This window comes from Ursus americanus, chromosome 13, assembly GCF_024610735.1.
Source record: "Ursus americanus isolate L20-20 chromosome 13, mUrsAme1.1.p, whole genome shotgun sequence".
NCBI lineage: Eukaryota > Metazoa > Chordata > Mammalia > Carnivora > Ursidae > Ursus > Ursus americanus.
In genome coordinates, this window is record NC_142139.1 from 60,467,066 (window position 1) to 60,755,423 (window position 288,358).

A 288,358-nucleotide genomic window follows, 5' to 3' on the forward strand; every position below is an offset into this window, starting at 1 on the left:
TTTTAATTTGTGCAATTCCTTCTTAAGTGGACTCTGTGTCACCACTCTTTCTAGTTCATCTATATGTCACAAATAAGCCCTGGTTATCTTTCTTCAAGTAAAGCAAGTTATGGCGCTCCTCTAATAACAAGTTCTTCTTGATTTCCATCACCTAAAAGAAAACCTTCTTAATGCCAAGCTTGATTACCAGGAGTTTCCCAATTCTGCTGCAGCGCTGTCTTTCAAGCCTGACATCCCACTACCCATCACTCTTCTCTCTACACCATGAGCCTACACTCTGTTCCAGCAGTACTTCCTCAAATTGTGGGTGTCATCTTATGATTTGTCAACATTACATACATTCCTTCCCCTGGAATCACTTTCTTCTATTTCTTCACTTCGGTTTTTAAAACTCACTTTCAAATATCGTCCCTTCCTCCTAGGCTGACTATAAAAAGTTCATTCATTTTCAATGCATTTTCTTTGTATCTTCTAAATTAAGAGTTGGTCTCCTCACTTTCCCCTCTCGTGTCTTTCCTCCTTGTCTTCTTTTCCCTTCCTTCTTTCAACAGGTGTTTTTGGTGTGTGTACTCTGTGCCAGATAATGTGTTAAATCAAAATGTATGGTCCCTGTCCCCAAGGATCTTACATTTGTCATGTCATCTAATTGTTCATGGCCTATGTCCCTCATTAGTCATAAAACACTCAGGGGCAGGAACTGTCTCGTCCTCATCCAATTTTCAGTAATAATACAGGAGAGGGCACAGAATAGACTCTAAGCAATGCTTTTAGAAAGAATATACAAATATGGTAATAATTTTTTGAATAAATATCTTTCTAGCTGTGTAGGTCTTTATATCTGCCACACAAACAAAAATGTAGACAACACTACCATTTGGGCACTAGACTAAGCTCAGTATGTGCAGTATCTCATTTATGCTTCATGACTCCCTGAAAAGGTTCCTCTTACCATCCCTCTTTTAGAGCCAGGGAAACTAAGGCGTGGAATAGTTACTCACAGAGCTACTGCATAAAACGTACAGCTCAGACCTGCACCAGTCTTGATGAACTTTAACACCTGAGTTCTTAATCACTTAAGAACTTAATCATTCTCTCAACTGTCTCCAGTTCCAATCTTCTGGTCTGTCTTGGTTAACCATTAGAAATGTAATAAAAGAAGTGTTGTCATTTTTTAAAATCATGTAGATGCTTTAAAACTCCAATGGCTTAATGTTTATTCAGTATGTCATGATTTTTATGAAAGAGAAGGTGTCTTATCTCAAAAACAAAAACAAAAAAAATAACATGGAATGTTATAGTACTGAACATACACATTCAATTTTAAATACTGAAAATAAGAGCATGGCATAAGTTCCATAAGAGCATGGCATAAATTCCTCTAAGGTATATACCAAAGTTATTGCTTGCTTAAGACTTTCTCAACTTGGTACAAAATGTTTCTACCTTAAATTTCAAACAAGATCACAAGTAATTTCACAATCATTTGTCAGGGTGCTTAAAGTAATGAGCTTTTGGAGGCTTACACCCCATAGGGCATGTCCTGATGACAACAAAATGCGTCATGAAACTAAAATAGAATTCTACCAACAGAAGTTGGGTGTTGTGGAGATACCATCACTGAAAGATTGATTTTAAAATTCAGAGAGACTGTGGACTCTGGGAAACAAACTGAGGGCTTCAGAGGAGAGGAGGGTGGGGGAATGGGATAGGCCGGTGATGGGTATTAAGGAGGGCACGTATTGCATGGTGCACTGGGTGTTATACGCAAATAATGAATCATGGAATATTGCATCAAAAACTGGGGATGTACTGTATGGTGACTAATATAACAATAAAAATTATTTTAAAAATTAAAAAATAAAATTCTTTTTTTATTATATTATCTTTAAATTTGGTCTCCATTTTGCTAGAAAGGCAAATAAAGGCCACTTACATATTTGTAGCCTGCTTAATGTTTTTAAATGCTGACTCAAATCAAAGAAGTAATTATAAATATAGATATATAGATTTAAATATAAATCCTGTAACATTGATCCTAAGGCTAAGATTGGCATTTTGTATCATACTTTTGCCACTCCGGAGGGCCTACAATGCTTCTAATACATTCACTATTTTATTTATTCAAAAGTTATTTATTGAGTATTACTAATCATTAGCTGATGTGTTCATCAGAGGTGTATAGAAATTTAAAAAAAATAAAGATTGATATCAAGGAACTCAATAAATCTGAGAAGACAATCAGGAAAAGCAATGATAGAATAGGGAATAGCTGTTAAAATAGATGTATACATAGACTATTTTAGAAGTCAGGAAAAAAGCCCGGAAGAAAAGCCTGAATTTATTATATTCAGTATGTTTCTGTAATCTATTTGATAATATTTTCCAAGGGAACTGAGTATTGTAAACGCGGTAATGCAGTGTTAACCATGTGTATTAGAGACAATGCCATGTATAAGCCTCTCTCTGAAATATGGTGATGCTTAGAGATTTGTAACTAATTTAATATTTTTGAAGCAAAAGATATTTGTAGGTCCTACATGAGAGACAGGGCTGGGCTAGTATGACTTCCAGACCATGCATGAAAGACTTGCTTAGTATTTTATCAATAGTAGAGTTCCACTAGAGAGTTTTCAGCGATGATGTGACCTGATGGAAACCCGTTTTGCTTTTTAGAACTAACCTTTTGAACTGATTGCGGAGTGACTAAAACCTGCAGCATGGAAATGGTTGGGAATTCATATGAGAAAAGATTAATATCTGAACTTTAACAATGGCAAAGAGAACAGATATAAGCTACCAGAAGACATAATGGACAAATAAATGAAAGAGTGGATGGTGAGACAGAGAGGTTTCAGATCATTTGAAAACATACTGATCCACATTCTTTCCTTCCGTATCGCCAACGCCATCTCCTATTAACAATTTGGAAAATAACTGTTTCCAGCAAAGATTACAAAAGACAAGTTGAGTCTCCAAGTAAAGTTTAAAAGAGACTCAAGTCGTACATAACCAAGGGAAGAAATAGAAATTCTAAGTTTTGATAGCCCAGTCAATGTCTCTCATACCAAAACATCAAAAAACTTGTTACATAGCTTATTCTCTCTTATTGTACAAGAATAAAAAAATGTTTAAATCTAAGCATGCACTGGGGCGCCTGGGTAGCGCAGTCGTTAAGCGTCTGCCTTCGGCTCAGGGCGTGATCCCGGCATTTCGGGATCGAGTCCCACATCGGGCTCCTCTGCTGGGAGCCTGCTTCTTCCTCTCCCACTCCCCTGCTGTGTTCCCTCTCTCGCTGGCTGTCTCTCTGTCACATAAATAAATAAAATCTTAAAAAAAAAATCTAAGCATACACTTAAAATAAATGCCGCTAGAAGCTATGTGATTAATGATATAAATTCTCTAACTTTTGATCAGAAGGGACTTTAGACAGACTGCCTATTACAGTCTTAACAGTATAACATTCTGGTGTGTTTGGCTGTTTTATTACATTTTTTAAATGTTTCATTTGTTAGGTTTGGCTTTTAAATAGTTTTACAACCCAGTAGAATTAGAGTATGGAAATTATATATATATATATTTTAAACTAAAGAGAAAGAAAAACAGATTACAGATCTCTCTAATGTTATGCCTTTTTAAAAAATCATTAAATGCTTTCAACATTATCTCATGATTCTAGCTACTAATGTTTTTTTCTTCTTCATTAAGTCTGCCACGTTAAAAAAAAAATAAAACATGGCACACTCTAGTGATACTTCTGAGAATGAGAGAGAATACAAGGAGGTTATAGTTTGGGTTATGCTAAGTCTGGCAGTAGAACTGAGTTTAATGTGTCTACGGGGCATACAGATGGAAAAAAAATAGGAATTTAGAACCCAGGACAGTGAACTGGGCTGTTGACATTAATTTGAGAGTTGTCACACATAAGCGATAGTTGAAGCTTTTTCTTTGGATGGAATTGCCTGAGAATAACATTCAGTGTAAGGTGAAAAGAGAGCTAAAATTGAGTGTAGTTGCCAGAAGGGGGTCCCTAAAAATCAAGGCACGAAAGTGTCCACTAGGTTTGGCAGTTATAAGGTTGCCTTCGGGAGATGAGACAGAATGAGTGAGGTTAAAACCAGATATAAGTATGATATAGATAAGAATGTATTGATTTATAACAAACATCCTAAAATATTTGATATTAAGAGGATCTGATGCCATTGCAATAAATGGGTAAGTCACATGAGATAAATATGACAATGATATTGTTTTATGTGCTGGAAAGCACCCAATTACTCTCAGTGTAAATAACCCAATGAATCTCAAAAAAGATATTATTCTTACGGAGTCAAGAAAGTTTCCAAACTTAGATCAGTGCATGACTGGTGAATTCAGGCTGGCTAGCTTGGAGTGCCCAGTCACGCTATTTTGAAGGTACTCTATTATAATAAAAGGAGTTTCTTCAAAATTTAAGTGTTCTGATAAGAATTTAGGTGGAATAGGTCTCTGAACCAAAAAAAAAAAAAAAAGAAAAAATCGTTTTTTCCTGGAAGAACAGCGAGTTTTATCAGCTTTCCTGCTTAATGAAGAAATCATTAGGCTTTCAAGTGGACAAGGCATTTCCTCCCCCAAGCATAGAACTTGATTGAAGTTGCGGGTTGTGTGTCCTGTTGAGTTCAGCTCTTGTTTCTCTTCATAAAACACCCATTTGAAAGCAGTAGTAGTATTGAAAGACTTAATTTATGCTGTTCGGTTTTTTTCTTCTGATTTTGCAATTTTAGTGTCAAGCGTGTGTTTTCTTAGTTGCCTTTAACTTGCTGTTTTCATGAAAACTCTCACTTTCTCATTCAATCTTCAATTTTTTTAGAGTCTTCCCATCATTGATTTATTCTGCCTTTTCTGATTTTGGACATTATTCCTGAGCAGTTACATAAAACATATATGTCATGGGAAAAAAAATCTTTATAGTTGCCGTATTACAAGTAACATGGCAAGAAAAGACAAGGAGATTAAAAACAAACTGAAAGACCCAATCCAAAAAACTTCAATTAAAAAGTTCATAAATAAATTAACCTAAATTAACAATATTAACATAATACAAAACCTAAATTAACTGGTACCCACTTAAAGTAAGAAGCCTTAATTAATGGGGTATATATGGATTTACTTTCTTGATTTAATATTCAAGAGGATACGTAAATTAAGCATGTATGCTTGCTAACTACATACTTCTGTATCTCTATTTCTGTACAACAAACGTTGTATATAGAATGATTGCCTTTTGGCATTTAAATTTTCATCTTTTCAGACAATATAATTTTACACTCTTACTGGATTATATTTACTGTAACAGAAAAGTAAAGTACCAAGTCTTTGAAAAATTTTCTATAGCAGTACTTAAATTTAAAAATTTCTTATATTAATACTCAATTTAAAAAAGAACACCCATCCTCCAAGCATATAGGTTAACGCAGGTTAACTACATCTCGTTTATAGAGTACTTGCTTAGTAAATTATGTAATAATTCTAAGACGTGGCAATCATATATTACTGACTTTGGATGGTCATATCGAGTAGCAGTGAATATATTTACATTATGGACAATGCTTAGGGTATTCCCAGTATACGATAACTATGTTTTAAAATGCATGTTACAATCTTATAATTTGACTAATAATGCAGATATGACTCAATCCCAACGAATCTGAAGAGCATGATGCCTGGATTGTTTCCATATTACAGTTGGGAACGATGTATGATCTACAATATCTTAAATTGTCTTCTTATCAACTAAAAGACTCTGTTTAACAAGGAAAACAAAATAGGATATAATTCTCATAAATATGAGGTGATGAAAAATCAATGATTGTTTTTACATTTGAACACTTTATACTCATATTGAATGCTTTTCTGAGTTAAGTGTTTGGTTAAATCAAATTTTGAATTGCTCCTTTTAGAGTCTTGTAAACTGAATTGAGTGACCATTTAAGCCCAAACAGTTGAACCATGTTTGCTTGTAGATGGCATTTTTACCTATCTATTCTTGCCCAGAAGAGTACTCTGCACAATGTGGTCTCAGCAGTTCTGTTCACTGTATTTCTAAATGCTATAACAAAAACCCACAATAACTGTTGTATTCATACAGTGGAATATTATTCTGCTGTGAAAAAGGAGTAAAATATTGATTCATGCTACAACATGGATGAAACGTGAAGATAGTATGCTAAGTGAAAAGAGCCAGACACAAAAAGCCACATACTGTAGGATTTAATTTATGTGAAGTGTTCAGAATAGGCAAATCCATAGAGACAGTGGTTGCCAATGGATAGGAGAGGAAGAGAAAGAAATGCAAGAGCAAGTGATAATGGTAGGGAGTTTCTTTTCAAGGTGATAGAATGTTCCGGAATCAATGATCGTGGTTACATAACTGTGATTATACTAAAAACCACTGAGTTGTACATTTTATTTTATTTTGAAAGATTTTATTTATTTATTTTGAGAGAGAGCACGAGTTGAGGGGAGGGGCAGAGGGAAAGGGAGAAGCAGACTCCCCAGTGAGCAGGGAGCCTGACTAGATCCCAGGACCCTGGGACAATGACCTGAGCCAAAGGCAGACGCTTAACTAACTGAACCCCCCAGGCACCTGAGTTCTACATTTTAATTATGATATGTGAATGACATCTCAAAGATGTTATAAAATTTAGAGCTTCAAGTCTTCAAGTTTTATTAAGCACTGATTAATACAACGTGTCTCTTCTATCTTTTTTGCAATTTATTCTTAAGAATGTGTTTTTCTTAGAGGAAAATATATGACGTGATAGATGGGTTAATTAACTTGATTGTGGGAATCATTTCACAATGTATACTTTATATTAAATCGGCACGTTGTACACACATCGTACCTTTTTTTCTGCCTGCTGGGGCCTTTACTCACATTAGATACTTTAAACATATTGCATTGTTAAATATATCTAGTAAGACAAAAGAAAAATGAGAAGCTTAGAAAATTGTAGTTGTTGAGAGGGGACTGGCAAAGTACAGATAAATGATAAGAAAACAGCTTAGTGAGAAGGAACATGAAGGTAAGAGGAAGATATTGTGAGAATTTCTTCTATGCTTATAAATGCCATTTTAGCTTTTGGAACATAGACATCTTTTCTCATATTAGAACTTCTCTGCTTAAATAAGAAATATTCAGGGCACAATAAAAACAAAACAAAGCAAAAAAAACCCAACGAATGTGTTTTTCTTGTGCCGATCATTGTACTAGAGATATGAACTGAAAATCCTTTAATCAGGCTATGATTGAAGTAGTTGGAGAAAAAAATTGAACTTTGGATATACCCTAGCAATGATATTGATGGTAGTTTTGAGTTATAATGACCTGTTTTAATAAATTAAAGATGTATATATGGTTACCTAATTTAATTTATGTGCATGTGCAAAATAAAATAGAAGTGCTATATTTAAATGGCCATAGGTGGAGTTGTAATAGCCTAACATATGCCATTGGTGGGACCTAGTTTGTGTTCCATGTCTATGGAAATAAACTCCAAATTCTGCAACTGGCTCTGTGTCAAGGATCTTCATATGAACAAGAATGGGACAGGCAACCCCTGACATCTAATGCTCTTGCCATAAGTTTTTACCTGGTCCCATTTTATTTTGGTGGCGTGACTGGTGAATAATGGGGTTAAGTCCTCTTACATGGATATTTCATCCCTCTTACAATTACTCCTGCTGGTTGAGCTATTTATAAACTATTCCTTTACATGTACGTGGTTGAGTCTCACCAAAGACATTATTATTAGTATAGCTGAGGGTTTTCCCCCTTTCCCAAATGAAACCATAATGTTTTATGTATTTGTTTGGATAGGACAAATAAACTTTTTGCTATTTGTATAGTCCCTTTCTAGGAAGCCTCCAAATGAGTGCTATTCCTTCTTGATATTTTCTCACACACAGATTGCATGCCATACTAGATCTATACTAGATGGCTCTCTTAGCTTATGAAACCAGTACTGGTTGCCTAAACCAAATCAGAACCACTCATAAAGTGGCTAACAGATTAAGAGGTAATCTAAATGCAAAACGCTGCTCAATAGAAGAAGACTATATTGGAATGTGACTGACCAAACCTATTAAATTCTTGCTTTGGGGGTTGACTAGGGGACTGATGGGGAGATTAGCATTGGTAATGGGAACAGAGATGAAAGACAGTATAGAGAAATAACAAGTGCAGAGAAGCCATTATACTTAGAGAAACAGCTAGGAAAGAGACTTAGTTGCTACTCACGGGAGCATTTGGAAGTAAAGACACAGCATGCTTGAGGCCCACAGCCATGAAATCGTGAGCCATGGAGCACGGGAAGCAGGGTATGTCTGCTGTGAGGGTATGACCAAATAGTTATTTATTGCTAGTGTTTTGGCGTATGTTTTGAATAACTTTCCAGTGTCTAGAACTATTGGCTTTGCAGCATTACTCACTCCACAAGTACTTATCAAGTGCCTATGTGCCAAGTGCATATTCTAAGTGGGGGGTTCATCAGTGAACAGGAGAGCTCTCATCCTTGTGGAGTTTATATTGCCGTGGCCAAGATTATTTTCGTAATTTTCTCCATATCTTTATGATAAACTTTTATTGCCTGAATTAACACAAGTGTGCCTTTGTTCCTTGCAATCTGAAAAAGTCGAGTTGAAAAATGCTGTTCCTGTTTCATTTCACAGGCATTATTTTAAAGTTGTTTTTTTGTTTTTGTTTGGTTTTTGTTTTTTTGTTTTTTTACAAATATCAAGTTATTAAATTTTCACAACAATTCAGGAAATATTTGAATTTTACAGCAAAAAAAGACAAACAATGACTTGCCTAAATAGATGGTGATGGCCGTCCCACCTTTTACTAGCAGATGGTGCAACCAAGTTTTTAATTCGGGTAGTCTGGCTTCAACGTTCGTGTTCTTCATCGCTTGTATACACTGCCTTTTAAAATGCTTGTGGTAGAATTCCCTTTGTGTTCTAAGTAATTACATTTATATGGATATGATTCTTCTAATCTAGTGCTCATCTTGCATCTCCTAATTGTATTTTTCTTGAGGACAGGGTTTCTATTCATCGCAGCCACCCATGGCTAAGGGACTATAAATATTATGGGATGATGAAACGATAATGCTACTGGTTATGTTGGTCACCACTTATAGCAGAAGGCAATCATTGTTCTTCCTTGACATCTTCCCAGAACCATCAATCATGAATGAAGCACAGATTACCATATACAGTAGCATCATGGTGAATCACAGTACTTCTCAGAGGGATGCACATATTAACATATCTTTTATAGGCCATAAGCTCTGAGTCACAGGGGTGAACTGACATAACACAGCTAGCCTCCAGGTACTACAGTAATTCTTCTGAAAGATGACTTATGTCGTTTGTTATATAATATCATTGAGACAGTCTTCCACATTATTTTTACCTCTGTTACATGGTATATCTATATTGGTTTAAGTCCCATTCTTTTTTTGCATTTTCTTTGCGTTATTTTATTGTGTAGAATTGTGTGATATACTTGAAAACAGTAGATCATTAAAATCCATCTACAACATCCAGTTGACCTTACCCTGCCTCCTCCCTTTATTAACAGTGATAGACACCAAACACAAAGTATTATAGTCACACTAAATTACTTACACACGTATATCGAATATGATCTGTCTTCTCATTTTTTGTTTCAACATATTGAATTTGGGTGTAATTCATCAAGATCCGCAAATCTACCACAGATGTTTTTTTATATTTACCAATAGTGCCAACAGAACAGTTTGTTAAAATTCACAGTTGAACATATTTCATTGAAATTCCCTGGTGCCAAAGGATCAAAATGTTCGAGATGCTGCAGGTGGCTTTCAAATTTATTCCCTGAGGTATGAATCTGTTACCAAGGAAACATTTTGCAAATGTTAGTAAAGCTCTCACTTGCTTGCTTTTTCACACATCCCTGTGGTTTGTGTGTGTGTGCTGAGCCCATTTCACAGAGTGCTGCTTCCATCCTCGCTATAAATACATTATAGCCCCACAAAGAACTAAGCAGAATTATCTGGGAGAAAATTCTTCTGGTTTTCTTTTCAGTGGGAAAGCAAAAAATAGAGGATAACACTAAGTAGAGATGGCTTTACCAACTCAAAAAAATCTTGAGTGAGAGGGTTGGAGGGAATTTGGAGAAAACAAAACAAAACAAAAATCAGCAAGTGTAATGGTAATGATATTTAAACTAAATCACACTAAATAATCTGGATAATTGTAAATTTGAATGTTGACAATTCTGGGAACAATGTGACACTCTGGCAAATAAGATATTATTTTATATTTTTAAGTGATCTTAACCACATTAAGCATTCACTACAAAAATTTAGTAACTACCTTGTGATCCAGATTCTTTTCTACTCTCAAATTCTCAACTTCAGGGCATGTATAGAACCAAATTCTGAATGCGAGAAGTATCTGGTACACTAAAATGCACTGTTCTGTGTATTTTCAAAAGGTAATTTAACTCTATCTAATATAATCTTATAAAAGAAGTTTTTAAGGAAACTAGGCTATGAGCACACTGACAATTCATTATATGCCTCAATTTCTACAATAACCAACATTTGGTAATTTGCTATAATTTAGTACTTTATAAAACAGCCATGCATTAATTGATCACTTACCAGATAAGTGCTTGATGCTGCGGTTACAAAAATAACATATGGCTCCTACTCTGAAGAATGCAGTTAGTTCTAGCACGAACATGTAAACAGATGACTGATAGTCGTGTGGTATTAGAGATGAATTAGGGAGAACGTGTGGGTTTTCCATTGATCCTGATCCTTATTACTAAACTTTTAACTCCATCAATAGGGAGATTGTATAAAATATTAGTCTTGTTGTATATGAAGAACAGCTTATTCATGGTTTCATGCCCGGAGTGACATTTACATGCTTTAGGGAAAGGGTTAGGTGACTGAACAGGTCTAGTACTAGGTAGAAGGCCACGACTTTCAGCATTTATAAAAAAGGAGAATGCACATAGTTTTGGCCTTGAGCCCTCGTTTTTCACTCCCGATTGTTTTCCCCACAGAGGGCTAGAGAAAATTAATCTGCTGCAGGGGTCATTGAACTACTGCAAGATCACCCCCAAGGTTTAGATTGATTGTACATGAACCAATTGTCTCATTTAGCATGGTCCTCATTGAGTAGAGACCCTGAACTAAATTAATCTCCCCTAAATTCTAAAATCTGAGGATGACATAGGGCAAGTATGAATTTAAAAGAGGCACAAAAAGATAACATATTTATCTTGGAACATTCCAATTAAACTCTACTTGACATTGTTGTAATAGTTTCTAAATTACCAGAGTTGTATAAGAATTATTTTATTCATTGAAAAACCCTTGGCATTTATTTCAACCATGACTATCTTTTGATTTATGTGCTTGCTTCTCGGATTTTGAAAATGGCCACTAAGCAGAGTTTATAAACTGCACAAACATCTTAAGGAAATGTTATTATTAATAAATAAATAAATAGAAACTGAAAGTAAACTCATAGTTTCGACATTTATACTCTACATCAAACAAGCAATAAAAATATCATGAATTTATTGAAGAATAAATACATACTTCAATAAAGATATAAGGGTGAAAAATGAACACAGAGTCATCCAAAAACTTTTATACATTAATTCAATTGAAAAAACTTCATGTTCACACTCTTTAATACATGTTTCTCTGTATTACAATTTAACAGACTCAGCATGATTTTCAGGGCTGATGCCAACTCCTGTGTTTTTCAATTATTCTGATAGGAGGAGTGGATTATTGATCACTTTTCTTCCTAAATTATGATTTTACCATGGACAAAAAAATGTTGATTTATAACATATTTTGTTTTTCTTTGAATTGCAGAATAGAGATGAATCAAAGAATTTTATCCAAATGCTTTTCAAAATTAGACATTCATGCATGAGATAAAAGTTTGTAATGTCCAATTAAACTATTTCTATTTTTACTGTTAAATAGAAATTGAGTAGTATTCTATTGTATATATACACCACAGGATAAAGAAGATATCTATATCTTCAATGAAATATTAGTCATAAAGAAGAATGAAATCCTGCCATTTGCAGTGACATGGATGGAGCTAGAGTATTAGGCTAAATGAAATAAGTCAGTCAGAGAAAGACAAATACCATATGATTTCACTCATATGTGGAATTTAAGAGACAAAACAGATGAACACAGAGGGAAAAAAAAGGGGGGGGGGGAACCAAGAAACAGATTCTAAACTATAGAGAATGGACTGATGGTTACCAGAGGGGAGGTAGGTGGTGGTTGGATGAAATAGGTGATGGGGATTAAGGAGGGCGCTTGTGATGAGCACTGGGAGTTGTGAGGAAGTGTTGGATCATTATATCGTGCACGGGAAACTAATATTACACTGTATGTTAGCTAACAGGAATTTAAATTTGAAGATGAGCAAAAGAGAAAATTGTTCATTTCTTTGGCTTCAATATTATTCCATTTTTATTTGGGAATTTGGGAATTTATGCAAATGACATCATTGAGGTGAATTCATTCAACGGACTAAAAAAGCTAGAAAATGATGATGTTAAGAAACAGCTGAAAGCAGCAATCTGAATTCTCTTACTACACTATAGCTGAGTGATTATGACATTGTGGTGGTAAATAAGTATTATAATATCACAGAATTCCGATTATCCCAATGCTGGCTAGTGTTATTTCATTTAAAAACCCAAATTTTATTTTGTGGAATACACATAATTATTTAAATTTGATGAAAAACATGGTGCTAATTTGAAGCAGTTCTTTCTCTGAATAGAAGCTGTCAAGTTTATTAAATTTGAATTAATTGGATATTCCGTGGCTTTGTAATGAGATAAGGTACTAATTAGAACCCTACATTTAACTTGGAAACATACATGTGTTTTGACCTTGGAGAAGAGATAAGAGAAAAGGAGATAACAGAAAAGTAATATGATAGCAAATAGAGGTAGAGAGAGAAATAAAGAGAGGGAGAAGAGGAGTGGAGAGAGAGAGAAAGCACTGATAGCATTCCTTATTTTTAAATTTTTTTAGCATTTTATTGTGATTGTGTACTTGTACTCTGCCTGAAGAGAACATTCCAATAAGGTTTACGATGTTGTATGTTTCCATTCCTGGACATTTTGTGTACTGAATTTTTTTTCCTTTTAAAAATTCTGATGAACACATTAGAAAAATAAATAGAAATTGAAATTAAAATAAAATAGCCATATATTGAAAGACAGAAAGAAATAGTAAAAGGAAACATCCAAAGCTTTGCTTTTGTGGTTTAAATAACACAATTAACACTATTGCTACCTTGAAGGTAGAGATTTTAAATCATATATTGAAATAGGAGAACTACAGGATACAGTCAAACTACAACTTGGTCATCTTGACAACATATTTTAATTTCCCATGGATTATTTTATCTTAAATATTTGGCATGCTGGGACCATGTCTTCTACAGTATTCGTGGTTAGTTAACTCAGTCAAGAAATTAAGCCAATTGTGTCACTGTTTAAAGATGGAGGATTTTCACATGCTCGCATAATGGAGACACTAAGGAAGAGTGTACCTTATCTCTTCTTCCCTTTCATGTAAAGTTGTCTCTGCATCTAGCCTTCCCAGCCTTTGGCATCCAGGCAGGTGGGGAAGAGTAAGTTGACATAAAATGAAGCACGGAGAAGAGGAACATGAACTTACTGTTAGGATGTAAAAGGTGATGAGAATCCCTGCACATGTTTTCTTGACTTCACAATTATTGCCTGTCCTCAGCAGTGGACTGTATTTATGCTTCTTAAATTAGCTCAGACAGAGACTGCATGGTTCCCAGCACTTGTTAGACATTTCCACCAAGAACCCTTACTGAAATTGGAATGGAATTGGAAAACAAAATGGTACCTGTAGCAGATTTTCTTCTATAACACCACAGTTTCCTTTCTGTTTCTGTTTCATATTTTATAATCATTTTAACTTTACATTTCTTTCATGACATAGGTTTCTCAAACTTTATGGTAAAGTTGTCAATCCAGGAAGATGCTAATATTTATCTTGGAACTTCTGATCCCAGTAATCCAGGGCCCTCTTACCTTAGTTTGAAGATCAAGAACAAGGATCACCTGAGAGAGTAGTATTAGCTCTGGCTTCAGTAGTTACTAGGGTCAGTAACATGGAGCACAATTGTCTTATATCTTCAGGCTCCATTTTCTCACTTGTAAAGTAAGGGTTTTAAGCAGGTTATCCCTCAACACCCTATTTAATAAAGGTGTTAAACAGCAGCATTACACTGACTTGTATAATTTCTTAAAACTGTAATAGACTTCTTATGCCAAAATATCACCCTCAATCATTAGTGAAATTAAACTTATCATTTTAAATGACATTTATGATTCCCAAACCAATGAGAGGGAGCCATCTTGTGGTTTAGGCCCAGAGTGGCTTACATTTATTAGAAAAGAATGTATAATCGGCGAAAATATAATAGCCTTGCATACCTTATGAATGTGATCTAATTTTTAATTTATAGGTAATTCTTAAAAACTCCAATTATGAGTATGAATAATGGTTCTTTAGACAATTTGGGGGACTTGCTCAAAACTAAGGGTACGTAGCGCATAGGATATTAACTGCTTGTGATGTATTTTGTGAAAACCTTCCGGTATGTACTGAGTTAGTAGTTTTAACGCTTACAGAAGATACCAAAGGGTTTTTGGCCTTCTCACTTAGAAATAACAGAATAATGATATTAAAATAGATACTTGCATATTACTTTTTATGTTTTGTAATTATACTTCTGAGACATAAGAATCAAACTTTTTGATCTGTTAGGGATTTAGATATGCTAATTATGGGATATGAGCCTGTCAGATTTTATTGCTTAGGAACCTAATATATAACATATATTAAAAGGAATGCATGTTTAATATAAAAACAATGTAGAGTTACTACAAATACCCTCACAATGTTAAATACTATCACATTAATATTACTTGTTAAAGTTTCCTTTTAGAAACTAAATTATATTGTCCATTAGGTAAATAGATCGTATGAACATAGTGTCTGCAGGTGTATTTCTTTATGATATAAAAATCACATCTTTTTTCATTAGTTAACTTTCACAGACAATATGAAAGCAATATCTCGAACATAACCAATTCAGCAGCTAAGTGGGTTCTGATTTTATAGATTCAAAGTAAATTACAAAGAATATACAATCTCTGTTTCTCATTCTTTTTTTTTACTTTGAAAAGGGAAAAAAACCCAAATAACTGGAACTGGAAAAATATTTTAATCTGCTCTATGCAACATATGAATTTCCACAATTTTAGAAAAGATTGAGTTTTATTTAGAGATTATTGATTACTTAAGAATAATATAAACTCTACATAAAATAAGCCTCTTGCCCATGACACATGGTTCCTGCAGATGTTATTTCCTTCCTTGCTTTGCTCCTGAATGTAAAAGAAGCTTTCCTGTTTGCCACCCCTTGAGGTTTTCACCGCCTAATCAGTAAAGACTCAAAAAGATCTGTTGATGATGATTAGGAGAACAAAGGGAACAGCCAGAGATAACAATATTATCAGGTAGACTTGCAGTGTCCATCCTAGTATTTATTAAATAACAATATGCAAGATTAAAACTATATTTATTTCAAGGGATTTAATAAACTATTAGCAACCACGTTCTGGTAATGAAAAAAAATAAATCTATGCCTTTGATTTTCTACTCTGTTTTAAATATTTCAGAAATTTGAACAAATTCACTTTGTTTCCTATTTATATTTCATATCATATTTTGTTTTTTATTAGCTACTTAACAAATATAACGTTACACTAGTAAGAATGAACTTTAATTGAGTAAATATTGCAAACAAGGTCAATTGGTATGAAATTACTTTTTTGGGAGAAGTGATTGTTTCAAAAAAGACCCTATAAATCCATAAATGCAATTATTTCTGTAACCAATCCTTTAGAAAAGCTTTTTTTTTTTCCAGAAGAAAATAGAATCTGACATCTGAAACTGAAAACTGAAAGAGTGAATTTTATGGATGACTTAAAAACAGAGACCTGCTTGGAAGACTAGAGCCATTAGGTTACACAAGTGAACATTATCATTTGATTTCTACCTGGTATTCCTTGTTTGAAGAATACATTTTAGGACAAGTCATTTCTCATGTCACAAAATGGACTATGAGTGAGCCTTCTCTCCCCACTCAGCTTCCAGTCAGCCATGTGCTGGAATGAATTTTTTAGAGAGGCCACTGTGGCATAAAGAACATCTACTGAGGGGGGCCCTGGGTGGCTCGGTCAGTTAAGCATCGCCTTCGGCTCAGGTCCTGATCCCAGAGTCCTGGGATCGAGCCCCGCATCGGGCTCTGTGCTCCGTGGGGGAGCTTCCTTATCCTTCTCCCTCTGCCTCTCTCTCTTTATGTCTCTTATGAATAAATGAATAAAATCTTTAAAAAAAAATCTACTGAGGTAACTTAATTTTTGACATGGAGACAAAAATAAGGAAGCAAAAAACCAAAATACCTACTATTTAGTATACTATAGTTCAGTAATGATGGCTTCCTTTCAATTTAAGATTTCCAAGGATGGGTCCTTAAAAATGTAAACTGTACAAAGTTACAAAAAATATTTATTTAGAAAATAAGTTTCTCAAGGAAGAAAGCAACGGTCAGCAAGAGTAAACTGGGATAAAATATCTGGAGAAAAACAACCAACTTAGTGGTATTAAAATGGTGTCTATAAATGAGAGTACTGAAAAGATTTTAAATCCTGGTAGTACACATTGATTTTTAAAAATGAGAGTTTACTGAAAAGCTGCCATCACATTATGCTTATTCGTGTACATTTTGTTTAAGCATCTATCACCTCTAGCACTTGCACCTACAGATGACCTTGCCGAATCCTATGGAAGCATTCAGTCAAGAATCCGCTGACATTCTACGACTATTCAAGGAGTTAGTGAAGGCCAACTCATCAAGGAAAATCATAATGTCAACTTAGCACGGAATTTTCAATCTATCAATTTTCCTCAACCGTGCAGCCAATAAATATCTGAAATTCTTTTTTTTTTTTTTTAAGATTTTATTTATTTATTCGACAGAGATAGAGACAGCCAGCGAGAGAGGGAACACAAGCAGGGGGAGTGGGAGAGGAAGAAGCAGGCTCATAGCAGAGGAGTCTGATGTGGGGCTCGATCCCATAATGCCGGGATCTCGCCCTGAGCCGAAGGCAGACGCCCAACTGCTGTGCCACCCAGGCGCCCCTAAATATCTGAAATTCTGTAAAATATTGTTAATATAAATTATAGGTGCTCCAAAAATGAGAGACTAATTTTCACATACCATATTGCAATATTTTCTTGAAATTTTTTACACATTAATTTTCCTCTTATTTCTTTACCACTAAACTCCAGTCTTCTCATGTAGAGGAAAAAAAATTCCAAATTAAAAAACAAAAACCCAAAACACAACAAAACACCAATGTTCCATTCCAAAATGGTCCTTATGGGCTAGTGAGGTAAAAGTGGTTTATTCAATAAATAGATTTTAAGGAAAAGGCTTTCAAATAAAAATTATAAATATGTTAATATCAAATCATTTTTCTAGATAGTTACACATCGCTCATTTTATTCTGAGTAGAAAAGCTCTGTTCACCTTTTCCCTCATACTTTTCCTATAATGCAGTGGATATAGGAAAGCTTTTCTGCATGATGTATAACTGAGTTTGTGACCTAGCTGTGATAGTTTCTGTCAGAACAGAAATCTGGTATGACTTTTATCAGGAAAACAACACGATCCTTTGATAAAATTTGATCTTTATAAAAATGGGACGAAAGAGGTATCCACCTTCTTGAAAAGTGTTAATTTTTATTGGTTTTGATCACATTAGTTACAGTTACATGATAAGTACCACATACCGTACACGAGTTAATGACTCTGATTACAGAGTTTGTTAGTTGCAGAATTGAACTAAAGACGGTATCATGAGAAACAAGTTGATAAAATCATGCATACGTTTTTAAATATATTTTCAGCATAATGTCCTGAAAAAATATGACATCATCTTGGCAGGAAGACAGACAGACATCAGACCCAGGAAGACATGTTTCAAATCTACAGAAAAATAGTTAACACCATAAAATAGCAGTACTTTTTTTTTTTGGTAGTCTTTTAAACATTTTGGCTCACTAATAATAAAGTCACTGTATAAGATGGCACATTGAAGATATATGGCACATTTTCTTTTTCTTTTGTTTTCCACAGCATATTATATAATATTCATAAAATGGTGGGCCACTTCACTCTATCCCCCCATATTATCATCTGTCATACACTAAAATAGAAGTTTAAGGAATTAAGGAATGGCTATTGCATAATTCATAGAGATGAAAGTGAAGGAGTGCAAAATTATTCAAGCATGTTTAAACACAGTCTTACATCCAAATCCTTTCCTGGCCTTTAACCCACAGCTCCCTTCTCTCTGTTCACATGAACAAGCCAGGCTGAATAATGTGTATGCTAGTGGGGCTGCCTGAAGACCCCTTTGCTAAAACTACCCCAAGAAAGAAATCAACTATTAAAATAAAATAACTTAGTTCATTATATTTTTATTGTAGCTTTACTCTAAAAATAGGATGTATATTTGGCTGATAGTTTTTTGAATGCAGATTATTTTTCAGGGTTTTATATAATATCTTTGTATGACGAAATATATTTTTAGGGACTTAATTTAAAATTATTGCTATGTTATAGAAAGACATTTAAAGTTACTGCAAATAATTCCATAGAAATCTATATAGACAATTACTTTTATATTTCATTATTTTATAAACCTGACAACGTCTCATCATTGTTTAACACATAAGGTGCATTTATAAATGGCTTAAGACTAAAGCTAGTTAATAAGGGGTTGAGAAAATGGTGCTGACTGAGCCTAAACATAGACAAAAGACTCTCCAGGGAATGGAGTAGACTTATTTGCAATTTAGGAAGTAAAAGTCATTTCTTAACAAAGATTAGCTTTCTTTATCATTTAGATCTATGTCACCATGGAACAGGCTGCCTTCAGAGTAATGAGCTCCCTGTTACTGAAGAATTTTAGAAAAATGTGGGTAATTTGTATCAGGAATGTAATGGCGAAGATTCTGACATTGGGAGGAAAGTTGATCTGAAACACCTCAAAGGTTTATTTTTTAATTCCAAGAATGCATTTAGCTCTCGCTAAAATGAATTTGAAGGAAGAAAAAATTATAAAACAATTTAGGTTTAAATCGAGTCCTCTTAGAAAAATAGGTTTATGTATGTTCACATCAATTGTTCTTACTCGTGCAACTTTGCCTGTAATCCAGAATTTCATGTCTTACTCCAAACATACTGAATTCAGCACTTAGAACAATGGCAGATTCGTAGAAGGTGTTTGACGAATATTTGTTTGGTCAGTGATTGGATTATAATCTTCTGTGTTGAACCTTAGCCTGTATATGTTTTTAAAGACGCATAAGGGATTCTGATGTATAGTCGGTGATCAGAATCATTATTTTTTTAGAACAGTATCCTCTCTCCTCTAAAATTCTCCTTTCCTTTTGCTTATGAGTGAACCATGAAAAATATTGAGAAAAATACCTGTTAAGACATGAAATCATCCAGCATTACTGGTTATTACTAGTTGTCTTTTGGAAGAACGGTCTGACAAATATTTAGTCATTCTTCAAAGACAGTCCAAGTAGTGTTTTAGAATTCTATTGTTAATAGTTGGAGAAAATTTTGACCCATATAGCTTGTTTGTGTGTTGTTGAGGCAAAATATTATGCTTCCAACCTTGAGAGACGGCCAAAGCAAATGACTGCACTGCTCATATTTCCCACCAATTATGTGATATATGAAAACATATCACAAAATTATTAACCTTTGTCCAGAAAACTTGACTTCCTTTCAATATCCAATTTGAAGGATTTTATTCCATTAACAACCTATACGAGTGTGTGTATGCACACGTATGTGTGAATGCATTTGTGCGTAGGAGGTGGAAGAGGAAAGAGACGAAGGCAATATTAACATGGAGAGTGTAGAAGAAAAAGAATGAGTAAGAGGATCTTTGCTATTAACTCGGGATTTCTCTTTCTATTGGTCTGATTTCTGGGAGGAGCTTCTCCGGTCTATTTCCCCTGCCCTTGTTATTTGCAAATCCTGGGAAGTTATATTTTTTGCACAGGATCTAATATCTTTGTCATGGAAAAATAAGCATCACTTTATTTCTTTTTTAAGTAATTGGAATAGAAGCTGCCTCCCTATGGAGGTTCACTGCTTAATATCAGTATGTTTCTGAAGAGAAATGGGGACTGGGAAAAAAGTTTAATTTTAATGTTAATTATATTAATACAACTCAGTGTACATTGATCATTTACTCATGAAGAGTGTATATAGCAATGAGATTATGGGACTGCTATATTTTACCACTCCTTGTAGGACCTGAACAAGAAAATAAAAGCCAATCTATCTGCTGAGGAAGACACCTCTTAGAAAGGAATACAAGTGCGACTGGTATAATGGATATTTCATTCAATCAAGAGGGAACCTGTGCGTCCATATACATTGTATTTTCTAAAATACTGTATTAAAAATCAACAGATTGTCTTATAGCCACAAGCAGTAATTCTTACTTTAACATCTCTTTGAAATGTCCAAGTGAATGAACTGATACACTTCAAGGTCTATAATATATATGTCATGGAATCTAGAGTTGACTGTGTGTTTAAAGACTATTTGGTGATTATTGAGAGGGACATGGTTATTTCTACACTGCTACGAATGTCATTGTGCCACGAAATGGAGAATGCAGTAAGGAATTATGAAGGCATCGAGGAGAACAAGACTTGGTTGTCATTATATTCAAAATTTTAGTCTTTTATAGAATTCTAATCTTCAATTCATACCTTCCCCCTGCCCATTATTCAGATAAGTTCAGTTAAAGAAAGTGATCTTGTCAAAATTACTTGAAAACTGTACCCGAGAGTCCTTTATTTTTGCTTGAGCAGATACAGTAATTGGTGGACAGTTTAAAGAGATATTAAAATTTTTCACTTAAAACAATTATGCAATCTTTGTGACTAAATTCTTCTCTGAAATGCACATGAAGCCAGCAAGTGACGATGCACGTTTATAGTCCATCAGAACCGACTGTGCTGTTTCAATACCTCTACAATAGCAAGTAACAGCCCAGAAGCCAAGCAAAGGCAGTAAAATTATCTAGTTCCCAAACTGAATACCCAAATTAGAAAAGGTAGCTACCGTAACTGTGCTTAATGGGCGAGTGTAATTCAAAACACGAGGTTGCAATTATAAAGATACAAAAAATATTCTCTGAGTCACTAGACAATTCTTGGCCAATCTCAGTGGACTAAGATTACTATTCGTTTATAGGCTATTTTCTATTGATTAAATTTGTTTTGGCTAGATCATTAAAATACAAACCCCTGCGGTAGAAACCATCTTTTAATATGTTTAAACCCATCTCATTATTTTATAGTCTTTGCCTTGTCAGCATCAATGAATACTAATAGACTAAATGTAAGTTTATGCTGTATACATGGAATGGCTTGCTTTCTTTACTAGTTCAGCATCAACTAGATGAGAAATACAGATGGTATGTGCTGATAAATTTTGAGACGTTTTGCTATTACCTCTGCTGCAAAGTACATGAAATCCGTCTTGGAGTAAGAGACATGACCTCAAAGATTGTTAATGATTGATTGGTCTAAGGACTGTGGCACATTTTCAATCTAAGAGTTGCACTTTTGGGATGCTCTAGTTGTTAGGGATAGTTATGAATATCAGTATTGCCGATTTCCTACTTTTAATATGAGAATAGTTTCTACTTTTAATATTGGTAATTCCCATAGTCTCTGGAGTCCATTTCATGGAATGTGTACTTTATAGAAGAAAAGAAAATTTAACTATGTAACATTCAATCCTCTGAAGTGACTAGCAGGTTGGATTAATTATAGAATAAGATAAGTAGTCATACAATCTTTCAAACACAGCAGCTGGGGGGGGCGGGCTCTGCAGGTGAGAAACTGCCTCAGAGAAACAAAGTGAAAGGTTAGAGAAATTTTAAAGATCCTTGGCTTTCTTGCTTCTACAGTTTCTTTCTGGAATCTATTTCAAGTAGTAAAGAAAGTTCTAGATGTTCCCCACTATAGCTGAACTTCAATTCTAATGTTTGGGAAAGAAAGAAGTATGGCATGTTTGTGCTAAGGTACAAGGTTTCTTAAAATTTCATATACTACAGAACCATAAATTTCAATGATTGAGATCATAATAATAAGAAAAATTGCAATAAACTGCACGTACAAAAGTTACAAACTTTCTAACGGGGCTACTTCAAAACACTTCATAATATCCGTGTTAGAATTCCACCTTGCATATGGGTGATTAGTGTATAGGTATGTATTTGAATTTTCTCACCATTAATAGTTTTCTGTTGGTTTGATTGAAATATTAGGGTTTGACACAGGGTTTACTGAGACAACTACTACCTTGAGATGCTAATTGTAAGGTAGTTTTCCAGTTTTAAACAATCTGTAAGTGTTCATTCAAGGGGACACATTTCTTTAAGCAGTTTGGATTCAGTCATACAAATACTGTCATTGTTGCCGTATGAGTCATGACCATCAGAATATTTCCTTAGTATAGTAAGACAATGGCAAGTATATATATCCAAGCAAAGTATGATACTTTTAAGATAAGAAACTTCTACCATACCAGTGCTCCTCCTGACAAGTTGTCTTGTGGCTAGTATTGTTGCATTCCAAGTTTCAGGGATAAAAGACATATTTTAATATTCTCAAATATGAAAACAAACGATGTCTGTGAATTTCTTTGGGGGAATAAGTTCATTACATTTCTTTTTGCTTCTGGCAGAATTCACTTAATTGAAACAATGATGGAGAACTTTTGAAATAAGATGTGTAAAGTACAGAAAAATGTATTCAAGTATTTCAGAGACATATTGAGACAACGCAGTTTATCATAACTTCAAACCACCCAGCTTATCCCCAGGGAACACAAACAACATATCTGGCTCTAATCTATCTTTAGTACAAGAATATATTCCCATGGTTTTGATTCATACACACCAAATGAAGAAGACTGTTCAACTTTCGGGCACAGAGTCCTCAAAGTAAGTAGAGTAACAATTTCTTCCAGTTGTGGCATTTGCATTTAACCACAAACATGATTCCCCCCCCTCATTGTGTTTTAACTTATTTATGAAGGAGGGCAGTTTGGTCTTTCACTAACAAAAATTGCTGAATATACGTTATTTTTTCAAAAGTTATTTTTAAAAACTACTATCAGATAGACCAAAGTTCAATAAAATTGAGAAAATTTTAACTTTAAATGGCAGTTCTTGCTTTTAGTTTGAGAGTGGTTAAAGTTCAGAAAATAATGCCATTTGATCCAAAGCCTGGCTTATTGTTTCCTCTTAAGTCTGAGTTGTTTTCTTAATGTTTAAACCTTTCTCTGACAATCATTTGGCACATTGAGTTTCCATGTAGCAAATCTGATCAATAGTTAAACGTATCTAAAAAGCATTCTAGAACTTTTAAAAAATACAACAATACTGATAAAAAATAATGCAAAAAACCTGCAAAACTGAGAAAGAATCAGTCTGGTTCAGTTTCACCAAGAACTCTATCATATATTTGTACTTAATTGCACTGCATGAAATGAGTTAATGCCCCGTTGCAGAAAAAGTAATTCCATGGGGTTGTTGATAAATTTTAAGTAAAAATTTTATTTAAAATTACTCACGGCTAGTGCATGGCATATATATTGAAATTATTAATTCAGAAATATAAAAACAACCAATCCTCATTTTATAGAAATGACTTATTTGTATAATTTAGAATTAAAATCTTCCCTCCTTACATTGGGAGCTGAGTTTGAACCCATACAACTTTGATGGGAAACTGTTCTTATTTAAAAAATCTTTCATAAATCCATTTTTGTTTTAATTAAATTCATTTTTATCAAAATGTAAATACTACAATCCCATTGAATTTTAAAGTCTCCTTCTAAGCTAAAATATAAAATCTTACTGAACTTTGTTCAATTATATCAAAACATTAAACATAATTACGTACAGACAATTAAGCAGCTATTAAAAATCTAAGAACACAAGGGTGCTGGCTTGCATTTTGCAGTGTTTGGCAATAATTCAAAACACACAGCTATACCACTTATTTAGAAACAATGTTGTTGTTTTCAGTATTTCCATCTTCATTCATAGAGATATAAAGTTAAGAAAAGTAGATTTTGCATATAATATGATCTCTTAAGCCATTGGTTTTAAATTTCCAAAGAGGGAAATTTGTGTTCTAAACAATTAAATTTAGTATGTAAATACTAAAATTTTTTTAATTTTAATTTTATAATTTGAATTTTTTAGTAGTACATAAGTTTTAATTTTATAATTTGAATTTTTTTTGCTATTCCATAAGTTGATCCCATAGTATTTGTATGTACAATCTTCTCTTACTGAGTTTTCTACTGAATTAATTGATTACTTTTCTGTTTTGTAGCTACAGTACAAGAAAATATTTCAAAGCCTCAAGGTACTGATTTTTAAAATCTTCCACATTTCCACTTTTTCCATTTATAAAGTTAATTGTGCAAATCTTACTTTTGTAAGATTTAATGTCATTGAACTGAAAACCAAGAATTTCCAAAGTAGTTTTCACACGTACTATTATGTGATATTATGTAACAATACAAACACATCGGCAATAATACTTCCACTTACATGATATACTGTGAAAGGACAGATACTCTTAAATTAATATGAAATAGAATCCTCATCATATATATTTTTGTATCTATTAAAAGACTCTTAATCTGCCTTGTGACTTTGCATAGCATATCTTAATAATACCTTCCCATATACCATTTTAGTATGATGGTCATCATTTGTACACCACACACACGTGTATACACACACCTGTGGCAAAGAAACTTTCTTTTGAATTGATCGTTTGCACTTACATGCCCCCAGAGGCTTAATCTTATTGCTGATGAATATCCTCGTGCCTAAGAATTTTATAGATAACCCAATAGAAAATATTAAAAATCAAGAAAGCTAATGGGAAACAGGCTCGTGAGATGGTGTCAATCTTCTTAGCTCTGTCGATAAAAACCTTCCTCATTTCATCAGAGCTTTTCGGCATTACCTGGACAGGATGGTTTGGGCCCTTTGGGGTCACACCATCTTTTGCTTGCAGACATGGTCCCATTCCATAGGCTGTGAAGCTGAATCGACTTTCCCTTACCTCATCATCCTGTCATAAGGAAAACATAAGAAAACACTTTAGTCATGGAATAGAGCATGTATTTCAGAATCATAACTAAAGCTTGATCATGAATAAATGTTGCCATTATTGTAAAGAAGGATAACTGAAGCATATAAAGATTGAGTTGCTTTTTTTCCCCATTGAAGTTTTATTTATCCTGCTGCATCATATAAATGTGTCCATTAATAAATATGAAACTCTCAACTAATATTTTTTATTGGGAAAACTACACATTCTGTTATTGTCTACAAATTGTTAGAATATCTAAATAAATTGAGCAAGAAAAAGAACCTATTGGGATATTAAGTGTTATAAATTCATAACTAGGTTTTCTTTTTTACATTATGTGTTTAAATGGATAAATATACGATGTCAAAGGGGGAAATATCAAGATCATTGACTGGATTTTTCTTTTTCATAGAAGCAAACTTTGAAGTTTGAGTCCTATGATTTTTACATTACTTCATTGGAAAATAAAGTCTAGCTCAAGAACACTGCTTGGTTTTTGTTATCCACACTTAATGTTACTTCTCTACATTAACCCATTGGGAAGACTATAAGATAGTCACATGTTCTAATTTACATGCAATTATTTTTCAGGTACATTGATTGAGTTGAAATTATGAATGAAATTTGGTAGAAATTTATTTCATATTAAAGACAATTGTTTAACTTATTATGTTCTGAAACTTATTATTTAACTTACTATGTTACTTTTCTCTTGAATGTTGCAAATTAAAGAATTCTCTGGATACGTATATAGGTACGTGAAAAGAAAATCAAAATTTAAAAGAAAAATTAATGAGAATATGATAAATGAAATGTGTTTGTGATAGGAAAATATGGTATTTAGGAGTTTATAATGAAATTCTTTAATGAGTAATTTAATTTAATGCAGTTATTTAGAATGTAACAGTAGATGATTGCCAATTAATTAGATTTTTTGCTACTAAAACCAAAAGTTTAGAAGATGACATTTTATAAGGTTGCTACAGCTCTCCCTTTATGAAAGTAATTTTTAATAGTAATATAGGAGACAAAAGTAATTGGCTCAAATTCTTGAAAAATTGTTTTGGGTCTGTGAAAGTAGAGGCTCAATGAACAGTATATTACAAAATATGAAAGTGAAAAATGGAAATTAAAATGGATTCTAAACATGAGAAGATGACCAAAGTTGATGTAATAATGTATAAAATCGTTTTATGGGGAATTATGGAGTAAGGCAATTTTACGTGACAGATGCAAAAAATTATTGGAAAACAACTTAACCATAAGATATATGAGCAATTGAATTTTGAGGAAACAAGTCTGAAATACAAGCACATGGTCCTAATTACACATAACTGCTATTGGAGTCTGATAAAAATTGGAAATGGATTTTCCAGTACTCTTTAATAAGGATGTTCATTTATACTGGCAATTTTTTAGCTTCCATGGAAATTTTAAAACTAAATTATTGTTTGCCTTGGATTTTCTATGTTTTGGGAAAAAAGTGGATATACCAGAAATAAAACTATTTGTATGTAAGCGCTAAACAAACATCTTTAATAGCTTAGGAAATCACGCTGGTGTTTGCATTCCAGAAAAAAGGTATAGTTTGGATAATTTATATAATTTTGCGTGCAAATCAGCTGAATGCTGAAGTATAAAACAACCTTTTAACCTATATCGACCCATGTGTTGAAAAAAATCCATCTCAAAATAGGACAAAAAGTAATTTCTCAATGAACATTTCCAATGAGGTGTTGACATATTAGTTGAACCAATTAAGAGATAAATTACAAAAATACTAGAATTTAAGGATTCTAGCTGCTGTGTTTTGTAAAGTAGGATTCATTTACTCCCCCCCCCCCCACCCCGGTCTTTACTAAGAAACAACTGACATATATCACTGTAGAAGTTTAAGGCGTATAGCATGATGGTTTGATTTACGTATATGGTGAAATGATGTTCTCAGTAGGTTTAGTTAACACCCATCATCTCCTAGAGAGACAATAGCAGGAAAAGGAAAACATCTCTTCTTGTGATGAGAACTCTTAGGACCTACTCCCTTAACAACTTTTCTATAGATCATACAGCCGCATTAGCTCTGGTGGTCATGTTGTAAGTATGTTACAGTCCTAGTACTTATTTATCTTATAACAGGAAGTTTGTGTCTCTAACCTCCTACCCCCACTGACTACCTTTCTAACCATCTACTCTGAAGACCTTTTTATTTTCACATCTTAGAGACCCCTAGTTGCTCATCTCAAAAAATCTTTGGTAAGATTTAAGATACTCAGTGATCAGCTCCGTTATTTTCAACTGTACCTTTCCACAGAAGTGCGAGTAGAGGGTTAACATCAGGCCTGGGCTGATGAATGACTGCTGATTCTTTCCACAGCATTTCCTTGAAAACAATAGAGTGAAGCTAAATGGGGAATGTGGAGTTTGCTACATTTACTGCACGGGGGTTGCTGTGTGGGGCCTGAGGGCCTTTGGCCTACGTGACCAGAATGTATACAAGCTTGGTAGGAAATCAAGCCTGTGGCTTCTCTGTGTCAACGTGATAATATAGGCCTTGACGTTTGTCCGCGGCAGTGCACCTCCGTGCGCCCCTGGAGGAGGGCGAAAGCAGCTGTGCCCCCGCGCAAGGCCCTCCCTCCTGAGGAGCTCAAGATGCTGTGTTGGCTGCCTCGCATGCTCCTGTAGGACTGAGGAAACTTTATAATAGGTTATAAAGCCTGTGGTGTCTGGAGGTTTGATTGGCAGTTTTCACCTCTAATTTCAGTGGCGGTGACAGAAGTTGCCTGGGCTTTCAGATCGTTTCAGACTCTATATGGCCCAAAGTTCTGGGAGGAAGTTTGATGAGAATGTGATCCTGATCCAGCCTGGGTCTGAGGTTGCCCCAGCTCTGCAGAAAATAACCAGGGTAACTCTTACTATTGGCCTGGGGCTGACAACAGAAGTTGCCCTTGTTGAATTGGCAGATGGGTGATTAATGAAATAAAACTGAAGGAGACCAGGGTGAGGGAACTGAGGGGTAAGTGGCTCAAAATACAAGGAATTTCTTCTCTCCAACCACTTGACAGAAAGAAAAATTAGAGCAGGTAAGGCAAGCAGCTTCATGTGCTCAAGATGAACACGAAAGTCCACTTGGGACTCGGAAGGACGTTGCATGTAATCCTGATGGTACTTCTTGGCAACCCCAGGCAAGCAACACTGCAAACTCGTGAGTATCCTGTAGGCCTGTCCGATCGAAATCTACTGTGAGACACAGATGAAAACCACGTGTATAATTTTCAATTTAAATTTTACATCAGCTACATGTTAACAAGTTATACAAAAGAGGTGAAATTAATTTTAGTATTATGTTTTCTTTAACTTACTTAACATTTCCTCAGAGTAAAAATTGAGGAGAGAGTTTATAGTTTATGGTTTATATCCTTATATCCTTTGTTTCATACTAAGTCCTTGAAATCAGTATATATTTTTGATACACCTCAGATCTGACTCTACATTTCCAGGGCTCCATAGCCACATGGGGCTTAAATCTACCATTTTGGATAAAGCAATTCTAACATAAAGAAGCTGGGTGTCTTTACTGTGAAGTGGCAGCCAATATCTGGGGAATCAATCTGTGCTTTCTGGAATCTTGGGGTTAATTGCCACAGGAATGAAAAAAACATGAAAAGCAATGTTGGCTGTGAATGCTCACTTCCAACTTGCTGCAGTTACTGGCAGGCATGGACTCAGTGACCCTTTTGGGTAAAGCCTGCGGTGGTATGAGGCCATGTGGAGAACCAGCTGCCTGGTTCTCTCACTGCTGTGAAATTGAACAGCGCTTGGAAAAGTAGCAAACCTGAGCTGGCCATACGATAAACAAAAATAAGCCTACCCAAACCACATTCTCTGATCTCAACTCCAACAGACACTATGATTAGGGGAGTCCCCCAGGCATGGGTTCCCCATGTGTTCTCCTTTTGGAAAGGCAGGAGGGTATGTACGATTCACAGGGACACTTGTTTTTCTAGCTCCATGCTGGGTTTCACTGATGGGAAAACTATCTGGGTTATTCAGAAGAAAGATCCTGGCCAGAGGTAAATCTATTAGCTCTCTTTAGGTGACTTTTTTAAAGACACAGAATGAAAATTGACAGGAGTCCTATGAAAGATTTCCTGGCACATTATTGCCAGCTGGGAGGAAGGAAATCTGTTGTAGTTCCGGCAGCTGCTTCCCTTAAGGAACCCTGTTAAATCTGAGGCTTTCATCTCAGAAGTTAAATCAATGATGCCGATGGGGAATGGAGACAAAAGGCACTGCTGTGGGCTGCGGAGGTTACTCCATCCATTAAGACAGTTGAAACGAAGAAGACTGGCTTTGAAGGCCAGGCTCTCCTTGCCCAGTCCCGAGGGGCATATCCAGTGGACGCTATCACCTTTGGCTAAATGGTAATTGGTAAGGACATGACTCGTGAATGAAGGATCTTGCCATTCCTGGCTTGAACTTAATCTTGGGCTGTTGTTTCTCATTGGATGGATGTCCTAAAACGGGAGGCCCTAAGAACTGCCTCAACCTTTCCCTGTGAGACCTATTAAACAGCACAAGATTTCAGGAAGGTAAATGAAACTCTTAGTTCTTATTAAGGAAATAGTGGAAGCAGCGGTGCTAGTCCTTCATTAATTTTCTCTAGAATAGCTCTATCTGGTTTATGATAAAGTGAAATGAGGCCTGCAGTTTGACTGCTGACCACTTGGAGTCACTAAAGAAGTCACCCAGCGGCCTCTACCACGATAAATGGTAAAAACCAGAGTTTCAGGACAAAGGAGGCTGGTATGCTATCTTTCTTTCTTTTTAATTTTTTTTAAATTCTTTTTTTATTTTTAAGTAATCTCTACACCCAACGTGTGGCTCAAACTTACAACCCCAAGACGAAAAGTTGCATGCTGCCCCAACCGAGCCAGCCAGGTGCCCCAAGGCTGGTATGCTTTGACACATTTGACCAGGGCTTTCCTTTTAAGGTGGATATAAAGGAAAAAGTCTGACACTGTGTGTCTTCACGTGGGGTAGACCCAATTCGGGAAACCGGAATTCTCCAGCATATTATCACAAACTGGTTGGAAACAGTTTGGTCCAGGTCACTGTCAACAGGAAGTGAATTAATGATCAATCAGAGTTTCCCTCTCTGAGGAGAAAGTCAAGGCAGGGTTTGGAAACTAGTAACTAGGGAAAGGAGGCTAACTAATCCAGCTGAAATTCAGGGCCCAGCGCCATTATTCCAGTTTCTGGAAATAATCTGGGTAAACCACGAGACACAATTTACAACGATAAAGAATAAACTGTTACCTCTTCTGCCTCCCACCATGAGAATATCAGCTGTAGCACTCTTTGAAATTTGGCAGGTACATTTTGATTTCTGTGGTCCTCTTGTATAAAGTGACAAGAAGACAGACTGAATTGGAAAGGGGAACAGGGACGATTGGGGTGAGAGGTCTGAGGCAGGCAATAGCCCAAGTAACCTGAGGCCTTCACGTTCATCCATGCTATGGGTATCCGCTAGTAACACACAGGTAGACTGGCATTTCTGGGAAAGGCTCAATGGTGGTGCCGTAAGATGGCTGCCAGAATTCGAGACTAGAAAACTCTCCATGCTGTGAGTAGGTTTAATCTATTTGAATGACAACTACTGACATTCTCCTGTGCTCTGCTAGAAACGGTCCCCAAACTGAAGGAAGCTGAAAGGCATCAGACTATATTTAGGTTTAAAATACCTTTCATGTTATGATAGGTAATGTCAGCAAGGTATTTCAGTCTAAGTGACCTAATAAAATGAAAATGATAATGTTTAGGAACAAGCTAAGGGGAATTACTTAGGCAAAGTAAATCATATGCATGAAAAGGTGGCCTATTTGACAATGGATTAGAGATGGGATCTCCAGGTGAGCTACTTGGAGCGAGTGGTTCCCCAATGGCAACTTTTTTATAGAAGGTCAGGACTCAAACCATACCTGCAGTCAAATAAAAAAGTGTAGTTGTAGAGGGGTGCCTGGGTGGCTCAGTCGTTAAGCGTCTGCCTTCGGCTCAGGGTGTGATCCCAGAGTCCTGGGACCTAGCCCCACATCAGGCTTCTCCACTGGGAGCCTGCTTCTTCTTCTCCCACTCCCCCTGCCTGTATTCCCTCTCTCACTGGCTGTCTCTCTCTCTGTGTCAAATAAATAAATAAAATCTAAAAAAAAAAAAAAAGTGTAGTTGAAGAAAGCAAGGTAAGTCTATAAAATGGGTTGACTTGAGAACTGGTATGTGTGGCAGGATCAGAAGAATTGGTTCTTGCTCTCAGAGCCATGTCGGATATTCAAAGACTCCTGGCCCCAGCCAGTGGCGTTGCCTTATGGTCAGGCAAATAGGCCAGGTTAGGTGGGCAATTAAGAACATCCAGGGTGGCTGATGAAATTCCTTATAACAATTCCAGGGTAGAATTAAATTAGGTCAAGTAATCCCTGCCTAGTTGCTGGCTCAGAAGAGGACTAGAATGCCAAGGCAGATGTCTTGGGTTGGCCACAGATGTGGACATGGTGGTGTGCAGGCCATGTAGCAATGGACAAAACCCCAACACATTCCTCTGTTGTGCAACAGAGCCACTGATGTAGTGAGAGCTTGACCTGAATATTAATGAAAGAAAATATTGCTTGAAAATCGCCTTTGCGCGAAATCTCCTGAGGATAAGTGCTAACACATAGCTGGCCGTTGGAATACTAAGGTCTTTGATTAAGGCTCCTGGAGGATTCAGTAGATTTTGGCAGAATTAAACAGCGAGTCCATCTTGGGCTTTGTTTATACTGTTAACAAGCCACAGCTGAAAATACTATTGATGGCTTGGAACACAGTGTTTTTGTATCAGTTTGGGCTCCTGGAACAGATCTCATTGGACAAAGGAATACATTTAAACATGACCAGTGTATAAAATGGCCCAAGAAAACAACATAGCAAAGGCATTTAAATGGAAGTTAGAATGAGCAATTAAAATACTAAATACTAAAGAGGGTGACAAGGGCGTAAAGAGCTGGCTAGTTCACTGGACGAGTGTGTAGATCACATGGGTATGAGTGATAGTAATGAGGAATGTCTTTAATGAGTTTCTTGTGCCTGGTGGTTAAAGTGTGAGGGATCGGGAGCAAAGCTGGGACACAATTCTGCCCTTCCCACCTCACAGGTACTTCTTTTGTGTTATAATGATTCTGATGTAATATACCAGGTATATTACATACCTGATACAATTGTTCTGGGCCCATGATTGCATTTTCTAGCTAAAGGGATCATTGCTGCTTATGCTACTTTATCTATTTCTGTAAACTAGGAAGACATCCATGCTCTCTGTGGGTGAGGGGACAAAACTTGTGTGTTTGAGTCCCGTGGAGCCTCCCAGTTAGGGGAAGGTACTTTCTTTGCTTTTCTTCTGCCTTTTGTCCTTCTGTAAAATTAAGTCAATGACATACGAGATTAAAGCTTATTTCTGCCTTGGAAGCATGATTGCTTCCTCAAACCTGTAATCAGGGCTATGGTACTGTAATGAACAAAGCTGCTTGACATTTGGATGTTGGTTTTAATAGAAAAATGACACACTGGAACAATTTAAACTTAATCATCTTTATGTAGTGTTGGTGCTTCATAAAATTTGGCAACAATTTGTAAGATTACCATCATTCTATGTGCATGCAATCATGACAGTCTAGGGGAAGGCAGAGTTTCTCATACAAGTCTAACACCTGCTTGGAATCACTAGGGGTTGCTGAGATCCAGTTTTCTGGATGGGCTATTGTGGGGGCTCAAACTCATTAGCCTTTTGGTTGTCCCAAGTAATCTGCATTTCCACCAATCTTTCTAGGTGATCAGAATGCACAGTCAAGTTGTGGAAACAAGCTTTTCCAAGAGGCACAGTGTATCTATCCCAGCAGGCTTAAATTTTTAGTGATGCAACATTCTTCCCATTCCTCTAATTTACATTTTTTAAAATATTTTATTTATTTATTAGACAGAGATAGAAACAGCCAGCGAGAGAGGGAACACAAGCAGGGGGAGTGGGAGAGGAAGAAGCAGGCTCACAGCGGAGGAGCCTGATGTGGGGCTCGATCCCATAACGCCGGGATCATGCCCTGAGCCGAAGGCAGATGCTCAACCACTGTGCCACCCAGGCACCCCTCTAATTTACATTTTAAGTGACAGTTTATGAAAACATACTCTGGGATGACTTTTGTGTTAGTATTTAACTATTATTTTATTATTCAATAATTTCTGTTTTTAAGTAAGGCTGTTTCTAGGTAGGACTGTACATAAGACTATCTATATGATCTGTATCTTTATCCATTTTTAAATCTACGGGGCCTACGGGTATCCTGGGCAATAGATTTCGGATAATTAGGTGTTACAGTGTGATTTAGTGCCTTGTTATTTTCAAAAGCATCTGGAAGATGATTTCACGAACATATCATCTTTCCAATTAATTGTGGAGTTGGAAAAATAGAAACTTTTAATTTCAGTAAAAACATTTCCCTTGTGAAAATGTCGTGCTGAAATACTTATTCCCTGGTAACAGCAATAACACCAAGATGTTGAGGAGCACTTTGGTTCTAAAAACATGAAAATAGCTTGGGTATTTGCAATTATAACACATATGTGCTAGGGGAAGTAATTTTCAATTATTTCCTATGTCGCAAAAACATTAGATGGTCCAAATTTAAAATCTGACTCAAGATTGACATTCAAAATGCAAATGTAGAACTAAGCATTCATCATCTCTTGCCAGGAGTCTGGATCATCTTCAGTATCTAACTCTCAGATTCTTGGTTTCTTATCCCAGGGAAAGATGATAGCACTAGCTAGCAGGTTTTTTTAGGGTGAAGGAAAGAATATAAAACACTTGATAAAGTACTCAAATTATTGCTATTGTATTTTTAATACTTTGTTTGTCCTAATTGTGTTATTATGGAAATTGCATAATACACAACCTGAAAGGAAAATCCTAATAACAACTTGAATCATTGTCCTCTTAGGTATTTTAAATACCAAACTAGCAACAAAGTACTATGTAAAATAGGCCAGCCCAGTTGCTTACTCTGCGGATGGCCTTGCCCTTGTGTACTGTTGCACTAAAAAATTCAACCAAGGGCATAAAATGGAAAAGATCACGTTGCTGCTGTAGCCTTCACTGTCGTATTGTTAGAATAGATGGGTTTTGCTATCTGGCTGCGAGGATTCTTTGCAAATCTAGTTTCTGCAGTCTAGGAGTCGTTAGTGTTTTGAACACGTTCTAAGAAACAGCACAAGTATTTTGGGTGTGCCCATGAGATAAGGCACGTGGAGACATCTCCCTTCTTCAGAAACAGGATCTCAGCTCTGTTGGGCCAGATTCCAGTCTGACCCAACAGTCCAGGCGGCCAGAGAATGAGCGAGAGACCAAGGACCCTTGGAGCACAAAAAAGTCATGTGATTTTGTTGTGGTGGTGGTGTTGTTAAATGACTGGCCTATAGCAGTTTTTTTCCCCCCAAAGGCTGCACTCAAAATAACAATTTTAAGCATGGATGAAGCATTTCTAATAGTTCACTATGAGTATTAGATTACTATATTAGAAGGTATATCAAACTGTTTTAGGACTACACTAATTTCTTTGTCTTGTAAAACTCAGTCATAAAATTACCCTGTGTTTAGGGATGTTTAGATGTGCAGTGATAGTCTTTATTCCAATTAGTACTCAAATATTTCTTGGGGATAATTCAGTTTTCTGCAGTCATCTTCAGCTTGAGTTTCTAATAGACTGAAGGCCAAACAAGCAAACGGATTAGACAGACATCTAAAACTTTTGATTCCAATGCTATGTGTTAGCCAATATTTAATATTCATAAAATTAAGCACTTTCAAACTCAAAATATAGGCAATAATAAAGATTAAATAGAAGGAACTAAGAATGAGCAAAAAAAAATGACTAATTAAAAAGGCAAAATGGAAGAAACAGCTTAATTTATTCACAAGTAAAACCTCCTAACATGCTTTAAGCAATTTAGAAGAGTAGGCAATGAAAAGTGTAAAAACCCATTTAGTTAGTATATAATTCTTTCTATGGGAGGACCTGTTTTCACTAAGTTTGAAAGTGAGAAAAATGTTTCAGTACTTACGCATCAAAACCACCTTGTGAAACATTCTATATGCTTTTTCATTTTATTAGAGAATTAGACCAAAGACTGACTCACACTAACATGCATATTATAACTAAAAATATTAAAAATAGAAAATCCAAGGGTAGACTTAGTCATTCAATTGAATTGCTTCATCTCCATCACAAAAAGATATATATTAACATTCATGTGAGATAAGAATTAATTTCCTATCCTCTTCTTAGTCCTCAAAAAGGACCAAAAAAAAAAAAAACTTATTTTTGGGTGTGGAAATGGTGAAGACATGAAGCTTACCAGTGAGTGGTAATAAAACGTGGAGCCTCTAAGGCAGCATGAGTGATGAGTTATTGTGTGAACTGCTGTGAGATACAACAGCCTTAAATACATTATTTTCATCCTAATGTTTCTCCCCTGGTAGATGCCTTCCGGTATTCTATGTACAATCAAGATGTTCAGTAATTATGCCAGAGGTCTTTCTGTTAAAATAATTTTCTGTAACTTCTAGTTGCCAAATAGGAAAGTGACAAAGGAAGAAAAAGTGAATTGCTATTGATTTCCACTTACATGATTTCAAAGTGTGTGGATTTTGGAAAAAGAAAGTACTAATAAACATAACAGTGGGTTATTTTTGGTCGGGAAAAATCGCCGTCACTTAGAAAATTCTGAGGTAAGATGAAATATGTGAATAAATTAAAAATTCTTTTTCCAAAATAAATGTCAACTTAAAATAAAACATTCAGTTTAATACATCTACATACATTTCTATATTAGAAATTTGGAAAGCTTGAAAGAATACAATTATAGATGAGGTTAAAGATAATTTATAGCTGCAGGTCAATTGTCCATATAAAATTCTTTGAAATCTATTCCCAGGAGAATTTTGCATTTATTCTTTTTCTTTCTTTCTTTCTTTCTTTCTTTCTTTCTTTCTTTCTTTCTTTCTTTCTTTCTTTCTTTTTCTTCTTTTAGATTTTATTTATTTATTTGACAGAGAGAGAGAGTGAGTACAGGTAGGGGGAGCAGCAGGCAGATGGAGAAGGAGAGGCAGACTCCCCACTGAGCAGGGAGCCCGATGTAGGACTCATCTCAGGACCCTGGGATCATGACCTGAGCCAAAGGCAGACACTTAACCGACTGAGCCACCCAGGTGCCCTTGCATTTACTCTTGATGACATGTGAATTAGCTCTGAATTAGCCGAGTTTATGTTTGGCGTATTGAATTTAGATTCCGAAATGGTTTGAAAATTGTTAAATGGTAAAATGTAAGCTTAAAAAGATGAATGATTAACATAAAATAATATAAAAATGGAATACATACATTTGAGGAGATTGATGAGAAATCAATAAAATAATTTTTAAAAAATACCCATGTATCTATTCCTAGCACCATATGTTAGATTCGTTCAGTGCCAACTCAAGAATTATGGAGTGACATAAAATAATACATTATAAATAGACAACATGTGTAAAAGGCACTATATGTATTTTACTTAACTTTGAGATGTGATTCACTGTAATGCCTGTGAAATTAGATTAAGTAGAGATTGCATTAATTTGTTGAATGTTATTTTACTAAACAGATATTTCAGAGGGAATATAGCTCTAAGAATTAGCTGTGTCTAACACAAATTCTAAATATTTGTTTGCAGGAAATCATTAAATTTTTACAATTTTTGTTTTACCTGAGAGGATGAAATTTTGAACCCCTGTATATCAGAGTCCCTCAAATATACTTTAGTTTGATATTATTGAAACTACTTTTCCTCAGGCATGCAGGAAATTTGTAGGCAATGTTTTCCTACTGAAAGAATATCTTGTACTCCAGAATATAGCATAAACTGACCTAGAATGGTAACTTTATTAAATAATTTAGCATATATGCGTGCCACATTGCCTTCACCTGTCTGTGGAACCTCCTCCCTTCAAAATAGGATACATATATGTTTGTGTTTGTCCTAAGACTATAGTGCTAAAAAACTGTAGAGGGCAGAAAAAAACAATCATTTGTTATTCTTAGAAGTTACCCTGAGTCATTTTTGAAGTAAGACAGCATGTAAACACGTAAGTCAATAAAATAATGACAAGTTTTGTATAGATAGTCAAAATGCAGTCAATGATATCTGAACCTTAAAAAGATATCCATCGCGCCTCGCAGAATCTAAACTTGGTCGTTGTTTCTCAAATCTAGAACTAATGGTCCATCTTTATTTCATCTGAGTACATAAATAATAATGACTATACAATAAGGAGCAGGAAGATAGAGGCGCTAGAATACCGTGTGAATGTTTTCTCTCCTCAAACCGTGGCGTCACTATGCCGCGATGTGGAAGAAGCTACGGGAAATGCAACCCCCGTATCAGCCATTTCTCTCAACAAATAACATATATTCAGAAACATTCTGGCCCGTCTTTATAACCCTGCAGGACGCAAGTAATGATATCACACGTGGAAAGAGCAACTTCTGACGGAAATACTTTCATACCATGCATACACCCACACAGATACAGCACTGGGGATAAGCGTCTATGACATGGTGCGGTGGGTAATCAGCACACAGCAGGCTATGACAGTGTGGGGTGGGGAAATTTGGGTACAAGAGCAAACTTGTATTCTTTCACAATAGACCAAAGATTCACCCACTTGTACCTTAATAAAGAAAAGGTCAGATAGAAGAGATCCCGTACGGCGCTAAGTCAATGCTGAACCAAGTTAAAACTTTCCTAGGAATCATGTTTACATCAATGTAAGGTCCCCTGTTGTGCCAAACTTTTTCTACTGAGGCTGTTTTATTGACTTTGCCTATTCTGCCAACTTAGAGTGCTTGAAAAACTAGGTAAACCCCTCCTCATGAAGATAAAGGGCTTCGGGTCAACATTTAGACTCATTTAGATTATGTCGATTTAAAGATTTCTAAGCAAAATACATAATTTTTTAAAAAATGATGAATTCAGTCAGCCCAGAGGGTTGTTAGGTTGAGAAAAATGGTTTCAAAAAGTCAAAATGATCAACCCCAAATTTGCATAATGATTGGGATATTACAAGATAAACGGAATGCAGAAACTTCTAATGAATGTATTTGCATTACCATATTGTTTCTTTTTTAAAGTATTTATTGATTGTTGCTGAGATAAACCTAAGTTTTCATCAGACTTCTTTGTGCATTGTTTTATAAAGAAATACTTGATTAAATACATAGTTTTTATACTAAAGCTCCTGAAGGCATTAACTGCTTAGTTACTAGAAATTTAAATATGTTCTCTCCCAAAGAAATTATTTGTGTTATGCAAATACAAAGCAATTAAAATTTTTTTTAAATTTAAAGTTAAGATAATTAGGTAAAAGTAATTGGATCAAGTGAATTTTTAGCCCCAGGGATGAAAAAATAAGGAAAAGTGGCTAGCTATGTTGGGAAAAAATATGCAATTTTAGTAGAAAAATTTGTTGAATCATTACATATTTTAATATAAGAAAACTTAGTAAGAGCTTTAAAATAATATTGTCTCTAGATACCTGCTAGGAAATTGAGAATCCTTCAATTAGATGAATGTAATGTGTTTGGTCTGGTCTGTTCATCTAACATTACATCTATTCTTAACCAAGGTGTGCAGCAGAATCATCTGGGAAGGTACTTTTAAATTCATTTTATTCCAGAAATTAGTTTAATAGACTGGACGGTATGAAATTCTTGGTGTGGGTATGTTTAAATGCAATCATTGAATACTGTGTTATGGTGGCCAAGTCCAATGCTCTACCTTTCTAACTATTTAGCTATTATACTTGGACATGTGACCTCGTGATCTCTTTTTAATCAAATGTTTCAAAGGATGCTGCTATCAAAAACCAAAATTGTTCATTTATTATAAAGAATCTCAACTTAACATTAAGAAAAGATTGTAAAGATACATAGGTTGGACAAAATATTTTATTTTTGTCTTATTTTTAGGTTTCTGTTTTCTGACAAGAAAGGCTGCATTTAGAACTTCTTTGTACAAATAAATTTTCTATTAATTTTTGGAACTAATTGTTTCAAAACAAATGACTATGTTTTTCATGGAGACTGTTATAAGATTATATGTATTATTTTTGTTTAATATATATTTAAGGATCATTTTCACCAAATAACTCAGTTGATTAGATGAAGGATAATATTTAAATATCTTTTTACTGAGTGAGGGAAGACAAATGGAGTTTGAAAAAGAGAATATCCTTAGCTGAAGGGGGATGGTGGTTATTTGGCTTTAAGTATGCAAGGGGCTATGTTTCCCCACCAAACACTGCCTGGGTGCAGAATATGCTGTCTGCTTTTTTCACTGATAACCACATTCCTCTACTTAGAGTTAAGAAAGTGAATTTACCGTGTCTGAGAAACGGTAAAACTTCTCCAATGCAAAAGCTTCTGTCTGTGGGAAGGTAAAGTGGACCAAGAGGGATTGAGAAACCAGAGAATCAAGTCATATATGAGTAAATATAATTGCACAATTGGTTTTAATTGCATATATCATTTTCACATACATATGTATCAATTAATCGATTTTCACATATGCAAGGTATCCAACCCCCAAAGTATGAAATGAACTAAAAACAAAACAAAACAAAAATCCGATTTTTTTTTCTACACTAAATCTCAATTACGATACTTGCTCCCTGAATATTTCAATTGGTCATTAGACAATAATAAGATATTACTCTTTTTGCATTTCTATATTTTCCTAGAGAGCCACTCACTATAGAAGATAATCTTGTCGTCTTTCTGTGAGCTAACGAATAACAGGCTTCACTATATATCCTGATATTCTTACCGGTAGTGAAACTCAAGAGCTGCTTTGGTAGGATAATTTTTTTTTTTTAAAGGAGAACCAAAGTTGAGCATCTACACTTAACAGTCTCTTATGTTACCCTTTGGACACTGTGGCTGTTGCATGTGTGGTGCATGTGGAAAGCATCTGAGCTCTCAGCCCCCACTTGGACATCACATACCTAATACCTCCCAGCACCTGGTTGACATATTCCAAATTGTATAGGAAGGAGGAAAAAGGTAGAGAAATGGAAAACAAAAGTGAAAAAGCAAACCAAAATGAGAAGGGGAAATAAGTATTACTTTACTTCGGATTAGTGACATTAGAAGGAAAAATTGTCTTTATCGGTCACTTAAAGGGAAAGGAAAACTGGAGCTTTATTTACCCTTGTGATACAGAATTTTTTGTCCTGTGGTAGTGTTTCAGGCAGTGCCAAGTGTCATGAGAGAAAGGGGAGCAAATAGGCAGTAGGGAGGGAGAAAGAAGGGGAGGAAAGAGTGAGAAAAAGGAGAAAAGCATAAGGAAACCAGTAGATGGGGGTATGGTGGGGAGAAAAAGATCGAGAAAAGTTACTCTCCCTATTAAAATATGTTTCAATATACAAATTATGTGCTTTTGTTTTCAAAACAACTTGATCAAATAAGAGCTCAGGCTGTTTTTGTCTCATGTGTTACTCAGAGTATCACAGTCCTAGATGTTCCTTCCATGCTACTGTGAATTGGGTATTTATTATGATTTGGGGGAGTCAAGTAGACATAACTGAATTCGTTATTACTTTAGAATATGTTTATTGATCAGTACTGAGAGATCATGGCCTTAGGGCTTTAAAAAATTTTATGATTATGTAAATTGTAGCAAATAATTAAAAAACCACAAGGAAACCTCAAAAAAAAAATAAATTCTTTCAAAATCCTTAAAAATGCATCCTATATGAATCAGACTATCATTTCTAAGATTCGAGTATGTTTTGACTTAAATATTCCAATACATTGGATTCTGGCCACAATTTCTCCTGTTGCATAAACTTTGACATTTCTCTATTGCATATGAATCTATTTGCTTTTAAATATCAGTTGGCACATTCACATTAAAAGAAGTAAACTCATAGATATGCTGGTCAATAGAAACTCTCCCTTCCAGAAGAGGAAAAGGGGTTGATCGAGCTTACATGCACATAAAGAAAGACAACATTACAAGTCTTAATAGAGGGGAACAACTCCATTCTGTACATCCAAATTCAATTACAAGATTATTTCTGCAACTTCCTGTGGTCTCCTAATGATGTTCTCAATACAATTTCTTCTGGGTTTCATTTAACAAGTACAGCAAGGCAATAATAGCACCTTCTTATGTTTCCCATAGGGATTCAGAATAGGTATCTTAAAAACACAAAAGTATGCCTGAATAAGAGACCACATAGTTCTACACAAACATCATGGCATTAACAAATAGGTAATATTTTATGGAAACAATGAAAGGAATTAGTTTGATAAAAGCAACAACTTGAATAGCTGTATCCGATGACACGTTAAGACCATCAGGAACACTCTCAACGTTGCAAGTAAGAAATGATAATTTTTGTTAATTCAAGCAAAAAATGGTGTTGTTCCAGAAAGTACATTAGAAAGAAGTTGATAAAGCTTTCATGTCAATAGATATGCTGTGTAAAGTAGAACTGGACGTCACCATTTTATCCCTGAAGCTATTTTTGACAATTTCAGTTTTGATTGGACAAAACCAAAGGATTATTCGTATCGTTTGGTTCCCAGACTCCACCTCCCCTCTGCACCACTGTATTACATGTAACAAATTTACTTTCCAGTAAAAATTGGTATCCCGCTGAACCCGATGCATTTAATCACCTACCTTATTCTTTCTCTTTCGTCGGAATCTCAGAAGTTCTTTGTGTTGTCTTGATACAAAATTTACAGCTGCGTATTCCAGAAGTGCTGAAAACACAAAAAGGAGGCATACTGCCATCCAAATGTCAATAGCTTTGACATAAGAAACCTAGCAAAGAGAGAAAGAGTGAGCAAATTGAGTTGTATTGTTTCCATCGAGAACAAAACTGAATGATTCTAAATTGTACCATTTATATCAGGTGGAAAAAGAAAGCAATAAGACCAAGACTTTTTTAACTTAATAAGCATTTTTTTAGAAATTAATTTTGCAAGTTTGTACATTAGTCATATGTTATAACCTGTGTATGTTTTGTTAAAAATTGTTGTCCAGTGAGGCACAAGACCAAACATATGATGAAGAAAATAAAAGTTGAAGTGTAATTTTACCGTCAGTGTAGTATAGGGTAATGCTTGAAAAAGTACGAAGTAACATTGAAATATAGATAATGCCACTTACCTTTTAGTTCCATATTTGCTTCTCTAAATTTTCTTATTTTGAAATAATTTTAACATTCACATTAACAAGCATTTTGTAAGAACAGTAAAAAAAATAAAAATAAAATAAAAAACAAACCAAAAAAAACCCCTCGCAAGTTCCCCAGTTGTTAACATTTGACCAAATATTATATTTGTCTCTGTCTCTACCATTTATGTTTCCCCCTTGGAACTATTTGAGTATAATTTGCAGACATGACGGCCTGTTACCCCGAAATACTTACGTGTATTTTCTAAAAGAAAAGGACAATCCCCTCCTACGTATCTCTAGTACGTCCAACAAAATCAGATTGACGTTAATAAAATATTACCATCTAATCCTAAAAGCCCATTCTCATTTCAGCAATTGTCTCAACAAAGGCCCGTTTAGCAGAAAATATTTTTTTCCATCCATTCCAGGATTTAATCCAGAATTGTGTGTTGCATTTGACATCGTATCTCTTTAGTCTTCAGTATGGAATATTTTCTCACCTTCTGTGACCTTGATGTCTTGGATGAGTGTAGACCAGATATTTTCTGAGTGTCTCCCACTTTTGGTTTATCTGATGTTTCCTCATTTGAGACTCAGGTTATGGGATTTTAATAGGAACAGTGATGCCGCATTCTTCACAGCGTACCATACCAGGTTGGTTAAGGTGCTGTCTACCAGGTTTCTCTGCTATAAAGTTACAAATTTCCCTTGTGTGGGGAGGTACTTGAAACTACATGATATCTTCTTAGCCTTTAAATTTTCATCCTTTAGACACTGATGACTTTTGTCTGAATCAATGACTACAATGATGATTTCCAAATGCGAGTTTTCTAATTCCATCCACATGCATTAGTTAGCATTCTACAGTAAGGGAAGTTTCTGTCTCCCACATTCATTTATTTATATTAGTAGAGATTAATAAATAGTGATTTTGCTCAATGGGTTATAGTGCATTCACATCACTATTTTGATGCTCACACTATACTGATTGGGTCAGGAGGAGCCCATAGAGGTTAGGCCATGCATCCTCTTGGCAAGTCTCCATCATGATTTCGGTACTTTCTTAGTTTCTGGCATGAGGCATTCCCAACTCATCTGTGATTTCATAGTCCAGTCCTTGATAAAGGACTTCCTTCCTTCCTTCCTTCCTTCCTTCCTTCCTTCCCTCCCTCCCTCCCTCCCTCCCCCCTTTCTCTCTTTCTCTTTCTTTCTCCCTTTCTCCCTTTCTTTCTTTCTTTCTTTCTTTCTTTCTTTCTTTCTTTCTCTCTCTCTCTCTTTCTTCTTTCTTTCTTTCTTTCTTTCTTTCTTTCTTTCTTTCTTTCTTTCTTTCTTTCTTTCTTTCTTCTTCCTAGAATCCTTTCTTCAGTGAAGAATGGTTTTTAGAAACTGAGGATCTGGGTATTGGGTGTGCTCATTGTTTCCTGGGTATCACTACTTCAAGGCCCTATTAGCAGACAGAGTTAGGAATTGTATACATACACACACACACACACAACTAATATATATTATATATATCACTGATCACTATATAATATTATTATTATAATATATATAACATATCTGTTTATCATCTATCTGTGCATCTTTTTTTTAGAGGGAGAGAAAAAGAGAGAGCAAGAGTGGTGGGGTGGGGGGACAGAGGGAAAAGGAGAGAAAGAATCTTAAGCAGTCTCCACGCCCAGGGCAGAGCCATTGCAGGACTCGATGATGTCCCCACCCTGAGATCATGACCTGAGCCGAAATCAAGAGTCAGATGCTTAACTGACTGAGCCACCCACGCGCCCCTCTCTGTTTATCTATCATCTATCTATCATCTATCTATCTATCTATCTATCTATCTATCTATCTATCTATCTATCATTCATCTATCTATCTATCTATCTATCTATCTATCTATCTATCTATCATTTATCTATCTATATTTAAAACATGAATTTCCACTGGCATCTCTAATTTCAATTCAATATCACAGGGTTCACTCTAGCTTTCACCTTTTTCATTGATGTAACACTTTCTCGGACACTGACAAGCTTGTCTGTCATTATCGTTAACATATATTTGAAGAGCCTCCCTGTATGTAACTAAATATCTTAATTCCACTAGCCACCTCCAGCCTGAACCCCATTAACCCCAGATGGCTTACTGGCTCTGGCCTCACACCCGAAGGCCCCACTGGCCACCTTGGCCCTGACCTTCTCCTTGACCCATGGACCCAAGTCCTGCTGACCCCAGCCAGCCTCCTTCACCCTGACTACCTCCTTCGCTCCACAGCGCCTTGCTGTTTTCTGCCTCCTCAAAGGTAAGGAAGAGAAGGTAAAGAAAGGAAAAAAGAACAAAGAGAACAGAGATTATTATTATTATTACTATTTTTAAGAGAAAAAAAAAAACACAAAGAAGTGAAACAAAGAGAAGCATAAAAGGAAGAAATATGTCCCTGTTTCTTAGAAACAGATTCAAACAGCCTGTAGACCTTTGGAGGGAACAATTCGGTAACCTTTAAGAAACTGCTTTAATTTTTCTCTCAGCTTAACAGGGTAGTGATTTGAGGATGTAATTGGACAAATATTGCCATATATGTCAATTGCTTAAGGATGAAAATTTTCTGTAAGTTTTAGTATCCTTTCTTTAAAAAAAAAAAAGATTTTATTTGACAGAGAGAGAGAGAGAGAGAGCGCAAGCAGGGGGAGTGGCAGGTTCCCCAGAAGAGCAGGCAGCCTGATGCAAGTCTCGATCCCAGGACCCTGGGATCATGCCCTGAGCCGAAGGCAGACGCTTAACGACTGAGCCACCCAGGCGCCCCTACCTACCCTTTCTTATTGTCTATGTGTCTGTATTGCGCACAGTGTTATATCATGAAAACAATATTGGTGAAATCATCACTTTTTGTGCTACAAGCATGAGCCAATTCATTTTGTTGTGTAACCTTAGTCATGTCAGTTACATGTGGGAAAAAAATTCTCTCATTTGCCAGGAATTAGATAAAGAATCAAAGATATTTAGGTGAAGTAATTTTTTTTTCATTTTTTTCCTGGAAAATGGACAATTACCTAAAAATTTTGCTTCCCTACTGATAGAAACAAATGTTCCTTCCCCCAAGAAGCTGTGGATGGAGGAGAGCAGAACTCGAGGTTAGACATAAGCAATGATACACTAACTAGTTCTTTGGACTCAATGTATAGTTATCGCAAGGATCAATACCTTACACTTTGGAAATTTGACTATTTCTGTGCTGTTTGTATATTCTGTATTTTCTCTCATTCTTCATTCTTAATACTTAGTGGTGTTTTTGTCAATATCAACCTGCGGAAATCTTAATCAATTTTAGGCTGTGGTTTAAAAGGGGGAAAGTGGCTCACTCCTCAGGGGAGATCTATGTTGGGGGGAGCAATAAATAAAGTAAGGACAATCCTCTCTCCCCCCTTCTCTTTTGGCCTTTTCAGTCTCAGGCTCGCCTTTGCCCAAGGCTGGTTCAGAATCCCATGGCACTTGCGGGCTTACCTGAACATAATGCCTTGTAATTGCTCATGCTTGTTCTCTTTCTGTTTAGACTGTGAACTCTCTGAGGGCAGATGTTATCTCTGAGCTGTTCACCACCATTATAGTGTTTGGCATGTGTGTACATATTTGCTAAATAAACGGACAGATACATGAAGGTGTACAATGTTAAAATACAGGGGAAGAATGAATCACAGATGATGATTCATCTGGAGATTCACTTTTTGAAGTCACGCTCTGTTCATACCTTGGGTTGGATTAATTTTTTAAAAAGAGGCCATTTCTTGACACTTCCAATGGTGTCAACTTACATGTGAAATATGCCAACAAAGGAGCCCTCTGCATCTCCTCCACTTATTTTAAGTGTGACTTCTGTTGATCAGAATGACCTCTACTGAGCAAAGACAGGTATGCCCTCATTTTATTCCAGTGCTGTGCTAAGTGTCCAGTTGTTTATAAAATATAGATTTAAACCTCATAAGCTCTGCACTTATGCCAGAAATCTCTGGCTGCCCTCAAATACATCCTGTCCTGAAAGATATAATACAGATTTCAAAAGCGCTGTCTCAAGCTACATCATTCCTGGAAGAATATGACTCATAAAGTATGTGCTCATTATTTAACAACCTGAATCTATAATGACATGAACCAGAGATAAATCAGACATTTAATTTCCATATTAATCCAATGAATATCTTCAATGACAACAGAGATATACAAACATCACTTATGCCTGCTGATTGTGAAAAACTCCTGAGTGTTGAGCCTAAAGGGCCTACTTTCCTCATCCTCTTTGACTGCCTTCACCAATTTCAACTCTTTTTCTCCTCCTCTACCCTCACTGCCCATCAAAATGCAGCAAACTTGGGACCTGGGAGGTTTGGAACTCTAGGGCAAATAATTAAAATATGGACAGCAGTTCTTACTCCAACCCACGCCCAACATACTCATGACATAAACACACCCATGTGATTCTGAATTATCGCCTTCTTTCCATCGCCTACTGGTTGCCATCCTTAGGGGCAGTCTCGCTCCAATCCGGTTCATCCTTTGGATCACTTTGTCAACAGTCGCCTCGTCCAAGGTGCTGTTTGAACCCTGATTCAACAATTGTTTTAAGCAACAATGTCTCCTCAGTCTTACCCCTTGAATACAAAAGTATGAGACAATAAAACCTAAATGTTTATTAATTAGATGCATCAGTCAGGAGGACCTTTGTCCTGGAGACCTGTTCAAAGCCACCATATTGAAGACTGCTTCCTTCTTGGAGTTTGCTCTTCCCATGGCTCCTGTGACCCATGCTCTTCAGGTTTGCCTCCCTCAGCTCTACCACACTCTGCTTTGTGGGCCCTGCTTCCTTCTCCTGAGTTCCTCAGGGATAGAGTCCAGGCACTCTTCTATTCTAACTCTGAAACCTCTCATGAGTCAACCTCACCTATTACCATGGATTCAATTCCTCCACTGTGCTTCTGGCTTCTTACTTGACTACACCTTTTGGATGACTCACGCACCTCAAATTTACTCTAACTAGAAACGAGAGTTATGAGTCTCTACCAGACTCCACCAAACAAACAGCAAACAAACACAGCTGCCTCCGTCTCCTCAGTGAAAGGTTACACTGTGTTTGCAGTTGTTCCCCCCCCACACACTAGGAGTCCTCTCGTTCTCTCATATCAAAGACCCAGCCTTGTTAATTTTACTTTCTTGCTATTTCTCAAATTTATCATTTTTCATTTTCCATCCTTCCTACTACCATCCCAGTGATCTCAACCACAATGACCTATTCTTCAGTCCCTCAAATCTATCCTTGACACAACAATAAATGATTATTTTAAAATGCAAATCCTTTCACTTAAAACTTTTCATTTGCTTTCAATTAATTGAAAGTCTCAAGTCTGTTTTATGGTGTATAAAGCCCTTCATGACTGGCCTCCCACTTACTTCTCTTACTATAGGCACTCAATTATTATTATTTTTTCTCATTCATTGAACACCATTGATGTACCCAAGTTTGGTTCTTAGTGTTGTAGTTATGGAGATGAGTAAGATAAATAAGATCCATCTTTAATGAAACTTACATTCAATTTGGGGAAAACATACAATAAAAACACAAAGATAATTTAGAAGAGGTACAACAGAGAAACCACAATGGGGTAATGGGAAGAGTAGGAGAGGGTGAAGGGGTTGCTATGTTAGATGAGGAGGGTCAGTGAAGGCCTCTGAGCATATGATAATTACGACCTTATGCCACTTTCTTACTTGCTAATTATACTAACTAGTCTTTCCTTCTTTTATTTTTTTTGGAATCTGAAAGCAATTGACAGAAGCATTTATTTCCTGTTATTTCTGTCTGGAAATCTCCTTTTTTTGGGTAACTACCATTTGTCCTTCAGGTCTCAGCTTACACAACACATTATTAGAGAACCCTTTCCAAATGCCAGGACAGCCTTTCTCACCTTCCTACCTCCCCTTTCCTCATAGAAACCCTTTCCCAGGCCACTCACTACAACTATAATTATATTTATTTGTAAGCAGGATGACTGCTGGATAGCACCACTTGAATGTCCCACCTTCAGTTAATTATTCTATTCCACAATGCCTAAATGCTTTCTATTTTTCAAAAACTTTGGTTATGGGGATACAAAAATATGTTCTTGAAGATTTCAAAGTGAAATATCTATATTGATATTTTAACAAGCTGTGTTTAAGCAAATACCAAATAATTCATCTTATTATTGACCTTGTTCTGCTGTCCTGACATTATCCATTAATGTATCTTTCTCCTTTAAGGCTAATATATCCCATAAGCTAAGACAAAGGCCAAGTCTTATTCATCTTGGTATTTCTAGGACCTACACTGCTCATCATACTATGTGCTCTCAGGTCATGTTGAATTGATTGAGTCACACGGAATGACTTCAGATCACTGGCCATTTATTATTAGAGAAATAATTATAATAATTAACATGTCAGGAAATGCTCTTGATAGTGTCCATGGAACTACTGAGTCTGCTTAGTAGTTGTCTGAAAATAACATTTTTAATCCTCACAATCACTGAGGAAACCTTCTCCATTTTAAAGATGAGATTTAGGCACAATAAAATAATTTGCTTAAGTAAAATAACTTATCATATAGTGACTGTTATGGTCTGAATATGTCTTTCCAAACTTCATACTTTGAAATCTAACCCCCAAGGGGATGGTATTAGAAGATGGGGCTTTTGGAAGGTGATCAAGTTGTGAGGGTCGAGTCCTCATGAATGAGGTTAGTGCCCTCGGAGAAAGGGTCCTAGAGAATTCTTTTGCCCCTCTACCATGAGGGGACACTGCTAGAGGCTCACCGTCTGTGAACCAGGAGGAAGGCTCTCACCAGACACTGGATCTGCCAGTGTCTTGATCTTGGACTTCTCAGGTTCCAGAAGCATGAGAATAAATATCTGTGGTCTTTAAGTCACCTGCTCTATGATCTTCTGTTACAGGAGCCTGAATCGATTAAGACAGCTACCAAGTTGCAAAGCTAGATTTGAATTACAACTCGTCTGGCTCCAAAGCCCATAAACTTAACTATTCCTTTTTATCAAATAGAAATTAGGCTGCTTCTTTTCGGGCTGCAGCTACATATCAACAACTGTGAACACACTAAGTAGGAATACTTTCTGCATTTTAATATTCCAGCCTCTTTAACTTTAATCTGATAGTTAAGACTAAAATCAGTATGCAGAATACGTATCGCAAGGTCCTCTTTATTGGCTGCTTCTGATGCTAAAATCTGGAAAACAACTTCCTAGCAGATAATGTAGAAAAGGAGACATGAGCATTGTATTTACCACTTAAAAACAATCGAGTTGCTCTGAGGAAGCAAAACTAGATCAGGAAAACATTTTATCCTCTGAAATACAATGGAAGTCCCCTCAGCAACATTCTTACACTGATTATAATGAAGTCTTTTTGTGAACTGGGAAACCACTGCCTACTTGCCATGTGATAATCTAAGAAGACATCAGCTTGATGAATTATCATTTGAGTATGCAGAGCTCGGTTACTGCAAGGCCTTGTCTTTTTCATTCTAAAAATGTTTCATAATGTAGGGAAAGGAATATAAGCATCATTATGTTCTATAGTCTTCTTATGCCATTTTTCCAGAAAAATTATGCATTCATTCTACTTTTAATGTTATCATTAGAAATAGTCTGCTTTTTGTGTCCCGATTTATATATATATATAAATATATATATATATTGCAGAATATATATATATATATTCCAAACGCAGATATGTATATATATGCCAAATATATGTGTGTGTATATATATATTCCCTATCTATAATATATATAATATATATAATATATATTCCCTATATATAATATATATAGTATATATTCCCTATATATAATATACATATTTGGATTTTATCATTATCAGTCATTCCTTTATAAAGACTGGAATCATATCACCTTGACTGGGGAGCAATCATGTTCTGGGAGTTCGTCTAAGCATGAATTTCTCTACACCTACCTTTCCCATGATGCAAGGAAGTGGGCACAAGGAGGATTCGAGCTAGGATAGGATACACTAACCAATAGTCCTGAAATCTCACTGGCTTGAAAGAAAAAAACAATTAAGGACACTGAATGCTCACTTTGAGTTAAATGGTGACTCTTGCCACTGTCATTCTCACTGACGTCAGCCGACAGGGCGATCACTACCTGGAATGTTGGCAGCAGCAACAGTTGAGGAAAACCAGGCCCTGACGGGCCTCATGTTGACTAACAAACACCCCAGGCTAGCAGTGCCACTGCTCCAAACTCATGAGCCAGCACGACTCACAGTCCACCCCTACCACAGAACCAAGAGGTGCACCCTACCCAGTGCCTGGGAGGAAGAGAAAGCCAGCATGAGTGGCAGAGGGAGTAGGGTGGGAAAGTTTCCACTATTTTTATTTTTGAAACAGAAACTCAGATTCCTGGAGGCCCAGGATTGGCTATAGTGTTGATTATGATTTGATCACTGTTTATGATATCTTCCTACAGAACTACAGAAGCTCTGTTAAAGAGCAAAACTCGCTGCTTTATCAAAAAAAAAAAAGTTGTTAATTAATTGAAATGTGGCATAAAAGCTCAAACCTCCCTTGATCTTCAGCCAAAAATTTCTTCAATCCCTAGTGTCAGGTCAGATTTCAGTACAATCAATTGTAAAAGGGTATAAAAAAAAAAATAGAGTCCAGGTAGCATTCTGAAGCATGAACTTAATCTAAGAGAGTGAATGGATTGACTAGCTGGTGGAGAGTAAAGACAGGCAGGCTGCCAGCCAAACACAGGCATGGGAATGAATTTGCTTGTGTTGCATTGTATGGAACGCGCCTCACCAGTTAACCGTAACGCTTGTCCCCATCCCTTAATAACGGCACCAGAGCACTCTGGGGTGTAACCTACTTGTGCCTGTGCCCTCTGAAGCCATTTGATTTTGCGCTCTCTAATTCAGAAGAATAGATGAGTTGCAATTATCTCAGACAATCCTTCATAAATACATTTACTTTATGCTAGCTTTTGGTAAGATTATTGAGTAGCAACAATTCTAGAATACATTCCTTTACAAGTCCACCGGGCGAGATGTATTACAAGCATGGCACCAAACTGTATAGTCAAGAAGCCTGGCGAGATACATGCCTCTACCTTATTCTGCATAAAGGCGGTTAGTAGGACTGCCTCCTGAGACTGATAATGCCCCGGACTACAGTTCATAGATGACAGTGCATTAGTGGGTAAATATTTATTAGATTATAACCCAGACTTCTTATTCATAGTAAATTATACTTATTAAATTATAAATTACAACCCAGACTACTGTTAGTCAGTAGCTTATAGAAATAGAATTGTAAGATGCATTTACAAGGAGCACAGCTTAAATTTAAGAATAAGAAATGGATTCATCCAGAACCAGGAGTTGGAATCACAAAATCTCATATAAACCTACATGTTGGCGCTCCAGGAAAGGAAGGTAGATTTTCCAGGAACCACTTGAAAGTGAATATTTTGTCAATTCTTTTCTCAATCTACATTTGCTCTTTATTTGAGAAAGAGGCATAGCAAAACTTTACTGAGTATTGCTTTCAAGTAGCTAAAATAGCTCTTCAACCAGGATGATTTTTCTCTTTCATGACAGCCAATCCTGACGGATGCTCCCAGTTCCTTAGAACTGTCAAGGAAACCACGAGGAGCGCTTCTGGCTGTGGAATGGACAAGTGACTCAAGCATTCAACTAGATGCCTTTCTTCTGAGTTATGCTGGAAGTTTTCTTGTTTCTTTTACGGCTTTTCTTTCCCCCTGCGGATTTTATTTCAGATCACAATGACTATTCCTGAATCTTGATTTTGTAAAATCCAGATTGTGGTGTATTTAATCCTACATTTCCCCTTAGTGTAAAACCTGTATGAGTACTTTGTGTTTTATGATTTTTCTAGGAAAAATATTAGCCGCAAAATCATTCTGATCTCCCTTCCAGACCTAAATCGAGAGAGACAAGGGAAAGAGTACACAATGTTTTAGAAACAGGTGTTAAAGAAGAACAAAGGGTTGAAAAAATGGAAGAAACTGCCTGCAGGACTGCCTTCTTGGACCACCAGGCCGTGAATCACCCAGCTTGGTTTTGTGAGCTTGGACATTTATTGTCCCAGAGGACTGCTCACAACAGCGAGTCCTTCTGATGTACCTCTTATCCTGATCATGACCCTCATGACCCTTAGTGAATGAATGATGCTTCGAGCACAATATGTATCTTCCACATAAAAGCTTTTATTTTAAGAGATGAAATTGTAAGAGAGCAGAGCTGCAGCTTTCCTAAGTACTGGACTTGGCTCACCCTCCAGTCGCCGGATAAGAAAAGTGCAACCAAAAAGGCTAAGGGACTTTGAAAGGTCATCTCGTTCTCTCTGACTTCTGCTTCAGTTCTGGGAGCTTGGCCATTGTCTCTTCTACAGGACAAGGCTCTGATGCTTACCATTTATATGCAACTATGAAATCTAGATATCGCTGCAAATGCTTCGTTGGTGCCAGCTATTAGTTACTGGGATTTCTTAATGTATTATCTCTTTTAACTGTTCCGTTAAGGTTGAATTCTACCTGTGACCCTTTTCCTCGGCATTTTTGTGCTGGAGGCTTTGTATTTCTATAACATCATCTTTATTTCGACCATATACCTTACCTATTCCCTTTATGTCTGAGGTCAAGACCTTCATTTACAACTTCAAACAGGAAGGACAGAGAAAGCTTGTTAGTTGCTTAACAACACTGATGTTGGGACCCAGCTCTTTGTTCCACGGGGAAGGGGGAGTTTTATATCCATTGTTATCTGTCAGGAGGGTCCTGGTGTGATTCCAGGATCTATGTGAATGCACCAAAGGGAGTTTCAGACATTATTGAGGTGAAATTGTCTCAAAGTGGCGTATACTTGTTTTGTTTTTAAATTTAGTTTGATGCCAAAGCCATTGTATTATATCACATTTTTTAAATTTAAACTGTGATTTAATTATATGCTTTTTCCTAATTGTGCCATCAGATTTAAGAATTTATGCAGTGACTCTGCCCCGATGTCACCTACAAAGGACATGCTTGATTAACTGTTAATTTTCAGCTTCGTGAGATCTAGTAAGCCTAGTAAATGAGGTTCCCACATTAAAGGCAGAACCAGAGATATCTACCGATTTTTACCCTTCCTATTATAGAACACACCTTATGTTTAGGAATTATCTGTTTATAGATAATAGATAAAACACTAATAAAGTTGGATGACATTCACATGCACTATAGTCTGCGATTTTTAACAAAAAGGGAATGGATAAGTGATTCTTTCATTTTCTATACTTTTTTCTTTTTCTCTCTTTTCCCTAAGTGAATCTAATATGAAACCAAATTATTAGCCTGTTCACTACATTTTAAAAAAAATGAAATATATTGCTACATCAAATATGGTGTTGTAAGTTAAATAGGATTATTAAAATTCTGTCACATTAAGAAATTAAAAATGAACTTACTTGCACCGTATTTGCACTGAACTTAACTGAAGTAATTTTAGTTAACTATATTTTGAATAAATATTAGAAGGTTGCCTTTAAATGGTGAGGACCAAAACATTACTGACAATAATAGTTACTGGTATTTAATAGGATTACTATGCAGCTCCCTCTCCCTCATTATATTACTGCCGTCCGTTAAAGCTTACTCTCCTTTAAAACTGCAGGGGTGTTTGTTTGTTTGTTTGTTTTTTGAGAATGAGAACTAATTAGATAACACAATAGTGAGTGTGGATCCCCCAGTCTTCTTCACACCCCTGTCTTTCCAATGTAATCTCACATATAGATCTTTGTGTGCCCACACAACCATGGTAGCCAAATAAAATATAGTTCAATTGATATTTTCTAACATTTGTAATCACTCCTATAACTAGTGTCTTTAGAAAGAGTAAAAACTTAACATAAAAGCTATCTTTGTTATGTCTTCTAAAACCAACATTTTCATTATACTGTAAGGTAGATACATACAACATTTAATTTTTTTTTCATTAATCTGGTGATTCTCAGAGGGAAAAATATGGTTCTATACAAGAGTAACTCAATTGAACTTTTATATTCTCTTAGAAAGACATGAAAAAAATGACAGACTTTCTTGTTTTTTAAGTTTGGACTAAGTACTAAGTAAATGTTTAAAAGCTCTTGTCCTTAAATATCTGCATGATATTTACTCAGTAGACACATATCACGTACTGATTTAGGTTCGGAGGATAGAAATATGTAAAATATCTTTTGTTCTCTCAAAAATCTACTGATGGGTTTCACAGACAAACTGAATGGGGAAAAAAGTTAAAAGAAATTATTCAAGATATACAGCTTTTGGTGCAGAATTTGAGATTTTCACAGGCTACAGGCTTCTGAGCTTCTGTGAAATATTTAATTGATTATCCACATTTGAAATTTCAACTGTTTCTTATTTTCTAACATTTACTAGCTCTGCTCCAAATGAGATGGCTATAGTGGTGGGGGCAGAGTGGGAGAAATTCACATAGAACTTTCCAGGAATCCCTCCCTCTTTCCTCTCTTCACCCCTTTTTCTCCCTCTGTTTTCTTTTTTCTTTCTTTCTTTCTTTCTTTCTTTCTTTCTTTCTTTCTTTCTTTCTTTCTTTCTTTCTTTTTCTTAAGATTTTATCTATTCATTTGAGAGAGAGAGACAGAGCACAAGCAGGGGAGAGACAGAGGGAAAGGGAGAAGCAGACTTCCCGCTCAGCTGGGAGCCGGATGTGGGGCTCAATCCCGGGACCTGGAGATCATGACCTGAGCTGAAGGCAGATGCTTAACCATCTAAGCCACCCAGGAACCCCTCTCCTTCTGTTTTCTTGAGTATTTACTAATATGGCAGAGTCAGTCTAGGAACAGAGACAGAAAGTTTTAACAAATCATTGTCTCTGAGATAGATAAAATTATTTGTTGACAGCCGTTTATTTCCACTTTCCACTCCAATGCTACCCTGTGGGTGGAGTACATTCCCCCACCCCCTTGACTTTGGGTTTGGCTGTGAGACTTGGAAAGACTTACAAAATAACCGAAGCGACTGTGTGCCAACTCTGAGCAAAAGCCCTGCATGCTTCTGCTTGCCTTCCTGTTTTCCTGCACTCCTCCATGAAAAGAGCATGCCATCGTACCTACAGTCCCACAGTGGGAGACACAGAGAGCAGAGTGAGCCTACTTCACAGCCTTGACCTAAGCCCACCCAAGTCAGCCAATCTCAGACAAACCCGGAAGAGTCTCAGGCAACTCACACGCCAGTGAGCAAAAATAAATGTGGTAAACCATTGAGACCTGGGATTATTTGTTATATGGAATAATTGCAACCGAACTATACTGAAACAATCCTGGGCCACAAGACTTTGTTGTGTTAAGAGCTAGAGTTTGGGGGCACCTGGGTGGCTCAGTTGGTTAAGTGCCTGACTCTTAGTTTCGGCTCAGGTCATGATCTCAGGGTCTTGAGACTGAGTCCCATATTGGGCTCCATGCTTAGCATGGAGTCTGCTTCTCCCTCTCCTTCTGTTCTCCCCCTCTGCCCCCCGTCCCCCGGTTCAGGCACACACCTGCTCTCTGTCTCTCTCTCTCTCAAATATATATAAAAATTTTACCAAAGGGGGGGAAAAGAGCTAGGGTTTGAATGAACTTGGAGTCTAGGGATTCTCTGGTCTTTGCCAAGCTTATGTCTGTGTGTGTTTGTGTGTGTGTGGGGGGGTGGGTGGGTGGTGTGCACACACATCTGTCTGTTTAACATGTTATGTTCAAAGATCTCTGGTATGACAATAGGCTGAACTAGCATGTGCATGGTGATATTTGTGTACTTCTGCAGATAATGTGAAACAGAAAACATGTAGAAAGATGAACCTTAGCTGGTCCCTATGAAAGAAAATGTAAAAGAGGTAGGAGTAGGTCTCCAATGAGAAATAATTGCTCTTTGGAAACAGAAAAGAAAGGGTAAAGTGTATATAATGTTTCTGTAAAATAGATTTCCCAGAGTTCCCTGGTGTGGAGTCTTGCTAGAACCCATAGCTTCCAAATTAAAATTTTATTTTATCCCTTCTACTGATTTTCTATATTCTGACCCATTTCTATACTTAATAAAAAATATAATTCTCTCAATGCCAAGATTTTAACTAGGTATTAGTATAAATCAAACGTATACTCAAAGATATTTAAATGATTATTACTATCCTCTATTTCACCCCTGATTAAACCTAAGTCTCCAGGGAGGATTGCTTTTCTGCAGCAAAAAATAAAAATGAAAAAATGAATCACAGAATGCTGAGATCTCAAAGAGTTTGAGAATAAAGTTTTAGGGTGAGTGGGTCTTGCTTTTAATTCAACTTTATCCTATTCTGTGTGTGGGGGTGGGGTGGGGAGATGGCTGTGGGAAAAGGAAGGAGAGAGAAGATCTTGAATATTCAGATCCATTTCCAACTGGAGGAGGAGAGCCAACCACAAATACATCTTCTTTTCCCTTCTTTCTGGGCTCTTTTTTTCATTCTTAGAAAAATCATCTCTATTCTGCTTCCTTATCCATCTATAGTTTTACTCCCTAAAGTCTGAGGCCTGAGTGTCACCCCTGAGTGTCCCCTTTTTGACAATTCCATGTGGCTGTCTTATAAACATCTCAAAGTTAACATGCTCAACCACAGATCAGTAACCTCCCCCAGTCTTCCTCATTAATTAACATTTGCCTCTACTTGCCCGGTTACCTGAATGTCGACATCGACTCCTGCCTTTCCCTTACTCCTCAAGGTCCAGGTCATGGCAAATCCTGTCTATTTCACTTCCAAATGCATTTTCTGTAAAACGCCCATCTCTTTCTAAATCCATCTCCTACTCTCTCCACCTCTACTGCTACAGTCTAGCCAGACCGTCATCTGCTCTAGACTCCAAGAGTTTGCTTGGCGGTTTTTATGCTTCCACATCCACCCCTTCTATCTGATCTTCAAATAAAAGTTTGAAGGATTACTCCTCTCATTAAAATCCGTCCAAAATCCACTCAGAATAAACCTGACCTTTATCAAGGTTTATAAAACCCTCCATTGACATGGCTCCATGATCATTACCATTTTTTCCTCACTCATGCTGCTCCAAGCACACAGTGTCAGGGGGTGTCTCTAACATTATACAACTTTGAAAAATTACTGGCAATAGAATATATTGTCACCCCTTTCTGGTCATCTAATGCAGGCACCACAGACACGCCAAATAGCTCTATGGTCCAAGAGATGAATCACAGGAATCTTCATGGTTTGGGCCATTACATGCTTGATTTATTATGATACTGTAGAGGGCAATGCAACAGGAAATATCAGAGAGGGATCTGAGCTCTGTAGTTCTCAAGGTGCTGGCTAAGGTATATCCTTTGAGATTTTCTACCCTGAGTCTTACTTGACTGATTTCCAAACTCCTTTGTATCCTGCAGGAGATGTATTGGCACACAGCCTGGACAAAATACTAAGCAATTATAATAAATTAATGATTTATTGTTTCTTCCTCTTCTGTCTGATAATTCTCTATCGGTTTCCTGGATTTAATTTTGTTTTCCTACTTCCTAGATTTTGTCAGTAAGAGAATGGTGGATATATCAGTGGCAAAACTTTTAGGCATCCAAGGGTTCTTTTGTGAGGTTGAGAATATAGCAGGTCTTAAAGTGTATGATTTAGCCATCTGTACCTAAAGGCAAGTGTGGGCCCTCACCTCTTGCCTTTCTAGCCACCCCCTCCCCGAATCACAGAATCAGAATTGCATTTTTCAAGAGATTTTCTACTTTTCGGAATGATCCTTTCCAATAGATTAATTCTTCTTGTTTATTCTGGTCTTCACTGTCCATCTTCCTGAATTCTAATGTACATAGCTGAATATGCTCAACCTCCCATTCCCTAACTATCACAAAACCTAAAATGAGGGCGCCTGGGTGGCTCGGATGGTTAGGCATTTGCCTTTGGCTCAGGTCAGGGTCTCCAGGTCCTGAGATTGAGCCATGTCAGCTCAGTAGGGAGTCTGCTTCTCCTTTTCCCTCTGCCCCTCCCCCTGCTTATGCTCCCCCCCCTCTCTCTCTCAAATGAATAAATAAGAAATCTTTAAAGAAAAAAAAACCAAACCCTAAAATGATATGGTCACTTTCTCTTAAAATATCATTTTATTTATCAATTATTTTGTGGGTCAGAAATAATCTGTTATCACATTTCCAGTGGTCATTGTCTCTATGATCTGAGAGATGTAGAGGTTTTGTGTGCATTTATGTATATGATTGAGCTCAGGGTTGAAAATTTATTCCTTCCCTGAGATCACAGTGAAATTAATGATTCTTAAAAAATCTTTCCTATGTCTTAAGAAAATGAAGCCATCCCAAGATTTTCTTTCCTTTAAAAAAAAACAAAAACAAAAACAAAAAAACTTGTGTCTTCATCCTGTTTTTTTTTTTAATTTGTTGCTTTCTTTCTGCTTCCTCCACTCTGACCTCCATGCTCTTCCGATTCTGCCTTAATGTTTGTATTCAAATGTCTTTATACTGTGTCTCATAGGAGCTGTAGCTTTCTGAAACGGAGCATTTTGTTCTCTTCTCTGGTTGACAACTTACAGAATGAATGAGCTTTCATTTTGTTTAACATTTGAGGAAAATCAATGAGAAAACTGGCAATTTCCTTTACAAATGGACTATGGGACTTCAACTATTACTCAGAGTCCTTTATACATGTATAAATAAGCATTGAGACTTATTAGTTTAATCTTATAAGCAGCCTTGTAATTTTCACTTGAACAATATTTTATAAAGCACGAGTTGATATGGATCACTTTGAAAGTTCAATGAAGTATTAATAAACATAGACCTTATTTTGCAAGACAACCGTTAAATTTTACCTAGGCAGTGTGAGCATTGTTAAATACCAAGTTCTTCCTGTTTGAAGTAACATTTTTAGTGATAAAATGTCCTGCCATCGACTTTTATTTATTTAGGTATTTTAATCTAATAAATTGAATCCTGCAATGCAATTCGTGGTAAGATTTAAAGAAACCACAGCAATAGATTTATAATTTGCTTGGCATTGCAGGTAGATAGCATCAAATGCACAAGAAAAGTTAATATAATTTTGCTACATCTCCATCATTGTAATGAAAATAATAGTGAAGTTTGTTCGAAGCTAGACAGGATTACTCAATTTAGATAGTCGAAATTTTTCTTAGAAGTCATTTAGGAGAGGAAAATAATTTTCTATTGCTATTTGCTAAATGGATTAAAAGAGCTTCCTATGTTTTATTTCGGCATATGTTGTAAAAAGAAATATTGTGTTTTTTACAAACCTCATAGAAGAGAACGGTTTACTTTAATTCTGGCAGCTCAGTATGGACCAAAATCATGGTATTAGATAACCTTTCCTTTTTATTGACCTATGGCGACGTAAAAGCCAAATGGGAAAGAAAAAAAACCCACAAAAATAATAAGTGCTATTGATAGCACTACGGATACCCTCATACAATACTTGTGGGAGTGTAACTGCTGTAAATATTTCTGGAGGGGCATTTGGCAATACATACCAATACATACAGCTGTCAGTGCAGTGATTTCAGTTCTAAGAATTTATACTAAGGAAAAAATGCAAAATATATGTAAAACTATACACACACACATAGTCACTAATATAACCTTCACCATATAAGTGTTCATTATTGTGTTAGTCCTAATAGTGAGTACGTTACTATAGCACGTCCATACAATATGACAAAAGTTGATAATTATATATATGTATTTTCTATGTAAAATATTATATGTCTACAAATTCTTGTGCAAAAGTAGGTATATGGCATTTAGTGCACTCACCTTTGGTAAGGAAGCTCGTGATCCTGAGCTCTGCGTGGTCATAGTCAGCACGGTAGTTATTCCCAAGGCTACCCTGGCTGGCGCAGCATCCATATTGATCCAGAATGAAACCCAGGATAGGATAACGATCAGGAGACTGGGAATGTACATCTGGATCAGGTAGTATCCCATTTGTCGCTCAAGATGGAATCGCACTTCTATACACGTAAATTTTCCTAGTTGGTCGTAAAATAAATGCAGCAGTTGGTAAAAATAGTCTTTGTGAGGACATCAAATGTCACATTCTTTTTCCATATTTTGTCCTAACATTTTCCATTACAATGAAAAGGGAGCCTAAATCGTATAGGCAAATTGCTTTCTAAAAAATATTTTTCTTAGTTTTCTGCTAGCATCTGGAAGCAACATGAGAGTACACTTTCCAGGAAATAGTATGTCATCTTATTACTTCACATTTGGTTAGCATTTCATACTTTGAAAGTACTCAACGATCTATCATTTCACTTGACTCCAGCTATTGTTTCTGAGATAGATAGGAGAAAGGTGTATCTAATATAGAAAGACCTTCCTTCCTCATTGAGTCTGTCTGGTACTTTTTAGTACTTATTGAGAGCCAGGTGATATTTGTTACAGAGGCCTTTACATTTACTTTAAAGTAAGTGCTAAGGGACAAATTCAATTGAAGATGAATAGTTCCTTAAATGTAATTAAAGTAAGTTAATATATATTGATAATTTGGAAACTACTAATGCAAAAAAGAGCAAAACATGTTACTCCCTATCAATAAATTTGAACATAATTTAAAAACACACTTACTGAAAAAACCTGAGATATATGTGTTCTGTGTACTCATGCCCTGTGTCTCTGTTATGGTAAGTAATTAGTAGAGGAATAAATTATGTCTTAATTAACCATCTTGTTGATGTCTCTGCTTATCCTCTGGTTATACTCCCTACTATCATGTCCATGTTACCTCTCTTAAAATAGTTGTTTATCTGAATAACCAAATTCTTGGTTTTATTCTTTCCTTATTCTAACTCTGTTAAAAAAGGTAAGGTTAGTTAATTAACATGCTGATCTTTTTTTAGGTGACATTCTCTGACCCGATTGTGAAAGAGAATCAAAGACCACATTCAGGAAAATTGCTAGTGTATTTTTAGATAGGTTTCAGTGCAAAACTTCCAGGATTGTGGCTTGAGCCACGTGCTACTATGATTCATGGGCAAAGCCACCGGATAAAGGGATGGATGATATTCCAGGACTTAAAATTCCTAACAAAGTTTCAGAAATTCTGGGAAAGTTAGATTCCACTCTTAAGTGTTTAGGGATCAGAAACAAAGATACATCTATGATCCTTTTATCAATTTATCAACTGCATACAGAATGCCTAAAATTTCTTGAAATATATAAATATACTTAAGGTTTTTAAGATTCTACTAAAATACAAAATTTTTTAAATAATGAAATGAAATAGGGCAAGAATAGCTGAACTATTTTCATGATATCACTGTTAAATTATCCAAGTAATCTCAGGGCGCCTACGTTGGGGTTAATGTAGAGCGTGAAATCAGCCATAATACCTGGCTTGCATAAATGTAACATGGAGGCTGCTGAGGGCAAGGAAGATTTCGGAGAAGGGCAGAGGTCTTTGGAATGCTGAGGCCTGTGTGACCACTCTGCCCTAGGAATGCCTTGAGGAGTTGCCTTCCCCGGAGCTTTCTTACCCCCAACAGCCGCCCTGTGATCTAAGAGATGTGTGCATTGTTCCTGGGCTATGTCTGGCAGAACTCATAGAAGACACAGATTAGCGTAGCAGATTAGCATATCGTATCTTTCCCATAAACAGATCCTCCTAGTTCCAGTAAGATCCCTTGTCACACATCACGTGCTTGAGAAACAGTGATAAAGATTCAGGATTATCCTGAAGGACCAATGAAGGCAGGAGCAAAGAAGAGCAAAGGGTCTTCATCTCTGACCGTTGACCCCCTTGCCTTCTCCTCCCTTTTACAGCAAAGTCTGGAGTCATCTTTCATCCATCGGTACAGGGATTGCTGGCCATTCCCTGCACGCCTGGGTGGCACAGTCGGTTGACCGTCCAAGTCTTGGTTTCCGCTCAGGTCGTGCCCTCAGGGTCCTGGGATGAAACCCACCAGGCTCTGCACTCAGTGTGGAGTCTGCTTAAGATGCTCATTGCCTCACCCTCTGCCCTTACACCCCCTCTAACCTCCCCCTCTAGCTGGCTCATGGGCATGTGTGTGTGCTCTCTTTCTGTCAAATAAATAAATACGTAAATCTTAAAAATAAAAAAATAAAAAAAATTATCCAAGTAATCTCGTGATGAAATTACTAATAATCACTGACCATTTGGCTACTTGGAGTACATTCTGTAAGGTTCATGTAATTCTCAAAAAAAAAAAATTCTCATTGTGCCTTATGACGAGTATTTTCATAACTATCACTGGGAGGAAAAATAACGGTATATTGTATATATATAAATAAATATATACCACATGTGTATGTGTGGCTCTAGAGAGAAAAATGAACACGCTCTACAAGTTCTGACATGGCAACACTAGTACAACAAGACTGGAGCTTCTTCAAGCATGTTTATATTTTGACTGACATTTTACTTTATTTTTATTTATTTAATTATTTATTTTACTTCTCAGACTTAAAGGTTATTTCTTTTAGGTGACTAAAAATTTATTTTGATTAATTGATTCATTTTCTAGTTATAAAGTAAAAAATAATGCATTCTAGTCTCAATGCTCCTTCAAAAAAAACCCTAGAGACAATATAAAGAATATTACAATTCATTGATAAAAAGAAAATAATCCAATATAAAAATGGGCACAAGATCGACTATTTTTATGGCATCTGAGCTATTTATTTTTGGTTGTCTGCTATTTGCAATAAAAGTATCCTGGCTGTGGGACACCTAGGTGGCTCAGCTGGTCAAGCTTCGGACTCTCGGTTTTACCTCAGGTCATGATCTCAGGGTCATGAGATCCAACCCCAAGTCCAACTCCCAGCTCAGCGCAGAGTCTGCTTGAGATTCTCTCCCTCTCTCTCTGTCCCCTCACCCCACAGCTTGTGTGCTCTATTTCTCTTTCTCTCTCTAAAATAAATAAATAAATAAATAAATAAACAAATAAATAAATAAATAAATAGATAAATAAATAAATAAATAAAATCTTTAAGAAAAAGGTATCCTGGCTCAGATGGATGAAGCAAAAAAGAAAGGAGAATCAAATTATTAAAATCAGTATGAAAGAGGGGACATTACTCAGAGAAATTGAAGGATTATAAGGAAGTATTATGAAGAACTGTATACCAACAAGTGGAATGTCTTAGATGAAATGGACAAATATATACAATGACACGTATTACTGAAACTCGTTCAAGATGATATAGATAATCTGAATAGACCTACAAAAAGTAAAGAGGTTAAATTAGTAATTTTAAAACTTAGCACAGGGGAAAACTCAAGGCTACAAAACTTCTGTTAAACATCTAAAGAAGAATTAATAACAAGTCTTCTTCATAAAATCTTCCAGGAACTAGATAACAAGAATAATTCCTAACTCATTCAATGAGCTCAGTATTACCCTGATAGTAAAACCAGACAAAAACATCACAGGGGGAAAAAAAAAGTATACAGATAATGTCTCTGATGAATATAATCTAAAAACACCAGAAAAATACTAGCAAACTGAGTCCAGCAACATATGGAAAAAGCTATACAACAGAACCAATCAGAATTTATCATGGAATGCAAGCAAGTTTGGCTTAACCTCCCAAGTCAATGTAATACATTATATAAATAAAACAAAGACAAAAACTATACAATCATCTCAATAAAAGTAAAATTGTCAAAAATCCAACAGTCTTTCATAACAAACTAGACAAACTCAACAAACTAGAAACAGAAGATAATTTCCTCAACCTGATAAAGGGCATTTATGAAAAACTTATAGCTGATACCATACTTAATGGTGAAAAGCCGAATGCTTTTCTACTAAATTCTGGAACAAGGCAAGAATGTCTTTGCTTGCCACATCTATTAAACATTGTACTGAGAGGTTCTAGCCAGGATAATTAGGGCAATAATTAAGTAAGAGGCATTTAGATTGAGAAGGAAGCGGTAAAACTATCTCTATAAGCAGAAGACATTATCTTGCATATAGAAAACCCTAGAGAATTCACTAAAAATCTAGTTGAATCCCTGAGTTCAGCAAGGTTATAGGATACACTACGAGTATACAAAAATCAATCGTGTTTCTATACACTAGTGATAAACAATAAAAAAATTAAACGGAAAAAACAATTCCATTTACAATAGAACCAAATAAAATAAAATACTTATAAATAAATTTAACAAAAGAAATGTAAGATTTCTACACTAAAAAATACAAAACACAGCCGAACAAAATTTAAAAATTGGAACAAATGGAAAATCATTCTGTAGCCATTAATTAGAAGACTAAATATGGCAAACTTCCCATATTCTACAAATTCATTGTGATCTCTATCAAAATTTCTACTGGCTTTTATGCAGAAATGTACAAGCTGATCCTGAAACTATTATGGAAATTCAAGAGACCTAGAATAACCAATATAGCCCTCAGGCAAAAAGAACAAAATTTCCGCATTTCAAGACTTGCTACAAATCAACAATAACACCAAAATATGATAATGTTATAAGTACAGATATGCAGATCAATGGAGTAGAATTGGAAGTCCAGAAATAATCATTTATGGTCAACTGATTTTCAACAAAAGACTACAGCTATTTTATAGGGAAATAATGGTCTCCTCAACAGATGGTACAGGGAGAACTTTGTATTCACATGCAAAAGAATTAACTTCCACCCCATCTCTTAGTATTCAAAATGGATCATACACCTATATGTAAATTGCTAAATCTACAAAATTCTTAGAAGAAGGCATAGGAGTAAATCTTTATGATCTTAAGGTAGGCAACAATTTTTTTAAATACAATACCAAAATCCCAAGTAACAAAAGAAAAAAAAAGTGATAAATTTGGCTTCCTCAAAATTAAGTTTTGTGCTTCAAATGACATCATTAAGAAAGTGAAAAGACAACATACCAACTGGGGAAAAGTATATGTAAATAAATAATAAAAAGAGAAATAACTGACTTAGAAAATGGGCAAGGGAATTGAATAAACATCTTTTTCCAAAGAAGATATGCAAACATCAATAAGCACATGAAAGGATGCTCATCATTACTCATTAGGGAAATGCAAATCAAAACCACAATGAGACAGGACTTCACTCACTAAAATGGCTATAATAAAGAAGACAGATAATAAGTTTTGGGTAGGATGTGGAGAAACTGGAATCCTCATTCATTGTTGGAAGAATCGTAAAGGGTGTGAATATTTTGAAAAACAGTTTGGCGGCATAGTTTTACCATATGATCCAGCTTTCTACTTCTAACTCTACACCGAAGAGATATAACATGTATCCATCCCAAAACTTGTATGTGAGTGTTCATAAGTGGTCCAAAGTTGGAAATACCCTAAATGTCTAGCATCTGGTGAATGAATAAACAAAATGAGGTATATCCATACAATAGAATACTATTTGGCAATAAAAAGGAACGAAGTATTGAGATATGCTACCAGAAGGATGAATCTCAAAAACATTCTTCTAATTAAAAGAAGACTATCACAGAGACCACATAAGATTCCATTTATAGAAAACATCCCGAAAATACAAAGCTAGAGAAACCGGAAGTTGATTAGTGATTACCAGGAGCTGCTGGATAGGGAGGACTGCTGATTGATATAAGGTTTATTTTTTTTTCAGGTGATAAAATATTCCAAGATTATGCTGGTGGTTGCACACCTCTGTAAATACACTGAAAATCATTGAGCTGTATCCCTTAAGCAAGTGAATTTTATAGTACCTAAATTAAATCTCAATAGAGTTGTTTTAAAAAAGTCTTTAGTTGCAAGATGAACAAGGTCTGAGGATCTAATATAACATGGTGGCTGTAGTTGATAACATTGTACTGTATAATTGAGATTTGCTAAGAGAGTAGAACATAAATATTCTCTCACACGCAAAAGGGTAAATAAGTTAACTAACTTGGGGGGAATCCTTTCACAGTGTATACGTATATTAAATCATCCCATGTACACTGATTATTTTATGTTAATTATGCACCTCAATAAAACTGGAAGACAAAAAAGCCTTCTTTTGGTATAGATCTAAAGGAAAAGTTTCCCATTTAGAGAAATCTGCTCCTCCCAGAGGGCAGGTTGTAATATTCTCACATGTACAGACAAATTTGGGGTTCAAATCCACTTTTTATTTATTATTTTACTCAACAAATATGTATTGAGCATCCACGTACTCCAGCAGTGTCCAGAAAACATAAAAATAGAAAGAATATCTATAATCGTTGACTTAAAAACTTTTGGCAATAAGGGAAACAAACAATATGTAAGTAAGCCTATAAATGAAAGATACAATTTTAGACAGTGAAAGCAGTAAGTGGAAAGTGGATGTTTAACATATATTTGTTATAGAGATGATTTGAGGACTGGTATCTGAGTAGTCCTGACATATGTGAGAGTACTTGGTTTGGGATAATTTGGGGCAAGAGTATGTATGTATGGAGGGAGGGAGGGAGGGGGTGGGGGGAAGGCAGTGTAACCAGGTGATGGGCATTAAGGAGGGGACGTGTCGTGATGAGTACTGGGTCTTACACACAACTAATGAATTGTTGAACACTACATCAACAACTAATGGTGTACTATATGGTGGCTAACTGAACATAAATAAATAAATAAATAAATAAATAAATAAATAAATAAATAAAATTTTAATAGCAAAAGAAGAAGAAGAAGGAGGAGGAGAGGGAGAAGGAGGAGGAGGAGGGTATGCAGAGAAAGAAGAGCAAGTACAAAGTCCCCGAAGCAGGAATCCGTGTGGCATATGTAAGAAAACAAACCACTGTGGCCAGATTACAAAATAAGGGGATGAGGGAGAAGAGGGTCTCGGGGAGACGGGCAAGGGATACCACCAAGTTTGTGGTTCTTTGTTACAGTGGCCCTAGGAAACTAATCCGCCAACTTAAACCACCTCTAGAGCCCTCTTAGCCTCTCTCTAAAATTTGCTTGTCATTGTAACTGGCCCTAGAGAGTGGAGCAAGGACACTGGTATTGACTTGTCTGCCCTTTATCTTTGTGTTGAGATGTTAACCTTGAACTCCTCATCAAACTAAATATCAACCTCACTGCTGGGTTAAGAAAATGGCAGTGACTTTTTCACCAGATATTGTGAATTGATTAAAGAGATAAAAGAGATTAAAGACCTCGTATAGTGAAAGGTCAGGTCACAGTCCTGGAAAATGATGAGCCAAAGAGGAATCATAGTTACTGTAAGGAAATAATAAAAGCATCAGTTGATGCTAGTGGGAGGCGGTGGACTAACCACATTGAAGTGATGACTCATTTGTGGGTGGTTTAACAGAATTTGTGGGAATGGGGTAGGCAGCGAGAATAGATATTATGAGAATAGCTGTGCTGGTTGAGAGAAATGAACAGATCTCATGAATGTGCAAATATCACATTAAGTCTATCAGTCCTCGACAACAATAATCTAATATCTATCCTCAAAGGCGAAAGGGTACTGTGTCGGTGTGAGTAATAGGTACTTAAGTAACAATAACTTGAAATGCATGAAATTGTAGCCAAAGACAGGTTTAGGCAAATGAAGCCCTACAAAAAAAAAAAAAAAAAGCAATTCCTTTCATTTTGTTATCAAATACAATGTATATTGCCCAAGAAGAGCTAAAAATTATTGCTCTATAGAAATTAAAGGAACTTTTTTGGAAGCATCATTAGTATGTAACTATGGGCTTTCGCCAAAAAAAAAAAAAAATAGATATAATTGAATAGCAAGCATTTCTTTGATCCTATACGAATCAATTATATAACAATATGCATTGAGTCCAAGCATTTGTAAATTTCATATGCATTCGTTTTCTGCTCTATGACTATGAAAAACTAAGCTATAGTTAAAATAAGTAACCTACCACTATAATTAAGAAACACTGAATATCATAAAACCAGAAGTCACAAGTGTAATAAAGAATGCTCGACCCCTACCTGTATTGTAATGTTTAGTGCAGTATCGTAAATCTTTCTCTTCTTTCAGCAGAAACTGGGGCAAAGTGAGTCCTTCGGCCACTTGTACAGGTGCCTCATCTTGCCATTCAAAAATGAGATCATTCATTGTGTACCCAACTAGGCAAAATATAATAAAAATATTTATAGCATAAAAGGGCATTCAAAGAAACCAAAGTTTTAAAAAAAGCTTGTACATTTCACATGGGTTGGGATGACCAGTGTCATCTTAACTCAACAAATTGAGTTATGCACTGCACGATTCCATCTCACCAAAGTCTGCTGAAGTCTATTCACATAGAATCCTCATCAAATAATGTAAGAAAATGTAGTAGGTTAACAGAAAGCATAACAAGGCATATAGAAACTTCAGGGCACGTGCATATATGTTCTTTCCATGGAATGGGCAGATCCTGGATTAGTCCAACAACTCATTTTGGTTCCATTCCATTAGATATCCCACCTTCTCTCAAATTATTCAGAGCTCTTTCAACAAAAACTGAAATTGTTACTGGTTAGGAAAAGACCTGAACTACAATATCTGTGGGGGAAAGTATCGAGGCTTTTATCTTTCTTGATTTCATCATTAACTATTTTAGTTTATGGCATCTGCTTCAATGTTCCAAATCCCAAAATGAACAAAATGATATTTTAAATAGAGATGTCAGCTCTTCAGAGAAAAATCAGAGTACAAAGAAAAATCCACGTGGAACAGTTTGTGGAGAAGGAAATTCTTGCACATACTATCAGTGAATTCAGGATAGAATTAGCTATCATATTTAGGAATAAGACGTCAGCATCTTTTAGTAAATGGAAAATTCATATTTATATAGGAGAGGTATCTAAGAAAAGCAGGATTTTATCTTTTTTTCCTCCTCTAAATGGAAAGCTATTGAAATGCACACTTCAAATCTGCAGCTGGAGGGGGAATCAAAGTGCATGGAACCTGAGGGAAGACTATTGTTACCATGAACAACTACCATGGAGGCAGAGAGAGAGAGGACACAGGCTCTGGCTTCTGAACTAAGTCAAGTGGGCAGATTAAGAAGCAGAAGCTTTCGATTCATGAAGAAGCAAGCAAGGGCAATTGTCCCACACAGGTTATCCTGGAGGCCAACTGATAGTAAGAAAGACGCTGTTTAGTGTCTAGAAACAGCTGGCGTGGAACAGATTTGACTGGACAGAGCAATGTGTAGGGAAGACAAGATATGTGAAATTTCGTCCCAATTTAGACAGACCAATAGAGAAATTTCATTTTGTTTTTATATTCTAAGGCTTTTTTAGGGTCTTCTGTGAAAAGAAACTAGCTCTCTGAGATTCCCTCAAAGACAAGCTTTAGTCTCTAATGCCAGTTATAGGCAGTATGTTTAGCTTCCTTGTGCTAAATAATTGTGCACACTAAGTGATTTAGGTATGGGAAACTCCTAATCAAATTATGCTACTTCCTTATGGTCCCTAGAATAGTTGCTTGAAACCAGGAAGAAGATAAGGAGATGGCATGTGTAGGGGGTCATTCTTTTGTTCTGAGTAATTGACTTGGACCGTCAACAAAAATAACTAAATGGTAATTTTGTCTCAGGAAACCTTCAAATGTAACTTAAAAAACTCAATACTCTTTTACACAGCTCAAAGTGTTTTAACATCCTGATGCTTTCGGTTGGCAGATCTTTATACAAGTCTGAAGATGTGAAGGAGAACAGATTGGCTAATGAGATCAAGGTGGTGAGTTGAACTGCCTTGTACGATAATCAGTTTCACAGCAATAAATACTTTATTCAGGGACCAAAGACATCAACCTTAATTTCAGCCAACAATCTCATATGGTAACTGCAGGAAAACATGTAAACAAATGAGTCAATGCAACCAAGCATTTGTTTCTTCAAGCATTTATTTGGTACCAACTGTCTGTAAGTCATCCTGCTAGGCGCAAGGGCCGAGAAGTGTCATTCCAGGGTAGAAAATAGGTAGCATGAGAGAGGTACAAAGTGCTATGTGCATTCAGAAGGATGTATGATACCCACTTAGGCCTCATTTGAATTAGACCTTGAAGCAAGACAGCGGCTTCATATAAACAATGTGAGAAAAGATGAGGTATTCAGGCAAAGAGACCAGTGTAATTAGTTGAAAGAAACTACAATCTCCCCGGGTTTACAATAGGAATAGAAAGAGCTTCATTTGTCTAGAGCCAGTGTGCATGAAGGAACATAGGGAATGAAAAGACAAATTAAGCTAAGATTGTGTGAATTTTAAATTCCAGGTTGAAACCTTTGATTTTTCCAAAATTCCCTGTGGGCAATGATGAACAATTGGAATCTTTTGAGCAGGTAAGTGACATGACAAAGATTCTACTCTAGAGACAGTAGCAAGATCCACTCATGAGATTCGCAAGGTGCAAACTACTTTCATAATCATAACAAGACATATGCCTTTTTGATCATGTTGACATTCACCCAGATGGTTAAAAAACAATGGGGGGAGGGGTTAAAACTTCAAGTGCTTTAGCATAATTACAGACAGTGGCCACAAACTGTGTTGGTGGTTATTGTTTTCTTTACCACCATATCTTGTAGTGCAGGAATAACAATGCCAATTTTAAAGAATGTCCATGATCCTTGATGAAGCAGTAACAATTATAATTTTATTAAATTTTGACCCTTATATAAATATCCTTTTAATATCCTCTGTGTTAAAAGGTACATATAAAGTACTTCCACTGCATACTGTATTATGATTCTTTTAAGGAAGAGAACTGGGGTGATTGACTTGCAAGTTAAATCCGTTTTGGTTTTTTTGTGAAACACTGTTTTTACTTGAAAAAAGAAAAGACTGGTAAATTATAATTATTACATATGGCAGACCATTTTCTCAAAAGGAAAAGAAATGAGCCTAGCACATTGAGGGAAACAACTGAGAGTATTTATCATCAGTGATAGATTTTGAACTTTCAAGTCAAAATTAGAATTTTGAAAAAAAATTGTTTGCCCAATACTTAATGATTTTTTGATGAGCTTAATTGTGATATTAACAAAAGTGACCTTTCAATATTATACAATGACATGTATCAGTGTTTGGAAGATCTAAATAACTCTTCAAAGTAACATTTTCCAAATGACCAAAGCATGATGTTAAAAATTATGATAGGCAAAATATCCATTCAAAGTGCAAGATAGACAAATGGATTTTAATTTACAAGAGTATGAAGAATGTGTTGATATGGTTTCCAATTTCACATTGCAACTAACCTTTAAGAAACTACCGCCTCAGAAACTAAAGCGTTTTGCATATTGCAGAATTTTTTTTAAAGGCTGAGTAATATTCCATTGTATGTCTATACCACATTTTCTTTATCCATTCATCTGTCCGTGGATATTTAGATTGTTTCTACATTTTGGTTTTGTGACTGGTACTGCAATAAACATAGTAGTGTTAATATTTTTTTTGAGATCCTGATTTTAATTCTTCTGGAAAAATACCTAGAAGTAGGATTACTGGATCATTTGGTAGTCCTACTTTTAATTTTTGCTACAACATGGATAAATCTTGAGGACATTATGCTAAGTGAAATAAGCTAGTCACAGAATAACAAATACTGCATGATTTCACTTATTTAAGGTCTATAAAATAGTCGAATCAATAGAATCAAAGAGTAGAATAACAGTTGTCAGGAGCTGGGGAGAAGGGAAAATGAGAATTACTAATCCACAGGCATGAAGTTTTAGTCAAACAAGGTAAGTTCTAGCAATACGCTGTACAACATTGTACCCACAATCAACAATAATGTATTGTATACTTAAAAATTTAAGAGGGTATGGGTGCCTGGGTGGCTCAGTTGGCTTGGTTTCTGCTTGGGTCATGATCTTGGGGTGGTAAGATCGAGCCCCAGGTCAACTCAGTGGGGAGTCTGCTTGAGATTCTTTCTCTCTGCCCCTCCCCCTGCTTGTATGTGCTCTCTCTCTCTCTCTCTCTCTCTCTGTCATAAATAAATAAATAAATAAATAAATAAATAAATAAATAAATCTTTAAAAAATTTTTAGGGTAGGTATCATGCTAAGTGTTCTTATCACAGTACAGTACATTAAATTTTTAAAAAAGGTCATTTCCATGCTTGAGATGGCAAGAAAAAAAGCTCTCATTCTTTTCCAATGGTCCATCAGGAATATTAGTCAGTGGTAATATTTCGGTCACTCATTTTGTCAAAATTGGGGATTAATTAAATATATATTTAAGGAAAAATAAGAAGTTGAAGCAACTTCAAAGTTTCAAGTCTAAGTCACTGACAGGTAGCTATGCCACAGGCTTTAGCTTATATCTCATGTCATTAGGGTAACCTTCTCTGACTGCCTTATAAAATGCCTTTTGTCCAATCAGTCAGCATTTATTTTTTCTATTCTCTTTTCCCATAGAACTTATCTTTATTTGACATTGTATATATTCATCAAGTTTTGAGGTATTTTTTAACCTAGCCTCCTAGGACTGAAACTTCATAAAAGCTAAGATTATTCCATTTTCGTCACTGGCATATTTTTCAGTACCTAAAATATTACATGGCATATAGCAGGCTGTTTGAATATTTGAATTAGAAATAGAGAAGGAGGAAGGGGAAGGTGTGTGTGCGTTCACATATGATGAGCTTATGTTGGGGTACCTTGAGCTTCAGATGCCAGCAGGAGATGCAGGTGTGGATGGTCATAAATCTGAACATTGACTTACATGTTGAAAATACTTGAAATCACACCTCTATATTAAAAGTAAGGTCAAGATTGAAGATAAAGGTTTGAGAGTCACCCATCTATAGATGATATTAAAATTACACATCCTGGTTTGCCAAGACAGTACCATGTTACTTGTTTTTTCCTTATATCCTCTCTGGCTTGACACTTGTTCTAGGTTTTTCATTTTTAGATGAGGTATTATTAAGCACTGTTTTAAAATACATCATTTTTGGTTCTATAGGTCTGTCAATTTTACTTCTAGATTCTCCCATGGCATAAAAGTATGAGACTATTTTACTATCTTAATATTACATTAAATCTATACAACACCAAACATCAGGAATGGTCCATCTATCTTTACCCGACCCTTTCAGTAACAAAGAAACTAGCATCACCCTTTCAGAGGCAGCTGACTCCTAGATCTGAGTAGTGGCAGAAGTGTTCAACTTTTCTCCCCCGCTGTCCATGTGGTATACGAACCTGTGACATCTGTGAAGTGTCAGTTGAAGTATCCAAGTGTCATGGAAAATTGTAAGTTACTTGTAAGTGAAAGCAGAGCAGTGCTGCTGTGGACCATATAGAAAGCAATCTGAATCCTTTGAAACCTACAAACATTTATTTTATTATTTGGCAACACTCTAAGATCTGGCAATAAATCCTTCTAGCAACAATGGGCTAAAAGAAGTGAAAGTTCAATATTTATTGAAAAATTAAGCACCAAATTTCCATTTTACAAGAAAGCTGATGATGAATGTGCAACTTAAATGAGACATTGTTTATATTTAACATTCGCCAGAGCTCCGTCCACATAAAAGCCACAACACACACAGAGCTAAAAACACATCAACATCGATTTCAAAAGCTGCAGTCCTTTTAAGAATACTGCCCAAAGATAGTCATTTGATACGTGCATTTGTAGTGGCAACATTTACACATTACTCTATAAAGAATGAGTTTTTATTTAGATCAAATCGTTATTTTTCTGAATTAATTTCACTTTTTTAATGTCATTTTTTCTTGGAAAAGTGCATGACAGGAAATCTGCAAGCAATTAAATGACGTTAGGCTTGCTTCAGTATCATTTCCTGCTTTAAAGAGAAAATTGGTTAAATTAATTTTAAATTAATTTTTGAATCTAATTCTGTAATCAAAGTAAAGCTTTTGGAATTACATTTGTTGAAAATGAACTATGTAATGTCATCGTAAATTCTATTGTGAAGTATCTCTTACATTCATTTAAAAAGTTCAACATTGAGGATAAATGTCGTTTGCTTGTGATAGATCTTAATAAAATATTTGTTGGAATTCATCATTGTTGTAAAAAAGCCCAGTAAGTCATGGGGATGAAACTACAGCACAGGGAATACAGTCAATGGTACTGTAATAGTGTTGTATGGTGACAGATGGGCGCTACACTTCTGCTGAGCACAGCATAACTTAAAAAAAAACAAATTAAAAAAATCTGTGGAGCTGCAGTGTTCTCGGAATTATTTATGATGCATATATGATTTATTTCATTTTATTTTTTTATTTTTATTTTCTTTTAGAGAAGGAATGAGAGGGGGGCAGGGGGAGGGGCAGAAGGAGAGGGAGAGAGAGAATCTTAAGTAAGTATACCCCACACCCAGCATGGAGCCTGACGCAGGGCTTGATTTCACAACCCAGAGATCAAGACCTGAGCTGAAATCAAGAGTCTAATGCTTAACCCACTGAGGCACCCAGGTGCCATATGATTTATTTTACCTGCATAAACCCTGATACTCTATCAGTGAAAGAGAAGCTGTAGCTGTTAACATTTATAACTTTTTTATTGGAAGAGAGTACCTGAAGTATAATTTTTGGTGTGGGACAAAGCTCATCGATTTGAATTAAAAATTATACCTCATTATGACACAACACGCTTCTTCTATTTACTGCTTATTAACAGTTAAATTTTTAAAAATTATAAACATTTCAAGAAGTATTTTGTAAATCAACTTATATGTTCTGCAATGGCATTGAACTTTTGGTAAATAGGTTCTCTAAATCTTGGTTGCATTTGTTCAAAATCAGTTGGAAATATTTAATCAAATTATTTTATGAATGGAACATTAAAATTCTGGATTCTGAAGGTTTTAGCAAATTTCAATTATAAAAATGAAGTTTCTAAACAGACATTAATCCCTACAATATAAAGGCAGAAAGGTCTCAAATGATGTACAATACTTACTGTAATTTGATAACTGACTGCTTGTTTTTAATTGGGTAACTAATATTGAAATGGAAATGGAATTAAGAAGACATATTTCCCAGCATTTAAATTAGGAAAAGAATTAAAATGATTCGTAAGTAGAAACAACTACTTTTACTGAGTCTTGTCCTAAAAGCATATTTTTGATAAAAGGTACTCTTATTCAAGACAAAGACAACATCTATAAAAATATATGGGCTGAAATGGTTACCTATATCAATATAAAATACATAAAATCAAGCTCTGAAATTATCAACTATTGATAATTGAGTTGAGTTACCTCAACTATAGAAATATTTTCTTATTAAAAAAATTATCGTCTGTATGGAAGGGTTAAGTGACAGTGTTAACAATTTCAAATTTAGTACCAAAATTGCAACTTTTAAAGCTGATTCCAGTTATTTTGATTTGCCTTAATATATTTGCATATATTTCCTTAGAAAGGATATATTTTATTTGTCTGTTTTTTTGCTTATTTATTTATTTATTTATTTATTTGTCTGTTTGTTTATTTTTAAGAGACAGAAGACAGATGGAGAGAAAGTATACTCCCATCCTGGCACTTAAATCATGTTTGGGATAAGGAGAGGAGGCACAAAGGTAGAAAGGATATATTTTGAAAATAAACAGTTTAGAACTATTTAATTCACAAACTAATATTAAAAAACAAACCTATCAGGGGCACCTGGGTGGCGCAGTCGGTTAAGTGTCCGACTCTTTGTTCCAGCTCAGGTCATGATCTCGTGGCTGTGGGATTGAGCCCCGTGTTGGACTCTGCACTCAGTGCAGAGTCTGCTTCAGATTCTCTCTCCTTCTCTCTCTCACTCACTCTCTCTCAAATAAATAAAATCTTAAAAAAACCCATATCAGTCAATAAATAGATTTGATAAAAATATAATAATTTAAATATCTGTGGTGCCTTTCTTTTAGTCTCAAAAGTGTCCCCATTTTAATGCTAAGTTATATGGTTTCTCTGACGACAGGGAGTTTAAGTGCCCTCCTGGCAATGAGGAGAAATGAGTGGAAGGCGACTTTAATCTCTGTTATTTCACTGGTGCTTTCTACCTCCACTTCAAGATGTTTCACCATGGGTCCAGGGCTGGACCCTCACATCCAACAAGACTTGAGGCTGGTAAAATTTATGGTCTGTTCTCTTGGTGTCATTGTACTTTGATGTTTCCCTTTGTTGCCAGGATACAGAATTTCAGCTATACCCTCCAATCAGTTCTTTTCTTCACTTACATAGCCTTCAGGCTTTGTTCTAAGATCCTTTTACTCCCTGAAATAATAGGATATGGAAACTACTTTATTGTAAACCCCATGGTGGATCACTTAGAAATTGAGATTCCCAGCTGTGTTACATGTTTGTGGAATTCTGGGGACTTCTAGATCTCTTCCAAGTAATGTAACAGCTATAAAAACAGAGGAACTACTGGTTTAGTTTATCCCCTACCTACCTACCTACCTTCTATCATCTATCTCCTATGCATTACATACACCACACTGATATATTTTTGTTTGTTATGACTGCCTGTGTTGGTTGTGGCCACCTTACAAGCTGGTCCCCTCTCTAAAATCCTGTAGGGAAATGCGACACAGGACATCTCCATTTTTCAAGTCTCTCTAACATCTGAGAAGCGTTTATCATTTTGCTGCTCTGTCCTCCCACTCGACTGAATTTCAAATGGGTTGGGGAAAGTGTCCCCAAGGCACCTAGACAGACTCTCTCCACCTCTTCCTCCTGTGAACATAGTACATTCACGTGGGAAGAACTTCCATTTCCCATGATTGTCATGGGGAATTTCCCTTCTAATTCTCTTTGCTGTCTTTCTCACCTATAATTTTATCTGCTCTAGGCAGTTCAACTTCTCACCTCTGGACAACTAAGATAAAAGTCTTTTCATCATAATATTAGAGTATGGATTTAAATGCTCTTGCACCATTTAAGATGAAGATGAACAAAGTTTTTATTCTCAATTTCAGCAAAAATATGTAGTATGTATAGTAATGAGTTAACAAAGAAATGTGAAAATTAAATAATTAAATGTCTTTGAAAGATGGAAAGGAAGATTGTAATAAAGATAGAAACATGCTGTGTTAGGAGGACTGTGATAGGAGGACTCATTATTGTGACAATAATTAATAATTAACCTATAAAATCAATGCCACTTAAATAAAAATCCTAATTATCAACTAATCTGAAGCATAAATGCATATACATAGCAAAGGCAGTTTTGAAAAGTAAAAGTAAAGAAGCAGATCTGCTTGAGAGAGGATAAAATGTACAAATAAATCTCTAGTATTCAAATGGCTTCAGACATAGAGCCTTAATACCAATTAGATGGAATGGTACAGAACAGATGCCAGACCCAGACCTATAAATAGAAATTTAAGGTAAAAATGACCTTTTGCCTCTACCTAGAAAAATATTTAGTAAATAATAATGGGAAAATTTTCTATGCTTTTTGGAAAAAGGGTTACACAGAAATAAAACCTACTCATATTTAAAATGTAAGCACAAGCTATGCTATAAAATTTCTGAGTTAAAATGCATAATGGTTTTGTATTTTTGGCATATAGAATGTATATTTTATTAAGAAAAAGAGAAATTTAATTATATATATGTATTTAAAACCTTCTGTCCTATGAAATATAAAGTTAAACTATCAGTAACATCTATAAAATAACACATATAGATAAATATGAAAAGAGACTCCCATAGAAACACCAGAGAAAGCTTGAACTGGCCAAGGACAGAACAAATAGTGATTATCACTAAGGATGCAGAAAAGAGGACGGTCTACCTAAGGGATGTGAAGATATGATGAAATACAGTTCCACACCCAGCACATTCGAAAAATTATTTAAGGGGCGCCTGGGTGGCACAGCGGTTAAGCGGCTGCCTTCGGCTCAGGGCGTGATCCCGGCGTTCTGGCATCGAGCCCCACATCAGGCTCCTCCGCTATGAACCTGCTTCTTCCTCTCCCATGCCCCCTGCTTGTGTTCCCTCTCTCGCTGGCCGTCTCTATCTCTGTCGAATAAATAAATAAAATCTTTTTTTTTAAAAAAAAGAAAAATTATTTAAATCTGAAGTAAAATGGCAATGTTAATATGCAAAACACTTTTTAATTTTCTGTAGTTTTATGCTTGAAATGTCTTTTATATTTGTGACCATAGACATAGAGTGAAAGGAAAGGAGCCATGAGACAAACAAAAGTGGTTAACACTAGTAAGGAGGATTGGGAGTAGAGGTTAAAGCATGTCTTTGTTTTACGGTCTCTATTGTTTCTTGTATATTTCCCAGTATAAACATGCTGGTTTTTAAAAAATTTTTTTAAAGATTGTATTCATTTTTTTACTTGAGAGAGAGAGTGCGAGCAGGGGTAGGGATGTAGGAGCAGAGGGAGAGGGAGAGAGAAAATCTCAAGCAGACTCCACACTGAGCACAGAGCCCAATGTGAGGCTCAATCTCATGACCCTGAGATCATGACCTGAGCCGAAATTAAGAGTAGGTCGTTTAACTGCATGAGCCACCTAAGTGTCCCTAAACATGCTGATTTTGAAGACATCATTCAAATGTATTATATTATCATTAAAAGATATCAAATGACTTTTGGTCATTTAAAAAACAGCTTAAAAGACCACAGAAGGAAAAAAAAAAGAGGTTATTGTTTAATACTGTCTACCATGAGTAGTATGCCAAAGAAATACTTACTCGAAGGGAGAATATGATTGAGAATATATTTAACTCGAAATCAGTTTTGAGAATTATAAACCAACTATAGATTCACATTCGGTTTTAAGTGATCTAGAATCACATTTGGCCCAGCTTTCTCAGTGAAAGAGGAAGAGACAGAGGCTGAGATTTCTGGGTTTGACAACAGCTTGCAAAGGCTGATGTCCTTAACTAGCAGCTGGAATTAAAAAAAAAAAAAAAAAAAAAAGGACGAAAATGCTCACACTTGGCATATGCTTGCTGATTATTGCCAGGAGGAATATTACTCAAGTAAATTTTATTGACCTGACAAGAAACAACTGCTATGTCAAAATGTATTTAAGTAAAACATTTTTATATACAATTTGTGCATTTAATTTGAATAATCCTACCATTAACCAGGTTGTTAGAAGTGGTTTCCTTTAAGTTATAGGCCTGCTCAATTATCTTCTTAGTCATTACACTTTCTCTAAAAATCTCTGGTATAACCAGCCTAAAACCATTATTCCATACGAGTGGTTCTAACTTTGGTTACTAGAAATAGATTCTGAAAGGACCGATGCTTGTTTTAAGTTTGTGAGCTATTAATTCACAGAAGTTTGCTCTGTCCATTTCATCGTTGTGTGGCTTTGGGAAAGTCACTTACCCTTTCTCAGCCTTAATTTGCTGATATTTACAATGGAAATAAAACCCATCTCATTAAGTTGTGTTTAGGATTAAATCAGATAATATGTGTAAAAGATAATAAAACTACTGTGACATCACCTTTCTGTAAGACTTTTGTAGCTACACTGTTTTTATTTTATTGCCATATGTTTAGAATATCTGATAATCACCAAAAGTGAACTTACAAAGATGAGGACAGACTGGGAGAGAATAGTCACGGGGTTAAGTAGGATGGGATCATGTTTAAGTGGGGAGTGATTTTAGAAGTAGCTCGTCCATTAGTGAATATTTGTGTCTTGGGAAAACTTGCTTTCTAACTAACATTGTAACCACAGAGGCTTCAGTAATAAATACTCAGCAAAATAAGGATAGTCCATATCTCTGACTAGCCAGGCAAAAGGCATAGTATTATTTTGAATAATATCCACACTGTTCTCAATTATGAAAGAGCTTGAAAACAGTAGAGATTATTAGGAAATAATTGTGAAAAATCTTCACCAAATTCCTTAAATAGTCTTGGCATAAATTCCAGAGTAACCAGTCTGAGTCATATCAGATGTGGTTTTGAAATGAATCTGAAAGTTAAATAGCAAAAAACTCCCATCTATCTTCAGATATTTCTATCCAAAACCCCATTAAAGCATATTTTGAAAGCTTCTTACAATTTTTGTCGATATTTTTTTCAAGTTGACCTTAAAAAGAGCTTTTCCTATAATTTTAGGGATTTAGGCTGCTCTTTGTGGAAAAGAGTTGTTTCTTCCCTGAATTATTTCCTTGTATTTTCTTTTCTAACCTGCATAATAAAATTTCTTTAGCTTTCTCACATTGGTGAGGTTTTCCTATTTTGTTACCTATGTTCCTCTTTAGATATGAATTGAGGAATTAGACCCTTAATAGATAACAGTGATAGTTTATATACCCCATGTCATCTTTGCCTTTTTATAAATAACAAAACTTTATTATGATGTTAGGAAATTATTATTCAATGTTCTTCCAAGCTTAAAAAATATTTTCAGTCCCCTTTTTCACCTGGGGGAAAAAACTGTCAATTTAGAAATTTTTGTTATGGTATAAATTAAAGGTTGAAAATTAAATCTTCAGTTTTCTCCTCACCCCTATTCCTGCACATCAGTTTGTGCTGTCAGTCCCTTCGGGGCATAGTCTAAGTCATAACATAGCTGTGTGTCCTTCCCTCATAGATCAGTAATTTCTGAAGCAAACAAACAAACAAGATGCATTTATAAATAAAACTGTGGTATCAATGAAAATCTATCTTTTGAAAAGATAGCTTTATGTTTTACTTCATACAGCCAATTAAAAAAAAAAGATCACATGGTAGATCCCAAACTTCAGTAAACTAATACAGTCTAATCCTGAGAAGGAAGGCTAGTGATCACTTTAATATTTACTTTATCTCTAGTAGAAATGTCACGCAATCTTACACATTACCAGCAATAACACACAAAAATTGGGGCACAAATCACACACCATTTTTTTAAAAATTAGATAAAACATGTAATGAAAAGTAGGGCTTCATTGCAGAACTCTCTCTGTAGCATATATGAGTTAATATGTTTTATTGATATTTTAATAGGTTTCTACTGGTGTGACTTTTGGAGATGCAAATTGTCATGGTAATTGCCCTGTATTTTCTGACTGAAGTTGACACCAAAAAAAAAAAAAAAAAAGAATATTAGAAAGATAAATGAAACGAATACAATTTCTTTACACCCAACAGCAAATATTCACAGTATTTCTTCTAGAATTCTCTCATGAGGGTGAATGAGGATGTTGTAGACTAGAGGCATAACAGTATATTGAACTTCTAGCTTTTATAAAAGCAGTTGGGTAAAATTCTGTTGAGATTTGACAAATAAGCACGCTATGGGGCAGGACTTTAGATTTGATAAAGGAAATGTTTGAACTTCAAACCTACAGGCATCCTCAGAGATACATTGCAAGTTCCTCTCTAGACGACTGCAATAAAGTGAATATTGCAATAAAGTGAGTCAAATAATTTTTTGGCTTCTCAGTGCATAAAAAAGTTATGTTTGCACTATACCATAGTCTAGTAATTGCACAATAGCATTAAGTCCCCCTCCACACCCCAAAAAAACCAATGTACATACTTTAATTTAAAAATAATTTATTGCTGGGGCTCCTGGGTGGCTCAGTTGTTAAGTGTCTGCCTTCGGCTCAGGTCATGATCCCAGCTTTCTGGGATCGAGCCCCGCATCAGGCTCCCTGCTCAGCGGGGAGTCTGCTTCTCCCTCTACCACTCCCCCTGCTTGTGTTCCCTCTCTTGCTGCCTCTCTCTCTGTCAAATAAATAAATAAAATCTTTAAAAAAATAATTTGCAAAAAAATTAACCATCGTCTGAGCTCTCGGTGAGTCATAGCGTTTTTGTTGGTGGAAGGTCTTGCTTTGGTGTGGGTGGCCGCTGACTGATCAGGGTGGTGTCTGCTGACAGCTGGGGTGGCTGTGGCAGTTTCTTAAAACAAGACAATGATGAAGTTTGCCACATCACCTGACTCTTCGTTTCACCTCTGACTTCTCTGCGGCATGTGGTGCTGTTGGATAGCATTTTCCCTCACAGAAGAACTCTTTCCAAAACTGGAGTCAATCCCCACAAAGCCTGGTACTGCTTTACTGACTAAATTTATGTCATATTCTCAATCCTTTGTTGTCATTTCAACGATCTTCATAGCATCTCCACAACAGCGGATTTCATCTCAAAAAAACACTCCATGAGAGAGTTCCTCATCCGTTCAAGTTTTATCATGAGATTGTAGCGATTCAGTCCCATTATCAGGCTCCACTTCTAATTCTGGTTCTGTTGCTGTTTCCACCACATCTCCAGTCACTGCCTCCACTGAAGTCTTGAGGTCATCCATGAGGGAACGTAATCAACTTCTTCCAAACTGCTCTTCCTCTTGATATTTTGACCTCTTCCCATAATCACAAATGTTCTTAATGGCACCTAGAATGGTGCATCATTTCCAGAAGGCTTTCAATTTACTTTGCCCAGATCCATCAGAGGAATCACTATGTATGGCAGCTAGAGCCTTACAAAAATGTATTTCTTAAATAACAAGACTTGAAAGTCAGAATTACTCCATGATCCATAAGCTGCAGAATGGATATCGTGTTCGCAGGCTTGAAAGCAACATTAATTTCATTGTCCATCTCTATCAGGGCTCTTGGGTGACCAAGTGCATGGTCAAGGTGCAGTCATATTTCAAAAGGAATTCTTTTTCCTGAGCAGTGGGTCTCATGATGTGCTTAAAATATTCAGTAAACCATGCTGTAAACAGATGTATTGTCATCCAGGCTTTGTTTTTCGATTTAGAGCACAGGCACAGTAGATTAAACGTTAGTTCCAAAGGGTTCTTTGGATTTTGGGCATGGTCGATGAGCATGGGCTTCCATTTAAAGTACCAGCTGCTTTAGGTCCTAACAAGAAAGTCAGCCTGTCCTTCAAGCTTTGAAGCCAGGCGTTGACTTCTCCTTTCTAGTTATAAAAATCCTAGATGGCATCTTCTTCCCGTAAGAGGTTGCTTCATCTCCATTGAAAATCCGTTACTTAGCGTAACCACTTTCATTAACAATCTGAGCTGGCGTTTCTGGAGAACTTGCTGCAGCTTCTACATCAGCCCTTGCTGCTTCACCTTACATTTTTATGTTATGGAGACCGTGTCTTTCCTTAAACCTCATGAACCAACCTCTGCTAGCTTCCATTTTCTTTTTCTTTAGCTTCCTCACCTTTCCCAGGCTTCGTAGAATTGAAGCGAGTCGGGGCCTTGCTCTGGATCAGACTTTGGCTTAGGGAAATATTGTGGCTGGTGTGATCGTCTATCCAGACCACTCAACCTTTCTCCATATCAGCAATAAGGCTGTTTTACTTTCTTCTCATTTGCGTTCACTGGAGTAGCACTTTTAAGTTCCTTCAAAAATTTTCCTTGGTATTCACAACTTAGCATAAGAGGCCTAGCTTTCAGCTTATCTCAGCTTTTGATGTGGCTTCCTCAGAAAGCTTAATCATTTCTAGCTCTGATTTAAAGTGAGAGGCATGTGAGTTTTCCTTTCACTTGAACACTTAGAGGCCATTGTAGGGTTATTAATTGGCTGAATTTCAATATTATGTCTCAGTGAATGGGGAGGCCCAAGGAGAAGAAGAGAGAGATGAGGCAATGGCTGGCCCAGTGAGGCAGTCAGAACACATACAATTATCCAGTGAGTTCGCCATCTTATATAGGTGCAATTCATGGAGCCCCAAAACAATGACAGTAGTAACGTCAAAGATCACTGATCACAGTAACAAATACCATAATAATGAAAAAGTTTGAAATACTGTGAGAATTATCAAAATGTCACACAGAGGCACAAAGTGAGCAAATGCTGTTGGAAAATGGTGCCGATAGACTCACTTGACGCAGACTTGCCACTCATTGTCCAGCTGTAAAAAACCCCACAAAATACATGAAGCACAAAAAAGCAAAGTGCAGTGAAATGAGGTGTGCCTGTATACATGGCGACTCATTCTTTGGCTGCAAAGGAATTCTCGGTGACGAGATTTAGCATTCTAGGTTAATCTGAGGGTAAAGTTTCAGTCTTACTGTGGCTATTTCATTTTGATTTTAAATGGCAGCCAAATGAATCACTGTGATAAATGCCATTTGAATTACAGCTAATCATTTCTATTCTATTTATAATTAAATATTGAAAAAAGTAACCTTGGTTTTCTGATTTTTTTAAGTTCAGTGAAAGTGCTATATGAGTGTACTCTCCATGAATAAACTAGATTAATAATATTTGAAAAGCAGTCTCTAGGAAACATATGTTAAAATGTCACAGAGCTTTGCATTGTCTTTCTCTGTTTAACTCTTTCCATTTGTCCCTCAACTTTCCTTAAACTCAATGATGTTGCCTTCCTTTTCCTCTCTTTTGCTTTTTATTTTTAAGACTATCTTCAGAAATCTCGTTTATCTTCATGTCTCCAAGCAACACTGCTAATCTTATTTCTCTATATTTCCACAACCATTCCTTATTCAAGCTGTATTGCAAACCTGCCACTAATCTAAAATAAATTTCTAATGAAATCCGTAGTTTTACAAGAAACACAGCATATTTAAGCAGAAGTCAGCTTCTGCCCCACTTTTTCCATTAATCATCTACATTTTCTAATTCATGTAACTGAAGCAACATTTAATCTTTGTGATTAAGAGAAAACTTGGGAGAATCATCTTTTTGTTGAATTCTTAGGCTAATCATTGAAAAAGTCTTCAAAATGTTTTCTGTCTTCCCTGTTATTGCCTCAGCTCTTTGAATTGCTCATTAATTTATGATGGAATTAGCTATCTGCAGTGTGTGGATTGCTTTTCATTCTTTATTTTTCAAATAAAGTTTTTGCCTGAGGTTCTTTTCTAATGTCAGATCGGTAGATAGGACTGGAAACCATGGAGTGCTCAGGATTTTCCTTTCTTGTTTTCAAGCTAGTATATTTACCATTATTTCCTTCTCTTCACTCTGTATCACTTATATGCCACCTAATTTTTCTCCTTGAAGAGTTTCTCTGGAGGTGTCTCTAGGTTCTTGGACTTTTCAAAGTACCAGTTTGGGGTTTTTATGTGTTCTTTGAATGCTCTGTTTTTCCTTGTGGGTCAAAGGCCTAGCTCAGTAGGGTTTAGTACAGAAAACTGCTTTGGCTGTGTCTCAAGATTTTGATAGCTAGTGCCTTCAATGCCACTTAATATGGAGTTTTCCTCTATTTCTTCTTTAAACAAGGAGTCGTTATTATATGCTGTTGGTTTCCTGGATCTACCTTTGTCTAGTAATATATAATAATTTATGTTAATATATAGTAATTTATAGTAATTTTATATTGTTATTAGTCATACTGCATTTTAGTGAGAGATCACTTTCCATCATGTGTTGATTTTCAGGAATTTATTAAAGCTTCCTTTGTGGCTTTCCACATAATTTGTGTAATTGTTCTTGTATGCTAAAAACAAACCATGAGTTTTCTCTTTATCTATAAATTACTGTTGTTTCAGTATCTGTACCTGTACTTCCAAGTAAATTTCTGATTTATCTATTTTTTTTAAATTGTAGTTTTTTTGCTTTATCTATTTAGAACTTATATGGAAGATATTTTTATAATTATTATAGCTTATTTACATATTGTTTTGCATCAGCACATTACTCAAGCATTTGTGTCTTATAATTTTTTTTCTATAGTTTTTTTTCTGATATTAAAATTATCACCCTGGATTTTTTTAGACACATTTCTCCGATATGCATTTTTCTGTCTTTTTCTCCTGAAATTTTTTACAAAATGTTTTAAAAAGTGTTTAGTTGACAACATATTGTTGGGTCTTAATATTTGTTAACATCGAGTTGGAGCGTCTCTTTATTTTGCTATGTGAATTTAACCTTTGCATTTATTTTGGGTTTTTTTGTTTTTGTTTTAGTTCTTTTTTTAAGTAGGCTCCACGCCCAGCGTGGAGCCCAACTCAGGGCTTGAACTCATGATCATGAGATTAAGATCTGAGCTGAGATCAAGAGTCAGACGCTTAACCAACTGAGCCACTCAGGCATCCCACATTTATTGCAATTGTGGTAACACTGAAAGCTATTTTTGCTCTCTTTCTGTGCTTCCTAATACTGTATTTTCATTTCTTTTACTTATCACCTTTTCCACATTCTATCTGATGAATCAGTATTTTTCAGTTCTGGCTTGAAAGTTCTTTATTCCATTTTTATTCCTTCATGCTATCCTTAGCTCATACTTGTTTTTGGTTTTCTCATCAATTTCTATCACAGGACCTCTCTTCCCCTGGACTTGCCCTGCCCACCTCTTCCTGGTGCCTTGCTTCTCCCTACACTAGGAACTGTGTATCACCCAGGGTTTTAAGTCCAAGTCATGAAAAGACACTTTTGGAGGTGTGGGCTCATGGCTAGTTTAGACAGCACCTGCTTTTCTAAATTATTTATTCCCCGTTAGCACTGTTCTTGCCTTAGTTACTCTTGCCTTTGTACTAACAGTATCCATTAACATCTACTTATCATCTTTATTTTTTTATTTTTATTTTTTTACTTATCACTTTAATGCAAATCTGCATAAAGAACTCAAAACTGGTCCTCCAAGTTCTTCTTTTTTTTTTAAAGATTTTATTTTATTTATTTGACAGAGAGAGAGAAAGAGGGAGAGTGAGCACAAGCAGGCAGAGCAGCAGGCAGAGGGAGAGGGAGAAGCAGGCTCCCTGCTGAGCAGAGAGCTCTACCTGGGGCTTGATCCCAGGACCCCAGAATCAGGACCTGAGGTGAAGGCAGCCACTTAACTGACTGAGCCCCCTAGGCACCCCTTAAGTTCTTAAAAACAGAAACTTTTGTGCTTTATATATCATTGTGTTACCCAAGATATTGAGTGTAATATATTAGATACTTGACAGATATTTTTCCATTGATTCTTAGATGAATGAACATTCCTCAGGTCACTTAGAACAGTCCTGGCCATTGACAGACATCATGGAACATTCATTGAATTTAAGAAAGTTTGGATCATGGCAGGTCATTGAAACCTTTGCCTTTAAATTATGTGCCTTTTTTGCTTGTTTTGTACACCTCTCAAACCAATTTGTTTTCTTTTTTGCCTTTGCAATCAGACCTCAATCAAGACACTAGCTTCCTTACAGCTCTTTTCCAGCAGGTTAACTTATTTTCCAGCAGGTTAACTTGTCATTTTAAGCCATCATGAAGAAGAAGAAGAAGAAGAAGAAGAAGAAGAAGGAGAAGGAGAAGGAGAAGGAGAAGGAGAAGGAGAAGGAGAAGGAGAAGGAGATGGAGAAGGAGGTGGAGGAGGTGGAGAAGGTGGAGAAGGTGGAGGAGGAGAAGGAGGAGAAGGAGGAGAAGGAGGAGAAGGGGAAGAAGAAGAATGGGAAGAGGGAGAAGAAGAGGAGGAGGATGAAGGAGAAGAAGAAGAGGAAGAAGAAGAAGAAGGGAGAAGGAGATGGGAGAAGGGAGAAGGAGAAGGAGGAGGAGGAGGAGAAGAAGAAGAAGAGGAAGAGGAAGAAGAAGAAGGGGAGGAGGGAGGAGAAGAGGAGGAGGAGGAAGGAGAAGAAGAAGAAGAAGAAAGAGAGTGAGTCATTGCCCTAAAAGAGTTTACCTAAAATACCTTGAAGAATTTGACTTCAGTAGCTTCTACTTTGACAAGATTTTCTTGGCATCTGCTAAAGATGTTTGATAAACAGTATCTCTATTGTGAGCTCAATTAATTTTTAGTAAGACAGCAGGAAGTGTATAATGACTGAAATATGAAAGGGATGAGTGAGGCAATCTATTCATTCCTGATAAAGAAAATAAGAAACAAAACAGAGGAGTCAGTAGGCCCTGTTTTCCCATGTTGAGTTTTTGACTGATTTGGAAATGTTCTGGGAAAAAGCAGAAACAATGAAGCGTCTTGTTATGTCAGCTTTTTGTCCTGCAAAATAGCCCAGTATGCTTTCCTTATTCTAGAAAAGAAGTCCAGTGACCCAGTTATCCCTCAGGCACTACACTCTTTCCTAGCTTTCTTTAGTAACTAACATTCATGGAGTAATATATTTTACTCACTTCTCCCACTTTCTCATCATGCACTTAAGATGTTTTTTGGACTTCAGATTTGACATCATCATTCTAATCACATTTGTCTTTGCCATCAATAACAATGGCTCTTTATTTAATTACCTTAAAAATTTTTTTGTAACATTTGATGCTGTTAAACCGATCTCAGCAGTTTCTTTTGAGATTGAATGATATTGATTTTGATTTACTATCTATAACCATCCCTCGACTGGAAATCCTTGCAACAGTCTCTAAATGTAGGCATTTCTAAAGGGTCTGTTCTTCTTTGTTTCCCTCTATATTCTCTCCTTCAGAAATGTTTTCTTATTGTTTGAACCACTTTCTTATGGTTTTTAGTAGTGTATCCCCAAGTGTAACTCTTCCTTTTGGTTTTATACCTAAATTCCCCAAAATGTGAATATATTAAGATGGGATTTATCAATATTCCTTTCCATGTTTACTTCTTATTCTATGTTTTCTTTCTCTGTTAATTATTTCAAGTATGATTCTATTTACCTAAGCTCTGAACTCATCTGCTCCCAGAGACTTCACATCCATTTCGTATTGAAGCAAATGAAGTGTGGTGGATTCTGCCACCCCAGAATATGCCCCTTTAGTTTACGGATTATTTTGAGCTAAAGGCACTTGAAAAACAGCAGATGCCAGAAGGGCGCTTTAATCTCCTATTTTTTTTTTTTTTTTCTTTCTGACAACAGGAGTGTTCCTATACCAGGAAAAAAGAAACATCTTCAATGGGAAATCGAAGCCAAGAGAATTCTGTACAGACCTTGTTAAAATAATTCTTTATCTTCCTTTAGTTTCCCTGCATAGTTTATCTACCTTTTCATAATTGCCTTTCCTTGTTCAACCTGGCTTGACGATATCGCCACTTCTCAGAGTCTTTATTTCATTATGAGGGATCCCATGTTACATAAAACTTACATTAAATAAATTTGTATCCTTTTCTTCTGTTAACCTATTTTGTCTGTCTAATTCTCAAGCCCAGCTGAAAACGGGTAAGAGGGTAAAGATGAAATTTTACCTCCCCTATGGTATCAACCTCTACTGTTTCTACCTTCCACATCATTCCCCTTTGTCCCTACTTCTATTCTTTATTTTGAAATACTATGAAACCTTCTTAAATAACCTTGGTTCATTTGGCTCAAAGAATCTTTAAAGAAGATTCATTCTCTTGCTCCTAAATCTTGAACAATTCCTCCCTGCTCATTAGATAGCATCCAGCATGTCTGGTTTAGTAATGAGGGCAACTGTTTGTCTTCTGCTATTTTGCACATGATTTTATTTTCTCGATACTCTTCTATGTACCTAACTTTGTCACCAAAATACAGAATCAGCCTGTCGTCAAAATACCTTCATAGTATGGCTGAAAAAAATCTCCACTGCTGGGAATCTTTTCTTGCCCCTCCCCATTTATATTTCTAAATAGTTCCCCCAACTAAAACTACATTATTTTCCTTTCATTTGCTCAGTACTTTATTCATGTGTATGCTTAACATTTAAGAACTACTTATAAAAGTAAGACATTTAAATTTAACAAGACGGCGTTATTATTATCAGAGTAAGAGATACTTCCTTACTTGAAGAGAAACCAAATGGAGAGGCATGGCCGCTTCCCCCACGAAGTAGGCTCGCCACCTAGCGACAGCTCCGCCGCACTACAAGCCTTGCCTCAGGCCTGCGAATCTGAAGACCTACCTTCCAATTTTCCTCAAGGAATATGTCAAACAGATTTTTTTTTTTTTTTTTTACACAGTACCACAAGAAAAAGATTGCGTAATGCTTACATTTTTATGCCGTTAAACATTTTAACCAATTAAGTTTGGGTTGATTCTATAGATAAGTTCAAAGAAACGGAAAGACCTGTAATTTTTGTGTTAACCTGAATCGGTGACGCCCAAGGACCCGCTTTGAAAGGCGAAATTTAAAGGGATGCTTGTAAGCTTGGCTAAATCTCTGATAAAGTGTGAGAAATTTCTCTTCTCCGGAGATCACACGCATAACATACCCAGCAGAGTACGCTCTGAATAAACTTTAGCCAAATGGCTCAAAGTAAGCATAGGCTTTGGAACCGGAGGATTTGTCGTCACCACCTCCATATTGGAGCACAGCACCGAGCTCTCGAGATGACCATTCCGACAGGTGGAAACATGGCGACAGCAATATCTGTTTTGTGAGTATCGAACATAATATACACAAAATGCTTGGTCTGTAGCAGGGACCCAATAAAAAAATGGTGGCTTGTTTTTAATGATTATTGTCTTTTTTTACCTTGATAATTTGTATAGAGATATATAGCTGGTTGTCAAGTGTAAAAACTGTTATTCCTAGGTCCTCAATTCATTTATCACAGTCTAGACCACATGTGTTGCAAGACAGTACTTTCATTACGCGGTGACAGGTAACATGCCTGTTTAGTAAGTATATGACAAAAACAGTTCCAAAGTTATAAACATCTATGTAATCCATTAAAATGTATATTGACTACAGTTTTTAAAGTGTTCAGAAAAAAAAGTTCTCCATACTTACAACTTTCCAGTTGCATTATACACGTCTGTACATCCATTGGAAAATTCTTGAGATCCATTGGACAAGAAAGTGTTAATGTCAATCTGGAAGAATTCAAAATAATTATTTAAAAAATAATTTATGATATCATATTAACATTCTGTTGTTCAGGGTACAACTGGGAAACAAGCTTTGATTAGTGACTAACAACTCTTCAAATAAAATTTGCTCCAACTTGGGTATGTTATTTTCTATGAAACAGCTGTACCTTTATATATAAATCTGTTTTTCAGGGAAGAGAAAACTATATGTTTAAGCATCCAATCAATTTATTTATTTTGCTCAATCATTCATTCCTTTGCAGAGGACTGTAAATGTCTACAAAAGGTCTATATTTCCAGAAAAGACCCTCACAAAGAAATTTGAGAGTGAGTACCATAAAATTTATACCAAATGCCAAAGGGCATATTTCCCCAAACTCACGTGTACAGCATGTTTGAGGAGGCAAGTACCTCCGGGGAATTAGAAAACCAGGGCGCAGGAAGCAATCCTGTGTGACAACTTCCAGTCGTCTTTGAAACATTGAAGAAGTTGTCAGTGAATATCCAGCAGTAATATCAGAGGGAAAAAAAAAAAAACCTGGATCGGGAGGACTTGAAAATTCTGGCTGTTAGAATGGGGTCCTCTGCTGTAGGACTAGGGCATTTCACCAGATTTTGCCAGGGTCAAGAACTAGCCGTCTAGAATATGTAGGACATAATCTTATGCTCATCATAAGTCTTCTAATTTGGCTCATACAAATAGGTTGAGCTGGATGGTGTACACCAGCATTCTGTCCCTTTGCCCTTTCCAGAAAGTATTTGTATGTTGGCATTCCAGATAATTCATAACTCATGAAAATACACATTTTTTATGGAAACGTATACTACCCAGATAATCTTGAAAGATTAGCAAGAATTTGTAGTTCTTGGACCAGGGAAAAAGAGGCCCAGATCCAAACAAACCCAAGTTTATTCAAATAAAGTTCTTATCTGAGAACTCTCTAGCCAGCCCCTTTACTTAAAGTACTCCCATTGAAATTCATCATATCAGTGGGTGCCTTTGGTGGGGTTTTTTTAACCTAAACTTTGTGATCGTAGGTCGATTAGTTTACTTCCCTATATTTCAGGGTTCTCATCTCCAAAATGAATGTAATCACAGTACTTGCTCTGGAGAAACGTGAGCAATACATGAATTAACACACGTAAAGTGCTTAGACAAGTATCTGACACGTCGTAAACACTCAATAAATATTAGTTACGAAGGATTACTAGTATCCTACCACCTCCAGACTCCTCCATCTTCCCCAACCTTGAATTACATAGGAGGAGCACAAAGATGACTGGATTAAATCACATATAAAGCTGGGGTGCCCAGGTGGCTCAATTGGTTAAGCATAGGACTCTTGGTTTTGGTTCACGTCGTGATCTCATGGGTAGTGGAATCGAACATGGTGTCGGACTCCCCACCCAGCAGGGAGTGTGCTTGAAGATTCTCTCCTCCTGCACCCCCTCTTGCGCTCTCTCACTCCCTCTCTCTCTAAAATAAATAAATAAATCTTTAAATTTTTTTAAAAAAAGTCACATATAAAAGCTATTTAAGCTTAAACAAAAAATAATCATCAGCACTGCCAAATGTAACCACATTCTCCGAAATGGCATTTTCATGTAGACCATAGACATAAAGTTATAATAATGCACGTTCTACAGTGAATACTCTTGGTGAGGCCCGATTAACATAATTTGAGAGATATAAACAGACAGACATGTGAAGCTGTTGAATTTTTTAGAATCCCAGGAGGATCATTTGACAATTCCTTCAAGTCAGAGTCCATAACACACTAAAATAATTCATGCGGCTCATTCTTCAAGAGCAATTTCCTCCTGGTTCAGCTAGGTTAAGTGACCTTGTGAGTACGATCTTGTAAATTTACAAAGTTCTCTCTGAAAAAGGCAACTGTAAAATGAGGTGGACACAATGTTCTCTGTCTTGTGAAGGGTTCATTAGAAGTGTATGCACAAGTGTATTTTGAACATACGCACATTAATTTTCCAAACATCCAGGGCTCTCGGGACAGCCAGTTTCAAATGTTGGCTTGCAGAATTAATTCTGTGACCTTTTGTATGCAAGTGAATAGCATTCTCAGAATCTTTTCCAAGCTCTCACCATGCATGTGATGTCAAATTCATATCCTGGCTATTTTTTTGGCATAAAATGAGAGACATTACATAATTTTTTTTAAAAAGAAGGGCTTGAAAGGAATTATTTGGCAAAGAAAATCACTGTTTGTAGAACTTTTGCCATAAATCATATCCTGAAAAACATCTGTTTATGAACATTCTTTCTTTTTTTTTAAAGTTCTATACAATTACCTCTCTAACAACATATGGATGAAAAAATACATGTCAGCCCGATGGGTGTGATACTGAATTTCTTCATCAAAACATTATATATAAATTAAAGATATGTTCTGACCACATCAAAAGAAAGCTAAATCAAAAGGCAATTAATCACATTCTACTGTTTTGGAAATGAATATCTTCTTGTGTAAGAGAGGACACTAAGTTCTCTTTCTGAGACAAGACACATAAACAGGATATGGTGTTTTTTTATTTTCTCTTAAAAAGTCTTGGCTTAGTGAAGTAGTAATGTTAAAATAGATGACTAAAATCTGGGACAAACAGTTAACCTGATTAAAATGGAGGTATTGCCCAATTTTAAAAAATATTTTATTTATTTATTTGAGCAAGAGAGAGAGCACTAGCAGGGGGAGCAGCAGGCAGAGGGAGAGGGGGAGGCTTTGCAGGGAGCCCAATTCGGGGCTCGATCCCAGCATCCTGGGATCATGACCTGAGCCGAAGGCAGACACCTAACAGACTAAGCCACCAGGTGCCCCAGTATTGCCCATTTTTGAACAAGCATTGCCTAGGGTATGATGTCTATCTCAATCATTAATTAAGTATATATACTTTTACATATAAGTATATATATATGTTAAGTATATAAATAAATATATATATATGTGTGTGTGTGTGTGTGTGTGTGTGTGTGTGTGTGTGTTCTTTGACTCCATTTTTGGCTCTTTATAAAACTGATAAGTATCTTTATTAGTTCCTAATATTTCTAAATTTAATGCCATAAGAACAATTACCTTTTTTAAAAAAAAAATTCATTTATTTATTTGAGAGAGAAAGAGAGAGAGAGAGGGAGAGCACGACAGGAGGGGCAGAGAGAATCTCCAACAGACCCCATGCTCAGCACAGAGCCCAGTGTGGGACTCGATCCCACAACCCTGAGGTCATGACCTGAGCCAAAACCAACAGCTGGAGCTCAACCAACTGAACACCTCTTGATTAATTATCAGCTTTGCAATATGAGCTGTAATATCATAATAAGGGTAATACGTCTATTGTACTTACTATGTAGTGGACACTGTTTTAAAAAATTTACAATTTCTCAACTAACTTATTCCCTATGGCAAATTTATAAGACGGGTAAACAATATTACCTTATTTTAGAGATGAGGAAACTAAGAGGTCACCTCACCTGGCATCACAAAGCCGAGATTAATAGGGCTGAATTTGCACATCTGGGAGCCCAGCTCTAAATTCTATACCCTTAACCACTAAGTATACTGCCTTTCAAAGGCCTTGAAACATTTTTCATGAAAATGTGTTTTTTAATTAAATGATTTTTCAAATTTTGTATTTATATAATGCAAGAAATGACATATTTCATTCAGCATTATTACATTTAAGGTAAAAGACACATAAATGATTCTTCCCAAAAAATCAGAGAAATGTAATTAAACTTTAGAAAATATAAGGCATTTCCCCATGGATTTTACATATTTACTTGAGTGATTTGGTATTTTATTATGATTCTATACAGATCAAAAAACTCTCAGGAGAGATTAGATTGTTGGAGCACTAGAAAGGAGACCGTAACTAATGTTCTAATCTGGAATTTTATTGTTATCTGATTTTAGAGATGATTTTAAAGCTTGTCAGCCCATCACCAGTGGAATCTCCGTGTTGTCCATGGTTCCTTCGGGAAGCCAATGTCAGTTAAAGACCTCTTCAGAAAAATATGCATAATCACACATATGCAAAATTCTCCTCGCAACATCTATTTTATGGTTTGTAAATTGATTGCCCTTGAATAAACAACATCTTAAAAAGCATCTGTTGATAAGTTTGCTTTTTCTATTAAAATTAGTGTTCAAAAAATAAATACATATTGCATAAGTAAGCCTTAAGTCTTTTCACAACTGACTTTCAAAGAAAGACTGATTATATTTAGTTTAAATAAAAGTTGAAATTGTGTTATGATCTTTGACAAGTCACTGTGCATAACATTTTTGATCTAAAATTTCTTTCTGTTATTTGATTTTTAATGTACTAATGCTCCCGTAATAGAAGCAGTAAAATTGGATGTATTAGTATGTATTAGTAGTATTAGTAAAGTAAGTAATAGATAATATTAAACTGCCTCTGATGTGCTCCCATGATTTTGTGGTAAGGATTTTACCATCCCCTCTTTACGAGTGACAAAACGGGAACTTACATTAATAACTTGCAAGTGTCCATACAGTGCTAATTTACAGATTCTGGAAAATACCAGCAATTGTCCTTTTTGGGGGGTCTTGTTTTCTTTTGAGGAAGTTACAAATAACAACTTTACTGTCTGTTATACGCCTGGCACTATGCTGGGTGCTTTACATACATTATTTTAGGCTCAAGGTAATTAGCATTTTCACTCTCATGTATATAAGAAAAATGACCTTTCACACATAGAAACTTGCCCCAAATCACAGCTGGTAAATGGTAGAGGCTGGATCTGGCTTGGAAGGGACAGTCGTCTGTGGGCCTCTGTGTGTTTTGGTACACCTCTGGTGGGTGTGCCAAGACTGTAAGGCCCACACTATTCTTTTACCTGAGCCATTTCTCAGGGTTGTTTATGCAGCTGCTAATTTTGAGAGATGAGATAACATTGTTCTTCCAGACAAAGAGGAGGCTTGCTTACTGCTTGCTATAAATGCAGTGGATCCCCCAAACTCAGTGTCCCGCAGCTGGGACACACATTCACAGTGCGTGTTACATCCATCAGGGCCTGATGCATCGTTTCAGACAAACTTGAGGGCAAGGGAGAAGTTAGGCAAATTCACTGATGCTTGCGTTGCTTGCTTGCAGTAAGTAATGCATTCCTTTATTTCTGACCCAGAGTCTTGGGTCTTCTGTCAGCAGCCATAAAATAAGTAATAAGCTAATTTTATAAGTAGAGTAAAACCAAATCCCAACTTGGACCATCTAAGAGTCATGTATCTGGCTCCAAAGTCCTCCCTTGAAAAGGACTTGATTTAAAAAGTATCAATGTAACTCATGGATATCATTTAGAAGTTCAAACACTATAGAAAGCATAAAAAAAAAAGTTGTATTTTTGCCCTACTCATCCAAACCCCGGTTCAGTTCTAGCTCCTAGGAGGCAACCTCCCTTTAGACACTTGTCAAAGATTTACAGTCATATATCTCAATTGCTATTATATTATGCTTGATTTTTTTAAGTTTGTGAAATTATCTATTAATTTCATACAAGGAAAAAAATTTTTTATACCACACTCCATGTACTTAACTCTCCTGTAATACTCAAAATTTAGTTGCATAAATATTTATGGTTAAATTAATATTCAGTGTTTACATGCTATGAATAAGTAATTACTATTCGTGGTTAAGCATAGTCATTTGCTATAATTATAATTCTCATGTAGCATTTTGTTTTTGCTAGTACTAATAATTATCTCCTTTTAATAGTCAACAAACTCCCTATCAGAGCTACAAAGTGCCTCTCGATGGTCAATACAGCGGGTAACCTATCAATTCCTTGTTTTTCATGGAAACTTCTATTTTTTTCTGTTCTTTCTTTCTATTAAGATATTAAACCTCTATATTGATGTTCTGATTTTTGCATTCTTTCTCCTCTATTTCTTTGTATCTTGATTCTACTTCTGGGAGACTGCTTCACTTCATCTTCCAAATATTCTACTGATTCTTCTTTTCACTTTGGTTTACTATTTGCTCCTGTTATGCTCTGAATGATTCTTTTTATTCCTTTCTTATTTCACATGTTCAGTTGTCTCATCTATTCAGAGTTGTTGTTTTTTAATGGACTCTTCTGCTCTCTGCATTTTCTCCTGAGTCAAACCTTTTCTCTTCCTTTAATTTCCTCCTCTTTTCTCTTCATTTTCTCTGTGTGTTTCTTTTGGCCTCTGCTGCTGCTGCTGCTTCTTCTTCTTCTTCTTCTTCTTCTTCTTCTTCTTCTTCTTGTTTTAAGATTTTACTTATTCATTTGAGAGAGAGAGAGAGCACAAGCAGGGGGAGAGGTAGAGGGAGAGGGAGAAGCAGACACCCCATTGAGCTGGGAGTCTGATGTGGGGCTCAATCCCAAGACCCTGGGATCATAACCTGAGTGAAGGAAGCTGCTTAATCATTGGAGTCACCCAGGCACCCCATGGCCTCTGTTTCTTTTTTTATTGTTAATATTATAGAATGTTTTCAAATGTCTGTTTTTATTTAAGAATGAGGCAAGAAAAAACATTTGGAACTCAGTTAGTAGCAGATGGTTCATTGAGTAATGGTTTTAACAGTAAGATAGTAACATGGCTGTGCAGATTTTTCCTTGGTGGTTCCCCAATTGTCGGTATCTGTAGATCTTTTCCCAGAGGTATATTCTTCTGACTACTACTGTTCAATGGAAGCAGTTTAGGACTGGCTTTCAGCATCTCAGGGAGAACAAAGGTTTCACCATACAGTGTGCAAACCTCATGTAATCTCCATTTTCTTAGTACAATGCCTCATGACAGATGCCAGCTGTGCCTGGAGTCTCTACTCCTGAAGCTCTTGGTACAATCTCTCCCAGATTTTCTGTCCTCTTTCTGCTCATTTCGGATGGCATAAAGGTAGTTTCTAGTCTGAAGGACATGGACAAGAAAATCAGGAATAGAAAGCTCAGTCTTCTTTCTGCAAATTTTAAATCAATTCTTGTCCTTTTCTTTCATTTCTAGCTCCTCCTTTCTGAAGTCTTAGCTGCCTTAAATTTCTAAAAGTTTGAAGATATTATTTTCTCCCTTTTGGGTTCCCCCACTGTAGCTTAAATTTCAGTTGTGCCTGGTAAGTCAGTTTTCACAATGCATTCATTTTCCAGCGTCCTAAAATATGTTGTCATTGCGTATCTGTCACTGCCTCCTTTCCTGTTACTTTCATCCTCCTGTGTGTTAATACCATTTTTGTTCCTTACTTGGTTTATTTCTTTGTTTTAGGAGGTTTAAGAAGGAAATACGGATAAATGGGTAAGTTCAATAAGTCAGGTCTGCCAGGACAGTCTTTAAACAAGCAGGAAAGCCAGGACTCTCATGAGACATCACAGATGTTCCATTTGTAAATTGAGTGAAATTTTTTTTCTAGCACAAGTTTTGTTAACAAAGAAACCGCTGCCATTTGAAGATTTTAAAGTCCTGTGAGATTTCTAAAAACAACTCACAATAAATGAATTTAGTCTGATTAAGCAAGCCAGGATATAACAAACAAAAACTAGGAGCCGAGAGGCATCATCTGTTTCATCTGAACTCATACTGGAAGACAAAAGATGCAATTCAGAATCATTTCATAACTTTTCTCAAAAATATTGCAAGATATGTAAGCAATTCATAATGCATGGCACCACTTTTAATTCCAATAAGACCTGATACAAACAATGAAATATCCACAATCTACCCATAAACCAAATAAAGAAAATAATTATGGAAGTTTTAAGATAATCATTTTATTTTAGAATATTTTCCAGGTGTGACACAAATCATCAAATATATCCTTTCAAATTGCTATTTATTGATTTACACCTGTTTGCTACTTAATAAACAAAGTTGAATGAACTCTGAAGTTCAACAGTCAAGACATTTTAATATTATTTAAATATTATTTATATTTTGGTATTAATTATTGTTATGTTTTGGTGTTAATTTTTAAAAGCTACATAGTCTTCTTAGAAATGCATTATAAATAACTGAAATGTAAGTAAGACCTTTTCTAAAGAATGACCAGAGAAGCCCAACAAGATTAAAAAAATACAAATACCTGAAAAATAATTTGTGGAAAATGAATCTCAGACATGTAAATCCAAATATTTCTTCACCAACATATATTTAAAGGAAGTATGCATTCATAAAAATATAATCACAATGTATGAATCAGCTATAGTTCAATTTGCCTTTAAACTGCCTACCAATTTGGCTGATATTAAGAGGCTGAGCCATTTGTTTAAAAAAGTGGATTTTTAAGAATTACTCATCAGTTCCTAGATCTAGAATTTGAGTCTATTACTGGTGATTGGACATATTCGGGAAATGATGTATTAGAGGACCTCAAGTGGAACAATGATAGCACTTACTCAAAAATCTCAAAACACTCATTAGAAAAAGCCACACAGTATTTCACTGAAATCAGGAATTTGTCTATGACTCACCTTATTGAATAAAGAACATTTCCATTCTTGAAAATTCTTAACAATTTGTTGTCTGTAGTAACTTCATGAAAGTTGGCGCCTTTTTCATTGGCAAAGAACAAATCAGGTTTCCAAATGGAATCCAGCATGGAAGGGTCTAGGTCTAAAGAGTCATCAGGATATTCACTATATGCAAGGCGAGGATCATTCCATTTCTGACGAAGAAAGATATTCACTCTGTAATCCTATGATAAAAGAAAGAAAGAAAAAAAAAAACCTGCTTTAAAAGTTTAGAATCTTATGTGCTATTCTTCAGGCACCTCTGATTTCAGCAAAAGCCACTGACATCTTGTGAGATTTCCATACCCCACAGTCCTCACTCATTACTACTGACAAGAGTCATTTTAGTTACAAGGCCTTGCCCATGTTTTTAGTGATCTATATATCTCTAAAGAAAAGGTCACAGAAGAGTACAATTTTATTATGCTTATATTTTGCCATTCCATTCAAATTTCACTTTTGTGAATAAAACGTTGGATTGCTACTCGACACTTGAAGTAAAATATTTACATCTTTGCATTTATTTTCCAGAACCATTTCTTTTAGTACATATCCAATAGCATCCAGAATGAATTTAGTGAAATTTTCTTGAAAGCTGTCTATTTTATAAAAGTGATTATAGGTACTTCTTTAAAATGAAGATACATATCCTCATGTTTAATATAGCATATAAATTCCATGAAACAGGTGATTTGGAAAAAATAAAAGGTGATTTTGAAGTAATGAAAGAATAATAACGGAACATTATTGCCAGTAATCCTTCAATCAGATTTGGCTAAAGAATTTTCCCAATTAGACTATTCGTACGTAACTTCAAAAGGGGAAGAGTCAAAGATTTCAATCATATTCTTGCTCACAATTTCTGGACTAATGTATAGAATGACATAGATTCATAGCAAGCTGTATGTGTGGGTTTTGTACACAGTGTATGGACATCAACACTACCAATGACTTTATAAATACAATTTTCCCCTTAGATATTTGAAATGAGTGAATAGATTAAATACACAGACTTCATTATAAGCATGAGTAAAATGAACATTTTAGGAAGATTTTATTTCCATGGAAAATAGCCAAGGCTGGAGATATTCAGAGAAACCAAATACCAATTTTCATCTATTTTTTTTTTATTTCTTGAAAACCAAATTACCAGTTAAGAGAATATAATAACCAAGCAATCACAAAGAATGTTTCAGTAGTATCAGGCCTGGTGGATTGCTTCTCTTGCAAGGAGGTCAAATTCAGAGTAGTGAACGTTACAAATCTATATGTTCCCTTGATTATTATTTGTGTGCTGAGACCCTTATCTTCTAACTGTAACTGAGGTTACATACCAGATAATATTTTTTTCTGCTTGCTAGGTGCCCCATGTATCTTCCAAAGTGACAATGGAACAGTTCACTTCAGCTTTTTACCACAAAGTTCACGATAATGTGGAAATCTCACCAGCCACAAGGATCTGCAGAACCTGTAAATGGGGATATATGAACAAGCTTCTACCAGCCGAAGACAGGTCTCTCTTAGCGTAGAGTTCAGAACGCCAAGAAGCATAGCTCCCTGGTTGGTGGCCAGCTCTTGCATCCCTGTACTGCTCTGTAGTCTGTGCCTCAACCCTCATTACCGCCAAAGGAATAAATGATTGGACTAAAGTCAGTGTCTCCCTGCCTTAACTATAGGAGAAGATAAAAGCAACGCCAGTTACAATGATGCCTGCCAGGAAAAATAACTGACAAGTAAGGAATTTCCTTTGGACTGATTCTTAAGATTTTTTAATATACATATACAATTACATGTAATTGAGAACACTCTGCAAGTGTTCCCCACTGTGAGGCTAAAATAAAAGTACCTTTAAGCTACAGTGTATGTAATAAAATTTGGTTGAATCTCCTTATCCTATGCTATTGGTTTAGTGATATATTTTATAGACAGAATCTCAGATCTTCCAGGAACACTTTTTGCTACAAGAATGAGCTAAAACAAAACAAAACAAAACACCGCAAAAACAAAAACCACCCAGGTATCCTTCAGTTTCTGATTCTAAATCACTCAAGGCAGAAATCAACTGTCACCTGTCCAACTGTCCAACTGTCACAAAGGCCAAATGCTATCCTATATCCACTGTGCTCTTTCTGTGAATAACCAGAAATATCTTTGTTTACTAACACATTTAGGTTTTCGGTTTAGGGCCAGGGTCCAAAGCAAGACTCAGAAATGACCATCTCCTGAAAACCTAGAAACTAAGATTTTAATGGTTCTCACAGTTTGGGTTTTGATCTGCCTGCAAATGAACATTGTTCCGGGAAGCTTCCCTACTAAACAACCAAATTCAGCATTTCAAAAATAAATTTTTAAAGCTTATTCCTCATAGCCAGTGTATCCCATTTATACTAGGCAACCAATATTATTTATGAGTCTCGATCATTTGCGAAAATGTGCAAAGGGTAAAAAAAAATGACAGTCAAATAATGCCACCTGAAAGAAGTCCTTGTAACTTGATTTGAAGTAACGTGCCTATGCTAAAAGACCGTGAACTAAAGCAGGAAGCAGGAAACAGTTTTGCAAAATAGAGATAATGGATGTGTATGCAGCACATACAAAAAATTTTAAAATAGACTTACTAAAGCCAGTTTAAAATGTAATTATTCCTTGACTATACATGAAATAAAGACTAACTGTTTTATTAATGGAATTTTCCTGTTCACCTGGGCTATGCTCCTATAAGGGTGAAAATGTAGAAAGGTTATAGGTGAATAAAAAAAAAGAGAGTAATAAATATGAGATAATATATATGAAAATGAAATAAATACTTATATTTCACATTTCTGAAATCTAGACATGTATTGAACTCATTCATAAGTCAAAAGGCAACTGAATTGACTTTTATATGGAATCAAAATCTTAGGACGGAGACATTGAATGATTCTTTTCCCTACAAACTCCTTTTGCAGTAAAAACTTCAGAAGTTAATCTTACTTTTTCAACATTTTTTCGTCTTACATACTAAGTAATATTTATTTATTATATGTTATACTATATTAGTATCTGCCCTAACTGCCGCCAAAGGAATAGGTGATTGGACTAATGTCAGTGTCTCTCTACCTTAACTATGGCAGAAGATGAAAACAACTCCAGTTATAATGATGTCTGCCAGGAAAAATAACTGACTAGTTATATATGTTAACTATATGTTATATAGTTATATGTATATGTTATATTATATTAGTATATTATTAATATTATACAATAACAGTGATGAAATATAGTGATTAATTATATAGAAAGACTAATTTTGACATTTCAGAAGTCAAAATTTATTGTTATTATTAGAATAGAATGATACACTTCATTTTAATTAGTTTAAATTAATTTTTTAAGAAAATATTTTGTTGACAGAGTAGTTATATATCATGTTTGGTTTTGAAAGTAAGTATCCATTAAAATGTAGTTTAAATTCCATCTGTATGTTACATAGTTAATAATAGACCTTATATTTGAAATCTTACATTATGAGGTACAAAAAATAATAATTCAGTTAGGCAAATTTTATTTTATTTTTTATAATAATTTTTTATTATATTATGTTAGTCACCATACAGTACATCCCTAGTTTTTGATGTAAAGTTCCATGATTCATCACTTGCGTATAACACCCAGTGCACCATGCAATACGTGCCCTCCTTACTACCCATCACCAGCCTATCCCAACCCCCACCCCCCTCCCCTCTGAAGCCCTCAATTAGGCAAATTTTATAATGGTTCATATACTAGACTTAGAAGTAAGTCTTCTTAGGATCAAATCTCGGTTTTCCCAGTGAGATAGTTTTCTAATCTCCATGACTTGTTTTTTCTTCCGTAAAATAGGGATAATTATAAAAGTACCTCCTCTCATTGGGGTGCTGTGAGCATTGGATTGATCCACACAAAGCACTTAAAACAGCACTCATTAAATATTAGCCTTTAGTTCCTCAAAATTAAAATTCATATTAAATAGAAATCTACTTGTATTTTCAGTTTACAAATTAGTTTTTGATATAATAGGGGCATTTTGATATGCCATATGAGAATTTGGGACAGAAATTGTAATGTTGAACCTGATGAATAGTATCTTATGGAAAATTTTCAAACCAGTACAATAACCTTATCATTAACTTTTTGTATTAACTTTTGCATTTCAACATTTATATATTTTATTTCCTGTCTTTATTCAATTGCCCCCCATCTCTCTATATAATTGGTTTGTGTTACAAGGCCTTTTTCCATAATGCTTAATATTGCTGCTTACATTTCACTTTGTGCCAGATGTTATACTAGTTTCTTCATGGATTACTCCTGCCATCCTCATAGCAAATCTATGAGGTAGGTGTTATCATTTGCCCAGTTTTACAGATGTGGCCTATGGGACAAAGATAGGCCAATAACTTCAACGTGATTACAGAGCTAATAGGTGGCAAAGTTGTAATCAGACCCATACATTTTGGTTCCAGAGCTTTAAAGGATACAATGCCAGCATTATATACTGCCAGTCTTAATTGTCTTGTATGCAAAACAAATGTTTTGTAAACTAATGCAAAGATTCTGGGTTTATGTGGTTTATGTTTGTAGGGGTTTTTGTTGTTGTTTATTTTGTTTCTTTTTTGCTTTTTTGTAAGGAATTGGGGTTTATTGATCAACATCCTTACTGATGGGAAATTACACATCCTATACCTAAATGTTATCCAGTTAAATCTAACAGATACCAGGTTGTCATTTCTCCATAATAAGTACCCTGGGGAAAGACCAAATTTAGTAAAAATCACAGCCCGATGTAGCACCTAAAATAACATAGAATACAATATTCATCTTTGGCTGTATATGGGAGTATATGATTGCTAGAAATTAACTAAAAGGAGTGATTAGGGAAAAACGTAGGGAAAAATAATCATCAAATGTTAATAAAAGTTGTCCCTCTGTTCTATAATTCAGTTAAGTTTGACGTTCCCTAGTGTTTTCAGGTAATTTCCAATCCAGCAGACTTCTCTCACTTCTCCTTCCTTTTCTCCCTGCCTTCTTAGTTACTTCTGCCCTGTCCTCTCCTTGCTTCTCTCTTTCGTTCTGTCTCTGTGCCTGTCTCCCTCTTTCCTCCTCCACCACTTCCCCATACACCTACACACACACCGCCTCTGTAGGACTAGTCGCCGCATTTCCATTCTGGCGATGTATTCAAGTGGTTTTCAACTGCATCCTTACAGAGTAAAGGAAACAGGTCCCTACAACACTACAACACTATCCCTATTAATACCTTGATGTCTTTTTTTTTTTCCTTTTTTATCCTACACATTTTCATGTAGTTGAAATTTTATTGGACATGTGTTTTTGTGTCTTTCATTTTCACTTAATGAATTTTATGCATTTTCTAGGATTCTTCATAATCATCATTCCAATAGCTATATGATGCATTTTTCTTTTCTTTTTTTTTTTTTAGGTTTTTATTTAAATCCCAGTTAGTTAACATAGAGTGTAATCTTAGTTTCAGGTGTACAATATAGTGATTCAACAATTCCATACAACACCTGGTGCTCATCACAGCAAGCGCGCTCCTTAATTCCCATTACCTATGTGACCCATCTCCCCTCCACCTCCCCCATGGTAACCGCCAGTTTGTTCTCTATAGTTAAGAGTCTCTTTCTTGGTTTGCCTCTCTCTCTCTTTTTTTCTCCCTTTGTTCCTTTGTTTTGTTGATGAATTTTTTTTTTTTAAAGATTTTATTTATTTATGTGACAGAGAGACAGCCAGCGAGAGAGGGAACACAAGCAGGGGGAGTGGGAGAGGAAGAAGCAGGCTCCCAGCGGAGGAGCCTGATGTGGGACTCGATCCCGGAACGCCGGGATCACGCCCTGAGCCAAAGGCAGCCGCCTAACGACTGCGCTACCCAGGCGCCCCTGTTGATGAATTTTTCTTACACAAATAATTTTTCATGTGATTGATTAGGGTCTAGAACATATGGAATCATGCAATTGGCAACAAACAAATGTGTTGATTTATTTACTATGATTAAGCATCTTTTTGCATCATGTCTCAATAAATTTGAGCAAAAGTTTGGCGTATAAAGTATTCTTAAAAATGAATATGCTAGGCATATTTTCAGAAGATAGTATTTAAGAATACTTTTATTATAAAAATAATCATCACAAAATAGCACAAAAATAATATCACTAACCAGAGTATTTTTTCTAAACAACTTGAATGCTTTCCAATGATTGTAAACATTTTCATCTAAAAAGATGATTATAGTGGAAACTTTCACTGTCTTTCTTATTTATGATCTGATTTAATAAAACTGGTTTTACAAATTCAACATTTAGGATACTAATTAATCTTTCGAAAAGATACATTTTCAGGTTAAAGAATTCAGTTTCTATTACTGTTTTTAAAATTGTCGATGATGCTGTTGATGCTGTTATTAGGGAATGGTATTTAACCTTATTAAATTACTAGAAATTTATTTGAAAGCTATTGATTTTTAACTTGACACAGATTTTGCTGTACTACATCATTATTCAATTATTTCTGTAAAAGTAAAATGTGTATGCTTAATGGTACATGCATATTTTTGAGCATGAGATGGATCACGTATTTTCACTAAAAGTTCAATTGAATTCACTCAAATTAAAAATATTAAAATACCAATGTTAGTCTCAAATTTATTTAAATTCATTCAACAAATGTTTATCACATATTGCCAATCTGGAATTTAATTTTATGCTGATGATACAATGTTGAAAGATGGTCTCTGCTGTCAAATTGTTCATTATGTTGCGGAAGATAGATTGTAAACAGACAATTATCTTTCCATGTTATGAGTGCTCTGTTGGAGGCACGCACAGCATGTTACAGAAACATACGGAAAGCGTAGCTAACAGGGACCAAAGTGCAGGGATCAGGGAAGATTTCCTGAGGAAAATCTAACTGAGCTTGGTCTTCAAAATGAAAAAAAAAAAAAAAAAGGTAACTAGGCAAACGTTGGGAACGTAATAAAACATGTCCGTATTTTTACACAAAATCCAGTAATCACCGTATTTTTGTATGATTAATATAGGAATTCAGCTGACTTTTAGTATTATAATTTATTTTTTTAATTTGCTATCTATTGAGCACCTTCTGTGTAGCAGGCAATGTGCTGAGGGTTATAAAGTTGAATTATGCATAGTGCCTGTTACCTCCAGGAAAACTGCCTAGAGGAAAGGGAATAAACACAACATGAATAAAAGCAGGGGAAATGGAAGGAATATATTATGAAAATAAGAACTTTACTCATTTTTACCTGGCATTAGTCTTCTTAAAAAAAATAAAGTAGAATAAAGAGTGTGAGAAGACAAGACTTGATGTGTAAGAAATGTAGACATAGATATAGATGAAAAATGTACTTATAAAGGACTTGTGCTTCCAACATGATGGTAGACTAGACACATAGAGGGGCCCTTCTCCTGCACATTATTTTCTGGATAAAGGGAAAAAAATATTTTTTAAAAGTTTGCAGTCTTACAAGAATATAAAGGGATCCTTCAAAGACAAAAACTAGTAACAAAAATAAGAGTGAGTTAAAGCCAAAGTAGAAGCATTGTGGTAAGCAAATACAAATGCCTAGATTGGGAAACTGAGTCTTGCACCACCACAAGATGGAAAAACCTAACGACTAAGGATTCATTAATTAGACCCTCCAGAATATCATAGATTAAGTTCAACCAAAAATGTGTTTACAACCACAACAATAATTTACTACAAACAAGAGAAAGTGTACATGAGCGGATGGGGACTTCAACGGAAATTCCACATCAAAAATATGGGAAAAACAGGTAAAATGTATTTAGAGAAATAAAAGGTAAATTCTGCAATAGAGTCAATAATGACCAAGAATATTTGAAAAATAATAAAATAAAATAATAATATAATGAAAATATGATTGTTGAAATTAAAGACTTAATGGATGTGTTAAAGCATATAAGAAACATCTGAACAAAGAATTTGAGGAGACTGTACAGCTAGAGAGATATCCCAGGTGTAAATAGTGGAAAAAAAAGAGAGAGAAAATCAAGTTATAAAAAAAAGGGGGCAGGGTTAAGAGACTTTCAAGATAAAATAGAAAAATCTAAAGTAATCTACATCTAATTGAGATCCCGGAAGGATGAAATAGAATAGTGAAAGCCAATAGAGAAAGTGACAAGAATTCTGCAGAACAAACAAAAGAAACAAATGCAAGATGCAGGGAACTCAAACGTACCAATAAAGGTAAATAAAAAGAAGTCCATATGAAGACATTATATGAAAACAGTAGAATGTCAAAGGCAAAGAAAGTATGTTTAAAAGAATTACGCTTCTACTGCCGAACACTATTCCATCACATGGAACACCACATTTTATTTATCCATTCAGCAAAATAAATGGAGTGTGGATACATGCTGCAACATGCATGAATCTTGTAAATATTATGCTAAAAAAGCCAGTCACAAAAGATTCTGTATTGTATGATTCCATGTATATAAAATGTCCACATTAGACAAACCTATGATGACAGAAAGCAGATTAGTAGTTGGGGAGAAGTGGCGAAGGATTGCTGAAGTGTACATGGTTTCTTTTGGGGCAATAAGTGCTCAAAAATGTTTGTGGTGATGGTTGCACAGCTGTGTGAGTACACTAAAGTCATTTAATTATAGATTTAAAAGGATGAATTGTATGATGTGTGTATGGTAGGTACATAATTACCTTTTTAAAAAAATATGTATTTACTTTAGAGAGAGAGAGAGAGAGAAAGACCAGGGGAAGGGGCAGAGGGAGAAAGAGACTGCCTGAAAAGATTCCCCATTGAGGGTGGAGGCTGACCAGGGCTCAATCCAAGGACCCATGAGATCATGACCCGAGCCAAAACCAAGAGTCGGATGCTTAACCGACCGAGCCGCCCAGGTGCCCCATGAGTAGCTTTATTGGAAAATACTGAGACTGGTGGCAGACTTTATATCAATAATGAAACCCAGAATATAGTGAGTTAACATGATCAAAATATTAAGACAATGTTATAGTTAATTTGATTAGTGTACACAGTAATAATCTTTCCAAACTGAAAGTGAAAGAAAGTCACTAAAGAAAAACAGTTTTTTCTTGAACATTTATAAAATGGACTTTTAATTAGTGCACTTCAGAAGGACAGAATTAAAAAAACACAGAATGTTGTTCTGAAGTGCAAACAGAAATGAAGAACAAGAAACTGGTGAACTTTGATACAAATTTGACTAGATTTCTATATAAAAAATTGCCATGAATGCATAATTTATGGAGTTGAAATGAACTGAAATATTGAAAGAAACAATATCACATGACTGATCACATAAAACAGGCAGAAATAAATCTTTAAAACTGTGAGACTTCTACCCTGAACGTTTTCTAATTTCTTGAAAACTTAAGTAAATCAATAAATGGGGGGAGATGCCATGATTATATGAAGAAAGAGGAAACTTTGTAAAGGTAACAATTATTTGCAAACTAGTTGCTAGGGTCAATGTCATTTTTGTCAAAACAAAACAATCTCTGGAGGAAATTGAAGAGCTAATTCTATAATTCATATAGAATACCACTGAAGGTCTAGGATAGCCAACACACTCTCATAGAAGAAGGAAAAAGTAGAGGACTTCTTGTAGTAAGTATTTAAAATGATTACAAAGCTGTAAAACATGGTTGGTGCAAAGACAAACTGACCAATGGGACAAAACGAGGATTCTAAACTATATTTATTTGATAAATAAAGGAAGTAGATTTGCAGATTAGTGGTGCATGCGTGGATTACTTAATAAATGGCTTTGCATATGACAAAAATGTTCAATTCCATCCTAACAATAACACTCAAAAAAAAAAAGTTTGGTTGAATTAAAAGTTCAAATAAGTTGGGTTAAAAAAATAGAAAGAAAACATAACAGAGTATTATAGTCCTGAGGTAGGATAGATTCTTTAAAAAGCACAATAGTAATGATCATAAAAATAAAGATTAATAAATTCTATGATGTCAAAAATTAGGAAATTATGTTCATTAAAAAGCCCCTTCAGGATAATGAAAAGCCAAGCCATACTGGATGGTGATATTTGCTACACAGGTGCAACTGACAGCTGGCTATTGCCAAATTATAAAAAGATCTCACACTAATCATTGAGAAAAAGACAAAAAACTGAGTAGAAAAATTATCAAAAGAAGACAGATTTCACTGGGCAAAGATCACAGATGTCCAAGAATTGTGTGAAAAAATGTTGAAACCCACTGATAAGCAAAGAAGTGCAAAATTAAGAATTAATAAGATACTGTATTTGTACCAAAGGACTTGTTAAAAATAAAAAGTTTGATGATATCAGAATTTGGTACGAATATGGAGGAAAATGATACCATATACATTACTGCTGAAAGTAGAAAAAGGCGGGAAAGATTGACATTGTACTGTAAATTAGATATATGGATACTCAAGAGACCAATATTTGAGTTCTAAGTATAAATCGTAAACTCTTGCACACACACCAGACGACGTAACACAAAAATATTTATAGTAGTGCTGTTAGCTATAGTAAAAAACAAAACAAAACTGGGAACCAATCCAAATATCCATTAACAGGAAAATGGATAATAAATTATGATATGTCAACAAAATTAGATATTACATAGCAGTGACATGGGTTGATACTGCTATTTACAATAATGAGGATAAATCTTAGTTAAATTTAGTGAAAACAAAGAGTGTCAAAAATATGCTATGGCACTATTTTTTTTAGAACTCGAAGCCAGGCAATCTTTCTCTATCATCTATCTATCTAATCTATCTATCTATCTATCTATCTATCTATCTATCTATCTATCTATCTATCATCTATCATCTATCTATCATCTATCTTCTATCTATCTATCTATCTATCTATCTATCTATCTATCTATCTATCATCTATCTATCTATCTATCATCTATCTATCACCTATCATCTATTATCTATCAAAATTGTGAGGGCAAACAAGGGAATTAGAAACACATCATTCTTGATCTGGTTACCTAGAGAGATACTAGGGAAATGGAGTTGGGTATGTTTAATATTGTTTTTATTCTGAAGTTAGGTCGTGGTTTCAAGAGTTTTTGTTTTATTAAATTATACCTTGTCACTTACATTTATTATTTATGTAATTATATACTAAGATATTGATATCTGAATATGAAATGAATCATTGGAAATGCTTACTGGAACTGTCTATTCATTTATGGGAAATACACTACACATTGCAGTGTTTTGCCATTGATATACTTTTTGTAATATATTTTATAATTTTTGCCACTTATTATTAACATCTTTTTATTGTACATCTTATATGTTGTGGTGGGTGGAGTGATGGCCCAAAGATATGCACATCATAGTCCCCAGAACCAGTGAATGTGCCCCCTAATTTAGCAAAAGAGTTATTGCTGATGTGATTACAAACCTAGAAATGGGATTATCCAGATGGGCACAACGTGATTACAATGATCCTTATAAGTGAAGAGAAGCAGAGTCAGCATCGGAGTATTGTGATGTGGGATTGACTTGGGTTTCGATAAAGGAAAGGAGCCATGAGCCAAAGAATAAGGGCAGCCTCTAGAAGCTGTGCAAGGAAAGGGAATGGATTCACTCCTAGAGCTCCCCAAAGGAACATAGCTCTGCAGACACCTTGATTTTTGCTCTCCAAAACCGATTTTGTACTTCTAACCTCCAAAATTGTAAGAGTATGCATTGGTGTTGTTAATCCACTAATTTGGTAACACTTTCTTAAGACAGCAATAAAAAAACCCCTGATATATATATATACATATATATATATATATATATATATATATATATGTGTGTGTGTGTGTGTGTGTGTGTGTGTGTGTGTGTTTAGATTGATTTGCATACACTATCATTCTCATGTTTTAAAGAAGTTTCTAGAACAATAGAATTTTTTGCCAATCACTTGAGAAGAGAGAACATTCAAGGCAAAAGTCACTGAATTCATAGCCAAATGGAAAAATAACTCAGAATTCTTCCTCTTCTTGTGAGTTCTAGTGAGAGACCCTGGATCATTTCAAAATGACCAGAAAATAATTTTCCTTTCTCGAAGAAATGAGGACAAAGTGCAAACTCTCTAACAAATGTCTTGCCAGTTTCGTTTTGGAAGGTTTTCTAATTCTCAAGTACTGCGCACAAACGTTCCCAGGCATCACAAAATGTAGAACACTAGATACTCAACGGTGGGATAGTTGCTGCTAATGTCATCTCCATAATATTCCCCGTGTTGCCTGCACCATCTGCTCTATAAACCCCACCACGGGGAGGGTGGTCATCTGGGGCCACTGATTCTGAAAATAATGGCCCATCGGGAAAGCGCCTTTCCATTGTCAGTTAGTAAACCAACAGGGGAAAAAAGCCATTTTGTAAGAACTATTTAGAGTCTCAGAAAGGTTATTTAAAATCTCCCCTTGACTTCTTCATTATCCATATGTTTAATTATCCTCCAAAAAAGGGTAGAATTGTTGTAGAATTATGAAAACATGTTTTAAGCAAACCTAATTATGTACCGATTCTGGAAACATAAAGTTAAGCCTTCCTAAGAGTTAAAGTAGACTCTCAAAAATTTGTAGATGATAAAATAGAAACAAAACCAACCCCTATTTTTTCAGAATTTACAAGGTTTTTTTCTTACAATGATCGTATTTAAAGGAAATATTAGTTATTGCGATTAAACAGAATTGGTCAGAATGTGAAGTGTGTTGAGTCCGCGAAATAACACTGTCGCATTCAGTGAACTCTGATTTGTCTTAGTCTGTTCAAACTGCTATAACAAAATACCATGGACTGGGTGGCTTATAAACAACAAACATCTATTTTTCACCGTTTTGGGGCTAGAAGTCTGAGATCAGGGTGCCGGCATGAGGGTGAGGGCCCTCTTCCAGGTCATGGACTTCCCAATGGATCTTCACATGGTGGGGCTGGGGGGCTCCATCAGAGCTCTGTATAAGATCACTCAACCCATTCATGAGGATTCCCTCATTGATTTATGCACCTCTCTAGTCCCACCTACTACTACCTTTGGCAGGGTTAGGATTTCAATATATGAATTTTGGGAGGATACAAGCATTTAGACAACACCAAGATTGAAAACTAAACCACTGGTAAAAACAAGAAAGAACTATATTCCACAGCTCAGTGTTTACACCCCAAGGTAAGAATTTCTGGGGAGGTAAACTTAGTCTGTGGGAACATTCTTGCAGAAGGTGATAGACATTTACTCCAACTAATATAGTTCATTCAGTTTGGACATGCGTGGCTTTAGAGGTCAGTACTTCCAGTGGCTGCTTCCTTTCAATGAAAACTAGTAATTTATGTTCCTCTCTGGTTGTAAGGTAACGAGTTGTTCTCTGTCCTAATGTGCTCACAGCAGTGTCATTTAACTAGTGACACCCTCCGCTTCCAGTGCTCATTTGCATTCCGATTCAATTCCCCTTTGTCTGCAAACTGTCTGCCCAGTTCTCAACCTTCTCACAGCCAGGTAGAATGCATTTTCTCCTATATAGCAGTCTGTGCCAACAAATCTAAAAAAATAAAAAACAAAAACAAGCAAACCCCAAAACCCAAACTGGCACAGTCTTCCTGCTTCCTATTTCTGTCCAAATCTGTTTCTAAACCTCAGTTTACTCCATTTGGTATTATATCCAGTAAGAAGAGGAGGTTTCTATGTTTCTCCTGGTTTAGGCAACAAAGACATGGAAATTCTGTGACTACTATTTCCCTTCATGACTGAAAAATTATATCAAAATTTATATACAAAATAGAACGTGCTTATCTGTTTGATTTTATTTCTACTTAATGTTACTGTCATAATTCCTATGTTCAAATGAACATAACCATTTAACACATAGCACTTACTAATTTGCAATTTGTATATTTAATAACATGTGAGCAGTGATCTGCTTATGATTATTTGTTTTTGGAACTTTTGTTAAATAATTGTTGTTCCAGGGGTGCCTGGGTGGCTCAGTCGGTTAAGCATCTGACTCGATTTTGGCTCAGGTCATGATCTCAGGGTTGTGCGATCGAGCCCCAGCAGGTTCCGTACTCAGCTCAGAGTCTGCTTGGGATTCTCCCTCTCTTTCTGCCCACTCCCCTGCACGCTCTCTCTCTCTCTCTTGCTCAAATAAATAAATAAAATCTAATATTTGTAAGTAAGTAAGTAAGTAAGTAAATAAATAAATAAATAAATAATTGTTGTTCCACTACTGGAATATATGACTTGGATCATAAAAAGAAAAATCTTTTGCAAAATAAACTATTATTTGGCCTTCAGAATATCCTATTGTCAGTCAACAATATAAAAGCTCTTTAAATCAAGCAAGAGATTCTGAGAACTTACTAACAGGAACAAAACTTTACTGAGGATACCTGAGAGGTACTCCATACTAAAAGGTAGATAGTAGTGCCCTAAAATAATACTTTTTTGAAGATGCTTTAACTAGTGTATTTCCGTGAATGTCTGATGTAAACTGTTTACAAAACTGTATGCTTTTTTTTTCCTTTAAATTGTGGTCAAATACATACATATAACATTTGCCATTGTGACATATAGTACACTCACAGTATTATGTAACCATCTTAAGCAGTCACTTGTTTCCAGTTTAAATATATTTAGATTTTTAGTTATACACCTACATATTTCTAAAATTTAATCTATTATTTTGGGCTCATGCTCACACTCGCCTTCATAATTTTAATGAATTACTAATACTTAGCAATATGACTTTTGGGAAAAGATGATTTAATAAAACAAAAACAAAACAAAGGAATGGGTATTATTGGCAAAAGATTTTTGTTTTTTGTTTTGTTTTGGTTTTGTTTATTTTTACATTTGTCCTCAGTCAGAAAATTGGCCATGTAAATCCATTATTTCAATAAATATTTTCAGTATTTTCAGACTGTTCTCAACATTGAGGCTTGTTATCACAATTTTACATTTCAATTGATAATTAAAAATTCAATGCTTTTCCTGAAAAATTCGTGACTTCTGGGACTCTTTCAATTCATGAGGGAGAGCTTATATTGCATATGATTTTCTATGAAATGAGAGAGGATAAATATTAATAGAAGTTAACTTCAGAAAAGATTTAGTGAGTTATATATTATGTGTTCCAGATGAAATTAGATTTTATTTGGGTTGATTCCCTTCTGAGTAATCCAGATACTTCTTACTATCTGTTTGTTGACCTGAAGATAGGCCAAAAAGCTGTGTGGAGGTTATTAACTCCACTTTAGAGCTATAGGGGAATTAATTCTTTTAGAAACAATCATTGCATATTGCAGTGAAGTTGCGCTCTGCCCCTCAGGCCAGCCTAGTGGTCTTTAAGCTTTAGCAATCATTCAAAGCCTGTGTGATTGATTCACTATCTGTTCTTTGTACTGTAGATCATACATTCTTTCCAAGAAAGAACAGAGTACTTCTTCACATCATGAAAGAGGAACCAGATCTTTCTGGATAACCCCTTTACACAAGCTCTGAGCACCGAGATAACGTGTATAGCTGGCACCATCGAGTCTGCACGTAATCAAGAAATGTTGATGAACCACCGTACTCCCTCTATTGATTAACTGCCCTAAACTCCTTTAAAAACCCCTGGGCCAAGCAGAAATCTTGGAGCTGACCTTTGGACAACAGTCCAACTTCTCCCCAGGTGACCAGCTTCTGAATAAAGCTATTATTCCTTTCCATTCAAAATTCGTCTCTGGAGTATTGGCTTGTTGAATGATGGGCAGCCAAACTTGGGTGTCAGTAACAAATTTTGGTGAACCAGACAGGAGGCAATGCCATTGTGGCATCCGGTTCCCTTGGGAATCTCAAGGCGGCCCAGGCTAGGAACTTGGATGGCCATAGGAGGTTAGCTGCTGGGAATTAGTTGGTCTCAGGGAGGGAATCTGAAGGATCTGTCCCTGCAGCTGCCAAGACTATTTTTGTCTCAGGGAAACTCCCTGCCGATTCTCCACTGATGCTAGCTGCCAATTTTGCCTTTTGGTTTGAGTGAAAAGGAAAGGAGAACTTGGAGAAGGTGACCAGCTTCTGGACTGGGTAAGCCCTTTACAGTGCATACCTATCCAAGTTCCTCATTTATGAAGCAACGGTGTGTGTCAGTCTTTTGTTGTCCGTGCTTTTCCCATTAGAAAGGTGTGGCTTTGGAGAGAAACTTAAAGGGACTTGGATAACGGTCTCCACATTTGGAATTTGAAACAGCTCTGTTTTGGTGGATGTGGGGGTTGTCTTGCCTTGTGCTAAATTTGTGTATAATGGAGGGTCCACCTCTATGCTACCGAGTAACCCACTGGGCCAAATTTTGAATAAGTGGAAGAAAAGTAGCCAGGAACCTATAACTAAGAAAAAAGATAATTTTTATTGTAACACTCCCTTGGCATGTAGGTTAAGTGCAGAGGAAAGATGGCCACAAAATGGCTCTTTTGGATGTCTTCCTTCCTTTGGGTTGCCTCAAAACACGGGGTTTTAGTCTGGCTCTCTCAGCTTGTCTAGGAAGCCATTTGGTTTAGTCAGTGGAACTTTGACTTCTTTGGGAGGAACCAGAAACTAGGAAGCCATTTAGTTCAGTTGGTAAAGCCCCCAACATTTTGGGGAAAGTGAATGTCAACAGAGGTACTGTGGGCTTCATGTAGTTACAGTTTTGTTTCTTCTGTGTTCTTTCTGATCTTTTGCCCAGGAAGATGGACAGTACTCCTGTTCCCAAAGAAATTCCATTAGAACAAATTTTCAGTAAATGGTGCAGAGGACTGAAAAACAATCAGAAAAACAAAACAAAACAAACACAAAACACAAAACCTGTTTTGCAGCAGGGACAGGCAGGGGACAGAGAGCTGGCAGGACCCTCGTGCCTTTGCCTCAGCCTCCTCCTCCTCCTGTATCTGCACCCCCATGGGCAGGGCTCACATACCAGACTTCTATACCCTCCTTCCTCAGTACCTTGGGCACCATTGGCTCCTGTTCCTTCTACCCTCACTATCAGGGAATAAAAAGCACCTCAAGCTGTGAGGCTGCCTTCTAATGAGGTTCAGACTGAAGCACCTGCCAAATCAATAAGAAGGGGGGCCCAGAGGTTCCCCTGGACTTCAACTGCCCACTTCAGATCTCCCCACAGGAGCCCCAGGTAAAAAGTTGATGGTGGGGAACGAACTAATTGAATTTTAGTGGACTCCGGTGCAACATATTCAGTATTGGAGCTAGTTTAAGTGCATTGGTTTATTTAAAATAGACAAATTTTTAGAGTTATCCACATTAAATATTATCACAATGCTTGGAGTTTGTGCAAGGGGGTTGTCTGAAGGGGTCTGGTTCCTGTTGCATGATGTACAGGTGTGCTCTGTTTTTTCTAAGAAAGAATGTAGGATCTACAGATATACAAAAAAAGGTGAGTTCATCAATCACATGGGCTAAGGGTGATTGCTAAGCTTAAAGACCACTAGGATGGCTGGAAGGGGCAAAGTGGCTTTGATACCCCACTGTCAATTTCATCATTCCATATCTATGGGATTAGGGGCAAAGGTCTGTCTTCTATAACTACCTCCTGCTGATCAGGGGCGACGTAAGGGTTTTAGAATGGAAGACTTTTAGAGAATGGGAGAATCTGGTTTCTGGCACAAAAATCATATTCATCTCCCTCCATTCATTCAGTCACATGTTACTAATTCTTGTACATTTGAAGGCAGCTTTTCCATTATATTCAGAAATTCTTATCCAGGTTAGTTTTATGGTCTTAAAGATCAGGAACCTGTATTGGTCAAAAGTCCTTTTCAGCAATCTCATCAGAACAATAACTGTAAATGACAAATAATCAAAAACGGATGTGACTAAAGATCTGATGAGACTTCATTGTAGTGCAGTTGGCAAGGAAACCTGCTTATTTCTGCGACACAAAACTTTCCCATAATTTGAATGTCAAGTGATGGCCTTATACTGGGACCTCCTAAAACTTCAGAAATTTATATATTTTCTAGACCCATTAGAGCATTTACCCATATGATGCAACCTAAGATGATTTATCATCAAAATGCTTCCCAAGGAACTGAACAGACCAAATAAACAAGCTTAACTAGCCAAAGAGACTTCATTTAGGATTCCAATCTTGGGAAGTTTGTTAAAACCCTCAGCAAGTTAAAGTGCATGCTGAACTAGGATTATAGATCAGTAGAAAACTTCATATCTAATTATCTATTTAACCAAGGCGGCAATAAGAGATTCTACATAAGGTTAGACAATTGTTAGCAAAACCTTTAATATCGAGATGTTTTAGTTCCCTTAAATAATCAAAGACCTGATAAAGACAAACAGGAAACTTCAGTTCTCTAGGCCAAGAATAAACAACTTTGTTTTCAATTTCTTATCAAGTGAAAGCCAACAACCCAAGAAAACTTTGTCTTTTTAACAGAGAGTAAAGCAAAATTTCAATCTTATACCAGTGTAGTTTTACAATCCATTAATTTCAATCTTAGTCAGTCCTGACCACACACAAAATTATTTTCCAAAACTTTCCCTTATGAAACCTTCTACAACTCTGTTTCATTCAGATTTTGTCCTAAATCTCCTCTCTCTAAATAACCAGTTTCATTTCAAAGCAAATTTACATTGTTGAGCTTCAACAAAAATGAATTCTCCTTTCTTATGCCTTTCTTGCCTATCTCCCACTTTCCTACATGCAGAGTTGTTTTCCTATCATTTCTGTCAGGCTTAGCAGAATCTTAATTCTAGAAACCTCAGTCTCTAGGGAAAATTAAATTGTCATCAATTATGGTCTGTTATACCAGAATTCTTTAGATTAGAGATTCGTGAATATATTTAATAATTTCTAGAAATAAGATATTTTCTGGAGTATAATTTTTTTCTTTTTGTATTTGACTTGTTTTATTTATTTATTTATTTTAAATTTTATTATGTTAGTCACCATACTTTTAATAAATCATAAAGTATGCTTACCCACAGACCCATGTATCCTCAGTTTCTCTGCAATAAGAAGCCAAAGCAGACAAACCTATGTTCAATAATCAGTGCTTTAGTATTCTATTTCATTTGGAAAAGACCTAGCTATCCAATGATTTAAACCTAATTGGCCATTTAACTTAGCAAAACTTTAAAGTACTATGTTACCAATGATTTTGAAAACTATCTTAACTTTTGCATGATAAATGTTTCTTCATTCCCTTATTGGTGTCTGAGTCTGAAACATTTTTTGTCCATTCTGAATACCCTATGTCTTTTGATTGGAGTGTTAGTCCATTTTTATTCAAAGTGATTATTGATAGGTATGTATTTAATGTCATTTTATTACTCATTTTGTCATTGTTTCTGGAGATTTTTTTTCTGTTACCTTTCTTGTCTTTATCACCTTGATCTTTCTTTTCCACTCAAAGATTCCCCTTTAATATTTCTTTCAGGGCTAGTTTAGTGGTCATAAACTCCTTTTTGTTTTTGTTTTTCTGGGAAAATTTATCTTTCCTTCTATTCTTTCCTTCTATTCTGAATGATGGACTTGCTGGATAGAGTATTCTTGGCTGCAGATTTTTCCCATTCAACACTTTGAATATATCTTGCCACTCTCTTCTGAAATGCCAATTTTCTGTTGAGAAATCTGCAGCTAGCCTTATGGTCTTCCCTTGTAAGTTAAGGACTTCTTTTGGTGCTTATGTTTTTTTCTTAATTGCTATGTTAGCAAATTTAATTACAATATGTCTTGGTGTTGACCTGCTTTCGTTGATTTTGATGGGAGTTCTCTGTGTCTACTGTATCTGGATGTCTGTTTCCTTCCCCAGATTACAGAAAATTTCAGTCACGATGTCCTCAAATAAATTTTCTGCCTCCTTTCCTCGCTCTTCTTTTTCTCTGACTTTATAATAGATATGTTATTACTTTTGGTGGAGTCACCTAGTTCCTTAAATCTATTCTTGTGTTCCATAATTCATCTTCTCTCTTTTGTTCAGCTTCATTATTTTGCATTACTTTATCTTCTATATCACAAAATTGTTCCTCTGATTCTTTCAGCCTTGTGTTGTGTTCATTGCATGAAGCCTGTTTCCAATCTCAGTTATTGCGCTTTTCATTTCTGCTTGATTCTTTTTTAACTTTTTTATCTGAATGGTCAGTGCCCTCATAATAAGGGGAACAATACAATAAGAAAATCTAACAATTGTAAATATTTATGCACCCAACATGGGAACATCCAAATATATAAAACAATTAATAACAAACATAAAAGAACTAATTGATAATAATACAATAATAGTAGGGAACTTTAATACCCTTCTTACATCAATGAACAGATCATCTAAACAGAAAATCAACAAGAAAACAATGGCTTTGAATGACACACTGGACCAGATGGTCTTAACAGACATATTCAGAACATTCCATCCTAAAGCATCAGAATACACATTCTTTTCAAGTGCACATGGGATAGTCTCCAGAATAAACCACATACTAGGTCACAAGTCAGGCCTCAACAAATACAAAAAGATTGAGGTCATACCATGCATATCTTCTGAAAACAATGCTATGAAACTGAAAGACCACCACAAGAAAGATTTTGGAAAGACCACAAATACATGCGGGTTAAACAACAGGCTACTCTCTATAGTAGCCAAATTATGGAAAAAGGCCAAATGTCATTGACTTATGAGTGGATAAATAGATGTGGTATATATATATAATGGAATATTACTCAGCCATCAAAAAGAATGGAATCTTGCCATTTGCAATTATGTGACTAGAGCTAGAGAGTATTATGCTATGTGAAATAAGTCAGTCAAAGAAAGACAAATACAATGAGTTCACTCATATGTAGAATTTAAGAAACCAAATAAGCAATCATAGGGGGGAAAAAGAGAGAGGTAAACCAAGAAATAGATTCTTAATTATAGAGAATAAACTGATGGTTACTACAGAGGAGGTGGGGGTGCATGGGTTAAATAAGTGATGGGGATTAAGGAGTGCACTTGTTATGAGCACCGGGTGTAGTATGGTAGTGTTGAATCACTGAATTGTATACCTGAAACTAATATTAAACTGCATGTTAACTAACTGGAATTTAAATAATAATTAAAAAGAAATGTTACAGTGTATTTCCTTTACTGATTAATTGCCTTAAACTCCTTTAAAAACCCCTGGACCAGGCAGAAACCTCAGGGTTGGCCTTTGGACAAGAACACACCTTCTCCCCAGGTGGACAACCTCCTTAATAAAACTTATATTCCTTTCCATTCAAAACTCATCTCTTGAGTATTGGCTGTTTGAGTGATTGGCTGATCTTGGGTTTTGGTAACAACAACCCCATTTAGGATAGTTTTTAAGAGTAACAGATGAAATATTTGCTTTTTCTACATGAAATGAAATAACCACTTAAAAAATCCAAAATTTACTCTTAAAGCAATTGCTTAATAGTAAATATGCAACCCACCACAGAATTAAAATAAAAATGTAATAAATAATTAGATATTTTGTTTCTTTGGTAAGCAACACCATGCATTTTAAAATTTCTGTATTTCTAGATATTTGAGATTATGCTTACATCTTCAAAGATATTCAGGTGTAGGGTAACATCATATGCAAAACAAAAGTTGCCAAATTTTCATGAGTTTTCACTTTTCATAAAATATTTGGCAATCTGAAGGTGTGTTCTTTTTTTGAATTTGTAAACCTGAGGACAACCATATTTTATCAAATGCAAATCCTAGAGTGGGTGTAGTACAATATAGATGCTAAAAGTTTTAGAAATGCTTAAAAATGAGTACTTTATTCCCACATTATAGTTTTGTTCTGGCCATTTCTGAATCTATTGATATATTATTTTCTCTGTGAAATTAGCTTGCTATTTATATTCAATTACTTTCGTGGCAGGAGAGTTATTTCAACTGATGAAAACTCATGGAGTAAAGTGTCTTTACCAATACCATTTTATAGAACAAGAACAAAAACAGAGATCTCTCTCATTTTCATTCAGACCCTGAGCTCTCACTGCGTGACATACAACACACTGCTTACTGCAAATGATACCATCTCAAAGGCAAAGTCTCTTTCATGGAGGCATATTATTTTCTCCTAGTTCTTATACCCATTCACCAGCTGAAACCCACTGAGTGACTTCTGTTGAAATCATGTGGGAATAGCTCAGGAGACATCCCCAAGTCTCTGACCTATGAAATTATGGACTATAATAAAGTGGACTTTTATAAACAGCTAAGTTTTGGGGTAGTTTGGTACGCAGCAATAATTGAGATGGAATTAGGTACCTAGAAATGGATACTGCAGTAAGAAAAAACTTAAAACACGTGCAGTTGGCTTTGGGACGAGGCCAAAGGCAGAAGCCTGTGGGCTTTGGAGACTTTTGTGGTGGCTAAAAGGATGAGGAAGAAATTGTTATCAGAAGATGGAGACAAACCCCAACCACTGTCATCTCAGTAATGTGGAAAACAGAAAATCCAACTAACTAACTATTGTATTTAGCTAAGGAGATTTCCTGCCAAAAGCTTGAAAATGTTACTTCCCTTGTTTATGGGCTCTGGATAAAGATCTTCTCAAGGGATAAGGCTGTGAAACCCTTGTTTTTACTCTGGGAGATAGAAAAGTTGACTCATCAATTTTCTGAGCTAGATTAAAAGGTTTCTAAGAATCTTAAGAGCATTCTCCCACAGAATCTTGATTCCCAGTCTAAAGTTGGGAAATCTAGGTGCCCACAAAAATGATAAGAGAATTCAATGAGTAGAAGTACCATCAGCTTCTATTAAAATGGATAAGTACAGTTCAAAATGCAGACAGCTTAAAAAATTCTCAAATTTCTCTGAGCAGGATGTGGAATGAAAGTCTACTCAGCAGCAAACATAGTCCATTTTTTATAGAAAAGTACAGAAGACTCAGAAGGCAAAACTGGGAGCCCAAATGGTGAAGTCAAAATCCACAAAGAATCATTTGCAGGGAATAGGACTGGACTCCAATCATGTAACTGGAGGGAGGTGCTTGCCTAGACTCTAGAACTGCTAAGAACCAGTGATTACAAGGAGGGTGGTACTTCCCAGCCCTCCCCACATTTGAATGAGATTGTCTACTTCAGTCACCCTATTCTCGCAGCACCTTTGCATGTTGACTAGGTGGAATGGATAACTTCCTCTTGAATCCTCTTGATCTTTTGACAAAGAGGAAACTATCAAGATTGACCCTTGGGGAGCCTAATTTACCCTTGGACCTTATTTAGATGGCAAGATCCCAGATTTTAAGACAATGTCATAATGAGGCAAGGAAGCTGGGGTTTTTTGGAAGGGGTGTGTGTATTTTGCATGTTAGAAGAATATAAATAATTGTCACGAGAAGGAAGATTGCATGAGATTAAAGATGGCCAAGAGGTCTTGCAGTTTTTACCCTGTCTCTTGAAACTCTGGGGCAAGCCGGCTACCTCGTTTATACCCCTGATACCCCTAACACCCCTGATAAGCCATGTGAGAGAAGCCACATGCAGGTCCTTTTTAAATTTTTTTTTAATTCAGAGAAAGCTTACAAATACAGTTCTAACAACTCTGCATATTATCAGAATACAGAATAGATCCTTTACCCACAGATATTCCCTCATGCTGCTCTTTATAATTAAGCCATTTCTGCACCTATCCCTTTAAAACCAGTGATATATTCTTCATACCTGTCATTTTGCCTTTTTTAGAATGTTACATAAATGGAATTATACAATATTTAACTTTTTAAGTCTGGCTGCTTACTTAGCTTAAGTTATTTTGTGTATCAGTTTATTCCTTCAAGTTGCTCAGTAGAATTCCATTGTATGGACAAGCCAGTGTTTATTTGCCTGCTGATGGACTTCTGGTGTTTTCCCAGTATTTTATGATTTTAGAAAATTCTTCTGTATGCATTTGTGTACAGGTTTTTAAGTAAGCACAAGTTCTTGTGTCTCTTAAATCCCATCTAGGAGTAGAATTACTGGCTCATATGTGAAGTGTATGTTTACAGGTAGAAGCAAATAAACTTTTTCTAGATTGGCTGGACAATTTGCACTCTCACCAACAATATGTGAGACTTACAGTTGTTCCAGTATCCTTACCAGTACTTGGTATTCTCAGACTTTATTAAAATTTAATTTTAGCTTTTCTAATATGTGTGTAGTGATAACTTATTATGCTTTTAATTTGAATTTTAATGACTAATAATTTTGAGTTTTTTGTGAGCATATTTGTAATATATATATATACACACATACATATATATATATATATATTTAACGAAGTATCTATATAAATCATTTGCCCATTAAATTTTTTTTCTTACTGCTTTGAGAATTCTTTATATATTCTAGATACATGTTCTCTGACAGATAGGAGATTTGCAAATATTTTTCCCCCACAGCATATAGGTTTTCTTCTATTAAGAGTATCTTTCACAGAAGTTCTTAATTATGAAAAAGTTCACTTTATCATCATATTTTATAATGTGTGCTTTTGGTTTTATATCTAAGAATCTTTGGCTAAGATCACTAGAGTTTTTGTTTTCTTCTGGAAGTTTTAGAATGTTAGGTTTCATATTTAGGATTATGATCCATCATGGGTAATTTTGTATAAGGTATGAGTGCATGTTGAAGATAATTGTTTTTATTTTGTATGGTTGACAAAATGCTCTAGCACTAGTTGTTGAAAAGACTATACCTTTCTATTGAGTTGCTGGTACAACTTTTTCAAAACTCACTCAATCATGTGTGTGTGGGTCTCTTTCTAGACTCTATTCTCTGCCATTGATCTATGTGTCTAGCCTTCACTAATACCTGATTCTCTTGACTAGTGTCACTTTATAGTGAATTTTAATATTGGGTGATTCAAGTCCTCTAACTTGGTTCATTCTTTTCAAAATTATTTTGGCAATTGAAAATTTTTTTCCTTTCTTTATGGATTTGAGAGTTAGCTTACCTATACCTGAAAAAGTTCCTATTGATACTTTAATTGAAATTGCATTAAAACTATAGATCAGTTTGAAGAGAACTGACATCTAAGCAATGTGTTGAGTCTTCTGATTTATAAGCAATGCACATCTATTCCTCCCTTTGATCTCTTTTATCAGTATTTTATAGTTCTCAGCCCATAGATCCAGCATATGTTCTTTTTTTATAATAATATTTTTTATTATATTATGTTAGTCACCATACAGTACATCCCTAGTTTTTGATGTAAAGTTCCATGATTCATTACTTGTGTATAACACCCACTGTACCATGCAATACGTGCCCTCCTTAATACCCATCACCAGCCTATCCCGTACCCCCGCCCCTGAAGCCCTCAGTTTGTTTCTCAGAGTCCATAGTCTCTCATGGTTCATTCCCCCTTCTGTTTACCCCCCTTTCTTCTTCCCTTTCTTCCCCTACCCATCTTCCTACTTCTTATGTTCCATAAATGAGTGAAACCATATGATAATTGTCTTTCTCTGCTTGACTTATTTCACTTAGCATTATCTCCTCCAGTCCCGTCCACGTTGCAGCAAATGTTGAGAAATCGGCATATGTTCTGTTAGATGTATGTAACTATTGCATTTTATTTGAAAATTTTATTTCTGTATTAAGGTGAGATAAAACTGAGTGTGCTTATGATTTTATATTTTCTTAATTGGGGGAACAACTAAATAAATTTTAAATACAGACAATATATTTGACAAGCTGTGTTGTGAAACTATTTCTCAAATAAAGGCATTAAATGAATATAAGTACTACATCTGAGTATATTTGGGCTGAAATATATATGCATTTTAATTCAAAGAAATTACAATTGGGAATATCTTTCATTTAGCAGCATTTTTTTCATTTTTCCAAGTACTGTAGAGCAAATATGTTATCAATGAAAAATATTGTTCTACTAGGAGTCATTTGAATGTTTCAATGCTTTCTAATTTAGTAATCATAAAATTCAACATTAAAGAAGATTTCAGGTAATTTTATGAAAAAAACACCTTAAAACTAAAAGTAACAAAACCATATAGGAAAAATAACTCATTTTCCAGAAAAACATCAATGATGCAGTATTAGAAACATATATATTTAAGTACTAAGAAATATGACTGCCAAGACAGTATTCTGCCTCTGCTATATTTTAATAGTCAGATAATTTACCTTTAAAAAGTTTGATTTTTTTGTTTGAATACATGCACATACATATAGGCATACATAATTTTCATTTTATAATAAATTTTATTTTATTAGTTGAAAGTGGTTTAAACAAATATTTTGTAAATTCTCAATATAGTAAAACTAATTTGTTAAGCAATAAATAATTTTCAAAAATGAATCTACATTATTTTAGTTCCTTCTTTTATTCTCAAATTTTTCCTATTTGGAAGGTAGATTGTATGGTCACCTTAACCTAAAGCGTAGTGAATATAATATAATGACCCTTATAAAGCCAGCTGTCCAAACATCTAAATATCCATAGGATCAGTTGTAATTTATAGGTACATATAGACTCTATTCTGAATGTAAAAGTAGTGCAAATATCTGCATTCAGAGTTCAAACATTGAATCAATTATCTTTTGCTGGGTAACAAACCACCCAAAACTTAGTGGCATAAAACAGCAGTTTTATTAGCTCACAGTTCTATGGATCAGCAAAATGGGCTAAGATCAGCTGGGATAAGATGGAATTCTGTTGGGTCTTGCCTGTGATCACTCATACAACTCTAATTATTTGGTTGCTTGGTTGGGTGGAATGATCTAAGATGTCTCAATCTTAGGTCTAATCTTTACTTGCTGACTATTGACAGAGGCACGTTGGTTCTGCTTCACGTGATTTTTTATTATCCATTGGATTAGAAAGTCTTTACACGTCAGTCTTGGTGTTCTAAGATGGTAAAAGCAGAGACTGCAATGCCTGTCCAGGTTTAGGCTCAGCTCAGCAAATTGTGTAGTGTTGCCTTTGCCACGCTGTTTTTGATTAAACCAAGTAACACGACCAGTCCAGGTTCAAAGAGAGGGGAAATAAAATTGATTCCACCTTCTTTTTTTTTTTTTTAAGATTTTATTTATTTATTTGACAGATAGAGACAGGCAGCGAGAGAGGGAACACAAGCAGGGGGAGTGGGAGAGGAAGAAGCAGGCTCATAGCGGAGGAGCCTGATGTGGGGCTCGATCCCATAACGCCGGGATCACGCCATGAGCCGAAGGCAGACGCTTAACTGCTGTGCCACCCAGGCGCCCCTGATTCCACCTTCTGATGAGAGGAAGGGAAAAGTCGCATTTCAAAGAGGTGTGCAAAGAGGTATGGGAGGAGATCCTTGCAAATAATTTACCTTAAGGCATTAGGGGAATGGATGGAAAAGATGGTAAAAGGTCAGGAATAGGCGCATGAGAAAAGTTGGCCTGCATTTTTCTCCAATATGCATATCTCCTAGAGATATTACTACTTTAAATCATTGCATTTTCTTTGTAGTAAAATAATTTAAAAATATTATTTAAGAAAATTTATACATCAGTCAGACATATTATAGGAAATAATAGCTTGACAACTTTTCTTTCTTCTGACTAGACACCTTTCTCACAAGAAGAAGGATCACAAAGTATTTTAAAAATAGAGACTTCTTGTTTCCATTTATAGCCTCAAAATCACAAATACTTTATTATTAAGGAATATGTAGGAAAAAACCTAAGGAGGGCAATGTAACAAGGGTATTCTATATTTTAATCAGTTGGGTATTACTTTAAAACTAGAAGAATGATATCATTTTATGGTGCAGACTAGGAAGAACAGATCCAAAAATGTATAAAGTAAGAGATTATTTGTTCATCTCTGAGTTTTGTTTAGCTTTGAATCCAAATGAGTAAAACTGTCCTTTTCTCAGCATACAGCATAATTAGCATTAGCTAAAAATTTCCTAGCACAGTTTTTGTAAGAGTAAGATTTAAAAAAAAAAAAAAGTATGACAAAACATAACTCAAAAATCGTTTTTAAATGAGAGAAATAGGAAGAAAATATCTTCAAGTTTTAACAAATGTTCTTCATTAGGAAGCTGAAAGGCACAAAATTGAATCAGTGGTTCAGTATTTGCAGGCATAGTAACCAGGAGCATATCTAAATCACTTGGGGCTAAGAGGATCTATTGTCCAATGTTTTAAATATGAGCTATTTTGAGAAATATGATTTGAAGAATAAGAGCACTAAAGCTTGCTTCAAGTACTGAATTGGTCAGAATGAATTTAGTTTTATAACATATTCCACAGTAACTGTAGTACTCAAAATTGTCGAGGGCAAACAATTTAGCCCTAGTAAGTAATAAGAAATAGAAGCCTCAGCAAAGAAAGAGGATTACAAAAACATATTGCATTCTGAATCTAACGGCCAATAGGTTTTTATAGGGAAAGATACTGCTAAACTCATACAGAAATTTAAGAAGGTAAAATAATCTCCCTCTTCTGTTTGAAATATTTGCTTTTTCCGTTCTGCTCAAGAGTAAAAGGAAGGTAGAGGGAAATTCAGATTTGCAATGTAAGTCATTTGCAGTTGTAAAGCCTCCATGATCACAGCAGACAAATGACAGCTCTTAAAGCCTGTCTGCTGGCATTTCATCACTTTTCACAGAAGGACAAAAACTACTAGAAGAGAATTTCTATGAATACATCATTTGTTTTCTTAAGTTATCCTGATCCTTGTAAAACCCAGTCCGCATCCTGAGGAGCAGAGTTGAAGGGAAGGGATGGCCATAGAAGAGAGATGCCAGATTATTGGAGGCCCATTCTGTTGGCTCTTTTGTTTTGCCTTACCTTCCCTATTTCACAGAAGCAAGAAAGAACAATCTATTTGATTGTATGAAGCTCCATATAGGTGGTGGACCTAAAAATATTTCTTTGGGAAATCCAGAAATAAGGTATTTCCTCATTCTAATTTTAGATTTACAGAAAGGTTGCACAAATAGTACAGATTGTTTCTGTAAACCTTTCACCCACCTTCCCTTCATGTGATATCTTATATAGCAATAGCGTAGTTTTTGAAACCAGAAAACTAACATTGATACAATACTATTAACCTGTCTACAGACTTACTGTGAATTTCATGAGTTTTCTCTCTAATGTCCTTTTTTCATTTTTCTGGCCTAGGATACAATCCAAGATCTCAGATTGCATTTAGCTGTCCATAGTCTCTTCCAATCTGTGACAGTCCCGCAGCCTTTTTTTTTTTCATCTTTCATGTCCTTGATGCTTTTGAAGCCAGTCAATTTATAGAATGCTCCTCAGTTTGAGTTTATGTCATGTTTTCTCACAATTAGATCGGTATTATTCATTTTTAACAAGAATATCACAAAAAGGATACTCTTCCTTTCTCATTGCATCATTTCAGTGGCATTCGATATTGACATGTCTCATTACTCGTGATGTTAAGCTTGATTACTTTGGTAAGGTGGTATCTGCCAGGTTTATTCACAGTCAAGTCATAGTGAAGTTTATTTGTTACTGTTTGCATTAGACCTTGGATTTCCCAACCCAAATCCTGGCTGAGTTCAATTATTTATTTGTTTCTGGCGAGATGAAACATTGCCACGTTTCTATAAGTCAGAGCCATACAAAATTATTCTCATAGATGCCTAGGGCATTTACAAAACATTTTGTCATTTCTGAAATTTGAATGTTACGTAAAATAGATATTTACAAGTGTTGCTATCATTTTCAGTCAAAAAGTGTTGTTAAAACAGTGGTGTGTCTTAAAAGTGACAGTATCTTAGAATGACATACGAACTCCCAGAAAGAATGAAGCCTTAAAGTTGAAGAATTTAAGTCTATCTGGGTTATGTTCAGAATTTATATTTTACATAAGTGTGACTAAACTATAATGACTCTGCTGGGATATGTTCCATTATTAGTCATTAAATATTCTGATTTTTCTCTACATGGTTCTTTCTTTGAAGAGGCAATATAAATTGTATGTTTTTAAGGTGTACAACATGATGATCTGATACACATATACATAGAATGATGATTACAGTTGAGCCAATTAACCTATCTCCTCACATATTTACATTTTTATGTGTGCGATGAGAGCACCTAAAATCTACTCTCTTAGAGTAGATTATCCACTGTCCAATGCAGTACTATTAACTATAGTTATCACTCTGTACAAGAGATCTTTAGACTTACTCATCCTATATTATTGTAACCTTGTGCCCTTTGACCAATGTCTTCCCATTTCTGCAGTTATAGTAGCATTGAGTTTTTCTTCAGCAGAGTTAGGAGTTCCAATTTCCTGTCACTAGTTTCATGCTTGTTGAAGGAATAAATGTAGAATATTTAGTAAATAGTACATATCTGGTACTTCATGGTGGCCCAGTTGCTGCCATAGTTTGTTGATTCCTACATTTCAGCAGTGTGTTTTCCTGGAACCTCCTGTCTTCCCAACTTCCTGAATCAGGCAGGGGACAGTTTTGCTGACAAGCCAAATCTATAGTATAATTCTTTTTTCGTTTTCCAGTAATTTTATGCCTCTCTAATTTCCAGTGTTGTCCTTTGTTTTGTTTTGGTTTTTTTTGGTGAAGTGGTTTCTATTATAACCACTGAACACCAACTGGATTAATATTTGTCACCAGGGGTAAGCTGCAAGAGGAACCATGGACTGTTCAGCTGGCCTGTTTTTATTTGAAAGCCATGCATATTTCAATTCCTGTAAGGAAAAAACACTAGCAGTACATGGAAATCAGTGGTAAAAGTAACTGAAATTTTTACCTACAGCCATTCAAAATGAAGTGTATGATTTTGCAGACCAAGTGCTAAAGCCATAGTAAAATATAATGCCATAGGCATGAAGGACTCAAGAAATGAGAAGTGAGCTGTTTGCTTTTAATTGGGAGTTTAAAGAAAAAATATCCAGTTCAGAAATTTAAATTCTTGGGTTAAGGCATGGCTGGAGAACCATGGATTTTTTTCGTGATTTTCCTCAGTGTATCTAATCTTCTGTACCTTTATGGACAAGGGTTCAATGGCTGAAAACCAGATGCAAAGGATGACTCTGTGTGTTACTAAACCAGAAAGCACATTATATTCATTCTCTTGCAAGGTGATGTATATATGATATTAGGGTCTGGATCAGAAGGAGTGAAACTTCAACTATTAGAAAGGTAAAAAAAAAATTAAAAAAATAATGGGAGGACTTGGAAAGCTCCAAGTATTCTGAGCAACAAAACTCCACAGCCCCTGTGTTTACAGAAGCAGCTCCTCCTCCCCAGTGCGATGAGAGATATGCCTATTCTCATTGTACTCCACCTCTAGCAACCATCATTGCCCCCACACCTGTACCTAAGATTAGATCTCTGACAGCATCCAGGAAACCAATTATAGTCAATCCCAAGAAGAGAAGTTCCACACCCCAAAGAATTGTTAGGTGTTTCTAATTTATATGTGCATAAACACTTACACGGAATAATAGATTCTGAGAGTACTAGACCACGGAGTGTCGAAATAAACTTTTGGGATAGATTAAATTTATTGATACAGGAAAGAGATCCAGAGATCCTGGATTCAGTGTGCTAGATAGCTAATAGTGGTTCCAATTGTTTGCTCATTTGGTTAACAGAATGCTGGAAACAGCAGGGACTTGCGCCGATAAAGTTGGTATACTATACATTTGTTAGTCAATTATAGAACGAGATATCCAAAGACTTAGGAAATAAGGGACACAGAAATTTTAAATGTGTGACTAATTCATTCATTTCCCACAACTATGTACCCCAAGACGGCCCATTTATCAGGGCTTTGAAAAATACACTGGTGAGTGAAGGAACATTTTAAAACAGCACTGTGATGGCTGTCCTCTTAAGCTAGGGATATTGCCGCTGAAATGTGCTCCCAGATTTCAGTAGTAATGAAAGTTGTCAGAGTGACAGATATCACTTAGCATTATTTACTTAATCCCAGAGGCAAAATAGACATGATTACATAACTGGAGCAGAGCTGGAGTGGGTATTCAGAACACGTGAATCATAGTGATCTTTGATTGTAGATGGCTGATTCATAGACTTGAAATAAGTAGTTCATTAAGGAAGATTCTACTTGTTCTGAACAATCAAAAGAATCCTAGGGCTGACAAACAGGATTTATTTGAGTTACCAGGAGAGACACAAAACTTCATCTAATTAGAAAACATGAGTGAGTTCACAGATTCAAGCTCCTCTGGAGCAGGACATCGCCACTGCACGCCATGATGCTTCCTACAGAGACCCACAGCAATTTATATGGACTGCATGTTGAGGAACAGGAACTATGAAGAACAATGCTTCTGAGAATACTGGACCACCATTCTGAGTTAATTCCAGTTCCTAGACATACAAAATACTACTATTGTCAACTGGTCAGAGTAACAGCAGATGAAAGTCAGATAATAAAGAAATTTTGATGAGAATTTATCTCACATTGGTACCAATGGTTCTGTGAATCCATTCTGCTTTATTTTCTCATTTTCTAAGTGAATGGCTGGATAGATACAGAGTCACCAACTGCAGAATTCTCATGTAATCTCTTTGACCTGTGGAGCAAGAATTATGAAGGTGGGAAGACCCACATGGAATTCTCTAAAGCCCTTTTCTTGCCAATATTGTTAGTGATGAACAGTGTTGGATCCTGAGGGACCCAAAGAAATGAATAATTCCTTCAAATGACCTGTGTGATGGTGGGGTAGTGATTCCTTCAACACCCTCATTTAACTTTCCGTTTCTGGCCTACGCAGAAGACACTTGAATCTTGAGAAATTACAATGGATTTTCTTAATTTTATTCAGCTGATTACTTCAGTTATAGCTGTTATTTCCACGTATATACTCTCCTTGTTGGAGCAAACCAATAGAGCAATTGGCACCTGGTTTATGACTGATGTGTTAAGTACATTTCTTCTAAATTCTTAAGTAGAGATCATTAGGAGTATTAGCTTTTATCTGGTAGAAATGTCTTTGCCGTTTTGCAAAGAAGGAATAGATCCATTTTGCAGTCCAGTTGCCATAATTAAGTCTATGAGAACACTGATCATCCATCATCACAAGACATCCCAGTGGTCTACTATATTGAAGATATCATGCTGCTAGTATAAATAGGTGAGTAGAAAATAGCAGATATTTTTATAAGAGGCAGAGAATAGGAGATAAACCCCAAGAAAAGTCAACAAAGTTTTAGGGCACCAAGATATTAGAGCCTGTCTGGATATCTCTTTAAAAATGAAGGGCAGGTTGCTTCCCTCCCACCAAGAAAAAGTCTGCCTAGACATCTTTGAATTATGGTAGCAACTGACTAGACGTCTTTGAATTATGGTAGCAACATACACCACATTTGAATGATGATGCTTTGGCCCATTCATCAAGTAACCATGAAACCGCTGGTTTTGAATAACAATCAACCTAGAGCTGCCTTTACCAAACCTGCCCACATTTTTGTAAGTATTTTAATCTGCACTGTATTCATTTCCACATAAAATAACTAGTGTGTATTTTGCTGTTATGGAATTCAATGTTGAAAGATGGGAGAGAGAAAGAGATTTGAAATTAACATCAGAGGTTGAAATGGTTGAGATATTTGAATTTGCTCAAACTCTGGAGCAGATTTCATGTTTTGGCCAAGTCCCAGGTATATCCATGGAGGTGGGTGATTGAACTTAAGTGAAAAAGATGCTTATTAAAGATGAGAAGGTTCAGGGGATGAAGGTGTTGGATGTTGCAACCACTTAGAATTAAGGCAGATGGAGAAGACTCTGGATCAGCTCCTCAAGTCCTAGATGGATGGAGTAACCACAACACAGGCATATGATGAATGTAAGCAGGGAAGGAGTGTGGATAGTCAAAGATAATAGCTTCAAAGCAGGATGGAAGAGGAAGTGTCTGGGAGTGGAATGAAGAAGTGAGGAAAACTTCTTGACCGAAGTTCATGGGTTATGGGAGACCTTTTCAAGGATTGAAGTAGTGAGAGGAGTCCTCCTTCAGTGACACCAAGAAAATGAAGATACTCTTCATCAAAAAGGCTGTGGGGGAAGGAGCAGGTAGGAGGGGAAAAATTTAAGTTGTCAACTAAGAAACAGTGATTCCAGAGGGGATGGTGGACAAATTAAGGAGGGAGAGAGGAAGTGGGAGATGGATCATAGGTGAAGAAAGCATGCCCCAGAATGATTTCATCAAGTGCTGTGCATAAAAATACATGGAATGTGAAACATGACATCAGCAACCAGCAACAAGCTTCTGAAAAAATAACCCTCAAGACACATCCTGGTTAATGGGGGTGGGAGGAAGAGCAAGGTAGAGGCCTGGTGTCTGGGTTCTGGGCATCTCTCCATTGGAAGCTTAACTAATAGGGGGTTGATCTTCAAGCTCTTGTGGATATTTTCAGGCAATTCTTAAAAAATGTCTCATGAAGAACTTTACCCTCAGAGGTCTAAGATACAGTTTCTTGTCCTATTTTTGAGTAAATTATTCCTTTATAAAACCTTCTTCTGGCATAGCCATGACAGTAATGTCATAAGTACAATGGCTATCTCACAAAGATTTGTTGACACTGGAACAGGGCTTGAGGAATGAACTACATGGGAAATATTTGAGATCAATTTTATTAAATAGTGAAAGATATGATACAATAATGGTTATATGAGTAAAAGCAAAACATAAATATCATCACTGAAGTAGAAAAGGAAAAAAACCTGGCCCTTGTGTCAGACATGGAAAATAAATCTGAAACAAATCTGTATGTATTTACGATTAGTCTAAAGGGTTTTTTTTGTGTGTGTGTGCGTGTGTGTGTGTGTGTGCAGGCACACATAGAAAGTTTGAAAAATAGGGGCGCCTGGGTGGCGCAGTTGTTAAGCGTCTGCCTTTGGCTCAGGGCATGATCCCAGCGTTCTGGGATCAAGCCCCACATCAGGCTTTTCTGCTGGGAGCCTGCTTCTTCCTCTCCCACTCCCCCTGCTTGTGTTCCCTCTCTCGCTGGCTGTCTCTGTCAAATAAATAAATAAATCTTAAAAAAAAAAAAGTTTGAAAAATAACATCTAAAAAAAAAGACGTTAACACATTAATAAGACAGAAAATGTAGCTTGGTTTCCAGTCCATATGCTTTACTAGTTTTGCAAATAGCTAGGGGCATAAAAATGTATCCCTTCCCCATCAGAATGCACAGTGCTTTTGTCCCATTTTCTCCTGCTGTTCTGTATGCTACCAAGCAACGAGGATAAAAATATTAGCCTTGGGCAATTGGACTCATGAGCACCCCTATAAATATGTACTTTGGAGTATACATTCTCAACAACAACAATATTCTTCCCAAGGGAGTAAAACTCAGTTCTTGGTAAATGAAAAAAGAATGTTACTTCTTTTACATATAATTCAGAGATATACTTAGAGTATATAAACAGATACATGATATATCAGAAAGTATTAAAATTTCATAGGGAGGGCAATTAGGGAAAACGATGTCTAAAAAGGCTCATTGGAGGCATAATGGAGAAACAAATGGCTGAGAAACGTTGCCTTACAGAAAACTAAAGAAAAAAAGTGAAGCAGAGCTTATTCATTTCTTTTTGGATCAGCTGTCAAATATTGATTAATCATATTTAATTTTATAGCACATGGGTGAGGAATAGCAATTATCTTAATAATAAGTTAAAATATGATAAAGAGTAAAATATACTTAGAATTCTTAACCATTTTAGTGGCTGTTTCTTGGGATATGTACATGACACACATTTAATACAGGATATATTAGAATTAAATGAGCATCAAAAGAGTGATGAGCAGAAACCACAAGAAGACCTCATATGGACAAAAAATGATTTTAGAAAAGAGAAAATCAGTGAAAGAACAACCTAAAGCAAACAAAAAAAATGACTTTCACCAAAGAAAGGGGTTGAATTTCATCCCATTAGCTCAGAGAGGGATCAGTCGTTCTCTTACTACCTCTGGGAAGGGGGAGTCATGCACTAGGCCAGAGGCTTCCTCAAAGTCTGGAAGTGACACATCACCTCCTAACACCCTTAAGGGATGGAGGCAATTCCAGGGGAGAGAGAGCGGGATGAGAGTTCGGAGAGGGAAAAGTAGAGGGGAATTCTGCACTAATTCCAAAAATCTGTAGAATTCAGAAGAGTCCTGGGGTTAGAAGACTTAATGGAGGAGAAAGCACTCCCAAATTTTCCCCAAGGGGAAAAATAAGACTTCAGTATTATCTATAGATGAAGTGAATAGGTTTCTGGTGAAGGTTGCCCAGGACTCATCTGTGAATATTTGTAGTTTATCTACTTCATGTTGATATATGTTATAAGCTCATTTTTGTTAATGAAACCTCTTAATATAACTTTATGAAAGGATTATTTGTCTAATGCTTTAGCTAATCTCTAGAGAGTTGGCAATATTCCAAAAAACTACTAAGGGAGAAATTTTTAAAAGAAATTTTAAAAGAAATTTTTAAATTTTTAAATTTTAAAAGATGGTGCAGATCATATATTACTATGATATATATATATATATTCATAATAAATCTATATACCTTCATGCTCTCCCATAGAACAGTTTGTTATCAAGCCTTCTTGATGAGATTGAGAAAAAAATTACTTTCCTTATTTATTTATTTATTTATTTATTTATTTATTTATTTATTTTAAGATTTTATTTATTTGACAGAGATAGAGACAGCCAGCGAGAGAGGGAACACAAGCAGGGGGAGTGGGAGAGGAAGAAGCAGGCTCATAGTGGAAGAGCCTGATGTGGGGCTCGATCCCAGAACACCAGGATCACGCCCTGAGCCGAAGGCAGACGCTTAACCGCTGTGCCACCCAGGCGCCCCTCCTTATGTATTTAAAACCAAATTTTTGAAGTCTAAATTCATTTGATACACACACACACACACACACACACACACACACCACACACGTCATTGTTATGTAGGAATTTTCCATTTTCCAACTGACTCCCTAAAAACATGAACGCCTTAACTATATGCCTGTATCTGTTCTATTTGACAGGGCACTTGTGGCACAGCCCCAGGTCCCTGTCGTCTGGCTTGTTTGAGCCCATGTGAAGTATAGTTAGTTGGCTTGTTTTGTAGATAGGCTGCTAGTTTCATCACAGCAATGAAACTGTGGTCTAGAGAGTGTCAGTGCTAACTTTAACTCATTCATCTGTCAGAGATTCAGCATCACAGCTGAAGAGCTATTTGCAATTTAAATTGATTGCCAAGTACTTAACATTAATTGACATGCTAAATTCATGACTAAGTAACAAATTATGACTAGTGCCAATCATCTTAGATAACACAATTCCCTATCTTGCTGCCCATTTTATCTTTAGAGGTTGAAATGACATTTTGGAGTGTATTCTTTTAGAAAATCAAATTCTCTTAGAAAAAGTTTCCTGATAATAAATACCTTGAAGATGAATACCATTGCTATGAACTGTTCATGAGAATCAGATATTTTCTGTGCCATGTTAGGTGGCCAACAAGTGCTTAATTGATCTGGTAGCAGTGAATTCTATACAACATCTTCCTCTAGAGAGGACCACGTACAGATAATAGGCATTTTCCATTACAAATTAGTTTTAGTAGGCAGAGACGAGAGTTAAATTGACACTACATTTACCCCTACAATCTCCCTCATTTTTTCTTAACCCAAATATTTCAAATGCATAAACAAAATACAATTAACCTTTTAGTCTGCATAGCCAGAGTAACAGGAAATTCTACAAAATTCTGCAAAAACATGTGGGTCCAATAAAAGAGAGAAATTGCAAAAGTTTGTGCCTGACAACCCCCTTCTCCACATAAAGCTTTCTTTCCATTGTTATTAGTTTCTCTTTGGCACTTCCCCCCATAGAATTGGAAATATGCTTTTAAATATCATATTCATTTTAACAATATTGCAGCATAATTAGGCAATTGTATTCTTTGTGGTATTCTTTATAAGAAATGTTACCTGTATGAACAGGATCTGCAAAGAGTCTCTTTTTGAGGCATGATGAATATAAGGATGCTCCTGTGAATGACTACACCAAGCAGAGATTTATTCGTATTTCTGATGGGGTCACCAGGATGTGTAACCTTCATGCATACCTATCTTTCTGCAACCTTTCCCATAAATATGCCCGATTTCCTATTCATGCTTATAAATGATAGTTCAGAACACATTCATGCTGCCACTCACTGGTTACTCATGCTTGAAATTAAAAATCTTTCAGACCAGTGCCATTGCTGTATTTGGCTAGACTTTACCCATTACTCAAAGTAAGAAAAATAAGACAGTGAGGATAAGATGTTAACAGACATAATCTTAATGTTAAATGAATAGTAGGATACTCTCAGGCTTTCCTAAAAGGAAATGGAATAGAGTCCGTATCATCATATGCTACATTAATATTATTAAATCTAGAAATATGAATTACACGGGAATAGTCATTGATACTGTTATGATACTCAATAAATGAACCTTTACAAGTACTTAAGTCATTGACAATAGGTACAAAGGACCAATGACTCATTTTTGGAAAAATTTACAAAAAGACAGAAAAAAAATGGACTTTCCTTCAAATTACACACATTTCCTTCTAATTGTCATTAAAAAATGCTGTTAAAATTAGTTGATATCTGAAATATTTGCTACTTATGTTTTAGATTTTTAAACATTATTCTTGATTACCATAAACACTATAAAATAGGAGCTCTAATTTCTTATCGTAGAGAACTCTCCATACAATTTTTTTTTTTAAAGAGAGCAAGAAAAAGAGCACGTGTCCGCATGTGTGTGCACAAGTGGGGTAGGGGTAAGGACAGAAGGAGAGAGAGAGAATCTTAAGCAGGCTCAAGACTCAGCACAGAGCCCATTGGGGATTGATCTCACAACCCTGAGATCATGACCTGAACCAAAGAGTCAGATGCTTAATTGCTTGAGCCACCCAGAGTCCCCCATATAAAATTTTAATGTTTTAATGAACCTATCTATCAATACAGCTGAAAAAGCAAATACTTTTTGAGGAAAGATAAAATTGCAAGGAAATTTTTGAATAAAAAAGCCATGTTCATTTGAGCAAAGTTAGCAAACAGTAACTTGATTATACAATTTGTTACTTAGTTCATATTTAAGAGAATATAGCACCAATTTAAAACAGTGACCAGGACTCAGAAGTGAAAAAATAGATCATATTGGAGGGGCCTGGGTGGTTGAGTCAGTTAAGGGTCTGACTTTGGCTCAGGTCATGATCTCAGGGTCCTGGGATTGAGCCTCATGTTGGGCTCCTTGCTCAGCAGAGAGTCTGTTTCTCCCTCTCCCTCTGCTCCTCCCCCTGCTTCTGCACTCTCTCTATCTCTCAAATAAATAAATAAAAATCTTAAAACAATAGATCATATTGCAAAGTAATACAAATAACAAAGAGTTTATACACTGTGACAAGGACACAGTAGCAAAGTTTTCTTTCTGGAAAAAATACTCTTTGTTAGCCAGAATATATGTATACATATATTTCAACAATGTATATTTAAGAGTCACTTTGTGCTAAGAATTATTCTAGTTGTTAATGGTATAATAAAGAATATTGCAGAGTGGATTGCTGCTCTATGGAGCCTATAATCAAAAAATTCTAAATCAATGTCTATGGACTCAAACAGACTATTAAAAAGATAAAGAAGACTTAAAACTAAATTGAATAAAATAATAGGATGTCGATGAAGTCTTTGTTAAATCAATACAAAAAGTTAAATGCCATCTTTAAAAGCCAAATAAAGTAGTATAAGAAAAACTTACTATCATTATTGTGTGTGAATGAATTGCCTTTATGTAAGTCATTGAGGTATTTGCTGTGAAGGAATATAAAATGGGTTGATATGAAATTGCAGCTTTTTGGGAATTTTTATGGATTTCCATAAAATTTATCCATGACAATTCTTAAGTAGAAGCAATGTGCAGCACAGAAATATAAAGAGATAGAAATTCTGATTGAGAGAATGAAGTACCAAATAGTGTAATAGGTTTTACAGAAAGAACAAATGGAGAAATAAAAATTGAATATTATTATTCTTAAAAGATTAACATATAGATTTAGAAAGATGCAAAAATTCCTAGCAAATAAAAGAAATCCATATGTAAACTAAGAACAAAAGGAGCTAAAACAAAATTATTAATGAAAGGAATGAAATGGTGGCATTAAAAAGATCCCTTCAGATGAAATGATATGGAATTGTAAATAAGTTTGTGTCAATAATTTGAAATTTTTAAAGAAATGCACAAATTTCTTAAAAAACAAAACTTTTGTAAAGTGTACACAGTAGAAAAAATGAATAGTCCTCTATCTTTTCAAGAATGGAATCTATAATTTTGATCTTTCCGCACGTAGATTGATCAGCACAGATGGCATTACTAGTAAATTTTACCAAATACTTATGGAAGAAATGATGACAGTTTTACACAAACTGTTTAACAGAGAAGGGGAAGATTAAATATTTCCCAACTAATTTTTTGAAACTAGCATAATACTGATACCACACACTGCTCTTGACAATGCAAGAAAATTATAGTTCAATATCCAAAATGAATATAGCAGCAAAAATCCTAAACCAAATATCAGAAAATTAAATCCAGCAATACATAAAAAGATGAATCAATTATAATAAAATGGGGTTTATCCCAGAACTGCAAAGATGATTTTCTATTTGAAAATCAATATATATTTGATTGATTTGACTATAACTCATAATACTAACAGAATGAAAGAGAAAAGTCAATCATTTCCATGAATGCTGAGATAGCACTGGATAAAATTTAAGGCCTGTTTGTGACTAAAAAACTCCCCAAAAACAAACAAAAAATACCCTAGTGTACAAGTAATGGAAGAAAATTTCCTCAATCTGATAAACAGCACTTAGGAGAATGCTGCGGTTAATACCATTCTTTTTTTTTTTTTTTTTTGAGATTGTATTTATTTCAGAGAGAGAGAGCAAACATGAGCAGGGTGGGAGAGTAGAGAGAGAAGCAGGTTTCCCACTGAGCAGAGAGACCAACTTGGGGCTTGATCCCAGGACCCTGGGATCATGACCTGAGCTGAAGGCCGATGCTCCTGAGCCACCCAGGAGCACCAGTTAACAGCATTCTTAATTTCAAAATATTGCATGCTTTCTCACTGACATCAGAAAAAAAAAAACAAAGATGGTCATTCTCTATCCATTTTATTTATCATTGTACAGGACTTGTGAACCAGTGCAATAAGATAGAAGGGAAAGGGAGGGAAAGAGGAGGAGAGGGAGAGAGGGAGGAAGAGAGGTTTAAAGCATAAAGATTGGAAAAAGCATTTTCAAGACACTAAAGGCATTCTAAAGGCAAAAAAAAAAATAAATAAAACATAAAGATTGGAAAGGAAGATGTACAAATGTCTTGACAGTTTGTTGAACATATTCATAGAAAACACAAAGAAATTGGCAAACCACTACTAAAACTACCTAGGTTATCGAGTTCTTAGGATATATGTCAATATTCCAAGATATAATTGTCTATATATTCATAGAAACATTTGGAAAATAAAATTTAAATTATAACATTTGCACACACACACACACACACATTTCTAAGCTCTGTCTGCTGGGAAGGCCTAGAAGCAATGACACTTGTGTAGCAATGACCATACCTAGTAACCAGATCTGGGTTTCTAATACTGTTCTTCAATAAAAGGAACTAAGGAATCCTTGGAGAAATTGCTGATTCTAGGGCTGGAGCAGGGAATATACCAGATGAGTCTGGAACACCTTGTGGTGGCAGGATGCAAGAAAGTACACCACAAACAAAATGATGGGGATACGTGAAAAAGACACAAGAGTCAACTGAATGAGCACCCAATGGCCAAAACTGGAATGATGTGAACATCACAGATAATGTAGTACTGAATTATAACCCAAAGTGTAAAATCAATATCCATGAATCCATACTGGTATAAATAAATCATTGGACTCTGGGAAACAAACTGAGGGTTCCAGAAGGAAGGGGTTGGGAGGATGGGGTAACAGGGTGATGGGTATTAAGGAGGGCATGTATGATGATGAGCACTGGGTGTTACATGCAACTAATGAATCGTTGAAGCCTACATCAAAAACTAATGGTGTACTGTATGTTGGCTAACTGAAGGTAATTTAAAAAAATCATTGGACAAATAAAACGGGGAAGGATAGATAAATGTCTTACATAGAAGAATGCCAAATAATATGCAGATATGATCCCCTCAAGGGGGTGGAGAATAATCATTCCCTATCCTTAAGTATGGTCTGTACACTACTTTTCCAAAGTATACTGTATGACGAAGGTGAAAAAACGATTAATATTACAATAGCGAAGTCTGACAAGTCCCTGCTAATGAGAGTATACACTATTCTAAGTGATAGTACACACCCTTGAGATAAAGTAAAGACAATGACACTTTACCTCTGTGTTCTTCCTTCCCAAATCTCATGATTCCAGCCTCGTCATAAGAAAAACATCAACTGAGAGATATTCCACAAAGTACCTGACCCATACTCAAAATTGTTAAGGACATAAAATACAAAGAAAGTGTAAGGAAACATGACACCAAAATATCATATAGTATCCCAGATTGGTCCTGGGACAGAAAAAAGACATTAGAAGTAATAAGGAAATACTAAAAAAAAGTATAGATTTCAGTTAATAATAATGTATCAAATGTTTGTTCATTTGTTGTGAAAATGTATCATACTAATGCAAGATATTAATAATAGAGGACACTGGAAGGAGGTATGGGGAGCTCTAAACTGTCTTGGCAACTTTTCTGTAGATCTGAAACTATTCTAGAATAAAAAACTATTTTTAAAAATTAAAAAATATAACATTTATTTATTTATTTATTTATTTATTTATTTATTTTAAAAGATTTTATTTATTTATTTATTTGACATAGAGAGAGAGAGCCAGCGAGAGAGGGAATACAAGCAGGGGGAGTGGGAGAGGAAGAAGCAGGCTCCCAGCAGAGGAGCCCGATGCGGGGCTGGATTCCAGGACCCTGGGATCACTCTGTGAGCCGAAGGCAAATGCTTAACGACTGAGCCACCCAGGTGTCCCAGAAAATGTAACATTTATGACCATACATCAATACTTAGGAAAAAACAAAATATATGACAAACTCTAAAAAAATGTAGGTGAGAATAACTGAAGAAGACAAATAAATTGATATACTAGTTCATGGATTAGATGATTAATACCTGTTTTGGGGGTTTCATATTTAATGATTTCTGTGTTCTGCAGAAAGAGGGTCTTAATTCTGGTAAGGGATATCTATACCAAACACAAGCAAACATCATATTTATTTTGGAAATACTAGAAATATCCCCTTTAAAGCCAAGGAACAATATAAATTTCACTCAATACTGTTTTTGCTAAAACAGCAAGACAAGTAAGAGATGGAAAGCATATAAGGACCAAGAGGAACAAATTAACATATTATTGCTAGATAAAATGATTGCATGAAGGAATTGGAAAGTCTTAGGGCTAAAATAAAAGCATATTAAAACAATGTAAAAAACAATCATATTCCTATATACCAGCAATAAAGAATTAGAAAATATAACTAAAATGTTGCAATTTTAAAAAATATATTTTAAAAATAAGGGGGAAATTATTAACATTAAAAGATATGAAGAAATTTATGAGAAATTGTATGTCTTTGTTAAATAATATTAATATTTAAGTAAAGGGAGAGATACATTATATTCATGGATGGGAAGATTCAATATTTTAAGGTGATAATTCTCTCAACACTCATTCAATTCAAGTTCAATTCATAGTCAATTCAAGTTTAGTTTGTGGAATTGACAAGGTAATTCTAAAATTTATACAAAAAAGCAAACTTCCATCAGAAAGGATGATTACCCAACATTTGCATCAACAAGGATGGGACTGGAGGAGATTATGCTAAGTGAAATAAGTCAAGCAGAGAAAGACAATTATTATGGTTTCATTCATTTGTGAAACATAAGGAATAGCAGGGAGATTGTTAGGAAAAGGAAGGGAAAAATGAAGGGGGGTAAACAGAGGGGGAAATGAAACATGAGAGACTATGGACTCTGGGAAACAAACTGAAGGTTTTAGAGGGGAGGGTGGTGGGGGGGATGAGCTAACCCAGTGATGGGTATTAAGGAGGGCACATATTGCATGGAGCACTGGGTGTTATAGGCAAACAACGAATCATGGAACACTACATCAAAAACTAATGATGTACTGTATGGTGACTAACGTATCATAATAATAAAAATAAATAAAACTATAAAAAATATTTAATTAAAAAATTTAAAAAAAAAGAAAAAGAAAACTTCCAAGAAGAGTCAAGAATACTTTGAAAAAGAATAAAGTGTGTGTTTGGAAAGTTATCCTACTAAATATCAAGTCCAATTTAAAGCTATATTAAAGAAGAGTATAATATTGGTGAAGGCACAGAAAAATTGACCATTGGCATAAAATTAAGAATTCTGAAACAGACTCATTCAATATATATGAATATATATGACAGAGGTAAAATTGTAAATTAATAGAAGTAATTATTCAACTGTGAAATAAAAAAATAAATGCTTACTGCACATCATATATACATATACAACTACACAAAATTCCAGGGGGACTAAAACCTAAATAGGAAAAGCAAAATTCTTTTAGGAGAAAATATAAGAAAATGTCTTTATGAACTTGAATGAGAGAAGGATTTCTTCAGACAAAGCACAAACCGGCAAGTAAAACGAGGTTAGATTTTATAAATTAAAATGAAAATAATTTATATATCAAAAGACATCATGAACACACTGAAAAAAAAAACAAAATTAGTATTTAAAGTGCCTGTAACAGAGCATTCATTAGAATAATATACATGTGTGTAGTGTATGTTGGTGTGTACATTATAAAAGCAAACAAGCATAAACGTAGAAAAGATCTAAAAAGGCGTTTTGCACAAAGGACACCAGAATGGCAAAAAAAAATTTTTTTTTCAAGAAAAATGTGTAACCACACGATTAATCAAGGAAGTACATAATAATGGCAATTATATCCAAAGTGAGTAAATATTAGTTGTGGGAGTTATAAAACAATAGACAATCTCATAAAATTAATAGTAGGTGTTTATGACTGAACGGCCACTTTGGAGTACAATTTAGTAATATTTGAGTCAAATACTTTCACTTCTGAGAATATAATCTTGGGCCAAATAATTCCGCTCCTGGGCATATACCCTATAGAATATTTTCATATGCACATTAGAAGAAAATATGCAACAATTTTCAATCCAGAGTTTTTGTAGTAGTGAAAACATTAAAAACAATCAAAATGTTCAGCAAACGTAGAACAGATAAATACAATATAAATACAATATGGAATACTTCCTGAAGTGAATATGAATGAAAGAGTCAAAGGCTTATGTTAAAAAATATAAATTTGAACCAAAAAATCAAATTACATGGACACTACAGTATGGCCATTTTGTTCATGTTTTCAATACTGTAGAATGGAAATTTATCTTTGATTTCAAATTCAGGAATAAAGGTTCTTTTGGAAAGGTAGGGAGGCAGTGTTTGGGGCAAGAGTAATTGGTTAACTTCAATTTATTTTTAATGTTTAGTTTCTTAAGATGATGACAGGAGTGTTACTTATATTACTTATGCGTAGGTACTTTTGCATAGTTAATAACTCTCTTGGATAAAGACAACTTTATTTGATAAAAATATACTTAGAAAAAAAGAATGTGCAGGATTTTCCATTAAGAATCTGTAAATGGACACTATAAATTTTGTATGCCATACTGGCTTAGATTTCTTTGGAGATTGTAATGATCCAACAGTTCAAAGTAGCATCTACATATGTATAATTACTGTTGAAACTAAAATGTGAACCCATCACTTATGTGAAAAATTGAGAAAATGTACAGTTTGACAATTCTGTGAGATCACAGCCGACCTTCAGATACTCTTATCCAACCCCACCTCATATCTGTCTACAGACACCTGGAAAACTATTATATCAAAACATCTAACCTTTTTGTTTTATTTTGTAAAAATAATTTATTCTATCGGCACTAGTGAAAAGTAATGGTTCAATGAGTAAATATTGACTTAAGGCACATAGTCGAGCAGTTCTCCAACTCTCTAACATATGTGTAACAAGATGGAAAGCCATCTGTTTTCTGAAGATTGGAGGGTGAGCCAATGTATTCAGTTTGAGACACTGCTATCTATACACACCCAAATTACTACATTCATAAAGGAGTTTGTTTGTTTTCTTAAAAAGCCCAACTTACAAATGCTTTCATCATGGCATTTAAGTCTTATCCACAACTCATAACAGGTTTGCAGGAATCACATTAATGTGGAAATCTTAAGCTCCCCCTCATTGAAGCAATAAAAACAATCATGAATGAGTTCCTTTTGTCACCACAAGTTTAGAAGGCAAGACAGACATGCCTCCCTTACCATGGCCATGTTACAAAAGGGGAACAGGAATGACTCTGATGGTGGTAAACTAGTTTCATCTTGAATTTAATTTTATTTAAGAGCTATGGTTTCCAAAAGCTGTGAAATCTTTGTCTGCTTAAGAAGAATGTGAACTTGGAATAATGGAGGCTGAAGATATCCTTAGTGAATCTCGTTATACGTGACATGTGACTCCGATGTAAAAGAAATAAGGAAGTTCTAAATTTCCAGAATATTTGTAGGAAAAAGTTGATGATTATATGTCAAGAATAATAAAATTGTGCTCAAGTGAGAATGGTTAGAATACAATAAGTTAATTAGACAAATAAATATTGCGGAATGACGAGTTTCACAGTTAAAAATAAATTTGAATTTATGCTATTGGAAAGATGCACATGAATTTTTTTTTAAGATTTATTATCTATTTGAGGGGGGTGGAGTTAGAAAGAGCACAAGCAGGGGAAGGGCAGAGGGAGAATCCCAAGCAGACTCCCTGCTGAGCATGGACTCCAATGATGCCTGGGGCTTGATCCCAGAACCCTGAGATCATGACCTGGGCCGAAATCAAGAGTCAGACTCTTTCGACTGAGCCACCCAGATGCCCCAATGCGCAAAAATTTCTAAAAAAAATAAGTTTGGTGCAAGAAGAAAATGAAAAATATGTTAAAATTTTGAATTAACTTGATTTTCAGAACAAATGGGTAAGCATGTAGAATACCTACTACAGAAATTTTCTCAAGAATCAAATAATTACCTCAAATGGAACTTAAGATGAATTTTAAAATGGGGAGAGATACAATTATGAGAAACTAGACCAGCAGAGGGAGCTTAATATATTTGGTCAGTCAGTAAACAGACACTGAAGACAGTTAAGGTCTTTGTTAAGCAGAGAGATATATATATATTGGGAGAATTATTTAGATTTATTTTAGATATGAGATCTCAGGTGCAAAGATATCCATTAATAAGTATAGGTAATTTGAAATTTCATCCTCAGAATTTTAATATACTGTCTTAGTTGAATTAGTCTATTTGTATTATAAAAACAAAAGTAAATTATATTAGCATAAGAAATGCAAATATTTTTTAAAATACATAAATGCTTTTATAAAAACAAATTAATTTAAACAATATTACAACAAATAAAATAATGGAACAAAGTTTAGTTGCAGAGCTGTGATGATAGAAACTATGAATAAATTTATCAACTTAATCAAGTGGTAGAAAAATATTCTAGAGGCACCTGGGTGGCTCAGTTGTTAAGCATCTGCCTTCAGCTCAGGGCGTGATCCTAGGGTCCTAGGATCGAGCCCCGCAAAGGGCTCCCTGCTCCACTGGGAGCCTACTTCTTCCTCTCCCACTCCCCCTGCTTGTGTTCCCTCTCTTGCTGGCTATCTCTCTCTCTGTCAAATAAATAAATAAAATCTTAAAAAAAAATTAAAATAAAGAAAAAAAAAGAAAAATGTTCTATGAATCTTAAGGTGATGTTTTAATTTTCACCATTCCTGTATATGTGGACATCATGTTGCAGCTCTTCTATCTGATACTATTAAAAATTTTACAAATATTAAATCTAATTGTATGAATAGAAATAATATCACCTGTTTCAAAGTTTAGAAGACTAAAAAGAAAGATACCAAGGTGGACATAGTAAATTTTATAATACTTAACCTCTGAGATGTTTGATTAATGTTCATTGATGTTGCTTGTGATTCTGAAGAGGAAAGTGATAGATGGTAAAAATGACTTCAAAAAAATACATTATGATAGAATATGTAGGAATGGAAAGGATTTCTATGTTAGAGAAAGGAAATAAAACCGAGTAAGAGTCACTGCGGAGTGTATTTGCAATATTCTGCAAGCTTTTTGTGTAATATTATTTTATAAAGTCTAAAATTATTACAGGTAAGAAATTTAGCTGGTGTAATCATCCTCTAAATTGTGTGCTACAACCATTTAGTGGTAGACTGATGAATTATGTTATAAAAAGCAAAGACCCCGAGGAACCTGACAATTTTTCTGGTTTTAATGAGAAGGAAATCTGGCCACATCTTCTCTTTTTTCCCGTCTCTTCCTCCATCCCACAAAGACAAGTAAGGCTGTAAATCTTCCCCACTATTGCTGCTGAAAGAATTTTGTGGAAATGATCTTGCAAAAGAGAAAGTATAAACATATTTTTAGGTTTTTGAGATTGTACAGTGTGTATAGCAGCTATTAAAATGAGAAAGTTGCCAGGGCTCGAAATACAATTTGGAAAGTCTAAGCAGAAAAAAGCCAGCAGAGATTTCTTCATCTTTAAATACAATTTGGACTAAGAATGTACGGTAGAGGAACAAAATTTTCCACCCCAATATGTGTCTTTTTGGCATATGGATTATTTTAGGTTGATTATTTTTAAGAAACAGAAAACTCAAGTTTTTCTTTTTGCTAACTGCCTTAAAGAATTTAGACAGAGGACCTGTTCCAGGAAGGGAGCTAGCACCGTAGATAACTATAGTGATAATATGAGCTAGGCCTGGTAAATAGGTAGGAACCTGGCAAGGCCTATTTCATCAAAGTTCTTTCAATGTCCCGGTTTCTGAATGGCCCAGCAAACATTTGTTCACCTAACATTTATTCTTTTTCACCTTCCTGTGAATAGCTTTCCTTCCTTTTGCAGTTCCAGACTCCTATCCCCTGCTCCCTAGTTCAGCATGACATATATACCATATTTTGCCTGTCCTTGGAATCTCTTATGTTTATGTGGGTTCCTCATATATATGCTATTAAATTTGATTTTCCCCTGTTAACTGTCTCATATCAATTTAATTTTTTTTAATTTTTTGTTTTAAAGATTTTATTTATTTATGTGACAGAGAGACAGCCAGCGAGAGAGGGAACACAGCACGGGGAGTGGGAGAGGAAGAAGCAGGCTCCCAGCGGAGGAGCTCGATGTGGGACTCGATCCCGGAACTCTGGGATCACGCCCTGAGCCGAAGGCAGATGCTTAACAACTGCGCTACCCAGGCGCCCCTCATATCAATTTAATTCTTATACCAGCCAAAAGAATCTTGAAGGGTAGAGGAAAACTTTTCTCCCCAATAGTAGAAATGCAGGATATAAATCAGGACCAAATACTCAGTGAGAATCCAAAATATGTCAAAGCCTGAAACAGGATTATAGTCATTTTAGAGTCAGAATTGTACCAGAACAACACTGTGCTTATGCAAGCAAATTATATGCATTTTCTCTGTGTTTACACAAACACACACACATTCATGTTAATTTATACACTGTAGTTAAGATAATTCTGTATAATGCCCAAATATATGATTGCAGTTTTTCTTCACTGGTGCTTTTATTGTAGTTATATTACTTTGAGTTTGATAAAACCACAGAGGTGCCACTAAATGACTAAATATTGCACACATGAGGAAAAGAGAACTTAAAAAAAAATACCCCTAGGTAAAGTCGCTTCCTGTTGAGATAGATCCTGTACACACACACACACACACACACACCTCTACATCCACATATAATAATTTACATATTAGATTATTTTTCCTTAGAAAATTTGCTACCAAGTCATTCTGAGATACGTGCAATGACCATAGCTCGCTACTTAATAATGGCCTTGGAAGCTCATAAATCTTTAAGTATTTCACATCCTATTTTAGCTAAAATCAACTTTGAAAATTAATGCAAATTATACTTGCTAAATTTAGGAGTGGAGTGTAATTCTAGGTAATTTAAAAACCACCATACATAGTTTCAATTAAAAAAAAAAGTTGCCTGCTAGACAATTTTACAGATATCGAGTGGTTCATGAGTCTATCTCTGCATTTTATTTCAGCTAAAATGCACAATAAAAGCTGCAGTGCAAAGTAGAGATACAACATGATCTTCAGAGAAAGTTATAAAATTCAAATCAGAATAAATCTGGTCTGTAATGATGATTTTTTGGCTTTAATAACTTCATTATATAAAATGTTCTTGATTATGTACTAATGAAGTCTCTGTTCAATGTGTTTCAATAAAGTAAGGCAAATACCACAATTCACAAAATATTTATGATATTTGAGCAAATACTATATTCATCTGGAAAAAAACCAAATAAAATACTTAAAATAATATTATAAACACATTGTAAGGATACAGAATAATTGAACATGAAACTATTTACTCCTCTGTTTATGTCTGGCTATTAAAGAGCTTTGAAAAGAAATAATTTATATGGTAAAATTTTAGTTTTAATTTGAGACTTAATATTTAATTACCAAAATGGGAAAAATCAATCTTGTTTTCACTTACATTTATTCTCTAATATACCATCTCCAAATGAAACGTTATTACCTGCAGTTGATTGCAATATAATTATACCATTAATTTTATTTTTAAAAATCTCATTATATTAATTTTGGCTTTAAATTACATAACATTAGCAGAAAATTTGTCATTAATGTAATCACAAATTACTTCAGTGTGAAACCTGTTACAAAGTAAACATGCCTACCATGGTTGTCTCAGCGATAGAGCCAAAGCTGTTTATGAATATGTTGCATGTGACATTAACAGGAGGGCCTGGAAGAGAGATTAAAACATAAGGGCTATTTAAAATATTTTCAAACAATTTCTTGCTTTTCATTATTAGTCTTTAAAAAAGGAACATATATATTTTTATATTTGTATACACACAGATGCTTAAAATTGAAGGCAATAATTCTGTGAAATAGTCTGAATTGAAAATCACAAATTCATCGTCTCCTTTGAACACTGATGTTGGCCATTATATAAGTCATTAATCACACTTGGTCTCAGTTTCCTTGATCTAGATATCTCTAATGACTTTGCAAGTGCCCGATTTGTTAAGTCCAACATCTGAACCCCTTCAGGCTCTATTTCTATTCTTTTTTCCCTCCATGTGGGGGTCCTATTTTTCTGTATGTCTCATATTTTGTTGTTGTTGTTAAAGACATTAGCTACATTAGATAATCCAATGTGGCAACACTGGAAACCAGACCTCCCGCTTGAATCCTACAGCTGGTTGTTGCTGGTGTTTCTTTTTTTTTTTTTTAAAGATTTTTTAAATTTATTTGACAGAGATAGAGACAGCCAGCGAGAGGGGGAACACAAGCAGGGGGAGTGAGAGAGGAAGAAGCAGGCTCACAGCAGAGGAGCCTGACGTGGGGCTCGATTCCACAACGCCAGGATCACGCCCTGAGCCGAAGGCAGACGCTTAACCGCTGTGCCACCCAGGCGCCCCGTTGCTGGTGTTTCTTATTGTTGTTTGTTGTTTAGTGACTTACCTGGACTAATAAAGTCTACATATCCTCATAGTGTGCAGCCACGGAGGTCACCACTCAGCAACCTTAGTGGTCAATTAGTGATTGGTCAGATGGTTCCTTAATGCCTTGAACCAATAAGTCTCCACCCAGGAAACTTCACGTTTGGGGGCATGCCTTTAATGTTCATGCCTTTACCTTCACTTCTTTGCTTGCACAGAGTTTGAGGTCAGCCAGAGGTGAGAGGTTGGGACCCTCTCGGGTCTTTCCTGGGCATGCACACAGCCTCACACTTGTGTGTATCCTCTAGATCTGTAAGAGGCTATCAGAATTTTTCAAAGCTGCGTATGAGCATCTCATTATTCAGATCTTCTTTTAAAATTTTTGTTCAGGCTCTTGTTTGCCCAGCTGGTATCACAGCCTTAGGCAGCTGCAGTGTTAAACAGCTTCTTGTGATCCTTTTCAACAAATGCCCTGGAATAGGATTTTCCCAGTGCGGGAGTTTCCAGTCAAAGCCCAATAATGACAAGCCTTCTGAGTGGGATTCCTCTAGGGAGCAGGCCAGATAAAAGTAACATAGCTAGGCTGCTGGATTGAACAGCTTCTGTGATTGAGAAGCTGTTGGTTTTCAAGGCTACCAGAAGCTGAGGAGCGGAGCCATATTTAAATGCCCTCTGTTTTTAGAGAAACCTATCCATTTCTCTTGAATACACATTCCTCAGTGTGTTGCAAGCTTTTCAGCGCCTCGGAAGGTTCATTTTGACCATTTTCCAGTATTTTTGTTGCTTTTTTTTTTGGAGGAGTGAATTTACAGAGAACATCGCTCCACCATTCCTGAAGTCCCCTGTAAGTGCCTAATAGAGCATTCATCATAATACCAACAATTTTTGTTTTTATGAAATCCACTTATTCATTCTTTTACTAAATACCTAAAACTCTGTGTACAGCAATTTGAAGAAGACACAACAAGATTACCACCTAGCAGGGCAGAAGGAATAAGCTCTTACAAATTGGTGAGTAGATACCATTTAATCCACAGAACCTTGAAAGTGGGTAATATTTCATCATTTACAAAATAGGGAGTTAAAGCTCAGAGAGGATTACATAAGGTGCTAATAAATAGCACATTTAGAATTTGAACCGCTGGTCTGATTCTAGGAATCATTTTTTCCCCATTATATCCAGCTGTCCCACGATCTTCACATAACATTACATCCAAAGCATTCCATTTTCTGGCTACAGACTTTGTTATTAGGTCGATAGGTATATAAATCAACAATACCGAAATATTATGTGGTAGGGATTAAAATAATTCTGAGTTAAACTCTACCTAGTAGATAATGCCACACACAAAAACTAATATATAAGCTTTCCCTAAGATAGCAGCCCCTTGCCCTGTACTTTCATGCCCCCCTCCCTAGAGATAACCACTTCAACTTATTTAATGGATTCTTTGGGGACTTACCTAAATTTCTCTAAATAATGAGTTTATTTTGCTACTTTTAAAGGCTCTAGTTTCAGGCGTATGTTCTGATGCCCACAGCAGATGAGGATTTAGCTCTCTTTCTAACATTATCAACACCCCTATTAACATAAACCTTGTTTTCTGTCCTCCCAGGACACAGTTATTGTTACATTGTCCTTGTTGTTAGATTAGTACCTACTTTTTACAATATGACAAGGTGAATATTACCTCCAACTAAGTCATGCAATAAACTGTGATTACGTTTCCTGTCCTGAAAAACATTTTCTTGAGGTTGATAATCGTTTTATGTATTTCACATAGTTTCCTCCGTATGTATCATTTACTTATAAGTTCTGAAATGCGTAAATTATGTTTCAATGTCGAACTCATAACATATTTTATTAGCTTTATCTATCTTTGCAGTTACTTCCAAATTAGATTTTTTGCTCTGGAGCATATCAGTGATCTTATGATCTCCTATAATCATTATCCTGAGGATTACTGCCACCTCTCTCTTCTGTGGCATTTCCATTCATGGCCCCCATGCTTTTATCTTTCTTGGCTTAGTTCTTTATTTTAGTGGAACATATCCTTTAGGAATTTCTTGAGAAATGGTGCGTAAGGATATGAAGCTTCTGAGAATTTTTGTTCACAACTTTTTTAAACATCCTCTCACTTAATTACATCTACATTTCATGCAAAATTTTAGACTGGAAATTTTTTTCCTGAATTTTAAAGACATTTCTCTATTATTTTTTTTATTTTCTTGTATTACTGTTAAAAAGTACAAAGCCATTCCGATTCTTGGTCATTTGTAAAGATAAAAAGGATATTCATTCTACCAATATTTAAAAAAATAAATAAAAAATTTAAAAAATGCAATGCCTCATTAGCTAGAATACTTTAAAATCATTTGTGGTTTCAATTTACATTTTCTTGATTACTGGTGCACAATTTTCATCCTTGTTTTTCTACTCATTTTCTCATAGCCATTTGTCTTGCTTGAATAAGATAGAAAAAAACCCACAAAATTATTCAAAAATGAAGTCCATGATCCATAAGCCAATGAATGATACCTATGCACATTGAAATCATCTTTAAAAACATTCATACCTGATTTTAACCTAGATGATAAGGCATGCAACCAAAGCATCAATATTTGTGAAAGCTCCCCAGATGATTCCCCTGTGCAGCGATGCTGGAAGCCACAGGCCTAAAGAATTCCAGACTAGGAAACATTGGTGCCCATTATATCATAGGGCTGAAAATGAACTGAGGTTTTCTTAGAGGTGAAGACATAGAGAGAGAGAAGTCAGAGCTTGGAGCTAGGCCTTGAAAATGAAAGGCTTTTAATTTTAATTAGAAAGTAGCCTATTATAAGTTTGATCAACAATGCTAATAAAAAAAGTAGATGCTGTGCAGTTAGAAAGAGCCCAAAGTCTATTGACCATCAAGATGCATAGAACATAAAATTAAACAGATATAGAAAGTAAATTGTTTTAAATATGAAAGATGGATTTTTAAGAACAAGAAAACCTCATGAAAGTCCTAAATCTTGGAGGTGCTATCATTATTTGATCACCAGTAGAAAGGTTTTTTAAAATATTTCTTTCTTTCTTTCTTTCTTTCTTTCTTTCTTTCTTTCTTTCTTTCTTTCTTTCTTTCTTCTTTCTCTTTCTTTCTTTCTTTCTTTCTTTCTTCTTTCTTTTTCTTTCTTTTTCTTTCTTTTTTTTTTTTTTTACTTGTCAGGGAAAGAGAGCACAAGCAGGGGGAGCTGCAGAGGGAGAGGGAGAAGCAGGATCCCCGCTGAGCAGGGAGCCCAATGTGGGGATTGATCTCAGGACGCCGGGATCATGACCCAAGCCGAAGGCAGATGCTTAATGGACTGAGCCACCCAGGCACCCGTTTAAAAAAATATTTCCTTGTTATTTCTAAATATTTACAAATGTTTAAAATTTGTGAGACAATAACGGTGTCTTATATGTCACTATGTGAGAAAGGAGAAAGCATGAATCTTTTACTTCAGGATTATTTTGTCCCATCACAAGAGAAGTATAAAGTTACAATTAACTGTTAGATTTCTTTTAACTTAATGTAAGTCTAAGGTATTGAACTCTAACATACGTACCCAGAGTATCTGGGAATCTTAAAAAACTAAAATCAATCATTCATTTCTAGGTTATTCTCCATTTTCTAGAGAATGTGAAAACTGCTATTTTCTTTTGCTGCTAACTGTACTATGAATCTAGGGAAGAGCATTCAGCTTGAGATAAATTCTCTTGTGCTCTATTGGCTCAGAGTCTTTGGAAGAGGGAAAACACAAGCGCACTGGTACTGGGTTAATTCATCTTCCAATAAAATGCTGATAGAGGTGCATCCATTTTGGGGGAACATGGCCCAGTGTACTGCTGCCGCTATGAGATTGTCTGCTCCACCTGACTATGAACTCTTTGGCTGAAATTGGAATAAATAAAGCAGTGGGGTGGGTGGGTAGTGTATTTCTTACTTTAGTTTAACAAGAGGCAGGGCCTTTATTTTGGGGACTTTAATTTCTCGGTGGACATTGCATAAAAAGGGAGGCATTTTTTATTTTATATATATATATATATATATATATATATATATATATATATATATATTAAGATTTTATTTATTCGACAGAGATAGAGACAGCCAGCGAGAGAGGGAACACAAGCAAGGGAAGTGGGAGAGGAAGAAGCAGGCTCATAGCAGAGGAGCCTGATGTGGGGCTCGATCCCAGATCGCCGGGATCATGCCCTGAGCCGAAGGCAGACACTTAACTGCTGTGCCACCCAGGCGCCCCTATATTTTTTTATCTCATCCTTTGAATTTAATTATTATCCATATACTTTTAGATAGTGGTGGTGAAAAATAGAATGAAGGTGAAAATTCAGCACAGGCTTTAGTGATATCTGTTCAGATGCATTTCGGTGTCCTCTAGGCTTCATGGCACATCCTGATGATTCCAGGAAGGTTCTGAAAGCAGCAGTATTAAGTACTATGCTAGGAATAGAGCTCCTCTGATGTATTTGTCTTCTCCCTAAAATGTGGCACTGGCATCCCAAGTTGACCAGAGGCTTGCATAGTAAGGTCAATAAGGAAAAGAACGTGTTTCCACAGAAAAGCAATGGTCAAAGGGGGAATAACTAATTGAGGCTTTCAATTATAGTGGGGGACATAATGTTTTATATTCTATGAAATGGACTTCAGCCCCTGGCTATTCAACGAGCCTCCAGTCACATGCGGAAACCTCCTCCTAAAGGCAGAAAGCCAGCCCGGGTTCAAAGTCTAAATTTCATGTGGTAGTAAAGTAAATCACAGCGCTCTGAGGTATAAGCATTATTGTTTATTCCAGTGGTTATCACATGTGTTCTTTTCCTGATTATTAGAACACACAAAAGTGCTATGCGGTTCCCAGTTGACTACTTACGCGTGTATTCTCTTCTTCAGCAGGAAGAAAGGTGAAGAATTCAGACCCTAAACCTTAATTCCAAATTTCAAAAATAGAGCAGACACTGACTTGAAATACGTTTGTGTGTGTGTATATATATATATATACACACACACACATATAATATATATATACATATAATTTTGTTTTTAAAACATTTTTAAATATACTAAAAGTATAAAGCAACTTGAAAATAAAAGTCATTGTTTTTAAAGGTAGTCTTGGGCTAGATCATGGAATCTCCTCGACATGATACAAAGTATTTGGAATTTACTTTATGAAGATGAGGGAGCCATTACAGATTTCTGATCATCGTTGTGTAGTGAACCAACACAACATGGTGAGTTGTTGAATGGATGACAAAAGTGTAGAGACAGAGAAAACAAGAATCTATTGTCATAGTCCAGATGGGAAATAGAATGGCCCTGACCAAGGCAGCGATGGTGGAAACAGTGGAAAAGGATTACAAAGAATGAAGTGGATACAGTACCATAATGTTTATAAAGCGCTGTATTCTATACTTTAAACTTCTGGTCTATGGCAAATCAGAGCAGCAATCTTAATCTTTCTACCTTAGCTACTGATATGTATATTCAACAATTTTGTAGAGAATGAAGCTCAGAGGAGATTGTAGATATTCTATTGCCATTCCAGAGAGCACCTGTTTAGCTGTCCTTGGCCAATCTGCTACTTCTCTGTGCCAGTGCAAAAGCTGTTAAATCCATCTAATACACTGCTATGCTTAGCAACAGAGCAAATAATTGGTATAGCATCCATATGGCAAATTGTGCCTTTAAATTGTTCATTACATTAGCCATCGTTGGCCCCAAAAAGCAAATGACAGTACTTGCAGATGTTTTTAGCAGCATGTTTTCTTTTAGATGTCCCTTAAAGAAATAGAACATGCCTTTTAAATTCAGAGATGGATAAAGGCAAGATAGCAATGTGCGTTGCAAAGCCCTGGGGATTATATTATTGCTGCTCATACTAGGGAAGAATTATTCACAAGGCAAAGCTCAAGCAAACAAAGAAACAAACAAAAAAAAGCCTAAGTGTTCCTGAAAATGAATCTAAGAAATTTTTAACATATGTTGCATTAAAACCTCACCCTTTTTAAAGACATAGAATGCAATTGAAAGACTAAATCTCAAAAAAATGTTGTATTTACATCTATATACATGTACATATGTATACAGATATTATCTTATTTATTTATGTTTATAGTAAATATTTTATTTATTTATTCATTCATTTATTTATTTATTTGAGAGAGAAAAGGGGGGAGCGGAGGGAGAAGGAGAGAGAGAATCGCAGACTCCCTGCTGAGCATGGAGCCCTATGCAGGGCTTGATCTCAGGACCCTGAGATCATGACCTGAGCCGAAATCAAGAATTGGGCACTTAACTGACTGAGCCACCCAGGTGCCCCTTATTTTATTTTTTAATTGACAGAAATAAACTTGATGACTTTACATGTTAGATCCTTGAAGAAAGTTTGAAAATTATGACATAAAAATAGGATCCAGTTTCTTCTTTCTTTTCCCTTTCCTTCCATTTCCTTCCTGAAAATGCAGTCTTAAAGTCATTCAGTCAGGCAACACAAGATGCGTGTCCGTGTTGGGATGGGGAGTGTGGTAAATTAGACAGGATGAGAAGGACATCTGTAGAGAAGGGGTATATACACAGCACACACAGGATGTTGGAGCCAGAGTGAGTGAGGAGGATGTTCCTACAGCGGGGAGCTGGTGTGGAATATTAGAACTGGAGAAGGGTGAGGAGAATGTCCACATGGGCGCATCCTGGCGTGGTCAGTCAGAGTCTGAACAGGACCCTAGGGCATTTGTGCAGGAGAGGGAGTGGCAGCAGCCAAGGGAGATATATTACATATTGATCAAATGCATCATTATTTTAAGGATAAAGGGAGCCAGGTTTCTTACTGTCAGATGAGGAAATTAAAATATGGAAACTCAAAAACTAGAATAAACCTATGGTGTCAGAGATATCAGTATGAATCACGGTTTTCAATAGAGAAGTAAAGCTGAAGATGTAAATTAATATACATATGAATATACACGTGTGTATGTGTGTGAGTGTATATTTATGCAAATATGTGTATGCATATGGATATATCCTAGAATATACCAACTTAATCAGTTAATCAAAGTGAACATTAACAGTGAAGGCAAAAATTAACATGGTCCACCATCTGATAAAATGCCATCAGAACAAAGCATCACTTCTGTGATATTTCTATTAAGATGCATTACTTAAATTGAATCATAAAGAAAATTACTAATGCAAACTGAGGCATGTTCTGCTAAATAAAGGGATAATAATATAATTTTTAAATGTCATGATCATGACAGTCATAGAAAGCATGACGTTCTGGTTCAGACTAAAGGAATCAAGGAGAAATGACAAAATATAAGACATGATTCTAAACTGGATCTTTTTGCTATGAAACCATTATTCAGGTAATTGTTAAAGTTTGAATGGGGGTCCACAAATTAGACGGTAACAATATATTCATGTTTATTTTCTTGTTTCAATGGTTAGATTGTGGTTGTCTAAGAGAATATATTTTGTGTGATATGCTCAAGTATTGGGGCATCAGGTCAACAACTTTCAAGTGGCTCAGGGGAAAAAATATTTTGTGCTGTAGTTGCAAATCTTCTGTTAATCTGAGATCATTTTTAAAATTAAAAAAGGGAAAGTACTATAGAAAAATACATTAAAAACTAAAAATCAAAGAAAACGTAAGATATGGAGCACACCAATCTAAATTTGTAAGCATTTCAGGTGAACATTTATAGTTTTAGAAGGACTTATTAAAGACATTCTTCCTGTTAAAATGACCTTGTATTATGTAAAAATGCAAGTAGAAAATTACCTTTTTCAAAAAATAATTGTGAACTTTATCCAAGAACAATAATGTCTGAATATAAATAGTTAAAATGGATAAAGAAGATGCTAATAACTTTTCCCTGAAAAGAGAAACCAGGTAGGAAATAAGCATTAGGTACACATGCCACTCTGGGGATAGAATGTGTTATAGCAGAAAGACTATTTGAAAACTGGATTTGTGATGTGGGAAAAAGGGATTAATATAGAGAAATATTACTGATGAAAAGACAGAAACCACAAAGACATTGTGAAGACAAACAATGTTATTTCTAGATAAAGAAAGTAACCATTGGAGATAGAATAAAAAAAAAACATAGCAAAAGTGCAATAAATGTTTGGAAGGAGTATATAATCGGGTGATTGCTGAGAGAATACTTTCTGCCTGGATCCAAATTAGACTTAAGAGTTATCAAACAAGAGAGGCAAAAAGAAAGAAGCAAAACCTAGAAACAGTTGGTAAAATGGACTTGTAAAATAATATTTTATTGTCTATGGATGTACATTTATCTGTTATCCGATTGCTTTTCATCTCTTAAACTGACTTCTAGTTTCAAATGACTCCTAGATGCTTCTATTTCAAGATGGAAAGTTGAACACAGTTTTCTTTCTCTCTGAGAACATCAAATGATGTTTGCAAATAAAAATGAGACTAAACACATCACACCAAAGAGAATGGAAGGAAAATTGTAATTAGTTTAATGACATAAAATATAGAAGGCAGAAAAAAACTGTTGATCGATGAAACAGGGTAAGCCTAAAATAAATGCAGGTTGGGACTGCATGGAGAAGGGAGCTAATGTGCTAAGAACCACCCAGGGAGGCACAAAGCTTAGGGTCATCCTCTGCAGGAAAGGAGGTGGGGAGTTAAGGGGGGTCTGCAGGGAGAGGCCATGGGTACCTGTTTCAGAAGTTCCCTGCTTCCCATCCCTATTCTACAGAGCAGGAATGACCTGGGGTTTAGCCCTAAGAAAATTTTGAAGGCATGGCAATAATTTTTTTTTTTTTTTTGCAAACATAGTTCATTAAGGTGATTGGACATGATATGTTTCTGTGAATCAATGCCAACTTTCAAAATGCTTTGTTTATCCAGCTTTATATCTCAGTTTTCCAGCTGAGCTATCAGGGACACACAACATTGTTTACGTTTATGACGCACACTGTGTTGATTCGATACACTTACATATTACAATATGAATACCACCTTAGCACTTAGCTTACAACTCCATCATGTCACATAATTCCTATTTCTTTTTTATGGTGAGAACATTGATGATCTACCCACTTAAGCAGCTTTTAAATAGCAACTTAGCCATTTTTAATAATACAGTATTAACTATAATCACAACGGTGTGCATTAGATTCCCAGAATTTATTCTACTTCTTACTCTTTGCAAAAAGTTAAAAAACAAAAAAGATGATTAGAGAAAACAGAGTTCCTGACAGAGTCTTAAAACTAAAGCCATCTGTGTTTTGGCATCTGGAGGACACCAGACCAAAGCCTAGACGACACTCAACACTCATCTAAAGCACAGTTCTGTTCACGGCAGGAATGTCTGTCAGATTTCCCTTTCCAGTGAGAAAAATAGCAGCAAGCCACCTCCTTATGCGCGTGCGCACGTACACACACACACACACACACACACACACACACACACACAACCTGTATCAGCCCCCAAATCAACTCAATCTTTCCTGAACACAGAGTATTTCCATCACATATAAGAAAACTAGCAGCTTAAAGAGAGTGAACAAGATGAATAAACATAATTGTTCCTGCAGGAAGAAAAGAGAAATCCTGGGGCAGAAAAGAAAAACAGAAAAGGTAGAACACAAGAATTGAGGCATTAAACTAGAAGTCTAGTTAGTGCAAAAGAATCTTATAATGTCTTCTTTGTCAAAGGCCTAGAAACCATCAGACAGACTAGAACAGGTACTCACCAGAAGTAACCAATTTTACTTTTGGAGTGTTTGCCTCCAAGAAGCACAACTGTGCATAAGGGCTGCTGAGGCAAGGAAGTGCTGCTTTTCATCACTAATATTTTTAGACAAGTACCTGTTTTTTACTACTGTTGTAAACAAAACAGCTAAACATACAAAACAGCACCTGCCTAACAACCTGTAACACAAGCTCCATGACGTCACGTTCAAGGAAAATGGTTCAGGATAAAGACGACTGTGAAGATACCAAAACACAATCACAGACTTAAAATCTTCCTAAACATTCCAAATGACACCAGGTAAAATATCAGAGTCATTTACAGAACAAATCTGAACAATCCTCCCTAAATATAGAGGAAGAGGACAAAAGGTAAAGGGTATGAGTGGGAGTGTATTAGACACAGATGATAAAAGATCAGATTTGTTTTTTTAAGGGAAAGAGAGCTGTTTTGGAGAATAATACAAAACAATGTTAGTGTAAGCCATACTTTTGTTTTAGAAGAAAAATATGCATAGTTAGAAAAAATATAGGCTACATATAAGGGAGCAAAAATCAAAATAGGATTTTGATTTTTGTTATAATACTTAATGTCAGTAGGCAATGGAACATCTACAAACTTTTCAGCTAGAATTCTGTAGCTCCATAATACATAGTTACTTTCATGTCAAATGGATAAACAAGAGATTACTGTGTAATACTATCCCGTGATAAAAAGAAATGAGCTATCAAACCACAAAAAGACATGGAGGATTCTTAAAAGCATATTGCGAATCTTAAAAGTCTTCACACTGTAGGATTCTACCTATATGACATTCTGGAAAAGACAAAACTCTACACAGTAAAAAGATCAGTGGTTGCTAGAGATTTGGGTGGGGAAGGGAGAGTGACATTTGTAGCTGAAGCACAGGGGATTTTCAGGGCAGCGAAACTTCTGCATGATACAGTAATGATAGTTACATGTGGGTGATTCATTTTTCAAAACCCATAAAATGTATAACAGAAAGACTGAATGAACCCTAAGGTAAACAATGGACTTTAGTTAATAACAACAGCACGTCATTATTAACTGCTGATGAATAGCTATTTGATAATTAATCAATATTAATTTATCAATCCTAACTAATATACCACACTAATGCAAGATGTAAACAATAGGGAAAACTGTAGCAGATGGAAGGGGAGATGTGGGAACTCTTGGTAATGTCCAATCAGTTTTTCTGTAAACCTAAAACCATTCTTTAAAAAGTCTAAAAATTAAAAAAAAAGGATGATCAGAAACATCAGAGCTCAGACAGTGTGTCTATCAACTTTCTCCTGTTTTGAAAATGAGAAACTGTTTTATTCTCTCTCTCTGTGTGGAGAGAGAGAAATAGAACTTGGAAGAAAGAAAGGAAGAAGAAAAAGAAAGAAAGAAAGAAAGAAAGAAAGAAAGAAAGAAAGAAAGAAAGAAGAGAAAGAAAGAAAGAAAGAAAGAAAGAAAGAAAGAAAGAAAGAGAGAGAAAGAAAAGAACTTGAAAACTAAAAGAAGAGTCGGATATAAATAGGAATTCGAGAAACTGCTGGTTACAAGGATTTGGGAGTCTTCCCTGAAATCGTCAGGAACTCCCAGTGAGTAACATGGTGGGGCTGTGTGTTGAGCACCACCTCTCCAGACCCAGTGCTTCAGGGTATTATGCACGGCTTCCTGTCACTGTGCCCTTCCATTTCTGCTTTCCTCTGGATAGGAAGAGTTCGAAAGAGAAAAGCTTTCAAACTGCAAGGAAGAAATAGTGTTGCCTACCTATTATTTTTGTCTTTCAAAATGGAAATAATTATTTCTATACACACCATTTCTGCTAACACCAAATTTTTGAAATAATGATTTGTGCAAAACTCTATCTTCTGTTGAAGGATTAACAAGTTTAGTGACATGTGGAACTTTACTTGATAATAGCAGACTCTAAGGTTATTTATCTCTAAGGTTATATATCATCTATCTATCTATGTATCTATCATCTATCTATCTATCTATCTATCTATTGAGAGAATGGCAAAGGGAGAGGGAGGCAGAGAATCTTTAGCACGCTTCATGGTCAGTGAGGAGCCCGATGTAGGGCTCAATCTCAGACCCTGAGATGATGACCTGATCCGAAATCAAGAGTAGGATGCTTAATCCACTGAGCTACCCAGGCACCCCTCTCAGATAATTTCTAAACCCAGTTGTTGTTATTAAGTGTATTCTTTATAATAGTTCATGAAATCATTATATGTGACAGAACTAAGATATAACAGAGGTTTGGAGTTGTTTTCATATGCAAATTATCCTCAAGGCAAAGGGTTTTTTGGAGAAACTTGATTCTCATAAAAGTTTAAGATAAGTTATGAACATTCTGGAGGGGAAGAGAACAGTTCATTAATTAGTGAACAAGAAAGATAATATTGGTGAGTTAGACATTTAAATGTTTTAATTTCTTTCAATATTTATTTTTATAAGTAGCTAATAGTTATATTTAATTTAATTACTAAGATAATTTTTGATGAAGAGACTGTCCTATCTGTCCTTGGTACCAATTTAAAGTGTTTTAAGAGAATTATTTACTCCTGTTTTGGGGGGTATATTTTAATAACATATTTAAAATATTTAATCCTGGGTGCCTGGGTGGCTCAGTCAGTTAAGCGTCTGTCTTCGGCTCAGGTCATGATCCTGGAGTTCCGGGATCAAGTCCCGCATCGGGCTCCCTGCTCAGCAGGGAGTCTGCTTCTCCCTCTGCCCTTTATCCCACTTGTGCTCTCTCTCTCTCTCAAATAAATAAATAGAATCTTAAAAAAATATTTAAACAGGTAAGATTTTTTTTAAAGGTGTAGGTTGTTTTAGAGAAATGTGACAAAAAATACAAACAAGTATCATAACTTACGTTAAAGAAAAATGTCTACATCTAGATTTTTTTTTTAAATTAGCAGTATATAAAAGAACAAAATCAAAGTAACATTTTAACAAAGCCAATTTATATTTTTTAATAGTCGGTCCCCACTATGGCCCGCAAGATCTGTTCCCTTTTAATGTATACATACTTTTAATGTATACATACAAGATCTGTTCCCTTTTAATGTATACAATTTGCACTCTGCTGATTGCTAATCAGATTGAACATTCTTACTTATTCTCTGTAAATTGAGAAGGTCAATACTGAGATGTTATGTTTTTCTCTTACAAAATTTGTAAATCCCTGAGAGTTTAAACACCCTGAGAGGTTTTTTTCCAATTCTTTTGTATTTGAAAACACTTGCCTATTGCTTGAGCAATTATCCAAGTAAATTATTTTTATTATTAGTTTTTATTAACATTTTAATCTATGAAGATGTGAGGATTAAATCAATTAAGTTATTATAATATATTGTTACATCTGTTTTGGCCAATTCCCACTTCTATTCTTTGAAAAAAATTACTTAATTTTGCTTATTAAAAAAAAAAGGTTAGTTGAATATCATGCTACTGATATTCATGCCCCTACATCCTTACAGTATTAATTTCTGTCTTTGACAAACTGAGAGGTGAAGTATATATATAATACCCAGTCCCATAAATTAGTTTATTTGATTAGCCAGATAAATTCCTTTAAAAATATAGACAAAGGGAAAAACAATTCATATGGGGGAGGGACGTTGTATTTTTAGTCTTGTGAGCTACTACACAGAAGAACTGAGTTAAATATTACCAGAACAGTTTCTTCATACTTCTGCCTGATGAACTTCTTTCTTAAAGAGGGCTGGTGGGTTCCTAGGTACCTGACAATAGAAGGGTTAATCTGCCTCTCTGTCTAATCATCTTCTGGTATGTCTTGGATTTAGTTTGTTAGTCCCTAAATACTGCAAAAACATTTAAATATATTCTATTTATATTTCAATATTAGGCAATGAAATGATGGCCAAAGAATTATGATGTTATTTTATGCTATAAATCAAACTGTGTTGACTGTGCTTAATTTGGGGAGGAAGTTGTAAGCTTCCGTGGAGACAACAACTTTTCACTCAGTGAGAGGTGAGAAACCGAGTGTTAGCTAAGAACTAATTCATTAAGGTATTGGTTTTAAAAAATTGACATTATGTGTGGTAATCAAATGAGCATCCACCTGCTTTTCTGATATTGAGTATAAGATATCTTGAAAAACCATAAAGGAGAGAAAATCCCCCTCCCCTTTCTTTTCTGTTCCTTTAAGGACACTGGGAAGTAAAAATTGATTCTCCTAGTCTCAATTTTAAAAAAATCTAGTAACTTCTAAATTGGTTTTGGTTATCAGCTAGTTTTTAGAAATGTATTCTTATTTAAAAAAAAATCAGTACTTATTTTAAGGAAGACCAAATCTTTTCAGTCGTTTCCCAGCCTCACACATAAATAGTAATACTAATCACATTTAAGATGGTTTAAAATTTCCTTTGTCTGTTAAATGATTGAAATGATAAAATAAAAGTGAACTTTTCAAGAGAGCATCGAAGGCACTGGGACCGCTATTGTGTGGTTAGCGACTTACCTGTATTTTTATTAAGATATCCATTGAGTCTGTTTATGTGATTTAAAAAAAAAATGTTCACAGATATTTAAAAATAAAATACATTTTCCTTTTCAGTTTTTCAGTGAAAACAAAGCCATAGTTCTGAATCACTGAATAGAATCACCATAATGAATCCACTAATTACTGATTATGTTTCTCGCTGCTTACTAATATGACAACTGAATATTTTTCAAGATCAATTCAAAGTTAGTTTTCAACCTAATGTCAGGGATACTCCTCTTTCTCAATTTGTAGAAGATCCTCATAATGCTGAAATCTCATTTCATTTGTGTATGATATCTCTTAAGCTATACTACTTTCTCACAGCTTACATTTAGCGTTGTCCTTTTGTGCAGTTAAAGGTATTTATGGTCGGCCACCCGGGTGGCTCAGTCCGTTAAGCAACCATCTCTTGATTTCACCTCAGGTCATGATCTCAGTCAGGGTCAGGAGATGGAGCCCCACCTCGAGTGAGCCCTGAGTGTGGAGCCTGCTTAGGATTCTCTTTCTCCCTCTCCCCCTGCCCCTCCCCCTTCTCATGCTCTCTCTCTTCTAAAATAAATAAATGATTCTTTAAAAAATGTATTTATGATCAAAAATATAAAAATAAAATAAAAATATGATGGTCAAAATGTTTAAACACAAATCAAGGAAAGCAATCTACATGTCAAAATCATTTTGAAATTGAAGCAATTCATAATTTTTTACTTATAAATTATCAACAAATTGTACTCTTATTTTTTTCTCCTGCTACCCGTTCTTGGTATTTATTAGTCCTCTCTAAATAATTCTTAAACCACTACTAAGCAATTCTTTTTCTTTTTACTCCCATAAGAACAGATTCAGGAAAAAAATAAGTATTATAGACTACAGTGTATTTCCTTTCACCTTTAAGAATGAAAATAGCTTAACTGAATCTCATGGAAAAGGTAGGCATTCTTATAATTTGGATTATTTTCTTTGTTGAAATAGAATAATATTCAAGATATATAAAATAAGTATGGGTACGGAAGTAGCTTTCTAATCTTTTACCCTGGGACATAATGTGGTTCTGGATACTCTACATATGACCTGTATAAATGTGTTGCTTATCATTAAATTAATCAGAAGAATAAAAAAAGAATATTCTTGAATTAACAATTATACTCTTTCCTATAAATTTAGACAAAACACTTGGTAGATGTAATAATTTTTAAAATGTTATCAGTAGCTTTTAGTTATTCAGACTCTTTTCCTTGCACATAAATTCAACAACCGTTTGATTCTCCACAATATGGAGAGTCTTGCTGTGGGGAATTTAAAATATGGTTTATTGCCAGCTCTAAAGAAGCTTCCATTCCAGTGAGTAAGAATACATTTTAGGAATATATTGTAGGAAATTATATATAAATATATAATATATGGTTAAAAATATAAAAATAAAATATTTATATATTCATATATAGCGAATATATATTCATTTTATACTCATTATATAGTCACTATTCAGTCACTATTCAGTGACTATATAATCATTTTAGGAAATTACATAAATTTCCTAAAATGAATCATCATGACAGTAAGTATAACAAAGGAACACAAAGAAACACTATTGGTCCAAAGAAGACAAATTCTGAGAGCTATTAACATGAGACTAGATTTTTTTTTTCTTTCAAGACATATCTTTGAGTAATAAGTACTTGAAAGATTACTGGAAATAAGCATTAGAATTTTTGGTGGAATCAATCTGAAAATTTACCTTGTTTAAGCATATTCAAAACACATTTCATATATAATAGCAAGCAGAACAATTACCTTTAAAATTGGGTCTGATTCTTGCATCGTACCCTGATGTCCTCCCCATTAATTTATCCAGAAAGTCAGAAGGTGACATTGGAGCACTTCGAGATCTTGCACTGTCTGTTTCCTTTGTCGCAACCAAGCTACAAATGAGAAGAACATTCAGATTTTATAAGAAACGACAACAAGAAGTCTTCTTAATAATTGTCACTATAAATAGAGAACAAAAATGGTAGGCAAAATTACCTTTTAAAACAAAAAGAAAAAACTTTCTATGCTCTACAGTGAATGTTATCGTAATGGCAGATAGGTCTTTATAGATCTACAGTCAGTATTTATAAGGTTTCATGTGCATTCAGCCCAAAGGTAGAGGTGATATTATTTTGTGTTAAGTCTGGAAACAAAGCCATTTCCAAATTAGTAGGCTTTCAAAATTTGTATTTAACCAAACTTGACTTTAAATTGCAATTTTTAGTTAAAAGTGTCCTTAGTGATTCAGGCGTAAGAAAAATAAAATGAAAGTTCAGCTGTGAAATATAATTCTTATTGCTTTTAGTGAGGGAAAAGCATCACCTTTCAAGTTTTGTGAGTTCTTTCCAATGGTAATAAAACTTCTGTCCTACAGATTAAACAGTAATGTTCTTTTCTTCAATTAGATGCTTCCTATATTCGTAACATACCTAGTTAAATTCATTCTGCTTTCACCTTGAGTCATTCATCTATAGTACCTTTTGTTCAGATCTAAAATTTGTGCATTAAGATTGAGAAATTACCGTCAATGTGGCTAATGCATCTGGCTATTATACAATGAGAATGTATGTCCAGGAAAAGGAAAGAGTTCTTGCACTTTTTTTCATTCAAACATTTTCCGTTTTCTGCAGCTGCTCATCCTAGAAGCCCACAAGTGTCACGACACCCCTTCCAGCTCCTCATTTACCTAGGCTGGCCCACAGAAGGCCGGGGCCTGCTTGCTAAGATCAAATAATTCTTTTCATCCATAGAGTTTTGCTCAGGGAAGTGAGGCAGACTTCCTGAGCACACATGTGTTTGAAACTGATATATTCAGGCTGATGTTATTTCCTGGAGATTGTCAGTCATCATAGCCTCCCAGCTCTGTCATTCAGCTCCAAGCATTGCCAGGCCCTGAACCTTTGTGGTCACAGCTTGATGTCAGCAGTATCAAATTCCTCCTGCCGGAATTTTTAATAAGTAGTGAAAATGGGTCTTAACAGCCATCACTGTTGAATTGTCTACCACACACAGAGGCACAATTTTAAAATCCAATATCAATCATAATGTGAGAGTGACATTTCTGAAAGTGGAGGATCACAGCTAACAGCATCCATTAACAATCGTGCAGTTCTGAAGGTTCTTTCTAGTTCTGGACATTCTAAGTCGCTTATCAGGTCAGTGGCTGTGCTTTCTACCTGACCAGAAGTTTCTCATCTCTCTATTCTTTTGGCTCTATGTTACTTTGTGACCCTTTACCTTTGTTTATTACTGGTCAGTTGAACTCCCTGCCACCATGATCTCTAGAAAGTTTATTCTAATGTCATCATCATCATCATCATCATCATCATCATTAAAAAACCACTATGTTCTCAATAACTCTAAACTTTCTTTACCATCTGGTTTTAAGTAACTTTTCCGTGTCCTCTTAAGCAACATTTGCTCATTTTCCATAGGCCAAGGACAAAGGGCAGAAAGGAGTGTCAGAGCCCTCATAACTACAGATTGCTGCTTCTAAACCATTCCCTGTGTTTCTTTTACAAAATCCTCCCTTTCCGTTATCAGAAAGTAAACTTATACATGCTCCTAACAACAAATAAACCAACTTACCTGGATCTGAACCGGTAATACCCTGACCTTTACCTCTTAAACAAACAAGAGAATATTATGTATGCCAAACTGACAATCCTTCACATTTTGCACTGTGTGGGGGAGATTATTCCAGATTATCCAAGTCAGCCCTACATGCAATGACGTGTCTCCTTATAAGAGAGAGGCAGAGGTATATTTGACTACAGAGAGAGGGGGAAGGCACTGTGACCAGAGAAGCAGAGATTAGAGTGATGTGCACAGCTACGGAATACCAGCAGTCAGGAGAAGCAGGAAAAGGAAGGAACAGATTTTCCCCCTAGAGCTTCTGGAGAGTGCATGGTCCTACTCACACCTTGTTTTGGGCCCAGTGAACTGACTTTGGACTTCTGGCCTCTGGAACCAGATAAATCATTGTTGTTTGTGGTAATTTGTTATAGTAGTCATAGGAAACTAGCACTGAGTTTTTCATTGAGTGATTCCACTTTTCAACTCCAGAATTGCTCTTTTGTTCTTTTTTATAATTTCTATCTCTTTGTTGGTATTTTGTGTTTGGGGAGATATTATTGTCATACTTTCTTTTTAGTTCGTTGGACAAGGGTTCCTTTAGTTTAGTTTTTTTTTTTTTTCATGTATTTAAAATAACTGGTTTAGGAGCACCTGCATGGCTCAGTTGGTTAAGCATCTGCCTTTGGCTCGGGTCATGATCCCAGGGTCCTGGGGTCAAGCCCCATATTGGGCTCTATGGGGAGTCTGCTTGTCCTTCTCCCTCTACTCCTCACCTCTGCTCATGTTATCTCTCATGTTCATGTTCTCTCAAATCATTCAATCAATCAATCAAACAATCAATCTTAAAATAAAATAATAAAATTACTGATTTAAAGTCTGGGGTGCCTGGGTGGCTCAGTTGGCTAAGAGTCTGATTCTTGATTTTGGCTAAGGTCATGATCTCAGGGTCATGGGATTGAGCCCTGTGTTGGGCTACATGCTCAGCATGGAGTCTGCTTGTCCTTCTACCTTTCTTCTTCCCCTAGCTCTCTCTATCTCTAAAATAAACAAATAAAATCTTAAAAAAAAAAAAAACTGGTTTAAAGTCTTTGTCCAGTAATTCCATTGTCTGTTTTCTCAAGGAAGATTCTATTGATTGTCCTTTTTTCCTTGTGTATGAATCATACTTTTTTCCCTTTGAATGTCTCATAATATTTTTACTGAAAATGGGACATTTTAAATAATATAGTATGGTAATTCTGTAAATCATATTCTCCCTCCTTCCTAAGGTTTGTTGTTGTTGCTGGTTTTTTTTTTAAATTGGCTTTTCTGAACTAATTCTGTAGTATCCATCCTTTATTGTGTATGACCATGGAACTATCTGTCTGGGTGGCTTAGAAATCACCTGATAATTGGACAGGGATTTTCTTAAATTTCTAAAACCAATAAACCTCCCAGGATTTTCTGGAGGCTCTGTGTTTGTGGGGTCACACTTTCAACACTGAGTCAGGCAATTAACAACTCTGCCTTTGCCTTTATTTGCCATTTGCACAGGGCTTCAAGGCCAACCGGTGTTCGGAGCCTAAGTCTTCTCAGGTCTTTCCTGAGCATGTACACAACTCTATGGGTATTAGTTTGGTAGGGTTGTCTTAACACTACCATGGACTGAGTGGCTTAAACAACAGAAATTAATTTTCTCACAAATCTAGAGGTCCAAGATCAAATTATTGGCAGAGTTAATCTCTGATGGCCTTCCTTCACAGCTTGCAGATGGTCATCTCCTCTCTGTTTCTTCCTCTCCATCCACATGCTTGTGTCCTAATCTCCTCTTCTTAGAAAGACACCGGTCATAGATAGGACCAACCCATCTGACTTCATTCTATCTTAATTATCTCCAAATAAAGTCACATTCTCAGCTATTAGGAGTTGGGATTTCAACATATGAATTTTGAAAGGATGCAATTAGGCCCATAACTCTCGGCATGCTGACAGCCCCATACATATGCGTAGTCTTCTAGATATTCAGAATGCCCCCACTGTTACTCACTGCATTGGCCACCCATGACATTAAAACATTGCCTCTAAATGCTTTTGACAAACATTACCAGGGAAAACATTCTCATACTGAGTGAGCTCCAAGTTAGGTCTAAAGCAGTCTTGTAAGTGGAGTCTTCCAAAGAACCTCCAGACAGGTCAAATAATGACAATTCTCCAACAATGAAGCTTTAAAGGAATTCAAACACCTTTCTGTTCCCTCTGGTAGCTTCCAGGTTGTTGTTTTTTTCCTATAATTGCAGGTGATTGTTTTATAATGCCACCATGGAGCTAAGTAAGGAAGACAAGAATAGGACAAGTTATAGCCACAAATCCTATTGTTCTTACCAATACTCAGCTGTCTTTCTTGATTAAACTACTTCATGTATTACTGCAAATCTCTGATTAATTGCCAGAGTTCTGAAAAAGTTGGTTGTCACATTTTTTGGTAGGCTTCTCCCTGCTTTTATGGAGGAGAGGATTTATAGAGATTTGTAAAACTGAGAGAAGTTCAATAACAATAAAATTATAGTGCATTTTTATTATATAAAAATATCCTTTCTCATGTCAAAATGCACTTAAATATCTGTTAAATGTTGAAACAATGAATTTTGAGTTCTCATAATTTATTAGGTGCAAAGCACTGTGCTAAGAAGCTGAAGTATGTAGAATACAAATTTGAATCTTTAAAGTATTCACAGTTCAGTAGATTACTCTCTCTGGGCCCATCTGAAGTCTACAGAGAATCCCTGGGAAGTATCAGTGAGCAGGAGCTGGGAAGGAGGCTACAATGAAGAGGGTGATTGGCCCGTTGGCTCCCTTCTTCCTACCACTGAAAGCAAAATCTCATGTTTTGTAACAGGGATTCACAACCAAGCTTTGCAGAATGATGCCTATAAAAAATGAGAAAATTCTGAGCCGAGAATTATTCCAATTTTCTTTACTAGTTATGTCCCTTTCAATGACACAAGAACCATCCAACTGCTTAAAGACAGTTGATTTTATTTCTAAAGAGTCACAATTTTGACTCGGAAGGAATTATTGGAAATGAAACTACATGGAGTAATTGGCTGAAAAGCATTTCTACATCATCTATCCCTTCCTTTTCTGAAAGGATTAGAAGCTATGCATATGGAAGACTTCCTATCACCTACAATTATTGCTCTGGCATTTTTTAAAAAAGATTTATTTATTTATTTTAGAAAGAGAGAGAGAGAGAACATGAGTGGAAAGAGGAGCAGAGGGAGAGGAAAATGGAGAATCCTCAAACAGACACCCCACTGAGCATGGAGTGCAAGGTGGGATTCCATCCCAGGACCCTGAAATCATGACCTGAGCCAAAATCAAGAGTCAGCTGCTTAACCAACTGAGCCATCCAGGTGCCATCTGCTCTGGCATATTGATCCTGGAACTTCCTTCATAGTACAGTAATATCTGAGACTTGCACCATGTGAACATTAGTAGACTGTCTTAAGGAAAGTATTGAAGAAAGTCATTGAAGAAAGCTTGTAGTAATAAAGCTCCATATGACCAATCTGAAATCTTTCTCTCATTTTTAAATAGTAAACATCATCATCTGTTCAAACATGTTGAGTATCAATAAAGCTATCATATTTATAGCAACTTACTAAGGTTCTTAGCAAATTACTCATGATCAGTACTTTTGAAACAAACAGCTTTGAATTTTTTAGAAGTCTTTTATTTATGAATGTCTCAAATCTGTTAATTTGTCTGCCTCCCACACTTGGTTCTTCTTTTCTCTACTGCATCAAGTATTGTATTTATTATTTTTACTATTTACTCTTACCTAGTCTTAATTACTCTTAACTATTTATTATTAAATCTTCTTGGAAATTGTGTATAGACTCATACGCATTCCCATCAATGAACATTTGTTTCAGTTAAGTATTTTATATATTCTTATTCGTAGAGAGACATGCAACTTGAAAGTTCAGAGACTTCAATTTCTGAGATACTGGCAGAAACCTTTTTTCTTAAGACTTGAAATAAAAAATCAAAATTTGGAGTACCTGGGAGGCTCAGTCAGTTAATGTCGACTCTTTGTTTCAGCTCAGGTTATGCTCTTGGCTCCTTGCTGGGCACAGAGTCTGCTTAGGATTCTCTCTCTCCTCTCCCTCTACCCCTGCCCACCCTGCTCATGTTCTCTCTCTCTTTCTTTCTCTAAAAAAATAAAAATAAAAATTCATCAAAAAGATGTCCCTTTCCTTCCTCTTCTCTCTCCTTTGTCTTCCTCACTGAGACAAGAAAATAAAATACATCCACTTTTGGAGGACAGAAATAACCATTAAATGTGGATGATTCTAAGATGAATTTAGAATAATTGTCAATACCTATTCACCTCTGCTAAATGCACCTTAAAATTGAGAGAACATATGAAAGATGTAGCTGGCCAACATAAAGAGGGTTTGAGACAAGTCTTGGCACATGGGGCCACAAAACTCCATCATGAATTGATTTGCACAGAAGGAAGGGTGACTTGTGGAGAATAAATTAGTGCCCAGACTCCTGAGGCAGAGAAGGTTTGGAGTATGATGGAGAAACGCAGTTTACCTTGTAGTTTATAGATCCACAACCAGTCTTGTAGGACTATAGTTCTTTGTGAAAAAAAAAATTCTCAGTTATTATTTGGAACTTTGTGAGTTTTAGAAATATAAGCAATTGATATTTGTTTGAAAAACAAAACACAGAATGGAAGAGATGTGCATTCTTCCCATTTCTTTGTGGCTTTGGTCTCATTAAGAGAACTAAAGAGAAACTGGGATATTTAGGAGTATGTGAAGTTTTGAGTATTTCACATGAAAGCATTCTGCCTTAGAAAAGGAATCATTTTTGCCATGAAGACACATGCAGTGAAGCAGGCTTTAAGTTGAGATGATACTAATTGTTGAAAAAGGAGACCACAGTGGAGGAATATAAAAGAACTATTCTAGAATACCTCTGGAGACTCAGAAAAATAACTAAAAATTAACAAGGCACTAGGACCTTGACTCTTGCTACTGTGAGCAATATGTTAGTCAAACATGATTATCACCTTAAAGATCTCATTTCTGAACTCATATCTACAGTTTGATTTAGGCTATTTTAATTTATGATAAATATGAGAGCTGCTTCCTGATCTCCCAGGCACATATACATAATATCATTTAATTCTCATAACAATGTTGCTAGTTAGATATTATAACCTATGTATTACAGGTGAAGAAAGTAAGGTATAGAGAGGTTTATTGCCAAGCCACTTAAACATTAAATGTATAAACCAATGTTATAAACAAATGGAACTTTACACTGAAAACAACTAGACAAGTTTAAAACAAATCTGTGCATTGAAGAGCTAAAAACACAATGGAAAATAACATGGCTGTGACCTAAGATAAAGGAAATTCATAGAAGGGAAGCAAATATTTAGAGCTGCATTTCTCTTGGAGGTGGGGTGGAGTGGGGAAAAAACTTGAGTAGTAGCTGAGTAGTTTACAATCTGTGTACGAGTTTTGAAAGCTTTATGGATTTAGGGGGACAAAAACTATATTTCAGGACTCATCTAGGAGGTGAACTCCTATGAGTGACTTTAAGATCTCAAAGAATTTTGAGTAAGAATGAACCAGAAATGTAGAGGGCTAACAGGAGACTAGGCATAGCTTAGAACAATCTCAATTTCTGAAACTAGAATAAAAGAATCACAGATTGCTGGCAACCCAGCTCTCTAATAAGAGCAAACATAAATCAAACTCCTTCTGTTCCCACACACACTTGTTCTTTCTTCATTGTTTTCAAACTTGGTTAATGGCAACTTCATCCCTCCATTTCTTGGGATAAAAATCTTTTATAACCCTGACTCCTGTTTTTATTTCACATATCATATCAATCTTCTTGGCCCTACCTTCTAATTTAGATCTGAAATCCAATGCCTTCTCACCATGTTCTCTTCAATGCCTCTGATACAACCTACCACTGGCCATTACCTTTGCCTGGAATGCTCATTGGTCCTCTCATCATCTAATTAATTTCTATTATCTTTATGATCTAAGTATCATTTATCTCAAGAAATCTTAACTATTCTCTCTGATTTTGTAAAACTCTGCTAAAATATTTCCCACATTTGTGCTCCTCATTAATAGCACTTATCACAATTGCAATTGTCATTTTAATAGAATTAATCAATCAATGTCTATCTCCTACTTTGTAAGATCTACTATGTAAGCAAATCATGGCTGTTCCAATTGTTTTAATAGACCCAGAAAAAGTACAGGGTATCCAGAGTAACAACTGAATAAATATTTTTGAAACAAATTAACTAAATATAATGATGGAGAGGTCAAACATCAGACTATGACCCTCCAAGTCTAGCAGTAATCATGCTTAGAGTAGATGTTTAACACAAGAGAAGGTCCAACTTTCTTTCCTTCTGTCCTAAGTTAGGAGTGATGTTAACAAGTAACCAAGGACAATCTTAGAACAAGTATTTAGAAATACGAAAAAAATCAAGATACAGAAATCTGCAAGAGAAACTTAAATCATCAAATCATGAAGATCGTCATTTAATAGTAGAACTGGAAAGTTGTAAATTGGAATATCATGGGGATATTGGCAGTGGTTCCACATCCAGTCCTTACATAAATTTGTGGTTTTTAGGGTCTATGGTGTCTATGTTCAATGCTTACTAGTTGTTAGTGATAATTACTTATTGTTTGTGTGTTTGTATATGAAGGGTTAATATAGGGTTATAAGTAAGGAATAATTATGATGAAGAAGGAGGACTCCATTTAATAGTAAAAATAGAAACAGGGTTAGATAGTGCACTCATTTGAAATTTCTTAACTCTAATCTTTATACAATCTTTTTTTATCTACAAAATGTATTTTTTGTCATAAAATCATTTATTTTTACTAAATACTTGTAGAATATTGTGCTCAAAATTTATGATAATTGTTATAACTTCTATGAAAACTTCTGTTATAACTCCTATATAAACTGTCTATCCTCATGAATAGTACCATATTTCTTTATAGTTTTGACATTAGCTTATTTCAACTGAAAAAACTAAAAGGCCATAGCACAGCTAATTAAGTCACTGATTTGTAGCTTCTTAATGACTTATTTATTTTAAAGAAAACTAATTAAGTGTTTCAGATCCATTGGAAATTACTTAGAATAAACTTAATAGTTTCTGTTATGTGTTCAGTGCACAAGATAATTAAATAGAAGTCATCATGGTACAATGGTTGAAGTTCCAGATGGACAGCCAGGAGGCTTGTATTTTTTTTCCAGTTTTGTCATTAACTAGTTATTTTGCCTTAAGACAGATATTCTTTTACCAGTATTAAAATGGAAACTTAAAGTGGCACACATTTTTCATAGGTAAGTTTAGTAAAAGAAATGACTATATATATATATATATGTTTCGAAAAATGTGAAGTTCTTATGCTAATGTTTGAATTTCACATTTGATACTATGACTCCTTTGGTCAGGGATATTTTTAAATGAAATAAAGAGAAATTCACTCAAGCTAATTTATATGAAAGGGCTCTGAATGGTTATAATAGTGTTCCATGATACTCAAGTGTAGAAAAATTTAAGCAAGCTTCAGGAAGAACTGAGCAGCATAAAAGAAAAAGATCTGATTAACCCATCACAGTTCATGGATTCAACATATGGTTGAAACCACTTTAGCTAGAGAAGTTCCAAGTCAACATTGCCAGTGTATAGTTGTAAGGGACTTAACTGACACAATAGTTTGCTGCTTAAATAATTAAATAACTTCTCATTCAGAACCTTAAGTCTTTCAGAACTCAACTATTGAGGGAATATTTAAAGGAATTTTGGGTTTATATCATTTTCTGTTTAGTAGTTCGGTTTCAGTTTTGGCATTCTAGCCAAATTCTAAATAATTCAAAAGAAGTCTATCAATTTACGTAAAAGTCAGTGAAAATTTCTAAGAGGAGGGCTGCTGAAATGGTAATCCAGAATTTCCCACAGGAAAAGACTGAATGAATAGATATAAGAGAAAATATCTCAGAACTCGTGGTGTCATGGCAAGTACCAGCGACTAGAAGAATATTAGTGTGTCTGGAATAGAGCCAGAGTGTTAATATTAATAATAAATGAGGCTGGAGTGTTGTAGGTACCAGATCACGCACTGCTGTATAGATCATACATGGACTTTTGTCCGAAGCCCCATTTGGAAACAATTCCAGTGGTCAAGGTGAGAGCTAAGGATAGTTTGAGTAATTTAAATAGCAGTGGGGTTGAGGAAGAGTAGAAGAATCTAAGAGATATCCACAAAATCCACAAAATTTAATGATGGTTTGGTACTGAATGTGAATAAGAGGAACATCTCAAGCATACTTATGATGATTTTTAAAATACTTGTTCAATTCTTTTTGACACTCCTCCCTTCCAAGGGTAGAGCCCAATTTTTCTCCTGTTGAATATTTATTATACAAAGTGACTTGATGATGGCACATGAATTCTGTAGTTCGGTCATAAAAGACATTGCTGTTTCTATCTAGCTCTCTTTTGGAACACTCACTCCTCCCAGCCACTCAAGTAGCTACATGGAAGAAATTGAGGGCTTCCATCAAGAGAATTCACCAAATTGTCAATCATTTGACTGAGCCACTTTGAAATCCGACTCTCTACTCCAGTCAAGCCTTCATATGACTGTCACCATAGCTCACATCTTGACAGTAACCCAATGAAAGATCCAACTTAAGCTGTTCCTAAATTTCTGACCCACAGAAACTTTGAGGTTAATAAATATCTATTGTCATTTTAAGCCACTAAATTTTAGGATAACATGTTATGCAGTAATAGATAAGTCATATATTCAGCTTTCTGACTTGAGCAACTGTATGCATGGACATATCATTCACTGATACAGGACAGAGTGAAAAAGGGAACTAGGTCTGAGAGTTATAACAATGTACTCTGTTTTGGACCTGTTGAATTAGAGGATGTTTTGAAATATCTAAGAGAAACTTATCTACTATGATCTGTTCTCTGTATGGAGAAACAAAAATTTGCAATATTTTACTGGATGGTTTCTTTGAAAAACTTTAATAAGCATGCTGGCTCCTAAGGGCTTTCATCCTGGCTATTCCTTCTGCCTAGAACAATCTTCTCTGGATAGCCACATTAATTGCTCCCTCACCGTCTTCAAGCCCTCACTCAAATGACACTTTCTCAAAAGGTCTAACTGAATTACTTAGCTAGAAATGTCTTCTGTGTCACATTTTCTCTCTTTTCTTTCTGCTTTACTTTTCTCCATAAAACTTATTATCTAAAATATTATTTATTTTACTTAATTTTGATGTTTTTCTCTACTAGAAGATAACTTTTTGCTGTTTACTGTTGTATTCCCGATACTTGGAATGTCGACTGGCAAATAGGAGACATTAAGTAAATACTTAGGAATAAATGAATAAATAGTACTTGAAATATGTCACTAGAGCAATTAAATAATATATATTTTTAAACCAAGAAAATCCTGTGTAATAATTAAAATAGGTTGAAATGGAACTCAACAAACTTACAATAAATCATATAATTACTATTATTATTATTTTATTCTCACAGAAGCTAGATCTTCAAGAGAGTAGTTCAAGTAAGGATATGTTTTCCCAATGATGCTATCTAACAAAGTCAGTGTTCAACTCTTTCAACTTTGGTGTAGCTACAGAGAATAGTAAAAGCACCCTTTATTTGATTTAGACTATCACTGTCTCTTGGAAAGTAGAGCACATAGAGTCTTTGTCTGGATGAAACTTCATATTTCCTCTCAGATTAAAAATGTCTTCCTTAAAAAAATTAGGTGAAAACTACAGCAAAGACTTTTCCTGAAGTTTATAGTTCATGTTCTTATTCTATGTAAACATTTTTGATAAATCATTTTTTAAACTGAGAAGTTTAATGTTGTTATTTAGACATTTACAATAATTAAGTTTAAAATTATAAACTTAAATCTGTAGCTGTATGCAAATATATCATTATGCTAACAGCTGCATGCATAAGCCTTTCAGCAAAACTATGTTTAATTCCCCCAAACAACAATAAAAGCAAGTTTTTATGATCTAAGAATAAACTAAGCAAAAAAATTCAGAATTTTGATGGAGGAGTAAAATAAGCAGATTGTCAAGACAAGACAAAAAAAGTGTTTGTTCCCCAAGATTTCATTTCATATATGTAAAATATGTATGCACGTATATATCAAGTATATGTGCATATCTATGTAAGTATATGTGCATATCTATGTAAGTATATGTGCATATCTATGTATGTTAATATACATATTTAAATAGACATATATTTATTTATATAGACATGCATATTCTTGTATTCATTTAGTTTTATATATGCAGTAAAAAGCAGTTACCTGAAACTCTGGATGCAGTAGAGGAAAATACAAATTAAGTTTCGATAGCCAAGGTGTTTATGTTATGATAGAAGAAACACACAATAAACAAAAAAACATTTAAGTAATAAAGATAATCAGAGATTGTTCTATATTCTCAGAAGAAAATAGCCAAGATGATGAAGCAGAAAATAAAGAGAGAGGCCATACAGAACGGATGGTCAGTAAAGACTTGCTAAGGAATTGAGACGTGTGTTGAGTGTGGAGCAGAGGGAGCAGCGTTCAGGTACGGGGAACAGCTACTTCAAACTAGTAATCAGTCAAAAATCTTTTGGCAAGGGGCGCCTGGGTGGCACAGCGGTTAAGCATCTGCCTTCGGCTCAGGGCGTGATCCCAGTGTTCTGGGATCAAGCCCCACATCAGGCTCCTCTGCTATGAGCCTGCTTCTTCCTCTCCCACTCCCCCTGCTTGTGTTCCCTCTCTCGCTGGCTGTCTCTATCTCTGTCGAATAAATAAATAAAATCTTAAAAAAAAATCTTTAGGCGAATAGCATAAACTTGATCTCCTATTTCATTACATAAATATGAACAAATTTCAGATGAATTGAAGTTCTAAATGTAAGTATATAAATATTTAAAATAGTTTAAAATAGTTTAATAGCATTTATTTCCTCTCCTCTGCAAAGTCCATTAAACTGATACCAAAGGACAAAAGCGGTATAAACTGTAACTAAACAGCAACAGAAAAGGAAATATCCGCAAATTAAAAATTCCTACAAGTTCTGGAAAACGAAAAGAGGAAATAATAGAGAGGTAGGTGAAGCGGGTGGGAGAATTTTCAGAAATGGATAAAAACAAGTGTTTTCAAAGTGAATGAGCTGATTGAACTCAACAGAGATTGAACTAAGAGAACTATGTCTAGAGGCATTGTTGTAAAACTGCCTAATATTAAGAATTAAGAGAAGATCCTGAAAGATTTTGAAAGAAAAAGGAAAATACAAAATAAGATCAGACTGGCTTTAGGCTTTCAAATAAGCATTTGTACATGTTATAAAACATCAAGAAAAAGCTTTCAAAGTTCTGGGTAAAAATTATTTTTATTTCATGTTTTCAACTCAGCATTTCAGCCAATATGTGAATCCAGTGAGCAGTAATGAAGCAGCCACAAATACAAGGAACTGAATAGCCTACCGGCATTAATGCTCTCTTGGGAAAATCATTGAGAATATACTGCAGCAAAATGAGGGTGTAAACCAAGAAACAAAATCCTGGAAGGAGCTGATATAACTTAGAAAGTAGGAATGTGATTTCTTCAGATGAGGTCTGTGCAGAAGGCCTCAACAAAAAATATAGCTTTGCTCAGAAGAAGAAAGAACCCTAGGAAGGCCATTTTGCTGTGGGGTATAGTGAGGTTTGAAATATAACATGTAGACAAAACCATAGGATTAAGAGGGAGAGAAAAAAAAAGTCTTTAAAGAAGCATTTAATATAAGTAAAGACAGAAGAAGAAATTAGAAAACTGAGGGAAAATAAAATGGTGAAACAATGATGACAGAAGGATATTATTTAGATGTATGGAAATAATCAACAGAATAAGAAAAACACATAAACATTTAAAAACGGTTGCTCTCCAGAAAGACAACTAAGTATGGGGAAGATGGGATTGAGAAATGCTGTCAACAACATCAGTGCTGTCTGCACCATATAATTTTAAAAAGTCATATGAAAATTCTACTTTGAAAATAATCTAAAGAATTAGAAAGACATAAAAAATTGTTTAAAACTTGTCATAGACAAGGCAAAATGAAAGCCTAAGGGAAAGGCTGATTTATTTAGTACTCACACTCAATCTTTTTCTTTATTATTATTATTTTTGAAGATTTTATTTATCTATCTGTCAGAGAGAGAGCACAAGCAGGGGGAGCAGCAGGCAGAGGGAGAAGCAGGCTCACCGCTGAGCAGGGAGCTGTATGTGGGACTTGAGCCTAGGTCCCTGGGATCATGACCAAAGCTGAAGGCAGACGTTTAACGGACTGAGCCACCCAGGCATCCCTTTTTTCTTTATTAATGTTTCCTGAAAATGTATGCGTGCTAAGCATTGTTATGAGGATTTTGGATTCAGCAACAAACAAACCAAAATCCTTGATCTCGGTGAGCTTACATTCTAGCAGAGTGGAATATAATAAACAAGAAACAACAGATCACTAAATTGCATACTCTTTTTTTAAAATTTATTCATTTTAAAATAAAGAAAAATTTAGATCACAGAAAAGGATGATCCAGAATGATAGGGTATTGGAGGGGCGGGCACTGTTAAAGTTTTAGATAAAGTTTTCATTGAGAAGGTGATACTTTATCAAGACATTAAAGAAAGTCAGGGAGTTGGCTACCTGAGTATCTGAGGGAAGAGTATTTATTCTAAGCAGAGAGAACAGTGAGGGCAAAGGCTCTAAGTCAGGAGCATGATTGATGTATTCACAGAACAAAAAGGAACTGGAACAGAGTTAGCAGGCAGGATAATAGTGAGAAATTAGATCAAAGCATTTGATGGAACACCAAATCATGTAAGGGCACAAAAGCCTTTATATGAAATTTGGCTTTTACTCTGAGTAAAGTGGACAATTTGAAGACATTGAATTCACATAGGGCATGGTCTGCTTTTCTTTTATAAAAAATCACCATGTATGACTAATCTGTTCAACATGTACTGGGGTGGGGCTGGGATGGTTGACAGAGACTAGTTAGATTATTGTTACAGTCCAGGTAATGGTGGCTCAGACCAAGCTGTCACATTGCAGGTGATAAGATGTGATCATATTTTGGATACATTTTGACGTTTGAGACAAAGTGATTTTCTGACAGATTAGATGGAAAAAGAGAGTGGTCAAGGATGAGTTCATGTTTTTTGGCTTAACTGGAAGGATAGATTTAGTATTAACCAAAAAGGGGGAAATTTTGAGTAGATTAGGTTTGGGATAAGTAACTGGAGATTGGTTTGGGGCATGTGCAGTTTGAGATGACTATTTGACATCCAAGATGCTGAGTAGGTATACAGTTAGTTTTATGGGTGTAGAGTCTGAGGAGGGACATCTTTTTATTGGTTAAGGCACAAATTTAGAAAATATTATAGATAAGTAGATGGCCTTTAAGGCCTTGAGACTAGAGCACATCACCAAGGGCGTACATACAGATAGAAAAGAGAAGAGATGGAGGAGAGAAGAAAACAACAAAGCCAGGTGGGAAGAATAGCCAAGGAAGTCACAGGAAAACTGGTAGAGGGTGGTCCTGGGAGCCAGTTAAAATAAGTATATCAAGGAGGAGGGAATGATCAACCATTAAATGCTGCTAATTGATCAAATAAGATGAAGACTGAGAATTCGCCATTTTATTTTGCTAGGTGGATGTCAACAGTGACTTTGACAAGTGCAGTTTTAGGGAATTGGTGGAGGTGAAAACCCAGTTGAATGGGTTCAAGAGAGAATTACAGAGAAATTGTAACAGTAAGTATGGCACTAATGCACAAATCATTGAAGTAATGCATCAATATTAAATATTTATGAATGAACCTTTGTGCACAATTGGTGAGAATACAAATTGCTGCAGCCAAAAGAGTATGGAGGTTCCTTGAAAAATAAAAAATGGAATTACTATATGATCCAGTCATTCCACTAATGAGTACTTGGCCCCCAAAAAGAAAAACACTAATTCAAGAAGATATATGTATCCCTGTGTTTGTTGCAGCATTATTTACAATAGCCAAAAAATGGAAGCAACCTAAATATCTATCAATGGATGAATAAAAAAGATGTTGTATATATATATACAATGGACTATTACTCAGCCATAAAAAACAATGATATTTTGCCATTTGCTACAATGTGGATGCTACAATAATGTTATATGAAAAAAGTCAGACAGAAAAAGACAAATACCATTTGACTTCACTCATATGTGGAATTTAAGAAACAAAAAAATGAACAAAGATAAAAAGAGACAAACCAAAAGTCAGTCTCTCTCTCTCTTTTTTTTTTAAGATTTTATTTATTTATTCGACAGAGATAGAGACAGCCAGCGAGAGAGGGAACACAAGCAGGGGGAGTGGGAGAGGAAGAAGCAGGCTCATAGCGGAGGAGCCTGATGTGGGGCTCGATCCCACAACGCCAGGATCACGCCCTGAGCCGAAGGCAGACGTTTAACCGCTGTGCCACCCAGGCGCCCCCAAAAGTCAGTCTCTTAACTACAGAGAACAAACTGATGGTAACCAGAGGGGAGGTGAGTCAGGGGATGGGTGAAATAGGTGAAGGAGATTAAAAGTACACTTACTGTGATGAACACTGAGTAACGTACAGAAATGTTGAATGATTATATTGTACTCCTGAAACATATAACACTGTATGTTAGCTATACTTCAGTAAGCTGAGGGGAAAATTTATGCATGACATGAAGCACCACAACAAATTAAACAAGCAAAATAAAAGCAGATACCTAACCAAGCACTAATATCTTCATTATGTAAGAGACTCTGACAAATCATTTAGGAAAAGGTAACCCAATGGGAGAATGAGCAAAATATATAATAAGCAATTCATAGAAAAAGAAATAGAAATGCACATTTAGAATAAAAGAGGATGCTCAAATTCAGAAGTAATCAGGCAATGTCTATTTATTTATTTATTTGTTTGTTTGTCTGTTTATTTATTTAGAGAGGGAGAAAGATGAGGGAAGTGGGACAGAGGGAGAGGTAGAGAGAAAATCCCAAGCAGGCTCCACACCCAGCCCATAGCCGGACATGGGGCCCGATCTCAATACCCTGTGAGATCATGACCTGAACCAAAAGCAACAGCTGGATATTTAATTGACTGAGTCATCCAGGAGCCCCACAATGTCCATTTAAACAGACTGAATATCATTACAACTGACCAAATTTAAAAGTTTAGCAGTATCAAAAATTGATAAGTTTATGGGTAAAAGTTACTTTCATAAGCAATTTATACACTGAAGGACAGCATATACAGCCATTTTAAGAGGGAATTTCATGGTCTTTATTTAAATTATTAAGACATCCTCCTTATGACCCAGCATTATTTAATGTGAGATTGGTTATATTAATAAAAATACAAAATGACCTATGTTACTGTAAATGTGCTTTTAAAAATGTGCTTTTAAAAATATGATTCTAGTTTAGATTTATACAGCCATAAGCAAAATAAGGTATTCTATGTGTTCTGAAACAGAAAGTACTTAAAGAAATACCATTAAATGAAAGAAATAACAAGTGTAAAAATAATATTTTTAGTATAATCTTGGGATCCAAGGGGATCCAACATAGCATCCTCCCTCTCCCCCTCCAAATGTGGAATAATTTGAGAAATTTTTTCAAAATGATGAAGGATTTGGGATCATAACATGACCTTATAACTGATAAAACTGATACTATCTGAGGACACATTGGCTTCCCAACGAGAATTGAAAATGATGTCTATATATCCACACCTTACTCAAGGTCCCAAGTGGAAAGGGAAACTATGCTTGCCCAGATTTTCCTTCCAAACCTCTCAAACAGAAGACCCCCTTCTCTCTTCTAGGGTAGAATGAGTGAGAGAATGGAGAGAAGCCAGAACAAGACAGTTGTTATGACTAAGGGGGAGTTTGGATTCATCTGAAATATTTGGATTTTTATACTGAAAACATAATCATGTATTAAGTAATTATAAATAAGTAAAATTAAATTCACATAAATACTTTGAAATTGATTTTAATTGAGTGCCTATAATGATTAAACTCAAATTTATAAATACAGATTTGTGTTCATTACACCTCTATGATTATAGCAGTTGCATATGTAAGCTTCAAAAAATGCTGGTTACATTTTTAATCTCCAAAGCAACATACAATGGGAAACATGTTCTCAATATCACCTTTTCTTTTTTCCTTTTTTTCAAGTTTTTTTATTTATTTGAGAGAAAGAGGGTGAGAGAGTGAGGAAGGGGGAGGGGAAGAAGGAGAGAGAAACTCAAGCAGAGCCCACACTGAGCGGGGAGCCCAATGTGGGGCTCAATCTCACCACCCTGAGATCATGACCTGAGCCCAAACCAAGAGTCTGTTGCTTAACTGATTGAGCCACCCAGGTGCCCCCAATATCACCTTTTCTTTCACAGATCAGTGAAATAGCACTTAATTTCTCAAAATGAATCACCAACAATAAAATGTTCCTCATAAATTCTGTTGTCCCTGTCTTCCTTCTGAGAAAGGATATTCTTTATTTTATTTTATTTTATTTTTTTTCTGACTTATTCAAAAAGACTTCCTCCCTTAGCCTCATTCTAGACCATAATCTCTCCGGAGAGTCTTGAAATTCTCTTATTCTAGTTGTGTTCAACACACCAACATCCCCACACTCATACCTAATATGCACAAAGTCCACTACCTCTAAACATTTTTTTTTCAATTGAAAAATGATAAAGGAATTTTCCTCTGACTCTGGAGTACAGTGTGCTCTGGGACAATAAACTTAATAAAAACATTGGGGTTTCAACAAAATCAAAATTAGAAAGGTGAAATCTCCTTGGAATAGTAGACTTTACCTTTTGTTCAGTCAGAAAATGGTCAGGGGACTCTAGAAGTCATAATAGCAATCATTCAAAATTCAGAATGTGCCCCAATCACATGTTTGCCTGCCTTATGGAATTTTATCAATTCTTTTGCTTAAATGGCCATCTTCTACATTGCTGTTCTTTGCTTATCTGACCTGGAGATGATCCCTCCTCCACTAAATTCTTACTGGTTTCCGTTGTTGATAAGTGAGGCTTACCTGCCAACATCCCTCTCCATGAGCTAATCTCTGCCTGTGTCATATAACCCATGTCATTGGAACTCATCTCATAGCATTAATATACTACTTCACTATAATTTCTAGAGTCCTTCTAGAGTTCAGTTTGACAGAATTCAATTTGATAAATTTGTTCCTTATATTCCAAATATTCCCAACCAGTTTAACTTGCCAAAAGATTACCGGTTTCAGAGTCATTTTTCCAGTGATAATTTGAAAGTGGTTACATCAAACTGGTGGAGGAAATGTTAATCAAGAATTGTTTCTCTGGGGGCACCTGGGTGGTTCAGTTGTTAAGCATCTGCCTTTGGCTCAGGGCATGATCCCAGAGTCCTGGGATCAAGTCCCACATTAGGCTCCTCCGATGGGAGCCTGCTTCTTCCTCTCCCACTCCCCCTGCTTGTGTTCCCTCTCTCGCTGGCTATCTCCCTCTCTGTCAAATAAAAAAATAAAATCTTAAAAAAAAATTGTTTCTCTGTTATGGGGTGCCTGGGTGGCTTAGTCAGTTGATTATTCAACTCATGGTTTCAGCTCAGGTCATGATCTCAGAGTTGTAAGATTGAGCCCCCAAGATCAATCCTGGTGTTCGGCTCCATGCTCAGCAGAGTCTGCTTGAGTTTCTTTCCCCCTCCCTCTCCCTTATCCTCTGCTCCTCCCTCTGCTTGTGCTTTCTCTCTAAAATAAAAAATAAAATAAAATAAAATAAAAGAATTGCTTCTCTTCTAAATCTTATTTGTCAAAATACCTCTTAGGCTTTTAAAACATGCACAAAGCTTGTTTAAAAAAAACTATAAATTTCATTTAATCTAATATATGCTCACTATACAAAAAAAATCATAAAAAACATAAAAATAAGAAAAAGGCATCTTAGGGGTACTTGGGTGGCTGAGTCGGATAAGCATCTGACTCTTAATTTCTGCTCAGGTCATGATCTCAAGGTCATTAGATGAAGCCTGACATGGGGCTCCATGCTGGGCATGAAGCCTGCTTAAGATACTCTCTCCCTCTCCCTCTGCCCCTCTGCCCCATCCCTACCACACTTGAATGCACACATGCTCTCTCTCTCTAAAAAAAAAAAGGAAAAAAGAAAAAAGCATCTTAATCCTACCATGCAGGGATAAGTGATACAGAAATCATCCTCTTACCTGAGATTTTAACTGAGTTATAGATATTTATAAAGGAAATAATATAGCAGTGGTACTGCTTTATTTTGAGCTCTCCTTTCTATTTTCAACTAATTGTGCTTCCATCAGTGCCTACTAATGAAACACATTTTTGTAAATCCCCAAATCAATAACATTCAGTACATAAAATCATGATATTTTAAAACACCAATCTCTGGAGTCTCTGAATTTGAAAGAGATGTACAGAGAATATCAACATGGAAACATACTAAGTTTATTTTCCTGAATAATACTGAATCAGCAGAGCATGGAGTTATTCCGGTTTTGGTAGGAATACCACACCATTTGTGTGACAGCAAATATTTATGTTAATGTCACCTTTCAATGGAAGGTGGTCTGACTTAAGCATATTGAAGGCATATTGGACATTTTTCTTCCTGTGGTGCAGGAAGCCTCATATCTGCCTGACCATTATATCCCCATAAGGAGAGAGAAATGGCACAGAATGAAGGAGGGAATCAAACAATAAGGCAAAAAAGAGTTTATAATTAGAAGTGGTAAGGAAAGGTAAATACAGCAGTGAGTATGGTGCTATTCAATTTCCCTCAGAAAATTTGTGTATCCATCAAGATTTGTTGTTGTTATTGTTGTTTTCACCAAGGTTTTTATTGGACTATATTCTTTTTAAAAATTGAAAGAAGAGATGAGGAAGATACAATCACTGGTGTTAACATGATACTTAAAGCTAATGCATAGCTAAAGTTATTCACTCTCTGACTCTCTTGTCTGCTTCCCCTGCCTCACCTCTGTCTCCTCCTCCCCCTTCTTCCCTTCTTTGTATATGCCTAAGCTATTTTGGGAAACGTGTTTATGGTTTCCCAGGAAACAAAAGGATTTTAAAACCCTGTGGATTATAGAAGTTATTTCCTGTGGCAGTAAGAGCATATGTTTTCTTTAATCATGCATAACACAATCCCTAGAGACAACGCTTTATAGGAAAAGGCTAGCCACATTGGAGATATAAAAGAAACGGTTCAAAGTTGTGAGTTCAAAATGCATGCCAACGTTGCCAAACTTGGTGCTCCTGTGTAGAATCATGAGAACAAAGAGTACAATTTTGAAAGTGGATTTCATTCTTGTATTTTGTGATGAAAATATCAACAAACAAATCTTCCTATGATTCTAACTGAATGAGTCGCATTTCACTTTTTAAGGAGTGATGTGATCATTTCTTTTTCTACTTTAGAATAGCCTCAATTACAGAGCTCACTTGGAAAAATAAGCAGTTAATTTGAATTAGGTGAGGTACGTTCTACTTCTGGCTTTGTCACGTAAAGTCGTGTGGTCTAAATAATGATCATGTCTCTAGACTTCATGCCCCTCCACTGCAGAGTGACAGGGCATCTGCTTCGAGGGGGTTGGGCAGAATTCTCTGACACAACTCAGAACACAGCCCTGCCAGAGTACCAGAAGGAATGGAGACTCGGCTCTATTCTCTTTGATAACTGGGAAGTCAGCCTAAACTTGTTTGCTTCATTGTTTATCTTTATCTCAGTGGATGACCTTGCCTACTACTTCAAAGAGATAATTGAGCATTCAGCTGCTGAATTATGAAATCACAATTCCCATATCGACAGCTTGCTGTATTCTGCATCTATTTTAACTTTCTATCTAGTCACAGAGAGAGACCTGGTACTCCTCTGCTTCAAAAGCTATCCTTCAACCAAGGCTCTTCTTTTTCATTTTCTCAGTGACTGCCCCTTCTCTTTTGTAACCCTCCTGTCTCTTTCTAAAGGAATTCCTAACCTCTTGGCTTCTTTCTTCCAGACATAAACAAGGTTAAATTTCCTGTCATTTAAAAAACTAAACTAAACAAATAACGATTGTGTATCTCAACTGTGTCCACTCTTACTTCTCCTGCGTTTATCTTTTTCTTTAGGTCATCAATCAATATTATGCTATCAAATTTGAACACATATATTTATACCAAAAATTCACTTGAAAAGGCTACCAGTAATCTTCCATATTTCTTTTTGTTTTTATGGCATTTTTTTTTATTGATCATTCTTTCCTTTCTAAAACTCTTCTGTTAGGTTCTGTGACATACTCTTGTGTTAACTCTCCTTTTCTTTTACCATATCTGACTTTTTTTTTTTTGCCAGTACTTCTCCTTCTGCCTATCCCTTAGATGATATTCTTAAAATAGTGCTTTTCAAATCTAAATGTGCTTATGAATCTTCCAAAGGGCATGATAAAATGCAGATTCGGATTCAGTAAGTTTGTGGTAAAATTCAGACCCTGCAGGTGTAACGATCTCCAAGTGATATTGTGCTGGTTAAAGGGCCACATTTTGAGTAGTGGTGCCCTCAGCAGGGAAGGACTTTTCCACATCTGCATGCCCCAGTGATTACAGGTGTGCTATGCTATCCACAGCTCAGCCTGAAGTATGTGAGATGGGGTCTGGGGCAGTAGAGGCTTGATGACTCTGTGTCACCAGGCTTCTTTGCTTACCCCAATGGAATGAAACATCTGTGTATGCTCAAGTAGCAAAAGTCCTGCCCCAGAATGTTAGTCATCCAATCTGATCTATGCCCAGGTGCTACACTCCCTCCACTGTGCTGAAGTGTTTCATTATCTGGATATCTTAGAGGTATCACATTCACTATACCTATCTCAAACTTAAATTAAGATACTTTTCTACATGGCTGGTCCTCTTTTCGTATGTTCTATTTGTGTCATGGCACTATTGTTCACCCAGTTACTAAAAGTATGATTATGAGAATTATCCTAGACTCCTCTCTGTTTCCCCACTCCCAATTAGTGGACAAGTCTTTTTTTCCTTTCCTTTTTTTGTCACTTCTTACATCTGCTTCTTTCTCTCCATTTTTAGGATGTTCTATTGCACTGACCATGAACTACTTTCCTTGATGCTAGTTTTGACCCTCTCCACCATCAACATCCTTTCTTCTGAGTTCTCCACATTACTCCTTCAGTGATATCTCTGAAACACAATGTGATCATGCTCCTTTCCTACTTATAATAGTTCCCTTCTGCTTCAGCTGAAGACTGAGTTCCATAGGGCAGAATGCAAAATGTGATCTGGAGCTTTCTGATCTCCCTCAAATGGCACTTCACAGAAGTTAAACATGCCACTTCTATTTACAACTTAGTGGTCGCAACTTGGTCACAAGGACACACAAAGCTGCCAGGGAAACTGGGAAATCTGCAACTTCTTGGAAGTGTTTTTAAATAAAGCCTCTATCTCTTTTCTGATAACTGGAAAATAACTATGATGACTGGATCAGAGCATCTAGCTTGGATGTCAAGGAAGAAACCCCATGTTAGGGGTGGCAAAACAACAAGGTAGAAGGAAGGATTGGTAAACTCCCATTCCAAACTTGGTCTGCTCACTTCCATTGTTCTTTTTCTTTTTTTAGTTTTGGGAAGAAAAATAAAATCTGTCTTAAGCCAATATTATTGTGCACTTTCTGCCACTCACAAATATGAGACTAATCGGAACTAACAATAGCAATAGAGGACTGGTCTGTTCCTCCTTTGTTGATTTTCCTGCCACTCAACACCTCTCACATCTACCACTACAGGGGATTTTAGGGGAAAAAAATAGGCCACTAATATTAAATGAAGTGAGAAATAATAGCTGTAATGCTTGGCACATATTTTCTGTTAAAGAGCAACTATCAAATTTCTGACTATGTTAGTCAAAAAAATTTGTACTCTGTCGATGGATACAGCTCTACAAATTACATTTTTAAAGTAGCATATTAAATACTATCACTCAGTCTATAGAAAGGACACTCGGGCCCTCAAAGACAGTACTGAGACCTGACCCTGAGTCCTCTTTCTCTAGAGATTTTCTTGTTTTCATGTGTGCACACAAATGTATACACAGAGAAGATAGAATGCAAGAAAAGTTAATTTAGAAAACATCTAAAATAGACTAGCTACTTCATATATAGGTATACATATCATCTTCTTTTTATATTTCTTTTTAGTTTGAATTTTTATTTGCTCTAGAAACTTGTTTTTTCATATCAATTAAACTTTTCCAATGTAATCTTTGCTGTTTTTTGACATATGTGATAATTGTGCACATACACACAGAGGATAGTATACACTCTGGCTTTTTAAAGTAGAGCAAAATTTTAAGTTCACATGTTATTATTTAGAAGGACATATTTAGGCTACACAAAAAAAAAAAAACCTAATTCCCTACTTAGTCTCAGGAGGTACCAACTAAGGTCTGCAGCATAGTCAGTGTCTTTGATGGTTCTCATGTCATTTAAGATTCACAGGAAGAAAGAAATACCCTAAATTTCAGGGATTTAAAGGGGAAAAAAAGGATTTCACAATCTCTTAAAGTGGTTTAAGGTTATTACAAAGAAACAAATTAGTCAGATGGGAGATAACTAATAATTTTATCCATGTAATGCTCTGCTACCACTATTTTTCCCAATAATTAAAACAAGAGGCTAGTTAAGGACACAGGAGTTTCATTTATTCTTATCATGCAGTGGGATATACTGTACAAAGTTGGGTCAGTGTTTTAATAAGGGTAAGTCTTTTCCTAAAAAGGAATAATGTAAGAACTGGTGGGAAATATTACATAATGCATATTAGAGTGTTTTATAATTTTTTTAATAGAAAGAAATGTATGGGGATAGATTGTTTTTAAGTTTTGAAGGTCAAGATTTCATTACATATGCCATTATTCCTTCCCTTGTCAGGAATGTAACCATTTGTTTACAGAACTATGAAGTCATAAATCTCTTCTTTTCTTTTATTTTTGTTTTATTTAATCTGCTGGTAATTAATTCTGACATCAACAGGAAAAGCAGATATAAGATACCTTATTCAAATATTTTTTCCCTCATAATCAAACGATGACAACAAAATATTTTGTTTAGAAATAGAGAAACAGGGGTGCCTGGGTGGCACAGCGGTTAAGCATCTGCCTTCGGCTCAGGGCGTGATCCCGGCGTTCTGGGATCGAGCCCCACATCGGGCTCCTCTGGTATGAGCCTGCTTCTTCCTCTCCCACTCCCCCTGCTTGTGTTCCCTCTCTCGCTGGCTGTCTCTATCTCTGTTGAATAAATAAATAAAATCTTTAAAAAAAAAAAAGAAATAAAGAAACATATTATTTGATTAAACATTTGCTTATGTTTTCTAACATCCTACGATAGTCGCTATCGATTTTTCCTATAAAATTAGTCCTAAAACAAATTAAGCATGGATTTATTAGAAAAGAAAACTTGGGGTTCCCTGATCGAATTGTTACTATGAAGCTTTCAATATCCTTCATTTCACATAGAAGCTGGCCTGTTACCTCTACTAACAATGTTCTTCGTGCCTGAAATGATCTCTTTTTTCTGCCCATTCAAATTCTGTCAACTGCTTAGGGTCCATTTAAATTCCTTTCTTTTTCATGAAGAATATCTACTCCTTTCCATTCCAAAAAAAGTTGTTTTTTTCCTCCCTATATAGAATTGTTACTATCTGGGTAGTTGTTCACGACTACCTTCTTTATAATTGTCAACAAAAAAGCAATCATTGTTCAACTACACTTTATCAAATAAATAAAAATAATTTAAAAGTATGTGAATAAACAGATTACAAAGCAAAAACAAATACTTTGTGTTACCAATGGTCTCAGTTCATCTAGGGAACTGGAATATTGTTAGTGATTCTGATACCAGAATTGTGATAGGTATAATAATAGAGATGTAAATATGAGAGTATGCATCATTTATTTGATTACTATGTAGGATGTTCATTTATGTCTTCTCTTTCCAGGGCAGAGATCTTATAAAAAGTAGATAATTCAAAGTTATATATGATACAAAGATAAATATATTTTATAGATGCATGTATATGAACATTTTGTATATACATTTAATAGTTATTTTAATAACTATTATTATATGAACCATTATATACAACCATTATTATATGAAGTGTTATTTCCATTTTTCCAATGTTTAAAAAGGAAGGAGCTACCACAACATGAAAGCTTGGTACCGCTTTATTTAGTAGAGGTGGGGACAGACCCCAAATAGGAACAGGTGAGGCATCAGTGAGTAGTGAGAAAATGAAAAAATGCAGATTATTTTTTTTCCTGATATTTTTCTGTAAAAGAGAGATAAGAGGTGAGTGGGTAAATATATTACCACAGAAAAATAAAATTAGGAATAAAGAAAAAACAAAGCATCATATCTCTCACGGAATTTTCTCCTGAGTGCTAGAAGCAAAGAAAGTCGACATGGTATTTTTAGTTGTGCCACGAAAGAGTTATTTATTTGGAATTGTCAATCTGCTTTTAGAAATAAAAACCATGTCTCATTCTGAAAATAAGTGAGCACTTTCAGTGTGCTAGACACTCTTTCAAGCACTGGAGGTAGAACTGGACATCCATTACTGTCCTGCCCTGAAGGACTTCACAGTTCAAACTAGAGGTAATAATCAGGTGATTACCACCATCATTTCCCCCCCATCAGGATCTGTGCAATGAAGAAACTGGGTGCTTGGGAGCACGGAGGTAGCCTCACCTAGACCTGGGGAAGATCAGAGATAAAGTCTTCAAAAAGGTAAAGTGAGTTGTGGAGAAATTAGCCAAACAGATGGAACTCACATTTTCCTCCCAGTCATTTAATGGAGGGCCTGTAAGTGGTCATTTTACTGAGGTTCATATCACTTATCTTCTCCCAGGTCCCTATCTTAAAGTATTGTATGGACCGTCTGAACCCCAAAACAACAAAAACAATACCAACAACAGTAACAACAGGACCAACTGCTTTCTGATTTTGCTCACACTCATGGACCATTAATAACAACTTACTTTCTTTTCTTTTAGTAGCATTTTACTTGTTACTACAGTTTTCTGCCAATTAGTTTTTATTTTTAATAGTAACACGTTCTCAGCTTTTTATACATATCCCTAACTCCTGTATTGGAGATATCCAGAGCTAACATAGGTACTAACTATTGATATCCTGCTTTATCACAACTAGAAATTTAACTTTAAAAAGAAATGTGAACTTTTTCATTTATCTAACATCAATAACAAAAGAAAGTCAAGAGAGTCTAAATCATAGAAAAATAAATAAATTTTAAATGATAATAACTCCAAGATTCTTTTTTTCTTTTATCTTTTTTTGTTTTTTTTTCGGTTTTATTGAGAAATAACTGACATATATCGCATACAAATATTGAGGCCTGTATAGAGAAAATTTTAAAGTACAGCATAGTGGTTTGATATATCTATAGTGAAATGATTACCACAATAAATTCAGCTAATGTCCATCTTTTTTCTTATAGGTACAAAAAAAAGGAGGAGAAAGATAAAAGAAAAAGTAAAAAATATTTTCCTTGTGATGAGAACTGTAAGGATTAAGTCTCTTATCAACGTTCCTATATATCATAAAACAGTATTAGCTATAGTCATCATATTGTATATTATATCCCTAGTGCTTAATTATCTTTTTTGGGGAGGGGTGTTTGAAAAAAAACTTTTACTTTATTTTTTTGATGTTTGGTTGTTGTTGTTGTTTTTAACAGAGCCACCCAGGCACACTTACTTACTTTTAATTGAAGTATAGCCAATACACACTGTTACATTAGTTTCAGGTGTACAACATAGTGATTTGACATATGTTATACTATGCTCACCATAAGCGTAGCTACCATTTATCACCCTACAACACTTTTATAGTACTATAGACTATATTCCCTCTGTTCTACTTCTTATCCCTGTGGCTTATTCATTCCATAACTGGAAACCTATATGTCCCACTCCTTTTCATCCATTTTGCCCATCCCCCCACCTTGATACACAAAATAATTTTAAATGAACAAAGATACCCATTATCTAAGGGAACTCTTGAGTTGAATCATGTATAATATGAAGAATTATTTTATGATATGAACCACTACTTTTTAAGGAATTTTTTAGCTTATATATATTTTTTTCTTTTCTTAAAAGTGGGGCCCATCATATATTTTTTCAGTGATTCATCAGTCTTATATAACACCCAGTGCTCATTACATGACGTGCCCTCCTTAATGTCTATCATCCACTTACCCCATGCCCCCAAAGGAGACATACCATACCATACATGACTGTTAATCATAGGCAACAAACTGAGCGTTGCTGGAGGGGAGCGGGGTCCAAGGTTATTTTTAAAAGATAGTTGTATGAAATTATGAAAGCCATCTAACCATGGTGTTAATAGGAGCAGTAGTGATTCGAAATTTATTGCTGAAATCCTAGTGGTTTGGGGGAGCCATACGTGTTTATGGAAAAAGATATTGGTAAAGTACTCTAATGCCTTAAGGATTAATTTTTCTTACAGAGTGTCAATGGAAAAATGACGTTAACTATGTTTTCATTTTACAAAGTTGCAAAGTCCTACTAAGATCCAAACAAGTAAATACTTCCTCTATTGATTTATTTCTAGGTCATGATTCAAAATAGTAAAACTATACAACTCTAGTCTAAGCAGCATCATAAAAAAGTAGCAACCATTAGATAATGCATTCTCAGTAGGGGTGAGTGGAGTGGGTGGAAGTTTTATATTGGGGTAAAAAATCATATTCTTATAAGCATAAAGCCTATAGACACACACACACACACACACACACACACACACACACACACACCATATACCAGAGATTATATATACCATACATGAGCAAATATATTGCATGCTGTGGTATTACAATTCCATGAAGACTATTAGAAAAAAGTCTAAAAATATCTTAAAAGGCTCTTTAGAAGGCAAAAATGGAAAAAGAAAAGTTGAGAAATAATGCATTATATAATACAAATTTTAGTTTCTCATGGTGATAATGAGAAGGAAATCCATTACTCTTCTACTAAATGCTGCCAGAGTAATATCTGAGATTTATTTCATCTTTTATCTTTTATGAGATCGTGAGCACAGGCTCCCTTTTTGCTCCAAGTAATAACACAGATTTAGGTAGAATTCAAATCTAAAGTCATGGGTAGGTAGACAGATGTGACAGACAGATGTTATCTCAGTGCTTACTTGCTGTTTTCTATTTCATGCATGCATGGACATTGATTTAAGTATTATACAGGTAAAATAAACATCAGAAACAATCCTATCATCATCATAGGACTTACAATTAAGAGGGAGAGAGAAGACTTGCATGAAAATCTAAAACACACACATACCCTCCATAGTGGTATTTTGTTAAAAATTGAAGTTCTGTTTTCCCAGGATTTCACACACATTGCTCCATAAATTTTTATAAAGTTATAGAGAAATTCAGGTAGAATGCTGCAGTCACTCTGAAACTGGAGAATCCAAGCTTCCTTCATGAAGCAACTGCACAGAAAATGTTATCAATTCAAACCATGCCTCAAATAAAAGCACACTTTCCATGAACAGTAGGATCATTTTAAGTGGAGAAAAAAGTATAAAACACAAGTGGAAAATACAGAGACAAATAATTTTGGAGGCCTGTATAGGGAAAATAAAAAGTTTACTTTGGCCAAGAGAAAATAGAATGACATTTTAGTAAAAATTAGTCAATAAAAATTGATCAAAATTATTTGATAAATATTTTCCTTCTGAGGTAAAGGCATCCTTATTGCTAGAAATTTTAAAGTTTATAGGATAACCATCTGTTAGAAATATTTTTGAGAGATTCTCAAATTATGTAAGATATTGGATGGACCAGTTACCTCTAATGTAAGCCCAATCATCCTACAGTGCTGATGGTTGTATAAGAGTATCAGAAATATGTGTTCAGCAGTAATTTCTTTTTTAAAAAAAGATTTTATTTATTTAATTGCGAGAGAGCGCAAGAGAGAGCACAGGTGCTGGAGAGGAGAAGCAGGCTCTCCGCTGAGCAGGGAGCCTGATGTGGGGCTCGATCCCAGGACCCTGGGATCATGACCTGAGCCAAAGGCAGATGCTTAACTGACTGAGCCACCCAGGTGCCCCATTTAACAATAATTTCTAATTTATGGCAAATGTTTGATGCACTCATAGAGAATTCTTCATCATTTGCCTGAAAGTTATTCCGTTCAATAAACTATTTCTAGAGGATGTTAATAACAGTTAGATTTTATGCTATTCTTACTTATGCCACTGAAGTTACTGCTTTTGCACGTTAAATTGTTGTAGAGGTACTGGTAATACTTCCTCCTAAAAGTATCTCTAGTATGGAGATTATAAAAGAATTTCAGAAATGCACTATGATGAAGCTGCTTTTTTTTTTTTTTTGCCATTGTTTACTTTTCTGACATCTGAGAATTCCAAACTTAGTTTCCTTAAAATGCCTTAAAATGTGGTTGCCTGTAGTTAGAATAGCTTTGTTTTCTGCAACTGAATAGCTCATTCTATTCACATACCTTCTGTTTGTTGCCAAACAGTTGATCCTGTCTTGGAATTCCTGCCTTAACTCCAAAATCATTTCTCTGAAGATGATTCATATGTCTCTATTCCTGACTCACTTCCCCAAGCAAAACAAAGCTACAACTGTATCATTCTTCTAGAGGGAAAGACAAACAATCCACGTTTCCACGTAGACATTTACCTACACATTAATTTATTTTCAATAAATACTTTTAATCCACTATGAAGATAATCATATGCAGAAGAGTAAGAGACATATTTGTTGGGAGAATCAAGAAGGATCCACTATATATCATTCAGGAAGTACGGAAAAGTAAAAGATGTACTTTCTCAAAATAATTCCATAAAAGTCTCCTGAGAAAACTAAGTGGGTGTAATGTATCATCTATGATTGTGAAATTATGAGAGTTGAAATTAGAGCATTAGGAGTGTCTATAGAAAAGTTTTAGAAAGATACTGTTGATATGAACAGGTCTCTAGGATCAACTGTATAAAACTATGATAAATCTGTGACTTTGTCACTTAGTTATAATCAATTTTACCTCCAGTTTAACTCAGGGCTCTCTGTATACTTCTCTGTGCCCTACTTTATAAAGTTTTACCCTTATTGCATATACATATTTATTATTTCTTCTTTGCACACAGAATTATCACCTTCATAACATTTTGACTGTTAAATCTACAGTTCAAGCATCATCTCTGCATCCCCAGCTGATGGCAGGATACCAAGATCTACAGCTAGCATCTCAAACTCAAATACCCTAAACCAAGTTCAGTGTTTTCTTTTCTTCCAACAATCCAAATCCTCTACTTGGTTTTCTTTCTTTAAGGAACCCATATTTTGATGAAAAGTTCAAACATGGTTTTCAAATTCTAAAACAAAGAGATTACCCTTTTCTTCTTGTAGTTGAGCCATTATTGTTTCTTTATATAGTTCTTACTATTACTAATTATTATTAGTAATCTTATTGAGCTATTTTGAGCCAAGTTAAAAGACCATTCCTGTTACGATCACTATCCCATTATAATTAAATTATTTGTTTCTAAATTTTATCCATATTCTATTGTGAAAGGAAACTGTTACCTCTCCATATTTCTGCAGGTTTATTATTGGAGTCAGCTCAGTAGTTGTTGCTGGTGCAATATGAATGTAAACCATAAATCAGAATTTCTTCACTGAATTTGACCATCACCACTCCTTAAGCATACTATATGCCCATTATCATTTCCTTTATGTCTCATTTCTGCCCAGTGAACAAGCATCTTGAGATCCAACACAAGTACCAAGCCTTCTAGATAGTTTTCCTACCTCACATTTCCAAAACATTGCTGTTTGTGTTTTGCTTTTATTATTTGGTCCTTGGTATTTTCTTCCCTGCTGTGTTTTAAGTTCCATGATGGGAGAGATGGTAGTTCCCAATCAGCTAAATTGAACCTAGCACAAAAATTTGTGCACAGAATTTGGTAATCTTGTTGAATTGCTTAACATTACACATTATATACATATTTGTTAATTGACTTGCCTCAGTACATAATTGTAGTTAAGGGAAGAAAACATATATAGCACAGGAAATACTTTGCAAGCTGTTTTCTGAATCTGCAGGGCAAATTGCCTGAGGCACTAAGCAGAGAACTGGGCCATGATCCTTCTATACTTGGGAAAATATATGATTATTTATAGACATAAAGGTAAGCAGCATATATTATGTGTAACATAATTTTAAAAAATTATATAGAATCTTATTACTGTACCTGAATAAGAAATCTTTGTGGTAAAAGTTTATTCTTTGAAGTCCCTTTTTCTTTAGTATCTTACATAAGAAAATAGAGCCAACATTAAAAAGGATTTTTCCCCATGCTCCAAAACATACCAAAAGCAAAAACAAGAAATTCTATGTCAAAATGTTTTTCTTAGGCTTCAAAGTAAACCAAGAAAGCATTTTATTTGTGATTATCATGAAGTCTGAAATTCACACATTTAGTTTTTGACAGAGTGTACCATAATTTATTCAAGTAGCAAGTCTGTGTTGGTATCAAATTGTAAAGATGAAAATAAAATTGTATTTTATGAAAATAACCAATTTAAATGAAATATTTTTGGCAGTTCTCCTGTTTTTAGAATTTGTTCTGCAAGCTCCTCATAATCATCACCTATTTGCATTTCAAAGGAAGATGAACACTCATGTTTTGTTCTTTATTTTATTAATATGAGTACTAGAACCCAAAAGCCTAGAAGGATTGTTTCAAAAAACAGCAATATCTGAGCAAAGTGTGAAACTTTTAAAAAACTTTAGTACTAGGATATTCAGATTTTTCACATCTGTTTACACAATTTTCTCACTTGCACGTTTTAAAGAATTATCTTTTTTTAAAATAATTCCCCTTCAAAAATTGTATTTTTAAAATACCTGATGTATTCTGGTAATGAATACTTCTAATTGTATTAAAGAAGTAAATATTTTTGTTCTTCTGTTTTTGCCTTAGTAAAACTCATGTACTAAAAGGTAGAAATTACGCCAAGATAAAAGAATTAAAATGTCATCTGTGGGCCTGCAATAATAGTCTAAGAAAATGCTAGAAATGTTTATAATAATAGGCACTTAACAAACTTTGTACTAGTAATAACAACAGAAACCCTCATGCATTGCTGATAAAAGTATCAATAAGCACAATTACTTTGGAAAATTTGCAATATCTAATAAAGCTTAACATACTCATGCCCACCTTATGATCCAGAAATTCCTGTGCTAGAGATAGGCTTTGACTCAACCCATACTGCCCCCAAAATGCATGTATTCACATGTATTCACATGTACTCACAAAAAGACATGTTCAAGGATATTCATGGCTGCAGTAGCCAAAACCTAAAAGAATACCCAAATATCCTTCCTAGGACACTGGATAAATTATAATATCGTCAGGTAATGGAATACTATACAGCAATGAGAATAAGCAAACTGTTGCTCCATGCACTAATATGGACAAATCACATAAACATAATGCTCAGAAAAAGGAAGCAGACTCAAATAAGTATTTATATAAAGTTCAAAAACAAAACAAACCATACTTATTGTTCTATAAGTCAGGATAGTGATTATCTTTGGGCAAAGTGGTACCTGGAAAACGTACAGCAGTGGGAGGGTGAGTGCAATTGTGAAATTGACAATTCTACTTTTTTTTCTCCCCACAGAGTACTTATCTTTATGTGCCTGGCTTATTTCACTAAGTGCAGAATTTCCTTCTTTTTAAACGCTGAATAGTATTCTCTTGTATTTATATGCCCATTTTTTATCCATTCACCCATCAGTGGACATTTGATGTTTCCATACATTAGCTTTGTGAATAGTGCTGCAATAAAAGTAGATCTCCTTGAGATTCTGACTTCATTCATTTAGATAAATAACCAGAATTGGGACCACCAAATCATATGATAGTCCTTTTTTAGTTTTTTGAGGGCAATTCTACTTCTTGATTCATGGTCTTTTCACATGAGTGTGTTACCTTTGAGAAACTTTACATGGCAACTTATTATTTGTGTACTTTTCTGTGTGCATATTATATCTCAATAAGATTTTTAAAAATCTTTAAACCTATCAAAAGAAGTTCGTACTAATAAATAATTTAATTAAAAATATCTACGGTTTCCAGTTGTAGTTCTTGCCTCCAAATTGTCCTAAAAGAATATTTCTAAATAAATTAAAATGATATATTTGTAAATTAATACTAAATACTTTTTTGTCTTTATTTTTTCCTTTATGTTTCCTTATAAGAAATAAATTTAGTGAATAAAGAATAGTTTTCATAAGGACATTTATTTTACAAAATATTTCCAGTAGAGGGAGCTTCACTTTTTTTTAACTATAAGAAATTTTCTTTTAATAGCCATCACTGAAAATAAATACATTTAAGTTTTTAAATATAATTAAAGCTCTTCACAGAGTGGTGACTTACCTTCATCTAAGACCAGTCTAAGAGAAAAATTTTATTCAATTTATCAAAAAAGAAGAAAAACCTGATGATAAAGAATATATATACCGTACAAACTTCTATACTGGGCATGTGTTTTTCAGGGGATTACATCTTTGGATTATTCATAAAAAACATTTTTATTACACTTATTTAATATTACTGAAGATAAATTCTTATAATTATGATAATCAATTTGAAATAAAATTTTTGTGAATTTCAATGAAACTAGACAAAAATCAAAGGATTTACTGATGAAGATTTTATATACCTAAGAATATATTATAACAAATATCATAGTGAATTACCATTATACAAATTTGACCTTATTGACCAAAATGGTTTAGTTACTGACATTAAACTTCCTAAATCTAAGTGTCTGTCAACTAAGTTACTTTGATTTCTTTGGAAAAAATATGCATATTATCATCTAAGATACTGAGAAATAATTATAGTAAAATGATTCATTTCACTTATAACATGAATTTTATGCTCCTTTCTATGAAATTTTTGTAAATATAAAAGTTCTACACTCTTTGTTTTTATCACTATATATAAAATTTGTGACAATTGTAGTTACAAAAGTTTACAGTCATATTAAAATATTTTTCACTGAAAATATCCTAGTTTACAGTGGTTCAACCCTATACTTCAGAAAAAAAATAATTTCAAAATTATAGTAACCTTCACAATTAGTTCCTGTTACTACAGGCATATCAGAATAATATAACTTTCTTTAAGGCAGTTTTTATGACATACACTATGTTTTCTAAGGTGCCTAAGGATGAAAAATGGACACAGCAACCCAGAAGACAATATTTACATACTTAAAATAGAAATTAATATACAGTAACTTACTTATTCTAATTATTTGATTTCAGTCCTCTTGAAAAGCTTGTGGGCCACAAAAATGGAAATCTTAGGGTAATTATAATAGTAAAGTAAAATTTACTTTGGTGGTTCAAAAGTCTATATGAGCATACTCTTGCTTATATATTGTTTGATTAAGAGTAAGGGTTAAATTATCTGATCTTTTGACTAGTCTCTCTTTATTTAAAAAAATAAATAAAAAGGAAAGCCCACCAAATATGACCGGACATGATAAGCAAATTACATGTCATAGAACAATTTTATTCTTCAGCAGGTTTCTTATAATATCACTTTCTCCAAAAAGATTATTTTTGACATAGAACATATCTAATGATTTATTTATGATTTTGTCTTCATGTGTTACCTGAACTAAGCTTTTTAGACATGGTGCTTTCAAGGCCTTAAGTGTTATTTATTTAACTTAACCTCTGGATAATACCAACAATGTTCAGAATTTCTCTGATCAGTAAATGCTTATGTTGTAGATTTTTTGCCACTTAAAAATATTATTTCTAATTACTAAATATTTTCTAACTTTCAAAAAGAGAGTAACACTCAGAATTTATATTTCACTTAGAAAAAAGAAACTCTATAAGCAATTTGAGAAAGAAAACCTAGGTTTTGGAAGTAATTTTTCTAGGGTATATACTCAGCTGCAAATAATATGAGGCCAATTACTTAAAAGCACTAATTAGCGAAAATAGAACAAATTTACATGTTTTTAGAGGTCTTGATAGACTCCTGGACAGTTTTAGATAGAAAACAATGCAATTTAAGGGATACTTTCAACAAGTCAATTTCGAATTGCATTCTTGACTTCATCAATAACAAGTGGTTGCAACCTAGCGCACAAGCTTAAATAGTTCAACTGGTAAATAGAAGTGGACTCACCTGAGTAATAGTGCTGCTTCCCAGAAGTAAAATCCCGAAACTAACGTCCGAAAGTGTCTCACGTGGGCCATGATACAGAGAGATTTTCACGATCCTGAAATTAGTCTTATCCAAGGCATGGGGGACGAGAAAGCCAGGAACGAAAATGTGCAATCTAACTCCGTGTGATGTTGCAGGAGACGAACGCCTGGAAAGCTTCAGCACCTTAGACAGCTCCCCGCAGTCAGTAAAGACCTTTTCTTTCAAACACTTGAAATTCCCTTTCGACCCCTGCTCTGAGCATTGAGCAGAAGGAAGATTCACAGGGTACAAATGTGCAGGTGATTTATACAGTGAACGCGGAATAAGGGGTGAGATGAAATGTCTGGAGTGCCTAGGTTCTGGGCAACAGTTCACTGAAGCTCTAGCGGCGAAGAAAGAATGCTTGTCCTTCCCTGACTCAGACGCTGGAGAAAGAATAGCAGCAACAGCGGGAACAAGGATGCTTCTGCACCTGCTCCAAGCGCCGCCCGCCGAATCCCACTCTCCACCTTTGAGTAAAACCCGTCACAGCTAGCGCGGCAAAGGGAAGCGGGGGCGGAGCCAGACGACACTGTTCTGTCTGCCAATCACGACCGCACAGCAGGACAGAGTGGCAGGCCACTCGCGACCATAGGCGGTGCTTAACACCTTACCCTTTTAAAAAAGCGGTGAATAACTGGTGCAGAGTCTTAACTGTGACTGGAGGGAGCTGGGGGAAGAAAGCCTCAGGACTCAGCATTGGGGAGCTAGCAGCTTTTGTGAATTAGGTAGCAGAATAGCTCTGGAGAGGCCCTTTATTGTTCCCTTCAAGGAAAAGACACAATTTAGGAACGAAAGGTCTTTTTGGATGTGATCCCGTGTCTTTGACCCTATATCGAAATGCAGGAGTCAACATGAAACCCAGACCCTTAGAAAGGACTAGGAAAGAGCAGAAAAATCGGTGCACGAGCATCAATGGAACAGGAGAATCAGCTGGTTCTAGAATTCTCATAATCCTGGCTTGCTTCATTCTGGCCAGGAAGTATTGTTGACTAGAGTAAGTTGAGTTTCTTTCCGTTGTAATAAGGGTTCTAAAAGGATGAAGGTGGGAAATCTAAAGAGATGGCTACTAGAGGCACAATGCTACCCACCATTTTTTTTTTTTTCCTTACAGGTTATCTGAACAGTAAGTACAAGTGAAGAAGACAACTAGGTCATAAGGTACATCTTCTATCATTCATACCTCTCTCCCGGCTCCTGCTCTCCCTCTCTCCCAGCCCACCCCCCCAACCATTTCATGGGAATTTTCATTGAAGACTAGAAAGGGAAAGTGTGTGTATGTTGTGTGCATGCTTATTCGTGTATCTCAAAATGGAATTTTAAAAGATTAAAACCTATGCTATGAGATCTTTATAGTGGTGTTTATTTACTATTAACCAAGATTAAAACTTTCACTACTTGAATTTTAGCTTCTCCCTAAAACTCCCTCAGATATTTATTCTGAAAGCCCTACTTTAATCACTTAACTTTCTCAATGACTAAACTATGTGCCAAGAATGTCTTCTTAGTCTTTCACACAAACGTTTTCTTGTTAAATTCCAGCAGCAATTGACATATTGACTACCCTGTACTTCTTTATTTAACTGGAAAAGTATAAGTTATTACCTTCTCACCCTCTTAAATGAGAACACAGTGAAAAAAATCTCTTTTTATTCTTTAGTAGACAAGGCTATTTACATTCAGTGAGAATAAATAATTTTTGGATTTATTTTTATGTGTTATTACTATAGCTGTCTCTTTTTGCATCTTAGTTTTCTGATTTAAATTACAAACTTCCAGAAGTCTCATAAGAAATATCACTGGTTCTATCCATGAATATTTGCGCCCAGAGAAGGTTCATACAATTTTAATCAACTCAATCTTTCAATGAAACTTTTGAAAGCTCACTAAGAAAAAATGCTACTTAGTTGATCTTTCTTCGAATGGCAATAATTTTTTTAAAAACCACATGTAATAAATGAAACAAAACAGTATATTTCAAGAAGGCCTGGATTCTTTGCCTTGCTTCACCACTACCTAACTAGGTATCTTTGGAAAAGTAATCTACTTTTAAAAAGATCTTTATTTAATATGTCTTTAAAAATATATTATTAAGGGAATTGAGCTAAATTACCTCTGAGATTCATTCTCTGACCCAAAGGAAACAACCAATGGATGTTTGTTTAAGTGAGCAAATTAATGCACAATATTTAAAATTCTGAGCTTATATTAATCTGGGTAGTTAGGTTACATGACAGTTTTTAAAAGTCAGGACAAATTTAGTTATTTCATTTCATTATTAACATGAAAGCATAGAAATATTATACTTTATCAAATTAATATAACTAGTCAATCAGTTTTTGGGTATAAACCTCATGTAAGAGGACAGTAATATGGAATCCCCATATTACTGGTTTTTCATAGCTCCATTATTATTTCCTTCAAATAATTTATGAAAAGTTATGATCCTCCTCATTTATTTGTTTTACTTTTCCGCTGCAGTGAGAATAATGACCATTATTTAGAATAGAACCTAACATATAGTAGATACTCAATAATCATTGAATGCATTAATAATCATATTAGAAATGCTATATATATTTTTTGAATTAGATCTGTGAATTTGTTACAATGCATTGGGTACTAGGTTAATTTTGATTAAATAAATTAGAAATTAATCAAAGAATGGGTTGTAGTGCCTTGTTTCTTTTAGTTAACATTAACGATTAATTTTCCAGGGCTTCTTGTCTATGAATTTTTATGTTGTTTGCTTATAATTTCTATATGATCAAAATGAATTTCATGCATCTACATATTTGTGACAGCTATTCTTACAAATTTTATTCTTTTGAGAATAATAGTCCTGATTGGAAGGGTAGGTGGAAAGTGTTTTTGGAAAAGAGACCATTCTATGGCTAATCACTAACTGACTAGCCCATTTATATAAAATTAAGCTGGATTCTAATTTGGTCAAATCTCTTCTCTTCTCCTCATTGCCTTTATTCTTTCTCGAACTAATGGATTATATTTTATATTATAAAAGACATGGGATTTCAGAGCTGAATGGCATATTAATCTTCATCAGATTTAATATTTTCCTTTTACAAAGGAAGTAATTATAGCTTGAAGTGGTTGAGTGATGGTTACAAACCCTCATATTCAGCAAGTTGAAAATATCAAACTTGAATTTGGTGTCACTGGCTCAATGTCTAGCATTTTGTCTATTCTCCCTGCTCTAATTTTAATATTTCTACTAGTGTTTCAAGCTGTATGCATATTGACTAGCCTACAGATAAGTAAATTAATTTTATTCTAGTGATAAAGTTTTTTCATATGCTCGGTTGTTAATACCTATGATCTAAAGCATACAATGTTTTATACATACTGATAAAATGAGTTGCAATTTAGTAAAAGACTTATTTACTTTATTGAAGTCAATGTAGTATGGGGTTAGAAATAGTTCACTGAGAGTTGATCAGATTCAGTAGTATTGGGTTCAACTAGTCATCTCACCAAAAGCTTATGTAGAAGTCAAAATGCCAATTTAGAAAGTTACAAAAAGGGGATGCCTGGGTGACTCAGTCGGTAAAGCATCTACCTTTGGCTCAGGTCATGATCCCAGGGTCCTGGGAGAAGTCCCTCATCAGGCTCCTTGCTCAGCAGGGACCCTGCTTCTCCCTCTGCCTGCTTCTCCTCCTGCTTGCGCTCTCTCTGATCAGTAAATAAATAAATACATAAAATCTTTAAAAAAATGAAAAGTTATAAAAAGTAATGTCATTTTCGGAATAATTAGAATATTCATATTTTTGAATTAACAGTCTGGGAAAGTTGAAAGAAAGTCTTAATTTAGGAGTCAATCAGAAAGTTGCTTGTTCAATACAAATCAGATAGAGGGGAATTAATCTTATTGCAGATGTAGATAATGTCACCAAGTATGTGAACCTAGTGAATTTATCTTTTGTATAGGGATCTCCTACTATTAAAAAAGCTACAATAATCATGAAGTGTTAGTTGATCGGGTGCCTCTTTTTGGAATACTGGTAGAAATATCTAATAATTTATCTCCATTTTCTTGTCCAGGATACAAAATTTCTCACATGAATCTCAGCAACAGCCTCCTATTTGTTTCTCCTGCTTGCTCTGTTATTCCCCTTAATTACTCCTCCGTGTGAATATTAAGGGGTTTTTGTTTGTTTCTTTTGTTCATTTGTTTTAGTAAATCAGAAAATGAAACTTCTATTCCTAAAACCCTTGATCCCTTTCCATTACAATAGATTAAAATCCATAGTCCTCTTTACAGATGAAAAAGTTCTGAATGATTTTCCATGGCAAACTCTTCATTTTTTCCTAGTCTTCCTTTCCCCACTATGCACCAGTAACATAAACTGTTTCTTATCTCATGATTTCTCTACTTCAAATACTCTTCCTCTTGGACTTACGTCTAGTCTTTTTCTAGCTTTTAATTCATAACATGGATTTTCTTTTTCTCTTTTTCTTTCTTTCTTTCTTTCTTTCTTTCTTTCTTTCTTTCTTTCTTTCTCTTTCTTTTTTTCAAAAATGTCCCTTTTATCTTTAACTCAGGATTAAAGTCCTTCATAGATTAAATTATAATTTAATGTTTGCCTTTGTTTGAATACTCTTGAAAGGCAGGGGCAATGTGACTCTTTACGCTAGCACAGTGTCTGGCACATTGTAGGTGACCAGGAAATATCTGCTGAGTGAGTGAATGAATGCATACACATTCATTCTTTTCTAGAGTCCATTCTTATTAATCTCTTTTAACCCATTCTTTCTTCAAAATTATTTAAGATATTTATGTCATGGTGTTCTTTCCTGGCCAAACGTATTCCTTCACCATCTAAACGTAACCTTCAAGTTTATATATGTGCCCTCAGTTCACTCTGAGAGTACCTTCTTTATAAGATTAATATTATACAGTATATTGTAATTTTTACTATTTTAGCACTCAGACTGTCATCTTTTTCTCAAAATTGTAGTGGTAATTTGCCATAATTTCCTAGATGACTTTAAATAGTGAGATATTTGAAACAGTTAACTTACTGAATATTTCATTCTTTCCCTGAATATTTGGTACTAAGTAGGCACAACTTGTAAAAGTACCTCCAAATCATTTATTCAACCAATTTATTTACCAACAAATATAGAATTTATAATATGCATCATCTTAGGTGCTTCCCGAGATATACATGTGAATGACAAACAAATCTTGTCGCAGAGGAACTGCAATCTATATAATATGTAAGATATACATGAATATTCATTGTATCTCATAGAATGGAAGTATTGAATGATGAGAAGAGAAATGCTATGGGAATTCAAATGAAGTACTTTAAAATGAAAAGCATGAGAACATTAGAAAATTTTCATAAAGTAGGAGATATTTAACAAAGCTTTGAAACCAATTCACAGTTCATTTTTAGAATTTATGTGGAAATTATAGTGAAAAAAAGGAGAGGAGAACAAAAACATAGAAGCAGAAAAAAGTGGGGTGAATAGAATTTGAGTGATAACATTTGTGTAGTTAACAACTGTATTGGATACTTCGTCTATTATCTTAATTTCTGCTCTCAAGACCCGAAGGTATACATAATCTGATCCATGTTTTAATGATGAAGAAACTGAGGTCCAAAAATTTTAAGCAGCTTTTCCAGTATCACAATTTACATTATTGGTATTTAAAAAAAGGGGTGACTAAAGGAAAGTAGTGAAAAAGAAGTTTGAGGCATATCATAGAGGGCCATAGATACTGGGTCAAATAATGCACAATGTGAAAAATTGTTACTAAATTTTCTGGATGGTTAATAATATGTAACATGGTCGTAATGTCAGGAGATACCTTCATATACTTATTCATGAACCAATCAATAAAACACCCATTTCATATTTATACTCCAGAGGAGATTTTCTCATTGTGTCGATTTTTCTATCACAGGCCTCTTACCTATTGAAATATAAAAAAGCTTTCAAACAAATAAAACAGAAAACACCACAACTTTAACTGGTATCCTTTACATTTTTGATCTGAGGTGACTTAGGAAAATGATTCCCTTTCTCAGTGTCATATATATGTCATCAAACACTAAATTCCTTCTGGCAGTGAACTATAGATTGGAGTATATATTTTTCAAAAATGGGTAACAATACCACTTTATAAGAAATTCAATAAAAGATTTTCTTCAAAATTCTGACTTAATTTGAAAATGATGAATACTGATATATATTGTTAAATTTCCAGGTTAGAAAAAAAAAAGAAAAAACAACCCAGAAAAGTTTAGCAATCTTTTTACATACTCATATTGATTTATTTCTAAAATAATATTATTTACTTCATTAACAAAAAGGTTGGGCACAGGATGTGAACTACTACTGAACTTTAATTATTAGGCAATAGCCAACCCTTTGTGATATGAAGGCTAAATATTATAATTTTATTACTTTGTGAGATACTAAATTAATGATGATATATTAATCTTCATATCTTTGTCAGGAACATTAAGAACTTACCTATTGTGACATATTAACTAAATAACAATTAGACTGCATAAGCAGTAATTAGAATATGTAATGATATGCTATAACTAATAATTTACCTCTATAGAAACAATTATAATCCATAAATTTGTACAGCTAATAAGTATTCTATGATTTTGATATTAATTTCTAATTTATGAAAATGATGAAAATTTATATGTATTTTATAGGAAAATTATTGCTCCCAACTTTCTTTCAGATATATTTGATTTCCTTAATAATTTATTTCTGGTATTATTAACAGAGTAGATATCCTAAAAAAAAAATCATTTTGTAAATACCTAAAGTGTAGGAAAGTATTTGCTTAAAAAGCCTAAATCCTTAGCTGAGATTGCACAGAAATTGCCCAAACCAATGAAAAAGCAGGAAGTAAAAAAAAAAACAAAAAAAACAAGGGAGGACTAAAGCTGTAAGGATTCCAATAGTAACCAGTTGATCCCTCTTAGACAAGAGCTTCAGTTTTTACCAGATACTCAACAGACTTGGAGGCAAGAACTATAGCTCAAAGAAAGGCCTAAAAGATTATGTCTCTTTTTTTAAAGATTTTATTTATTCATTTGAGAGAGAGAGACAGAGAAAGAGAGAGCGCACGAGCGAGGGGGAAAGGCAGAGGGAGAAGCAGACTCCCTGCCAAACCAGGAGCCCAATGTGGGGCTCAATCCCAGGACCCTGGGATCATGACCAGAGCTGAAGGCAGACACTTAACCATATAAGCCACTCAGGCATCCCAGAGTTATGTCTTTTAAACCAAAAATCCCAAGAATTAATAACCATAAGAAGCAACTGGGAAAACTATCCACATTCCAAAGGATTCTGAGAAGGAAACTTGTCTGTCTCAGCTTTAGCTTTTAAGGGAAGCAGAAAAATCTCACTGAAGACTTATTTGCCCAAACAAACACACAGTTTTTGAGCCAGAATTAACACCACCTAAGGACACATATATGCCAGGTTACAAATACGTATTTAACTGGTGCTGTGATTATAATGTCCTAAAATGTGGCAGAAACAACTATAGATACTCCCTGGAGGAATATATTTTAAGACCGAGTTTGAAAGAATTACCATAGATAAAGTTCCAAAGAACATATGGTCAGTATCAAAAAAACCCAAAAAACAAGAAACAAAAAACACATGAATAGACAGGCCACCATGAATTAGAATCAGCAAAGCAGTTAAAAAAGAATTAGAAGAGCAAAGACTATAGATGTTGAACAAAGACTATACACTAGAGAACATAAAATAAGTGTGCTTACTATGTGGAAGGATTAAACATATGACAAGCCCTATAAGCTGGCCAGATGGATCTGAAAAATAACCAAGGGAGTATCTAGAATAAAACTTATGAAAGCTGAAATTAAAAATCATCGGATACTTGAAGTAGCAGATTAAATATGCTGAAAGAGAATTAGTGGGTCAGAAGATCTAAAAAATTATACAATGTGAGCCAACAGAGTCAAAGGTGTTCAGAACAGCTTCAAAGACATGGAGAAAAGATTAATAATTTCCAGCAAACATTGGATTTGCATTTCTCCCTCTCCCCTCAGAAAAGGATAAACAGGGATGAGTAAAATATGAAGAAATAATAACTGAGATTTTTATCAAAATGATTAAAGACATGGCTCTTACAGTTTTAGAAGTGCAAAGTGTCCCAGGAGGACAAGTAGACAGAAAACTACAACTAGACTCATCTTAATTAGTATCATTAAAGAAAAAAAGATTCTACGACAATTAACACATGAGAAAGGGTTTATTCAAGAGGATAGGGGTACTCTCACTATAAGTATATCACCACTGAGATGGAATTGGGTTCAACTCCAACAAAGCTGGGACAAGTAGAAATTTATATCCAAGGAGCAGAGTACAGATCAGTCAATAAAAATTACTAAGAGAGGGGCGCCTGGGTGACCTAGTTGGTTAAGCGTCTGCCTTCGTCTCAGGTCATGCATGATCTCAGAGTCCTGGGGCTCAGGATTGAGCCCCACATTGGGCTCCCTGCTCAAAAGGGAGTCTGCTTCTCTCTCTCCTTCTGCAGCTCCCCCTACTTGTGCTCTCTTGCTCCGCCCCCCCCCCCCCCCCCCGGTCAAATAAATAAATAAATAAATGTTACTAAGAGAAACAGGGGCAAAGGGGGATTCTGGCTAAACTGACTAACAGGATTCTTGCTGTAGGCTAGCCAGCCAGCCTGGTGGAGAATGAAGAACAAGATCAGATACGAATGGCTATCAGATATTGAGGGTGTGTGGTGTATGGTTCTGATTAAAAGGAATTAGCAGAATTCTTGCTAAAACTGGGCAATGCAGAGAGAAGTCCAAAAGTCCAAAAGTCAGGCCTAGTTGTAGTAAAGTTTAGGGGAGGCTGAGTAGAGTTTGGTCAATAAGAAAAACTTATGCCAATACAACTACCTAATACTAAAGTCAAAGAAAATTTCTCAAACTCCACTACAGGGAAAAGACAGATTATTTTTAAAAATGAGAATAAGGATAAAGAGCTATATGCACTTTCTAAGAATCAGAAGTAAACTAAATGATATCTGTAAAGATAAAAGTAAAAGGAGGAAAAAGTGCATCAGGTTACTGTTAACCAATAAATAAATAAATAAATAAATAAAAGCCAGTGTAGCCATACTAATATTAAACAAAATTGAAGAAAATTGCATATTTACACAAAAAGTCTTTATATAATGAAAAAAGTTTCACCAGAAAGATATGAGACTTCTAAATATGAATGCACTTAATAATATAGCTTTAAAACTTAGTATACTAGCTGTTAGCTCAAGCTTACAAAAAAATCAGGATATGAATTTTGAAAAAAATATATTTGGTATTATATTTTATATATATTATGTGATGTGCGCATATGTACAGTCAATAAATTTTATCTAATGAATATACAAAGTTACACTGTAAGCATTCTTTTTAGGCATGTGTTGAACATCTATAAAAATTGAACATAATAACGTATGCAATAAATTTCAACTAATTTAAAGAAGTGCGGTCTTTCAGAGAATGCATTTATGACTGAAATTTAATCAAGTTAAAATGACTGCATTAAGAAACTTGTTGCGGTAGGCGGCTGGGTGGCTCAGCATCCCCCTTGATTTCGGCTCAGGTCATGGTTTCAGGGTCATGGGATTGAGCCTTGTGTAGGGCTCTGTGCTTAGGAGGGCACCTGCTTGAGATTTTCTCTCTCCCTCTCCCTCAGCCCCCACCCTGTTCTCTCTCTCTCTCAAATACATAAATAAATCTTAAAAAAAGAAACTTGTTGGTGCAATGAATATATAAATATATATCAATATATATGGCAAATCAAAAAAAGGATTAAAGATAATAAAAATGCATATTAAAGCAGCTAAACTGGTGACTAATTAGAAATGTGTAGCCTTAAATGGTCATAAAATAAAAGGTGAAAATTAGTATTATATGATACCTCTTTGGCATGTTGTAATGAACAACTGGAAGTTCATAAACATAGAAAGAAAAAGAACAAAATTACAGGGTAAAACAAACATAATATAGATGACAATGAAAGCCAAATGTTTTTGAATTTTATATTTGACAAATTTAATAATAATATAACATATTATTATAATATAGTAATCAAAGTATTTGTTGGCAGGATATTTCCTTAAAAATAATATCATAATATAATAGTCAAAGTATTGGTAAGCAGAGTATTTCTTTAAAAAACCAAGAAGAATAAAGACTGACAACTCAATAGAAAACAAACATGGAAAGATATCATGGACAGGAATTTTAAAAAATAGGTCATTTATGCAATTTAAGATGTTACACTTTATTTGTAGGTAAGGAATTCAAATTAAATTATGAGGCAAAATGTTAGAGCCAACAGATCAATGAAGTTAAGTTTAATCAATAATACCAATTATTCCAAGACTGTGGTATCAATATAGAATTTATGTAAAGCTAATAAAAATATACATGATATAAGACCTATTAATCTAATGGTTGTGAGCCAATTGTTGTGCATTTGATTGCAATAGAAAATTGCCTATTCTCCCCTTTTCAATCAGAAAACTCTCTAAAAATTATTGTGAGTGGCATATTTTAGAATATTTTAAAAGTCTATTTAGTTAAGTAGTTATTAACTATTTATCCTATTTAACAAAAAGATAGTGTTTAGCATGATTTATTAATTTTTACTTTCGAATTTTCAAACAAAAGCTTTTCTTCTCTCTGCAATTTTTCCCCTTTCCACCTTCCACTAAGCTTAAATGAAATGTAGACTGAGTTGTTTTACTGGAGAGCTTAAATGAAGTGATTAAACTTAAATGATGACTACTTTTAAACCAGGTAGTTCTTTTTCTTTTTTTCCAAATATATTGGAAAGGCAATATTTTATGCTTTACCTTTCACTCAGGTGAAAATGCAAATAAATAACCCAAAGGGTCGTCTATAGATAAAATTAAAAACTTTCGTAGTAGCAATAATAGCTTTGAGTCTTTTAAAAAATTCTCATTCATTTTCAGCTGATAACATGTAGGATGTACATGTGCTATTCTAGGATTGCTTATTATAATGTTCTCTTGGTTTTCATGATCCCCTCAGGTCCTCTGGACTAGAATCCTTTTATTATTCTAGCTATGTACAGATTTGTTGTTGCAATTTGCCTACGTTTATGTTATGTGGGGTCAGGACCAATCTAGGCTTAATTAATAAATTCAATAAAGTATTACAGATAGACAGTTGAAATAAATATGACTGTTGTGAGTTGAACCATATCACCTGAATGAAGATGTGTTTGGAGTCCTAATCTTCTGTACCTCAGAATGTGAACTTATTTGGAGATAGATCTTTATAGAGATGATCAAGTTAAAATAAATCATTAGAAGGGGTCCTAATGCAGTATGACTAGTATCCTCATAAAAGGGGAAACTTGGACACAGAGATAGATACTCACAAGAAGAAGATGAGTGAGGCACAGGGAGAAGATGGCCATCTACGAGCTAAGAAGAGGGGCCTGGAACAGATCCTTCTCTCATGGTCCTCAGAAGGAATCAACTGCTAATACTTTGATTTTGGACTCCTAGACTCCATATCTGTAAAACAGTACACTTCTGTTGTTTTACCCCCATTTGTGGTACTTTTATAATGGCGACCCTACCAAACTAATACATGGGGCTCTCTACACCTTTTCTCCAAACTCTTGCCTACTTGTCTTTTCCAAGTCAATTTGCTGTTGGAATCAATCCACTGATGGGAGCAGAAGCTTTAGGCTTGAAGGAGATCTTGACAGAGAAAACTGATGAGGACTCTTTCTTCCTTGGGCTAGAATAGAATCACCACATTCTCAGCAAAAACCTGGCACACAGAGATTTCTAGAGGAAATTTTGACATTGGTGAAAGTTGGTCCAATGTGTGTGATCTTAGAAACTAGGGAGGAGCTGGACTATGAAGTTGGGACTATGCCTGGAGACCTGGGAACAGCAAAGTCTTCATCCTGCTACTCAGCAGGGGACTAGCAGCCCTTCTGCTCAGGGTTGTAAAAACTAGCCAGACTGCCCCATTTGTTTACTCCTACCACCAGATCTAAAAGCTAATAGAGAAAATAACAAATCATCTAAAGGATTCTAACAGCCAGAGAAAGGAAGATCCAGTCAGCACAAACATATTTCATGCCAGCAAAATAGAGTTGCTGCAAGAGACAGAAAAGTACTTGAACAAATAACAAAAACCCTTAAGAAAACTAAAGTGAAATCCCAATCACAAATGCTTTCTGGAGCTAAAATAACAGGATTTCCCAACTAAATACTTCAGTAAGTAAACTGATAGTATGTTCAAATCACAAACCCACTTATAGATACAGAAGATCTAGTAGAAGAAATGTCTCAAAGCACAGAATGAAAAAATAAAGCAGCACAAGTTATGGTGGGAAAAAAAAAACCTCAAACAACATGCCATTTAGAGAGTAGATAAAATAAAAATAACAAAAAATGTGGAATTCCATAAGAAAAAAATTATAGAGCTTAAGAGATAGTAAGTAACAAATATATAAAGAAATCTCTTAATGAATTGAATAAAGAGCTAAATTATCTGATTGATGAGACTCACTGAGCTTAGGCAGTTTTGAAAAGAAAAAAAAGGCTAGGCATGTTTTGTTAATGAGTAATTAATAAATTTAAAATCAAGAAAAATACTGCAAGCTTTCAGATAGATTCTAATGCAAAAACCTAAATAAACAATTAGAAAGAAAGAATCCGGCAATTCAGCTAAGGGGGAAAAAAAGCACTCTTTAACTAAGTGGAATTTATAGCAAGAAGATAAGAGTCTTTTGATATAAGAAAATATGCTAACATAATCAAGCATCAACAACTTTAAGAAATAAAACTTGATTACTAATGCAGTTTGTCAAGATTTGATAAAATTTCTAATTTCAAAAATAAAAAGGTATGAATGTATAATATTTGAATGCAATAAATATTGTCACACATGCTGCAGAAAATATTGTGGTAAAAGTTAAAGCATTATAGCATTTTAATAATATTTGGAAATTAAACCATTATTATTCTACAATGTTTTGCAGGCTTTGTGAATGCAATAAAGCATTTGGAATTAATGAAATGACTCATATAAAACCCAAAACTTACAAAGCTCATAGAAGTAAGAATATTTAGTATGGTCTACTTATGTAATGTCAGGGAGCAAGAATTCCTGTTCCCTTCAAGGTCCTTCTAGCTGGACTAAGACTCAAATTGACATGAGACAGATTAACAGGACAAAATAAAATTTAATAGCATGTGGGAATCCACATAGACATGGAATTCCAAAGACAGGCAGAATGAGGTATGTATGTCATTCTGAACTAAGGAGAAAGAGGTAGGGGTCTGGGTCTTCAAAAGACAGGAATGCAGTCCTCAGGAAGAATGAAAAAGAGTAAATGTCTGGTATGCAAATGTTTGCTGGGCCACTCAGAAACCACGAGACAGAGAGGACTTGGATCAAAATGGCCTTGCTAGGTTCCTCCCTGCTTGCTGTATCTAGTTCATATCCTAATGTAGCTATCTATCTATGGTGTTAGCTCTCTTCCTGGAGCAGGTCCTCTGTCTAAAACCTTTTAGGCAGTTGTGGGATGGCAAAGAGCTTTTCCTGAATCTGTTGGGTCTCGATTGCTTTAAACTCAAAATAATCATTATGCCAAATCAGCATATTTTGGGGAGACCTGTCTTGAACCCCTTCAATAGTATAAAAATATTTAGGTTTAAGTGGAGAGAGGGAAATGGAGACATACATACAAATGGGAAAAAATACACTTAATGCTTCCCTAATTTATGTATTTTTATGAAATTATATTTGATGTGCCTACATGTGGAGAAAAAGTTTGGCAAGCTTTTCCATAATGACTAGGGCTTAGAAATCTTAGCACACACTGTTTGGGAGACAGTCTTGGAAAATTGTAACTGAATTAAACATTTTTAGACCAGCTTTTCCTATGGGCTATCAACACAGAGTTTTTTTCATGTTCTTCAAATTATGTAAAAAGTGCTGACATCAGCCAATCGAAATAGTTTTTACTATATGTACTGTATTATCAGAATTTTGTTCCATCATATTTATTAGTATTTAAAAATTTGTCTTATTATGTGACATAGACAATATTAATGAAATGAATTCTATGGGTAACAAACACAATAAATTTTATTTTTCCTATGGGTTACCATCAGAAATTTTGATTTGTAAATATTGACTTAGCCCCATTCTGTGTAGTGTTTAGGAAAATAAAGAACAGTTATAAAAAATAAAATTGTTAATTCCTGTGATGTGTTCTTTCATTTCTGAAGTTAAAAAACATCTACTACATATTTAAATTTTTAGCCCCCAATATTGGAATTATCCTCAGAATGCTTTTTGTCTGTGTAATATTAACTTAAAACACAGAAATATCTAAAGATACTGTTAAAGGTTTATCTAAATAAATTGTGCACGTTGTGTATTTTCTTTTGAATTGATTTTTTCTATGAGTTGCATAAATTTGCTCCCAGGCAAAGTCTTCATCATATTTTCATTTCAAAAGATTTTTCCCTATTAGATCAGTAGAGTTGTTTTCTAGTTAATAATTCATCGTTTTTTCTTTCTTTTCTTTTCTTTTCTTTTCTTTTTTCTTTTCTTTTCTTTTCCTTTCCTTTCTTTTTTTTTTCTTTTTCTTTCGTTTTTGAGAGAGCCAGCATGTGCAGAGTGGGGGGAGGGGCAGGGGAGAGGAAGAGAGAGAATCTTAAGCAGTCTTGTGAAGCGAGACTTCAGGCTGGATCCCAGAACCCTGAGATCATGACCTGGGCCAAAATCAAGAGTTGGACACTTAACTGATTGAGGCGCCCCTATTCATCCTTTTTTTTCATCTTATAATAGAATGTTCATAATGCTTAACTTTCTCAAATCTATTATTAGTTGAAAAGTACTATGATATAAACTCTCAAAGGAATCCCAAACTCTTAAATGTTCTGTTTTCCATATGCTACATGATCTGTTTGGGAGATAATGAGATTCATTAAATTTATGCATAATTTTGTGCTCTTACTTGTCTGAAAACACATTGATTTCTTTTTCTTCAAGCACAGAAGTTAGGTCGTAGCTAGGGGTTGCTGATTTTTTTCTTTTAGTCATCATACTGTACAATACATCCACAGGACTTATTTATAAGTGGAAGTTTGTACCTTTTGACCACCTTTACACATTTTGCCCATCCCCAACCCTAATTCCTAGCAACCACCAATCTGTTCTTTGTATTTATGAGTTTTGTTTTGTTTTTAGTTTCCTAAAGGGATCATACAGTATTTGTCTTTCACTGCCTGACTTATTTCGCTTAGTATAATGCCCTCAAGATCCATTCATGTTAGAAATGGCAGGATTTCCTTCTATTTTTATAATATTCCTGTATTTCTATTTCTATTATATATATTTCTATTTGTAAATATTTCATATTTTTTCCTTTACATTTCCATTCATCAATGGACATTTACATTGTTTCCATAACGTGGCTATGGTAAATAATCCTGCTATAAACATGGAGGTTGCAGATGTCTCTTTGATAGTGTTTTCATTTCCTTTGGATAAATACCCAGAAGTGGAATTGCTGGATTGTATGGTAGTTCTTTTTTTAATTTTTTGAGGAACCTCCATACTGTTTTCCATAATGGCTGCACCAGTTTACATTCAGCAGCACAAGCGTTCCCTCTCTTTCACATCATTGCCAACACTTGTTATTTCTTGTCTTTTTAAAAGTAGTCATTCAACAGGTGTAAGGTGATACCTCATTGTGGTTCTGATTTGTATTTCCCCGATTAGTGGTGGTGAGGACCTTTTCATGTACTGGGGATTACTTTTTACTTGAAAACTGGAAGAGCTGCAGCTTCAGTAATTGTCACAGATTTTTTTATTTTGAAAAAAGAAATTCTTAACTTTTTAATTGAGAAATTTTATTTCAACACTGCCACTCATCTACCCACTCAATAGATTTAGGTGCCCCTCCTCTACCGTATGCTTGTATCAACTTTAAAATTATCATAAGTATTTCAAATTTTTATTTATGTGTTTGTTTCTTCAACTAAACTAGGAAGACCTTTAAAGATATCTTATACCACAATCTTAAAACTTTAACTAAAGTACCTGACATAGAATATAGGCTAGAGGACCATTTAGAATGAATGAATAAATCAAATAAATCAAATATGTATATTTTAATAACAATTGATGCAGCATCTTTTTTGGTAAGTTGGAATTTTTATCCAGGGAGATTGACTTGCCTTCACTTAATAGTGACAGAACTGATGGGGCGCCTGGGTGGCACAGCGGTTAGGCGTCTGCCTTTGGCTCAGGGCGTGATCCTCGCGTTATGGGATCGAGCCCCACATCATCAGGCTCCTCTGCTATGAGCCTGCTTCTTCCTCTCCCACTCCTCCTGGTTGTGTTCCCTCTCTCACTGGCTGTCTCTATCTCTGTTGAATAAATAAATAAAATCTTTAAAAATAAATAAATAAATAAAAATAAAAACCTTTCAAAAAAAAAAAAGAACTGATGACTTGCCTATTTTCATAGCAAAAGAGGTTTTTCATATTAAAGAGATATGAACAAAAGAGATGTTTCTGAATTAGGTGCCCAAAACAAATGGAACAGCTTTAATGCCATGTATGCAAACAAATGTTTCATAGGAGCAGGTTCAAATCTGTTGTCCCAATGGTTAGAATTCTATTTGTTTGCAAAGCATTCTTGTTAGTCATTTTCTGGATGTTTTTGAAATTTTAACTATCTGGAGAATTTAATATGCATTTTCCCTTTCTTCTGCCCCGAAGGAAAAATGTTAAATGTGTAAATATTTTAAAAGTATGAATTTTTTAACACCTTATAGATTTTTTATTTGTGTCCTAGAAATATGACTTAATATGAGAAAGAAATTTATTTGCTAAGACACAAGAATTTTAAGAAAACTTCAAGAGAAAAACAATGTTTTTGGCATTGGCTATAACTGGCCTGAATTCAAGTACCAGCATTAGCACTTACTCTCCTTGTTACGTTGGCAAAAATCCTTGTTTTTACTTAGCTTTAGTTACTTATGTATAAAATAAACATTATAATTTGTTTCATACATTCTCCTTTGCTCTTTAATTCCTCTAAAAAAGTCTGACTTCCTCTGAGCTCCTTTTGAAAATTCCATTGTATTATCTGAAAAGTTTGTAACTCTATTACTATTTGATTTTATCCACTTACAAAATAACATTTTAACGTTTGAAGATATTTATATTTTATTAAATTTTAAAATAACGGCTTTTTGGGATATAATTTACATTTACACTTTAAAAATTCATCCTTTAAAAATGTACACTTCAGTGGTTTTTAAGTATATTCATATAACTATGCAACCATAATCACTATCTGATTTTAGAATATTTTAATTATGAAAAAAAGATCTATTAAGAGTCATGTCCTGTTTCCCCCCTGTCTCCAGGCCCTGGGAACTACTAACTTACTTTCTGTCTCCATCAACTACCCTATTCAGAACACTTCATATAAATGAAATCATACAACATGTGGGCTTGTGTGACTCTTTCATTAACATAATGTTTTTTTCAGATTTGTTGTCATACATTGATCTTGATTCCTTAAATTAGTTTGATATCTAGTAAACATAAGTGCTTACAGTTCTTTTTTTTTTTAATTCAATAGACTTTATCTTGTAGAGCTGCTTTTAAGTTCATGCAAAATTGAGCAGAGGTAAGATGATTTCCCATATGTCCTAGCCCTACACATGCACAGACTCCCCCATCATCAACAACTTCAGTTTGGTACTTTTGTTACAATTGATAAACCTACATTTGAACATTATTATCACCCGAAGTCCATTGTTCACATTAAGGTTTACCCTTGGTGTTTATATTCTATGGTTTAGACAAATGTAAAGGGCATGTATCCCCTATTACAGTATCATACAGAGTAGTTTTGCCGCCCTAAAAATATTCTGTTCTCTACTCATTCATCCCTATCTCTTCAACTAACCCATAACAACTGCTGATCTTTTTACTGCCTCCATAGTTTTGCCTTTTCTAGAATAGCAAATGGTTAGAATTATGCAGTTTGTAGCCTTTTCAGATTGGTCTTTTTCACTTACTAATATACATTTAAGATTCTTTCATGGCTTAATAGCACATTTCTTTTTAACACTGAATAATATTCCATTCTCTGGATGTACATATTTTATTTACCCCTTTACCTGCCATTTCAATTTCATTGATCTCTGCTCCAATTTTTATTATTGCTTTTGTTTTGCTTACTTGGGATTTAATTTATTCTTCTTTCATAAAGTGAAAGCTTAGATAATTAATTTTAGAACTTGTTTCTTTTCTATTAAACTCATTCAATGCTATAATTTTCCTTATAAGTAGTACTCTTTTGCTGCATCCCACAAATTTTAATAAATTGTGTTATTTAGTTCAGAATATTTTAAATTTTTCTTGAGGTTTCTTCTTTGACCCATGTGCTATTTAGAAGTATGTTGTTTTCCTCCATGCATTTTGGAATTTTCCAGCTATCTTTTTGTTACTGGTTTCTAGTTTAATTCCCTTGGGATATGAGAACAGACATTGCATAATTTCTATAATTTTAAATTTGTTAAGATGTGTTTTATGGTCCAGAATGTGTTCTATCTTGGGGATTGCTTCATGTGAACTTGAGAAGTATGTGTATTCTGCTGATGTCAGATCAACTAGTCTATGGATGTATGTTATATCCACTTGATTCATGATGGTGTTGAGTTCAGTTATGTCCTTACTGAAATTCTCCCTGCTGAATCTATCCATTTCTGATAGATGTGTGTTGAAGTCTCCAATTCAATAATATTGGTTTGTGCTGCAATAATGGAACAACTGTAAATAGTAAAGCATTCCATAGTGCTATGATTAGGTCTCAGTCTTTTAATGAGCCTGTGCTTCTGGACTGTGATCTTCACAAGTACTTTCCCTTGTACCTTTTTTTTTTTTTACCCCTTAAGTGGTACAGGATGACTAGAATGGACTAGAACTGGACATTTCTTTTCTCTCAGGTCATTTATTTTTTTATATACACGTATTTATTTAAGTAATTTCTACACCCAATATGAGGCTTGAACCCATGACCCTGAGATCAAGAGTCACACACTCTTCCGACTGAGCCAGCCAGGCACCCCTTCCCTCGGGTCATTTAGACTCTAATAAAACACAACAGCTTAGGCTTTGCTTAAATTGCTTCTCCTAGGGCAGACATTATTAAGAAGAACGAATGTTGTGGTATATTTCAAAATGGTTCCTTTTCCCCTCCCCATGCTGTAAGCAGGAAGGGATTTTTCTCTGATATTCACTGTGCTAACCTGGTAGAGCTCCAGGAGGTAAAACTTGAAAAAGTATGGGGTCCCTCCTATGACTCTGAAGTCCCCTGAAGTTTTTACCTCTCAGACTTACTTACCCAGAGCCTTCAGCAATTCATCATTTACAGTTCAGGATTCCCTTCCTTGTGATGACTTCTGCTCATGGGTTTCTGCTCTAGTAAGCTGCAATTCTTTGTATTTGCCTGTTGGTTTCTCCAATTTTGGGGCCATTGGCTTGCTCTGTGACATCACTTCTCTCTTACAGTTCTAAGAAAAGTCATTAATTTTTCAGTTTCTTCAGCTTTTTACTTATTGTTAGAATAAAGTGGCAACTTCCAAGTTATTTACCTGCTGCACCAGAAGCCTTAAGGTTCTTAAAGTTTCATTTAAAAAGTCTAACCTGATATTAGATTTTTGGGGTTTTCACATCTTTGGGGATTTCTTGGCTTTTTTAACTGCTTCATATTTTGACCTACAGAGAAGACTTCACTTGAGTCTTTTAATATAGGCATATTTAAGGCATTTAAGAAAACAGTACGGTCTATGTACATGTATAAGTGAATTCTAAGAAAAAAAGTAATTAAAAGTAGAGTCAAGTCATGTAAATTAAATGATAAATTAGCTTCATTTCAGTTCCTTAATATACTTAGCTCTCTCTTGCCTAAGGAATATAAATTTGCTCTTGCCTCTAAATGGAATATTCAATGCTCTGCATGGTCAACTTTTCTTATTCTTTATGTTTCAGGTTAAATAATCCTCAAAGAAGGCTTCCCTGACATATGTAAAGCAGCCACCATACCTATTATTTTCTATCTCATTACCTACTTTATTCACTTAATAGGTAATGATTATTTATCTACTTACTTACTTATTTTCTATCTTTCCTTCCCTAAGATAAGGTCCAAAAGATAAATATCCCTTTTGACTTCCAACTTGCATTTCTCTGTGTCCTAAGATACAAAATAAGACAGTGAAAAATACAGGAAGAAAAACTGTCACAGAAGAGTCATGGTGAGGAAGAGCAGCAGAGGAAGCTCTAGGAGCACCTAGCAGCCAAGGGAAAACTGAAGTGACAAAACACAAAGCCTTATCTAAAATCCAAGAGTAGTCATCTGAATCCTTCACCTTCTTCTTCTTCTTTTTTTTTTTTTGAAAGTTGTACTTATTTATTTTGGAGAGAGAGCGAGAGAGCAGGGGGGGAGGGGCAGAGGGAGAGGGAGAGGGAGAGAAAGAATCCCAAGCAGACTCCCTGCTTGAGCATGGACCCCAATGCAGGGCATGATTCCATGACCATGAGATCATGACCCAAGCCAAAATCAGGAGTGGGACACCTAACCAACAGAACCCCCCAGGCACCTGAATCCTCCACCTTCTAAATCTACTATTATACCCAAAAAGGATGTTACCAATCATGTTGCTTTGCCTATCAAAGCTATAAGACCCATCAGCATTAAACTCCAGCTCAGACCTGACTATACCACAGGATCCCAGAAGCCAATGTTGGAGCCACCAAAACTTCTGGGCAAAAGGCTGACTTCAGGATGTGTTTCTTCTAAATCAAACTGTAAGCCTTCTAGCCTGAAGGTGGATCATCCACTACTGGAGAACTGTCTAGAAAAACCATGGGGTTACATAATATACAGGAATTGAAAACTGCAAAGCAGCAGTAGCAGATCAAAGAAATGTTAAATGTGCAGACTCTGTGGACAATAACTGTGTTAAAAATGAATCCTTGGATAGCCTTCTAAAAGAGATGAACAAAGAGAACTTGCCCCGAACCTTACTAGGCTCTGAAAGGAAGCCAAATCCTAGATAATAGACAATAGGTAAGCCAAAGACTAACTCTTATCATCAAATGAAGAGCAGTTTGGCTCCTAAACAAGCTTGGGCAAAAGTTCAGGGAATGGTGCTTCTCTGAAAGACAGAGCTAATAAACAATTTGTTGGAGAGACACAAATTAGGATTCCACCAGTAAAGTCACAGCAACTCTCCAGAGGAACAAATCTTGCAAGACCGAGAGAAAAACTCCCAAAGAGAGTTCCTTCTCCCTATGTTCAGATCCTTAGTAGGACTCAAGCATCAAAGAAACAGGTGGTCAAGGACATAAAATATATTAAGGTTAATGGGGATAAATATGAAAGACAGAATGAAACTAAGTAAAAGTCATACACTGTTACTGAGCAGAAACTAGAACAAAGCCTGGTGTTCTTCCCGGAGGCTATAACAACAGACAACCAAACATTGAGCAAGATCAGAAATCCACTCAACGTTGTTTCAGAACTTGGACATCATGTGCACTGCAAGAATCAAAAGCCATAAGGCAAAGGCCTAATTTGACAGTTGGCAGTTTTAATTCAATCATTACAAACGCCCCTAACACAACAGCACATGGAACCAATGGGAATAAATGTAGCAGCAGCTATCAACAAAAAGCACACACTTCAAGTTAAAAAAGACTCTTCCCCAGAACCATTCTCCCAATAAGACAGCTCTTAAAACTCAAACTGGTAAGAAAACCATAAATAGAAGTAGAGTCTCAAATGGAACCCAAACGAATCCACATATTTAGAAGAAGAAGATCACAGCAGAAGATCGAAGGAAACAACTGGAAGACTGGCAAAAATCTAAGGGGAAAATCTATGAACGGCCCCCTATGGAACTTAAAGCAAAAAATAATAATAATAATAATAAAAATGAATATTTCATTCTGGAAAGGTATGGAAAAAGAAGATGAAGAAAAGAGGGGCGCCTGGGTGGCTCGGTCGTTAAGCATCTGCCTTTGGCTCAGGGCGTGATCCCGGCGTTCTGGGATCAATCCCCACATCAGGCTCCTCCGCTGGGAGCCTGCTTCTTCCTCTCCCACTCCCCCTGCTTGTGTTCCCTCTCTCGCTGGCTGTCTATCTCTGTCAAATAAATAAATAAATAAATAATCTTAAAAAAAAAAAAGAGAGAGAGACAGAGAACAGGTTACAGCAACACCCCAAATAACCAAGGCAGAACAGGATAACCATCCTGGTATCAAGTTACAGATCACCCCTCCCCCATCCCTAAAGTAGAATGCCATTAGGGCAAGACAGGAAGCTCCTCACTCCCCTACAGTGTTGGACAAGGACTGAGCAAGATGTGTCCCACTGTCTGGAAATGCTTCGGGGACACGATTTAGAAGTGGCTTCTCTTAATGAGCTATTACAAGTGGTAAAAACAGAGTGCTTTATATTTTGTAAAAATGAGGCTTTGCCTGTAACGTTAGGGTTTAAGATCCTTGAGTCATGCTTCTCACTGCCTTCTTTTAAAGGTGTTTCAGAGCATCCATGAAAGAAGGAATACCCTTACGCAGGTGACCTGGAAAAAAACTATACAGTGGATAGGCAGATTATGGGCTCTCCAAATTTAGTAATTCACTGGACTTACTCAAATTTAATATCCCCATGAGGCTGTCTTTGGTTTATTTAAGACTATAGTTTGCCACAGTTTTATAGCATACGTGCATTTTAAATTATTGAATATTAATTTACCCCACAAGTATGGTAAAATTTTTCATTTTATTGATCTACTTTACTCTCAATATAGTTCTTCTTGTATCAGAAGGTTGGTGCCACAGTATGATAGACTTTTCTTCCAGCATCCACCTTAGCAGAGAGAGGGAGTCCTTCCAGCCGGGAGGAGCTAGCCTTCCAGACTAGATGCCACGTGACAGACCATCTGGTCAAATCCCCTCATTTTATGGAGTTGATGCTAGCTGTGCCTTTGCTCAAGAGATTGCAAATGACTTTTATGTGCAACTTTGACTTCTGTCACAGTGTCCCTGTAGATGAGGGGCAGTTCATGTCCTGCCTGTGCCAAGGCTTCTCTAAAGCAACACAGTTCTAATTGGAGTAGTCATCTAGTTCTTTATATCCAAATTTAATTTTACATTTGTTATTCAGAAATGCTTCAGGTAAAAACAAAAGGAAGCAAGGGAGAGGGGAGGGGAGGGGACACTCCCTTCTTCACTTCAATTCTTTGCTCTGCTCTGGGATACCTGGCCTGAGAAGATAGTACAAGCCCCGCAGACTTATGACAGGTTGCCTTTCCTTCCTCCTGGGCAACTGCTCTTGGAAAGGTAAAATCAGAATCCTCATGTAAATGTAATGTATAGAAAAACCTAGCTGATATATTTTGTATTTTAAAATTTTAGCTTTCTTAATATTTAAGTATTATCTAAAACAAAAAAAATAAATTTTGTTTAAAAAAAGACAGTGAAAAATACAGAGAGGGAGAGAGAAGATGAGAGAGAGACAGAAAAGGGACATAGATGTTTTTCTATAATGTGAAATCTTAAAAATTTGAGAGCCCAAATCAGAGATGACATTTGTGCTGATAGATGAAGACAAGGGTGGCATATTTGGCAGCATTCCTGTCCTAGTCAGTGGGGTCCTCAACATTAGCAGTCAGTAATAATTGGTGTAGACCTTAGTACCAAGGTCAGCCCCCAGGGCAGATGTTTGTGTTTGTGGCAGTAGCAGATGGAGTTGTGTGTCTAGTGGATACTGATAGCATAGTTGACATTTAAGGGATAGCAATAACTGGGATATTCAGGGAGAAAAGAAGAAAGACAAAATGCTAAAAATCGTGCAGTAGTCATGGAGACAACAAAGTTCTTGGAGCATTGACACTTCCAGGAACCTCTCAAAATTATCGACGAGGAAATTGAGGAAGACTGGATTTCCTGAAGAGTAAATAGGAACATGCAATGCCAGTGAAATTTTACTTTGTGGACTTGTTTTTTATCTTTTCTTATTGCTAGACTACAATGCCTAAGAAACAAAGGTTTCCTCTGTTTTCTTGTGTCTTACCGTAATCTATAGCACAATGGCTTTAATACAGTTAACATGATCTACCATTTTTCTCCACAGATAATTACTTCAACATGGCATTCATGCTTTACCTTTGAGGCTTAGGATCCTGTGATATGGAACCATATGTTTCTTCCAAGTTGTATAACCTGCACCTAGGTTGTGTTAAACTTGTGTATCTTCTTAGAACACTTAGAGGCTGGCAAAACCTTAGGATGGTATCAAATAAAATTACATTTTATCTTTATAAATGAACACTGAAAATCAAATGCAGTGTTAAATCTTTCATTTATCCAAATGGAAATTCAATTTGGAAATAGTTACAGGGCATTTCTGAAATGAAAGATGAGATTTGAGGGTCAAAATCAAAGACTATACCTTTTATTTTTTCCATCATTTTCTTTTTCCCAATGCTGCTCTGGGTAAAACAGGTGCTTATTATTCGTTATTGAATTCTTTCCAGTTTATGATATTATGTGTTTCTTATTCTTGTAAAACTGGCTGCAAGAATAGGTTTTCCTATATCTAGAAAGTAAGAAATTTATAAATCTACAAACTAGGGCCTATAAAGTAATATTTCTCGTTCAAAAAGATCTTATAAATTGTATGTGTAACAGATACTTAAATATTTATTTTCTTTCCTTTCAGGTACACTCACATTAAAATATGAATCTTTCAACACTTTCCCTTCAAAGCCTTTAGTATGATATTAAAGTATAAATGATATCAAATTTTAGAGAAAATAGAGTAGCATAATATGAATGAGAGGATAAGGCAATATAAATATGAAAAGAAATAAGTAAATGACTATGTGTATAACCACGTTTTTTAGGACAATAGGCATAGCCACAATATAAATTAAATAAATGATCATGATACTATTTCAGAGTTGTTTTAGTCTGAGGACTGTGATGTACTGCCGTTTATAGCAACAGCTGCTTCCTAAAACTGAAAGAAGTATTACATGTGTTTTCTTCTCAGTCAAAAGGAAGTGATGGATCTGAAGAGAAATATGAAGCATAAACTGGAAAACATGACCTGTATGCTTTGCTCCTGGAGTTAAAAGTTGAGAAAATCACATTCTCACAGTAAGAGTACTATCTGCCTGAGATGACTTGCTTCAAGTGGAGATTTCCACATATCCAATCCCCAAACTAGTTAGGACAGTGCATGGCAGCAAGCCAGGGTCTCCTACCTCTTAATGGACCTTGCTGGTAAAAGTCTACCACTTCCATGACATGTGTTTGGGATAAGTTTAGCCTAAAAATATGTTCACATAAGCACTGGGCTTTGTTGTACTTAAGCTATTCAGTAGGTTTTCTGCCTGTTTGATAATTTTTTTTACCTGAACCCCTTGATGTTCTCTCCCAGTGCTGTTACTTGTAAGAACAACTTGATCATAAACTTCAAACCAATTAAATCGCCTCAAACCACTTGAAACGCAGCCCTAACCTATGCAACCCTCTACAACAAATTTGACTACACACTTCCAGATTTTTACCCTCCTCCCTGAACCAAGTCTTTTTCCAGAATTTTTTTCCAGTTTTCAGAGAACATTTATTGACAAGAAAAGATGTTCATGACAATTTGTTAAATAGACACTATAAGTTACAAGAGTATATGTTCAGACCGAATATTTATATCCCCCACCTCCTAACCAAAATTCATATGCTGAAGCCCTAACTCACAATGTGGTGGTTTTGGAGGTGGCGTTTTTGGGAGGCAATTAGGTTTAGATGAACTTATGAGGATGGGTCCCCATAATGGGATTAGTGCCCTTATAAGAAGAGAAAGAGAGACCAGAGCTCTGTTTCTGACATGTAAAGATACAGCAAGAAGGTGACCATCTATAAGCCAGGAAGAGGGTACTCACCAGGAACTGAATTTGCCAGTACCTTGATCTTGGACTTCCCAGCCTTTAGAATTGTGAGAAATAAGTGTTGTTTAGGTTACCTGATCTATGTTATTTTATCACAGCAGTCTGAGCTAAATTTATAGAATGCATAGTGAGTTCCCGTGTTCTTCCAGTGTTTTTTTTTTTTACATGAATCTTCATTTAGGATGCTTAGATTAGAATTGCCTTTGAATTCCAAGAGTTTAATCCACTGATGCCCTGTATGACTGACTAAATTTTTTCTCCAAGATGTTTCAAAAACTAAGAAATCTATATTTTTTAGGGCTTATATAAAAAAATGCACTTAGCTAATATAAAATTTGGGCATTTATATCATGGTAGGAAGCATCTTAATCTTAGCATGTACTGGATAAGCTATAAAAATATGAACATTGACTGTGTGTGTACGATGTTTCAGGCTCAGAGTTAAAATTTCACATACCTTATGTAATTCTATCAAGAACCCACAACAGAATCACCAATACTATTTCCATAATACAGAGGAGGAAGCTGCAACTTAGAGAAGTTAAGAGCAAGACAACAGACCCTAAATGGAGTTGTTTATACTAAGCCCTACATCACTAAACTGATATTTAATTACGCTTTTGGCTGTAATGGAATCTTAAACCAGTCCATCAGGTATTGTGTGATCAGCATTAGTTAGATAACCTGCCATCCTCTAAGGAAGAGTAACCTTGCGATAACCAACCCACTTTTTGGTCTAATATAACTTCCTTATTCCTGCTCCCTTCTGCCTATAAAAGGTTTGCATTTTGCGCAGATCCTTGGAGTTTCTATCAGCTAGATTGGATGCTGCCTGATTTGTGTATCATTGAATAAAGTCAATAAGATCTTTCAAGGTTATTCAGTTAAATTTTGTTTTTTAAGAGAGAGGTTATGTAACTTGTTTATGGCTAAACAGAGAGAGCAGATCTGACTCAGCCCCATGCCTATCCGACTCTAAAGACAATATTCTTACCTAGATCACACTGACTTTTGTGTATGGAATGTTAATTATTAATCCTACCCACCTCTGAATGGTGGGGTGAAGAAGATGACCCCCCCTTTTTTTTTGTTGCTTTGAACATGGTGTATTCCCTTACATCTGAGTATATTTTAGAGTCATATAGGTTTAATTTTCCTTTTTGTTTTAAAATTATATTCAATGTTTATGACAGAGCTTATTAGTCTGGCTATAAGAACTATGGTACTAATGAGTTTCAATTTCAGGTAGGTGTTTTGCTAGCCTTGGCTAGCCATTCATAGACACATTTAATTGGTTTTAAGGAGTTCTGAGGATTAGTTTGAGTCCATCAACAAAAATAGAAAAAAACAAAACAAAACAAAAACAAAAACTAGTGTTCTAGAGAATGATTGGTAGTTCACATGACTTCATAAATCAACTTTAATAAATACTTGAACTGCAATAATATGTAGAAAATTTTTCTGTTTATCTGTTTTAAAATAAATAGTAGTACCTCAATATAATCTATATATGACACATCATGAAATATTAATAATAAATTGAGAATATAAACACAAGAATATTGGGACACCTGGCCAGCTCAGTTGGTGGAGCTTGTGACTCTTGATCTCAAGAATATTGTCATGATTTTACAAGTGAGTTTTCAAACTTAACAATCTGAGAGTTAATTGGCTAGTAGAATGTACCATTTCACCTGCCAAGTGCCTTGAGAAAATTTCTTCACATCGGAAAGATGATTTGAAAGCCCAAATGTGCTTACTAAATTTTATTGATTTTTATTTCCTTTTATATAAAATTTTACAATCCATATTTAGTCTATAAGACTCAAGGAGCAAAGGCTACCTTTTCAAGGGAATTCATGATTTTAATCCTTAGGTTATAAATGGGAGACATCTATGCAGCCAGAGACTGTTATTCCCAGGTCTACTCTCATCTAGGTGAGGCCTTGGAACCACTACTTGTCAATAAAATGTGAGTAAAAATGTGCTAGGAGAAAATTCTTCATGTTTCTCTTGCATATCTGTGAGTTTCGTGAGCAGAGGCATTGACTACATGCTGTTTAGGGCTGTATTTTCAAGGCTACTTACACAGTAAGTGGCCCCAGAAAATAGAAATAGTGTCTCCTTCTGGAGAAAATGGCAAGCTTGCTTATAGCCATGGGAGATAAAGACAGGGTCTACTGTGGAGCACAGAGCCATAGGACAAGCACACTTACTGTCTAGTACTAAAATAATAATACAAAAAATAATAATATTTCCTCAGAAGCAGAGGGTAGGTATGATTATGCCTATTACTAAAAAGTTTAGTTCCGTAAGCTCAGAGATTCTCTCTTTTAAAGTAATTCACTGTGTGTTCAGGTATCTGGCCTTCTCTGTGTTGCCCTATAGGGTTCAAGCTTGGAAACTGTCAAAAAAAAAAAAAAAAAAAAGCTGACACTCTGGCTGTTCCTATTGGTGTAACTAATAAATTGTCTTTTGTCTCTGACTTGAGTCTTGTGTTTTCTGAAAGTATTCGTGAAGTTGTGGTAGGTGCAGGGGAGGAAAAAAACCTCTTCAGCTATCCTCCTAGGTTCAAAGGCTGGGGGCCTTGGATCAAACTGATAAAATAAAAGACAGATTAACAAGAGAAAAAACCAGATTTGATAATTTATGTGCACATGGGAGTTTACAAAGAAATATGACTCAAGTAGGTGGCCTGAATTTGGTGACTTGTATATTATCCCAAAGGGTGACAAAGTGTGGGGAAGAGGCTAGACAAAGCAAAAGAGGGTTGAAGCCTCTTGGGGAGGGAGTAAACTGTGGAAAGGTGTCAAGAACATATGGTAAACAAGGGTTGTTCAGTAAGATTTGCTATGCAGAGTCTGGGCTAATAGGAGTCCAGTCATCTCAGATGATTAAGCGTCCCCCTGATAAGAGTTGTTCTCTTCCTGGTACAGGAGAAGACACATTTACAAATGTAAATTTACTTTATAAATGCAAATTTCCTTTACAAAAAAAAATGCTCTGTTTTTAGAGCTTTTCCTGTGTCTGTTCTTCAATTGCCTTCAGCTCAAAATAAGCCTTATGTGAAAGTGGCATATTTTAGGGTTGCATATTCTGGTCCCCTTCACAGGTTAGCTGGCAAGTAGGGTAAAATCTCAAACTCTTCACAGTTCTTGATGGTTTTGGCTCTGAAGATGGGATGCTGACAGAGACATGGATTTTTGGAAGAGGAAGGACAAAAGCCCCGCATCCTGGGATCAGTGATATGAGAAAACTACCCTGTGAGTGTTGTCACCCAAGTGTTGAATGGGGAGAGGAAATAATGGGCAGCACTTGCCCTGCCTGTTAATGAAAGTTTAGAGACCAAGTAACAAGAAATATGTTTGAAACAAATGGGACAAATGGCGACTTGGTCATTCTTACTCTTGTCTGGGCAAGCAGAGGAAGAGGTATTATTAGGAAGTTGGGGTGGGCATCTCTACAGCCTCATCTGAAAGGCAATGTAATTGTGGCTACTGAGCCAAACCATTTCTAAGCTGAAATAATGTTGGCAATGAGTACCTTGCAGTGAGATTTGGAACTTTACACGTACCGAAAGCATTAAAATTTATTTGGTTGAGCCATGAGAGACTGACAGCTGAAACTGGAAACAAATGTGCCTTGGTCACTAATGAGGAGCCACTCTCTCCCTCTTCACTCACTGAACTCACTCCTCTACTAGTCCAATTTCATCTGCTTTTAGGGATAAAGTGGTAGAGCCAAGGTCTTTCTGATCCCAAGGAGAACCAAAGGTCATATATACTTTGAACTTTGGGATAGGGAGGGTTTTAATCTTTCATCACTATGTTGGATTGGGTACCCAAACAGATAACGAACTCACTTCCGTGGTAAGAGTAGTGCCCAAATATAGCTAAAGCAGTTTGGCAAGGGTTCATAGTAGGTGAGAGATGCTAATGTGACCTTGTAGGGATACCCTTTGGATCAATTCAATGTACTTTTGGGCTGCTTCTACATCTGATGTGGCAGGAAGTGCTATGTTATATGTTTTACTTCTCATCCCAGTAGCGTCAGGGAGATGCTTCCAGGAGTCAGTGTAGAGTAGTGTTTCTACCTTGGTGTACTGCAATCCCACTTGGAATTTCAGTGACTGACAATTTTGATAACTGGAACCTATTGTGGATTGAATCGGATTCTCCCAAAAGGTATATTAAAGTTCTAACTACCAGTACTTGTGAATGTTACCTTATTTGGAAATTAGGTCTTTGTAGATAAAATAAAGTTAAAATGAGATCATAGAGAATCAAGGTGGCCTTAATCCAATGGCTAGTGTCCTTCTAAGAAGTACATTTGGGCACAGACACACAGAGAGGAAAACACCACATGAAGGCCCAAGGCACATAGGGTGGAGGCTGAGATTTGAGTGACAACAGCAAACCAAGAAATGCCAAGTCCTTCTGACAACCACCAGAAGGAAGGGAGAGCCAAGGAAGAAGCTTTTTCTAGAGCCTTCGGGGGAATATAGCCCTGCCAACATCTTGATTTCAGACTACCAGCCTCCAGAACTGTGAGAGAGGTAGTTTCTGTTGTTCTAAACCACTCAGCTTGTGGTACTTTGTTATGACAGGTACTAATATATACGGAACTAATATATAGACTCTGGTTTCCACCTAGAATTGCTACATATAGTTTTGGATTCATCACCTCCTTGACATGACACTCAGGTACAGACCCTTTGAAAAGCAGCTATTAGCTCACTACTGAACTTTTTATCAAAACTAAATACCTGATTTATGGAGTCATTGTGACCCTCCTGTCTGATATTCTCATTTTGGGGTGGTTCAACTCAGACTTGGTGATCAAAAAGATAGGAAGGACCTAACAAGCCTTGTTAAATAGAAATGGCACATTCTAGAATACAGCCAGCCTTTTTTCACTGGAATCTGTTTTACATTTAAAAAGTGGCAGCTGTTCCTTTGGGGAAAACATAATATCCCACTCCACTGCCTAAAGCAAAATTGCTAGCTCAATGGGACTCACAATTGTCAGAGATTTCCCTAAACACCTGATCCTGGGTCACTAATGGTACCCACAAGCCTGGGTTACTGGACTACTCAACCTCCCTAACTATGCAGAAACAAAAGCACAGGTGGTCACTCCACTCAGTAGGTAGAAGAAAAGGCTATTGTCGTTATCTCTGGCCAATACCCCCTTTAGTACATTTTTAAAAAATATATAATTTTTCTGAAACATAAGCTATTGCAAATAACCTAGCTGTTTGGTATGCCATTTTAAACATTGCATCCTGGCAGATTGAAGACATCCTTCTTTGGGATTCCAAACGATAGAAACAAACTGCAGTTGCTGTGCAGACTCCCTAGTTCACCCATGTAAATATTCATGATAAGGGCCTGTTTTTTGATAACACCACCTGGAATCAACAATGGACTCATAGATGAGGTGTTTAATGAACCTACTGTCCACATCATTTGGTATTACCGAATATTGGAATAACATTTTCAAAAACTGACTCCGAACATTTTCTAACTCTACATCCTGTACCTCTTTCTAATCCACAGACCTGGAAATGCAAATTAGTCAATGAATGCAGCTATCTCTAGAAAGGCAGCATGTCCTCTTGGGTGTTTCTTGGGTAATGATCAGGATGAAAATAATGGAGATTAATAGACTTATTTTGAAAATTCAGCGGTATGCCTTGACCATTTCTGGGTATGATACTTCTTTCTTTCCTCCAGCAATAACTCCAGTCTGGCCTGATCGGTGCGCCCTCTTGGTGGCAGTCTACTGTTTGCCAAGTCCCCCTAGAATGACCCGTTTGTGACCTTTTTGGGGATGTAGTAGGTTTCTTTAAGTTTTATAAAAATTCCCTCGTACTTCTTGTATCTGAATTTTCCAGACAAAAGGTTTGTGTGTGAGTAGAAGATGATTGAGAGAGAGGAAAAAAATGTGGTTATAGCTAACTGGAAAGGGATTTTGGGGTGACAGCAGATGTAGGGTAGCTCCCCAGGATTCCCACCTTTTAATGTATATGGTGGCAGAAAGCTTAGCAAACTATCTCCTGATGTCAAAGGAAAGCAGAATTGTAAGTGAAGTGTCTGTTTAGCTAAAAAGATTTCCAAGCAAAGTAATGAAGGTAGCGCCTCTGCTTATAGTAAAATGGTTTATTTCCTCTGCTTATATAGTAAAAGGCAGGAGAAAGAAATTTAGAATAAAACAGTTAAACAAAAAGCAATCAGAACTTGATGAATTTGGACATTCTCACCATATAAAATGGCAAAAGATGCAAAAATTCAGAAATCATTTCTGAAGTCTTGGTTTAGGGAAAAAGCCAAGGATGTGGCTGTAAAAACTTTTGCTAAAACTTCCCCCAAAAAACAAAGAACATTCATTCACACAAAGGGCCCTTTGAGGAGATTAAGGGTGTGCCTCATTGCTCCTCTTAATCAAACCACTAGGCCTCCAGGAGGCTTAAGGGCATTAACCCTTATCTATCACAGCAGGAAGCTAAAACAGAGGAAGGATTAATTTGGAAAAATCTGTGGAGGTGAATTTTGTCAAATGGAGGTAACTCCATTGAAATTAAAGGGAGACTTAGAAAGTTTTGAGAAGTTTATTTAAAAAAAATAAAAATAAAAATAAAAAAACACCCCAAACCTGTTCATTGGACTGAAAGTGACAGAGACAGTGTAAAGTAAAAGGCAGCTGTCAGATCTCCAAAATTCTACTGGCAGGAAATAGACTGAAAATTATTCAGCTTCAGAAGTGTGCTAGCTTCCATAAAAAAGGAGGAAACCAGAGAGTGAAGTGGAATGACATGGAGAGTTATCCTCAGATCTTGAAAACTAATCAAGAAATGCCAAACATTTGTCTAGCTGTATTTCAGATCTGCTGTGCTAGTGACCCCTTTGTAACCCCCCCACTAGCTCTCCTTTCTGACTGGGACTGGCGAAGGGTAGCAGAATATTCCACCCCCCAAGATAATGCCTCTTGGCATAAGAATTAGTTTGAGCTGATTATTTTTGAGAAACTGCAGATACAGAAGCTCTGAAAGCAGAATAGAAGTTACCCTTTTGTAAAGAAAAGCTACATTTATATGGGCGATTTATATTTAAAAAGGAGACCTGTACCAGGGAGAGAGCTATTATCAGCAACAAGTTGTTCATCTGAGAAACTATCTGCATGGCAGGACAGCTTTTGTTTATCAAACATTTCCTCCACTCACTTTCCCTTGAATTGCCTCCCCTTCCCTCAACATCTTTCTTTTGTCTTAAGCTGAAGATGATATTCAAGGTGGTTGGTTGGGCCATCTTAGAGGGTTACTCAGTTTTCCTGGGTATCTCCCATGTATACATGAGGTATACATATTAATAAAACTTTTTTTTTCCTCCTTGTTAATCTTTACATAGGGTCTTATCAAAGGACTAAGAAGGTTAGAGGAAAATTTGTTTTAGCTTATAATTATCTATAGTTCTTATTCTGTTAAGTCTCACTATTTAATATTGGTATTCCGGTGAAGGCTTGTCTTTAGTTTTGCAGGTGCACAGATGAAGAAGTGTGCCCCAGGAACTTCATTTAAGACATTACAACCAGGATCCTGATCTGCATCTGGACTTTATTTAGATGATGAGATTTTAGACTTTGGACTTGATGAATGAGTGGCACCCATGAGAACCTTGGGAAGCAATGAATGTATATTGCATGAAGTGGGGGCATGGATTACTGGGGGCCAGAGGACAGACCATGGGGGTATAGACTATGGGGTGGCTCTTTATAATTCTTTCCTTCTTGTGTAATCCCTTTCCATTGATTATGGACATGATCAATTGTTGCAGGATTTCTTTTCCTTTAGTGCCTGCAGTTCTTGGTCACGCTGCTTCAAAGAATGAAGAAGCAGACCAGACAAAGAGTGGTGGGCAGCAATGCAAAGTTTATTGAGTGAGAGTACAAAGCTCCCGAAGAGGGAGGGACTCGAGAAGGTTGCCAGGGAAGTTTTTAACTCTAGGGGTTTTTATGGGCTTTGTTGTCCGGGCTGTTTTAATCTGATTAACCCTTCATGTGCTTGTCACCCAATCAGGTTTTTGTCATCTTTCACGTAGGAAAGGCTCCTTGCAGGGTGGTGTAAAATCTTTTAAAGGGTAGTTTCTTTTTGGGGATGAGGGGGCTTGTCCTTGCCTGCCTTTCTTCCAACTATCTTCACTACTATGACAACAAAGGTGATGTTACTCCCATGATTACTTTACAGCCTTATATGTCCAAGGTGATGGCATGCCCCTGCTGTGATTACATGAAGATTATCTGTGTACTGCTGCTCCTGAAAGAGTAAGCTACTACATAGCAAGGAACAATGGTTTCAGGAACTGTGGATGGCCTCTAGTTGCCAAGGCAGTCTCCAGAAATTGAAGTTTAGTTCTGTAGCCACAAAGGAATAAATTCTGCCAGTAACAAGGATTTTCAATAACTCAAATTAAGGCATGTCCAGACTCCTGACCTACAGAAATTTGAAATGATGGCAGTTGTGTTAAATAGCTAAGTGTCTAATAATTTGATACACAGCATGGACACCTAATACAGGGGCGATAGAAAAAAGCCTCAGTACTTTGGGAAGAAACACCTTAGATCCCCAGATGTAGGGAGAAAAAAGGACATCGATATATATGTGTATATATATATATGTGTGTGTGTGTGTGTGTGTGTGTGTGTGTGTGTGTGTGTATGTGAAAGGACATTGATATATATGTGTATATATGTGTGTGTGTGTATATATATATATATATATATATATTTTTTGTCTTTCTGACTACCCAAGGAGTCTTCCTTCTGTGGGAGGAAATGACCCATCATATGCTCTGTGATGGTTAATTTTATGTGTCAATCTGACTAGGCAAAAGGATGATCAGATAGCTGGTAAAACATTATTGGGGTGTGTCTATCAGGATGTCTGTAAGAAATTATCATTTGAATCAGTAAACTGAGTAAAGAAGATTGCCCTCACCACTGCAGGTGGACATCATCCAATCCATCCTGGGCCAGTAGAACAAAAGGTGGATAAAGGGCAAGTTCACTCTCTCCACTTACCCTGAAACATCAGTACTCTTGATTCTCAGGCCCCATATAAGACTGGAACTTACATGATTACCTTCCCTGGTTCTTAAGCTTTTGGGCTTAGACTAGAGCTACACCCCCAGCTTTCCTGAGCCTCCAACTTGCAGATGGTAGATCATGGGACCTCCAAAATCACAGAAGCCAATCTCTCATAATAAATATCTTCTTATGTATCTGTTTCTGTTTTGGATCTGTCTTTTTGGAGAATCTTGACTAATACAGTCTCTCACAGACAGTTTCAAACATCTTTAACCTTATTACTGCTGGGTCTACAATTTATCACTAAGTAGCTCAAACACAATTTGATCATCGATCTCATGGATAACTATGTTAAGACGGCAGAGAGTGGCTTTAGCTCCTCTACCTTCCATGCAAAGCAACTGTCATCACCTCCAAATATCTTTTCAACCCCCGTTATCACAGCTGTAACTCAGTGATTGCATGAGACAGATGGTTGCATATGGACAGTGACATGGACAATGAGACAGGTTTAACTGACAGCTTTCAGGTAGTCCTTCCAAAATCAATGACTGAACTAAATTATTCAAGATGAATAGTAAATCCTAAGGCTTATTAGCAAATGAGGAAGGCATGTTGGAGATCCTGGGGCCCCCAGAAAGATGCAGGCGTCACCTGGGTGAAGGGTCCCAACAGTGGCAAACAACTGTCTTATTCTAGGATCACAATTTGTGCCTTATGACTACATTTCTTATATGGAAATTAGTTATTAACTTGCCTTTCACCTGAACATATATTCACTTATTCTTTAATGGTAATTATTAGGAAAACTGAAAGTGTTTTTGTAAATATTGCCATTAGATCAGGTAGTCATTAGATAACTACTGAGATTTTCCCCAAATGTGGCTACCACAGTTTACTTGGGAGAACTTCCTGGAAGTGTAACTGCCTCATGAATTAGGTCAATTTCCCTACAATGGATATCAGCCATTTAGAAAAGGTGATACAGTACATGTGCTCATTTCAGCTGGCATGATGCCATTTGAGCCTTGGAAGCATTCAAGTCAGTCTTAACTCACAGGCTAGGATTGCCTTAGACTTTATCCTTAAGAACCAAAGAGTAGTCTGTATGATACGATAACCTGCTGGATTAATGCCCTGAGCCAATTTCAATGCAGAAACTTGAAAAAGCCACCTGGCTTTCTAAGGTAGACCTTATTGGTACATTAGCCTTGTTCTGTTGGGACATTGAGGGGCACGTTTGAGGTTAATATTGTAGGTAAATCACATCTGGCTTCTTGGAGTTCTATTGATAGTAACCTTAAAAGCTATACAAGAAAAATGAATAAATTTTGTCATATTTTTCAGAGTAGCTGATGGGAGTAGTATAATCCAATGGGGAGCTTTATCAAAAACGAAGATGATGCCACAAGGATGGGTAGACATTTTGGCTAAAAAATTCTCTGTAGGATCTGTTATGTCTCCATGCTTTACAAGCTGAGACACTGAATGTTTTTGTCCTGAATTATCTTCAGGAATGTGTGCATAGAAATAGAGATAGCGTCTTCCTCTGGGACAAAAAGTATGCATACTTACTGCCTAGTATAATAAGCATAATGTTTCTCTCAGAGCAAACAATAGGCATGTGTCTTGCCCATCACTAAAGATCCACATTCCCTAAACTTGGGGTCCTTTTCCAATGGAATATAATCCACTATGTGCAAGTACCACCTGGCCCTCTTGGTGTCACCATATGAAAATGAGGACTCAGAGTATAGGAGCAAAATGTATATTGATACTCTGGCTACTGCTGTTGGGGTAAGTAATATACTGTCCTTTGTTTCTGAGTGAGGAATCTCATATCTTCTGTAGCATCCATGAAATTGCGGCAGTCTTGTTAACTTGTTAACTTGCAAGTAAGGTAAATTCAGACCTTTCACAGTTCTTGACAAAGTCATATGTATCGTTTTTGGGCCAACACAAAGGAGAAAATTATATGCATGCTCTCCTTTTTTTTCTTACTTCTGCTGACCAGAACCCTACACTGAAAGGAACTGTTTCTCTGAATTGCTTCATGGAAGATAGCTCTCTGCATAATAGAAATAACTGGTAGTTCTGTTAGATAAGAGAGAAATAAGTTTTTTAGTATACTAACTCACTGAAATTATGGGGTTTATTTGTTATAGTAGTGGGGACTGTGCATTAATTTGATCAAGAATGACAGATTAACAATGTGACTGGCCAGACTGTGCCGAGAACCAATTTTTGTCCCCTTGGGGGCACTATTGTCCCAGTTGAGAATGCACTTCTCTTCAAATTTCCCACCTATCCTTGCATACTAATAATTTCAGCTTTGTTTCAATTCTTTGAACTTATGAAAGTCTTCTGAAGTTTAAGAACTTCCTTGCTTATCTTTTTTCCATGAGCACTCTCAATTTCAATCTTTGCATTACTGATTTCCTCTAATTTTTCAAGATATTTCTTAACATTTCCTTAAATGTTACTTTAACAAGAAAACCTGATGTTAAAGTGGTTCTACCACTGTAATTCTTAGTGCTCTTCTTTTATAGCACTTATGACAATTTATAATAATCTATTTGGCTGTTTTTATCCTTAATGTTTGTTTCACTCACTATTGTGAGATTGGGAAACTGAAGGGATCACATGAAGGATCCTTTTGCTCTTTTCCCTGCTTCTATTCTTGCTAGGACCTGTACCCCCTGCCTTCCACACCCCTCACAGTACTAATAATGCATGTTCTCCTTATAAAGTTCAAGGAGTTAATGATTTCTTTGGAGTCTTCCAATATAATCTAAGGAGTGACTGGACAAGGTCATTATGTATGTTTTCCAAGACCATTGACTTGAGAGACCTTGATGCCTAGACCCCTGGCTCCAGGGCCTAAGTGACTTAAGGAAGACACCTGAACACTCCCCCTTGTTTTGACCAGTTCCTGGATGTCTGAGAGGACACATACACTGGACCATAATCCTCACTAAAAACCCCAGTCTCCAAGTGAAGATACTACTCCCTCTCATTCCCTTTCTGAGTTCCCCAGACACTCCAACTGCTATACTCTATCACTTATGCTATTCAGTCAAATCTGATCTCACTTCCTCTCTGTTCACATTTGATTTCTATCCTGCACAGAGCCAAGGACTCTTTTGACTGATCCTGTGGGATCCCCTCTGGGTTCTTGGATCCAGCCAGTAGGACACTCCATACATTCTTAGAACCTAATGTTGAAATAAAATGTCAACGCCCAAGATGGAGCCTGTCTTGCCCAAGATGCCATGTCTGCAAACTGAAACTTAGATAACTTTTTGTGCCATTGTGAATGCTCCACTTGACCAGACATGAAATATATACAGCCAACCAGTCCCCAACTGCAAAATATCTGTAATGATTTCCTTGTTCTAAATAAGGTCAGATGTGCAACCCCAGACAAAAAAAAATAAGCCAAATACTCTTTCCTTATTCCCTGATTGACCTGCTGGCCTTGAAGGAAATCCTGACCCCAAAGCCAGTCGTGCTTTTTCTGCATTGCTGCTTCCAACACTCTACAAAACTTATGTTTGTAGAGTGTTCCTCTGCTTGTAAGGAACAATATTCCCCAATCCATGGATTGTATTGTCTTGAATAAAGGAAATCAAATTCACTACTCAATTCTCTACTTTGTCATTTGATATTAGCCAATTAATATTGAAGAGTATTATAAAAAAGTATAAGTGAAAAAAGAAGGAAGGAAGGAAGGAAGGAAGGAAGGAAGGAAGGAAGGAAGGAAGGAAGGAAGAAATTAACAGTAGGTCAATTCCACTCTTCTTTTTTTAACCTTTTCCCCTCCACTTCCTCTTTTGCTCTCTAGAGTTCGAAGTTCATCTAATATAGAGGAAGAAAAATAACTTCCGTCCACCCTTCTGAGTTCATGGCTGAGACCTCTTGTAATAAAAGACAGATTAGTTAACAAGAGAGAAAAACAACACAACAACAACAACAGAAGTTTGTTAACATATATACCTCATGTACACATAGGAGATTCCCAGGGAAACTGAGTAATATCCCAATATGGCCCAAGCCACCACCTTAAATACCATCTTCAACTAAAAACGAAAGAAAGGTGTGTGTGTTTGGGGGCAGCTGTGGGAGGTTACTAGGAAAAGCAGAGTAAACAAGGGTAAGGTTTGTTATGCAGTTAAGTCAGTGTTTTTTCCATTGATAAGAGTTTTAGGTGATTTAGACTCATCCTTCTCTTTCTGGTACAGAAAGGGAGACACTCGTAAAAAAGATTTCCTTTATAGTTTTCCTTTATAAAAGGGCAACTTCTACTCTTGTTTTCAGAGCTTCTCTTGTGTCTGTGATTTCTCAAAAATAATCAGCTCAAGATAATCCTTGTGCCAAAAAGGCATATTTGGGGTGTCATATTGTGCTACCTTTCACAACTCATGTGATTTGTTGCTCTGTGGCATCAACTTATGGCATAATAGATCTAACAATAATCAATATATGCTGGATAGTTTTAATCATATAGTCATTTGATGCTTCACAGTCAGACACTCAGTCTCCACTAAGGCCCCAAATCCAGAAGTTGTACTGCAACTGGTATACAGTTCCCTACTGAAGATGGGGAGGTCTCATACCAAAACCCCAGTGGTCTGTGCCATGACTGTCCTATTGGAGTATTCCAAGGACTCAACGTGATGGGTTTTTGTTGTTGTTGTTGTTGTTGTTGTTGTTGTTAGTTAGTCTGTTTTTCTATAACAAGGCTCAGAATACCATGGCATGTGGGCCAAATCTGAGTCAGAGCCTGTTTTTGTAATTAAAATTTTATTGGAACACAGCCATACTCATTTGCTTATGTATTGTCTCTGGCTATGTTTGCACTACAAGTATGGAGTTAAGTAGTTATAGTATAAGGGCAGGGTTGAATAGTTGCACTACATCAGCAGAGTTTAGTAGTTGCAATAGAGACTCTATGGCTCTCAAAGCCTAACTATTTACCCTCTGGCCATTTGCAGGAACAATTTGCTGACTCCTGCTCTATAGCATTATTGGACCTGCTAGATTATATGACCCAAGTAGCAAAGCTGTTTGTACTGCAGACTACATCTGCTGCTGAGCCTTTTCTGCTCTGGGCCCCACTTGAAACTGGCAGTCTTGTGAGTCACCTGATAAATGAATCAGAGCAAGCACTGTGACTCTTTCTTAGTGACAGAAATTTCCAATATCCTGGCATGTACCAGGTCATTGGACCTTTAAAAGTTTCATGAATGTGGCAGGCCCTTTGTTTCAGCAAGCCCTTGACTTACAAGGCATATGAATTATTTGCTACTTCTGCTTACTAAGTTCTCAACAAAGAATCAGAGAGATGTTCTGTAGAACAATCAGATAATAAAGACCCCTTCAGACTGCAAGGTGGCAGAGCATGGCAGAGTTAACACAGTCCTTGGTCAAGTTCATGTACTATTTACTGTCCATTTCAATGAATGTTTTTTATTTTGTTTTTGTTTTTGATTTTTTTGATTTTCTCTCCTGAGAAAATTCCTGCATTTGGGAATGAAATACACTTACTAAACTAACAGTTATTATATTACATTTCTATTGCTGCTATAACTAATACCACAAATTTAGTGGCTTGAGATGACACAAATTTATCATCTTGCAGTTCTGTAGATCATAAGTCCAACACAAATCTCACAGGACTAAGATTAATGGCAGGTGGGGGGAGGCAGTCCTTTCTGGAGACACTAGAGAAGTTTCTTTTACCTTGCCTTTTATAGTCTCTAGATTTTCCCTACTTATTTTGGCCTCCTCCCTCCATATTTAGAGCCAGCAATATTGAACTAAGTCTTTTCACACTGCCATCTCTCTGGTTCTCTTCCTTTTTACTCTTATGCTTTTAAGGACCCTTTGGGCCCACTTGAATAATCCAGGATAATCCCCCTATTTTAAGGTCTTCTGCCTAATTCCATCTGCAACCTTAATTCTCCTTTGCTGTATAACCTAACATATTCACAAGTTCTGGGGATCAGGTCATATATATTTTTGGAGGGACTTTATTGTGCTACCACAACTATATACCAAGTGTAGAATCTCTCTGGTTCTGTTTCTGTTCTAGAAAATACACCATATCTGGCACAGCAGCTATGAGAATAGGTCTGTCACACAGTCGAATACATGCAGCTTCATTGTCATCTACCATGATCTATCTGAATTTTCTTGCAGGTTACTATTTGGGAATTCAATGAGTATATAAATGAGGATGACAAAACTTAAATTTCTTAAATTTAAGAAGCAGTATAGAGATTTCTGCTTATACTTTTCTACCAAAATCATTCTCATTCTACACAGCAGGCAACCAGTGTGGGGGTTCTGTGAGCTGCTAAGTATATTCATGTTAACATAGTTAGGAACTGTGAAAATGACCACAGAGCGGGTGGATGAATCTGTTGGATCTGCTGTAGATTGACTTGGTCCAGGAATCTATCATATAGCTCTATACCCTCAACCCACTCTGAACTATGGATTATGATGATGTTTTGTTTTTATTTTGCCAAACTTAACTCAGACTTTTTCCCAACAGCTCTAGGAAGATCTGCAGATTACTAGTTCTACAATATATAATTACTTTGGATATTGGATACAGGTCATTGGGGGGAGATCAGGGGAATCACTCCTGTATACACTTACTGTGGTACCAGGATCCTTCAAAATAAGGACCTGATTTACCTTTTAACCTGCAGTAATAAGGTTTCCAACAAGGAGGCATATCCGCTTTGTCAAAAGAGATATTTATCTGTATAAATATTAGTGATATAGAACATTCTATTAACAATATACATTGTGCAAGGGCAGAATTCCAAGTTGGCCCCCAAGATTTCTGCCCTCTGGTATATGCATCTGTGTGTAATTCCCTCCCCTTGAGTGGGTAATCTAATCAGTTGACTTTGAATTAATCTAAAGGGAGATCATTCGGGTGGGTGTGATCTATTTAGGTGACCCCTTAAAAGAGACTGAGACCTTCTTGAAGTCAGAGAGACTGGAAATCTTGGAAGGTTCATGACAGCCTCTATGAACTAAGAGCAATGCCTGGCCAACAGCAAGCAAGAAAAAGGAACTCAGTCCTACAACCGCAGGCAACTAAATTCTGCCGATACCCGAATGAGTTTGGGCAAAGACCCTAGATACAATGAGAACCCGTTCTTGACAAACACCTTGATTTCAGTTTGGTGAGACCTTCAACAGAGGACTCAGATTATTTGTGCCTAGACTCCTAATACAGAGAAATTGGGAGAAAATAAAATTTTGTTAAGAAACTAAGTTTGTCATAATCTGTTATGCAGAAATAGAAAAATAATGCACATTTTATACATTTAGCAACTATTGATAATTTTCCTGCTAATGAACTAAGCAAAGTGTTATAAAAAAGTTTCTGGTAAAATTAAGCAGAATTGGTCTGGCACTCTGTATATTGTTAGGAATGTGCGTATGTGATTTTAATTACTTTCCTATTAGTCTTTTTAGTTAATACAATTGTTATAGTCTGAATGTTTATATCCCCCTCTCAAATTCATATGCTGAAATCCTAACTCCCAAAGATAATTTGAAGGTAAGATCTTTGGGAGTTGCTTAAGTCATGAGGTTAACACTCATGAAGGGGACTAGTGCCTTATAAAAAAGGCTCCAGAGGGATCCCTAGACAACTCAATCATTTGAGGACACAGTAAGAAGGTGTTGACTATGAACAAACAAGACCCTCACCAGAATGTGACCATGTTGGGTCCTTGATCTTGGACTCCTAACCTCCAGAATTGTGAGAAATAACATTTTTCTTGCTTATGAACTGCCTACTCTGTGGTATCTTGTGATAGCAATCTGAACAGATTAAATGATTATGATCAACACAATTGTGACATTTCTTTGTGGTGGTCTTTATAAGCATATGAAATACTTGATTTCTATTTTCATACACTTATTTTTATTCATATATATCAGAAGTAATAATGTTTCAAGGTTTATTTTATATTTTAATTACCAGCATTTTCCTGCATAATGAGCACAATTGTGTTTTGTTCTGTTTTTTTTTTCCTTTTTTAACTGCTATGTTCAAATATGAGTCAAATAAAATTGTCTGCGTGTTTTAAGGAAAATATTTTACCTTCTCATTTGTTATAGTCATAGTTTAAAGAAAACGTGGTATTATTTGATTTGTTCTAATTTTAGAAGTAAGTATACAATATTCTACTTATATCAATTTAAATATGTAATTTTCCAATCTACACTCTACTTAAATGGTTTTTTTTTGTTTTACTTTGCCTGCTTTTACATAAAACTTCACTTTTAGACTATCTTTTATCTTTAAAAATTCCTATAGCCAGCCAACAATTAATATGAAAGGAACATTTAAAGCATCCACTGTGTTCATTGACTTCACCCCTTAAATCTCCTACCTGGTGATTATAGGAATAATCACTATTTCGGGGGACTTATCAAGGTAATACAACTAGTCAGTGGGAGAACCACATGCACTTACACATAATTCATTACTTTTGGACCATATCAGTGAGTATTTCGTGTGTGTGTGTGTGTGTGTGTGTGTGTGCGCGCGCGTGTGTGTGTGTGTGTAGGAATGAACCAAATGACAGAAAAATTCACTTATCTGTCCCTGAAAGTCAGTGCGCAATATAAAAGAAAATGACGTTTGGATATTGCAATGCTGATGCAAATCATAGCAAAATAAAACAAAACATAAAAAGGATTTTGAGTTTCCAGGTAAGACCAATCAATCAGATATAATCATGTAAAATACCTTAGGAGTTCTAGAAACTCAGAAATATTAAATATTGTTTATATGGAGTATGCTTTATAGCTTCTAATTCATTATCCTACACATTTACTGTATGCAGATGTTTCTTATTTTATCAAGAATAGAGTAGAATGCATTGGTGCTTTCTCTTTCCAAAAACAATTAGACAGAAATACAGGTATAAGGAAGAATGTTTACATATACATATTTGTTTTGCTTTGTCTCAGGGAAAAAACTTCCCTGATTGAGATTTCATATGCCATGACAGCCAGGGTAGAAATGAACTAGCAATGATTGAAGGAGAAGACATTCACAGTAGAAAATACATAACTTATGAAGGAATAGATGGGTTTATAAAGTTCAGAGAAAATAAACAGCTTTGTTAACTTCTGTGAGAAACCAGGAAAAATTGGTATCTAACAAGGGATGAAATTGTTTAATTAATTGTATATACAGGAGTATGTATTTGAAAAAGGGCTTGGATAATTAAGCCATTTAAAATAATACTCTTGAATACAATGTAGATTATTACTCTAATTATCAGACAAAAAGCTAAAAACTGGAATGTAGGAAGGGAATTTAGAAAGTTACTAAAAAAAAAAAAAAAAACCTTCAAGAGCAAAAAAAGTTTCCCTCATTATTTATTCCAGTTTCCTGTCTCAGTTCTTTTTTTTCCCCCCTGGAGATGACTCAAACCTATATAAGGTAAACACGTCATGGATAGTGGGAGTGGGGTTTGCAGGCTGTGTGTGGCTCCCACATTGTACTCTGAGAGGCAGCTCAGCAAACTGTTTGAGAGCATGGTCTCTAGAGCCAAACTCCCTGATTTCTAATTCCAGTTTAAGCACCTATTAGTGTCTGATCTTGGAAAGTTAATTAACCTCTGATTTCTCATCTATAAAATATAGATTGTAGGATCTACCTCATAAGGTTATTATAAAGGTCAAATGAGGTAATACTTTGAATGCATGTAAAAACAGTGCTGGGTGTATATTAAGATCCAGATTTAAAAAAAAAAAAAAGAAAGAAAAGAAACAATAGACTCCAAATGCTATCCCTTATGCTAAGCCCACTAGACTTAATACTCAGCCTAAATGTAGTTACAACTTCCCCCAGGAAAGTAATCCTAACTGGTTGGTGTAGAATCTTCTGGTCAGCACCAGTGAGGTAATCTGCCACTAGTTCCCTTCTATTTGCCATAGGTCGGTTGCCTAAGTCTGAAATAATGCTTTTGTTTGTTTGTTCATGATTTCCTTGTTCAGGCATTAAAGACCTATCTCCTTCTGTAGCTCTTTGCAGCTCTTTTCTATCTGCTAGTTGGAATGCTGCCCAATTCATGAATCATTCAATAAAGCCAATTAGATCTTCAAATTTACTAGGCTGAATTTTTGTTATTTAACAGATTTGGTGGCAGTGGTGGGATGTGAAGTGAACTTCTGACAACACTAAAGGACAATGAGAAATACAAGCATAGTTCCCACAAACTCCTTTTTGAGAAAAATCAAAACTCTCTCACCATTGCTAAGGGCTGTAGCTAAGTTCTTTGTTCTGAGCTCTGCTCTCTTTGCATCAGTCTCCTGATCCAATTGGCTTTCTAGTCAGTTCTATATTTGTGTGAAATCACTAGTTTTACACTGGAAATTTCTGGTAGTTTGGACCACAATTCCACATTTGATTGGTTACCCCAGTCTTTGGTTCCATCCCCAGATGCCACACTGGGAACTGCTTGCTGTGGTTCTCAATTGTTGGGGGATCAGTCTGCAGTTCTCATTTGTTTCGGCCTGCTGGTTCAGTCTATTTTCCACATTCGGAATTGTCGGAAGTGAAGAATTTAGCAATATTGTTAGGGCCAAAATCTGTGGACAGCTTCTGGGACACTGGGAGAATGAAAACTCCAGAGTCTATAAAGTTTCTGATAAATATGACTACATCTCATCCTAAATTGTCTCAATATCTATTAAAGTCTGAGGCTACACAAGGCCTCACTCCAAGAGTGGAAGACCTATTTGCCCAGGGGTTAATCATTCCTTGTACCTGCTCCCATAATAGACCCATCTTGCCAGTTCAGAAGGGAATGGCAATTTGTCCAGCACTTGAATTACTAACAGCATAGTTATTCTCCATTTCCCAATTTATCCAAACCCAAAACTCCTTTGTCTCAAGTCCCACTGGACTCAAAATGGTTCATTGTTATGGACCTTTGTTCAGTCATTTTAGCATCCCCATAGACCTCCACAAACAATACCTATCTGCCTTTACCTGGAACAATCAACAATATAGCTGGACAGCCATACCTCAATGGTTCACCAAAGGCCCTTTTTATTTTTCTCAAGTACTCCACCTTGATTTAAGCACCCTTCAGTTCCCTGGGAAATAGACCTTTTTGCAATATTTAGACAATCTCTTGCTGTGCTCAGGTACCAAAGAAACATCCATAAAAGATTGCAATTATTTGCTGCAACAGTTAATTGAAAAGGTATGACATAAAATCTTTAAAGAAATTACAATGATCTCTAGACATTGTTCATTACTTAGGTCATAATCTGAGTACTGAAGGAATCCAGCTATTCAAAAAGGATTTAAAAAATCTAAAGATTTCCTTGGCCCACAACTAAGTGACAACTTCATGGATTTCTAGGCTTGGCTGATTTTTGCAGATCATGGATTCCTAATTTTTGCCCATTGACTTCCTCACTCTATGAACTTACTAAAACTTCAGTCCCTGAACTCCTTCCTTGGGAAGATAAACATAAATAGGCCTTCAAGGGACTGAAACAGGCTCTGTAAGAACTGCTTGCCCAAGGGTTACCTAACTGTTCAAAACCTTTCACCTTGTTTTTGCATGAAAAAGACAATCAGGCCCTGAGAAGACTCACACAAGGACATGGTAATAAACAGAGGCCTGTTGCCTATTGTAGGATATAACTTGATTTAGTTGCTCTTGCCTCTTCCAGCTGTCTTAAGGCTATAACTGCAGCCACAAAGTTAGTAGAAGCCTAAGCAGATTTAACCTTAGGAAATGACCTTTAGAAACCATACACTGTAAAGTCTTTTTTTTTAATAATAATTTTTTATTATGTTATGTTAGTCACCATACAGTACATCCTTAGTTTTTGGTAATGTTCCATGATTCATTAATTGCATATAACACCCAGTGCACCATGCAATATGTGCCCTCCTTAATACCCATCACTGGCCTATCCCAGTCCCCCAACCCTCTACCCTCTGAAGCCCTCAGTTTGTTTCCCAGAGAAACCATACACTGTAAAGTCTTAACTCTGAATTGACTCAACATTTCTCCGCAAGTGGACTAACCTCCAATGAGATCCTTCTGCTTTCACCACCTAATCCGCATCTTAAATGTTGCAACATTCTTAATTCTGCAATGGTACTACCTCTGCCTGACATAAGCAAGCCCCATGACTTCGAGGTACTAGCATCCCATTTTGTGACACCATGTCCTGATTTACAAGGCACTCTGTTAACTAACCTGAATTTAATCTTGTTTTTCTGATGAATCATACCTTAGAAAAAGAGAATTTCTAAGCTCGTTATGCTATTACTACACAATAGGAACTACTTGAAAGGAAAAGCCTCCCACAAGCTCTAAGTCAGTCTAACAAGCGGAGATTCATGCTCTTACCAAAGACACCAGTAATCAAAAGGACAAACTATTAATATCTATATTGATAGCTGATATTCCTTTGGGGTCATCCATGGCTTGGGTATGTTATGGAAACAAAGGGTATTTCTTATGTCCTCGGGGACACCAATAAAAATGGACAATAAGTAAAGAACTTCTTACTGCTATTCTCTTACCTTCTGAAATTGCTGTCATCAAAACTGAGGCTCACATTAAAAGCACCAAACCTGAGTATCAGGGGAATGTCCTAGCTGATTTTTATTAAAATGTAGCAGCAATAGAATCTATAAAAGTTGTAGCACATGTGGATGAAGTTCATTCTTCTTCTACAAAAAAAGACCCCTTATTGTAAGTCTTTTGCCACCTTGACATCCTTACAAAATTGTGACAGTCTGTTCCTGAATTAGATAAATTAAGATGGACATACAATGATTGTAAATTAAATAAACAGTAGGGGCTATGGGAAACCCAGGATGGCCACTTTGTTCTTCCTAGTGCTCTGGAAAACCCTATCTTTTGGTTTTTACATTCTTCACCCACCATGGTGCATTTATGAATAGACAATGGTGGAGAAATTTCTATAAAACTGCTAAGACATTCTACTGTTAATGTCTGACCTGTCAGTCCACAATCCTACAAAAACTATTTTTGTCCATAGAGGCTTCAGACTTCCTACCTCAAGGCTGTTTGAATGCTTAGAGTTAGACTTCATTCAACTGCCACTTAGTATGGGTTATCAATATATTCTCCTTAGGTATATTTTCCAGATGGGTTCAAGCCTCCCTTGCCACAAGGCTGATCCCCTCACAGTGGCAAAGAAACTGTTAGAAAATGTGTGTCTCACCTGGGGTATACCTTCCATAATCTACAGTAATGAGGTACCCACTTCACTGGGCAAATCATAGGAAACTTTACAAAACCCTTGGGGAACTTCTTGGAATTAATACTGTTCCTATCACCCTCAATCATCAGGCAAGTTCAGGAGAACAAATGGGATCCTCAAACTTTCTAAACTTGCTGAGATTACTGGATTCCTTTGGCCTAAGGTACTGCCTCTGGTTCTTATGATTATTTGCAGTGTGCTCTTTGGAAAACATGAACTCCTTCCACATGAGATAGTCCCTGGTAGAACAATGTCTATTGGTATACAACTTTCTGCTGATCTTTGGTGACTCGTGCTAGTATGACCAGCTAATGTGAGTCCTTAATGTCCTTTGCTAAATCCTATCATCAATGGGCTAGAAAAGCTTCCCTGGATCCCAATTCAAAGGATCTTGTTGATTACAGACTAGAACCTGGTAACTGGGTATTCCGGAAATAGTCCTTGAGCTCCACTGGAAAGGACCTTACCAAGTGCTTCTACAACTGACACTCATGCAAAAGTAGATGATATTAAGCCTTGGGCATACATATCAGAACTAAAAAAGTTTCTATCTGACATCTGGTCCTGTACAGATCCTCGAAACTTCTGAATCAAATTGATGAGGAAGACATATAGCTGACATCAAGGTAGACTGCTTCCACCCAAGACATTGGATCAAGACTTCATACTTTAACTAAATGGGAAACCTTTATTCTCTTTTCCACTTTACTCTAGCATTGACCTGGAAAGATAATGCCTTAATCTGTATCTCCCAGGCCATTGTTCAAGTGTTTTACCTTTTCAGATTGCTGGACTTGTCATAAAAAATTCTGATCTATCCACGATGCAAGAAATCCCTTGGTCTCCCCTGTGATAAATATTTCTTCTATTCCTGAATCCCGACCTACAGAGAGAGGAACATCAAAATAATGTCACACCTGTCTACAGAGACCTGGCAAGCCAGGAAAAGCTGGCAAGGCATACTCAGAGCACTAAGTGAGAAGAACATACAGCCAAGGATCCTTTACAAAGCTGTCATTCAGAATTGATGGAGAGACAAGGACCCTCCAAGACCAGCAGAAACTGAAAGAATATGTGACCACCAAGCCAGCCCTACAAGAAATATTAAAGGGGGTTCTATAAAAGTAAAAAAAACCCAAGAGTGATACAGAACAGAAATTTATGATCTATAGAGAGAGACTTCACAGGCAACATGACATCATTAAAATCATATCTCTCAATAATCGCTCCCAATGTGAATGGCCTAAATGATCCCATAAAACACTACAGGGTTGCAGATTGGATAAAAAGACATGTCCTATCCATATGCTGTCTACAAGAGACTCATTTTGAACCTAAAGTTACATCCAGACTGAAAGTGAAGGGATGCAGAACCATTTTTCATGAAAATGGACCTCAAAAGAAAGCTGGGGTAGCAATTCTCATATCAGACAGATTAGATTTTAAGCTAAAGACTGTAGTTAGAGGTAAAGAAGGAAACTATATTATTTTTAAAGGATATATCCAACAAGTGGATATGACAATTATAAATATCTATGCCCCCAACAGGGGAGCAGCTAGATACATAAGCCAACTCTTAAGCAGAATAAGGAGACATATAGATAATAATACATTAATAGTAGGGGACTTCAACACTCCGCACTCAGCAATACACAGATCGCCTAAGCAGAAAATCAACAAAGAAACAAGAGCTTTGAATGACATACTGGACCAGGTGGACCTCATAGATATATACAGAACACTACACCCCAGAACAACAGAATACTCATTCTTTTCAAATGCACATGGAACTTTCTCCAGAATAGACCATATACTGGTTCACAAAATAGGTCTCAACCGATATCAAAAGACTGAGATTATACCTTGCATATTCTCAGACCACAATTCTTTGAAACTGGAACTCAATCATAAGGAAAAATTTGGAAGAAACTCAAACACTTGGAAACTAAGAACCATCCTGCTTAAGAATGATTGGGTAAACCAGGGAATTAAAAATGAGCTTATTTATGGAAACCAATGAAAACGAAAATACATCGGTCCAAAACCTATAGGACACTGCAAAGGCAGTCCTAAGGGGAAAATACATACCCATCCAAGCCTCACTCAAAAGAATAGAAAAATCTTAAATGCAGTTTTTATATTCTCACCTCAAGAAGCTGGCACTGGAACAGAAGAATAGGCCTAACCCACGCACGAGAAGGCAGTTGATCAAGATTAGAGCAGAGATCAATGAATTAGAAACCAGGAGCACAGTCAAGCAGATCGACAAAACGAGAAGCTGGTTCTTTGAAAGAATAAATAAGATTGATAAGCCACTGGCCAGACTTATTCAAAAGTTTAGAGAGAGGACCCAAATTAATAAAATTATGAATGAAAGGGGAGAGATCACAACAAACACCAATGAAATAGGAAGGATCATTAGAAACTATTATCAACAACTATATGCCAATAAATTAAACAAGCTGGAAGAAATGGATGCCTTCCTGGAAACTTATAAACTACCAAGACTGAAACAGGAAGAAATTGATTATTTAAACAGACCGATTAATTGTGAAGAGATTGAAGCAGTGATCAAAAACCTCCCCCAAAACAAGAGTCCGTGGTCTGACGGATTCCCTGGGGAATTCTACCAAACATTCAAAGAAGAAATAATACCTATTCTCCTGAAGCTGTTTCAAAAAATAGAAACAGAAGGAAAACTACCAAACTCATTCTATGAGGCCATTATTACCTTGATCCCCAAACTAGGCAAAGACCCCATCAAAAAAGGAGAATTATAGACTGATATCCCTGATGAATATGGACACCAAAATTCTCAACAAGATCCTAGCTAATAGGATCCAACAGTACATTAAAAGGATTATCCATCACAACCCAGTGGGTTTCTTCCCTGGGATGCAACGGTGGTTCAACATTCGCAAATCGATCAGTGTGATAGAACACATCACAAGAAAAGATTCAAGAACCATATGATCCTCTCAATTGATGCAGAAAAAGCATTTGACAAAATACAGCATCCTTTCCTGATTAAAACCCTTCAGAGTATAGGGATAGAGGATACATTCCTCAATTTCATAAAAACCATCTATAAAAACCCTACAGCAAATATCATTCTCAATAGGGAAAAGCTGAAAGCATTTCCCTTAAGATCAGGAACACGACAAGGATGCCCACTCTCGCCATTATTATTCAACATAGTACTAGAAGTCCTTGCAACAGCAATCAGACAACAAAAAGGGGATAAAATGTATTCAAATTGACAAAGAAGAAGTCAAACTGTCTCTCTTGGCAGATGACATGATACTGTATACGGAAAACCCAAAAGACTCCATCCCCAAATTACTAGAACTTATAGAACAGTTCAGTAACGTGGCAGGATACAAAATCAATGCTCAGAAATCAGTTGCATTTCTATACACGAACAATGAGACTGAAGAAAGAGAAATTAGGGAATTGATTCCATTTACAATAGCACCAAAAATCATACGATAACTCAGAATTAACTTAACCAGAGAGGTAAAGGATCTATATTCTAGAAACTACAGATCACTCTTGAAAGACATTGAAGAAGACACAAAAAGATGGAAAAATATTCCATGCTCATGGATTGGAAGAATAAACATAGTTAAAAGGTCTATGCTACCCAGAGCAGTCTACACTTTCAACGCCATCCCAATCAAAATACCAATGACATTTTTGAAAAAACTGGAACAAACAGCCCTTAAATTTGTGTGGAACCAGAAAAGGTCCCGAATCACCAAGGAAATGTTGTAAAGGAAAAACAAAGCTGGGGGCATCATGTTGCCGGATTTCAAGCTATACTACAAAGCTGTGATCACCAAGACAGCATGGTACTGGCACAAAAACAGACACATAGACCAATGGAACAGAATAGAGAACCCAGAAATGGACCCTCAGCTCTATGGGGAACTAATCTTTGACAAAGCAGGAAAAAACATCCAGTGGAAAAAAGACAGTCTCTTTAGTAAATGGTGCAGAGAAAATCGGACAGCTCCATGCAAAAGAATGAAACTTGACCACTCTCTCACACCATACACAAAGATAAACTCCAAATGGTTGAAAGACCTCAATGTGAGACAGGAATCCATCAAAGTCATAGAGGAGAACATAGGCTGTAACCTCTTTGACATCGGCCACAGCAACTTCTTTCATGACACATCTGCAAAGGCAAGAGAAACCAAAGAAAAGATGAACTTGTGGGACTTCATCAAGATAAAAATCTTCTGCACAGCCAAGGAAACAGTCAAAAAAACTAAGAGGCAGCCCATGAAATGGGAGAAGATATTTGCAAATGACACTACAGATAAAAGACTGGTATCCAAGATGTACAAAGAACTTCTCAAACTCAATACATGAGAAACAAATAATCAAATCAAAAAATGGGCAGAAGATACAAACAGACACTTTTCCAATGAAGACATACAAATGACTAATGGACACATGAAAAAAATGTTCAAAATCATTAGCCATCAAGGAAATTCAAATCAAAATCACCTTGAGATACCTCCTTACGCCTGTTAGAATGGCAAAAATTGACAAGGCAAGAAACAACAAATGTTGGAGAGGATGTGGACAAAGAGGATCCCTCTTACACTTTTGTTGGGAATGCAAGTTGGTACAGCCACTTTGGAAAACAGTGTAGAAGTCCCTCAAAAAGTTAAAAATAGAGCTTCCCTATGACCCAGCAATTGCACTACTAGGTATTTACCCCAAAGATATGGGTGTAGTGAAGAGAAGGGCCATATGCACCCAATGTTCATAGCAGCATTGTCCACAATAGCTAAATTGTGGAAGGAGTCGAGATGCCCTTCAACAGATGAATGGATAAAGAAGATGTGGTCCATATATACAATGGAATATTACTCAGCCATCAGAAAGAAGGATTACCGAACATTTGCAGCAACACGGATAGGATTGGAGGAGATTATGCTAAGTGAAATAAGTTGAGCAGAGAAACAATTATCATATGGTTTCACTCATTTATGGAACATAAGAAATAGCAGGGAGATCAGTAGGAGAAGGAAGGGAAGAATGAAGGGGGGGCAAACAGAAGGGGGAATGAACCGTGAGAGACTATGGACTCTGGGAAACAAACTGAGGACTTCAGAGGGGAGGGGGTGAGGGATTGGGATAGGCTGGTGATGGGTATTAAGAAGGGCACATACTGCGTGGAGCACTGGGTGTTATATGGAAACAATGAATCATGGAACATTACATCAAAAACTAAGGATGTACTGTATGGTGACTAACACAACATAATAAAAAATTTTAAAAAATATTTCTTCTATTCCCAATGTCACTGCAAACTACAATTGACCCCTTAGAAGTTTCTTACTTGGTTTCACTTTTACAACCAAAATATCTAGTACCTTGTTTTTACTTTCTCTGATTATAACTGTACGTCCCTAATTAGACACAATTACCTATACAAATCTTAGTACATTTCCACCCCATGTTCACATGACTGTCTAGATCAGATCTGCCCCTATTCACTATGATATCTTACCAGCAGCACCCATGTTCACGAGGTATTTGGAATGACTCTATTTCAGGCTAGAAGATTTTATTCTCATATGTGCTAAATACCTGCCTGATCCCTGGCTAGAATGGGTAAATGCAGCAATACTTGTGAATGAGTCTATTAACAGTACCTCCTTAAAAGGAATGGTTTGTGTCCCAACAGGTTTTGTCTTTGTCTTTGGTGGTTATCTTTCTCCTTGGACCTATGAATGCCTAGATGACTGCTGCAAAGCCAGACAATGCCTCTTAGGGTATCTAACTGTGCCCCTAGTTTTTCACAAGTGACTTAAGACACCTCATTGGTCAAACTCCTGGATTTACATTTTTGAGTTACAAAGGGCCTACCAAGGGGAATGGCTCAGGATTTGTTTCCTTTGGCAGAGCCATACTTCCCTGGTTAGGAGTAAATGCAAATGAGAATGTGTTCAGAAAAATCTCTTTAATTCTTAAAGAGATTGCAGATTCTATTGCTAAAAATAGCTGCCCAAGAAAGATCCTTAGACTCTGGCCAAAGTTGTCCTTGATAATACAATACCCCTTGATTATCTTTTAGCTGAATAAGGAGGAATCTGTGCTGTGGTCAACACCACCTGCTGCGTATGTTTTAACACTTGTAGGGAACTTCAAACTCAATTAGAAAAGATCGCTAAGCAAGCTATTTGGCTTAAAGAGGTGATTCCTTCAGTGGGGGGTTCTTTCTTTGATTTATTTGATTTTGGTTGATTTGGGTCTTAGGGACCATGGCTCCAAAGTGCACCAAACACTGGGAATTATCCTGCTCATTATAATTATAATGATGCCCTGGCGCATTGTATTCTCTCAAAAGCTTCACATTCATGTTTGCAGCCACTAACCATGAAGCCAATGATATCCTTAGGACTGGAACATTAGAAAACTAAAGAGAATGGCCAAATTAAAGATTGTGAACCTAAAGCCATGACCTATTAACATCACAGGGGTTAAGTAACAACATCATAACCTATAGGTACCATACAAAGGAACAACAACTGTAAGAATAGCAGAGCGGTAGTAGAGAGTGGGGCTAATGCCTTCAATTTTGATTACATCTTTCAATTAAGCTGAGAGTCTGATCAAAAGGAAGGAATTGTTAAAAAAAGAAATAACACATGATGTGATGAGCACTGAGTGTTATAAGCAACTAATGAATCAATGAACACTACATCAAAAACTAATGATGTACTATATGTTGGCTAGTTGAATTTATTTATTTATTTATTTATTTATTTATTTATTTTATTTTTTTTTTTTAAAGATTTTATTTATTTATGTGACAGAGAGACAGCCAGCGAGAGAGGGAACACAGCAGGGGGAGTGGGAGAGGAAGAAGCAGGCTCACAGCGGAAGAGCCTGATGTGGGACTCGATCCCAGATCGCCAGGATCACGCCCTGAGCCGAAGGCAGACGCTTTAACGACTGCGCCACCCAGGCGCCCCTATTTATTTATTTTTTTTATAATGATTTTTTATTATATTATGTTAGTCACCATACAGTACATCCCCGGTTTTTGATGTAAGGCTCGATGATTCATTAGTTGTGTATAACACCCAGTGCACCATGCAATATGTGCCCTCCTTACTACCCATCACCGGCCTATCCCATTCCCCCACCCCCCTCCCCGGCTAGTTGAATTTAAATAAAAAAAGAAAGAAAGAAAGAAAGAAAGAAAGAAAGAAAGAAAGAAAGAAAGAAAGAAAGAAAGAAAGAAAGAAAGAAAGAAAGAAGGAGAAAGAAAGAAAGAAAGAAAGAAAGAAAGAAAGAAAGAAAGAAAGAAAGAAAGAAAGAAAGAAAAAGAATTAGCAGGCCCCAAATGGAGTCACTTGTGCTAAGCCCATGATGACTTAATACCTAACTTAATGGCAGTTACACTCTTCCCCAGGAATAGTCTTAACTGGTCAGCTTGGAACTTTCCAGTTAGTATTAATGAGGTAATCTGCCCACACAGTCTCCTTCTGTCTCCCATAGGTAGGTTGTCTGAACCTGAAAAAAAAATTTTTTTTTCATTTATAACTTTCATTTTCAGACTTTAAAAACCTTTCCTTTTCTGTAGTTCTTTGGACCTCATTTCTATTTCTTAGATGGGATGCTGCCTGATTCATTAATCATTTAATAAAGCTAATTAGATTTTCAAATTTGCTCAGTTAAATTTCTGCTCTTTAACACATATTAGGATGTATTAAATGAAAATAAATACATTCACTTCTTTTACATTTAATATACTGCATAATGTAACGATCACCATATCAACTTCCCAGAAAGGTATTGATATGAAATTTGGTATGATATATGATCTTGGGAAAAGTCATAGCATTTGAAATAACTCAGCATGAAATTAACCAAATAAATTTGTGAAATGTATCATAGTTATTATACAGACAATAGTAAGTTTTCACTAAGATACTATAAAGAAAGGAAACATAATTTATCAAGTCTTGTGGTACTAATCAGGTTTACCATTATTTTACCCGTGCTCAAAGGTACCTCATATATGCATAGACAGAGACAGTGAATTCAGTCACGTTAGTAGAACAATTTATAATCACTATATCTAAGTGATATAAAATATCAGGAAAAAACAAATACCAAAAATGAGGATGCTTACATGGTTGTTTAATCTTCTTTATACTAAACATACAAATGCTGTTAATATCTTTGTGTATGTTCATATTTGAAAGTTATCTCACATTTTTGATAAACAATAAAGACAAACATTGAGGGCTTTGCAAGTTTACAGGCATTTGGAAGTTAAGGTAATTTCTGAAAAAAATGTCCCTATTATCTAACAATGTTTTGGTAGTAAAACTAAACTCAGTACAAAACAGGGATTTAATCACAGCCTAAGCCTGTTCTCTTCATTAAAGACTCACTAATGAGCAACTGCTAAGGCAGTATTTCATTCTGAAACAGGAAGGTTGTACTTTCAAATTTAAATGTATCCTATAAACATGTATCAGGCAGAGTTATTTTTCAATAGTATGATCATTGTTGTGGTAATTATTATGTACTATTTAATGAACATTTACTGTGTATTTGGAGCCTTGCTAGATACAGTGTGTTTAATTCCATGGATTTCTGATGATTTTTTTTCCTGTAGGAACACAGAATATAGGGATGCCTGGTTGGCTCAGTCATTAAGCATCTGCCTTCAGCTCAGGGCGTGATCCCAGGGTCCTGGAATGGAGCCCTGCATTGGGCTTCCTACTCTGCTGTGAGCCTGCTTCTTCCTCTCCTACTCCCCCTGCTTGTGTTCCCTCTCTCGCTGTCTTTCTCTCTGTCAAATAAATAAATAAAATCTTTAAAAAAACCCAGAATATGTTATATATCCCACTTCAATAGTGATAAAAGGTTAAAGGAATCTGATGTTATTTTTAATTTTTATTTTTTAACAGTTTTATCTATTCTTTAGAATTTAAGAACTCAGGAGAAGTTAGTTTTTAAAATTATAAGTCATACATTGGTTGGTTTGCTATTTTTTTGTGAATTTTGTGGGTTTTATTCTGAAATTATGTCTTTTTCAAAAAATGAAATATTTTTAATATTTTTTTATTTTATGTAGTTATTTGATTAGTGTTCTTTTTATACTATGCAATTTTCTGCTTTTATCTGATGTTATTTATATTTTATAATTTTAATTCAAGCATATTCTTATTAATTTGGGAAAAACATTTCAGTTGCTATTATTACATAATGTAACTCTACAAAACAATTTTGTATATCCAAAATTGCTTTTTATTTTGGTTAGATTATCAAATATTTTGCTTGGTAATCTTTCAGTGTTTTCCTTCAGTTGCATGACTTTGATATCAATGCATTTGTTGAGACAAAACCTCATTGAAGAGCTGAAACAACCACATTCAACCACTTCCCTTGTTCCCATGAAAGTCTATAAAAAAACAAATTGAGAAGTAAACAAAAAGTCATCACAGAATTAATGTCGTTGAACACCAAACACTGTTCAATATTAAATATTGCAGTTGGAAGTATGTTAACTTGGACATTTCTTCAAAGTGAAGAAATTTGCTAACGTCAAATTATTTGATTGGGATTATTATCTTTCAAAGATTTTGATTTAAAAATAAAGAAAACTTTCTAAACCATGCTGTTTTAAATCATCTCAGTGAAACAGTGACCACATGGCTTATGAATAAAATATTTTGTGGTACAAGATGTTAGGCTAAAACCCCACAAATTTAACAAATAACAATTCAATAAGATATTGAATTATGTTAACATTATCTGTCATCTTGTAACTAAAAATAATTTATCACTGCATTAAGGTACATTTTTCTTTTGTGTGTATATATGTATTTGTGTGTGTATATATACATACATATGTATGCATACATATGTATGAATATATATGAATAAAAATATATGAATATATATATGAATATCTATGAATATATATATGAATATATATGAATATATATATATGAATAAAAATAATATAAAAGTACAGGTAAAGGACATTGAATTTTTCTATTAATAGCTATTTTGCACTTTGATATTTGAGTGATTTCTTATTATAAATTCATATTGAAGTCCATTTCCAGAATATTTACTGATAGTTGGTGTTTGCTAAAAGCCTTAGGGTAACTTTAAACACTAAAAAATGCTCAATTGCATGCTGAATAAGCTTCAGAAATGTGAATGCTACAATTTACAAAAAAAGTTTTTGGATTATTTCTATTTTATTAACAAGTAATTAGTTTTGTAAACTTTAAATAACACATGTTTCGCTATTATTTATTTAGTCCTCCTCACCACCCCCCCAGCCCCCCACCCCCCGCACCATGGTAACAGTTTGCTGAACTGCAGTATTATATCTCGACCAGGATATTAACGTTAATACAATCCATCCATGTTACTCAAATTTCTCATTTTGCTTATACCCATTTATGTGTGTGTGCATATACTAACGTGGGTGCATTTAGTTTGCTACAATTTTATTACAGTGTAGGCTCATGTGTCCACTAACCCAGTCAAGATACTTAACAGCTCCGGCCTCACAAGTTCGTTCATGTTGCTCTTTTGTAAACATGCCCACTTCCTCTCCACCCTCCGCATTGTTCCCCAACCCAAAAATGTTAAATAAATGGTGTCACACATTATGTACATTTTGTAGGTTGGCTTTTTTCACTTAGCATAATTCCTTGAAGAGTCACTGAAATTGTTGTGTTTACACTTTTTATTGCTGAGTAGGATTCTTTCCCATGTATGGACCAGAGCTGTTTTTTAACCATTCTGCTATTGAAGGGCATCTGGATTGACTCCAGTTTGTGGCTATTACATATAAAGCTGCGTTAAAAGATAAGCGGAGGCATATTAAAAATTTGAAGAGTTCATCTGAGCAAAAATAAATTCTAATTGGGCAGTACCAAGCCAGGAGTGGTTAGGGGTGCTTCACCAACAAGAGCAAGGGGAATGACCCATACAGAAGAGGTGCAAAAGCAAAGAATACCTGATTGGCGACAGCTTAACACGTAGTTGTTCGTGACTGGTTGTCCTTAGGTTTTGATTTTTTAACCTTGAGCTGTTTACAGGCTTAGATTTTGGTTTGTCTGCCACCATAGCATTTGAGAAACTTCAGTCTAATGGCCTCCTTGTTTCATTAATTTAATAATTAAGTTAATAATGGTATTAGCACTACTCTTGGTCACTATCAGGTTTAAATGATTCTTGTCTCATCATAAAACTTATAAATATGATGTCAAGTTCATGGAAGCAATGTTGTTGCTGTCCATCTTGTTCATCTTGTTTCTGTTTCTCCAAGCACAATGAGACCATTGGAGTTACTGCCGATGGCTGTAAACATGCATTTAACATGCTTACAAATGTAAACATCTGGAGTCTTAAAGAGTACACAGCACACCAGAAGGACTACACTAATGGCTATTAGGAGGATAATACTAAGAGACGTTAGTATTCTCCTTAGCCAGAACCCCCATGAACCAAACCAGTTGATATCAAATAAATCAAAGAATGTACCTGAAGGAGCACCAACCTGTTTGAGCCAAGTGACTTCTTTGTTAATTTCTTTTATTTGTTACAATATTAGTGTTGAGTCACTACAGCACAGACTCCTTGTTTAGCCAATAAATAATCTAAAGCAATTCTATTATCTAAAACTATCCAAGCAAGAAAGGCCAGGAACTTTTGTTGTACAGTTATAGCCTTAGTGGTAGATGCAATGATAGTTGCCAGAGTTAAGGAGCATTGTCTTCCCATGCATGAACAGAGAGAAAAACCATGTAGTGAAAAGGCAAAAGGAATAAAGATTTCATATAGGAGATGGAGATTTTGATCCATGATCTTGGGAGAGCCATTCACCTCAAGATGCTATCTGCTTCTGGCAAAGAACCTGGGGTCAATTTTAATTTTAGATTTCTAAGTGGCACACAGTTCCGAGAGTCTGGAGGAGCCCTTTTTATTTGGGAGATGTAGATCCAAGGTTCAAGTCCCTGAAATTGGACAGCTATCTGGGTAGTGAGAAGGGCCTGGGAAGGCCCCACCCAAAAAAGTTCAGACAGTCTTTGTACTAAAACTTTCCAAATCAGAAGGGTGGGAGAAAATTAGAAGTGTTGTTTAGAGTGTTGTAGCCAGATATTTGAGAAAACTGGTAGAATTCAGCATCCAGATCTCAATTCTAGCAAATACGATTACAGTAAAACTAACTTCTTTGCAAAAAAAAGTCTAGTCTCATTAAACTTGGTCTGATAATTTATATACGTGCAGCAAAAATAGTGATTGACCATATAGGCTTTTTTTAAATGTGCTTTGCTGGAACTTTTCATAAGCAATGTTAGATTGGACTTTTAAAGCCTCTCCCGACTGAGAAGCCAAGTCAAAGACTTGCCATCAGACTTCACCCATAATACCTATAGTTTTGGGTTAATTCCTTTCATCTTGAGGTCTTCAAGGTATCTTGAGTTTCCCGGGCCTGCCAGGAAGTAACTTTCCTTATTTACCTAGTGAGGCTGCCAGGAACCCTGTAAACAAGGTACCAGGCTGGGTTTTATTTTTTGTTTGTTTGTTTTGTTTTGTTTTGTTTTGTTTTGTTTTGTTTTACAAGAGGCTTTGTTGGCTCCATAAAGTCATCCTTATTTTTTTGACTGTGTTGTTATGTATGATTTTATGCATATTCCCAAATATGACATTCCATTTAAACCCTGGTTTCCAATTGTGTTCTATTATAAGAAGAACAAATACTTATTGAACTTATGCAAATAGTAATATTGCCAAAAACATAAGGCAACACGGTAAGTTTCCAAATTCTAGAGGGATCAGGTAGAGAGGAAAAGTAAATGTTTCAATTCTATTTACAAAGTATACTTACCAAATTGCTGCAAGTCATAGATAGCTTAAGAGAAAAGAGAAAAGGTTTCCTTAAATCTGGGAAAACAACACGTTAAGGCACTAGCAATGTTTCAAAGAAAAAAGTTGTAAGAAAATTTGTAATCATGCCTATCAGTTTATTCAGTCCCATGTTATTAATTCTTATTCTGCTTGAATTCGGTTTTTCCACTTGTTCTCAAGATACTTAACCTATTTCAGTGGTATGATCTTACAGTTATCAGAAACCTATATGCTTGAGTACTTGTCAGAGTTCTTTCCATAAGTCTCTCTGGAGATGAAGAACTTTTGCAAAAGTATCAGAGTAAAACAATAACTGTCTGCAAATGACAAGAAGACTAAAAATACAAATGGCCATGATTAAAGATGATGATAGTTTATTCAATAAGGAAATGCCATTATTTCTGTAGCATATTTGTAACAATTGGACCATGAGAGTATCGGCACATTTCTATGAACTTCAAACAATTTCTGAAGTATCTATGTTAGTAATGTATATGCATATACATACAACTTAAGGTTTATCATTACTTCTTATTGCCTCCCATGAAATTTAATGTATTAAATAAACCTAATTAAGTTTAACACTCCTCTTTTACAAGGTGAAAGACAAATTCTCTGTAATTTTCCAAGGATCAACTGGGAAATCTCCAGGTTAGTTTGAGGTTAAAAAAACCCCCATTCAGAAATTGATTTTAGGCAGTTGTCAAAAACGTCAAAAAGTTTAAACAGTTGACTAAATGTAACCACAGGTCATTATGAAATAATACTTAATAATCTATTTAAACAAAGTGACAATAGAAGATTTTAAAGGCAATTAGAAACTTACGTAATTGAGAACAAAACTTAGCTCTTTTAATATTGAGAATATTCAGTTTTTGCAAGTAATTAAAAATCTGATAAAGACAACATGAAGCATAGGAAATTATTTTGATGGCTTAAGATCTTTTTTTCTGGAAAGATTACCCAAAGATAAAGAAAAGCTTTTTACATCTCTTATCAAAAGCACATCAAAATAGTTCAAAAAAACTTTGTCCTTTTAACAGGGAGAAAACAAATTTTGGTTTTACACCAGTGTACTTTCAATATTGCCTCATTATTTAAAAACTTTAATAAATCCATTTCAATCTAGTCAACTTGACCATACGTGAAATTCCTTTTCCAAAATTTCTTTTCCATAAACCTACAACTTTTTAAAATAATTATCCAGGTTTTTCTATATTTTTCCTCTTTCACATTCTGAAAAACAAACAACAGTCATTCTACATTAGGACAAAAGTAGTCTTTTTCCTTTAAGAAAAATATGTACTTCATACTTTACCCAAAAAACACATTTTACTTTCCTTACCTACTTTCATATACAGCTTTCTTTTGGCCTCCTTATTTCTACAAGCTTTAATTACATGTACTGATTAGAATTAGTAACTCTTGAAAAACAATTTCTACGGAAAACTAAGAAATAAGCAATTTTGGACTGCCTGTTATGCTAGAATTCTGTGGACTTGCAGGTTTATGAATGCATTTCATAATTTGTAGAAGTATATTTTTCCTCAGAGTAAATTTATCCACGTGGCACAAGACATGTTTAATGATAGACCTAAATATCCTTAGTTTCTTTGTCATAAGAAGCCAAAGTAGATAAACTTGAATTCAATAATTGTTTCAATATTTTATTTTATTTGAAAAATGATCAAGATATTTAATGAATTTTCATCATTTAATTTAATTTATTACAATTTTACATTTTCAGGTTACCAAAAAGATTTTTTTAAGTAGACATACCATAAACTATAATTATTGCCAAAAATTTGATTTATAAACTTTTATCTTGCTTAGATCAGTTAATAGTTGAGAGCCTTATCTTCCTGGGTCTCATCTGAGTTATAAAAATTAGAGATAAAACTGAGTTAGGTAACCATGCTTTTTTGGTAAAATTTTGTCATAAAATATTTGTCATGTTTGAACCAAATAATGATGTAACTTTGGATATTCTCTGTAATGCTCGGTATATATTCTGGAAGGTTATTGAGTAGCATCAAACATCATCCTGAGACAGTTTGAGATAGCTAATATGTTTTAGCTTTTGAGGAGTTTATTGTATTTAATAAATATTTTTCAAACAGAATTCAGAGTGAACAGCTTCCTTTATATATTAATTGTATTATAACTACTGAGCGGTGTTTCTTTTGTTCAATAGTCAGCTAGGATATTGTTCTTAATATAGATTTTAAGCTAAATAACTGTGTTTCTCTGGATATTACTTTATATCCCATAAGTAAATACTTAGTTACTTATTCTTAAGTGCATTGAGATATCTAAAAAATATTAGAAGACTTCTCCTTTATTGTGTGCTGAAATTATAAACAACCTCAAGGCCCATCTAAATGCTCTTAGTAAAGATGTTAATTCATAAAGCTCTTGTAAGGTGGCAAACATATCAGAGCTGAGTAGAATCAACTGTGATTAACACCGTATTTTTATAACACAAAAAATTGGCACTAACCAGTAAAAACACATTGTGACTTTTTGATTAAAGTCTGACTCCCTCACCAAGATGTTAGCTCAGTAGGAGGAAATAGCTTCTCCGAGTATATCTTCACCACTTGACAGCATTCTTGACACATAATAGATGCTCAATTAATACTTGCTGAATGAATTCGATGTGTACCAGACACAGTTTAGCTTCCGTTCAGGAGATGAGTAACATGTTTCAGAGAAACAAATGACTTTTTATTTATTAATCTAATTTTGTGATTTGTTTAAGTCATAAACTGCTTGGGACTCTTTTAGAAGAATTAAGAAGCAGCTAGAAATGTCACACAGCCATGTTAATAGTATGACACTGGACTTGCTTCTAAGTTACCAAGAGGTGATAAAGAAATGAAACAAAAGGAGAAACCCTCAGAAAAGAGACAGAAAGAAGTTAACAAGCAGCAATGAAAGAGCTCTTAGAGTTTAAAACAAAACAAAACAAAACAAAACAAAAAACAAAAAAAACACCCAACCAAAAAAAAAAAAAAACCAAAAAACCAATTCTTAAGGATTGTTTTTTGGGAATTATAAAATAAAATCATAATTAATGCTTTAAAAAGCACATTGCAAACCATAAGTATACTTTTTTTTTTCACTGTGTAAACTGGAACAAATCACAGTTTTAATGTTCAAAGTATTTCCATAACTCTTTCTCCTCTATCTTTACCTTTGTCAAAGAATTTAAGATTTAGCAGAACTTTTCTGGTTAGTTACAGAGACAACTATTTCCTTGCTACACATCAACAGATGGATAGACTCAAGTGTCTACAAAGTGTGTATTGATAGTATACAGGGCTCTCCAAAAGTTTTCACCCAGTATTAAGGCTTCTTCTGTAGCAAAATGTCAATTCAATGGGAAAGATCACAGAAAGAGAGTGTGCATGTACAACAAAGTGGCAGATGAGTTTCAATAACTTCAAAAAACTGCATTTATATAAAAACCAATTTTTTAAAAATATTCTATATTGATGCAGGAAGTCTCTGAGCAGTGTGACCCAACAGAAGATGTATGATTGTAGATCATGGCTCAGAGAGTCTGGACAGAGTGAGTCATTCAACCAAAAATGGCATGAAAATTGCTTCTGTATCAAAGGGATTTTACCACATTGTCGTGGTGCAAAACACCAAGCCCCAACCTGGAATTTTATGTGGAACTCTGATAACAGATCATAAGTACATATAGTCACACTGAAAAACAAACAAACAAAAAGGAAAAGTAGCTGTGGTATAAGAATAGACTAACATTTGTTTGTTTGTTTGTTTGCTTGTTTATGGTAATAAAAAACCCAAAAAATGCGTATAATAAAAAGTTGCAAAACTCATGAAAGATATAGAGTAAAGTACTTTTTCTTTCTACTTTCACTTCTAGTCTGTTCACAATCCTTTGTAATTCGTTTAAATTCCTGTCATTCTGATAAGTGGATGCAACATTCTTTACATTACTCAACTTTTCAGAAAAATGTGATATAGTCCCCATATTTCTCCTCTTGAAACACCCCTGACTCTAGTGACACAAGACTTCGCTGATTTTCCCTCTACCCACTGTTGTTGTCTCCCCATTTCTTGCTAGATTCCTTCCTTTATTTGACTTCTTTGTGTTGGACTTCCTCAGGATTCCTAATGAAACTCCCTTCTCCACTAACCACATAGTCTTTGTGTGATGTCACCTAGTCTTCTTGACCAAGACTTTCAAATTGTTTTCAGGTCTGATCTCTCACCTGAGCTCTAGAATAATATTTTGGCTGACTCCTTGATATATCCTCTTAGATATATTTTGGATATTAAAAAAAACACACACACAAAAAACAAAAAACAAAACAAAACAAAACAAAAAAAACTAACGAGGCCAGAAACACAACTCTTAACTACCTTCCTCATCCCTGCCAATTGCTTCTCCTCCTGATCCTTCACTTTTCAGACAATGGCAAGTAATGTACCCCAAAACTTAAAGGACATTTCTGGTTCTCTTTCTTTTGACCCCAACATAAGACCCATCAGCAAATTCAGTTGATTTTACTTTCAGTATATTCCAAATTCCATCACTCCTCACCATCTCTACAAATACCACATGGTCTAGAGTTCTCATCTAGAACATTATAATAGCCTTTTAACTGGTCTGCCCACTCTCATGTAATAACAGTGTTGTTATCTAGTTATCTAGTCTCTCCAAAATAACGAATAATGATGGAGTGAGGAGAAAATATATCACAAGAATGATAGAGAGAACTTCTAAAAATATAAATGAAGTCATTTCACACTCCTTCCCAAAAGAAATAACATAAAACCTCCAACATTACTTACAATAAAATTAATTCTTTTTACCATGGCCTACCAGATCCTAGCAAATCTCATCTCTTCTTATTTCAAGGCTTACTTTGTAAATGTCCTCTTGTTCACTATAGTGTGGTCAAAATGACCCTTTTTTTTCTCTTTTCAGAATATGTTACTTCCAACATAGTGCCATATTACTTGTTTTTCCTCTTGTATAAAAAGTTCTTCACGGGGGCGCCTGGGTGGTGCAGTCGTTGAGCGTCTGCCTTCGGCTCAGGGCGTGATCCTGGCGTTCCGGGATCGAGTCCCACATCGGGCTCCTCGGCTGGGAGCCTGCTTCTTCCTCTCCCACTCCCCCTGCTTGTGTTCCCTCTCTCGCTGGCTGTCTCTCTGTCACATAAATAAATAAAATCTTAAAAAAAAAAAAAAGTTCTTCACGAAGATCTTTGCATTACACATTTCTCTTTTCTACTCAAGTATTGGCTCAAATGCTATAGTAGCCTTTACTGGGCACTCAATTTTAACTAGTACAACTACTCAGTTCCAGGACATTTTATATCAAATATGTAATTAATGTATTATCTTTATAGCATTTCTTTCCACTTAGATTTAAGTGGAAATCTTTTTATTCATTTATTTTCCACAAGTTTGTCCTCTTTATATGTAGTTTATTTATCTCATTCACTGTCCTGTTCCACATACCTACAGCCACTTTTGGCTCTTTTAGTTACTCAATACTACTGTGAATATGCTTTTCAAATAAATAAATGATGTTGTTTAGGAAATCATGCCATTCCTGAAATGACAGCTATTCTTGGTTATTTAAGAGGTACTTTTTAAGACACTAATGTATATTTATATGATGTTATCACAATATTAATTAACAAATACTGGAATAATGGGGGTCATTTCAATAAGTAATTGAAATAATGGGGTACTTATTTAGAGAAATTATGTAAGAACTTTCAAAAACTTAATTTAAAATAAATGCCTTAATGTAATAATAAGGCTGTGCTTTCTTGATATATGATACCACTGAGTTTATTCAAAGATGTGTTTAAGAAATGATTCTCCATTGGGATGCCTGGGTGGCTCAATCCAGTCAGCGTCTGTCTTCAGCTCAGGTCATGATCCCTGGGTCCTGGGATCAAGTCCCGCATCCAGCTCCTTGCTCGGCAGGAACCTGTTTCTCCCTCTGCTTGCTGCTCCCCCTGTGTGCTCTCTCTCTCTCGGACAAATAAATAAAATCTTAAAAAAAAAAGAAATGATTTTTCATTGAGAATTTGTATAGATTAGAAAGCATACCTGTAACATAGAACTTGTTTGAACTGGACTTTATAAATAATTACTAATGGTGACAGAAATAAAATAATAAACCTTAAATGTTTTACATTTCTCTACATATTTTGTAAGCTCAATTTGTATCTCAAAAGTTTAATTAACTTTGTTTACCTATTAAAATTATTCTAAATGATGTAAGTTATTACTCTGTAATACTCCACAAACTATTGAACAGCTACAATAAGTAAATTAAAAGTAAACAAATTTAAAAATAGATTATAAAATATCAATACATGCTACTCTTTGGTATTATAAATTTATAATTATTCAACTTCACTATAAAAATCTTTAACTTTTATAATTTTGTCTCTTATCCCTGCAGATGAAAAATATTTCCTATACTGATGACTACTACAGTTTTCATGGTAGCACAATTTTGATTAATTATCTATGTTCAGGAAATACTTACTGAGACCTTCTATTACAAGGACCGAAATATTTTTGCTATTTCAAAACATATGATCACATATGTACATCTGTAGACATGAATATATGTGTATAATAATTGCCAAGATACTGACTTAATCACAAGAAATAGGTCAGGTTAGTACTGCCAAGTCATGTTGGAGCTTATATTCCCACTTATCTGCTTGGGTCAAGGTACTGTTCTCTGTTACCTAGGTGTTATGAGCTTTATTATTTCAGCTATCCATGTGGAGTTGTCAACATAGGAAAAAGGTGAAAGTTATTACATTAAATGATCTATTGTCAAATGCAGGAAGTTGTTTTTAAAAAATGTACACTTTAGGATAAAAAGGAAGAATAATTCATTTATGGCCTCCTTGCCTAAACAAAGCAGGATGCTTTTCGACTGGCCAGTTAGAATGTGTAAGAGCAGTGTCTTGACCACCATATTTTGACTGATCTTCAACAATAAATGTACTCAGGACTTGGCAGTTCCCGGATAGTAAATAAGCTCTTTTTTCTCCCAGGGCCATTTAAGCCAGGCCAGATCCTTTTATTACTGCTATGTGCAATATGTCCTCTGAGTTTTAATTCCACCTTCCTCCTTCCCCAGTTGAGAGGCTTACTTTCTAAAGCTCAAAAAACGGTTTGAAAGCAAAAAAATCTGAATAATAATTGTTGCTGTACAATCTCATTTCTCCATAAAGTAAGATCTGAGTTGAACAATGAGAAATGACCCTGCTAAATAATAAACTTATGAAGTAGCTGGTGCAGCTCAATTGGGAGGAAGAGATAGAAATAGATAGAATGTAAAATTGGCTCATGGGAATTAATTGTTGGAGCTGCTTTTGAATAAGAGATGTATCACTCATTGTAGGCCTTGTCATTCTGCTTGTGATGATTCTGGGCATTTTTGCTTTTATTTTTTTGAGACATTTGAATATTTTCAATATTTAGGATGAATTTAATTTACATTTAATCTGGAATTTTATTTATTTACTTTTAAAAGATTTTATTTATTTACTTATTTATTTATTTGAGAGAGAGAGAGAGAGCGCACACATGGGGAAGTATCAGGGAGAGAATCTCAAGCAGACTCCACACTGAGTGCAGAGTCTGACAGGAGGCTTGATCTCAGGACCCTGAAATCATGACCTGAGCCAAACCCAAGAGTCAGATGCTTAACCAACTGAGCCACCCAGGCATCCCTCCTCTGGAATTTAAATGAGGATTTTTTTTTAATTAAGTTGGTAACATATGCATTTAAATAAATTGTACTTCTCACTATACTCAGTGTTACTCTGAGCCATATATTATTACAAAGAAGGAATTTTGTATAACCCATATTATTTAAGATCATAACAGTGTTAACCAAAATGAAGCCGGCCTCTTAAACATTCCCTGGCCTCACAAAACAAATATTGGACATGATTGACATGACTTTATAATTTAAGAAAGATGATCACACACACGTGTGCACACACACACCCTACTTCGGTTTCCCTTTGACTTTTTATGTAAGCTTGTGGGTTGGTCAAGTTTGAGAAGTAAAATGACCGAGTTTAGTTCCTTTGAGAACTGCTTCTTACACTTTGAACTTTGTTGTTGTTGTTATTTTAAGTTGTTGGGGCTTGAAATCACCACTGTGAGATCAAGACCTGAGCTGAGTTCAAGAGTCAGACACTTTACCAACTGAGCCACCCAGGTGCCCCTACACTTTGAATTATATAAGAAAAAGAAATATGAACATATTTGGATTACTATGTGTTTAACCTGAGAATAACCTCCCTCCAAAAATACACCAGAGATTGACTTATAGGTCTGTAGATATTTGTATATGGATACAGATATATATAAATGTAATTCATTGGTGGGATCAGTGGGAATATCTTTCAGTGTCTTGCCAATGATTTTAACCTGAAGTGACATTTTCCTCTGATATGAATATATATTATTGAGGTTGGAATTTCAGTCATACTCTTAGTTTCACAGCGCTATTTATTTTAAAAGCTAATTTATTATATGGCCTGATATTCTCATAAATAGGACTGCTGTCGACAAATTACCCACTACCAATTATGGAATATACAATTAAAGTATAAAATTATTATTGCTAGTTCCATCTAAACAGATTCATTGCTTTTGAAGTTAGTGTTGTAAGTCATATAATAAAAAACACATGAGTTATTGTTTTGACTTATAAGCATTCTGTTCATAAAAATTGATTACAACAATCATGCAAAACTGGAAATAGAAACTTAGCATTTAACAATATTTCCTAATTTAGTCTATGATTTATTATAATCTCCTAACTATTTTACGCAGCTAACGGCCAACTGACTTTTGAGAGAAAGTGGCTTTGTTTCAGATACAGAATTGGAAAACATTTTAAATTTATTTCAACAAATGGTAGGAAAATTGCATAAAAAAATAGCTGCTGCATTCTGATGTCATTTCAGAGATGTGGAGAATTAGGTAGTGTTGCTCCCTACTTTACAAAAAGAAAAAAAACTTGAAAAGCTGTAAGTTCATGATTTTCCAATTAAATCATGAAAGCTGCAATGGGGAAATATTAAAGTAAAATCAGGAATGTCAAAAGCACTCCCGGGGAGAAACAAGACCCAGGAATCTGCTTACTTGAGACATAAAATATTGAATGGTTCATAAGCTGGTGAGAAGAATCAACTAGAAGATTTTAACTGATTGCTAAAGTCTGAGTGTGGGTGAGCATGAAAGCTAGAAGCCACATGGAACAACTATGTTCACACTCTTTTACAAGTTTTCCTCCATGAACCCCACCAGGTTTTTACAGAGAAGATTGGAAATATATACATTTTTTTGTTTTTCTTAAGAAAGCTTCTCTGATGGTACGGTCTGGAGAGTGAAACAACATCCACTGGCTAATATCCACCCAGTCTCATCATCTCTATCTCCTTATGGAAACAGAGCCCTAGTATGCAAGGTCATCAAAATCTGTTGCCTGAGGCTACAGATGAGAACTCACTGTAGTTGTGAGAGAACAAGAAGGGAAGCTCTCCCCACCAAACCCCCACCCCCCACCTCCAAGGAAGGGTAGAATGCATACTCAGCCCAACACTGCCTCTGGAGGAGGGGACAGGATATTTGTAAAGACATCATAGCTAGGACATGTTTACAGTACCTAAGTAGGACTGCAGCTTAACCAGAACTTCAGAGAATGACCCCAACTCTCTAACTCCTGACCACCACACCTACAAAAGCTGAGTAAAATTAAAGTAGAATTTATTTGGGGAAGATGTAAGGGAGAGATCTGTTCTGGTTAGCAGCACAGAGTGGAGAATAAATGTGAAATTTCATATAGAAAAACAATAAAGCTAGAATTGACAGTGAAACTATTAAATCCTACTTAGCAAAAGCAAAAGATTATCCCTACAAAATCTTTTCTAAAAACGCTTTCTTAATTCCTCAATTTTACATACTTTGAACAGTAAGGGTATTAAATAAATAATTGTGTTCTCTTAGCTAAGAAACAATAGGGAAAAAAATAAAGTGGGGCAATTAATGAAGTTTCTCCAAGGGGGAATCAAGTGAGCAATTTCCTGTTATATCATAAGGTCCAATTTCTCTAAATATTAAAGGAAAATCTTGCAAGTTTTTGATTGATATGCCCTATAATGTCTGTTATATATCTTGACACTCTTGTTAAACCTCTCCCTGGGAGCCGACAACTGTCATGTGCCAGGTACCTTCAACAGCTATCAAACACTTTAAATGTCCCGGCCCAACTGTTACCATTAGACCTTTAATTGAGCAACATTCTTTCCTCCTTTGTGACATCACATCCACTAAATAAATGGGGTAGTGTGGGGGATTTACTGTAAAACGGATGCACTCCTGATGGCCTATTCCTGGACATCCCTGAGGACTCTCATAATCAGGTCATAGATAACTCAAACTATGATTTACCTGTATTCTTAATAGAAATTGAAGGTCTAAGAAGTAATCACACTTTTGGGCATAAATGTCACTAATTTTCCAATATTATTTAGACTGAATCTATCCGTTTCAGACTGAACCCTCCAAACATCTACCAAGATTCGCATCATACTCTCTAAAACCAGAACCAAAAGGGCACCAAAATCAGTAAGATGAAAATCTAATAGATAAATGAGTCATTAACCCTTGTACTTTTCCTTATGATTCTATTCTCTAGGTTAAAAGAATATCCAAAGAGCCAGGATACAGATTTGTTCAGAATCTTGGCAGCATAAATATAATAATTTCCTACTTATCTGTAGTACCAAATCCAAGTATTCATCTTTCGTGTACAAAACTGCATATTTTATAGCTATAAAGCTGCTTTCTCTTCTTTTAGCATCTTTTTTACCCAAAGAGTCATTTCTTTGCTTCCTCCTGGGAAAATCAAAGTCCTCCACTAGAACCTCAAGAGTCTTATACTTTCCTATATTTTATTTTTTATCTCATATATTGATCATCTTTTGTTGTATTCTAAAATGCAGTTGAACTTTGGAACTGATTCTATCTACTTAACGTTTTATCTCTAATAGGCTATACACTTTCTGAAAAGAAGTAAAAATTTTGTTAAAATTTATTTTTTGGAACATAATTTATTCCAAGGAGGGATATTTTTCGCTCCTGAGAAATTGTAATGCTTCAGAAGTTTCCCAGGTCAGTAACTAAGAGAGATCACACAGATGATTCCCAAGTCTCACTGGAAGGCTATGGGTTCCAAATGTATTAATTTCCTATTGCTGCACAACCAACTAGCACAAACTAGGTGCTTAAAACAACATACACCTGTTATGTCACAATGTCCGTGGGTCAGGAGTCCAGATAGCCTTAGATGGGCCCTTGGCTAAGGGCCTTGGAAACTGAAATCAAGGCATTAGCCACACTGTAGGCCTCTTCTGGAGTTTGAGGTCCTCCTCCAAGCTCATTAGGTTTTTGATAGAATTTAGTTCCTTGTGGTTATAGCATTGAGGTCCTCAGCTTTTAAAAACTGCTGCTATCCACTGGCAGCTTTAAATCCTACTTCTCTCCTCCCATAAAATGGAAACTCATGATTCTTTAAACACTGTTTCTTTCTCTAAGAAGGAACACTAATTTAGAATGGTCAGCAGATAGGCATTTAATAGCTCTAATGGTTTTTAATAAGTTGGGTATTTTCAAGGTAGAAACCCATTCAAAAAGATATCAAAGGAAAAGGAAATGCCCTGGTTGATCATTATGCCAAACACTAGGCCTAACCAAGATCCCACTTTTTACAAAAAAACAAAACAAAACAAAAACAACAACAAACCATGTCTGCAGAAATTCAAAGAGAATATTATACAATGCCACCTTTTGTTCCAGAGTTAGAAAAAGGCATTTATTACATGGAAATAATCCCTTTCACACTTAAGAGTCTGCCTATGACCTCAAGTGAAATCTTGAAAAAACTTTAATATATCATTACCTACACATTTAGGACAAATTGGACACTGTACTCAATCAATATTTGTGAAGAAACAAACTTCTTTTTTTGTTAATGAGTGGTGCCAAAAATGGCACCATATCAAATACTATTTGATAAACCTACATGGAAATTTTGACCAAAACCAGATCATTGGGCAGTCCCTAATAACTGATATTCAGTTGGCAATACAAAAGCTTACTGTCTATTATCCAAAAACTGGACTGGTACATATTTCCTTGTTAAATGACTGTCTACATTAAGGTTAGTAGCTAAGGACATCACCTGCTATCCATTTTGGCCCATCAGTTTTAACTCTCAGAAGAGTTAAATGAATTCAAGAATGAGATAAACTAGGATGCCTGGTTGGCTCAGTTGTTTAAGCGTTGGACTCTTGGTTTTGGCTCAGGTCACAATCTCAGGATCACGAGAGCCCCGTGTCAGGCTCCTCATTTGGCGTAGAGTCTATGTGAAGTTCTCTCTCTCTCCCTCTGCTCCTCCCTCCACTTACCTTCTCATTCTCTCTCTCAGATAAATAAATAAATCTTAAAGAATGAGATAAACTGGACCTTCATCTTAGGACCTAAGTCGTAACCACTCAAAGGGAATTCTGGGGTTTTTGTTCTCTGCTCAAGACTGTACATTTTTTTTTATAAAAGAACCTGAAATAGGGTGGATTCTACATACTATAATTCAGAGACTTTTTTTTATAAAAGAACCTGAAATAGGGTGGATTCTACATACTATAATTCAAGACAATGTCAACAACTCTTGGCCAAAAATGTCACTTAATTGGACAGGAAGCAATAGTTCATAATAGAGCCATTTTAGATATCGTGTTGACTTTTGAAGGTAGATATATGTGATTTTAGGAGAAGGCTATTGTGCTTGCATTCGCTACAAGTTTCTCTGGAATTTTAAATATTACTATTACTATTACTGTATTCACCATTACTATTAATCTTACTGGGGAGCAAGGAATCATTAAATTGAATATTTTGGCTAAAACTCCCATATTGGTTCTGCAGACTCTTTGGATTAGGAAACAATAAAGTGAGTAATTGCATACTGATGACTACACGTTTGTTTGTTGATAAGCAAGAAATTCAGCAACAACTTAGATCCTGCTCCACAAATATATTTGCCAAAGTGCTCTTAATAACTACTCAAGAATAATAGTAGAGCAGTACTTAACGAACCATTGTTGAAAAAGCTAACATCTCATGTGGTAGTGCCCATAATTTTGTGTGTTTAACAAGTTGAACAAGGGACTGTTAGGCATACTTACGTGAGGATCACTGCTTTACAAAGGATAACAATTTTTTTTCCACAGAAGACAATCATTATTGCCCTTTTATATTCCAACAAAAATCAACAACAACACATTGTTTTATCATGTACTAAGCTAAAAGTGGGGAAGACAATCGATGATTTTGTCAACTTGGACAAATCAGACATAAGCAATTACAAATAACAGAGTAATCAATGTCTATATCCTTAGAACCTAAAAGTGAGCCTAAAAAGAAGTGTTCTAAAAAATGTAAACTACTCTGCTAGTTTCCAAGAAAATAGCTTCTGGGGTATACAGTATATATACGTAACATGGTCCTTTGCAAATATAATAGAGTATCCAAAAGTGTTATTTAATTAAATAAAGATGTTTCAATGGGCCATTGAATGAAAGGCTGTGGAACAGAGGTTGCATAATAAGAGCAATATATAATTATGTATATATAGAATGCATATCTATAGATTGCTCTCAGAAAATACATAGGCAAAAATATCCACACACATTAATATGTAGCATTCCCTTCAATCATAAAAAAACATTGACACCTAAACATTAAGTTTACATTACAGATATGTAATAGGAGAACACCACTCTCACATTAAAACAAACAATACTCAGAGGACATGAGAATTAAATAAAAATATATATCACTGCGTGATTGGTGAAATACAAATTCTACGTTTGAGTGTTGCGTATTTTTTTTTATTTATTAATTTGACATAGAGAGACAGCCAGCGAGAGAGGGAACACAAGCAGGGGGAGTGGGAGAGGAAGAAGCAGGCTCCCAGCGGAGGAGCCTGATGTGGGGCTCCATCCCAGAACGCTGGGATCACACCCTGAGCCGAAGGCAGACGCTTAACGACTGTGCCACCCAGGAGCCCCTGAGTGTTGCATATTCTAACTGTATACCCTTTGTTAACTTGGGATAGATATTTAATCTTTGAAAGGTATGAAAACACACAAAACAAGTACTATAGATTTATATTTATCTATGGGACAATAGCTGAAAAGATATACACCCACCTCTTAATAATTGTTACTTCTGGGCAGAAGCATGAGATTAAGGATAAAGAAAGAGTTTTTATTTCTTATTCTATAGAAGTCTGAATTGTTTAAAAATGAGCACGTGTGCTTGTTACTTCTTTTTTTAAGGACAACTAAAACGTAATTATGATTTAGATATCCAAATATATTTGTAGAGATACTTGATAATGTTTCAAGAAAATATTTAGCCAGGTGCCTGGGTGGCTCAGTTGGTTAAGCAGCTGCCTTCGGCTGGGATCATGATCCTAGGGTTCTGGAATCAAGTCCCGTATCCAGCTTCCTGCTCTGTGGGGAGCTTGCTTCTCCCTCTGCCTCTGCCTCCCTCCCTCCCTCTCTCTGTCTCTCATGAATAAATAAATAAAATCTTTAAAAAAATAAAGAAAACAGTTAATTTAAAAAGACAAGTGCGTTAAATTACATAAAAATCAAAGCAATCTTTTTCTTTCCGTCTCTCCACATATACACGTGAAATAAAATGATTTTTTCTTAATCTTCAAAAAGTATACAAAGTAATTATATAATGAAACTTTTGTTTGAAAACCAATTTATTAAGTTTGTCTAATATTTGGATAACTTCCAATTAGTATAAATGAATAAAATGCAGAAAATAAGTATTTCCTATGAAGACAAGATTTATGCATGAGAGTACTCTGGAAGAAAACTTATCTTTTTCGCAATGGGAATGATTATAAAGTTGAAAGTATAGCATTGTTTAAAATGGCATTATGAAAATCAAGGTTAAAATATGAGTAAAAAATGCATATTTGATAATGAGATCATTTTCAAACAGGATTTTTAAACACCCAGAAGCCACTTTAAAGAGAAATGATTAATGGTTCTTAAAATTACTTTACATGGTCTTATATGGTTACACACTTAACTGTAATACCTCTTTTTCATATTTCATATAACGGAAGATAAAAATGTTAAGTGGTGCTTTTCCACAGAGTACTAGAAGATATATACAGAGTGACATCAAAAAGGAGACTTACAGAAACTACTATTTATATAATAATTACATACATTTTCCTGCAGGAGTAGCTGTGTTTTATTTATTTATGTATTTATTTGTTTGTTTGCTGATTTTTATTTTTATTTTTATTTAGCCGTGGTGTTTTTAGTAATTATTTATCGGTAACTAACGTGGGCCATAGATTAACCAGGGCCATCCCTAAGTCTATCTTTGCCTCATTCACCAGTACAGACTCTCTTTATGCTCAGCACATACATTTTGTTATTGCCATACTCAAATATTTCCAATTTCGTATTCTTATATTTTCAAATGTGGCAAAATTTCTTCATTTTTTAAATTGAAGTATAATGGCATATAACATTATATTAGTTTCAGGTATACAACATAATGATTTGATATTTCAAAAGAATCACCACAATAAATCTAGTTAACATCTGCCACTGTACATAGTTATAAATTTGTGTCTGTGTGCGATGAGAACTTTTAAGATCTACTTTCTTATCAACTTTCAAATATGTAGTACAGTATTATAAACTATAGTCACCATGCTATACATGACATCCTCATGACTTACTGATTTTGTAACTGAAGGTTTGTATCTTTTGATCCACTTCATACATTTCACCTACCCCCCGCCTCTGGCAACTACCAATTTACTGTCTGTAACTATGAGCTTGTTTTTTGTTTGTTTGTTGGGTTTTTAAATTTTTATTGTTGTCATTGTTTTTTATATTCCATCTACAAGTGAGATGATATGGTATTTATCTATCTCTGTCTGACTTATTTCACTAAGCATAATGTTGTCAAGGTCTATCCATGTTGTTTGAAAACAGCTATATATATATTTTTTTCTTTATCCAATTCATCCATGGACAGACACGGGTTTTTTCCATATCTTAGCTATTGTAAATAATGCTACAATGAACATAGGGGTGAATACATCTTTTTGAGTTAGTGCTTTTGTTCTCTTTAGATAAAAACTCAAAAATGGAATTGCTAGATCATATGGCAATTCTATTTTTAATTTTTTTGAGGAAACTCCACATTTTTTTCTAGTGGCTGCACCAATTTACATTCCTACCCACAGTGCATATAGGTTACCTTTTCTCCACATCCTTGCCAGTAACGTTTTATTTCTTGTCATTTTGATAATAGCCATTATAACAGGTATGAGGTAATATCTCACTGAGGGTTTGATTTGTATTTCCCTGATAATTAGTGATGTTGAGCACTTTTTCATATACCTATTGGCCATCCATATGTCTTCTTTGAAAAAAAAATGTCCATTCAGGTCTTCTGCCCATTTTTTTATCTGATTGTTTTTTGTTATTGAGGTGTATGAATTCTTTATGTACTTTACATATTAACTCCTTTTCAAATATATAATTTGTAAATATTTTCTTCTATTCCACAGGTTTCCTTCTCATTTTGTTGATGTTTTCTTTTTCTGTGCAGAAGATTTTTAGTTTAATTTAGTCCCCCTTGTTTATTTTTGCTTTTGTTGCCTTTACTTTTGGAGTTAGATACAAAAAAGTCACTACAAATACTGATGTCACTGCCTATGTTTTCCTCTAGGAGTTTTATGATTTCAAAACATACATCCAAATCATTAACCCATCTTGAATTAATTATTTGTGTATGTTTAAGATAGAGGTCCAGTTTCATTCTTTTGCATGTGGCTGCCCAGTTTTCCCAACACCATTTATCAAAGAAACTGTCCTTTTCTCATTGTATATTCTTGACTCCTTTGTTATAAATTAATTGCCCATATATTCATGGGTTTATTTCTGAATTCTATTCTGTTCCATTGATCTATGTGCCAATTTTTTTTAAGATTTTATTTATTTATTTGAGAGAAAGAGAGATGCGGGGCTCTATCCCAGGACCTGGAGATCATGACATGAGCCAAAGGCAGATGCTTAACCAACTGAACTACCCATGGGATCCTCTATGTCCCTATTTTTATGCCAATTCCATACTGTTTTGATTCTATGGATTTATGGTGTAGTTTGAAATCAAGGAGTGTGATGCCTCTAGTTTTCTTCTTTTTCGAGATTGCTTTGGCTATTTGGGGACTTTTGTGGTCCATACAAATTTTAATATGGTTTGTTCTGTTTTTATGAAAAATGCCATGGGAATTTTGATATGGATTGTATTAAATCTGTTGATTGCTTTGGGTAGTATGGACATTTTAATGATATTATAGGTCTTCCAATCCATGGCAATGGAATATCTTTCTATTCATGTGTCTTCAATTGCTTTTAGCAAACGTCTTATAGTTTTCAATGTACAGGTCTTTCACCTCTTGGTTACATTTATTGCTAGGTATTTCAACTTTTTGATAAAATTGTGAAGGAAATTATTTTCTTAATTTATCTTTCTGATAGTTATTAATGTATAGAGACAACACATTTCTGCATATTGATTTTGTGTTATGACAACATTACTACTATGTTTATTCATTATTCCTAACAGTTTTTTGGGAAGTCTTTAGAGTTTTCTATATGTAGTGCCATGTCATCTGCAAATAGTGACAGTTTTACCTTTTCCTCTCCACCTTTGTTACCTTTTATTTCCTTTTCTTAAATAAGTTCTCTGACGAGGACTTCCAATATCATGTTAAATAAAAATGGCAAAAATGGGCACTCTCGTTCCTGATCTTAGAGGAAAAGCTTTCATCTTTTCACTATTATGATGTTAGATGATGGCTTGTCATTGCCTTTATTGTATTGAGATATAGATTGTCTGTATATTGTTTTTTGAGAGTTTTTATTGTGAATGGATATTGAGTTTTGTCAAATGTTTTTTCTGCATTTATTGAGAAACTCATGATTTTTATTCTTCATTTTATTAATGTGACATATGACATTATTTATTATTCTGCATCCCTGGAATAAGGTCCACTTAATCATAGTATGTGATCCTTTTAATGTATTGTAGAATTAGGTTTGGTAATATTTTGTTGAACATTTTTATATGTGTGCTCATCAGGGATATTGTTCTGTAATCTTTTTGCATGGCGCTCTTCTCTGATTTTGGCATCAGGGTAATGCCGGCCTCATAAATAAGTTTGAAAATGTTTCCTCCTCTTCTTTTTCGTTGTTTGTTTTTGAAAGAGCTGAGAAGAATTCGTACTAATCTTTCTGTAGATTTTTGGTAGAATTTACTAGTAAAGTAATCTAGTCCTGGTCCTTTGTTTCTTGAGAGGTTTTTGATTACTGCCTCAATCTCCTTACTAATAACTAGTCTGTTCAGATTTTATGTTTCTTCATGATTCAGTCTTGGTATATTGTATGTTTCTAAAAATTTATGTTTTTCTTCTAGGTATGCACATTTGTTGGCAAATAGTTTAATGTCTCTTATGACCCTCTGCATTGCTGTGGTATCATTTATAAAGCCAACTCTTCCATTTCTCAGTTTATTTATCTAAGTCTCCTCTCTTTTTCTTGGTGAGTCTAGCTCTCTAGACTCTGACTCTCATTGTCAATATTTTTTATATATTAAAAAAAACAGCTTTTAGTTGGATTGTTTTGGGGGTGTTAAATTGTATAAATTCTTTATATATTTGGATACTAACCCTTTATCAGATATGTCATTTGCAAATATCTTCTCTCATTCAGTAGGTTCCCTTTTAGTTTTGTTGTTTCCTTCACTGTGCAAAAGCTTTTTATTTTGATGTAGTTCCAATAGTTTATTTTTGATTTTGTTTTCCTTGCCTCAGGAGACATATCTAGAAAAATGTGGCTATGGCCAATGCCAGAGAAATTACTGCCGGTGCACTTTTCCAGGATTTTTATGGCTTCAGATCTCACATTTATAACTTTAACCCATTTCAAATTTATTTCTGTGTATGTAAGAAAGTGGTTCAGTTTTGTTCTCTTGTATGTAGCTGTCCAGTTTTTCCAGCACCATTTGTTGAAGAGACTATCTTTTGGATATTCTTTCCTGCTTTGTCAAAAGGTAATTGACTACATAATTGTGGGTTTATTTCTGGGTTTTCTATTCTATTGATCTATTTGTTTGTGTGCCAGTACCATACAGTTTTGATTACTATAGCTTTGTAATATAACTCGAAGTCTGGAATTGTGATACCTCCAGCTTTACCTTTTTTCTTCAAAATCACTTTGGCTATTTGGGGTCTTTTGTGGTTCCCTAAAAATTTTAAGATTTTTTGTTCTAGTTCTGTGAAAAATGCTGTTGACATTTTGAAAAGGATTGCATTAAATTTGTAGATTGTTTTGGTAGTGTACACATTTTAGCAATATTTGTTCTCTCAATGCATGAGCATGGGATGTCTTTCCATTTCTTTGTATCATCTTAAATTTCTTAAAACATGTGCAGAATAAATGAACAGACATTTTTCCAAAGAACACATCCAGTTGGCCAACAGATACATAAAAAGATGCTCAACATCACTCATCATTAAGGAAATGCAAATCAATACTACAATGAACCATAAAACTCACACCTGTCAGAATGGCTAAAATAAAAAACACAAAAAAAAACACAAGTGTTGGCAAGGATGTGGAGAAAAAGAAATTCTCTTGCACTGTTGGTGGGAATGTAAACTGGTGCAGCCACTGTGGAAAACAGTATGTAGGTTCCTCAAAAAGTTAAAAATAGAACTACCCTACAATCCAGCAATTGCACTAATTTACCCTTGAAATACAGAAACACTAATTCAAGGGATGCATGCATGCCTATGTTTACTGCAGTATTATTTACAACAGCCAAATTATGGAAGCAGCCCAAGTGTTCATCAATAGATAGATGGATAAAGAAGATATGGTATATATACACAATGGAATATTATTCAACCATAAAAGATAATGAAATCTTGTCATTTGCAATGACATGGATGGAGAGAGAGAGTATAATGCTAAGCAAAATAAATCAGGGAAAGACAAATACCATATAATTTCACTCATATGTGGAATTTAAGAAACAAACAAAAATAAGCAAAGGGAAAAAAGAGAGAGAGAGAGAGAGACAAACCATGAAATAGTCTCTTAGCTATAGAGATCAAACTGATGGTTACCAGAGAGGAGGTGGGTGGGGGGAATATGTGAAATAGGCAATGGGGATTAAGGAGTACACTTGTCATGATGAGCACAGGGTGATGTATGGAATTGTTGAATCACTATATTGTACACATGAAATTAATATAACACTACATTATCTACACTGGAATTTAAAATAAAATTTTTAGAAAGCCAACTTTTAGTTTAATTATATTTTTTAGTCTCTATTTCATATATTTATGCTCTTATCTTTGTTGATCCTGACTTTCTACTAACTTTTAACTTCATTTGTTCTTTTCCTAGTTTCTTTACATGTAAAGTTAAATTGTTTATTTGTGATTTTTCTTATTTCTTGATGCAGGCATTTACCACTATGAACATACATCTTAGAATTGCTTTTGCTGCATTCCATAAGTTTTGATATGCTTTTATATTCATTTGTCTCAAGGTTTTTTTAATTTATCTTTTGATTTTCACAAACTTTTGGATTTTACAGTTTTCTTTTAACTGATTTCTAGTTTCACTCCCTTGTAGTCAGAAATGATACTTAATATAATTGCAGTATTCTTAAACTTATTAAAACTTGTTTTGTGACCTAACCTATGATGTATCCTGGAGAATGTTCCATGTTTGCTTGAGAAGAATGTCTATTTATTTGCTTTTGGATGGAACGCTCTGTAAATATCTGTTAAGTCCATCTGGTCCAACATGTTATGAAAGCTAATGTTTCCTTATTGATGATCTGTCTGGATGATCTTTCCATTGATATAAGTGGAGTATTAAAAGTCCGGTACTACAAGAGTATTGCTATCTTTTTCTTTTTTTAGTACTGTTAATATTCATATATTTAGATGCTTATGTGTTGAATAAGCAAATATTTATAAATGTTATAGCTTCTTGTGGGATTGACCCCTGTATCAGTATGTAATGTCCTTCTTTGTCTCTTACTACAGTTCTGTTTTAAAGTTTATCTGATGGAAGTATAGCTACCCCAGCTTTCTTTTGGTTTTCATTTGCATAGAATATATTTTTCCATCCCTTCACGTTCAGTCCATGTGTTTCCTTACATTGAAGCAAGTTTTTTGTAGACAGCATATATATATTTTTTTCCAGCCATTCATACACTCTTTATCTTTTGATTGGAGAAGTTAGTCCGTATACATTTAAAGTAATTATTGGTAGGTATAAGCTTATTGCCTTTTTGTTAATTGTTTTCTGTCTGTATTGTAGTTCCTCTCCATTTCTTCTTCTTCTCTTGTTCTTTCCTTTGTGGTTTGATGACCTTCTATAGTGGTATGCTTAGATTTTACCTTTTGTGTAACTATTAAAGGTTTTATTTCATCATTATCGTGAGGATTATGTATAACATATTTATTACAGTCCATTTTAAATTGATAACAACTTAAGTTTGAATAAATTCTAAAGCCCTACATTTTTACTCTCTCCAACATTTTTTTTGGTTTTTGGTGTCACATTTTACATTTTTTATCTTGTATGTCCCTTAACTAATCATTATAGTTATAGTCATTTTTACTACTTTAGTTTTTTAACCTTAATACTAGCTTCATAAGTGATTAATTTACTACCTTTACTATATATTTACCTTTACCAGTGAGATTTATACTTTCATATGTTTTCTTATTAGTAGCTAACACCCTTTCTGTTTTAGCCTAAAGAAGTTCCTTTAACATTAATGGTGATGAACTCTTTTAAATTTGTCTGAAAAACTCTTTATCTTCCCTTCAATTCTGAATAACTTTTCCAGGTACAGTATTTTGGCTGGAAGTTTTTTTCTCTCAGTACTTTGGATACATCGTGCCACTCCTTGTGGCCTGTAAAATTTCTGCTGAAAAATCTGAAGTTAGCCTTATGGGGTTTTCCCTGTACATAAAAAGCTATTTTCCCCTTACTGGATTTAGATTCTTTCCCTGTCTTTAACTTTTAACATGTTAAGCATAATATGTCTTGGTGTACATCCTTTGGGTTCATCTTATTTGGAATAATTTGGGCTTTCTGGATGGATGTCTGTTTCCTTCTCCAGCTTAGGGAATTTTTCAGCCATTATTTCTTTAAATAAGTTTTTTTCCCCCTTTCTCTTCCTCTTCTTTGGACACCCCTATAATGCAAATATTGGTCTTCTTGATGTTGTCCCACAAAGTCCTTTAGTCTAATTTTCTTTTCTTTTCTTTTCTTTTCTTTTCTTTTCTTTTCTTTTCTTTCTTTCTTTCTTTCTTTCTTTCTTTCTTTCTCTTACTTTCTTCCCTCCTGCCTTTCTTCTTTCTTTCATTTCTTCTACTATGATTGGATGAGTTTCACTGACATGTCTCTGGGTTCATGGATCCTTTCTTCTGTTTCATCCAGTCTTTTGTTGAACCCCTCTAGTATAATTTTCAATTCAGTTATTGTATTCTTCAGATCTGTGACTTCTATTTGATACTTAAAAAAATATTTTAGAGGCAACTGGGTGGCTTAGTTGGTTAAGGTCCAATTCTTGGTTTCAACTCAGGTCATGATCTCAGGGTGGTAAGATCAAGCCCTATGTTGGGCTCCATGATCAGTGTGGAATCTACTTGAGATTCTCTCTCTCCCTCTGCCCCTCCCTCTGTTCATGTGCTTTCTTTCTCTTTCAAATAAATAAATGAATCTT

At 35.4% G+C, this 288,358-nt stretch overlaps 1 protein-coding gene and 1 pseudogene across 1 annotated transcript; one reads left to right on the top strand and one right to left on the bottom strand.

Moving 5' to 3' along the window:
- Window positions 1–25,127: 25,127 nt before the first annotated feature.
- On the bottom strand, window positions 25,128–204,003 carry GLRA3 (glycine receptor alpha 3). Its single transcript, XM_045799380.1, has 9 exons — window positions 203,933–204,003; window positions 167,660–167,787; window positions 150,789–150,856; window positions 99,761–99,984; window positions 91,226–91,308; window positions 68,737–68,874; window positions 60,597–60,811; window positions 42,221–42,364; window positions 25,128–25,400 (listed from the first exon to the last, which is right to left on the bottom strand). Exons 1-9 carry the CDS (start codon window positions 204,001–204,003, stop codon window positions 25,128–25,130), a joined length of 1,344 nt encoding a protein of 447 aa, XP_045655336.1.
- A 284-nt stretch (window positions 204,004–204,287) lies between these two features.
- Window positions 204,288–226,161, top strand: LOC123793557 (cytoskeleton-associated protein 2-like pseudogene; annotated as a pseudogene).
- The last annotated feature ends 62,197 nt before the right edge of the window (window positions 226,162–288,358 follow it).

Excerpts from the sequence above, each read along its gene's own strand:
- GLRA3 (XM_045799380.1), bottom strand. The coding sequence starts at position 204,003 with ATGGCCCACGTGAGACACTTTCGGACGTTAGTTTCGGGATTTTACTTC. Across the intron at positions 167,788-203,932 it reads GAAGCAGCACTATTACTCAG|CTTGGTTGCGACAAAGGAAA; the intron begins GTGAGTCCACTT and ends TCTCATTTGTAG. Across the intron at positions 91,309-99,760 it reads AATGTTCTTTATTCAATAAG|ATTGACATTAACACTTTCTT; the intron begins GTGAGTCATAGA and ends GAATTCTTCCAG.